General features: G+C 43.7%; 1 protein-coding gene and 1 long non-coding RNA gene across 2 annotated transcripts; both read left to right on the forward strand.

Annotated features, from left to right (window-relative positions):
- The first annotated feature begins 3,410 nt into the window (after positions 1-3,410).
- LOC138750346 (uncharacterized) lies at positions 3,411-220,922 on the forward strand. Its single transcript, XR_011349272.1, has 4 exons — positions 3,411-3,558; positions 4,941-5,026; positions 30,602-30,730; positions 218,737-220,922. It is a non-coding gene; the product is annotated as an uncharacterized lncRNA (long non-coding RNA).
- On the forward strand, positions 3,556-17,375 carry LOC138750345 (endophilin-B1-like). The gene is made up of 3 exons (XM_069912424.1): positions 3,556-3,620; positions 7,578-7,796; positions 16,568-17,375. Exons 2-3 carry the CDS (start codon positions 7,638-7,640, stop codon positions 16,751-16,753), a joined length of 345 nt encoding a protein of 114 aa, XP_069768525.1. The 5' UTR covers positions 3,556-3,620; positions 7,578-7,637; the 3' UTR covers positions 16,754-17,375.
- Positions 220,923-275,404: the final 54,482 nt, after the last annotated feature.

A 275,404-nucleotide genomic window follows, 5' to 3' on the forward strand; every position in this document is an offset into this window, starting at 1 on the left:
CCTCCTTGCAGAAGAAGCAAGGCCTCATTGCAGCCAGAACCTCCCTGTGGTTCCAGAGCCTCCATTTCAGGAAGTGCCTTCGATGCTCGCTGCTGGACAGACGTCTTGTCTCTTGATTCATTCTGTACCATTGTTATTAAATTTAAAAATGGGTTGGCTTTTTAAAGCTTGAACACAAAAGGCTGGTCCAGATAGACAACACACAAACAGGCCCTTCGGCCCCTCTCTCCTGCTGGCTAGGCTGTTGTAATCAGTCCATATTCCTCTCCCCTTTTTCATTCTTTGCTCCCATCCAGCTCATGTTGCCTTGTCAATCTCACGGCCTGTGAGAAGAAGCTATTTCCCTGCCTGGCTGCTCTGCTTTTATACCTCCACATCTCCTTCCTGATGGCAGGGTGACAAAGATGCTCTGTGCTGGATATCTATGAGTCTTTTCACAAATCCCATTCCTGCAAACAATCAGGGGACCCTTGTCTTGAGGTTCCACCCATGTTGCCTCTCCCTTAGCACCCTCTCGTCGGAATACAACTGCACCCTCCTTCCCCTCCTCCACCAGGTCTCAGTACCCCGCTGACAATTCCAGTCAGCTGCCATGTCTATACCCTTCCCCCCCTAAACCGATGGATCAACCAGCGCCTTCCCTCCTCAAGAGTCCGAGGAATCCACTCTCTCGCAATGTCCTGCTATCGAATGACCTGCATCCTCCTTCCCCCTTGGTTTCCTCCCGTTACCAGGCACCTGGATTGACCCCAACTTGTTGAAACTACCCGTGTTCGCTCTGATCTCTCTGTGCCTCTGCCCTCCATCCAGGGGTCTTGGTTGTCATGTGGGGCTGGTGGAGAAAAATACACCAACTCAAGGAGATGGTGAGCACTTTGGAGACCCCCAGCTCCAGGAGACCAGGAGCAGTACAGACACCCCCATATCCAGGAGACAGCGAGAACCACAGAGATGCCCAACTCTATCAATCGGCGAAAATCTGATAACCAGGTGCCAGGTGCAAGGTGCAAGGTGCAAGGAACTCTCGGTACTGCTGCACGTGGGGCAGGTGTGGCCCATCCCCACACCTTCACCCTGGCAATTCCCAAAACAGTCTTCCTCTTCATGTGGGGGTCCAAAATGGGTAGAGTCTGGAGAAGGACCATGTTCGTCATCAATCAATGGGGGCAAGAGTGTAACCGGCATGGCCATGATTGTGTGTGGCTGTGCGTGGAACCAAAGAGCAAGGGCACCAAAAGCTGCTATGTGCTGAGGTTCTACCTGGTTCAGGTGTTGCGAAAGATTTGTCTGGCCCTGGTACCACACAATGTCCCAGTCAGCAGGACTTTGCCACATCACCTTCCTGGGAATGGTTTCATTGACAAACAATTTTGACCAAAAGGGCATCAGGCAATGGTCAGCAGAGAATTGCTGACATAGAGAGTCTAGGATTCGATGGGATACATAGGGGTGGTTCCCTGAGCAGAGCATCCAGAGCTGCTGGAAGACCAGAAACTCGGTGAAAGATGCCCTTTGGTCTGCCTGAAATCCAGATGGGGGTAGCAAACATGATGAAATTTGCCCAAAGCAAAGGGAGGAAGGTTTAGGGTAGATATCAGGGGTATCTACCCAGAGTTGTGGGAGCCAGGAATGCCTTGCCAGGAGTGGTGATGAAGGCCAAACATTAGGTGCTTTTCAGGGGTTCTTAGTCACATTGAGGGACTGAGACCAAGGAGGATATTCTCCAACAGCAGAGGGTGGCAGTAACCACAAGGTGTCAAAGTGGTGGCAATGAAGCTAAACAGAGACCATCTAAGGTGACTGTGCGCCCGTCTGCAGGAATTTGGACTAACTATAAATCTTGCTTAGTGCCAGTTCAGGCTGGAAACTTTCAACTTCTTGGGGCGTCAAATCAATAGGCACATAACTAAACCCCTGCTTAAAAAGGTAGAGGCTGTTCTGTACTTCCACAAACCTCCCCCCACAGTGAAGGGGTTGCAGGAATTCACCGGTACGATTAATTTTTATCAACGATTCATATCGTTAGTGGCCCGCATCTTGTGGAGAAAGGTAAAGACATTACCTGGGACAATGAGGATTTGGAGGGGTTCCTGAAGGCCAAGGACGCACTGGCCAACACCACCCTTCTGGTACACACCAGGCTAGAAACACCCAAATTCTCACAGTAGATGCTTCCAGCACACCAGTACGAGGCACACTGGAGCAATTCATCGAAGGGCAATGGCAGCCCCTGGCCTTCTTTAGCAGACACCTCTGGCCACCTGAACTCAACTACAGCACCTTTGGTTGAGAGCAATTGGTGCTGTACCTGGCTGTCAGGCACTCAGGTATTTTTTGGACGGTAGACAATTCAGAGTCTTCATGGACCAGAAGCCGTTAACTTTTGCCTTCAATAAAGTGTTGGACCCGTGGTCGGCCAGGCAGCAGCGACTCCTCTCATATGAGTCTGAGTTCACGACAGACATTCAACACATCGTGGGTGACGCACTACCTCACCTCGCAATCAAGTCTGTCCAGGCCCTGTCCCAGGGAATAGACTATTTCGCCCTCGGCAGGTGATGGCAGGAAGACCCTGAGATCCTTGCATGCAGCACAGCAGTTTCAAGGCTCAGGCTGGAGGATGTTGCCATCGACCCTGATAAGTAGACATTCCTCTGCGACATTTCAATGGCAAACCCTGCCTCATCATGCCGGCAGCATGGAGATGACAGTTTTTGATGAGATGCACAACCTAACGCACCCAGCCATCAGTCCTGTCAAAATGGTGGTCAGTAGGTTTGTCTTGCAGAGACTCCGGAAACAGATTGTCACTGGGCCAAGACCTGCACACTCTGCCAGATGACCAAAATGCAGACATACGTGAAGGCATCACCCCCAGACATTCAAGTCAGCACCACATAGTTTCAGCCACGTCTACATTGACATTGTAGGGTCACTACCGGCCTCCCACGGGGCCTTCTCACCATGATTGCTTGCTCCATGAGGTTCCCCGAGGCGGTCCAGCTGGCTGACACAACACTTATGTCCTCTATTAAATTGGAAGCAGTAATAAAGATGAAGGAGTGATTGATAATAAATAGTCTCCCTTGTAGTTGGGGTACAATGTATTTCTTGAGATCAGAGGAATCCAGGAGCCAGCACAAAGTGATCCTGTGTTTCCCAATGATTTGATAGTTGGGGTAGTAGTAAGTGGAAGGGCCGAAGGGTCTCCTGCTCCTTCGACTGCCTCTCTTTTCTGTCTTGCGATGCTGATTGGGTGTGGCTGTGTTGTATCGCTCGCTGATTGGTTGCTTCAGTTGCACAAGCCAATGGGCTGATTCGGTGAGGCCGCTATTGAATTGGAAGCTGAAGTAGGGTTAGATTGATGGGCGTGTTCGCGTGCTGATTGGCTCTTGCTGTGAGGAGGCGGGAAGTTGGCGGTGGCGTCTTCTGCTCGGGGTCCGTCGCGTCACAGCGGGTCTAACGGGAAGAAGTTAGCGGCGGCGCCAGGACCTTCCTCAGCCGCGCGGTCCAGGGAAAGCGGGCGACCCACAGCCCGATGGGACCCACCCGTGAGAGGCTGGTACCGACAGGGTGTTTGGGTGGAGCTGAGGCGTCGGTGCGAGGCCGGAGGCCGCGGGGTAACTGGCAGCGGGAGGGGGCGGGAGAGGGGTAAGAAGGAGATTGGAACGTCTTTGGTTGGCGCATGCGCGATGGGTTCGCCACTTGGCGTTCGGTTTGCGCATGTGCGGCTGATACACATGTGCCAAATGACGGCCACAAAGCGAAAGCTTAGCGCAAGCGCGAACTGATGACTCGCGCATGCGCACAGAAATTAAGATGGCTGCCCCCAGCCGATGGACCCCGAGACACTGAGTTACAAACTCAATCCGCACATGTCTCTGTTCTCATTTGGAAAATCATTTGATGTTAAAAATAGGCTCTTAGACTTCAGGGCTCCTCACACGGGGGAAATCTCCGACTTGCGACCGTTTTGGAATCTGACTGATCATTCGGGCTCCATGACGGTCGCAAGTCGGGTCGCTTCGGAAGGGATGGAAAACCAATCCATTTTTCTTTGCTTCCCAATGCTCATAGAATGTGTCTGATTCCATCCGTTTTTCCTGATGTAGGATCACATTCTTCATCAAGATAGATGATATTTTTTAAAGTTGTGTCACTTGAACAATAATGTTCCTCCCCTTCTGATCCTGACTTACCGTGTGGGAAGCAGAAGTATCTTCACAGAATTTGCTCGAGACAAAATTGAGAACAAAGATCTTTATTATACTATTACAACAATGCAAAGTTGGGTGCTTCCCCTTACCCTGGGAATACACACAGATACTGAGGCAGACCCAACTTTTATACATTTCATTTCAGTACAGAGATACCTTCCCCCTAACATTCTTCTGCCTCCTGCATTGGTTTAGCATTAGGTAGTTCCACCCACGTGGATTCTAACTTCTTATCAGTTTATGTGCCTATCTGCAAACTTGTTAGCCAGGAAATATCATGAATTTGTTCTTTACTCATTAACCAATCCCCAAGACTTGCTAAAGCTATTTACTTGCTATCCTGTTTTGAAGATACTTATTTTATTATACTTTTATAACCCTTCCTAACCCTTCCTCCCATTCCAGCATCCCTTCACCCTGATTTAACCCATAAAACTTCATTTCTAATGAGCACTTGCTTGATTCCTCACATTCCAGTATCCCTTATCCTTAAGTTAACCCATTATACTTCATCCTTATTTAGCACTTGCTTGACTCCTCACATTCAAGTATCCCTTACACCATGTGTTTAAAATGTAATGTTTCTCAGTTACTTGTCCGAATGCCTTGAAAAATAGAGGGACTTTGGTGTTAACAATACAGCGTAAAGATTTCACCACCTTTTAAATTTATGATCTCTGAATTTCTGGTCATGTTTTCTATTTTGGTTGGTGTATCTTGCAGACCTATTTGGTTGCAGCAAGTAAGAAGTTATCACCATGTAGCATCCGCTGCGGCAGCGCTACCAAATAAAGAGACGTCCACACAAGGTAGTGTAAAACAAAGACTGGATTTACTGGTTTAAATTCCCCACATGTGCTTGCTGGCCTGGCCACTTCTGTTGACGTACCCTTTGACTTCCAGCAGACTTGCATCATTACGTCACTCTCCGGCCGGCTGGCCGCTACACGAAGTGAAGGACTCCTCAGCCCGCACATGGTGCTAGACGCGGGCTCCTTCTTGGCAATGAAGGGGTGTCTGTGCCATCTTGGACTGTCTGAGTGTTGCAGAGATTTGGCCTTTTTTGCTTGCCCCGTTGCTTGGCACTACAATGTCTGTGTTTATAAGGGGGAAATTATTTCAATGTTTTATTTACTTTTGTTACAGAATTCTTCCTAGATTATCTGTGTAACATTGAAGGTTTTGGGTTTTCATGAACAGCGATCATGATTCTACTCATAATTTGGTGACAAAATGGATGGGACACTTTTTACTAATGCCCCATGTGAATCAAAATTAAAATGAAGTGACAAAATTAGGAAGGTTTGTTTCCCCTTCTTTTTAAGCAGGATGTCAGGATGATTTTCATCTTGCTTGCTGAATTAAAATGTGATTTGTCTGTTCTTAATGGGAGCTGCCATATTGGCATTGCAAGGAGAGATGGGAAATGGGTCAGGTCCTTGGTGGTCCCAGTAATGCAATGCAGAAAGATGTCACGGGGCTGAATGTTGTTTAGGGAGGGAGAGGGTATTAATTTTTAGGAAACATGTGGCCAGCCACCTATCAATATTTTTTCTCAAATAGAAACTCCTGCTAGTAGAAGCCATTTCCTACTTTGAACAGGCCAAATTGTCATTATCTAAGAAGATATTGTTACAAGTCCAAAGGACCCCAAAACCCAGCAGCAATAGACATTCACCAGGACATGTGGTTTTTAAAACAGAAGTTCTTTTTAATCAACTTTAAACATGAAAATAGAATGAAACTTTTAACTTAACTAACCCAAATTAACCCCCTCCTAATTCTAAGCACACATGTTTGTAATGTGTTTAAATTTTATGAAAAGGTCTTTGTTTCACAGTTCAATCTCTCTTCTCCTACTTCCAAGTTCTCTGGATCCAGGCAATTCTTCTGCTGTGCACAGAATTGATCATGTATAAATTTCACCAGGTTTTGGTGCTCGAAAGGTAAATGTTTACCGCTCAGGTAAAGGTTCTTGTAGGGTTTGCAGAGAGTGATTTGTTGTTCCAGGATTTCCACAACTGAGGTACCACCATGAGTCACCTCAATGTCTCGCTGATCAAACTTGCCCCGTCAGGGTTTTCCAGATGGTAACTTCTTTCTTTAAGCTACCACAGAGTTCCATTCCTCTTATTCCAAACAACAGGAGTTCTTTCTTCTGCTCAAGCTGTTGTTAGATAAACAAAACCCAGGAGTGACTTTCCTGTAAGCACCCTGCAGAAAGGTACTTGCAGCCATCCTGGCTCCATTTCCAAACAATGGTCATTCATTTTATGACATCAGTTCGGTTAACACCTACTTGTGTATGTGCATAAATCTTCAATGTTTCAAATAAGATCTGTTTTAAAAGGTATGTATGTATGTATGTAACCTACACTAAATCTTACCAAAATCGCAAATATTACCAAATTCTCCAAATGTATTTATTCATTACAATATCACGTAAGGAGCATTTAAGAGACTCTTAGACAGGCATACATGGGTGAAAGAAAAACAGGTTGTAGAGGGCGCCACCGTCAGTTCACAGACTTACCTGACACATTGTGGGCTAACAGTGCTGGACGCCAAAGTACAGCCAGTGGATCAGATGAAGGCCCAGGGCTATAAAGCTGATAGCTTTAACGTGATGGTCCTATGGACCAGCAGTTGTTCGCCAATGAGCTCATTAACGTGCAGGGAATAAAAGATCTGTATGTCTGCAATAAACCAGTCTTGAGTTGACTACCTTTGTTTGTGTTTGCCCTTATTTAGTAGCCGCTACACATTGGTGATCCCAAAGTTAAGATTTAATGAATTTGAATCATTATGGAAAAGGAGGACATTTCAACAGCAGGAACAACTGCTGCCGCCATGACAGTTAATGCAGTTGGGCTTCATTTGCCTCCTTTCTGGACACATCAGCCACAAATTTGGTTTCTTCAAGCTGAAACCCAGTTTCATTTTTGGGGTATAATGGCAGAAGACACAAAATTTTGGCAAGTCGTGATTACATTGGGCGTGGCCACTGCATTGCCAGTAAGCAAGTTTTCTGCTCATCCTCCAGCAGAAGACCAGGGCACCAGGTTCCGGTAGTTTCTTCTTGACACATTGGAACTTACTTGATGAGCGTGGATTTGAACGTGGGAGGCCAAACTGACAAGAATCCATCATACCTGATGAATGAGATGCTGGCGTTGTCAGATGGTCCTTCCCATTGTCTGCTTTTTTAAACCTTATTTCTGTCAAAAATTCCCGCTCACGTGGCCATACACATTGGTAACATGGATTTTCACCATCTCCATGACGTGGCTCAAGAGGCTGACAGGCTCTATCGTACTCCGACACAAGAGTCTGCCCCAATACATCCTGTTTCTGTTGCAGAAGCATCTCCCGCATCCTACCAAACTCCAGTATCTGCAGTCCAAACCAAGAAAGAGGAACATGCTGATGTACATCGAGAGTGGTGATTTTACCATCGCCACTGGGGAAACTATGCCCATAAGTGCATCCAGCATGTACCTACTACAAAAAGAAGTCGGAAAACAAGAGCGCTGGAAGCTGGCATATATACAGGCCTATTGTATCTTCAGGACGATGCAGGTAAGCACAAATTTCTTGTAGACACAGGTGCTGAATTTAGTTTGCCGACCTATTTTGAAAGGACTCAAAAAACAGCACTTGACCCTGAGAGGGGCGAATGAAACTGCCATTCCAAGTTTTGGCACTAGATGAGTCGGAATAGGTGGAACCACGTTACATTGGAATTGTGTCCTCGCTTCTGTCGCTCAACCTATTTTGGCTGTGGATTTTTTATGTTCCCACAACTTATTGGTAGACATAAAGCAGAGTAAACTAGTTCACATCACCATCTTTCAGACATATCCACTGGCATGCATCAAGGGGAGAGTTTCACAGCTCGGAGTACATACGTTACACATGGATGCATATACTGGTCTACTCCCTGAATTTCCCCATATTCTCACCCTGAACTCCAATGCCTCAAGAATAGTCCATGGTGGGTCTCATTACATAGACACATCAGGCCCACTGGCCCATGTCAGGGCTCAGCGTCTGGTGCTTGATAAATTGTGGCAGAATTTAAAGCAATGGAAGAATTGGGTATCATCCGATGCTCAAAGAGCCCTTGGACCTCACCTTTGCATATGGTAGTCAAGGAGACAGGCAGATGGAGACACTGCGGCAACTACTGTAGGCTTCATGATGACACAACACCTGACAGATACCCAATTCCACACATACAGCATTTCGCCGCCCATCTACATCATTGCCGCATACTTTCAAAGATTGATTTGGTTAAGGGATATTATCTGATACCAATTCATGAGAATGATATGACCAAGACAGCAATTATTACGCCGTTTGGTCTTTATGAATTCCTCAGAATGCCATTTGGTATGAATGCCATGCAAACTTTTCAGTTGCTTATGGACGCTCTTGGCAGAGATTTAGACTTTGCGCTTATTTATTTGGACGACTTCCTTGTAGCAGTCAAAATGAGCAAGGTCACCGCCTCCATTTGTGCTGCCTTTTCCAATGGCTCCAAGACTTTGGACTGACAATTAATCTTGAGAAGTGTCAATTTGGCAAGTGAACCATAGAATTCTTAAGGCATAAAATTACAGCAGACGGCATATCTCCATTATCAGGCAAGGTAGACGACATCCATAAAATCTCCAGACCTGTCACTGTCAAACGGCTGGAAAAGGTTTTGGGAATGATAATTTTTTAATCACAGATTTATTCCTGGGATTGCTGACATCCTGCAACCCCTGTTTGACATCATCTCTGCTCCAAACAAAAACATTACTAGACCTCAGAGGCAGAGGTTGCATTTATGTCCGCCAAATAATTATTAGCCAAAGCAGCAATGCTTGCGCATCCAAATCCTGAAACTGCATTGATGCCTCAGGAACAGCTGTGAGTGCAGATCTGGAACATACGTCAATGGCCATTATCAGCCCCTTGCCTTCTTGAGTCGTCATCTAAGACCAGCAGAAATTAAATACAGCACCTTTGATTGAGAGCTATTAGCACTTTATCTGTCTATAAGGCACTTTCGTTATATCTTGTAAGGTCGACATTTCACCATATTCACAGACCATAAACTTCTAATTTTCACCTTGAGCAAATTCACAGATCTTTGGTTGGCAAGACAACAACTACATTTGTCCTACATTTCGGAGTTTACTACGGACATACGTCATATTTCAGGAAGGGACAATCTGGTCGCAGATGTGCTCTCTAGATCAAGTGTGTGCCATATTCAAGGTGGAGTCAACATTGCTGAACTGGCTGCGGCACAATCTGCGGATCCGGATATACAGGCACACAGTATAGCTATCACTGGACTCGACATTCAACAGGTGGCACCACAACATGACATTCACAATTTATCACACCCATCCATCTGGACTTCAGTCAAAGTAATGTCAAATAAGTACATGTGACATGGGCTGAAAAAAGACGTCACTCAATGGACCCGATCGTGTATATCCTGCCAATCTGAAAATTCCGCACCACACCAAGGCACCCCTGCAGTCTTTCCTGACAATACGCAGAAGATTAGAGCATGTGGATGTGGTTGGACCATTACCAGTATCACAGGACACGAGGGATATTCTCACGGTAGTTGACCACTTCACACGCTGGCCAGAGGCCATTCCATTACCAGTCAGTAACACTGAGGCATATGCTAAAACATTCATCTTAAATTGGATGTGCCGACACACATAACCGTGGACCACAGTTCACTTTGGCATTATGGGCTTCCTTGTCTCATTTTTTTGGTACACAGTTGCACCACACTACTGCGTACCATCTGCAGTCCAATGGCCTGGTGGAACGTTTCCATCATCAACTTAAATCTTCACTGAAGGCCCGACGCACTGGTCTCAACTGAGTCGATGAACTACATTAGGTTCTATTAGGAGTATTAACAAAAGAAAATCTGTCTGCATCATCTGGAGAATTGATGTTTCGTCCGGCCCTTATGGTTCCAGGAGATATTCACTTTAGAAGCAATTCAGACATGGACATCCTTTAACAACTCCGCAAGGGTATTGCTAACAGCAAACCATCCTCCACCAACTGGCATGGCAAACCTAGCCAACAAGTGCCCCAATCACTATTAAACACTGAATTCGTATTCATACGAAGACAGGTTCCACAGGCACCCTTATTAAAACCACATGAAGGACCATTTTGTTTCATTAAGAGATATGGAGTGGTATATACATTGGACATCGGGGGGCATCCACAGCTATTCAGCATGGACAGACTTAAACCCGCCATACGACCCTACTTCATCAGTTCAGTGCCATCAACCCAGGCGACATGGACGTCTGCCTAAATCAAGCGTATCTGGCATTTTAAGTTATAGTGACGATTTTGGGGGGTGTGATATAGCGAGTGCACAGCGCGGTATTGTGAACCGCCACCGTCAGTTCATAGACTTAATTGACAGATCGCGGGCTAACAGAGCTGGGTGCCAAAGTACAGCAAGTGGATCAGTTGAAGCCCCTGCCTAAAGGTGCGGGGCGCTAATGGCTCGTAGCTTTAACCTGTTGGTCCTGTGGACCAGAAGGTATTCACTAACGAGCTCATTAACAGGCAGAAAATAAAAGGTCTGTGTATGTCTGCAATAAACCAGTCTTGAGTTGACTACCATTGTGTGTGTTTGCCTTTATTTAGTAACATCTACCGCAGTAGCCGCTACAGGGCATTATTTTTTTTGTTAGAAATATCTAGATCAGCACAACATTTTGGGCCAAAGGGCTTGTACCGTCCTGTAATATTCTGTTATTTCGGTTATTGCTTGACTTTGAATATCTGCTGTAAGCAATGTGAGACTTCAATAATGTAGCAAATGTGCACAGCAACATTGGAGTCAGGAGTTTGTATCTCCTGGTTGACTTGAGCTTTGTGAAGGGTTGTATCTGGATTTGAGTCGTTTGACACCTTGTCCATGGAAATTGTGGCTCAAAAGCTACTGAAGTATTTGGAAACATCGTCATCGGTCCTCTTTCAAACTCGTCTGAATTTCTTGGATGAAGAAACATTGCTCTGAAACTTACTCTGTGAGAGTTTATTTTCCTCTCTTGCAGGAGGTTTCCGAATCTCTTCCACATGATGAATCTGTTCTCTTTTCAAAGAGAGAGTGGAGTGGCTATTTTCTTCCACAATGATTCCATAAACCCAGTCAAGGACTGAACTCAGTCACCATTTAAAAATGGTTATGTTGCAAATACAAGATCACTTTTACTTTATTCTTCAAAAGTGGCCATTTCCATGGACACAACGAGGCTGCCCTCTTGATCTCAAAGAGACAGAAGTGGTCTTTCTCCTTAAAATCCACTTGTTACTCCTGGTCAAAGGAGAAGACTATGTAACTGTACCATCTCTGATGACTGTATGTTCAATCCTCTCTTCCCTACAGGATGGACAACAACTTCTGCATCTCGTTTGTAATGTTTCTCCAAAATGTCTCATCACATGACATGTGCCACCATTTCTTCCTTTGAAGTCCACTATGTCTCTTCAAAAGGATGAATCATGAGCCAACGGACTCCAGCCTGTCTGCGCAGGAACTTGAATCAAGAACTTGCTTATTCAAACCGCTGCCATCTCTCAGCACTCTATTGACTTAGTTTCAATTTTAAAAAATACACCTAATCAACAGATGGTCTCTCCGTTTGACCAGCAGTCTTTCCTTCCTTCACAAATTCTTCAGGTTTTAATAAAGCAAACATTCCATTGTTCTTAGTATCTCAAGAACCATTAAAACTTGCATTTTAAGTATGAGCTGTTTTGTGAAGTGTTTGTGTTTGTGACCTACACAACTCCTACAATCCATCTCTTTCAAAAACATGTCAATATACAATTTTTAAATATATAATCTGTCACTGGTCAGATGGAGCATAGGAGTTGTGATAAAATCAATGGTGTCCTTGCAAAGGAAAAGGGGGATGAGATATAATCCAGGTAGCTCTGGCAAGTTGAGTTTGTAATAGTTTGAAACTTGAACCTCTCTCTCTATTTCAGGAGACAATTTACTGTCATGTAATTAAAAAGTGTCATATCACACAAAATTGCTTTTTTCCTGCTGTGAGGCAGACAGATTCGCCATTGGCAGAAATTGCCTGAAATGCCTTTTGCAGTCAGAGAAAGAAGCAAAAGAGAGTCGTGCTCTCCCCCTTCCCCTCTTCCACCCCCCCCCCCACCCTGATCCCTGGGCCAAGTCACTGAGGGCTTGTGGATTCTCTTTCAATGCTCATAGACTAATCCAAGTCATTGGCAATGCGTGCTCCTGTTTTGAACCTCTGACACGATTAGGAACCAATTCTTCTTTGGCTTGGCTTCGCGGACGAAGATTTATGGAGGGGGTAAATGCCCATGTCAGCTGCAGGCTTGTTTGTGGCTGACAAGTCCGATGCGGGACAGGCAGACATGGTCGCAGGGGAAAATTGGTTGGTTGGGGTTGGGTGTTGGGTTTTTCCTCCTTTGCCTTTTGTCAGTGAGGTGGGCTCTGCGGTCTTCTTCAAAGGAGTTTGATGCCCGCCGAACTGTGAGGCGCCAAGATGCATGGTTTGAGGCGATATCAGCCCACTGGCAGTGGTCAATGTGGCAGGCACCAAGAGATTTCTTTAGGCAGTCCTTGTACCTTTTCTTTGGTGCACCTCTGTCATGGTGGCCAGTGGAGAGCTCGCCATATAACACAATCTTGGGAAGGTGATGGTCCTCCATTCTGGAGGTGTGACCCACCCAGCGCAGCTGGATCTTCAGCAGTGTGGACTCGATGCTGTCGACCTCTGCCATCTCGAGTACTTCGACGTTAGGGATGAAAGCGCTCCAATGAATGTTGAGGATTAGCACCCACTCATATCACAAGTCTGATACCTGATACTCTTTTAGCCAGTTTCGAACCAGTCTCTAGCAATCCACGGCCTGGTGTGAGTTCCTTGACTGCTTTCTCCAGAAGCCCACAACCTGCTTGGGTTCCTCTCCTCTAATTTCCAATAGCCTATCACCTATGTGGGTCCTTCAGCAGCAGAACCCCTCATTGGTCTGGTTCCATGGTCACTGACCTGTGGATTGAATCCTCTGCTTCTCAGATGTTGATTGTGTGTGGTCTTCCTGTTTTCTGGTGCCCTGTGTTAGTTCTCCGCTTCCCCAGAGTTTGTGGTGGCGAGGAAATCCAACACATCTAAATAAACATTTTACAACTTAGAGGAGAATCTCGTATGTCTAGAAGGATGGAAAGGGCATTATTATAAATTGAAGTCTAATATTTGAATATTCAGGTGCCAAATTTGCAAAAACATAGAGTATATATTTCTCAAACTAATGTAATTTTTTCCAAAGACATAAAACTTTGAAATTTTGCATGTCATCTTGGCATCCCTAAAAATATATCTGATTTCCGAGAAAGTGAAATACATTTCCTCATCACCGCTAACATTAATTTAACAAATTTCAATTGATACTTTAATAGTTTAAATTTGATCCTTGTTCCTTCAATATTTCCTAATAAAGGTAAGGTTGGATTTTGAAGAAAAACAACTCCTATAACTTGTTCCAAAAAATTTGTAATTCTCCCCAAAAAGATCTTGCATAAGGACAAAGCTAGGTTGAATGCAAGGAAGTTGCTACATCTTCACCACCCCTAAAACATTGATCTGATAATTCTGATATTATTCTATTCAATTTCTCTGGTGTAAGAAGTAACTGTAGAAGAAAAAAACTAGTTGTGAATTCCTTCATCACTGCTGCAGTGTGGAACTCTGGTCAATAGATCCAAAATGCTGAGTTGAAGTGAATTAATACAACTCCCTTGGATCACGTGATCTCTGTGGCCAAATTATCTTCCTATAGAGCTTTTCATATCCAACTGCCTGAGTCACCTTACTCCAAGAGCAGCTTCAGATAAAATCCTTGGTGACATCTGCTACATTACTGATGTAAAAAGAATTAAACTGAACTAATTTATGTCTTACATGGAGATCCTTACATGGATATGCCCATATTTGCCAATCAATTACAATATTCAGATCCATTTCCCACCTTTGTCTCGACTTAAGAACTCCTCATTTAAAAGTTCGTACTTGTAATGAAGAGGCCATTATCGAAGTAAATTTTTTAACAATTCCTCTAGGAAGAATTTCTATTTCAGTATAACATGGTTGGTCCGAACTTATCCTTCAAATATGCTCGTAGTTGGAAATAGCAAAAAAGATTGCTATGAGTTATATGATAATAATTTATCAGTTGCTCTGATGACATTAGTTGACCCCTTTTCATAACAATCTTCCAAATTTATAATCCCCTTACGAAACAAAACCAGCTATCCAGAAATTTATGATCCTTTGAAAAAGATACGACGATTTTGAATCAAAGCCATTCTGGGTGATGTACATTCACTTAGACCAATTTCATCATTTATTTTATTCCATATATTAAACAAATGTTTCAAAATGGTGTATCTTTATCACCAACCATTAATATCAAATCCCACTTGTAGATAAATTCTTCTGCTTTTCTCTCTCCTATTTTATTTGATGTCAATGTTTCTCTTTCAAAAAAGGAAGCAAGAAATCTCATTTGAGCTGCTCGATAACTATTTTTAAAATCAGGAAGCTGTAGTCCTGTCAATGCAGAATTTGCATTGGGTCACTTGTAACATGGCATTCAATCGGAAATGGGTTCACATGACATAAAACCACCATGTAGACTGTTTTCTATGAATGGAATACAAGAGGAGGGTTGTCTAGGTCTTCCACAGGATTTAGATCACAAGGTCTAGGAGCAGAAGTAGGCCCATCGAGTCTGTTCCACCATTCTGCCACTCAGCCCCACTGCCCAACTTTCTACCCATAACCCTTGATTCCTTGATTAATCAAATACCTGTCAATCTCTGCCTTAAATATACCCAATGATCTCAGTTCACAGATTCACAACCCATTGACAAAATCAATTTTTCCACATCTGTTTTATCACCCTTTTATCCTGTAATTATGCTCTCTTGTCGTAGAGTCACCTACCATGGGAAGCATCTTTGCCATATCTTCCAGCATTTGAAATGCCTCTGAGGTCCCCCTTATCCTTCTGTACTCCAACTAGTACAGTCGAAGAGTCAACAATTGTTCCTAATAAACTAACCCTATCATTCCTGATATTCAAGTAAATCATCTTTGAACCTCCTCCAACACCAGCACATCTTTTCTCAAATACGGCATCCAAAACTCTAATTCTGATTGAATGGAAAGACAATTCTCCAACAACACATACACAACGGTTAAATGATATTATGTCTTGTCGATATTAAAAAAAAATTGGAGTAAAATAATAACTTTCAAAAGATTCAAGGGTCCATTAATGGACTATTATCATAACTTTAAGAATTAAGGTTGTTCAGAAGCTTGGTGCTGTGTTACGAGACCAGAGGATCTCAAAACCCAGCAGAAATAGATATTCACCTGAAAAATGGTTACTTAAACAAAAGTTGATTTTAATTATTTTTAAACATGAAAATGGAATTACACTTTAACTTATCACTATTTTACTACTTCAACTTACTTTATCTAACTTAACCCCCTTCTAATTCTAAGTGCACATGTGTGTAATGTGTGTGTAAGTTCAGAAAAGTTCTTTAGTTCACAGTCTCATTCCTCCAAGTTCACTGGTTGCAGGCCATTCTGATACTGTGCACAGAATTTAAGTTCACCAGATTTTGGTGCTCTAAATATCAATGATTACAGTTCAGGAAGGTTCTTGATGGTTTTCAGAGAGAGGTGTGTTTTTCAGGGAAGTATTAGGGTGTTTTTGACTCAACGTACCAGCATCTGAAGTCAGTTACCTCTTCAGTAAAGCTCTGATAGCTTTAGCATGGAGCAGAGCTGAGCCAGGACTTTGCAGGTATTTAAGGGAGTGTGTGGGCAGAGTTTGTTCTGGACCAACAATCTCACCAAATGACTCTGCTTGAAATCAAGATCAAACCATTTTGAGGAATACAACAGGAATTGTTCAACAAGAGCCTGGTGTTCCCTGATGAGTTTTCTTTCAATAGTGGAAATTATTTTTTTTAAAGCCCGTTAATCTTCCTGATACAGATCTTTGTATTGAACTGACGGGTTGCAACCTGTTGTTAACTTGGAGGCCTTTAATGGGGTGACTGGGAGGTATCTTTGCTTTAACCAACCAGTTCTATTGCAATTTTCCAGCTGTAGGATGAGGTGCAGTTGCTTGCAAGTTTAGCAAGTGGGATTAAGATGTGAAACTACAGGTCACAGCGCCATTTTTGTTTTTGAAAATGCAAATATGAAAATTTTAACTTTGGTCTCCTTGGTTTGCTTAAGTTTACAGAGGAGATGTTGGGTCAAGCTGAGAAGACAGAGTTGGATGCCTATTTGGTGAATCTGCTGGGCAAAGCAGAAAGCACAAAACGAGGGTCTAAAAAAATAATGAAGCAGACTGAAGTGCCATTGAACCAAACCCAAGTAACGAATTTAATTTTGTGCAGAATACTTAAGAGACCTATTTAAATGAACAAAATCTGATTAGAAAAGAAGTTTATGGAATGTTTGGAAGTTAACATAACATAACAATTACAGCACGGAAACAGGCCATTAGGCCCTTCTAGTCCACACCGAACCAAACACCCCTCTCTAGTCCCACCTCCCTGCACAATGCCCATAACCCTCCACACCTATTCTGTCCATATATCTTGCCAACATTTCCTTGAATATTACCATCGATCTCACTTCTTCCCCTTATACTTTTGAATACCTCTATCAAATCAGATGTTCTCAATTCTCAATATTTGCCATGTTAACATAACATATAACATAACATAACAATTACAGCACGGAAACAGGCCATTAGGCCCTTCTAGTCCGCACCGAACCAAACACCCCTTTCTAATCCCACCTCCCTGCACAATGCCCATAACCCTCCATCTTCTTCTCATCCATATACCTGTCCAACCTTTTCTTAAATAATACAATTGACTCCGCCGCCACTATTTCTCCCGGAAGATCATTCCACACGGCTACCACTCTCTGAGTAAAGAATTTCCCCCTCATGTTACCTCTAAACCTCTGCCCCTTAATTCTTAACTCATGTCCTCTTGTTTTAAACTTTCCTCCTCTTAACGGAAATAGTCTATCCACATCCATTCTGTCTATCCCTTTCATAATCTTAAATACTTCTATCAAATCCCCTCTCAACCTTCTACGCTCCAAAGAATAAAGACCCAATCTGTCCAATCTCTCCCCATACTCCAGATGCTTAAACCCAGGCAACATTCTGGTAAACCTTCTCTGCACTCTCTCCACTCTGTTTATATCCTTCCTATAATTAGGCGACCAGAACTGCACACAGAACTCCAAATTAGGCCGCACCAACGTCTTATACAATCTCAACATCACCTCCCAACTCCTATATTCCATGCAATGATTGATAAAGGCCAGCATACTAAAAGCCTTCTTCACCACCCTATTCACGTGAGTTTCTACCTTCAGGGAACAATGTACCGTTACTCCTAAATCTTTCTGCTCTTCTGTATTCATCAATGCTCTCCCATTTACCACATGCGTCCTGTTCTGATTCTTCTTAGCAAAATGAAGCACCTCACACTTATCAGCATTAAATTCCATCTGCCATTTTTCAGCCCACTTTTCTAAGCAGCCCAAATCCCTCTGCAATCCTTGAAAACCTTCTTCATTATCCACTATTCCACCTATCTTAGTATCGTCTGCATATTTACTAATCCAATTCACCACCCCATCATCAAGTTGCCACAAAAAAATCTAGCATATAAATTAGATGTAAATAAGGGAAATGAACAACACAATGAGCCTGGTGTCAGAGTATCTGCCTCACTCTAACGTACATCACCGTTAAACCTTCTCCCCAATATGAGCCTGATGTCAAAGTATCTGTCTCAGTCTACCGTACATCACCATTAAAAAATCTACCCACTGTCAGAGTATCTGCCTACGTCTATCATATCCCACCATTAGACATTTTCTTAACAGTGAAACCAGTGTCACTTTGTCTGTCATAGTTTACTGTACAGCACTGTTAAACATTCTCCCCACTGTCAACCCAGTGTCACACTATCTGCGTCAGTTTCCCTGACACCACCAGTAAACCTTCTCCCCACTGTGAACCTGGTGTCATTGTTTCTGCCTCAGTCTACTGTACTTCATTGTAAAACATTCTCCCAACTGTGAAACTGGTGTCAATGTATCTTCCACAGTTTATAGTACATCACTGTTAAAGCTTTCCACTACTGTGAACTTGGTGTCACAGTATCTGCCAAAGTCTACCTTACATCACCAGTAAACCTTCTACCCACTGTGAGCCTGGTGTTACAGCATCTGCCACAGTTTGTTGTACACCCATTAAACATTCTCCCCACTATGAACATGGTGTCACAGTATCTGCCTCAGTCTACCGTACATCACAGTTAAACCTCATCCCCACTGTGGGCCTGGTGTCATGGTATTTATCTCAAATGACCATACATTGCCATTAAACCTTCTCCCCACTGTGAACCTGGTGTCACAGTATCTGACACAGTTTATCGTACATTACTGTTAAACCTTTTCATCCTGTGAACCTTGTATCACAGTATCAGACTCAGTCTACCATTCATCATCGTTTAAGCTTCTCCCCCTGTGAATCTGGTTTCACAGTATCTGCCTCAGTCAACCGTACATCACTGTTAAACTTGCTCCCCACTTTGAAGCTGGTGTCTGAGTATCTGCATACGTCTAATATACATCACCATCAAACATTCTTCCAACTGTGAAACCAGTGTCACTTTGTCTGCCCCAGTTTTTTGTACACCACTGTTATACATTCACCCCATTGTGAACCCGGTGTTACAGAATCTGCCTCAGTTTCCCTTACATCACCAGTAAACCTTCTTCCCACTGTAAGGCCAGTGTTATTGTATCTGCCAACATCTACTGTACATAACCGTTAAACCTTCTCCCCACTGTCAACCTGGTGTCACAGTACTGCCCTAGTCTAGCGTACATCACCGTTAAAATACCTTTTCACTACTGTGACCTCAGTGTCACAATATCTGCCAAAGTCTACCGTACAGCACATTAAACATTCTCCCCAATGTGAACCTGCTGTCACAGTATCTGACATAGGTTATAGTACATTATTGTTAAACCTTTTTCCTACTGTGAACCCCCATTGTCTTAGTATCTATCTCAGTCTATCGTACATCACCATTGAACAATCTCCCCGCTGTGAAGCTGGTGTCAGCGTATCTGCCTCTGTCTATTGTATCCCAACATTAAACATTCTCCCAACAGTGAAACCAGTGTCACTTTATGTGCCACAGTTTTCTGTACATCATTGTTTATCCTCCACCCCCTGTATACCTAGTGTCACAGAATCTGCCTCAGTCTACCATACACCATAGTTAAACCTTCTCCCAACTGTGACCCTGGGGTCACAGTATCTTACACACTTTATTGTACATCACAGAAAAGCGTTCTCCTCATTGTCAATTTGGTGTCACAGTATCTGCCTCTGTCTTCCGTCATCACCATTAAACCACTCACCACTGTGAACCTGGTGTCAGTTTATCTGCCACAGCTTATTTTTCATCACCCTATAAACTTTTTCCCATTGTGAACCCGGTGTCACGGTATCTGTCTCAGACTCCCGTAAATCACCGTTGAACCTTCTACCCACTGTGTACCCGGAGTCACAGTATATGCCTCAGTCTACCGAACATCACCATTAAAATGTCTCCCCACTGTTAACTCTGTGTCACTGTATCTGCAACAATGTATCGCGTTTCACGTTTAAACCTCGTCCACACTGTGAACCTGGTGTCACAGTACCTACCACAGTTCGTTGAACCTCAATGTTAAACCATCTCACTAATGTGAACCCAGTTTCACAGTATCCGTTTCAGTCTACCGTACATCACTGTTAAACCTTCTACCCACTGTGAACCCGGTATAAAAGTACATGCCAGAGTTTATTTTGTATCACTGATAAACCTTCTCCCCACTGTGAACCAGGTTTTCACAGTATCTGACACAGTTTATCGTACATTACCTTTCTCAATGTTGTGAACCCGGTGTCACAGTAATCGGTCTCAGTCTACATTAAATCAATGTTAAACCTAATCCCCACTGTGCACCTGGTGTCACAGAACCTGCTACAGTTTATCGTATGTCACAATTAAACCTTCTCACTACTGTAAAACCGGTATCACTGTATCTGCAACAGTGTATCGTATAAAACCGTTAAACCTCCTTCCCACTGTGAACCTGGTGTCACAGTATCTGACAGTTTATCATGTGTCACTGATGAACCTCCCCACTATGAATCCGGTGTAACAGTATCTACCTCAGACTCCTGTAAAACACCGTGAAATCCTCTCCCCACTGTGTACCCGGTGTCACAGTATAAGCCTCAGTCTACCAAATATCAGCATTAAACCTTCTTCCCGCTATGAAAATGGTGTCACATTATCTACCTCAGTCAAACATACATCACTGTTAAACCTTCTTCATACTGTGAACCTGGTGAAATAATATTTCCCTCAGTCTCCAGAAAATCACCATGAGAATTTCTCCCCACTGTTAACTCTGTGTCACTGTATCTGCAACAATATATCTCGTGTCACGTTTAAACCTCATCCACACTGTGAAACTGGTGTCACAGTACCTGTCACAGTTCATTGAACCTCAACGTTAAACCATCTCACTAATGTGAACCCAGTTTCACAGTATCCGTCTCAGTCTACCATACATCACCAATAAACCTCCTCCCCACTGTGAACCTGGTTTTCAAAGTATCTGACACAGTTTATCCTTCATCACTGATAAACCTTCTCATTGATCTGAATTCGGTGTCACAGTTTCTGTCTCAGTGCGCCATACATCATCGTTAAAGCTGTCTCCCACGGTTCCCCACTGTTTCCCATCAGTTTCCCATTGTTCCTCAGCTATTTCCCACCAGTTCCCCACTTTTCCCCATGGTTCCCCACTGTTCCACTAATTTCCCAATATTTTCCCTACTGTTCCCCCATTCTCCACAGTTCGCTATCTGTTCCCCACTGCTCCCCACTATTCACCCCATTTCTCCACTGTTCCTCAGTGATCCTCACTTTACCCCATCTCTTCCATCCATTTATCAATTTTTCCCACTGTTGCCCTCAATACACCATTGTTCCCCAACTGTTCCCCACCTATCACACACTTTTGAACAATGTTGCACACTTTCTCCAATGTTCGCCTTTTGTTCCCCATTGCTCTCCCCGTTACCCTGTGTTCCCCTCCGTTCCCCACAGTTCTTCACTGTTCCCCACTTTTCTCCAGCTGTTCCCGAACTGTTCCCCACTGTTACCCTCTGTTCCCTACTGTTCTCCATTTCTCCCACTTTTCCCTTCTGTTCCACATCTCTTCCCCACTGTTCCCCACAGATCCCAACTGTTACCAACAATACCCCATGGTTCCCCATTGTTGCCCATCAGATGCTCTTCTTTCCAATCTATGCCCCATTTTTCCACACTGTTTCGCACAGTTCTCCAGTGTTCACCATCTGTTCCCAACTGCTCCCAGGAATTACCCACTGTTCCCCATGGGTTCACTCTGTTCCCCATCTGTCCCCACAGTTCTACAGCTGTCCCCCCTGTTCCACACTGTTCCCTACTTTCCCCCACTGTTCTGCATCTGTTCTGCCAAGTGCAAGTGAGGACAAAAATGGAAGGTTAAGCCAAATGAATGTGTGGCTGAGGGGCTGGTGTAAAAGATAGGGTTTTGGCTTCTTGGACCATTGGGGTCTCTTTTGGGGAAGGCATGACCTTTACAAAAAGGATGGGTTACACCTAAACCCAAAAGGGGTCAATATATTGGCAGTTAGGTTTGGTGCAGCCGTCGGATGCGGTTTAAACTACTTTGGCACTGGGATGGGAACCTGTATGATAAGCAAAGGACAGGAAAGATAAAATAGGAAAAGTTGGGTTAGGCAGTGTAAGGAAAAATCAGAAAGAGCAAGGAGGGTGAAAAAAGCAAATCTGAAGGCTTTATATCTTAATGCAAGAAGCATTCGGAACAAGGTAGATGAATTGGGTGTGGAAATTGAGACAAACAAATACGATTTGATTGGGATTACAAAACATGGCTGCAAGGTGGGCAAGACTGGGAGCTTAACATCCCGGGGTATACAATATTTTGGAGGGGTAGACAAGAAAGAAAAGGGGGTGGGGTAGCTTTGATGGTGAGAGAAGGAACCGACACAATTGACAGGAAGGATATTAACTCGGAAGATACGGAATTTATATGAGTAGAACTGAGGAATAGCAAGGGGTGGAAAATGTTAGTGGGGGTGGTATATCGGCCTCCAAATAGTAATGTAGAGGTGATAATAAGGGAAATTAGAGAAACATGCAATAAGGGAACAGCTGTCATTATGGGAGACTTTAATTTACATATCGATTGGACTAGTCAAATTAGTAAAAATACTGAGGAGGAGGAATTCCTTGAATGTTTACGGGACGGTTATCTAGACCAATATGTCGAGGAACCAACTCGGGAGCAGGCCATTTTAGACTGGGTATTATGCAATGAAAATGGCCTAATCAGCAATCTTGTTGTACGCGGCCCTTTGGGTAGGAGCGATCACACCATGATCGAATTCTCACTCGACATGGAGAGTGAAGAAATTATCACCGAGACTAAAGTCCTGAATTTCAATAAAGTGAATTATGATGGTATGAGACGGGAGTTGAGTAAGATTGATTGGGTGGTTTATGGTGGGTGGGGGGGGGGGGGGTGACGGTGGATAGACAATGGAAAGCATTCAAAGATCTAATGGAAGAATTGCAGAAATCATTTATACCGATTTGACATAAAAGTAAACCAAGAAAGGTGACTCAACCGTTGATAACAAAGGAAATTAGAGACAGCATTGGGTCCAAAGGGAGAACATATCAATTGGCCAAAAAAAGTACCAAATCCGAAGACTGGGAACAGTTCAAGATGCAGCAAAGGAGGAGAAAGGGATTAATCAAGAGGGCAAAAATAAATTATGAAAGTAAGCTTGCGGCAAACATAAAAACCAACTGCAAAAGCTTTTATAGATATGTCAAGAGGAAAAGATTGGTGAAATCCAGAGTAGGTCCCTTGCAGGCAGAATCAGGGGAATATATAATGGGGAATAAGGAAATGGCAGACCAATTAAATTCTTACTTTAGATCTGTTTTAACAAGAGAGGATACAATAACCTCGCAAGGATGTTGGGAAACATAGACACTAATGCAAGGGAGGAACTGAAAGAAATCAGTATCTCTAAGGACATGGTCTTGGGAAAATTGAAGGGATTGAAGGCCGATAAATCCCAAGGGCCTGATAATCTACATCCTAGGGTACTTAAAGAAGTGGACATTCAGATGCTTTAAAAATAATTTTCCAGAACTCGATAGACTCAGGATCAGTTCCCATGGATTGGAGGGTAGCTAATGTTACGCTACTATTTAAAAAGGCGGGTAGAGAAAAAGTGGGGAATTATAGGCTGGTGAGCCTTACATCAGTAGTGGGCAGAATGATGGAATCCATTATTAAGGATGTAATAGCGGAGCATATGACTAGCAGAGAAGGGATCGGACGGAGTCAACATGGATTTACAAAAGGTAAATCGTGCTTGACAAATCTATTGGAATTCTTTGAGATGGTGACAGGTAAAATAGATGGGGGAGAGCCAGTGGATGTGGTGTACCTGGATTTCCAAAAGGCCTTGATAAGGTTCCACATAAATGACTGGCATGCAAAATCAAGGCTCATGGGATTGGGGGCAAGGTATTGATGTGGATTGAGAACTGGCTGGCAGATAGAAGACAGAGAGTTGGGATAAACAGCTCATTTTCTGAGTGGCAGGCGGTGACCAGTGGGGTGCCACAGGGATCTGTACTGGGACCCCAGCTGTTCACAATTTACATTAATGATTTAGATGAGGGGATTGGATGTAATTTCTCCAAATTTGCAGACGACACTAAGCTAGGAGGGGTTGTGTGCACTGAAGAGGGGGTCAGGAAGCTCTAGTGTGATTTGGATAAATTGGGGGACTGGGTAGATACATGACAAATGCACTACAATGTGGATAAATGTGAGCTTATCCACTTTGGTAATACAAACCGGAGGGCAGATTACTATTTGAATGGCAATAGATTGGGAGATGGGGAAGTGCAGAGAGATATAGGGGTTCTTGTGCACCAGTCACTGAAGGCGAGCATGCAGGTACAGCAGGCGGTTAAAAAAGAAAATGGTATGTTGGCCTTCATATCAAGAGGATTTGAGTATAGGAATAAGGATACCTTACTGCAGTTGTACAGAGCCCTGGTGAGAGCACACCTGGAGTATTGTGTGCAGGTTTGGTCGCCTTATCTGAAGAAGGATGTTCTTGCAATGGAGGGAGTGCAAAGGCGATTCACCAGGCTGATACCTGGAATGACAGGAATAACTTCTGAGGAAAGATTGCACAATTTGGGATTGTACTCGCTAGAGTTTAGAAGATTGAGAGGGGATCTCATAGAGACATATAAAATTCTGGCAGGACTGGACAGAATGGATGCGGAAGGGATGTTTCCAATGGTGGGGGTGTCCAGAACCCGGGACCATGGTTCGAGGATAATAAGCAAACCATTTAGAACCGAGATGAGGAGGAATTTCTTTACCCAGAGCGTGGTGAATCTGTGGAATTCATTGCCACACAGAGCAGTAGAGGCAGGTTCATTGAATATATTTAAGAGGGAATTAGATATATTTCTTCAGTATAAGGGAATTAGGGGTTACGAGAGAAGGCGGGGACGGGGTACTGAACTTTAAGATCAGCCATGATCTCATTGAATGGTGGAGAAGGCTCGAAGGGCCGAATGACCTACTCTTGCTCCTATCTTCTATGTTTCTATGTTTCTGCCCTGTTGCCCATTTTCCCCAATCTTCCCCCCTGTTCTACACTGCTCCCCACTGTGCCACTCTGTTCCTCATTCTTCCCCTTAGTTCTTCACTGTTCCCCACTGTTCCATAGTGTTCTCCATTTGAACCCCCTGCTCCACACTGTTCACTATTTTTCCCCAATATTCTGCATCTGTTCCACCCTGTTCCCCTCTATTCTCCAGCTGTCCCCATTCCACATTTATCCCACTGTTCCCCACTGTTCCACCACTATTCCCCACTGTTCCCGACTTTTTCCCTCTGTTCCCAGCTGTTCCCCATCTGTTACCAACATTTGTCCACTGTTACTCGCTTGTTTTCCACTGTTCGTCACCTGTTATCCACTGTGCCTCTCTGTTCCCCACTGCTCCTCATTCTTCCGCCAGATGGGGAACAGCTGGTGAACAGAGGGGCACAGTGGAGAACAGAGGGGAAAAGTGGGGAACTGTGGGGAATAGTCAGGAACAGGTGTGAACCACTGGGGAACAGAGGTATATATGGGGAACAGTGGAGAACATTGGGAAAAATGGGCAACAGTGTGGAACAGTTGATGGGGAACAGTGGGTTAAATGGGGAACAGAGGGCAAAAGTGGGGAACAGTGGGAATAATGCATAACAGTGGGGAAAATTTGGGAACCGTGGGGAACAGTATGGAACCGGGGGGACAGCTAGAGAACAGTGTGGAACCGTGGGGAACACTAGAACAATTGGGATCAGAGGGGAATAATGGGGAGCAGGGGGTATAATGTGGAAAGGAGAACTGTGGGGAACAATGTTCTGCACTGTTCCCCAACGTACCCCATGGTTCCCCATTGTTGACCATCAGAAGCTCATCTGTTTTCCAACTGTTCCCCACTTTTCCACACTGTTTCCCACACTACTCCACTGTTCACCATCCATTCCCCACCGTGAAATATAAAGTGTTCACAATCCTTTCTCTGGAGACAAAGTTTTGAAGAACAGGTTCATCTTTATTTCGAGTCTGCAGAGTCGGGTGTTCCTGGTCTGGAGACATACCGGAAGTTCAGAATCATCACTCTTTTCTACAGTCCCGCGTTCAACATCACCTCACCTTCATTTACCTTTTTCCATTCAGAATACCAATATATTACAACATTCTCCTTCTCCCTTCCATCAATCCATACATTGCCTGTTCATGTCCCTATTAGGCAATCGCAGTACGAGCTATAGACTATCTTAGGTCACTGTACCAACCTGAACCAGTTCCTTGCATCCTTGGGGCTTGAGATAAGAAGGGGCCCACTGGCTAGTACTGTCTACTCTCAAGCTCTTATCTACATACTTTGCATTCCATCATTTTTCACAGAATGGTGCGAGTTTAATCATATTCAACTGTTTTTCACAATTCCTCCTTTTTTCTCGTTATCATGTATTTCTGATTAAACTGCATTATTGTTCACCTTTTGTTTCCTCAAATTGTAACATGAGTTGAATTTGTCGTTGTTCATCTGCCATGGGATTTTTTAATACCACCTGCTTCGCTCCAGTAGCTGAGCAAATGGATCTTGTGATAAAACATCGTAGGATGGCTGATCCAATCAATAAGCCCACTAGAATCATTCAGCCAGATATAGCAGAGTGCATTAACCATGGCACCCAACCTCCGAAATTCCAATCTCCCCATGTCCAATCACCTCCTTTTTTATATTTATCTCTAGTCTCCTGGATCTTCTCTCTACACTTTTTAATATGGACCACCAAATCCGAGATATTAGCTGATTCATCCAGGATGTATGTGTAACATTCAGAACCAATTAAAGCCCTTTCTCTGTCAAAATAAAATCAAGGGCCATGCATTTTTGGAGGACTGTAAGTTGCATGGTGGCCATTTCTGTATTTATTGCCCAGACTTGGGATTGGACTTCCCCAAGCACCAGGTTCGTATCATTTACTAGTTCATCTAGGGTGGCTGCTCATTCTTGAATTTCAACCGCCCTTCATGCGGCTCCAAATGTTGGGAAAAACATCCACATGAGACGATCGCCTTCAGTCACCCTTTTGTTTTTTCCCATGGGATGAGCCTAATACAGATAGCTGGTTAAGATCAGGGACATGGGGAATTAAGTAGGCCAGGTAGGCATCCACTCCAACCTTTAAGTGTATGGGTCAATTTAAATCCTTTTGTCTGATTCCAACATTCCTTTTCCCCAGGTAACTATGAATAAATTTAACATACACACACCCAATATGTGCCATTTACAGGGTGCGGGATTCGCAGTCGTGTGACGGTCCAATTCTGCATGCAATTGGAAACTCCTAGTTGGTTCCTCAAAAGGAAGCAACACTCCAGACTGAGTAGTTGGTGACTTTGTTGGTTTTGGTCGTATCGACCACCCTTTTTATTTATCTTCAGTGGTTGGATCACTGTTGCTGGACAAGGTATATATATCAAATAATACATGTAGGGAGAGAGGGACTGCTACTAAGGGGACTCCTGACTTGCCATGGTGTGGCATTTTCACACATACCCAACAATCTGTTTGATTTTGGTTCTTAGCATAATTAGTACATAGAGAGATAAAAGAATTTTAAGGTTCAACACACAAAGTTATATGTATGTCGAATTGAAATAGTAAACGTAAAAGTTTCATTATTGTAGTTTTCTTTTCTGTTCCTTTTTACTCCTCTTTCCTTACTTCTTTGGCTGGTGGTGGATCCAATGGTCCCTTTATTCTTTTTTTTAAAGTTTTTATTTTTCACACTATGATCCATATTGACCAAAATACACACAAACATTTTCCTCTTGAATATATACAGTGTCATTTTTCCCCTTTTCCCCCCTCCCTTCCCTCCCTCCTTCCCACCCCCTCCCCACCCACTAAACATTCAACATATACAATACAATAAACCCATTAAAAAATGTCATCACACAATGAAATAAGCAAGAAAATTGTGTCATCTACTTTTACAGACTGGGTCAGTTTATTTCATCTTCTTCTCATTCTGTCATTTTAGGGGGTAGAGGTCCGCGGTAGGACCTCTCTGTTGTGTTCCATGTACGGTTCCCAAATTTGTTCAAAAACTGATGATATTTATTAAATTATATGTTATTTTTCCAATGGAATACATTTATTCATTTCCATGTCTTCTTTGGCTTGGCTTCGCGGACGAAGATTTATGGAGGGGGTAAAAAGTCCACGTCAGCTGCAGGCTCGTTTGTGGCTGACAAGTCCGATGCGGGACAGGCAGACACGATTGCAGCGGTTGCAAGGGAAAATTGGTTGGTTGGGGTTGGGTGTTGGGTTTTTCCTCCTTTGCCTTTTGTCAGTGAGGTGGGCTCTGCGGTCTTCTTCAAAGGAGGTTGCTGCCCGCCAAACTGTGAGGCGCCAAGATGCACGGTTTGAGGCGTTATCAGCCCACTGGCGGTGGTCAATGTGGCAGGCACCAAGAGATTTCTTTAGGCAGTCCTTGTACCTTTTCTTTGGTGCACCTCTGTCACGGTGGCCAATGGAGAGCTCGCCATATAACACGATCTTGGGAAGGCGATGGTCCTCCATTCTGGAGACATGACCCATCCAGCGCAGCTGGATCTTCAGCAGCGTCGACTCGATGCTGTCGACCTCTGCCATCTCGAGTACTTCGACGTTAGGGGTGTAAGCGCTCCAATGGATGTTGAGGATGGAGCGGAGACAACGCTGGTGGAAGCGTTCTAGGAGCCGTAGGTGGTGCCGGTAGAGGACCCATGATTCAGAGCCGAACAGGAGTGTGGGTATGACAACGGCTCTGTATACGCTTATCTTTGTGAGGTTTTTCAGTTGGTTGTTTTTCCAGACTCTTTTGTGTAGTCTTCCAAAGGCGCTATTTGCCTTGGCGAGTCTGTTGTCTATCTCATTGTCGATCCTTGCATCTGATGAAATGGTGCAGCCGAGATAGGTAAACTGGTTGACCGTTTTGAGTTTTGTGTGCCCAATGGAGATGTGGGGGGGCTGGTAGTCATGGTGGGGAGCTGGCTGATGGAGGACCTCAGTTTTCTTCAGGCTGACTTCCAGGCCAAACATTTTGGCAGTTTCCGCAAAGCAGGACGTCAAGCGCTGAAGAGCTGGCTCTGAATGGGCAATGTACCATTGCTGTATTCTTAGGCGATCTTCTGATTTCCAGGTTGACATTGTACATTTTTTTGCTTCAGCTAAGACTATCATAATAAATCTTTTTTGCACTTCATCCAAATTGAGGCCACATTCTTTACTTCTTATATTACTTAGAAGTAAGATCTCTGGATTTTTTGCTATGTTATTTTTTGTGATTTTATTTAATACCTGATTTAGATCTTCCCAAAACTTTTCCACTTTCTCACATGCCCAAATTGAAATGTACTGTTGTTCCCATTTCCTTCTGACAGTGAAAACATCTATCTGATACTGTTGGGTCCCATTTATTTAACTTTTAGCATGTGTCCATCACTTTTCCATTGTTTAGTCTGCTTTTTCTGTGGTCAATAGTACTAGATATAGTCCATTCCACTGGGGCTGAAGCTTTTCTTCTTTCCACGAATTGATCAGGACCCAGTCACCAGCATTCACAGAGTGGATAGGGAAATCTAGAGGAGGGCTCTGCACCAGCAGACCCTTAGCTTTATAATCTACAAGAGAATGAGAGACTAGCAGTAAATAGTTCCTTAAAAACACATCATTATTTTTGACTGTAGGTATTCCTTCTATCCCCCCCAAATATGGGAGTCCAAATAACATCTCGTAAGGGGATATTTAATGTTTTGTCATGGGGCTGGCTGAATTCTGAAAAGAGCTATTGTTAAGCACTTGGTCCAAGGTAATTTAGTCTATTCTTTTAGTTTTGTAATTTGCATTTTTAAAGTGGCATTCATTTGTTCCACTCTGGATGCCTTGGTGTATGCAGCTTCCATTTTATACCTAAGGTTTCACAGACCAGGCTGTGAATTTTAGAAGCGAAGTGCTTTCCGCGATCTGAATTGATGGATTCGGCTGTTCCATTTCGGAGTTCAATTTGTTCCAGAATTATATGCTTGTGCAGTGGCATTGACGGTGGGGAACGCTTCCACCCATCACGTGAAGTGGTCCACTACTACTAGTAGCAATTTCCATCGCTGGACCTTAGGGAGTTCGGTGAAATCCACGTATCCGCTGAAATGGCCAGATTGGTAAAGGTTGTCCTCCTCCAGGCATAGCTTTCATAACTTTCTTATTAACCTTTAAACAGAACACACAGCGGTTCACTGTCTGTCTTGCAAGGATATAGACTCCTCTGCAGGCATAAGTTCGTAAGAATGCATCACACAGTGCTTGCGCTCCCCAGTGGGAGCGTGAGTGCAGTTCCCCTAGTATCTGCGGGGTGATTTCTTTATTTAACAGTTGTCTTCCATCGGGGAGCCAGCATTTTCCGTCTTTTTTGCTCCCATCTTTTCCATTTGTTCTTCTTCAGGGAGGGAAAAGATAGGACCTTCTTCAGCCCTTCTCTGAGAGGTATCAGAGCCATCATGTGAATGCACTGTTCCTGATCGTGCTGCTTGTCGGGCCAGTTCATCAGCCATCCGATTTCCTCGTGCTTCTGGTGAGTTTCCCTTCTGATGTCCTGGTACATGTACTGTGGCAATTCTTTCTAGTTTGATTAATGCTTCCAAAGTATTTTCAATTAGTTGCTCATGAGTCAGTTCTTTTCCTCTTGCTGTTGTCATCCTTCATTCTTTCCAAATTTTCCCAAATGTGTGTACCACTCCAAATCTGTATATATGGTACCTTCCTGCCCTTCCAACAGTTCCCCACAAGTCCGCAGAGTTCCCCATCAGTTCCCTATCTGTTCTAAACTGTTTCCCACTGTTCCTCACCTATTCCACACCTATTCCCCACTGTTCAACCTGCTGTTTCCCTCTAGTTCCCCACTTTTCACCACTGTTCACCATGGTTCCCCACTGTTCCCCTCATTTCCCAATCTGTTCCCCACTTTTCTCCACTGTTCTCCCATTCTCCACAGTTTGCTATCTGTTCCCCACTATTCCCCTCTGTTGCTCACTGTTCCACAGAGATCTCCATTGTTCACCATCCCTTCCTTCCATTCCTCAATTTTCCCCACTGTTGCCCTCCATAGAGTACAGTTCCCCAACTTTTGTCCGTGTTCCCCACTGTTCCCCACCTGTCACACACTTTTTACCACTGTTCCCCACATTCTCCAATATTCGCCAAATGTTCCCCACTGCTCTCCCCTGTTACCCTCTGTTCCCCACTGACTCATTCTTCCCCTCTGTTCCCCACTGTTCCCCCACAGTTCTTCACTGTTCCCCACTGTACTCCAGCTGTACCCCATCTGTTCCCCACAGTTACCCATTTTTTCACTCTTCCCTACTGTTCCACATCTGGTCCCACAGTTTTTCACTGTTCCCCACTGTTCTCCCGCTGTTTCCAAACTGTCCCCCACTGTTGCCCATTTTTCCCAATTTTCCTCACTGTACCCCATTTTCCCACTGTACTCAACTGTTCCACATCTGTTCCCCACAGCTTTTCACTGTTCCCCACTGTTCCTCACCTGTTCCCCAATGTTTCCACCAATCCCAACTGCTTCCCAGCAGTTTCCCACCTCTTCCCCACGTTTCCCCACTGTTCCCCATCAGTGTCCCACTGTTCTCCAGCTATTCCCCACTGTTCCCCATTTTTCCTACTAATCCCCACTGTTCCACATCTGTTCCCCACAGTTCACCACTGTTCCCCACTGTTCTTCACCTGTTCCCTGACTTTTCCCCACTGTTCCTCACCAATCTCAAGTGTTTCCCAGCAGTTTCCCACCTGTTGCCCATGGATGTCCACTGTTCCCCATCAGTTCCACCGCTCCCTTTTGTTCCCCTCTGTTCAGCAATATTCCCCCCTGCTCCCCAATATTAACATCCATTCCCCATTGTCCTGTTGTGCTGCCCACGGTTCCACACTTTTCCCCATCTGTTCCGCTCTGTTGCCCATTTTTCCCACTATTCTCCACTGTTTCCCACTGTTCACGACTGTTCCTCATTCTTCCCCTATATTCCGCATCAGTCCCCCATCTGTTCCCCACTGTTCCCCATATTTCCCAATGTTCTGCACTGTTCCCCAATGTACCCTATCAGTTCCACACAGTTTTTCCCTGTTCCCACTGATCTCCAGCTCTTCCACATCTGTTCCCCACAGTTCTTCACTGTACCACACTGTTCTTCATCTGTTCACCAACTTTTCCCCACTGTTCCCCACCAATCCCAACAGTTTTCTAGCAGTTTCCCACCAGTTTTCCATGGTTCCACACTGTTCCCCATCTGTTCCACAACTGTTTTAAACCTGTTACTCACTTTTCCTATCTTTGCCATTGTTCCACATCTGTTCGACAATGTTCCCAACTGTTCCCCAATGTTTGCCTATATTCGACATCTGTCCCCCATCTGTTCCCAATTGTTCCCCATTTTCCCCAATGTTCTGCACCGTTTCCCAATATTCCCCATATTCCCCAATGTTCCACACTGTTCCCCAACAGTCCCCCCACTGTTACCCTCTGTACCCCATTGTTCCCCATTGTTGCCCATCTGATGCTCATCTGTTTCCCATCTGTTCCCCACAGTTCTTCACTGTTCCCCAATGGTTCTCCACTGTTACCCACCAATCCCTACTGTTTCTCAGCTGTTTCCCACCTGTTCCTCATGGGTCCTCACTCTTCTCCATCTCTTTTCCATCTGTACCCCACTGTTCCCCCCATTCTCCACTGTTCACCATCTGTTTCACACTGTTCCCCTGCTTCCCACTGTTCCCCTCAGTTTTCCAGCTGTTCCCGAACTGTTCAGCACTGCTCCCCTTTGTTCCCCACTGTTCCCCATTTTTCCCACTGTACCCTACTGTTCCACATCCATTCCCCACAGTTCTTCACTGTACCCCACTCTTATTCACCTGTTCTCCAACTGTGCGCACTATTCCCCACCAATCCCAACTGTTTCCCAGGTTTCCCACCTGTTCCCCATGGTTCCTCACTGTTCTCCAGCTGTTCCCCATTGCTCCTCACTGTTCCCACATTTGTCCTCAGTTACCCACTGTTTGCCCCCACCGCTCTCCACTGTTCGCCTTCTGTTCCACACTGCTCACCACTGTTCTCTAGCTGTTCCCCCCTTTTCCACATTGTATCCCACTGTTCTTCACCTGTTCCCCACCAATCCCAAATGTTCCCCAGCAGTTTCCCAACTGTTCCCCACGGTTTCCCACTGTTCCCCTTCAGTCCCCATCTGACCCCACTGTTTCCCATCAGTTGCACCATTCCCTTTTGTTACCCTCTACCCTCTATTCTCATTGATTCTGCAGTGTTCCCCATCTGTTCCCCTTTCCTCATTGTTCTCCCCTGCTCCCCAATATTCCCCTCCATTTCCTATTGTCCTGCAATGTTCCCCACTCTTCCCTATATGTTCCCCACGGTTCCCTACTGTTTCCCATCGGTTCCGCACTGTTTCCCATTTTTCCCACTGTTCCCCATTATTTCCACTGTTCTCCACTGTTTCACACCTGTTCCCTACTGTTCCCACTTTTCCCCACTGTATCCCATTTCTCCCATTTTGTTCCACATCTGTTCACCAAGGTTTCCAACTGTTCTCCAGTGTTCCCCTATGTTCCACGTCAGTGCCCCATCTGTTCCCCACATTCCCCAATGTTCCCCATCAGTTCTAAACTGTTTCCCACTGTTCTCCAGCTGTCCCCCCTGTTCCACACGGTTCCCCACTGTTCTCAACTGTCCACAGTTCCTCACTGTTCCCCACTGTTCCCCACTGTACCACACTGTTCCCCATTTCCCCTACTGTTCTGCATTCTTCCACACTGTTGCCCTTCAGTTCTTCACCTGTTCCCCAACTTTTCCCCACCGTTCCCCAGTAATTCCCACTGTTTCCCACAATTCCTCATTTTCACAACTGTTCCTCACTGTTCCACACTGTTACTTACTGTTCCACACTGTTACTTACTGTTTGACGTATGTTCGCCACAGTTTTTCACTGTTCTCCAGCTGTCGCCGAACTGTTCCCCACTGATTCCCATTGTTCCCCATTTTTCCCAGTGTTCCCCATCTGTTCCCCACAATTCTTCACTGTACCTCACTTTTCTTCACCTGTTCCCTAACTGTTCTGCACTGTTCCCCACCGATCCCAACTGTTTTCAAGCAGTTTCCCACCTGCTCCCTTTTGTTCCCCTCTGTTGTCATCTGTTTTGCAGTGTTCCCCACTTTCCCCATCTGTTACTATTTCCTCATTGTTCCCCCTGCTCCCCAATATTGTCTTCTGTTCCCAATTGTTCTGCAATGTTCCCAATGGTTCCACACTTTTCCCCAACTATTCCTCACTTTTGCCCTTTTTTTCCCAATTTTCCCCAGTTCTCCATTTTTACCTCACTGTTTCCCATTTTTCCCACTGTTCCACATCTGTTCACCACCATTCCTGACTGTTCCCCAATGTTATCCTATATTCCACATCAGTCCCCCATCTGTTTCCCACTGTTCCCCATATTCCCCAATGTTTCACACTGTTCCCCACCCTTTTCTAGATGTTCCCCATTGTTCCTCTCTTATCCACATCAGTCCTCCATCTTTTCCACACTCTTCCATGTATTTCCCAATGTTCAGCACTGTCACATTTGTGGCCCGAAATGTGTAGTTAATAAAACATCAAACACAAGTTTTATCAGGTAAACTTCTCCGAGTCTTTATTCTCCAGTTTCCTTTGTTCTCCTGCTTGTGCTCTTATCTCTCTCTCATACCACGTGACTTCCGGTACATCTCATACATATTCATTATCATGACATCCCTCCTTTAATCAGAAATAAACTTTACCTTCACTTACCAATATCCCTCGGAAACATACAAACATCGTAACTAATGGTAATACTATAACTCAACTACATAAAATTTACTTCCTACAGCACTCATACATGCACTTTATGATATAAGATTAAAATACTGTCCCAAAGTTCTTATTAAAACTATGGCACAAAGTCTTCGTATGGTTTGGGCACTTTCCAGTTTCGTTTCGGCCTGCTTGTGATATTGTCGTCGCTTCTCGGTTGTTCACTCTCACCGTCGAAAATACTGCTCGCCACGGCTTCGGGTGTTTCTGGCGCTCTAGTCACTTCATCAGGAGTGCTGGTAACTGCCTCTGGAACATCATCAGGTCTCTCAGTTTCAGCATCTCGTATTGGCCTTTCAATCTCTTCGCTCGATGTATCTCTGGACTGGTACCTTTTTACACCTGATACATTTCTCTTATACAGGACTCCAGTTGGAGACTTGACTGTCACCATACTGCCACTTCTGGATACGACAGTATAGGGTTGATGGTAATAAGGTGTGTCTAGCTTACCACCAGTTTCATGCCCCACTAGAACATTATCTCCTGGCATGATGTCTGAGTACCTAGCTCCACGTTTCGAATCTGTGTACAGCTTTGCTGCACCGTTCTTTTCAGCATCGTGGTCCCTCATCTCCTGGTTGTCTCGATTTCCTTTATTTCTGGCATTTTTGTGTGGATTTTTCTCCCAAAAAATGCTTCTGCAGGACTTTTTCCAGTGGTTGCATGAGGCGTTGCTCGATAGACAGCCACATAAGATAGCAATGCTTCTCGCCAATTTTGTCCTTCTGCGTGTGCAATCCTCAATCGTTTTTCAATGGACTGATTTTGTCTCTCTACTTCCCCGTTGGCTTGCGGCCATTTCGGAGTTACTTTATGATGGTGGATACCTGTGGTCCTCATGTATTCCGCAAATGTCTCTGAAATGAATTGTGGACCGTTGTCAGAGTATAATGTAACAGGTAATCCATATCTTGCGAATATCTCCGCTAACGCTTGTATTGTTTTTTCAGTGGTTGTGGACTTCAACACCACGTACTCATAGTATCTGCTGTAGTAATCTATCATTACCATAATTGATTCACCCGTCGGAAAAGGTCCAAGAAAATCAACAGCTACGTCGATCCATGGTCCTGTCGGGAGTTGCGTACTCCAGATCGGTTCTGGCGGATTACTCCTGCTTATGATTTGACATCCGTGAAAAGTTTTAACAAATTTCTCTGCGTCCTTATCACAACCTGGCCACCATACCTTGGTCCTGAGGTTTTGCTTGGTACCAACAATACCTAGGTGTCCTTCATGCGCTAAGGATACGATCTTCGGTCTCAATCTTTGCAGTATCACCAATCTGCAACCTCTTAATACACACTGTCCGATGCAACAAAGTTCGTCTCTAATGGGAATGTAAGCCTTGTGAGTACACTTGTCCCATTGTCCACTCTGTATGCATTCTCTTACTTCCATGAGTTCTGGATCACGTTCGGATTCTCTCGACTTCCTTCGTAGTCACAGCTTTCGGTGTCGACTGAATAGCTACGAAGCGTACAAAGCTCTCTGTTTCTGTTCCCAATTCTGACTTGGATTGTGGACCACCATCTTTCACCAATCTGGACAGCGGATCTGCAATGTTTGTTTTCCCTGCAATGTGGATCACTTTATATTTGTAGGGTTGTAGTCTGAGTACCCATCTCTCTATTCTGGCACATGGTTTGGATCTAGGTGCATAGATCACCTCTAATGGCTTATGATCTGTGATGAGTTCAAATTCAATGCCGTATAAATATGCATGGAACCTCTCACAGGCCCATACAAGTCTGAGTGCTTCTTTCTCTGTCTGAGAGTATCTTCCTTCCACATCTGATAACGATTTGCTGGCATAGGCAATGATTCTTGGTCCTCCATCATGCATAAACCAACACGGCTCCTAAACCAACTGGGCTGGCATCCGCTATGACTTTGGTTGATGCCGCCGGATCGTAATATCCAAGAGTTTTTGCATCTGTCAGGCTTTGCTTCAGCACTGTGAATGCTTTCTTCTGCTCAGATCCAAAATGAAATGGTACACCTTTCCTGGTTAGTTTCCTTAGTGGTTCTGCCACTGTAGCGAAATTAGGAATGAAGTTTGCAAAAAAATTGACCAATCCCAAGAAACTCCTCACCTCTGTTGCGTTCTGAGGTGCACGTGCCTCTACAATAGCTTTCACCTTGGCCTCTGCAGGGTTTAGTCCTTCCCGTGTAAGTTTGTGTCCCATGAAGTCCATCTCTGACACACCGAACTGCACTTGTTTCCATTCACGGTAAAGCCTGCCTCCTGTAGTCTAGATAGTACATGCCTCAACCGTTTGTCATGCTCTTCCATCGTTGGTGCATGGACTATGATGTCGTCAGAAATGTTGGCAACTCCAGGAATGCCTTGAATCACTCGATGGATTTCATACTGGTAGATCTCCGAAGCTGCATTAATTCCAAATGATAGCCTCTTGTAACGATACAATCCACAGAGTGGTAGACATGTGGAATGAGCTTCCGGGAGAAATAGTGGCGGCGGAGTCAATTGTATTATTTAAGAAAAGGTTGGACAGGTATATGGATGAGAAGATGATGGAGGGTTATGGGCATTGTGCAGGGAGGTGGGACTAGAGTGGGGTGTTTGGTTCGGTGCGGACTAGTAGGGCCTAATGGCCTGTTTCCGTGCTGTAAATTGTTATGTTATGTTACAGTGAGTCACAAATGTTGTTACATCTCGGGAACCTGGATCCAGCTCTAATTGATGATAGCCCCATTTCAGATCAATTTTTGAGAATACCTTGCTGGTAGTTAGTTCTTGAAGTATTTCCTCCACTGTTGGTATAGGGTGTCGTTCTCTAATTATATCTTCATTGGCCATTCTCATGTCAACACATAGTCTTATGTCACCCTTTGGTTTGGGCACAATCACTACTGGGCTGACCCATTGTGTCGAATGTTCCACCGGTTCTATAATGTCTTGTTCGATCAATTCTTTAATTTTGGCTTCGACTTTCCCACAAAGTCCAAACGGAGTTCGGTGCATTGGTTGTGCCTTGGTTTTGACCGTTTCATCTACCGCTAGCTTCAATTGTCGACCTTTCAGCTTTCCTACTCCTTGGAAGACTGCGGGGAATTCTTGCTTCATATCCTCGTATGACTGAATTGAATTGACACAAGCTCCAATATGAAGTATTGCCAGGTCTTGCGTTGTGCTTCTACTCAGCAATGGTTCTCCCCTCTCTTCTATGACCATAAACTCTGCTTCGGTATACTTATCTCCAGCTTCAACAGTTGCAGTAAAACATCCAATGGTCTGCAATGGCTTGGTTGTTGTGTATGGATACAGTTTCTTGGAACACTTCTTTGAGGTACAGATGATCTTTTTCCTTTTCAACTTCTCCCATAAATGTCGATCAATCACATTACTGTCACTGCCTGAATCTACAATGACCTGCACTGTCACTCCATCAATGATCACTGGGACCTTCTCATGATGTACTTCATTCAACGTAAATTGGTAACAACTCTGTTCCTCATGGGTATCATCATCGTCACCGTCTATCTGGCGAATGGTATCTTTCTTTCCAGGATACTTTCCTTTCCCCCAGGCTTTGCCTTTGGAAGTTGTACTCTTCCTCTTCTGGTCTGCATTGGACTTGCTTTTGCACTTGTTTGCAAAGTGGTCTTTACCTCCACACTTTCTGCAAACTTTGCCTTTGGCCGGGCAATATGGGTCTTTTCCAAAGTGACCTCGGTTTCCACATCTATAACACTCTACGTCCTGTGTCGACGTATATCTTGGCTGGTTATGGCTATGTGAGAGCCTCTTAACTTGCTGGCTTGAGTTGTCTTTCAGGGTCATGGTATGAAATTGCCCTTCAACAGCCTCTAATGCAGCAGCAATGGTTAAAGCATCGGTGAGTTCCAACTCACTCCCCCTTTCCAGTAGACGTCTTCTGAGTTTATCTGATCTGCAGTGCTGTACGACTTGATCCAATAATTGGTTGTCCAAATCAGCTGGCTTGTAATTGCATCCAACAGCTAGCTGGCATAGTCTCGTCACGTACTGAGCAATTGTCTGGCCATCTTCTTGTATCGTTCTTCGAAACAAATGGCGTTGAAATGTAGCATTCGGTGTTACTACATAGTGTGCATTTAATGCATCTACCGCTTTCCGGTATTCATCCTTTCTTCCAGTATTCAAAAGTGTCTTAAATGTTTCCCGAACTGCGGGTCCTGCAGTGAAAAGAAGTAACGCCCTTCTCTGCGCTTTTTGTTCAACTGTACCAGTATCTAGAAATAGGCCACGACTCTCAGCGTAGGATTCAAATTCTTCCAGCCATGCCTTCCACTTCACACTTACAGTGCTTGCATCACCCGTTGGGTCAAAATGAGCAATTCCACTATGTGTTAGAAAGTCACCGTCTGCTCCAGCCATGAGGAAATATTCCAGCCCCAAAAGTACTGAGTTAAAGAGAAAATACTTATCACCTTGAAGTTGTCTGTAATCCTCTGTAATCTTCTTTAGTCTTTAATTTTCTTCAAGCTTCTTTCATCCTTGTCGCCAATGTCACATTTGTGGCCCGAAATGTGAAGTTAATAAAACATCAAGCACAAGTTTTATCAGGTAAACTTCTCCGAGTCTTTATTCTCCAGTTTCCTTTGTTCTCCTGCTTGTGCTCTTATCTCTCTCTCATACCACGTGACTTCCGGTACATCTCATACATATTCATTATCATGACAAGCACTGTTCCCCATCAGATCCCCCTGGTCCCTTTTGTTCCCCTCTGTTCTCATCTGTTCTGCAGTGTTCCCCACTGCTCCCCATCTGTGCCCCTTTCCTCATTGTTCCCCCTGCTCCCCAATATTCCCCTCTGTTCCCCATTCTTCTGTTGTGTTCCCTACGGTTCTACACTGTTCTCCATCTGTTCCCCACTGTTCCCCATTTTTCCCACTTTCTCCATTTATTCACACCTGTTCCTCACTGTCCCCAACTGTTCCCACTTTTCCCCACTGTTTCCAATTTTTCACACTGTTCCACATCTGTTCACCACCGTACCCGACTGTTCCCCAATGTCCCCCTATATTCCTCATCAGTCCCCCATCTGTTCCCCACTGTTTCCATTTCCCCAGTATTCTGCAATGTTTCCCAATGTCCCCCATATTCCCTAATGTTCTGCTCTGTTCCCCACAGTTCTCTAGCTGTTCCCCACTGACCCCACCTGTTCCCCACTGCTCCCCACTATTCCCCTCTGTTGCCCACTGTTCTCCACTTCTGCAGACATCTCCACTGTTCCCCATCAGTTCATTCCATTCTTCAATTTTCCCTGCTGTTGCCCTCTATGCACCACTGTTCCCTAACTTTTTCCAAAGTGTTCCCCACTGTTCCCTTTAGTTCCCCACTTTTCCCCACTGTTTCCCATTTTTGTCACTGTTCCACATCTGTTCACCACCATTGCTGACTGTTCTCCACTATTCCCCTATATTCCACATCAGTTCCCCACTGTTCCCCCTATTCCCCAATGTTCTGCACTTTTCCCCTCATTACCCATCAGTTACCCACTTTTTTCCACTGTTCTCCATGTAGCCCCACTGTTCCCCTCATATCCCAATCTGTTCCCCACTGTTCCCTCATTCTCCACAGTTCCCTATCTGCTCCCCACTATTCCCCGCTGTTGCCCACTTTTCTCCACTGTTGCGCAGGGACCTGCACTGTTCCCCATCCCTTCCTTCCATTTCTCAATTTTCCCCACCGTTGCCCTCTCTGTTCCCCAACTTTTCCCAAGTGTTCCCCACTGTTCCCCACCTGTCACACACTTTTTACCACTGTTCCCCATGTTCTCCAATGTTTGCCATATGTTCCCCACTGCTCTCCCCTGTTACCCTCTCTTCCCCACTGTTACTCATTCTTCCCCTCTCTTCCCCACCATTCTTCACTGTTCCACACTGTTCCCAAGCTGTACACAAACTGTTCCCCTCTGTTCCCCACTCTTCCCCATTTTCCTCAATGTTCTGCACTGTTTCCCAATCTTTTCTAACTGTTCCCCGCCTGTTCCCCACTTTTGTCCACAGTTACCCAATGTTGCCCCATTCCCCACCGTTCCCAATCTGCTTGCCACTGTTCTCCACAGTTCGACACTGATGCACACTGTTCCCAAGCTGTACCTGAACTATGCCCCTCTGTTCCCCACTGTTCCCCATTTTTTCCACTGTTCGCCATCTGATTACCGCTGTTCCCAACTATTCCCCACTGTTCTGCTCTGTTGCCTATTGTTCCCCATTGTTCTTCATTATTCTCCAGCTTTTCATGGACTGCTCCCCATCTGTTTCCCCACTGTTCCCCTTTGTTGCCCATTTTCCCTACTGTTCCACATCTGTTCCCCACAATTCTTCACTGTACCACACTGTCCTTCACCTGTTCCCGAATTGTTTTCTACTGTTCGCCACTACTCTCCACTGTTCCCCTCTCTTCTCCTCTGTTCCCAATGTTCTCCACAGTTCTGCAGTGTTCCCCACTGTACTCCATCTGTTCACCTTGTTCCTCAACTGTTCCCCACTGCTCCTCACTGTTCCCACCTGTCACCCACATTTGTCCTCTGTTACCCACTGTTCCCCCACTCTCCACTGTTCGCCATCTGTTCCACATTGCTCCCCAGTGTTCCCCATTGTTCCTCTCAGTCCACACTGTCCCCCAACTGTTCCCCACTGCTCATTACTGTTCCCACCTGTTACCCACATTTGTCCTCTGTTGCCCACTGTTCCTCCTGCTCTCCACTGTTTGCTATCTGTTCCACAGGGCTCGCCACTGTTACCCATTGTTCCTCTCAGTTCCATACTGTCCCCCACTGTTCCCAACTGTTCCCCACTTTTTTCCAACTTTCCCATTTTTGCCACTGTTCCACATATTCCCCTATATTCCACATCAGTCCCCCATTTGTTCCGCACTCTTCCCTATATTCCCCAATGTTCTCCACTGTTCCCCTCATTACCCAACAGTTACCCACTTTTCTCCACTCTTCCCCCATTCTCCACAGTTCACTATCTGTTCCTCACTGCTCCCCTCTATTCCCCTCTGTTCCCCTTTGTTTCCTACTTTTCCCACTGTTCCCTACTGTTCCACATCTGTTCCCCACAATTCTTCACTGTACCACACTTTTCCTCACCTCTTCCCCACTGTTCCCCACCAATCCTAACTGTTTCCCACCAGGTCCCCACTTTTCACCACTGTTCCTCATGGGTCCACACTGTTCCCCATCAGTACCCCATCTGCTTCCCTCTGTTCCCCACAGTTCTTCACTGTTCTCAACTATCCCATGATCTCCACATTTCCGCTGTGATCCCCATTATTTCCCCCTGTTCCTCATTGTTCCCGACAGTTCCCCACTTTTCCCCACTGTTTCCCATTTTTCCCACCTTTCCACATCTATTCACCACCGTTCCCGACTGTCCCCCAATGTTCCCCTATATTCTGCATCAGTCCTCCATCTGTTCCCCACTCTTCTCCATTTTACCCAATGTACTGCACTGTTTCCAAATGTTTTTCATATTCCCCAATGTTCCCCACTGTTCCCCAATAGTTCCCCACTGTTCCCCAGCTGTTCCCGAACTGTTCCCCATCTGTTCCCCACTGTTCCCCTTTGTTCCCTACTGTTCCACATCTGATCCCCATTGTTCCCCACAATTCTTCACTGTTCCCCACTGTGCTCCACTCTTCCCCAGTGTTCAGCATTGTTCCCCACTGTTCCCCATGGGACCACACTATTCACCCTCAGTTTCCCATCAGTTCCCAATCTGCTTCCCACAGTTCTTCACTGTTCTCCAGCTGCTCCCCTCCTGTTCCACACTGTTCACCGCTGTTCTCAACTGTCCCCAGTCTTCTCCACTTCTCTTGCACAGTTCCTCACTGTTCCCCACTGTTCCTCACTGTTCCCCATCTGTTCTCCACAGTTCTTCAGTGTTCCCCACTGTTCTCCAGCTGCCCCCCTATTCCATGCTGTTCCCCACTGTTCTCAACTTTCCCCAGTGTTCTCCACTTCTCCTGCACAGTTCCTCATTGTTCTCCTCTATTCCTCACTGTTCCCCACTGTCCCCCATTTGTTCCCCACGGATGTTCACTGTACCCAACTCTTCTCCATCTGTTCACCAACTGTTCCCCACCAATCCCAACTGTTTCCCACCAGTTCACCACTTTTCACCACTGTTCCCCATCAGTTCCCAATCTGTTGCCCACAGTTCCCCATCTGTTCCCCATGGTTCTTGACTGTACCCTAATGTTCTCAACCGTCTACAGTGTTCTCCACTGTTTCACAATGTTCCCCACTGTTCCCTTGTTCCTCTGTTCCTCACTGTTCCTGACTGTTCCCCACTGTTTCCCATTTTTCCCATTGTTCCCTAATGTTCCACATCTGTTCACCACCTTACCCGACTGTTCCCGAATGATACCCCTATATTCCACATCAGTCCATCTGTTCCCCACTGATTCCCAGCTGTTCCCAAACTGTTCCCCAACAGTTCCTCACCTGATCCCCAACTGTTACCCACATTTGTCCACTGTTACCTACTGTTCACTCCTGTTCTCCTCTATTCACCATCTGTTCTACTCTGCTCTCCACTGTTCCTCATTATACCCCTCTGTTCCCCATTGTTCCTCACTGCTCCCCTCATGTTCCCTACAGTTTTTCACTGTTCCCCACTGTGCTCCACTCTTCCCCAGTGTTCAGCATTGTTCCTCACTATTCCCCATGGGACCACACTGTTCGCCATCAGTTCCAATCTGTTTCCCACTGTTCCCCACAGTTCTTCTGTGTTCCCCACTATTCTCCAATGGTTCCCCCTGTTCCATACTGTTCCCCACTGTTCTCAACTTTCCCCAGTTTTCTCCACTTCTCCTGCACAGTTGCTCACAGTTCCCCACTACTCCCCACTGTTCCCCAGTCATCCCCATTGTTCCCCACAGTTCCTCATTCTAACAACCGTTCCCCACTGTTCCCCACAATTTTCCCCATGGATCCCCACTGTTACCCTTCAGTTCTTCATCAATTCACCAGTGCTCCCCACTGTTCCCCAGTGATCCCCACTTTTCTCACAGTTCCCCAATGTTACCCAATGTTTGCCACTGTTCATCACTGATCCTTACACTGGTCTCCACTGTTCTGCACTGTTACAAACTGTTCTCAACTGTCCCCCAGTATTTTCCACTTTTATCCACAGTTCCTCACTGTTCCCCAGTGTTCCTCACTGTTTCCCACTGTTCCGCATCTGTTCCCCATTTTGCCCATTGTTCTGCATTCTTCCCCATGGTTCCCCACTGTTGCCCTTCAGTTCCCTATCTATTCGCCTCTGTTCCCCAGTGTTCCGCACTTTTTCCAACCTATTCCCCAACTGCTCCCCACTGTTCCACACTGTTCTGCAGCAGTTCCACACCATTTCCGCACTGTTCACTACTATATTCCACTGTTCCCCAACTGTTTCCCACTATTTGCCATCTGTTACCCTCACTTGCCTACTTCTGCCCACTTTTCCACACTGTTTGCCACTGTTGTCCACAATTCTTCACTGTTCCCCACTATTCTCCACAATCTTCACTGTTCCCCACTGTTTGCCACTGTTCCCCAAATGTTCCCCACCTGTTAACACCTGCTCCCTACAGATCCCCACTATTGCAATGGTTCCACAGTATTTTCCCAACTTTAGCCCACTGTTCTCAATAATACACTGTTCCCCACTTTTCCCAATGGCTCCCACCATTCCATATCAGTTCCCTAACTGTTCCCCATCTAGTCCCAACTCTTCCCCATCTATTCCCAACACTTCCACATTCTTTCCACTGTTCCGCACAGTTCCTCACTGTTCCCCACAGTTCCTCACTTTTACCCACTGTTCCCCACTGTTCACCCCATTTTCCACTGTTCCCCATCTGCTCCCCACTGCTCCCCACTATTTTGCTCTTTTCCCCATTGCTCTGCAGAGTTCTCCACGGTTCCCCAGTGTTCCTCATCTGTTCCTCATCTGTTTGACACATGTTCCTCACAAGACCTCACTGTTCCCCAACAGTTCCCCACCATTTCTCACCTGTTCCCCACTTGTTCCTCACCTGTTCCCCACCGTTTCCCCATCTGTTCCCCACAGTTCATCAGTGTTCCCTACTGTTCTCCAGCTGCCCCCTATTACACACTGTTCCCGTGTTATTCACTGATCCCCACTGTTCCTCACTGTTTCCCACTGATCCTCACTATTCACCACCAGTACCCCACTGTTCCACACCTGTTCTACACTGTTCCCGATTTTTTCCCTTTGTTCCCCAACTGTTCCCAATTGTTCTTCACTGTTTCCCACCTGTTCCCCACATTTACCTACTGTTACACCCCTGTTCTCCACTATTCACCACCTGTTCTACACTGCTGCCCAATGTGCCCTTCTATTCCCCACTGTTCCTCATTCTTCCCCAGAGTTCTTCACTGTGCCCCACTGTTCCATACTGTTCAGCATTGTTCTCCACTGTTCCCCATGGGTCCACTTTGTTCCCCATCAGTTCCCAATCTGCTTCCCACTGTTGCCCATCAGTTCCCCATTTATTCCCCCTGCTCCCTACTGTTCCCCATTGTTCTGCAGTGTTCCCCACTGTTCCTCTTTCCTTGTTGTTCCCCCCTGTTCCCCAATATTCCCATCCATTCCCCATTGTTCTGCAGTGTTCCCCACATTTGCACACTGTTCCGCATTTTCCCACTGTTCCCCACTTTTCCCTAATGCTTCACATTTTTCCCACTGGTCCCCACTCTTCCACAACTGCTCACCATCATTCCTGACTGTTCCCCAATGTTTTTCCATATTCCGCATCAGTCACTCATTTTTCCCCCGTTCCCCATTACCCCCAATGTTTTGCAGTGTTTACCATTGTTCCCCATATTTCCCAATGTTCCCCACTCTTCCCCATTTTACCCACTGTTCATCTTTTCTCACTGTTTCCCCCTGCTCCCCACTGTTCAGCAGTGGTCTCCACTGTTCCCCATCTGTTCCTCACTGTTCCCCACCTGTTTGACACATGTTCCCCAGCAATTCCAAACCATTTTTCCACTGTTCCCCACAGATCACCACAGTTCCACATCAGTTCCCTATTTGTTCTAAACTGTTTCCCACTGTCCCTCACCTTTTCCCCATATGTTCCCGCATGTTCCACACCTGTTCTCCAGCTGTTTCCCACCAGTTCCCCACTGTTCACCTCATTTCCCAATCTGTTCCCCACTTTTCACCACTGTTCCCCAATTCTCCACTGATCATCATTTGTCCCCACTGATCCCCAGAATTATCCACTGCTCCCCACTGTCCTCAACTGTTCCACATTGTTCACCACTGTTCTGATTTTTACCATCTGTTCCCCACTGTTCCCCACAGTGGTCCCCTGGTCCCCACTATTTCTCTCTTTTCCCCACTGTTCTGCAGTTCTCCACAGTTCCCCATCTGTTCCCCACTGTTCGCCCCTGCTCCCCACTATTCCCCTCTGTTCTCCACTGCTCTGCAGTGTTCTTCACGGTTCCCCAGTGTTCCCCATCTGTTCCTCACTGTTCCCCATCCATTTGTCACATGTTACCCACAAGTCCGCACTGTTCCCTAGCAGTTTCCCACCTGTTCCTCCAATTTTCCCCACTGTTCCCCACCTGTTACACACCTGCTCACTACAGTTCCCGACTATTGCACGTGGTTCCACAGTATTACCTCATCTTTACCCCAATGTTCTCAACAATGCACTCTTCCCACTTTTCCCAATGTTTCCCACCAGTTCCCGAACTGTTCCCCATTGTTCCCAACTCTTCCCCATTCTTTCCACTGTTACCCACATTTCCTCACTTTTCCCCACTGTTCCACTATTCTCCACTGTTCCCAAACTCTTCCCCAGTGTTTCCCCCTGATCCCCATTATTCTCTGTTCACTACGATTCTGCAGTGTTCTCCACTGTTCCCCTCTGCTCCCGTTTCCTCATTGTTTGCCCCTGCTCCCAACTGATCTCCTCTGTTCCCCACTCATCTGCAGTGTTCTCCACGGTTCCCCAGTTTTCCCCATCTGTTCCTCACTGTTCCCCACCTGTTCGACACGTGTTCCACACGTCCCCACTGTTCCCCAGCAGCCCCCCACCATTTCTCCACTTTTCCTACTGTTCCCCATCAGTTTACCATCTCTTTCTCACCTGTTTCCCATCTGTTACCCACTTGTTCCACACCTGATCCTCACTATTCACAAGCAGTTTCCCCCGTGTTCCCCTCAGTTCCCAATCGGTTCCCAACTTATCCCCATTCTCCACTGTTCCCCATCTGTTCCTGACTGGTCCCCACCTGTTCGACACATGTTCCCCAGCAGTCCCCACCAATTCTCCACTGTTTCCTACTGTTCCCCATCAGTTCACCATCTATTCCTCACCTGTACCCCACTTGTTCCATACCTGATCCTCACTATTCACCTGCAGTTTCCCTCCAGTTCCCCAGAGTTCACCCCAGTTCCCAAACTGTTCCCCGTTCTCCACTGTTTGCTATCTGTTCCCCACTGTTATCCACTGCTCCCCAATAATTCCACTCATTTCTCCACTGTTCCACAGTTCCCCATTATTCCCCATCGTTTCCCCAATTTTGTCCACTGTTTCCCAATGTTCCACCCATTCTCCACTGTTTGCCATCTGTTCCCCTCAGTTCTTCACTGATCCACACTGTTTCTAAGCTGTTTCCGAACTGTTCCCCTCTGTACCCCACTCTTCCCCATTTTCCCTACTGTTCATCATCTGATCACCACTGTTCCCGACTATACCCCAAAGTTCTCCACTGTTCTCCAGCTGTTTCTGAACTGTTTGCTGCTACTCTCCACTGTTCAACTCTGTTTCCCACTGTTCCCCATCTGTTCCACACTGTTGCCCATTTTTCCTAATGTTCACCACGGGTCCCCATCTGTTCCGCACTGTTGTCCATTTTTCCTAATGATCACCACTGGTCCCCATCTGTTCTGCACTGTTGCCCAATTTTCACAATGTTCCAAAATATTTCCTATCAGTTCCCCACTCTTCCCCACTTTTCTAACTGTTCCCCATTGTTCCACAATCTTCCCCATTTTACCCACTATTCCCCTCTGTTCTCCATTTTTCCGCAGTGTTCACCATCTGTTCACCTTTCCTCATTGTTCCCCCTGCTCCACACTATTCCCCTCTGTTCCCCACTGTTCAGCAGTGGTCCCCATGAATCCCCACTGTTCCCCATCTTTTCATCATTGTTCCCCACCAGTTTGACACTTGTTTCCCAGCAGTTCTCCACTTTTTCTCCACTGTTCCTCACTGATCCCCACATATCCACATCCATATAACTGTTTCCCATCTATTCCACACCTGTTCCCCACTGTTCCCCAGCTGTTTCCAACCAGATCCCCACTTGTCACCACTGTTCCCTATGGTTTCCCACTGATCACCTCATTTTCCATTCTGTTCCCCATTTTACTCCACTGTTTATCCATTCTCCACTGTTCACCATCTGTTCCCCACTGTTCCCCCTGCTCCCCACTGTTCCCAAACTGTTCAACACAGTTTCCCTTTGTTCCCCACAGTTCTCCTTTGTTCCCCTCTGTTCCCCATTTATCCCACTGTTCCCCATCTGTTCGCCACTTTCACACTTGTTCTCCATTGTTCACCATCTGTTTCACACTCTTCCCCCTGCTCCCCGCTGTTCCCCTCTGTTTTCTTGCAGTTCCCCTTTTTTCCCTCAGTACCCTACTCTTCCAGATCTGTTCCCCACAGTTCATCACTGTACCCCACTGTTCTTCACCTCTTCCCCAACTGTTCCCCACTCTTCCCCACCAATCCCAACTTATTGCCATCAGTTCCTCACCTGTTTCCCATGATTCCCCACTGTTCCTCATTCTTCCCCACTGTTCCTCACTGTTCCCCACTGTGCCCCACTGTTCCACAGTGTTCAGTGTGGTTCCCCACTGTTCCCCATGGGTCCACACTGTTCCTCATCAGTTCCAATTTCCTAATTGTTCTTCAATGACAATCAGTGTTCATCACTGTTCCCCTCTGTGATTCTATGTTCCCCACTGTTTCCCACTGGTCTCCACTGTTCCCCAACAGTTCTCTACTGTCCCCCACTCATCCCTACTGTTTCTAATCTGTTCCCAATGGCTCGTCAATGTTCCCCATCACTTCCCCATCTATTTCCCATCTGTATCCACTTTTCTCCCCATTCTCCAGTGTTCAACATCTGTTCCACACTGTTCCCCACAGTTCTTAACTGTTCACCATCTGTTTCACATTGATTCCCCTTCTCCACACTATTACCCTCTGTTTTCCAGCTGTTCCCGAAATGTTCAGCACTTTTCCCCTTTATTCCCCACTGATCCCCATTTTTCCAACTATACCCTACTGTTTCACATATGTTCCCCATAGGTCTTCACTCTACCCCACTGTTCTTTACCTGTTCTCCTAATGTTCCCCACCAATCCCAACTGTTTCCCAGGAGTACCCCACCTGTTCCCCACAGTTTCCCACTGTTCCCGATCAGTTCCCCTTTATTCCCCACTGATCCCATTTATCTAACTCTTACCCACTGTTCCACACCTGTTGTACAATGTTACCGACTTTTTCCCTCTGTTCCCCGCTGTTCCTCAATTGTTCCCAATTGTTCCTCACTGTTCCCCACCTGTTCCCCACATTTACCCACTGTTACTTGCTCTGTTCTCCACCTGTTCTACACTGCTCCCCACTGTGCCCCCTATTCCCCACTGTTCCCCATTGTTCCCCACAGTTCTTCACTGTTCCCTATGGTGTCCCACTGTTCAACAGTGTTCAGCATTGTTCTCCACTGTTCCCCATGGGTCCACCCTATTGCCAATCTGTTTCCCACTGTTCCTCACCTGTTCCCCCTGCTCCCAACTGTTCCCCTCTATTCTGATCTGTTCTGCACTGTTCCCAACCTGTTTGACGCAAGTTCCCCACCAGTTCTCCACCATTTTCCCACTGTTCCCCACTGATCCACACAGTTCCACATCAATTCTCCATCTGTTCTAAACTGTTTCCCACTGTTCCCCAGCTGTTTCCCACCAGTTCCCTGCTTTTCACCACTGTTCCCCATGGTTCCCCTCTGTACACCTCAATTCCCAACCTGTTTCCCACTTTTCCAAACTGTTCCCCCATTTTCCACTGTTCACCATCTGTTTCACAGTGATCTCCCTGATTCCCACGGTTCCTCTCTGTTTTCCAGCTGTTCCCCATTTTACCACTGTACTGTACTCTTCCCCACCAATTCTAACTGTTTTCCATCAGTTTCCCACCTGTTCCCTATGGTTCTCCACTGTTCACCATCAGTATCCCATCTGTCCCTCTCTGTTCTCCGGCTGTTCCCAAACTGTTCTCCAGCTGTTTCCGAACTGTTCCCCATTTTACCTACTGTTCCCCATCTCTTCCCCACAGTTCTTCACTGTAGCCCACTGTTCTTCACCTGTTCCCTAACTTTTCCACACTGTTCCACACCAGTCCCAAATGTTTCCCAGCAGTTTCCTGCTTTTTCACTGTTTCTCATGGTTCCCCACTGTTCACCTCATTTCCCAATCTGTTCCCCACTGTTGCCCCTGCTTCCCACTCTTCCCCTCTGATTTCCAGCTGTTCCCCATGTTCTCTCCTGTACCACATCTGTTCCCAACATTTCGTCATTGTTCCCCACTGTTTTTCACCTGTTCCCCAACTTTTAGACACTGTTCCACAACTGTTTCACACCAGTTACCCCCATGTTATCTAGAGTTCCCCACTGTTTCCCAACAATTCTCCATCTGTTACCACTGCTTCCTTTTGTTCACCTCTGTTCTGCAGTGTCCACCACTGTTCCCCATCTCTTATCAATGTTCTCCAGCTGTTCCTGAACTGTTCCCCACTGTTCTCCAGCTGTTCCCCACTGTTTCACACCTGTTCTCCAATGTTCCATAACTGTTCCCCACTTACTTTACCGCACTGTTCCCCATCTGTTTTCACTGTTTCCCAACTGTTCCCCAGCAGTTCTCCACCATTTCTCCACTGTTACCCACTGTTCCAGATCAGTTTAACATTACTCATTGTTTCCCCCTGATCCCCAATATTCCCCTCCATTCCCCATTATTCTGCAGTGTTCCCCATGGTTCCATATTGTTCCCTACTTTCCTCAGTGTTCCCCACTGTTCTGCATCTGTCCTCTCTGTTGCCCATTTTCCCCATTTATCCCACTGTTCCCCACCTGTTCTCCACTGTTCTTTAACTGTTCCCTACTGTTCCTTCCTTTTCCTCACTGTTCTCCATCTGTTCCACACTGTTGCCCAATTTTCCTAATGTTCACCACTGTTCTGCATCTGTTCTGCACTCTTGCCCAATTTTCGCAATGTTCCCCACTCTTCCCTATATGTTCCCCACGGTTCCCTACTGTTCCCCATTTGTTCCTCACTGTTCGCCAACTGTTCTACACGTTCCTTAGCAGTTCCCCACCATTTCTCCACTGTTCCCACTGATCCCCACAGTTCCACATCAGTTCCCCATCTGTTCTAAACTGTACCCCACTGTCCCTCACCTTTTTCCCACTGTTCCCCACCTTTCACCATCTGTTCCCCACTGTTCCCCAGATGCTTCCCACCAGTTCCCCACTTTTCACCACTGTTACCCCATTCCCCACTGTTCCCCAGATGCTTCCAACCAGTTCCCTATCTCGTTCCCTAACAGGAGATCCAGTATTACACCATCCCGAGTTGGTTCCTCTACATATTGATTAATAAAACTATCTTGCACACATTTGAAAATCTCTAGCCCATCCAGCCCTCTTACTGCATGGGTATCCCAATCAATGTGAGGGAGGTTAAAATCTCCCATGATCACTACCTTATGTTTATTACACATATATGCTATCTCCTTACAAATTTGTTCTTCCAATTTTCTTGGCCCATTTGGTGGTCTATAATACACTCCTATTAGTACCCTCATGCCTCCTCCTCCCCTCAATTCCTCCCAAACAGCTTCACTGGATGATCCCACCAAACCATCCTGCCACCTCATGGCAGTAATGTCCTCCTTAACAAGCAGAGCAACTCCTCCCCCTTTTTTACCCCCTGTTCTATCACATCTAAAACATTTATATTCTGGAATATTTAGTTGCCAGTCCTGACCTTCCTGTAACCAGGTCTCACTAATTGCCACAACATCATGATTCCAAGTGCCAATCCATGCTCTAACCTCATCTACCTTGTTCACTATGTAAACGCATTTCAGAGAATGACCCTCAGATATATTCCCTATTCTACCTTATACCTTAACCTCCATCCTTCCTTTGTTATCTTAATCCCGAATGTTTTCCTACTGTTCACCACTACTCTCCACTGTTCCCCTCTGTTTGCCACTGTTCTCCAATGTTCCGCAGTGTTTCCCACCTGTTTCCCCGTTCCAAATTGTTCCCTTCTGTTCCCCACTGTTCCCCAATGCTCCTCACTTTTCCCGAACTGTTACCCAAATTTCTTGTCTGTTACCCACTGTTCCCCGTTATCCACTGTTCACAATCTGTCTGCACTGTTGCCCATTTTTAGCAATGTTCCCCATTCTTCCCTATCAGTTTCTCATGGTTCCCCACATTTCCACATCTGTTCCCCATCTGATTTTCACCATTCCCCACCTGTTCGACACATGTTCCCCAGCAGTTCTCCACTGTTCCCCACTGATCCCCACTGATCCCCACAGTTTCACATCAGTTCCCCATCTGTTCTAAACTGTTTCCCACTGTCCTCACCTTTTCCTCACTGTACTCCACCTGTTCCCCACTGTTCCCCAGCTGCTTCTGACCAGTTCCCCACTTTTCACCACTGTTCCCCCATTCTCCACTGCTCACCATCTGTTCCACGCTGTTCCCCTGCTCGCCACTGTTCCCCTGTTTTCCAACTGTTCCTGAACTGTTCCGCAGTGTTCCCGTTTGCTCCTTAATGTTCCCCTTTTTTCCCCACTCTACCCCATTTTCCCCACTGTTTGCTACTGTTCTAATCTGTTCCCCACAGTTCACCATCTGTTCCCCACTGTTCCTGAACTGTTCCCCACTGTTCACAAGGTGTTCCCGAACTTTTCACTATTATTCTCCACTTTTGCACTTTGCTCCCCATCTGTTCACCATTTATGCCACTGTTCCCTACTGTTTCACACCTGTTCTCCACTGTTCCACAACTGTTCCCAATTACTTTTCCCCACTGTTCCCCATCTGCTCCGCACTGTTGCCAATTTTTCCTATGTTCATCACTGTTCCCCATCTGTTCTGCACTGTTGCCCAATTTTCACAATGTTCCCGATTCTTCCCTAGAAGTTCCCCAAAATTCTACACTGTTGCCCATCAGTTCCCCATCAATTTAACATTCCTCATTGTTTCCCCCTTGTTCCCGAATATTCCATTTACCATTATTCTACAGTGTTCCCCATGGTTCCACACTGTTCACAACTTTTCCCCACTGATCCTCAGTGTTCCTCACTGTTCCGCCCTATTGATTCTTTTCCCCAATGTTCCCCGTTGTTCCCCATCTGTTCTCCACTGTTCCACAACTGTTCCCCACTGTTCCTTACTTATTCCCACTGTTCACAATCTGTTCCACACTGTTGCCCATTTTGCCTAATGTTCACAACTGTTGCCCATCTGTTCTGCACTGTTGCCCAATTGTTGCAATATTCACCACAATTCCCTATCAGTTTCCTACCTGTTCCGCATTAATTACCCACTGTTCCCCATCTGTTCCGCACTGTTCCCCATCTGCTCCCCACTGTTACCCAGTTTTCTTAATTTTTACCACTGTTCCCCATCTGATTGGCACTGTTACCTATTTTTTTGGAATTCACCGCACTATTCCCTATCAGTTCCTCATGGTTCTCCACTGTTCTCCACCTGTTCGACACATGTTCCTCAGCAGTTATCGACCATTTCTCCACCAACTCCACCTGTTCCCCACTTTTCCCCAGCTGCTTCCCAGTAGTTACCCACATTTCACCTCTGTTACCCCATTCTCCACTGTTCACCATCTCCACTGTTCACCACACTCTTCCCCCTATTCCTCAATGTTCGCCTATTTTTCCCACTGTACCCTAATATCCCAATCTGTTCCTTACAGTTTATCACATAGAAACATAGAAGATAGGAGCAGGAGTAGGTCATTCGACCCTTCGAGCCTGCTCCGCCATTCAACGAGTTCATGGCTGATCTTAAAGTTCAGTACCCTGTCCACGCCTTCTCTCCTTAACCTTTAATACCCTTATACTGAAGAAATATATCTAATTCCCTCTTAAATATATTTAATGAACCTGCCTCCACTGCCCTCTGTGGCAATGAATTCCACAGTTTCACCATCCTCTGGGTAAAGAAATTCCTCCTCATCACGGTCCTAAATGGTTTGCCTATTATCCTCAAACCATGGCCCCGGGTTCTGGACTCCCCCACCATTGGAAACATCCCATCTGCATCCATTCTGTCCAGTCCTGCCAGAATTTTATATGTCTCTATGAGATCCCCTCTCAATCTTCTAAACTCCAGCGAGTAAATCCCAATTTGCGCAATATTTCCTCATAAGTCATTCCTGCCATTCCAGGTATCAGCCTGGTGAATCGCCTTTGCACTCCCTCCACTGCAAGAACATCCTTCCTTAGATAAGGTGACCAAAACTGCACACAATACTCCAGGTGGGGTCTCACCAAGGCCCTGTACAGCTGCAGTAAGGTATCCTTGTTCCTATACTCAAACCCTCTTGATATGAAGGCCAACATACCATTTGCCTTTTTAACCGCCTGCTGTACCTGCATGTTCGCCTTCAGAGACTGATGTACAAGTACCCCTAGGTCTCTCTGCACTTCCCCATCTCTTAATCTATTGCCATTCAAATAGTAATCTGCCCTCCGGTTTGTATTACCCAAGTGGATAACCTCACATTTATCCACGTTGCAGTGCATTTGCCATGTATCTGCCCAGTCCCTCAATTTATCCAAATCACACTGGAGCTTCCTGATGCCCTCTTCCGTGCACGCAACCCCTCCTAGCTTAGTGTCATCTGCAAATTTGGAGATATTACATCCAATCCCCTCATCCAGATCATTAATGTAAATTGTGAACAGCTGGGGTCCCAGTACAGATCCCTGTGGCACCCCACTGGTCACCGCCTGCCACTCAGAAAATGAGCCATTTATCCCAACTCTCTGTCTTCTACTTGCCAGCCAGTTCTCAATCCACATCAATACTTTGCCACCAATCCCATGAGCCTTGATTTTGGAAGCCAGTCGTTTATGCGGGACCTTATCGAAGGCCTTTTGGAAGTCCAGGTACACCACATCCACTGGCTCTCCCCATCTATTTTACCTGTCACCATCTCAAAGAATTCCATTAGATTTGTCAAGCACGATTTACCTTTTGTAAATCCATGTTGACTCTGTCCGATCCCTTCTCTGCTAGTCATATGCTCCGCTATTACATCCTTAATAATGGATTCCATCATTTTGCCCACTACTGATGTAAGGCTCACCGGCCGATAATTCCCCGCTTTTTCTCTACCCCCCCTTTTTAAATAGTGGGGTAACATTAGCTACTCTCCAATCCATGGGTACTGATCCTGAGTCTATCGAGCTCTGGAAAATAATTCTTAAAGCATCTGCTATCTGAATGGCCACTTCCTTGAGTACCCTAGGATGTAGATTATCAGGCCCTTGGGATTTATCTGCCTTCAATCCCTTCAATTTCCCCAAGACCATGTCCTTAGAGATACTGATTTATTTCAGTTCCTCCCTTGCATTAGTTTCTATGTTTCCCAACATCCTTGGGAGGTTATTGTATCCTCTCTTGTAAAAACGGATCTAAAGTAAGAATTTAATTGGTCTGCCATTTCCTTATTCCCCATTATATATTCCCCTGATTCTGACTGCAAGGGACCTACTCTGGATTTCACCAATCTTTTCCTCTTGACATATCTATAAAAGCTTTTGCAGTTGGTTTTTATGTTTGCCGCAAGCTTACTTTCGTCATTTATTTTTGCCCTCTTGATTAATCCCTTTGTCCTCCTTTGCTGCATCTTGAACTGTTCCCAGTCTTCGGTTGCGGTACTTTTTTTGGCCAATTGATATGCTCTCTCTTTGGACCCAATGCTGTCTCTAATTTCCTTTGTTATCCACGGTTGAGTTACCTTTCTTGGTTTATTTTTATGCCAAACCGGTATAAACGATTTTTGCAATTTCTCCATTAGATCTGTGAATGCTTTCCATTGTCTATCCACAGTCAACTCCCCCATAAACACCACCCAATCAATCTTACTCAACTTCCATCTCATACCATCATAATTCCCTTTATTTAAATTCAGGACCTTAGTCTCGGTTTTAATTTCATCACTCTCCATGTCGAGTGAGAATTCGATCATATTATGATCACTCCTACCCAAAGGGCCTCGCACAACAAGATTGCTGATTAGCCCCTTATTATTGCTTAATATCCAATCTAAAATGGTCTGCTCCCGAGTTGGTTCCTCGACATATTGGTCTAGATAACTGTCCCGTTATGGAGAACAGTAGATAACCTCCTCTGTATTTTTACCAATTTGACTAGTACAATCTATATGCAAATTAAAGTCTCCCATGATGACAGCTGTTCCCTTATTGCACGCTTTTCTAATTTCTCTTTCAATGCCTTCCCTCACCTCTACACTACTATTCTTCATTTGTTCTCCAACTGTTTACCACTCCTCCCCACCAATCCCAAATGTTTCCCAGCAGTTTTCAACCAGTTTCCCACAGTTCCACATCAGTTCCCCATCTGTTCTAAACAATTTCCCACTGTCCCTCACCTTTTTCCCACTGTTCCAACTGTATTCCACCTGTTTCCCACTGTTCCCCAGCTGCTTCCCACCAGTTCCCCACTTTTCACCACTGTTTCCCCATTTCTCCACTGTTCACCCTGTTCCACATTGTTCCCCCTGCTCCCCACTGTTCCACTGTTTTCCAACTGTTCCCATACTGTTCCGAACTGCTCCCCTTTTTTTCCCTACTGTTCCCCACTCTTCCCTCAGTTCCCCACTCTTCCCTATCAGTTCTCCACTCTTCCCTATCAGTTCCCCACTCTTCCCTATCAGTTCCCCACTATTCCCTCAGTTCCCCACTCTTCCCTATCAGTTCTCCACTCTTCCCTATCAGTTCCCCACTCTACCCTATCAGTTCCCCACTCTTCCCTATCAGTTCCCCACTCTTCCCTATCAGTTCCCCACTCTTCCCTATCAGTTCCCCACTCTTCCCTATCAGTTCCCCACTCTTCCCTATCAGTTCCCCACTCTTCCCCATTTTCCCTCTGTACCCAACTGTTCTTCACCTGTTCTCCACTCTTCCAAATCAATCCCAACCGTTTCCCATCACTTTCCCACCTGTTCCTCACTGTTCCCCATCTGCTCCCCACTGTTCTCCAGCTGTTCCTGAACTGTTCCCCACTGTTCTCCAGCTGTTCCCAAACTGTTCCCCACTGTTCTCCAGCTGTTCCCAAACTGTTCCCCACTGTTCTCCAGCTGATCCCAAACTGTTCCCCACTGTTCTCCAGCTGTTCCCAAACTGTTCCCCACTGTTCTCCAGCTGTTCCCAAACTGTTCCCCACTGTTCTCCAGCTGTTCCCAAACTGTTCCCCACTGTTCTCCAGCTGTTCCCAAACTGTTCCCCACTGTTCTCCAGCTGTTCCCAAACTGTTCCCCACTGTTCTCCAGCTGTTCCCAAACTGTTCCCCACTGTTCTCCAGCTGATCCCAAACTGTTCCCCACTGTTCTCCAGCTGTTCCCAAACTGTTCCCCACTTCTCCAGCTGTTCCCAAACTGTACCGCATTTATTCCACTGCTCCCGATGTTTCACACCTGTTCTCCACTGTTCCACAACTGTTCCCCACTGTTCCCTACATTTCCCCACTGTTGAGCTAATACCAACTGTTTCCCAGCAGTTTTCCACCTGTTACCCACGGTTCCCCACTGTTCCCCATCTGTACCTCACTGTTCACGACCTGTTTGATATATGTCTCCAGCAGTTTCCCACCATTTCCCCACTGATTCCCACAGTTCCACCACAGTTCCCCATCTGTTCTAAACAGTTTCCTACTGTCCCTCACATTTTCTCCACTGTTATCCAGCTGTTTCCCACCAGTTCCCTACTTTTCACCACTGTTCCCCATGGTTCCCAACTATTCACCTAATTTCCCAATCTGTTTCCCACTTTTCCCCACTGTACCTCCATTCTCCACTGCTCACCATCTGTTCCACACTGTTCTCCCTGTTCCCCACTGTTCCACTATGTTTTTCAGCTGTTCCCCATTTTTCCCACTGTACCCTACTGTCCCAGATCTGGTCTCTACAGTTCATCACTGTACCCCACTGTTCTTCACCTGTTTCCTACCCTTCCCCACCAATCCCAACTCTTTCCCAGCCATTTCCAACCTGTTCCCCATGGTTCCACACTGTTCCCCATCTGTTCTCCAGCTTTTCCCAAAATGTTCCCCCCAGTTGTTTCCGAACTGTTCTCCACTGTTCCCCATTTTTCTTACTGTTCACTGCTGTACCCCATTCTTCTTCATCTGTTCCCAAGTCTTCGCCACCAATCCCAATTGTTTCCCAGCTGATTCCCACCAGTTCCCTACTTTTCACCACTGTTCCCCATGGTTCCCAACTATTCACCTAATTTCCCAATCTGTTTCCCACTTTTCCCCACTGTACCTCCATTCTCCACTGCTCACCATCTGTTCCACACTGTTCTCCCTGTTCCCCACTGTTCCACTATGTTTTTCAGCTGTTCCCCATTTTTCCCACTGTACCCTACTGTCCCAGATCTGGTCCCTACAGTTCATCACTGTACCCCACTGTTCTTCACCTGTTTCCTACCCTTCCCCACCAATCCCAACTCTTTCCCAGCCATTTCCAACCTGTTCCCCATGGTTCCACACTGTTCCCCATCTGTTCTCCAGCTTTTCCCGAACTGTTCCCCCAAGTTGTTTCCGAACTGTTCTCCACTCTTCCCCATTTTTCTTACTGTTCCCTGCTGTTCCACATCTGTTCACCATTTTTCTTACTGTTCCCTGCTGTTCCACATCTGTTCACCATTTTTCTTACTGTTCCCTGCTGTACCCCACTCTTCTTCATCTGTTCCTAAGTCTTCCCCACCAATCCCAATTGTTTCCCAGCAGTTTCCCACCTGTAACCCATGGTTCCCCACTGTTTTCCATGAGTTCTCCATCAGTTCCCCCACTCCCTTTTGTTCCCCTCCATTCTGCAGTGTTCCCCACTCTTTCCCATCTGTTCCCCTTTCCTCATTGTTCCACCCGGCTCCCCAATATTCCCCTGTTCCCCATTTCTCTGTAGCGTTCCCAAGGTTCCACACTCTTCCCTACTTTTCCGCACTCTTGATCACTGTTCCCCAGTGTTACGCATTTGTTCTGCCCTGTTGCCCATTTTCCCCAATGTTCCCCACTGTTCCCCATCTGTTCCCCACTTTTCCTTACTTTTCACCACTGTTCCCATCTGCTCCGCAATGTTGCCCAATTTTCACAATGTCCCCCACTCTTCCTTATCAGTTCCCCATCTGTCCCCACTATCCCCAGCTGTTCGACACATGTTCCTCAGCAGTTTTCCACCATTTCCCCACTGTTCCCTACTGATCCCCACTGTCCCTCACCTTTTCCCCACTGTACTTCACCTTGTCCCTAGAGTTCCCCAGCTGCTTCCCACCAGTTCCTCACTGTTCTCCAGGTGTTCCTCAACTGTTCCCCATTTTTCCTACTGTTCCCTACTGTTCCACATCAGTTCCCTGCTTACTTTTCCCTACTGTTCCCCATCTGTTCTGCACTGTTGCCAATGTTAGCAATTTTCTTCCCTATCAGTTCCCCACTGTTTCACTAATGTTCCCCACAGTTCCCCACTTTTCTCCTCTGTTCCCTGATGTTCTGCATCTGTTCCACCCTGTTGCCCATTTTCCCCACTGTTTCCCACTGTTGCACATCTGTTCCTCACTGTTCCCAACCTGTTCGACATATATTCCCCAGTGTTTCCCACCATTTGTCCACTGTTCCCCACTGATCCCCACAGTTCCACATCAGTTCCCCATTTGTTCTAAACTGTTTCCCACTGTCCCTCACTTATTCCCCATCTGTTCCCCAGTTCCCCACCTGTTCCTCACTGTTCCCGACCTGTTCGACACATATTCCCCAGTGTTTCCCACCATTTGTCCACTGTTTCCCACTGATCCCCATCAGTTCCCCATTTGTTCTAAACTGTATCCTACTGTCCCTCACCTATTCCCCATCTGTTCCCCACAGTTCCCCACCTGTTCCTCACTGTTCCCCACGTGTTCGACACATGTTCCCCAGCAGTTGTCTACCATTTCTCCACTGTTCCCCACCGATCCCCACAGTTCCACATCAGTTCCCCATCTGTTCTAAACTGTTTCCCACTGCCCCTCACCTATTCCCCACTGTTCCCCACCAGTTCCACACCTGTTTCCCAGCTATTCCCCAGCTACTTAACACCACTTTTCACCACTGTTACCCCATTCTCTACTCTTCACCATCTGTTCCACAGTGTTCCCCCTGCTCCCCACTGTTCCTGTCCGTTTGGCAGCTGTTCCTGAAGTGTACCGCATGGTTCCCCTTTGTTCCCCTCTGTTCCCCATTTTTCCCACTGTAACCTACTGTTCCACAACTGTTCCCCACAGTTCATCACTGTTCCCCACAGTTCTTCACCTGTTCCCCACTCTTCCCCACAAATCCCAATGTTTCCCAGCAGTTTCCCACCTGTTCCCCATTTTTCACCACTATTCCCCATTATCCACTATTCACCATCTGTTCCACACTATTCCCCCTGCTCCCCACTGTTCCCGTCTGTTTTGTAGCTGTTCCCGAAATGTTCTGCACTGTTTCCCTTTGATACCCACTGTTCCCCATGGTTCCCCAATGCTACCCAATTTTCCAACTCTTCCACATCTGTTCCCCACAGTTATTCACTGTACCCTACTGTTCTTCACCTGTTCCCCAACTTTTCCGCACTGTTCCCCAACTTTCTCCCAGCAGTTTCCCACCTGTTACCCACAGTCCCCACTGCTTCCCATCAGTTCCCCATCGGTTACCCCTGCTCTCTTTTGTTCCCCTCTGTTTTGCACTGTTCACCACTCTTTCCCATGTGTTCCCCTTTCCTCATTGTTCCACCCTGCTCCCCAATATTCGCTTGTTCCTCATGTTTCTGCAGTGTTCCCCACGGTTCCCTACTTTTCCCCACTGTTCCGCATCTGTTCCACCCTGTTGCCCATTTTCCCCAATATTCCCCACTGTTCACCATAATCCCACTGTTCCCCCATTTCACACCTTTTCAACACTGTTCCACTACTGTTCTCCACTATTCTTTACTTTTTCCCACTTCTTTCCATCTGTTCCCCTTTCCTCAGTGTTCCACCCCGCTCCCCAATATTCCCCTGTTCCGCATTTTTCTGCAGTGTTCCCAAGGTTCCACACAGTTCCCTTCTTTTCCCCACTCTTGATCACTGTTCCCCACTGTTTTGCATGTGTTCTGCCCTGTTGCCCATTTTACCCAATATTCCCCACTGTTCCCCATCTGTTCCCCACCGTTCCATACTTTTCACCACTGTTCCCCATCTTATCCGCACTGTTGCCCTATTTTTGAAATGTTCTCCACTCTTCCCTGTCAGTTCCCCACAGTTCCCCACCTGTTCGACACATGTTCCTCAGAAGTTCTCCAATATTTCTCCACTGTTCCCCACCTGCTTCCCACCATTTCCCCATTTTTCACCACTGTTCACCTGTTTTCCAGCTGTTCCCCATTTTCCCACTGTACCCTACTGTTCCAATCTGTTCCCCACAGTTCATCACTCTACCCCACTGTTATTCACCTGTTCCCCAACTGTTCCCCACTCTTCCCAATCAATCCCAACTGTTTCCCACCTGCTGCCCACTGTTCCCCATCTGTTCCCCACTGTTCTTCAGCTGTTCCCGAACTGTTCCCCAATGTTCTCTAGCTGTTCCCGAACTGTTCCCCACTGTTCTCCAGCTGTTCCTGAACTGTTCCCCAATGTTCTCCAACTGTTCCCAAACTGTTCCTCACGATTCTCTAGCTGTTCCCGAACTGTTCCCCACTGTTCTCCAACTGTTCCTGAACTGTTCCCCACTGTTCTCCAACTGTTGCGGTACTGTTCCCCACTGTTCTCTAGCTGTTCCCGAACTGTTCCCCATTGTTCTTCAGCTGTTCCTGAACTGTTCCCCACTGTTCTCTAGCGGTTCCTGAACTGTTCCCCACTGTTCTCCAGCTGTTCCAGAACTGTTCCCCACTGTTCTCCAACTGTTCCCGAACTGTTCCTCATTAATTCCACTGTTTCACGCCTGTTTTCCACTGTTCCACAACTGTTCTCCACTTACTTTTCCACACTGTTCCGCATCTGTTCCGCACTGTTGCCCATTTTTCCTAATGTTCACCACTGTTCCCCATCTGTTCTGTACTGTCCCCAAATTTTTACAATGTTGCCCACTCTTCTCTATCAATTCTCCGCAGTTCCACAACTGTTCCCCACTGTTCCATAAAGTACCCTACTTTTCTCCTCTGTTTCCCAATGTTCCCCATTTTACTGACTGTTAACCTCTGTTTTCCACTTCTGTTTAACATTCCTCATTTTTTCCTCCCTGCTCTCCAATATTCCATCCATTCCCCATTATTCTGCAGTGTTCCCCACTGTTCCATATGTTCCCTACTTTTCCCCACTGTTCTGCATCTGTTCTTCCCTGTTGCCCATTTTCCCCAATGTCCCCATCTGTTCCCCATTTATCACAATGTTCCCCACTGTTTCACACCTGTTCTCCACTGTTCCTTACTTTTCCCCACTGTTCCCCACCTGTTTGACACATGTTCCCCAGCAGTTTCCCACCATTTCTCCACTGTTCCCCACTGATCCCCACAGTTCAACATGTTCCCCATCTGTTCGAAACTGTTTTCCATTGTCCCTCACCTTTTCCCCACTGTTCCCCAACTGTTCCACACCTGTTTCCCACCAGTTCCCCACTTTTCACCACTGTTCCACCATTTCTCCACTGTTCACCATCTGTTCCTCATTGTTCCCCCTGCTCCCCACTGTTCCCATTTTCCAGCAGTTCCCAAACTGTTCTGCACTGTTTGCCTTTTTTCCCTACAGTTCCCCACTCTTCCCTATCAGTTCCCCATTATTCCCCATTTTCCCTCTGTACCCCACTATTCTTCACCTGTTACCCAACTGTTCCCTACTCTTCCCCACCAATCCCAACTATTTCCCAGCTGTATCCCACATGTTCCCTACAGTTACCCAGCTGTTCCCCACGTTCTCCAGCTGTTCCCGAACACTTCCCAACTGTTTACCATCTGTTCCTAACAGTTCCACTTTGTTCCTGACTGTTCCCCATTTTTCCAACTGTTCCTCTTCTGTTCCCCACTGTTCCACAGAGTTTTTCACTGTACTTCACTGTTATTCACCTGTTCCCAAACTTTTCCCCACTTCCCCAGCAATCCCAACTGTTTCCCATCAGATCCCCATATGTTCCACCACTCCCTTTTGTTCCTCTCTGTTCTGCAGTGTTTCCCACTCTTTCCCATCTGTTCCCATTTCCTCATTGTTCCACCTGCTTCCCAATATTCCCGTTTCCCATTTTTCTGCAGTGTTCCCATGGTTCAACACTGTTCCCTACTTTTCCCAATCTTGACCACTGTTCCCCATCTATTCTGCCCTGTTGCCCATTTCCCCCAATGTTCCCCACTGTTCCCCATCTGTTCCCCGGTGTTCCTTACTTTTCCCCACTGTTCCCATCTGCTCTGCATTGTTGCCCAATTTTCATAATGTTACCCTCTCTTCCCTATCAGTTCCCCACCATTCCCCACTGTCCCTCACGTTTTCCCCACCGTTCCTCCTGCTCTGCACGGTTCATCTGTTTTCCAGCTGTTCCCAAATTGTTCCGCACTGTTCCCCTCGATTCCCTACTGTTCCTCTTTGTTCCCCACTGTTTCCCATCTGTTCCCCAGTGTTCCTTACTTTTCCCCACTGTTCCCATCTGCTCTGCATTGTTGCCCAATTTTCATAATGTTACCCTTTCTTCCCTATCAGTTCCCCACCATTCCCCACTGTCCCTCACGTTTTCCCCACCGTTCCCCCTGCTCTGCACTGTTCGTCTGTTTTCCAGCTGTTCCCAAATTGTTCCGCACTGTTCCCCTCGATTCCCTACTGTTCCCCTTTGTTCCCCACTGTTTCCCATTTTTCCCACTGTACCCTACTGTTCCAATCTGTTGCCCAAAGTTCATCACTGTACCCCACTGTTCTTCACCAGTTACCCAACTATTCTGCACTCTTCCCAACCAATCCCAGCTGTTTCCCAGCCGTTTCCCAACTGTTCCCCTTCTGTTCCCGAACTGTTCCCCATTTATTCCACTGTTCCCCACTGTTTAACACCTGTTTCCACAACTGTTCCACACTTACTTATCCCCACTGTTCGCACTGTTGCCCAATTTTCGCAATGCTCCCCAATCTTCCCCATCGGTTCCCCATCTATTCCCCCTGCTATCTACTGTTCCCCTCTGTTCTCATCAATTCTGCAGTGTTCCCCATCTGTTCCCCTTTCCTCATTGTTCCCCTGCTGTTCCCCAATATTCCCCTTGTATCCCATTGTTCTGCAGTGTTCCCCAGTGTTCAGCACTGTTCCCCACTTGTTACCCACTGTTACCTGCCTGTTCTCCACTGTATGCCACTGTTCCCCACTGCTCCCCACTGTGCCCCTCTGTTCCCCACTGTTCCTGATTCTTCATCCAATTGGGGAACAGCTGGGGAACTGGGGAACAGAGGGGCACAGTGCAAAACAGAAGAGGAAAAATGGGGAACTGTGGGGAACATTGAGAAAAATGGGCAACAGTGCGGAACAGAGGGATAAATGGGGAACAGTGGGGAATATTGGGAAAAATGGGCAACAGTGCGGAACAGATAGGGAACAGTGGGTAAAATGTGGAACAGTGGGGAACGGAGGGAAAAAGTGGGGAACAGTGGGAATAATGCAGAACAGTGGGGAAAATAGGGAAAAGTGGGGAACAGTATGGAACAGTGGGGACAGATGGAGAACAGTGGGAAAAAGTGAAGAACTGTGGGGAACAGATGGGGAACAGTGGGGAATATGGGAAAAATGGGAAGAAGAACAGAACAGTGTGGATCCGTGGCGAACACTGCAGAACAATGGGGATTGGAGGGGAATAGTGGGGAACAGGTGGGAACAATGAGGAAAGGAGCACTGATGGGGAACTGTGGGGGACAATGTTCCGCAGTGTTCCCCAAATGTCCCCCTCAATGTACCCGATGTTCCCCATTGTTGTCCATCAGAAGCTCATCTGTTTCCCAACTATGCCCCACTTTTCCGTTCTTTCCCACAGTTCTCCAGTTTTCACCATCTATTTCCCACTGCTCCGCAGAATTATCCACTGCTCCCCAATCGCCTTAACTGTTACCCAGTGTTCACCACTGTTCCCCACATTTCATCACTGTTCCCCACTTTGACTCTATGTTCCACACTGTTCCCACTATTACCCACTTTTCCACGTTTCCCACTGTTCTTCACCTGTTCCCCAATGGTTCCCCACTGTTGACCACCAATCTCCATTGTTTCCCAACAATTTCCCACCTGGTCCCACAGATCCTCACTATTCCCCATCACTCCCCTATCTCTTTTCCATCTGTTCCCCACTGTTCCCCCATTCTCCACAGCTCCCCATTTGTTCCCCACTGTTCACCCTGCTCCCCACTTTTCTCCACATTTCGACAGTGTTCCTCACTGTTCTCCATCTTTTCCCCTTTCCACATTGTACCACCTGTTCCCCACTATTCCCCTCTGTTCCCCACTGCTCTGCAGTGTTACCGGCTGTTACCCAGCATTTCTTCACTGTTCCCCAGTGTTCCTCATCATTTCCCCATCTGTTCTAAACTGTTCCTCACCTGTTTCCCACTGTTCCTTCCATTCCTCAAATCTGTTTCACAACTGTTACCCACTGTTCCCCACTTTTCACCACTGTTTCCCACTGTTCTCCATCTCTTCACCACCGTTCCTGACTGTTCCCCAATGTTCCTCTATATTCTACATCAGTCCCCCATCTGTTCCCCACCGTTCCCCATATTCCCCAATATTCTGCACTGTCCTCAACAGTTCCCCAGTGTTCCCCACTGTTCCCCACTGTGACTCTATGTTCCCCACTGTTTCGACTATTCCCCACAGTTCCCCACTGTTCTCCACAGTTCATCACTGTTCCCCAACGGTTCTCCACTGTTCCCCTCCAATTCCCACTGTTTCCCAGCCATTTCCCACCTGGTCCCCACAGGTCCTCACTGTTCCCCATCACTTCCGAATCTGTACTACACTGTTCCCCCATACTCACCATCTGTTCAACACAGCTCCCCCTGCTCCCCACTGTTCCCCTCAGTTTTCCAGCTGTTCCCAAACTGTTCAGCAGTTTTCCCCTTTGTTCCCCACTGTTCCCCATTTTTCCCACTGTACCCTACTATTACACATCTGTTCCCCACAGTTCTTCACTGTACCCCACTGTTCTTCACCTGTTCCCCAACAGTTCCCCACTCTACAATCCCAACTGTTTCCCATCAGTTCCCCACAGTTCCCCATCTATTCCCCACTGTTCTCCAGATGTTCCCGAACTGTTCACTACTGTTCCACTCTATTCCCCTTTGTTCCCCATTTTTCATACTGTTCCCTACTGTTCCACATCTGTTCCCCACAGTTCACTGTACTGCACTGTTCTTCACTTGTTCCCCAAATTTTCCCCACTGTTCCCCACCAATCCCGTGTTTCCCAGCAGTTTCCCACCTGTTCCTAACAGTTCCCCACCTGTTACCCATATATACCCACTGTTACCTTTTTGTTCTCCACAGTTTGCCACCTGTTCTACACTGCTCCCCAATGTGCCCCTCTGTTCCCCACTGTTCCTCATTCTTCCCCCAGTTGGGGAACAGCTGGGGAACATTGGATAACAGAGGGGGAAAAGAGGGGAACTGTGGGGAAAAGTCAGGAACAGATGTCAAATAGTGGGGACCATAGGGATAAATGGGGAACATTTGGGAACAGATGGGGAACAGTGAGTAAAATGGGGAACAGAGGGGAAAAGTGGTGAACGGTGGGGAACAGAGGAGGACAGGTGGAGAACAGTGGGAAACAATGAAGAACTTTGGGGAATAGTGGGAAACATTGGGAAAAATGGGAAAAAGTGCGGAACAGCGTGGATCCGTGGGGAACACTGCAGAACAATGGGGATCGGAGGGGAAGAGTGGGGAGCAGGGGGATCAATGAGGAAAAAAGAACAGATGGGGAACAGTTGGGAACAATGTTCTGCACTGTTCACCAACTGTTCCCCCACTGTTCCCCAATGTACCACAAGGTTCCCCATTGTTGACCATCAGAAGCTCATCTGTTTCCCAACTGTGCCCCACTTTTCCACACTGTTTCCCACAGTTCTCCACTGTTCACCATCCATTCCCCACTGCTCCCCAGAATTACCCACTGCTCCCCAATTGCCTCAACTGTTAACCAGTGTTCACCACTGTTCCCTACAGTTCCTTACTGTTCCCCACTTTGACTCTATGTTCTACACTATTCCCCACTTTTCCACATGTTTCCTACTGTTCCCCACAGTTCCCCACTGTTCTTCACCTGTTCCTTAATGTTTCTCCACTGTTCTTCACCTGTTCCTTAATGTTTCCCCACTGTTTCCCAGCAATTTCCCACCTGGTCCCCATGGTTCCTCACTGTTTCCCATCATACCCCCATCTCTTTTCCATCTGTTCCCCCATTCTCCACTGCTTCCCATTTTTCCCCACTGTTCCCCCTACACCCCACTGTTCTCCACTTTTCGACAGTGTCCCCCACTGTTTTTCATCTGTTCCCCTTTCCACATTGTACCCCCTGCTCCCCACTATTCCCCTCTGTTCCCCACTGCTCTGCAGTCTTCCCCTCTGTTTCCCATAGTTCAGCAGTGTTCCCACAGTTCCCGAACAGTTCCCCACCATTCTCCACTCTTCCCAACTGTTCCTCATCAGTTCTAAACTGTTTCCCATTGTTCCTCACCTGTTCCACTCCTGTTCCCCACTGTTCTGCCTGCTGTTTCCCACCAGTTCCAAACTTTTCACCACAGTTCAACATGGTTCCCAACTGTTCCCCATCCCTTCCTTTTATTCCTCAAATTTTTCCCGCTGTTGCCCTCAATACACCACTGTTCCGCAACTTCTTCCCGTGTTCCCCACTAATCCTCACTGTTCCCCACACATTTTACCACTGCTCCCAACGTTCTCCAATGTTCACCATATGTTCCCCACTACTCTCCCCTTTTACCCTCTATTCCCCACTGTTACTCATTCTTCCCCTCTGTTCCCCACTGTTCCTCCACATTTCTTCACTGTTCCCCACTGTTCTGCATTTGTTCCAACCTGTTGCCCTTCTTTCCCAATGTTCCCCACTGTTCCACATTTATCCCACTTTTCCCCACTGTTTCACATCTGTTTTCCACTTTTCCACAACTGTTCCCCACAGTTCCTGAATTTATCTCACTGTTCATCACTGTTCCCCATCTATTACCCACTGTTACACCCCTGTTCTCCACTGTTCCCCACTGTTCCACACTGTGCTCCCGGTTCCCCACTGTTCCTCATTTCCCCCAATTTTTTTTATTGTTCCCCACAGTTCTTCACTGATCCCCACTGTGCCCCAGTGTTCCACAGTGTTCAGCATTGTTCCCCACTGTTCCCCAAGGCTCCACACAGTTCCTCATCATTTCCCATTCTGCTTTCCCCTGCTCCCTACTGTTCCCATCTGTTCTGCAGTGTTCCGCTCTGTTTCCCATTGTTCTGCAGTGTTCTCCAGTGTTCACCACTGTGACTCTATGTTCCCCACAGTTCCCCACTATTCTTCACAGTTCTCCACAGTTCTTCACTCTTCCCCAATGGTTCTCCACTGTTCCTCATCGTTTCCCAGCAGTTTTCCACATGTTCCCCACAGGTCCTCACTGTTCCCCACTTTTCTCCAGCTGTTTCTGAAATGTTCCCCACAGTTCCTCATTTTTCCCACTGTACCCCACTGTTCTTAACCTGTTTCCCACTGTTCCCCTCATTTCCCAATATGTTCCACATCGTTCCCCTGTTCTCTACAGTCCGCTATCTGGTCCCCACTGCTCCCCACTATTTGACTCTGTTTCCCACTGTTCTCCACTGTTCCTCTGTGATCCCCACAGTTCCCCATCTCTTCCTTCCATTCCTCAATTTTCCCTCTGTTGCCTACAATACACCACTGTTCCCCAAGTGTTTCCACTGTTCTTCACTGTTCCCCACCTGTCACACATTTTTGACTTCTATACCCCCTGTTCTCAACTGTTCTCCACCTGCTCTCCTCTGTTACCCTCTGTTACCCACCCACTGTTACTCATTCTTCCCCTCTGTTTCCCACTGTCCCCCACAGTTCTTCACTGTTCCCCACTTTTCTCCAGCTGTTCCCGAACTGTTCACCTCTGTTCCCCACTGTTCCCTTCTGTTCCCCACTTGCCCCACGGTTCCCGACTCTTCCCCATAGATCCCAACTGTTATCCATTGTACCCCATTTCCCATTGTTCCTCATCAGATGCTCCTGTTTTCCATCTGTGCCCCACTTTTCCACACTGTTTCCCACAGTTCTCCACTGTTCACCATCTGTACCCCATTTCTCCCAAGAATTACCCAATGCTCCCCACTGTCCTCAACTGTTCCCCAGTATTCATCACTGTTCCCCACAATTTCTCACTGTGACATTATGTTCCCCACTGTCCCCCGCAGTTCTTCACTTTACCCCATTGTTCTTATGTGGTTCCCAACTGTTCCCCACCAATCCCTACAGTTCCTTATCATTTCCCATTCAGCTTTCCCCTGCTCCCTACTGTTCCCATCTGTTCTACGGTGTTCCGCTCTGTTCCCCATTGTTCTGCAGTGTTCACCACTGTGACTCTGATGTTCCTCACAGTTCCCCACTATTCTTCACAGTTTTCCAGTTCTCCACAGTTCTTCACTCTTCCCCAAAAGTTCTCCTCTGTTCCCCACCATTTCCCAGCACTTTCACACCTGTAATCCACAGTTCTCTACTGTTCCCCATCTGTTCCCCGTGCTCCATTCTGTTCCCTTATTTTCTCCACGGTTCTGCAGTGTTCCCCATCTGTTCTCCTTTCCTCATTGTTCCCCCCTGCTCCCTAATATTCCCCTCCATTCCCTATTTTTCTTCATTGTTCCCCATCTGTTCTGCATTACCAATTTTTCTCAGTGTTCCCCACTGTTCGCCATTTATCCCTCTATTTCACACCTATTCCTGACTGTTCCCCATAGTTCACCAATGTTCCCTAGCTGTTCCCCACATTTATCCAGTTACCTACTGTTCACCCCTGTTCTCCACTGTTCGCCATCTGTTCCACACTGCTCCACACGGTTCCCCTCTGTTCCTCATTATTCCCCTCTGTTTCCCATTGTCCCCCACTGTTCTTCACTGTTCCTCACTGTGCTCCACACTTCCCCAGTATACAGCATTATTCCCCACTGTTCTGAACTGTTCCTCACTGTGCTCCACACTTCCCCAGTCTACAGCATTATTCCCCACTGTTCTGAACTGTCCCCAGTGTTCTCCTCTTTTTTGCCCACAGTTCCTCACTGTTCCCCACTGTCCCAATTTCACTCACTGTTCCTCATTCTTCCCCACTGCTCCCCACTGTTCCCCAGTGATCCCCACTGTTTCCCACAGTTCTTCATTTTCACCACCATTCCTGACTGTTCCTCATTGTTCCCCATGGTTCCCTACTGTTTCCCACTGATCCCCACTGCTCGCCTCCATTCCCCACTTTTCTCCAGTTTTCACCACTGTTTCTCACAGTTACTCACTGTTACCCAATTTTTGCCACTCTTCCCCACTAATCCTCACACAGTTCCCTACTGTTATGAACTGTTCTCAACTATCCTCCAGTGTTCTACACTTTTCCACACAGTTCCTCATTGTTGCCCATACTTTCCCACTACTCCTCACTGTTCCCCAATGTTCCCCATCTCCCCCATTGTTCTTCATCCTTCCCCATGATTCAGTTCCCCATCTATTCGCGACTGCACCCCACTGTTCACCTCAGTTCCCAATCTGTTCCCCACTTTTCTGCATTCTCCTCTGTTCGCTATCTGTTCCCCACAGTTATCCACTGCTCCCCAATAATTCCCCTCAGTTCTCCACTGTTCCACAGTTTTCCCACTGTACCCCCTCTTCCTCATTGTTTCCCTGTTCCCCAAAGTTCCCCATGTGTTCCCCAACTGTTGCCCACATTTGTCCACTCTTACCCAATGTTCCACCCTTTCTCCACTCTTCATCATCTGTTCCCCACAGTTCTTCACTGTTCCACACTGTTACCAAGCTGTTCCTGAACTGTTCCCCTCTGTTCCCCATTTTTCCCACTGTTCGCCATCTGATCACCACTGTTCCCGACTATTCCCCACAGTTCTCCACTTTTCCGCTCTGTTGCCTACTGTTCCCCACAGTTCTTCACTGTTCTCCACTTCTCCACTGTTCTCCAGCTCTTCCCAAACTGTTTCCTACTGTTTGCCACTGTTCCCCACTGTGCCCCTCTCTTCCCCAATGTTCTCCACTGTTCCACAGTTCCCCAATATTCCTTACTTTTCGCTACTGTTTCCCATCTGCTTCGCACTGTTGCCCATTTTTCCTAATGTTCACCACTGTTCCCCATCTGTTCTGCACTGTTCCCCACTTTTCCCCATTGTTCCACTACTGTTCCAGACTGTTCCCCAAATTTTCCCACTTTTCTGTTTCCCATTTTACCCACTGTTCCCCTCTGTTTTCCACTGTACTGCAGTGTTCCCAATCTGTTCACCTTTCCTCATTGTTCCCCCTGCTCTCCACTATTCCCCTCTGTTCACCTCTGCTCACCAGTGGTCCACATGGATCCCCACTGTTCCCCACCGGTTACCCACTGTTCCCCAGTTGTTTTCTACCAGTTCCCCACTTTTCACCACAGTTCCCCAATTTACCCCACTGTTTCCCCATTCCCCACTGTTCACCATCTGTTCCACACTGTTCCACACTGTTCCCCCTGCTCCTCTCTGTTTTCCAGCTGTTCCCAAACTGTTCTGCACAGTTCCCCTTTGTTCCCCACTGTTCCCCTTTTTCCCCACTGGTCCCCAATTTTCACACTGTACCCTACTGTTATTTACCTGTTCCCCAACTGTTCCCCATCAATCCCCACTGTTCACCATCTTTTCTGCACTGTTCCCCAATGATCCTCACTGCTTGCCTCCATTCCCCACTTTTCCCCAGTGTTCCCCACTGATTTTCACAGTTCCTCACTGTTACCCAATTTTGCCACTGTTCCCCACTGATCCTCAACGGTTCTCCACTGTTCTGCATTGTTACCCACTGTTCACAACTGTCCCCCAGTGTTCTACCATTTTCCACATAGTTCCTCACTGTTGCCCATCACTTCCCTCTGCTCCTCACTGTTCCCCACTTTTCCACACTGTTCTCCACTCTTTCCCATTTCCCCAATTGTTCTGCATTCTTCCCCATGTTTCCCCACTGTTGCTCATCAGTTCCCCATCTATTCGCCACCCCTCCCCACTGTTCCCTACAGCTCATAATTTTCACCACCGTTCCTCACTGTTCCGCACTGTTCAACATTTTCCCCTCTGTTCTGCACTGTTATCCACTGTTATCCATATTTTCCTCACTGTTCCCCACTGATCTTCACTGTTCCCCACTGTTCTGAATCTGTTCCAAAGTGTTCACCATTTCCCCCATTGTTCTGCATTCTTCCCCATGTTTCCGCGCTGTGGCCCTTCAGTTCCCCATCTATTCGCCACCTCTCCCAACTGTTCCCCATTGATCCCTAGTTTCTCACATTCACCACCATTCCCCACTTTTTCCCAGTGTTCTTCACTGTACTCTAACAGTTCCCCAACTGTTCCACACTGTTACTAAGCAGTTCACCACCATTTCCTCTCTGTTCCCCAACTGTTTCCCACTATTCCCCATGTTATCTTCACTTGACTACTTCTGCCCACTGTTCCACACTGTTTCCCACTGTTCTCCACAGTTCTTCACTGTTCCCCACTGTCCCTCATCTGTTCCCCACCTGTTCGACACATGTTCCCCACAAGTCCCCACTGTTCTCTAGCAGTTCTCCACCATTCTCCATTGTTCCCTACTGTTCCCCATCAGCTCCCCATCTATTCCTCACCTGTTCCCCAATGTTCCCCGTGTTCCCTACTTGTTCCACACCTGATCCTCACTACTCACCAGCAGCTTCCCACCAGTTCCCGCAGTGTTCACCACTGTTCACCTCACTTCCCAATCTGTTCCCCTTTTCCCATTCTCCACTGTTTGCTATCTGTTTCCCCAGTTATCCATTGCTCCCCAATAATTCCCCTCTGTTCTCCACTGTTCCCCACCTGTTCCGCCTGTTCCTCATCTATTTGTCACTGCTCCCCACTGTTCCAAAGTGTTCCCCACTGTTTCCCATAGTTTCTCATTTTCACCAGCGTTCCTCACTTTTCCCCATTGTTCTGCATTGTTCCCCATGGTTCTGCACTGTTGCCCTTCAGTTCCCCATCTATTCGCCACTGCTCCCCACTGTTCCTCATTTTCACCACTGTTCCTTACTGTTCCTCACTCTTCCGCACTGTTCCCAATGTTTCCCCACTGTTTTTCACTGTTACTGACTGTTCCCCACTATTCACCATTTTCCTCTCTGTTCTGCAATGTTCCCCACGGTTCCACACTGTTATCCACTGTTCCCATCTTTTCCTCACTTTTACCCACTGATCCTCACACTGTTCTCCACTGTTCTGCATGGTTGCCTACTCTTCCCCACTCTCATCTGGCCCCCAGTGTTCTACCGTTTTCCACACAGTTCATCACAGTTGCCCATCTTTTCCCACTGCTCCTCACTGTTCCAAACTGTTACCCACTGTTCCTCACTGTTTCCTACTGTTCCCCATTTCCCCCATTGTTCTGCATTATTCGCCACTGCTTCCCACTATTTCCCAGTGATCCCCACAGTTCCTCACTTTCTCCACCATTCCCCACTGTTCCTCACCGTTTTCCAGAGTTCTGCGCTGTTCCCTAACACTTCCCCAACTGTTCCCCACTCTTTCTCAGCAATTCCTTACCATTGCTGCACTGTTCCCCACTATACTCCACTATTCCCCACCTGTTTACCCTCACTTGCCTACTTCTGCCCACTTTTTCCCACTGTTCTCCACAATTCTTCACTGTTCCCCACTGTTTGCCACTGTCCCTAACTTGTTTCACAAATGTTCCCCCCTGTTCCCCCAATGTTCCCCACAGTTGCACATGATTCCACAGTATTTTCCCACCTTTACCCCACTGTCTCCACAACACACTGTTCCCTACTTTTCCCAATGGTTCCAAAGTTCCCCATCAATTCCATAACCATTCCCCATCTGTTCCCCCATTATCCACAGTTTCCCATCTGTTCTCAACTGTTTTCCAGCTGTTCCCAAATTGTTCCCCACTGTTCTCCAGCTGTTCCCCACTGTTACTCATCTGGTTCCCATTTTCCGTACTGTTCCCTACTGTTCAACAAATGGTCCCCACTGTTCCGTACCAATCCCAATTGTTTCCCAGCAGTTTCCCACCTGTTACCCACAGTTCCCAACTGTTACCCACCAATCCCAACTTTCTCCCAGCTGTTTCCCACCTGTTACCCATGGTTCCCCACTGTTTCCCATCTGTTCCCCTGCTTCCCTTTGTTCCCTTTTGTTCCCCTCTGTTCTTCAGTGTTCCCCACTGTTCCCCTAATTGTTCTACCCTGCTCCCCAATATTCCCCTTCATTCCTCATTATGCCGCAGTGTTCCCCACAGTTCCTCAGTCTTCCCTACTTTTCCCCACTGTTCCTCACTGTTCCTCACAGTTCTTCACATCTTGTGCCCTGTTGCCCATTTCCCCAATGTTCCCCACTAATCCCAATTTATCCCACTGTTTCCCACTGTTCCACACCTGTTCCTGATTTTTTTCCACCTGTTCCCCACATTTACCCACTGTTAACCCCCCTGTTCTCCACTGTTCCCCACCTGTTCCCCACATTTACCCACTGTTAACCCCCCTGTTCTCCACTGTTCCCCACATTTACCCACTGTTAACCCCCCTGTTCTCCACTGTTCGCCACCTGGTCTCCACTCCTCCTCATTGTGCCCATCTGTTCTCCAGAGTTTTCACTGTACCCCACTGTTCCACAGGGTTCAGCATTGTCCTCCACTGTTCCCCATGGGTCCACTCTCTTCCCCAACTCTTCCCAATCAGCTTCCCATGGTTCCCCATCAGTTCCCCCTGCTCCCTACTGTTCCCTCTCTCATCTCTTCGGCAGGGTTCTGCATCTGTTCCACTTCTGTTCTGACCTGTTGCCCATTTCCCTCAATATTCCCCTCTATTCCCCATCTGTTCCCCATATATCCTACTGTTCTCCACTGTTCCACATCTGTTCTCCACTGTTCCACAACTGTTCCCGATTTTTCCCTATGTTCCCCACTGCTCCCCAACTATTCCCCACATTTACTCAATGTCAATCCCCCCTGTTCTCCAATGTTCACCACCTGTTCTACACTGCTCCCCACTATGCCCCCTGTTCCCCGTCAGTTCCCCATCTGTATCCCCTGCTCCCTACTGTTCCCCTGTTCTTATCTGTTCTGCAATGTTCTCCATTGTTCCCTTTCCTCATTGTTCCCCCTGCTCCCCAATATTCCCCTCCGTTCCCCATTATTATGCCATTTCCCCACAGTTCCACGCTGTTCCCTACTTTTCCCCACTGTTCTGCATCTGTTCCAAACTGTTGCCCATTTTCCCCAATGTTTCCCACTGTTCCCCATCAGTTCCCCACTTTTCCCAATTTATTCCACTGATCCCCACTGTTCTTCACTGTACCCCTCGGTGCCCACCTCTTCCACCGCGTTCAGCATGGTTCCCAACTGTTCCCCATGGGTCCACACTATTCCCCATCAGTTCCCAATCTGCCTCATACTGTTCCCCATCTGTTCGCCCTGCTCCCAACTGTTCCCCTCTGTTCTCCACTGTTCTGCAGTGTTCCTCACTGATACCCAGCTGTTCCCCACATTTGTCCTGTTGCCTACTGTTCACCCCTGTTCTCCATCTGTTCCACACTGCTCCCCACTGTTCCCCATCAGTTCCCAAACTGTTCCCCATATTTCTCCTCTGTTACCCACTGTTCCCCCGTTTTCCACTGTTCCCCATCTGTTCCACACTGTTGCCCATTTTTAGCAATGTTCCCCACTCTTCCCTATCAGTTCCCCACGGTTCCCCACATTTCCACATCTGTTCCCCATCTGATCTTCACTGTTCCCCACCCAATCGACACATGTTCCCCAGCAGTTCTCCACCATTTCTCCACTGTTCCCCACTGATCCCCACAGTTCCACATCAGTTCCCAATCTGTTATAAACTGTTTCACACTTGTTTTCCACTGTTCCCCACTCTTCCTTACTATTCCCCACTGTTCCCCATCTGTTCCACACTGTTGGCCATTTTTAGCAATGTTCCCCACTCTTCCCTATCAGTCGCCACGGTTCCCCACTTTTCCACATATTCCCCATCTGACCTTCACTGTTCCCCACCCATTCGACACATGTTCCCCAGCAGTTCTCCACTATTTCTCCACTGATCCCCACAGTTCCACATCAGTTCCCCATCTCTTCTAAACTGTTTCCCACTGTCCCTCACCTTTTCCCCACTGTACTCCACCTGCTCTTCACTGTTCTTTACTTTTCCCCACTGTTCCTCATCTGTTCCGCATTGTTCCAATCTGCTCCGCACTCTTACCCATTTTTCCTAATGTTCACCACTGTTCCCCATCTGTTCTGCACTGTTGCCCAATTTTTGGATAGCTCCCCCTGTTCCCCATCTATTCCCCACCTTCGTCAGCAGTTATTGAACATTTCTCCACTATACTTCACCTGTTCCCCACTGTTTCCAGCTGTTTCCCAACAGTTACCCACTTTTCACCACTGTTCTCCATCTGTTCTCCACTGTTGCCCAAATTTTGGATTTCACCCTATCTTCCCTATCTGTTGCCCATGGTTCCCCAGCTGCTTCCCATCAGTTACCACTTTTCACCACTGTTCCCCCATTCTCCACTGTTCACCATCTTTTTCACACTCTCCCCCCTGTTCCACAAAAAAATTGTTCCCCATTTTCCCCACTGTTCCCTACTGTTCCAAACTGTTCCCCAGAGTTCATCACTGTACCCAATGTTCTTCACCTGTTCCCCACTCTTCCCAACCAATCCCAACTGTTTTCCAGCAGTTTCTCACCTGTTCCCCACTGTTCTCCAGCTTTTCCCGAACTGTTCATCACTGTTCTCCAGCTGTTCCCTAACTGTACTGCATTTATTACACAGTTCCCCATGTTTCACATTTGTTCTCCACTGTTCCACAACTGTTCCCCACTGTTCCCTACATTTCCCCACTGTTCCCCACTAATACCAATTGCTTCCGAGCAGTTTCCCACCTGTTACCACGGTTCCCCACTGTTCCCCATCTGTTCCTCACTGTTCCCAACCTGTTTGACTCATGTTCCCCAGCAGTTTCCCACCATTTCTGCACTGTTCCCCACTGTTCCCCAGCTGTTTCCCACCAGTTCCAAACTTTTCACCACTGTTCCCCATGGTTCCCCACTGTTCACCTCATTTCCCAATCTGTTCCCCACTTTTCCCCACTGCTTCCCATTCTCCACTGTTCATAATCTGTTCCCCACAGTTCTCTGTTTCCCACTGTTCCACTGTTTTCCAGCTGTTCCCCATTTTTCCCATTGTTCCCTACTGTCCCAGATCTGTTCCCCACAGTTCATCACTGTACCCCACTGTTCTTCACCTGTTCCCCAACAGTTTCCTACTCCTCTTCACCAATCCCAACTGTTTCCCAGCAGTTTCTCACCTGTTCCCCATGGTTCCACAATGTTCCTCATCTGTTCTTTAGCTGTTCTCAAACTGCTCCCCACTGTTCTCTAGTTGTTCCTGAATTGTTCTCCACTGTTCTCCACTGCTTCCCAATTGCCTCAACTGTTACCCAGTGTTCACCTCTGTTCCCCACATTTCATCACTGTTCCCCACTTTGACTTTATGTTCCACACTGTTCCCACTATTCCCCATTTTTCCACATGTTCCCCACTGTTCCCCACACTTTGACACTGTTCTTCACCTGTTCCCCACTGTTGCCCACCAAACCCCACTGCTTCCCAGCAATTTCCCACCTGGTCCCCATGGTTCCTCATTGTTCCCCATCACTCCTCCATCTCTTTCCCATCTGTTCCCCCATTCTCCACTGCTCCCCATTTGTTCCCCACTATTCCCCCTACACCCCACTTTTCTCCACTTGTTGACAGTGTTCCTCATTGTTCTCCATCTTTTCCCCTTTCCACATTTTACTGCCTGTTTCTCACTATTCCCCTCTGTTCCTGTCTGTTCCCCAGCATTTTTCCACTGTTCCCCACTGTTCCTCATCAGTTCCCCATCTGTTCTAAACTGTTTCTCACAGTTCCTCACCTGTTCCTCACTGTTCCTTCCATTCCTCAAATCTATTTTACAACTGTTACCCACTGGTCCCGAGTGTCCCCCACTTTTCACCACTTTCCCACTGTCCCTTACCTTTTCCCCACTGTTCCCGATGGTTCCCCACCTGTTCCACACCTGTTTCCCACTGTTCCCCAGCTGTTTCCCACTGTTCCCCAGCTGTTTCCCACTGTTCCCCAGCTGTTTCCACCAGCTTAGTGTCATCTGCAAATTTGGAGTTATTACATCTAATCCCCTCATCCAGATCATTAATGTAAATTGTGAACAGCTGGGGTCCCAGTACAGATCCCTGTGGCACCCCACTGGTCACCGCATGCCACTCAGAAAATGAGCCATTTATCCCAACTCTCTGTCTTCTAACTGCCAGCCAGTTCTCAATCCACATCAATACTTTGCCCCCAATCCCATGAGCTTTGATTTTGTAAGCCAGTTGTTTATGCAGGACCTTATCGAAGGCCTTTTGGAAGTCCAGTTACACCACATCCACTGGCTCTCCCCCATTTATTTTACCTGTCACCATCTCAAAGAATTCCAATAGATTTGTCAAGCATGATTTACCTTTTGTAAATCCATGTTGACTCCGTCTGATCACTTCTCTGCTAGTCATATGCTCCGCTATTACATCCTTAATTATGGATTCCATCATTTTGCCAACTACTGATGTAAGGCTCACCGGCCTATAATTCCCCGCTTTTTCTCTACCCCCCTTTATAAATAGTGGGGTAACATTAGCTACCCTCAAATCCATGGGTCCTGATGATGAGTCTATCGAGTTCTGGAAAATAATTCTTAAATTCTTAATTCCCCAACTGTCCCCCACTCTTCCCCACCAATCCCAACTGTTTTCCAGCAGATTACCACCTGTTCCCCATCTATTACCCACTGTTCCCCACTATTCTCCTGCTATTCCTGAACTGTTCCATACCATTCTCCAGCTCTTCCCAAACTGTTCCCCATTTATCCCATTGTTCCCCACTTGTTCTGCTATGTTGCCCATTTTCCTAATGGTCACCACTGTTCCCCGCTGTTGCACAATTTTAGCAATTTTCTGATTCTTCCCTATCAGTTCCCCACTGTTCCACAAATGTTCCCCACAGTTTCCCACTTTTCCCCTCTGTTTCCCACTGTTCCGCATCTGTTTCCCACTGCTGCACACCTGTTCTCCACTGTTCCACAACAGTTCCCCATGGTTTCTTACTGTTCCACACTGATCCCCAACAATCCCAACTGTTTCCCAGCAGTTTCCCAACTGTTACCCATGGTTGCATAACCGTTCCCCATCTGTTGCTCACTGTTCGACACATGTTCCCCAGAAGTTTCCCACCATTTCTGCACTGTTCCCCTCTGATCCCCACAGTTCCACATCTGTTCTAAACTGTTTCACACTGTTCCTCACCTTTTCCCCATCTGTTCCCCACTGTTCCCCATCTGTTTGTCACTGTTCCCGACCTGTTCGACTCATGTTTCCCAGCAGTTGTCCACCATTTCCCCAAAGTTCCCCACTGATCCCCAGAGTTCCACATCAGTTCTGCACCTGTTCTAAACTGTTTCCCACTATCCCTCACCTTTACCCCACTGTTCCCCACCTGTTCACCACTGTTCCCCAGCAGTTTCCTACCATCTCCCCACTTTTCCCCAACGTACCCCCATTCTCCATTGTTCACCATCTGTTCCATTCTGTTCTCCCTGCTCCCCATAGTTCCCCACTTTTCCTGCAGTTCACCTTTTTTCCCACTGTACTGTATTGTTTTCCAACTGTTCCCCAACTGTATCCTACTCTTCCCCACCAATCCCAACTGTTTCCCAGCATTTTCCTACCTGTTCCACATGTTTCCCCATCAGCTCCCCATCTGTTTCCCTCTGTTCTCCAGCTGTTCCCAAACTGTTCCACAGTGTTCTCCAGCTGTTCCAGAACTGTTTCCCATCTGTTCGCCGCTCTTCCCCATTTTTCCTACTGTTCCCTTCTCTGCCACATCTGTTCCCCACTGTTTCCCCACAGTCCTTCACTGTACCCCACTGTTATTCACCTGTTCCCCAACTTTTCCCCACTGTTCCCCATGAATCCTAACTTTCTCCCAGCGGATTCCCACCTGTTACACATGATTCCCCACTGTTTCCTATCAGTACCCCCTGCTCCCTTTTGTTCCACTTTGTTCTGAAGTATTCCCCACTCTTTCCCATCTCTTCCCCTTCCACCTTTGGTCCACCCTGCTCCCCAATATTCCCCTCTTCCCCATTTTCCTGGAGTGTTTCCCACGGTTCCACACTGTTCCCTACTTTTCTCCACTCTTGATCACTGTTCCACACTGTTTCTCATTGTTTCACACCTTTTCTCCACTGTTCCACATCTGTTCTGCACTTATATTTCCCCACATTTCCACTCTGTTCCCCACTGTCCCCCATTTAACCCACTGTTCCCCTCTGTTCTCTACTGTTCTCCACTGTTACCCACTGTAACACATCTGTTTAACTTTCCTCATTATTTCCAACCTGCTCCCCAATATTCGCCTCCATTCCCCATTTTCCTGCACTATTCCCCATGGTCCACACTGATCTGCATCTGCTCCGCCCTGTTGCCTATTTTCCCCAATGTTACCCACTATTCCCCAGCTGTTCTCCAATGTTCCCCATTTATTCCACTGTTCCCCACTGTTTTGCACCTGTTCTCCACTGTTCCACAACTGTTCCCCACTGTTCCCCATTTTTTCCACACTGTTGCCCATTTTTTCCTAATGTTCACCAATGTTCCTGCACTGTTGCACAATTTTCACAATATTCCCCACTATCCTCTATCAGTTCCCACGGTTCCACAACAGTTCCTCACTGTTCCATACAGTTCCTCACTTTTCCCCTCTGTTCCCCACTGATCCCCATTTAACCCACTGTTCCCCTCTGTTCTCCACTGTTCTTCAGTTTTCCCCATTGTTCCCCATCTGTTGAACATTCCTCATTGTTTCCCTCTCTTTCCCAATGTTCCCCAGGTGTTCCCCAACTGTTCCCCACTGTTACCCTTTGTTCCCCACTGTTCCCCATTTTTCCTACTGTTCCCTACTCTTTCACATGTGTTCCCCACTGTTACCCACAGTTCTTCACTGAACCCCACTGTTCTTCACCTCTTCCCCAACTTTTCCCCACTGTTCTTCACCTGTTCCCAAACTTTTCCCCACTGTTCCCCACCAATCTCAACTTTCTCACAGCAGTTTCCCACCTGTTACCCATGGTTCCCCACTTTTCCCCTCTGTTCTGCAGTGTTCCCCACTCTTTCCCATCTTGTCCAGCTTTCCTCATTGATCCACCCTGTCCCCCAATATTCCCCTGTTCCCAATTTTTCTGCAGTGTTCCCCACTGTTCACTACTTTTCCCCATGTTTGATTGCTGTTCCCCACTGTTCCCCATCTGTTCTGCACACTTGCCCAATTTTTCCCATGTTCCCCAATCTTCCCTAATCAGTTGCACACTGTTCCACAACAGTTCCTCACTGTTCCATACAGTTCCCCACTTTTCCCCTCTGTTCCCCACTGATCCCCACTTTTACCCACTGTTCCCCACTGTTCTCCTCTGCTCTGCAGTGTTCCCCATTGTTCCCCATCTGTTTAACATTCCTCATTGTTTCCCTCCTGCTTCCCATTATTCCCTCCATTCCCAATTATTCTGCAGTGTTCCCCACAGTTCCCCAATTTTCCCCTGTGTTCCACCCTGTTCCCCATTTATCCCACAGTTTCTCATTGTTTCACACCTGTTCTCCACTGCTCCACACCTGTTACCCACTGTTTCTTACTTATCCCCACTGTTCCCCATCTGTTCTTTACTTTTCCCCACTTTTCCCCATTTGGTCCGCACTGTTGCCAATTTTTGCAATGTTCCCCACTCTTCCCTATAAGTTCCCGACAGTTCCTCACTGTTCCCCATCTGTTCCCCACTATTCCCCATATATTCTTACTGTTTCCCACCTGTTCAACACATGTCCCCAGCAGTTCTCCACCATTTCTCCACTGTGACCCACTGTTCCCCATCAGCTTAACATTCCTCAGTGTTTTCCCCTTCCTCTCCAATTCCCCTCCATTCCCCATTATTCTGCAGTTTTCCCCACGGTTCCACACTGTTCCCTACTTTTCCCCACTGATCCTCATCTGTTCTGCCCTGTTGCCCAATGTTCCCCACAGTTCCCTATTTATACCACAGTTTCCCACTGTTTCACACCTGTTCTTATCTGTTCCCCAATGTTCCTTACTTATCCCCACTATTCCCCATCTGTTCCACACTTTTACCCATTTTTCCTAAAGTTCTCCAGTTCCACATCTCTTCTGCATTGTTGCCCAATTTTAGCAATTTTCCCATTCTTCTCTATCAGTTCCCCACTGTTCCGCAACTGTTCTCCACAGTTCCCCACTTTCCGCCCTTTTGCCCATTTTCCCCAATGTTTATCACTGTTCCCCATCTGTTCCCCTCTGTTCCCCATTTATCTCACTGTTCCCCACTGTTTCACACCTGTTCTCCATTGTTCCGCAACTGTTCCCCACTGTTCCTGACATTTCTCCACTGTTGCCCACCAATCCCAACTGAGTCCCAGCAGTTTCCCAACTGTTCCCCATGGTTCCCCACTGTTCCCCATCAGTTCCCCATCTGTTACCCCCTGTTCTCCAGCTCTTCCCAAACTGTTTCAAACTGTTTTCCAGCTGTTCCCCATCAATTCGCCACTGTTCCCCTTTGTTCTCCACTGATGCCCACTGTTCTTCACCTGTTCCCCAACTTTTCCCCACTGTTCCCCACCAATCACAACTTTCTCTCAGCAGTTTCCCACCTGTCTCCCGAGGTTCCCCACTGTTTCCCCTCAGTTTGCCAACTGTTGCCCCTGCTCCCTTTTGTTCCCCTCTGTTCTGAGTATTCCCCACTCTTTTCCATCTGTTCCCCTTTCCCCATAGATCCACCCTGCTCCCCAATATTCCCCTGTTCCCCATGTTTCTGTAGTGTTCCCCATGGTTCCACACTGTTCCCTACTTTTCCCCACTCTTGATCACTGTTCCACACTGTTCCCCACTGTTCCACATCTGTTCCCCATTTTACCCACTGTTCCCCTCTGTTCTCCACTGTTCAGCAGTGGTCCCCACGGATCCCCACTGTTCCCCATCTGTTCCTTACTGTTCTCCACCTGTTCGACACATGTTCCCAGCAATTCCCCACCATTTCTCCACTGTTCCTCACTGATCCCCACAGATTCACATCAGTTTCCCTTCTGCTCTAAACTGTTTCCCACTGTGCCTCACCTTTTCCCCACTGTTCCCCACCTTTTCCACGCCAGTTTCCCTGTTGTAAACACTGTTCCCTATAGTTCCCCACTGTTCACCTCATTGCCCATACTGTTCCCCACGTTTCACCACTGTTCCCCCATTCTCCACTCTTCACCATCTGTTCCACACTGTTCCCCCTGCTCCCCACTGTTCCCAAACTGTTCCACACAGATTCCCTTTGTTCCCCACAGTTCTCCTTTGTTCCCCACTGGTCCCCATTTTCCCCACTGTATCCCACTGTTCTTCACCTCTTCCCCAACAGTTCCCCACTCTTCCCCACCAATTCCAACTTTCCCAGCAGTTTCCCACTGTGCCCCACAGTTCTTCACTGTTCTTCACTTTTCTCCAGCGGATCCCCAACGATTCCACTGTTGACCACCGTTCTCCTCTGTTCCCCAGTATTTCCCTCTGTTCCCCAATGTCCCCAATTTCTCCCACTTTTTCCTACTGTTGCACATTGATTCCCCAATGTTCCTGACTGTTCCCCACAGATCCCAACTGTTAACCATTGTACCCCAGTTTCCCATTGTTGCCCATCAGATGCTCCTCTGATCCCCATCTGTTACCAACTGATCCCAGAATTACCCACTGCTCGCCACTGTCCTCAACTGTTCCCCAGTATTCTCCACTGTTCCTCACTGTTCCCCACTGCTCCCCACTATTCACCTCTGTTCCCCACAGATTTGCAGTGATTTCCATGGTTCCCATTATTCCCTATCTGTTCTTCACTGTTCTCCATCTGTTTGACACATGTTCCCCACAAGTCCCCACTGTTCCCCACCATTTCTCCACTGTTCCCTACTTTTTTTCCCATGTTCCCCCTCTATTCCTCACCTGTTTCCTAGATTTTCCACACTTGTTCCTCACTAGACAACAGCAGTTCCCCACTGTTCACCTCAGTTCCCAATCTGTTCCCCACATTTCCCCATTCTCCACTGTTTGCTATCTGTTCCCCAGTTATCCTCTGATCCCCAATAATTCCCCTCTTTTCTCCACTGTTCTGCAGTGTTCCTCAATGTTCCCTATCATTTCCCCACTTTTGTCCACTGTTACCCAATGTTCCACCTGTTCTCCACTGTTCCCCATCTGATCCCCTTTCCTCATTGTTTGCCCCTGCTCCCCACTATTCCCCTCTGTTCCCAATTGATCTGCAGTGTTTTCCACGGTTCCCCAGTGTTCCCCATCTGTTCTGTACTGTTCCCCATCTGTTTGACACATGTTCCCCACAAGTCCCCACTGTTCTCCAGCAGTTTCCCACATGTTCCCCACTTTTCCCCCATCTGTTATACACCTGCTCCCCACAGTTCCCCACTATTACACATGGTTCCACAGTATTTTCTCACCTTTACCCCACTGTTCTCCATAACACACTCTTCCCCACTTTTCTCTGATTCCCACCTTTCCCCATCTGTTCCCTAACTGTTCCCCTCTGTTCCCCAATGTTCCCCATTTCTTCTACTTTTCCCTCCTGTTCCACATCTGTTCCCCACAGATCCCCACTGTTACCCACTGTACCCCATGTTTCCATTATTGACCATCTGTGCTCCAATTTTCACACTGATCTGCATCTGTTCCGCCCTGTGCTCCAATTTTCCACACTGTTTCCTACACTTCTCCACTGATCACCATCTGTCCCCTACTGATCTCCAGAATTACCCACTGGTCTTCACTGTCCTCAACTCTTTGCCAGTGTTCCTCACTGTTCCCCATCTGTTTCCACCTGCTCCCCACTATTTCTCTCTGTTCCCCACAGTTCTGCAGTGTTCTCCACTGTTCCCCATCTGTTCCTGCTTCCTCATTGTTTGCCCCTGCTCCCCACTATTCCCCTCTGTTTGTCTCTGCTCTGCAGTGTTCTCCATGGTTCCCCAATTTTCACCATCTGTTCCTCACTCTTCCCCACCTGTTGGACACATGTTCCCCACAAGTCCCCACTGTTCACCTCAGTTCTCAATTTGTTCCACACTTTTCCCCAAGCTCCACTGTTCACTATCTGTTCCCAACAATTTTCCACTGTTCCCAATATTCCCCTCTGTTCTCCACTGTTCTGCAGTGTTCCCCACTGTTCCCCATCAGTTCTCCCCTTTCCTCATTGTTCCCTAATGTTCCCCAGGTGTTTCTTAACTGTTCCCCACTTTTGTCCACTCTTACCCAATGCTCTCCACTTTCTCCACTGTTCGCCATCTGTTCCACACTGCTTCCCACAGTTCTTCACTGTTCCCCACTGTGCACCACTGTTCCAGTGTTCATCATTGTTGCCCACAGTTCCCCATTGGTCCACACTGTTCACCTCATTTCCTAATCTGTTCCCCACTTTCCCCCATTCTCCACTGTTCACCATCTGTTCCCCCCTGGTCCCCACTATTCCCCTCTGTTCCCCACTCCTCTGCAGTGTTCATCACCATTCCTCAGTGTTCCCCATATGTTCCTCACTGTTCCCCATCTGTTTGTCACATGTTACCCACAAGTCCCCACTGTTGCCGAGCAGCATCCCACCCATTCCCCCAGTTTTCCCCAAATTTCCTCACTGTTCCTCACCTGTTACACACCTGCTTCCTAGAGTTCCCCACTATTGCACATGGTTCCACAGTATTACCTCATCTTTACCCCACTGTTCTCCACAATGCACTGTTCCCACTTTTCCCAATGTTTTCCACCATTCCCCATCAGTTTCCTAACTGTTCCCCATTGTTCCCACTCTTCCCCACATTTCCTCACTTTTCCCCACTGTTCCGCTATTCTCCACTATTCCCAATCTCTTCCCCACTGTTGCCCCCTGCTCCCCACTATTCCTCTCTGTTCGCCATGGTTCTGCAGTGTTCTCCACTGTTCCCCATCTGATCCCCTTTGCTCATTGTTTGCCCCTGCTCCCCACTAATCCCCTCTGTTCCCCACTGCTCTGCAGTGTTCTCCACAGTTCCCCAGTTTTCCCCATCTGTTCCTCGCTGTTCCCCACCTGTTTGACCCATGTTCCACACGTCCACACTGTTCCGCAGCAGTCCCCCACCATTTCTCCACTGTTCCCTACTGTTCCCCATCAGTCACCATCAATTCCTTACCTATTTCCCATCTGTTCCCCACTTGTTCCACACCTGATCCTCACTATTCACTAGTTGTTTCCCACCAGTTCCCCACTGTTCACCTCAGTTCCCCCGTGTTCCCCACTTTTCCCCATTCTCCACTGTTCACTATTTGTTCCTGACTGGTCCCCATCTGTTCAAAACATGTTCCCCAGCAGTCCCCACCATTTCTCTACTGTTTCCTATTGTTCCCTATCAGTTCACCATCTATTCCTCACCTGTACCTCACTTGTTCCATACCTGATCCTCACTATTCACCTGCAGTTTCCCTGCAGTTCCCCAGAGTTCACCTCAGTTCCCAAACTGTTCCCCATTCTCCACTGTTTGCCATCTGTTCCCCACAGTTCTTCACTGTTCCACACTGTTTCTAAGCTGTTCCCGAACTGTTCCCCTCTGTACCCCACTCTTCCCCATTTTCCCTACTGTTCATCATCTGATCACCACTGTTACAGACTATTCCCCAAAGTTCTCCATTGTTCTGCTCTGTTGCCTACGGTTCTTCACTGTTCTCCACTGTCCTCCAGCTGCTTCTGAACTGTTTGCCGCTACTCTCCACTGTTCAACTCTGTTTCCCACTGTTCCCCATCTGTTCCACACTGTTGCCCATTTTTCCTAATGTTCACCACTGGTCCCCATCTGTTCTGCACTGTTTCCCAATTTTCACAATGTTCCAAAATATTCCCTATCAGTTCCCTACTCTTCCCCACTTTTCTAACTGTTCCCCACTGTTCCACAATCTACCCCATTTTACCCACTGTTCCCCTGTGTTGTCCATTTTTTGCAGTGTTCCCCATCTGTTCACCTTTCCTCATTGTTCCCCCCGCTCCACACTATTCCCCTCTGTTCCTTACTGTTCAGCAGTGGTCCCCATGAATCCCCATTGTTCCCCATCTGTTCCTCACTGTTCCCCACATATCCACATCAGTTCCCCATCTGCTCTAAACTGTTTCCCAGGGTGCCTCACGTTTTCCTCACTGTTTCCCATATATTCCACACCTGTTCCCCACTGTTCCCCAGCTATTTCCAACCAGTTCCCCACTTGTCACCACTGTTCCCTATGGTTTCCCACTGATCACCTCATTTCCCATTCTGTTCCCCATTTTTCTCCGTTTACCCATTCTCCACTGTTCACCATCTGTTCCACACTGTTCCCCCTGCTCCCCACTGTTCCCCTGTTTTCCAGCTGTTCCCAAACTGTTCAACATAGTTTTGCTTTGTTCCCCACAGTTCCCCTTTGTTCCCCTCTGTTCCCCATTTATCCCACTGTTCCCCATCTGTTCGCCACTGTTTCACACTTGTCCTCCACTGTTCACCATCTGTTTCACACTCTTCCCCTGCTCCCCGCTGTTCCCCTCTGTTTTCCTTCAGTTCCCCTTTTTTTCCTCAGAACCCTACTCTTCCAGATCTGTTCCCCACAGTTCATCACTGTACCCCACTGTTCTTCACCTCTTCCCCAACTGTTCCCCACTCTTCCCCACCAATCCCAACTTATTGCCATCAGTTTCCCACCTGTTCCCCATGATTTCCCATTCTTCCCCACTGTTCTCCACAGTTCTTCACTGTGCCCCACTGTTCCACAGTGTTCAGCGTGGTTCCCCATGCGTCCACACTGTTCCTCATCAGTTCCAATTTCCTCATTGATCTTCCATGTTAACCAGTGTTCACCACTGTTCTCCTCTGTTCCCCACTGTTCCGACTGTTCCCCACTGTTCTCCACTGTTCCCTAACAGTTCTCTACTGTTCCCCACTCATCCCCACTTTTTCCCAGCAGTTTCCCATCTGCTCCCCAAGGCTCGTCAATGTTCCCCATCACTTCCCCATCTATTTTCCATCTGTACTTCACTTTTCTCCCCATTCTTCAGTGTTCAACATCTGTTCCACTCTGTTCCCCACATTTTGTAACTCTTCACCATCTGTTTCACATTGATTCCCCTTCTCCCCACTATTCCCCTCTGTTTTCAAGCTGTTCCTGAACTGTTCAGCACTTTTCCCCTTTATTCCCCACTGATCCCCATTTTTCCCACTATACACTACTGTTCCACATATGTTCCCCATAGGTCTTCACTGTACCCCACATTTATTTACCTGTTCTCCAAATGTTCCCTAATGTTCCCCACCAATCCCAACTGTTTCCCAGGAATGTCTCACCTGTTCCCCACAGTTTCCCACTGTTCCCCACTGATCCCATTTATCCAACTCTTACCCACTGTTCCACACCTGTTGTACAATGTTACCGACTTTTTTCCTCTGTTCCCCCCTGTTCCCCAACTGTTCCCAATTGTTCATCACTGTTCCCCGCATTTACCCACTGTTACCTGCTCTGTTCTCCACTGTTCGCCACCTGTTCTACACTGCTCCCCACTGTGCCCCCTGTTCCCCACTGTTCCCTATTGTTCCCCACAGTTCTTCACTGTCCTCTATGGTGTCCCACTGTTCGACAGTGTTCAGCATTGTTCTCCACTGTTCCCCATGGGTCCACCCTATTCCCAATCTGTTTCCCACTGTTCCTCATCTGTTCCCCCTGCTCCCAACTGTTCCCCTCTATTATGATCTGTTCTGCACTGTTCCCCACCAGTTCTTCACCATTTTCCCACTGTTCCCCACTGATCCCCACAGTTCCACATCTATTCTAAACTGTTTCCCACTGTTCCCCACCTATTTACCACCAGTTCCCTGCTTTTTACCACTGTTCCCCATGCTTCCCCTCTGTACACCTCAATTCCCAACCTGTTTCCCACTTTTCCAAACTGTTCCCCCATTTTCCACTGTTCACCATCTGTTCCACACTGTTCCCCCTGATTCCCACGATTCATCTCTGTTTTCCAGCTGTTCCCCATTTTACCACTGTACTGTACTCTTCCCCACCAATTCCAACTGTTTCCCACCTGTTCCCTATGGTTCTCCACTGTTCACCATCAGTACCCCATCTGTCCCTCTCTGTTCCAAAACTGTTCTCCAGCTGTTCCCAAACTGTTCCCCATTTTTCCTACTGTTCCCTACTGTTCCACATCTCTTCCCCACAGTTCTTCACTGTAGCCCACTGTTCTTCACCTGTCCCCTAACTTTTCCACACTGTTCCACACCAAAATGTTTCCCAACAGTTTCCCACATTACCCACAGTTCCCCAGGTGTTTCCCACCTGTTCCCTGCTTTTCACCACTGTTTCCCATGGTTCCCCACTGTTCACCTCATTTCCCAATCTGTTCCCCCCTGCTCCCCTCTGTTCCCCTCTGATTTCCAGCTGTTCCCCATGTTCTCTACTGTACCACATCTGTTCCCCACATTTCGTCATTGTTCCCCACTGTTCTTCACCTGTTCCCCAACATTTACACACTGTTCCACACCAATCCCAACTGTTTCACACCAGTTACCCCCATGTTACCCACAGTTCCCCACTGTTTCCCAGCAATTCTCCATCTGTTACTACTGCTCCCTTTTGTTCACCTCTGTTCTGCAGTGTCCCCCACTGTTCCCCATCTCTTTCCAATGTTCTCCAGCTGTTCCTGAACTGTTCCCCACTGTTCTCCAGCTGCTCCCCACTGTTTCACACCTGTTCTCCAATGTTCCACAACTGTTCCCCACTTACTTTACCGCACTGTTCCGCATCTGTTTTCACTGTTTCCCAACTGTTCGATACATATTCCCCAGCAGTTCTCCTCCATTTCTCCACTGTTACCCACTGTTCCAGATTAGTTTAACATTACTCATTGTTTTCCCCTTATCTCCAATATTCCCCTCCATTCCATATTATTCTGCAGTGTTCCCCACGGTTCCACATTGTTCCCTACTTTCCCCACTGTTCCACAGTGTTCCCCACTGTTCTGCATCTGTCCGCTCTGTTGCCCATTTTCCCCATTTATCCCACTGTTCCCCACTGTTTCACACCTGTTCTCCACTGTTCTTTAACTATTCCCTACTGTTCCATACTGTTCTCCCTGCTCTCCACAGTTCCCCTCTGTTTTCCAGAAGGTCCTCTTTTCGCACTATACCCTTCTGTTCCAGATCTGTTCCAACAGTTCATCACTGTACCCCACTGTTTTTCACTTGTTCCCCAACTGTTTCCTACTATTCCCTACCAATCCCAACTGTTTTCCAGCAGTTCCCACCTATTCCCCATGGTTCCCCTCTGTTCTCCAGCTGTTCCCATACTCTTTCACACTGTTCTCCAGCTGTTCCCGAACTCTTCCCCATCTGTTCGCCACTGTTCCCCTTTGTTCCCCATTTTTCCTACTGTTCCCTACTCTTCCACATCTGTTCCCCACTGTTCCAAACAGTTCTTCACTGTACCCCACTGTTCTTCACCTGTTCCCCACTGTTCTCCACCAATCCCAAGTGTTTCCCAGCTGTTTCCCAACTGTTCCCCATGGTTCCCCACTGTTCCCCATCTGTTTGCCACTGTTCCGCTTTGTTCCCCATTTTCGTACTGTTCTATAATATTCCACGTCTGTTCCCCACTGTTCCCCTCAGTTCTTCACTGTACCCCACTGTTTTCACCTGTTCTCCAACTGTTCCCCACTGTTCCCCACCAATCCTGACTTTCTCCCAGCCGTTTCCCACCTGTTACCTACGGTTCTCCACTGTTTCACATCAGTTCCCTATCTGATCCCCCTGCTCCCTTTTGTTCCCCTCTGTTCTAAAGTGTTCCCCACTCTTTCCCATCTGTTCCCCTTTCCTCATTGTTCCAGCTGCTCCCCATTATTCCCCTGTTCTCCAATTGTCTGCTGTGTTCTCCACTGTTCCACAACTGTTCCCCACTTACTTTTCCTCTCTGTTCTGCACTGTTGCCCAATTTTCCCAATGTTGCCTAATCAGTTCCCCACTGTTCCCCACCATTTCCTAGCAGTTTCGCACCTGGTCCACATGGGTCTTTACTGTTCCCCATAACTACACCATCTCTTTTCCATCTGTTCCACACCGTTCCCCCTGTTCCCCACTGTTCCCCTCTGTTTTCCAGCTGTCCCCGAACTGTTCCCCACTGTTCCCCTTTGTTCCCCAATTTTCCCCATTGTACCCTACTGTTCCACATCTGTTCCCCACAGTTCTTCACCTGTTCTCCAACTGTTTCCCACTGTTCCCCACCAATCCCAACTGCTTCCTAGCAGTTTCCGACCTTTTCCCCACGGTTCCCCACTGTTCCCCATCAGTTCCCCATTGTTCCCCCTGCTCCCTTTAGTTCCCCTCTGTTCTCATCTCTCCTTCAGTGTTCCCCACTGTTCCCCTTTCCTCATTGTCCCCCCTGCTCCCCAATATTCCCCTCCGTTGCCCATTGTTCTGCAGTATACCCCACTGTTCCATACTCTTCCCCATCTGTTCCGCACTGTTTCCCATTTTTCCCACTGTTCTCTACTGTTTCACACCTGTTACCCTCAATTCCAGACAGTTCCCCACAGTTCCTCTTTTTCCTCACTTTTTCCCATTTTCCCACTATTCCCTACTGTTCAACATCTGTTCAACAATGTTCCCGACTGTTCCCCTATATTCCACATCAGTCACCATCTGTTCCCCAATGTTCCCCATATTCCCCAACAATCCCCCCACCGTAACCCACTGTACCACATTGTTGCCCACGAAATGCTCAACTCTTTCCCATCTGTGCCCCACTTTTCCACACTGTTTTCCACAGTTCTCCACTGTTCACCATTTGTTCCCCACTGCCCCCCCAGAATTACCCACAGCTCCCACTGTTTTCAACATTTTCCCAGTGTTCCCCACTCTTCTCCAATGTGACTCTATGTTCCCCACTGTTCTAACTGTTCCCCACTTTTCCCCCCCTGTTCTCCACAGTTCCCCACAGTTCTTCATTGTTCCCAAATGGTTCTCCACTGTTGCCCACTGTTTCCCAGCATTTACCCACCTGGTCCCCATGGGTCCTCACTTTTCCCCATCACTTCCCCTTCTCTTTTCCATCTGTTCCACACTATTACCCCTGCTCCCCACTGTTCCTCTCTATTTTTCAGCTGTTCCTGAACTGTTCCGCACTGTACCCCTTTGTTCCCCACTTTTCCCACTGTACCCTACTGTTCCACATCTGGTCCCCACAGTTCTTCACCTGTACCCCACCAATCACATCTGTTTCCCAGCATTTTTGTACCTGTTCCACATGGTTCCCCACTATTCACCGTCACTTCCCCATATGTTCCCCACTATTCTCAAGCTGTTTCCGAACTGTTCCCCAATGTTACCCATCTGTTCCCCTTTTTTCCCCTCTGTTCTGCAGTGTTCCCCACTATTCCCCATCTGTTCCCCTTTCCTCATTGTTCCCCCCACTCCCCAATAATCCCTCCATTCCTCATTTTTCTGCAGTGTACCCCAGGGTTCCACACTGTACCCTACTTTCCTCCACTCTTATCCACTGTTCTGCATCTGTTCCAACCTGTTGCCCATTTCCCCCAATATTCCCCACTGTTCCCCATCTGTTCCCCACTGTTCCCCATTTATCCCACTGTTCCCCATCTGTTCCCCATGTATCCCTCTGTTTGCCACTGTTTCGCACTTGTTCTCCACTGTTCTTCACCTGTTCCCCAACTTTTCCCCACTGTTCCCCACAAATCACAACTGTTTCCCAGCTGTTTTCCACTGTTTCCCATCAGTTCCCCATCAGTTCCCCCTGCTCCCTTTTGTTCCCCTCAGTTCTGTAATGTTCCCCATCTTTTCCCCTTTCCTCATTGTTCCCCCACTCCCCAGTAATTCCTCTGTTCCCAATTATTCTGCAGTGTACCCTGGGTTTCTACATTGTTCCCTACTTTTCTCCACTGTTCTACATCTGTTCCAACCTGTTCCCCATTTTTCCCAATGCTCCGTACTGTTCCCCATTTATCCCACTGTTTCCCACTTGATCTCCACTGTTCCACAACTGTTCCCCTCTGTTCCCGACTTTTTTCCTCTGTTCCCCACTGATCCCCAACAGTTCCCCATTGTTCCTCACTGTTCCCCAATTATTACCCACATTATCCACTGTTACCCCCCCTGTTCTCCACTGTTCCACAACTGTTCCCCACTGTTCCTTACATTTTCCCACTGTTCCCCAATAATCTCAAATGTTAGCCACTATTGCCCAAGGTTCCCCATCAGTTCTTCACTGTTCACGACCTGTTCGACACATGTTCCTCAGCAGTTTCCCACCATTTCTCCACTATTCCTCACTGATCCCGACAGTCCCACATCAGTTCCCCATCTGTTCTAAACTGTTTCCCACTGTCCCAACTTTTTCCCACTGTTCCCCAGCTGTTTCCCACCAGTTCCGCTCTTTTCACCACTGTTCCCCATGGTTCCCCACTGTTCACCTCTTTCCCAATCTATTGCACACTTTTCCCCACTGTTCCCCCATTCTCCACTGTTCACCATCTGTTCCACACTGTTCTCCCTGTTCCCCACAGTTCCCCTCTGTTTTCCAGCAGTTCCCCTTTTGTCCCACTGTACGCTACTGTTCCAGATCTGTTCCCCACAGTTCATCACTGTACCCCACTCTTTTCCACCTGTTCCCCAACTGCTTCCTCTCTTCCTCACCAATCCCAACTCTTTCCAAGCAGTATCCCACCTGTTCCCCATGGTTCCCCATCTGTTCCCCATGTATCCCTCTGTTTGCCACTGTTTCGCACTTGTTCTCCACTGTTCTTCACCTGTTCCCCAACTTTTCCCCACTGTTCCCCACAAATCACAACTGTTTCCCAGCTGTTTTCCACTGTTTCCCATCAGTTCCCCATCAGTTCCCCCTGCTCCCTTTTGTTCCCCTCAGTTCTGTAATGTTCCCCATCTTTTCCCCTTTCCTCATTGTTCCCCCACTCCCCAGTAATTCCTCTGTTCCCAATTATTCTGCAGTGTACCCTGGGTTTCTACATTGTTCCCTACTTTTCTCCACTGTTCTACATCTGTTCCAACCTGTTCCCCATTTTTCCCAATGCTCCGTACTGTTCCCCATTTATCCCACTGTTTCCCACTTGATCTCCACTGTTCCACAACTGTTCCCCTCTGTTCCCGACTTTTTTCCTCTGTTCCCCACTGATCCCCAACAGTTCCCCATTGTTCCTCACTGTTCCCCAATTATTACCCACATTATCCACTGTTACCCCCCCTGTTCTCCACTGTTCCACAACTGTTCCCCACTGTTCCTTACATTTTCCCACTGTTCCCCAATAATCTCAAATGTTAGCCACTATTGCCCAAGGTTCCCCATCAGTTCTTCACTGTTCACGACCTGTTCGACACATGTTCCTCAGCAGTTTCCCACCATTTCTCCACTATTCCTCACTGATCCCGACAGTCCCACATCAGTTCCCCATCTGTTCTAAACTGTTTCCCACTGTCCCAACTTTTTCCCACTGTTCCCCAGCTGTTTCCCACCAGTTCCGCTCTTTTCACCACTGTTCCCCATGGTTCCCCACTGTTCACCTCTTTCCCAATCTATTGCACACTTTTCCCCACTGTTCCCCCATTCTCCACTGTTCACCATCTGTTCCACACTGTTCTCCCTGTTCCCCACAGTTCCCCTCTGTTTTCCAGCAGTTCCCCTTTTGTCCCACTGTACGCTACTGTTCCAGATCTGTTCCCCACAGTTCATCACTGTACCCCACTCTTTTCCACCTGTTCCCCAACTGCTTCCTCTCTTCCTCACCAATCCCAACTCTTTCCAAGCAGTTTCCCACCTGTTCCCCATGGTTCCCCATCAGTTCCCCTTCTGTTCCCCTCTGTTCTCCAGCTGTTCCCAAACTGCTCCACACTGTTCTCCAGGTGTTCCCAAAGTTCCACACCTGTTCGCCACTGTTCCCCTTAGTTACCCACTGTTCCCTACTATTCCACCTTTGAACCCCACAGTTCTTCACTGTTTACCTCTGTTCTCAATATGTTCCCGAACTGTTCCCCACTTTTCCCCATCTGTCCACCACTGTTCCCCTTTGTCCCCCACTGTTCCACTGTTCCAAATCTGTTCCCCATAGTTCTTCACTGTACTCCTCTGTTCTTCATGTGTTCCACATCTTTTCCCCACTGTTCGCCACCAATCCCAACTTTCTCCCACCAGTTTCGCACCTGTTTCCCATGGTTCCCCATCAGTTCCCCTTCTGTTCCCCTCTGTTCTCCAGCTGTTCCCAAACTGCTCCACACTGTTCTCCAGGTGTTCCCAAAGTTCCACACCTGTTCGCCACTGTTCCCCTTAGTTACCCACTGTTCCCTACTATTCCACCTTTGAACCCCACAGTTCTTCACTGTTTACCTCTGTTCTCAATATGTTCCCGAACTGTTCCCCACTTTTCCCCATCTGTCCACCACTGTTCCCCTTTGTCCATATCTGTTCAACTGTTCCAAATCTGTTCCCCATGGTTCTTCACTGTACTCCTCTGTTCTTCATGTGTTCCACATCTTTTCCCCACTGTTCGCCACCAATCCCAACTTTCTCCCACCAGTTTCGCACCTGTTTCCCATGGTTCCCCATCAGTTCCCCTTCTGTTCCCCTCTGTTCTCCAGCTGTTCCCAAACTGCTCCACACTGTTCTCCAGGTGTTCCCAAAGTTCCACACCTGTTCGCCACTGTTCCCCTTAGTTACCCACTGTTCCCTACTATTCCACCTTTGAACCCCACAGTTCTTCACTGTTTACCTCTGTTCTCAATATGTTCCCGAACTGTTCCCCACTTTTCCCCATCTGTCCACCACTGTTCCCCTTTGTCCATATCTGTTCAACTGTTCCAAATCTGTTCCCCATAGTTCTTCACTGTACTCCTCTGTTCTTCATGTGTTTCACATCTTTTCCCCACCAATCCCAACTTTCTCCCAGCAGTTTCCCACCTGTTACACATGGTTCCCCATTGTTTCCCATCAGTTTCCTCTCCTCCCTTTTGTCCCCATCTGTTCTGCAGTGTTCCCCACTCTTTCCCAACTGTTCCCCTTTCCTCATTGTTCCACCCTGCTCTCCAATATTTCCCTTTTCCCCATTTTTATGCAGTGTTCCCCACTGTTCCACACTTACTTTTCCCCACTGTTCGCCATCTGTTCCGCACTGTTGCCCATTTTTCATAATGTTAACCACTGTTCCCCAACTGTTCTGTACTGTTGGCCAATTTTCACAATGTTCCCTAATCTTCCCTAATCAGTTCCAAACTGTTCCCCACTGTTCCACACAGTTCCCAACTTTCCCCTCTGTCCCCATTTATCCCACTGTTCCCCACTGTTTCACACCTGTTCTCCACTGTTCCACAACTGTCCCCCACTGTTCCTTACTTTTCCCCACTGTTCCCCATCTGTTCTGCACTGTTGCCCAATTTTCACAATATTCTCAACACTTCCCTATCAGTTCCCCATGGTTCCCCACTGTTCCCCATTGTTCCCCTGCTTCCTTCTGTTTCCCTCTGTTCTCATCTGTTCTGCAGTGTTCCCCAGTGTTTCCCTTTCCTCATTGTTCCCCCCACTCCCCAATATTCCCCTCTTCCGCATTGTTCTGCTGTGTTCCCCACAGTTTCCCATTTTCCCCACTGTTCCTCACTGTTCCCTCCATTTCCCACTGTTTCCCAACTGTTCCCCACTGTTTCCCCCTGCTCCCCTCTATTCCTCGCTGTTCCCCACGCTTCTGAACTGTTTTCCACTGTTCCCCATTTGTTCCCCTTTCCTCATTGTTTGCCTCTGCTCCCCACTAATCCCCTCCATTCCCCACTGCTCTGCAGTGTTCTCCACGGTTCCCCAGTTTCCCCATCTGTTCCTCACTCTTCCCAACCTGTTTGACACAAGTACCCCACAAGTCCCCACTGTTTCCCAGCAGTCCCCCACCATTTCTGCAGTGCTCCCTACTGTTCCCCATCAGTTCACTATCCATTCCTCACCTGTTCCCCACCTGTTCTACACCTCACTAGTTTTCCACCAGTTCCCCACACTTCAATTTAGTTCCCAATCTGTTTCCCACTTTTCCCCATTCTCCACTGTTTGCTCTCTGTTACCCACAGTTATCCACTGATCCCCAATAATTCCCCACTGTTCCGCAGTGTTCCCCACTGTTCCCTATCATTTCCCCCACTTTTGTCCACTGTTAACCAATGTTCCACCTGTTTTTCACTGTTCACCATCTGTTCCTCACTGTTCCCCACAGTTCTTCACTGTTCTACAATATTTCAAAGCTATTCCCAAACTGTTCCCCATTTTTACCACTGTCCGTCATCTGATCACCACTGTTACCGTCTATTCCCCACAGTTCTCCACTGTTCTGCTCTGTTGCCTACGGTTCCCCACAGTTCTTTACTGTTCTCCAGCTGTACCCAAACTGTTTGCCACTACTATCCACTATTCCCCTCTGTTCCCCAATATTCTCCACTGTTCTCCATCAGTTCTCCATATGTTCCCCCTGCTCCCCACTGTTCCCCTCTGTTTTCCACCTATTCCTGAACTGTTCTACATAGTTTCCCTTTGTTCCCCACAGTTCCCCTTTCTTCCACACTGGCCCAACTTTTCCCCACTGTTCTTCACCTCTTCCCCAACTGTTCCCCACTCTTCCCCACCAATCCCAACTGTTTCCTAGCAGTTTCCCACCTGTTCCCCACGGTTCTCCACTGTTACCCTCTGTTCTTCATTCTTCCCCTCTGTTACCCACTGTCTCCCACAGGTCTTTACTGTTCCCCACTTTTCTCCAGCTGTTCCCGAACTGTTCCCCACATTTCCCCACCTTTCTCCCCACAGTTCCTCACTATTGCACATGGTTCCACAGTATTTTCCCACCTTTACCCCACTGCTCTCCACAACACAATGTTCCCCATTTTTCCCAATGTTTCCCACCTTTCCACACCTATTCCCTAACTGTTCCCCATCTGTTCCCAACACCCCCATCAGTTTCCCATCTTTTCCTCACCTGTTCCCAATCTGTTCCTCACTATTCACCAGCAGATTCCCACCAGTTCCCCACTGTTCACCTCAGTTTCCCACAAGTCACCACTGTTCCCCAGCAGTTCCCCACCATTTCTCCACTGTTCCTTACTGTTCCCTATCAATTCCCCATCTATTTCTCACCTGGTACCCACCTGTTCCCCACTTGTTCCACATCTGATCCACACTATTTACCAGCAGTTTCCCCCCAGTTCCCTACTATTCCCCACTGTTCACCTCAGTTCCCAATCTTTTCCCCATTCTCCACTGTTCACTATCTGTTCCCCACAGTTATCCACTGTTCCCAATATTCCCCTCTGTTCTCCACTGTTCTGCAGTGTTCCCCACTGTTCCCCATTAGTTCCCCTTCTTCCTCATTGTTCCCCTCTGTTCCCCAACTGTTCCCTTATGTTCCCAACTTTTTCCCTCTCTTCACCAACTGTTCCCCATTGTTCCTCACTTTTCCCCATGTTACCCTCCTGTTCTCCACTGCTCGCCAGCTGTCCTACACTGCTCCTCAGTGAGTCCCCTTTTTCATCATTCTTCCCCACTGTTGCCCATTGTTTCCCATCTATTCCCCCTGCTCCCCAATGTTCCCCTCTGTTTTCTAGGTGTTCCCGAACTGTTCCACACAGATTCCCTTTGTTCCCCACAATTCCCCTTTGTTCCCCACTGGTCCCCATTTTCCCCTCTGTATCCCACTGTTCTTCATCTATTCCCCAACTGTTCTCTACTCTTCCCCACCAATCCCAACTGATTCCCTGCAGTTTCCAACCTGTTCCCCACGGTTCCCCATTGTCACCACTGTTACTCATTCTTCCCCTCTGTTCCCCACTGTCCTCCACAGTTCTTCACTGTTCCCCACTTTTCTCCAGCTGTTCCCGAACTGTTCACCACTGTTCCCCAATGTTCCCTATTTCTCCCACTTTTCCCTACTGTTCCATAACAGTTCCCCACTGTTCACGACTGTTCCCCACAGATCCCAATTGTTACCCACTGTACCCCATGTTTCCCATTGTTGCCCATCAGATACTCCTCTGTTTTCCATCTGTGGCCCACTTTTCCACACACTTTCCCACAGTTCTCCACTGATCAGCATCTCTTCCCCACTGATATCCAGACTTACCCACTGTTCCCCACTGTCCTCAACTGTTCCCCAGTGTTCACCACTGTTCCCCACTGTTTTACACTTTATCCCATCTCTTCCCCACAGTTTCCCCTTCTCCCCACTATTCCTCTCTGTTCCCCACTGATCTGCAGTGTTTTCCATGGTTCCCCAGTGTTCCTCATTGTTCCCCATCTGTTTGACACATGTTCCCCACAAGTCCCCAATGTTCCCCATCTGTTACACACCTGCTCCCCACAGTTCCCCACTATTGCACATGCTTCCACAGTATTTCCCCACCTTTGCCCCACTGTTCTCCACAATTCACTGTTCCCACTTTTCCAAATGGTTCCCACCATTCCCCATCAGTTCCCTAAATGTTCCACATATGTTCCCAACTCTTCCCCATTCTTCCCACTATTCCTCAGTTTCACACTTTTCCCCACTGTTCCCCCATTCACCACTGATACCCACAGTTCCCCCCTGCTCCCCTCTATTCTTCGTTGTTCCCCACGCTTCTGCAGTGTTCTCCAGTTTCCCATCTGTTCCCGTTTACTCATTGTTCTCCCCTGCTTCCCACTAATTCCCTCTGTTCCCCACTGCTCTGCAGTGTTCTCCATGGTTCCCCAGTTTTCCCCATGTGTTCCTCACTGTTCCCCACCTGTTTGACACATGTACCCCACAAGTCCCCACAGTTCCCCAGCAGTCCCCAACCATTTCTCCACTTTTCCCCATCTTTTCCCCATCTATTCCCCACCTGTTCCCCACTTGTTCCACACCTGATCCTCTCTATTCACCAGCAGTTTCCCACCAGTTCCCCACTGTTCACCTCAGTTCCCAATCTGTTCCCCACTTTTCCCCATTCTCCACTGATCACTATCTGTTCCCCACAGTTATCCACTGCTCCCCAATAATTCTCCTCTTTTCCCCACTGTTCTGCAGTGTTCCCCACTGTTCCCCATCATTTCCCCACTTTTGTCCACTGTTACTCAATGTTCTACCCATTCTCTACTGTTCACCATCTGTTCCCCACTGTTCCCCAAAGGTCTTCACTGTTCCACACTGTTTCCAAGCTGTACACAAACTGTTCCGCAATGTTGCCCATTTTTCACACTGTTCGTTATCTGATCACCACTATTCCCGACTATTCCCCACAGTTCTCCACTGTTCCACTCTGTGGCCTATGGTTCCCCACAATTCTTCACTGTTCTCTAGCAGTTCCTGAACTGTTTGCCACTACTCATCACTGTTCCCCTATGTTTGCCACTTTTCCCCACTGTTCCCCAATGTTCTCCCCTATTCCACAGTGTTCCCCACTGTTCCTTACGTTTCCCCACTGTTCCCCATCTGTTCCGTACTGTTGCCCAATTTTGCTAATATTCACCACTGTCCCCCATCTGTTCCGCACTGTTGCCCAATTTTCCCACTGTTCCCCATTCTTCCCTATCAGTTCCCCACATTTCCCACTGTTCCCCACTGTTCTCCACTCTTCTGCAGTGTTCCCCATCTGTTCACCTTTACTCATTTTCCCCTCTGCTCCCCACTATTCCTCTCTGTTCCCTACTGTACAGCAGTGGTTCCCAAGGATCCCCACTGTTCCCCATCTGTTCCTCACTGTTCCCTACCTTTTTACACATGTTCCTTAGCAGTCCCCCATTTCTCCACTGTTCCCCATCAGTTCACCATCTATTCCTCACCTGTTCCCCACCAGTTCTACACCTGATCCTCACTCTTCACCAGCAGTTTCCCATCAGTTCCCCACTGATCACCTCAGTTCTGTTAGGTCTGCTTTGTTCATGAATGAGTGAGACAAACACCAGACTGAGTCGAAATCAGGGTTCTTTGTTCTTTATTACCGGATTGTAACACTTGCAACTAACCATGTTAGTCGGAGAATGCATTCTGCCGTTATCAGCAAAATGGTGATTTTTTATACCCTTGGATACGTGCTTAGAACATCATCATATCATTACTTGTCCAATGACTAAAACTGTTGCTATCCTTTCCCTGCTAGCTTCCTGCCTCTCAATCCATCAATGTCTCTCTTATCTTGTAAGTACAAGGATGCATTCACATCTTGTTACAGCCCTGTACAGGGTAACTCCTTACACATTCCCATCTCATGATGTTTTACCTTACAGTTCCCAACCTGTTCCCCACTTTTTCCCATTCTCCACTGTTCGCTATCTGTTCCCCACAGTTATTCAATGCTCACAATAATTCCCCTTTTTTCTCCACTGTTCTGCAGTGTTCCCCACTGTTCCCCATCGTTTCCCCACTTTTGTCCACTGTTACCCAATGTTCCACCCATTCTCCACTGTTCCCCATCTGTTCTTCACTGTTCCCCTCTGTTTCCCACTGTTCTCCATTTTTCTCACTGTTCATCATCTGATCACCACTGTTCCCGATTACTCCCCACAGGTCTCTACTGTTCCACTCTGTTGCCTACGGTTCCCAACAGTTTTTCAATGTTCTCCAGCTGTTCCCGAACTGTTTGCCACTACTCTCCACTGTTCCCCTCTGTTTCCACTGTTCCTCAATGTTCTCCACTGTTCCCCACTGTTCCCCACTGTTCCCCACTGTTCCCCACTGTTCCGCATTGTTGCCCATTTTTCCTAATGTTCACCACTGGTCCCCAAATGTTCCGCACTGTTGCCCAATTTTCTCATTTTTCCCCACTATCCCCTATCAGATACCCACTTGTTCCACTGTTCCCCACTGTCCCACAACTGTTCCCCATTTTTCCCACTGTTCCCCTCTGTCCTCCAGTGTTCTGCAGTGTTCCCCATCTGTTCACCTTTCCTCATTGTTCCCCCCTTCTCCCCACTATTCCCCTCTGTTCTCACTGTTCCTCACTTCCCCACCTGTTTGACACATTTACCAGCAGTTCCCCACCATTTCTCCACTCTTCCTCACTGATCCCCACAGATCCACATCAGTTCCCCATCTGCTCTAAACTGTTTCCCACTGTCCCTCACCTTTTCCCCACTGTTCCACACCTGTTCCCCAGCTGTTTCCCACCAGTTCCCCACTTGTCACCCCTGTTCCCTATGGTTCCCCACTGTTCACCTCATTTCCCATTCTGTTCCCCACTTTTCCCCACTGTTCCCCCATTCTCCACTGTTCCCAAACTGTTCCCCACAGTTCCCCTTTGTTCCCCACTGTTCCCCATTTTTCTCTCTGTACCCCACTGTTCTTCACCACTTCTCCAACTGTTCCCCATTCTTCCCCACCAATCCCAACTGTTTCCCAGCAGTTCCCCACTATCTGCATTCTTCCATCTGTTCCCTAATTTTCCACATCTGTTCTGCAGTTTTCCCCGCTGTTTCCCATCAGTTCCCCTTTACTCATTGTTCCCCCTGCTCCTCAATTCCCCATTATTTTGCAGTCTTCCCCACAGTTCCACACCGTTCCCTACTTTTCCCCACCATTCCTCACAGTTCCCCACTGTTCCGCCCTGTTGCCCATTTTCCTCCACGTTACTCACTGTTCCCCATCTTTTCCCCACTGATACCCATTTATCCCACTGCTCCCCAATGTGCCCCTCGGTACTCCACGGTTCCTCATCCTTCCCCAGAGTTCTTCACTGTTCTCCACTGTTCCACAGTGTTCATCATTATTCTCCACTGATCCCCATGGGTCCACTAATTTCCCCATCAGTTCCCAATCTGCTTCCCACTGTCCCCTACTGTTCTCCATCAGTTCCCCCTGCTCCCTAATGTGTCCCTCTGTTCTCCTCTGTTCTGCAGTGTTCCCCACCATTCCTCTTTCCTCATTGTTCCCCCTTTCCCCAATATTCCCATCCATTCCCCATTGTTCTGTAGTGTTCCCCACGTTTCCACACTGTTCTCCATCTTTTCCGCACTGCTGCCCATTTTTTACAAATCTCCACTACTATTCTCCATCTGTTCCCCTTTTTTCACACTGTTCTCCACTGTTTCACACCTGTTCCCCACTATTGCACATGGTTCCACAGTATTTTCCCACCTTTACCCTAGAGTTCTCCACAACCCACTCTCCCCACTTTTCCAAATGTTTTCCACCATTCCTCATTTGTTCCACAAATATTCCCCCATGCTCCCCACTATTCCTCTCTGTTGCCCACTGTTCTGCAGTGTTCTCCACTGTTAACCATCTGTTCCCCTATGTTCACCACAGCCCTACAATGTTCCCCACTGTTCCCCAGTGATCCCCACTGTTTTCAACAGTTCCTAATTTTCACCACAATTCCTCACTGTTTCCCACTGTTCTCCACAATTCTTCACTGTTCCCCATTGTTTTCCACTGTCCCTCACATGTACCCCCAATGTTCCCCACTGCTCCCCACCTGTTACACACCTGCTCCCCACAGTTCCCCACTATTGCACATGGTTCCACAGTATTATCCCACCTTTACCCCACTCCACACCCACTTTCCCCACTTTTCCCAATGGTTTCCACCATTCCCCATTTGTTCCCCAACTGTTCCTCATCTGTTCCCAATTCTTCCCCATTCTTCACACTCTTCCCCTTCTGTTCCCCACTGTTCCCCCCTGCTCCCCACTATTCTTCTCTGTTCCTCACTGTTCTGCAGTGTTCTCCACTGTTCCCCATCTGTTCCCCTTTCCTCATTGTTTACCCCTGTTCCACACTATACCCCTATGTTCACCACTGCTCTGCAATGTTCCCCACGGTTCCCTAATGTTCCCCAGCTGTTCCCCACTGTTCCCGACTTCTGTCCACTGTTACCCAATGTTCCCCCGTTCTCCACTGTTCGCCATCTGTTCCCGCTGCTCACACTCTTCCCAACTGTTCTTCACTATTCCACACTGTTCCCAAGCTGTTCCCCTCTTCCCCACTGTTGCCCATTTTCCCTACTATTTGTCATCTGATCACCACTGTTCCCTACTATTCCCCACAGTTCTCCACAGTTCTGCTCTGTTGCCTACTGTTCCCCACTGTTCTCCACCTCTCCACTGTCTCCAGCGGTTCCCATATACCATATAACCATATACAGCACAGAACGGGCCAGTTTGGCCCTACCAGTCCATGCCGGAACAAATCCCCACCCTCCTAGTCCTATAGACCCGCACCTTGTCCATACCCCTCCAATCCTCTCCCCTCCAGGTAATTAACCAATCTTTTCTTAAATGTAAATGTTCCTTGCCTCAACCACCTCTGCCGGAAGCTTATTCCACATCACAACCACTCTTTGCGTGAAGAAATTTCCCCTCATGTTTCCCTTATTATGTACCCACTGCAATCTCAAACCATGGCCGCTGCTTTGAATATCCCCCACTGTTAATTGAAAAAGCCTATCCACATTGACTCTCTCTGTCCCTTTTAAAATCTTGAACACCTCCATCAAATCCCCACTCAATCTTCTATGGTCCAGAGATAAAAGCCCCAGGCTGCTCAACCTTTCTCTGTAACTCAAACCCTGACATCTTGTCAACATTCTCGTGAACCTTCTCTGCACTCTCTCAATTTTGTTTATATCCTTCCTATAATTTGGTGACCAAAACTGCACACATTATTCCAAACTTGGCCTCACCAATGCTTTGTACAATTTCATCGTAACACCCCAACTCTTGAATTCAATAATCTTCCTCACTGTCCACAATACCACCAATCTTTGTATCATCTGCAAACTTATTTATCCAATTTACCACCCCTTCTTCCAGATCATTAATATATATAACAAACAAGAGTAGACCCAGGACTGATCCCTGAGGAACTCCACTAGTCAACGGCCTCCAATTTGACAAACAATTTTCTACCAGTACTCTCTGACACCTGCCATCCAACCATTGCTGAATCCATTTCACTAACTCCTTATTTATACTTAATGCCTCCACCTTTTTTCCTAACCTCCTGTGGGGAACTTTGTCAAAAGCTTTACTAAAGTCCCTTCATCAATCTTTTTTGTAACCCCCTCGAAAAACTCTTTAAGGGTTGTTAAGCATGATCTACCCTTGACAAAACCAAATATTTGTAAATGCCATCCCTCAGAACACTTTCCATCAACTTACCCACCACAGACGTCAGACTCACAGGTCTATAATTATAAATCTATAATTTCAAGGCTTACATTTTTCTTTACTTCAACTGGTACAATATGTTTTCCCTAGTGAATACCGAGGAAAAGAAATCATTTCAAATTTCTCCCATCTCCTCTGATCTTTCACATAGCCTACCCTCCCTATCTACAAGGGGTCCAATTCTATCCCTCACTAAACTTTTACTTTTAATGTACCTATAGAAATCATTTGGATTTATTTTTACTCTGTCTGCCAAAGCCTTTTCATGCCTATTTTTGGCCTTTCTAATTTCTTTCTACACTCCTTGTAGTCCTCTTTCAATTTCTCATCACCCTGCTATTTAATCCTCTTATACACCTCCCTCTTTCTCCTAACCAAATTTCTAATATTCCTCGAAAACCAAAGCTCCCTATGACTTCCAGCCTTTCCTTTGATCCTCACTGAGACATATCTACTCTATACTCTCAAAATATCTTCTTTAAATATTCTCCATTTTTCATTTACATCCTTTCCTGAAAAAAATCATGTCCCACTCAATACTCCCCAAAGCTATTCTCATTCCTTCGAAATTTGCCTTTCTCCAATCCAGAACCTCAACTTTAGGCCCTTATTTGCTCTTCCCTAAAACTAATAGAGTTGTGATCACGAGACCCAATTTGTTCTCCAACATTAACGTCAGACACCGGACCTATCTCGTTCCCTAACAGGAGATCCAGTATTACACCATCCCGAGTCGGTTCCTCTACATATTGATTAATAAAACTATCTTGCACACATTTGAAAATCTCTAGCCCATCCATCTCTCTTACTGTATGGGTATCCCAATTAATATGAGGGAAGTTAAAATCTCCCATGATCACTACCTTATGTTTATTACACATATATGCTATCTCCTTACAAATTTGTTCTTCCAATTTTCTTGGCCCATTTGGTGGTCTATAATATACTCCTATTAGTACCCTCATGCCTCCTCCTCCCCTCAATTCCACCCAAACAGCCTCACTGGATGATCCCTCCAAACCATCCTGCCATCTCATGGCAGTAATGTCCTCCTTAACAAGCAGAGCAACTCCTCCCCCTTTTTTATCCCCTGTTCTCACATCTAAAACATTTATATTCTGGAATATTTAGTTGCCAGTCCTGACCCTCCTGTAACCAGGTCTCTAATTGCCACAACATCATGATTCCAAGTGCCAATCCATGCTCTAACCTCATCTACCTTGTTCACTATGTAAATGCATTTCAGAGAATGACCCTCACATATATTCCCTATTCTACCTTATACCTTAACCTCCATCCTTCCTTTGTTATCTTAATCCCGAATGTTTTCCTACTGTTCACCACTACTCTCCACTGTTCCCCTCTGTTTGCCACTGTTCCCCAATGTTCCGCAGTGTTTTCCATCTCTTTCCCCGTTCCGAATTGTTCCCTTCTGTTCCCCACTGTTCCCCAATGCTCCTCACTTTTCCCGAACTGTTACCCAAATTTCTTGTCTGTTACCCACTGTTCGCCGTTATCCACCGTTCACAATCTGTCTGCACTGTTGCCCATTTTTAGCAATGTTCCCCATTCTTCCCTATCAGTTTCTCACGGTTCCCCACATTTCCACATCTGTTCCCCATCAGATCTTCACTGTTCCCCACCCGTTCGACACATGTTCCCCAACAGTTCTCCACCATTTCTCCACTGTTCCCCACTGATCCCCACAGTTTCACATCAGTTCCCCATCTGTTCTAAACTGTTTCCCACCGTCCCTCACCTTTCCCTCACTGTACTCCACCTGTTCCCCACTGTTCCCCAGCTGCTTCTGACCAGTTCCCCACTTTTTACCGCTGTTCCCCCATTCTCCACTGCTCACCATCTGTTCCACGCTGTTCCCCTGCTCGCCACTGTTCCCCTGTTTTCCAACCGTTCCTGAACTGTTCCGCAGTGTTCCCGTTTGCTCCTTAATGTTCCCCTTTCTTCCCCACTCTTCTCCATTTTCCCACTGTATCCTACTCTTCTAATCTGTTCCCCACAGTTCCCCATCTGTTCCCCACTGTTCCTGAACTGTTCCCCTCTATTCACCAGCTCTTCCTGAACTGTTCACTACTGTTCTCCACTTTTCCACTTTGTTCCCCATCTGTTCACCATTTATGCCACTGTTCCCTATTGTTTCACACCTGTTCTCCACTGTTCCACAACTGTTCCCCAATTACTTTTCCCCACTGTTCCCCATCTGCTCCACACTGTTGCCCATTTTTCCTATGTTCACCACTGTTCCCCATCTGTTCTGCACTGTTGCCCAATTTTTGCATTGTTCCTTGACTCTTCCCTAGAAGTTCCCCAAAGTTCCTCACTGTTGCCCATCTGTTCCCCATCAATTTAACATTCCTCATTGTTTCCCCCTTGTTCCCGAATATTCCCTTCCATTTACCATTATTCTAGTGTTCTGCACGGTTCCACACTGTTCACAACTTTTCCCCACTGATCAGTGTTCTCCACTGTTCTGCCCTATTGATCCTTTTCCCCAATGTTCCCCGTTGTTCTCCATCTGTTCTCCACTGTTCCACAACTGTCCCCCACTGTTCCTTACTTATCCCCACTATTCCCAATCTGTTCACCACTGTTGCCCATCTGTTCTGCACTGTTGCCCAATTGTCGCAGTATTCCCCACACTTCCCTATAAGTTTCCTTCCTATTCCACATCTGTTATCCACTGTTCTCCAGCTGTTCCCAAACTGTTCCCCACTGTTCTCCAGCTCTTCCCAAACTGTTCCCCATTTATCCCATTGTTCCTTTCTGTTTCACACCCATTCTCCACTGTTCCACATCTGTTCCCCGCTTCCATTTCTGCACTTTTCCCCATCTGTTCTGCAATTTTGTCCATTTGTCCTGATGTTCACCACTGTTCCCCATCTGTTCTGTGCTATTGGCCAATTTTAGCAATTTTCCCACTCTTCCCTATCAGTTCCCCACTGTTCCACAACTGTTCCCCACCATTGTCCACTGTTCTGCATTTGTTCCAATCTGTTGCCCATTTTACCTAATATTTCCCACTGTTCCCCATCTTTTCCCCTCTTATCCCACTGTTCCCCACTGTTCACACCTGTTCTCCACTGTTCCACAACTGTTCCCCACTGTTCCTTACATTTCCACACTGTTCCCTACCAATCCCAACTGTTTCCCAGCAGTTTCCCAACTGTTACCCACGGTTGCCCACTGTTCCCCACTTATTCCACTGTTCCCCACTTTCATACCTGTTCTCCACTGTTCCTCACAGTTCCCCACTGTTCCGTATCTGTTCTGCCCTTTTGCCCATTTTCCCCAATGTTCCCCACTGATCACTACAGTTCCACATCAGTTCCCCATCTGTTCTAAATTGTTTCCCACTGTCCATCACCTTTTTCTCACTGTTTTCAACTGTATTCCACATGTTCCCCACTGTTCCCCAGCTGCTTCCCAACAGTTCCCCAATTTTCACCACTATTCCCCCATTCTCCACTTTTCCTCCTGCTCCCCACAGTTCACCTGTTTTCCAGGTGTTCCCGAACTGTTCTGCACTGTTCCCCGTTATTCCCCACAGTTTCTCTTTGTCCCCCACTGTTCCCCATTTTTCCCACTGTACTCTACTGTCCAAATCTGTTCCCCACAGTTCATCACTTTACTCCTCTGTTCTTCACTTGTTCTCCAACTGTTTACCATTCCTCCCCACCAATCCCAAATGTTTCCCAGCAGTTTCCAACCTGTTTCCCAATTCCATTGGGATTGGTGGGGAAGACTTGTTCCATCTGTTCTAAACTGTTTCCCACTGTTCCTCACCTTTTTCCCACTGTTCCAACTGTATTCCACATGTTCCCCACTGTTCCCCAGCTGCTTCCCACCAGTTCCCCACTTTTCACCACTGTTTCCCCATTTCTCCACTGTTCACCCTGTTCCACATTGTTGCCCCTGCTCCCCACTGTTCCACTGTTTTCCAACTGTTCCCATACTGTTCCAAACTGCTCCCCTTTTTTCCCTACTGTTCCCCACTCTTCCCTATCAGTTCCCCACTATTCCCCATTTTCCCTCTGTACCCCACTGTTCTTTACCTGTTCTCCACTCTTCCAAATCAATCCCAACCATTTCCCATCACTTTCCCACCTGTTCCTCACTGTTCCCTATCTGCTCCCCACTGTTCTCCAGCTGTTCCCAAACTGTTCCCCACTGTTCTCCAGCTGTTCCCAAACTGTTCACCACTGTTCTCCAGGTGTTCCCGAATTGTTCCCCACTGTTCTCCAGCTGTTCCCAAACTGTTCCCCACTATTCTCCAGCTGTTTCCAAACTGTTCACCACTGTTCTCCAGGTGTTCCCGAATTGTTCGCCACTGTTCTCCAGCTGTTCCCAAACTGTTCACCACTGTTCTACAGCTGTTCCTAAACGGTACCGCATTTATTCCACTGTTCCCCATGTTTCACACCTGTTCTCCACTGTTCCACAACTGTTCTCTACATTTCCCCACTGTTTGAGCTAATACCAACTGTTTCCCAGCAGTTTCCCACCTGTTACCTACGGTTCCCCACTGTTTCCCATCTGTTCCTCACTGTTCCCGACCTGTTTGACATATGTCTCCAGCAGTTTCCCACCATTTCCCCACTGATTCCCACAGTTCCACCACAGTTCCCCATCTGTTCTAAACAGTTTCCTACTGTCCCTTACATTTTCTCCACTGTTACCCAGCTGTTTCCCACCAGTTCCATACTTTTCACCACTGTTCCCCATGGTTCCCAACTATTCACCTAATTTCCCTATCTGTTTCCCACTTTTCCCCACTGTACCTCCATTCTCCACTGCTCACCATCTGTTCCACACTGTTCCCCATCTGTTCTCCAGCTTTTCCCAAAATGTTCCCTGCAGTTGTTTCCGAACTGTTCTCCACTGTTCCCCATTTTTCTTACTGTTCCCTGCTGTTCCACATCTGTTCACCATTCTTCTTACTGTTCACTGCTGTACCCCACTCTTCTTCATCTGTTCCCAAGTCTTCCCCACCAATCCCAATTGTTTCCCAGCAGTTTCCCACCTGTTACCCATGGTTCCCCACTGTTTCCCATGAGTTCCCCATCAGTTCCCACACTCCCTTTTGTTCCCCTCCATTCTGCAGTGTTCCCCACTCTTTCCCATCTGTTCCCCTTTCCTCATTGTTCCACCCGGCTCCCCAATATTCCCCTGTTCCCCATTTTTCTGCAGTGTTCCCAAGGTTCCACACTGTTCCCTACTTTTCCGCACTCTTGATCACTGTTCCCCACTGTTCCGCATTTGTTCTGCCCTGTTGCCCATTTTCCCATATGTTCCCCACTGTTCCCCATCTGTTCCCCACTTTTCCTTACTTTTCACCACTGTTGCCATCTGCTCCTCAATGTTGCCCAATTTTCGCAATGACCCCCACTCTTCCCTATCAGTTCCCCATCTGTTTCCACTATCCCCAGCTGTTCGACACATGTTCCTCAGCAGTTCTCCACCATTTCCCCACTGTTCCCCACTGTCCCTTACCTTTTCCCGACTGTACATCACCTTGTCCCTAGAGTTCCCCAGCTGCTTCCCACCAGTTCCTCACTGTTCCCCATCTGTACCCCACTGTTCTCCAGCTGTTCCCAAACTGTTCCCTATTATTCATACGGTTCTCCACTGTTACACATCTGTTCCCCGCTTACTTTTCCCCACTGTTCCTCATCTGTTCTGCACTGTCGCCAATGTTAGCAATTTTCTTCCCTATCAGTTCCCCACTGTTTCACTAATGTTCACCACAGTTCCCCACTTTTCTCCTCTGTTCCCTAATGTTCTACATCTGTTCCGCCCTGTTGCCCATTTTCCCCACTGTTTCCCCATTCTCCACTGTTCACCATCTGTTCCACGGTGTTCTCCCTGCTCCTCACAGTTCCCCTTTGTTTTCTTGCTGTTCCAGATCTGTTCCCCACAGTTCATCACTGAACTCCACTGTTTTTCACCTGTTCCCCAACTGTATCCTACTCTTCCCCTCCAATCCCATCTGTTTCCCAGCAGTTTCCCACCTGTTCCCCATGTTCTCACTGTTCCCCATCAGTTCCTTATCTGTTCTCCTCTGTTCTCCAGCTTTTCCCAAACTTCCACACTGTTCTCCAGCTGTTCCAGAACTGTTCGCCACTGTTTTCCAGCTGTTCCCTAACTGTACCCCATTTATTCCATTGTTCCCCATGTTTCACACCTGTTCTCCACTGTTCCCCACTGTTCCCTACATTTCCCCACTGTTACCATTTGTTCCCCACTGTTCCCCATTTTTCTACTGTTCCCTACTCTTTCACATGTGTTCCCCACTGTTAACCACAGTTCTTCACTGTACCCCACTGTTCTTCACCTGGTCCCCAACTGTTCCCCACCAATCCCAACTTTCTCACAGCAGTTTCCCAGCTGTTACCCATGGTTCCCCACTGTTTCCCATCAGTTCCACAACTGCACCCCCCTGCTCCCTTTTGTTCCCCTCTGTTCTGCAGTGTTCCCCACTCTTTCCCATCTTGTCCACCTTTCTTCATTTATCCACCCAGCCCCCCAATATTCCCCTGTTCCCAATTTTTCTGCAGTGTTCCCCACTGCTCACTACTTTTCCCCATGCTTGATCACTGCTCCCCACTGTTCCCCATCTGTTCTGCACAGCTGCACAATTTTTGCCATGTTCCCCAATCTTCCCTAATCAGTTGCACACTGTTCCACAGGTTCCTCACTGTTCCACACAGTTCCCCATTTTTTCCCTCTGTTACCCACCGTTACCCATTAATACCACTGTTTCCCACTGTTTTCCACTGCTCTGCAGTGTTCCCCACTGTTCCCCATCTGTTTAACATTCCTCATTGTTTCCCTCCTGCTTCCCATTATTCCCTTCCATTCCCCATTATTCTGCAGTGTTCACCACGGTTCCCCAATTTTCCCCACTGTTCCACTCTTTTCCCCATTTATCTCACTGTTTCACACCTGTTTCACAACTGTTCCCCACTGTTCCTTACTTTTCCCCACTTTTCCCCATTTGTTCCGCACTGTTGCCCAATTTTCTCAATATTCCCCACTCTTCCCTATAAATTCCCCACAGTTCCTCACTGTTCCCCATCTGTTCCCCATCTATTCTCACTGTTCCCTACCTGTGCAACCTATCCCCAGCAGCTCTCCACTATTTCTACACTTTTCCCCACTGTTCCCCATCACTTTAACATTCCTCAGTGTTTTCCCCCTGCTCTCCAACATTCCCCTCCATTCCCCACTATTCTGTAGTGTTCCCCATGGTTCCACACTGTTCCCTACTTTTCCCCACTGATCCACATCTGTTCCCCCTGTCCCCATTTTCCCCAATGTTCCCCACTGTCCACAATTTATACCACTGTTCCCCACAGTTTCAAACCTGTTCTCCAATGTTCCATGAATGTTACCTAATGTTCCTTACTTATCCCCTGTACCCCATCTGTCCCACACTTTTACCCATTTTTCCTAATGTTCACCACTGTTCCCCATCTGTTCTGCACAGTTGCCCAATATTAGCAATTTCCCCATTGTACTCTATCAGTTCCCCACTGTTCCACAACTGTTCCCCAGAGTAACCCACTTTTCCCTTCTGTTCCCCACTGTCTGCCCTATTGCCCATTTACCCAAATGTTCCCCACTGTTCCCCATTTATCCCACTGTTGCCCTCTGTTTCACACCTGTTCTCCACTGTTCTACAACTGTTCCCCACTGTTCCTTACATTTCCCCACTGTTCCCGACCAATCCCAACTGTTTCGCAGCAGTTTTCCAACTGTTACCCACGCTGCCCACTATTCCCCATCTGTTCCTCTCTGTTCACAACCTGTTCAACCCATGTTCCCCAGCAGTTTCCCACCATTTCTCCACTGTTCCCCACTGATCCCCCCGTTCCACATCAGTTCCCCATCTGTTCTGAACTGTTTCCCACTGTCCCTCACCTTTTCCCCATCTGTTCCCCACTATTCCCCTCTGATCCCCACTGTTCCCCATTTTTCGTACTGTTCCATATCTGTTTCCCACTGTCCTACACCTGTTCCCCATCTATTTCCCACTGTTCCCACCACTCCCAACTTTCTCCCAGCAGTTTTCCACCTGTTACCCACTGTTTCATAACAGTTCCCCTGCTCCCTTTTGTTCCCCTCTGTTCTGAGTATTTCCCACTCTTTTCCATCTGTTCCCCTTTCCTCATTGTTCCACCCTGCCCCGCAATATTCCCCTGTACCCCATTTTCCCCACTAGGTTCCCTACTTTTTCCCACGCTTGATCAGTGTCCCCCACTGTTTCACACCTGTTCTCCACTGTTCCTTACTTTTCCCCACTTTTCCCCATCTGTTCTGCACTGTTGCCCAATTTTCGCAATGTTCCCCACTCTTCCCTATAAGTTCTCCACAGTTCCCCACTGTTCCCCATCTCTTCCCCACTGTTCCCCATCAATTTTCACTCCATTGTTCCCCACCTGTTTGACATTCCTCAGTGTTTCCTCCCTGCTCTCCAATATTCCCCTCCATTCCCCATTATTCTGCAGTGTTCCCCACGGTTCCACACTGTTCCCTATTTTTTCCCACTGATCCCCATCTGTATCGCCCTGTTGTCCATTTTCACCAATGTCCCCAATGTTCCATTTATCCCAATGTTCCCCACTGTTTCACACCTCTTCTCCACTGTTCCATAACTGTTCCCCACTGTTCCTTACTTTTCCCCACTTGTTCTGCACTGTTACCCATTTTCCTAATGTTCTCCACTGTTCCCCATCTGTTCTGCACTGTTGCCCAATTTTAGCAATTTTCCCATTCTTCTCTATCAGTTCCCCACTGTTCCAGAACTGTTTCACATAGTTCCCCACTTTTGCCTTCTGTTCCCCACTGTTCTGCCCTGTTGCCCATATTCCCCAATGATTTCCACTGTTAGCCATCTGTTCCCCATCAATTTTCACTGTTCCCCACCTGTTCGACACATGTCCCCTGCAGTTCTCCACCAATTGTCCACTTTTTCCCACTGTTCCCCATCAGTTTAACATTCCTCAATGTTTCTGCCCTTCTCTCCAATATTCCCCTCCATTCCCCATTATTCTCCAGTGTTCCCCATGTTTCCTACTTTTCCCCACTGATCTGCATCTGTTCCACCCTGTTGTCCATTTTCACCAATGTCCCCGATGTTCCCCATTTATACCACTGTTCCCCACTGTTTCACACCTGTTCTCCACTGTTCCACAACTGTTCCGCAATGTTCCTTACCTATCCCGACTGTTCCCCATCTGTTCCACACCTTTACCCATTTTCCTACTTTCACCTCTGTTCCCCATCTGTTCTGCACCGTTGCCCAATTTTAGCAACTGTTCCACACAGTTCCCCATTTTTTCCTTCTGTTCCCCACTGTTCTGCCCTTTTGCACATTTTCCCCAATGTTTCCCAAATTTCCCACCTGTTCCCACTGTTCCCCATTTATCCCACTGTTCCCCACTGTTTCACACGTGTTCCCCACTGTTCCTGTCATTTCCCCACTGTTGCCCACCAATCCCAACTGTGTCCCAGCAGTTTCCCACCTGTTCCCCATGGTTCCCCACTGTTCCCCATCAGTTCCCCATCTGTTCCCCTCTGTTTTCCAGCTCTTCCCAAACTGTTCCAATCTGTATTCCAGCTGTTACCCATCTATTCCCCACTGTTCCCCTTTCTTCCCCACTGTTCCCTACTCTTCCACATCTGTTCCCCACAGTTCTTCACTGTACCCCACTGTTCTTCACCTGTTCCCCAACTTTTCACCACTGTTCCCCACCAATCCCAACTTTCTCCCAGCAGTTTCCCACCTATTACCCATGGTTCCCCATCTGTTCCCCCTGCTCCCTTTTGTTCCCCTGTTTTCTGCAGTGTTCCCCACTCTTTCCCATCTCTTCTCCTTTCCACATTGTTCCATCCTGCTCCCCAATATTCCCCTGTACCCCATTTTTCTGCAGGGTTCCCCAAGGTTCCACATTGTTCCCACTGTACTTTTCCCCACTCTTGATCACCTGTTCCACACTGTTGCCCATCTGTTCCACACTGTTGCCCATTTTTCCTAATGTACACCACTGTTCCCCAACTGTTCTGCAGTGTTGCCCAATTTTTGCAATATTCATGAATCTTCCCTATCAGATTCCCACTGTTCCACACACTTCCCTACTTTTCTATTTTGTTCCCAATTTATACCACCATTCTCCACTATTCCACATCTGTTCTTCAGTGTTCCCCATCTGTCCAACACGTTTCCCAGCAGTTCTCCACCATTTCTCCACTTTTCCCTACTGATCCTCACAGTTCCACATCAGTTCCCCATCTATTCTAAACTGTTTCCCACTGTCCTAAACCTTTTCACCATTTTTACCACCCGTTCCACACGTGTTTCCCAACTGTTCCCCAGCTGCTTAACATCAGTTCCCCACTCTTCATCACTGTTCCCCCATTCTCCACTCTTCACCAACTGTTCCACACTATTACCCCTGCTCCCCACTGTTCCTGTCTGTTTGGCACCAGTTCCCAAACTGTTCCGCACTGTCCCCCTTTGTTTCCTACTGTTCCCTTTTGTTCCCCAATGTTCCCCATTTTCCCACTGCATCCTACTCTTCAACATCTGTTCCCCACATTGCATCACTCTACCCCACTGCTCTTCACCTGTTTCCCAACTGTTCCCGACTCTTCCACACCAAACACAACTGTTTCCCAGCAGATTATCACTTGTTCCCCACTGTTCTCCAGCTCTTCCCAAACTGTTCCCCATTTATCCCATTGTTCCCTTCTGTTTCACACCCATTCTCCACTGTTCCACATCTGTTCCCTGCTTACTTTTCCGCATTTGTTCCGCAATGTTGCCCATTTTTCCTAATTATTCACAATGTTCACCATCTGTTCTGCACTGTTGCCGAATTTTAGCAATTTTCCCACTCTTCCCTACCTGTTCCCAACTGTTCCACATCTGTTCTGCCCTGTTGCCCATTTTCCACAATATTCCCCACAGTTCCTCTCACACCTGTTCTCCACTCTTCCACAACTGTTCCCCACTGTTCCTTACATTTTCCCCCTGTTCTCCACCAATCCCAACTGTTTCCTAGCAGTTTCCCAACTGTTACCCATGGTTACCCACTATTCCCCATCTGTTACACACTGTTCCCGACCTATTCGACACATGCTCCCCAGCAGTTTCCCACCATTTCTCCACTGTTCCCCAGTGAACTCCACAGTTCTCATCAGTTCCCCATCTGTTCTAACCTGTTTCCCACTGTCCCTCACCTTTTCCCACTGTTATCCACCTGTTCCACCCATGTTACCCAGTTGTTTTCCACACTTTCCACCACTGTTCCCCACTGTTCCCCCATTCTCCACTGTTCACAATCTGTTCCACACTTTTCTCCCTCCTTCCCATAGTTCCCGTTTGTTTTCCAGCAGTTCCTCTTTTCCCCATGGTACTTTAATGTTCCAGATCTGTTCCCCACAGTTCATCACTGTACTCCACTGTTCTTCACCTGTTCCCCAACTGTTTCCTGCTCTTCCCCACCAATCCCAACTGTTTCCAAGCAGTTTCCCACCTGTTCTCCATGGTTCCCCATCTGTTCCCCTCTGTTCTCCAGCTGTTCCCAAACTGTTCCCCACTGTTTTCCCTTTTTCCTACTGTTACACAACTGTTCCAAAATGTTCCACACAGTTCCCCACTTTTACCCTCTGTTCCCCACAGATCCCCATCTGTTTAACATTCATCAATATTTCCCCCCACTTCCCAATATTCCCCTCCATTCCCCATTATTCTGCAGTGTTCCCCACGGTTCTCCACTGTTCCACCCTTTCCCCCATTTATCCCAATGTTCCCCACTGTTTCACACCTGTTCTCCACCATTCCACAACTGTTCCCCACTGTTCCTTACTTTTCACCACAGTTCCCCATCTGTTCTGCACAGTTGCCCAATTTTCGCAATGTTCCCCACTCTTCCATAGAAGTTCACCACAGTTCCTCACTGATCCCCTTCAGTTTAACATTCCTCATTGTTTCCCCCTGGCTCCCGAATATTTCCTTCCATTTACCATTATTCTACAGTGTTCCCCACAGTTCCCTAGTTTTCTCCATTGATCCTCAGTGTTCCCCTCTGTTCTGCCCTATTGGCCATTTTCCCCAATGTTTCCCCCTGTTCCCCATCTGTTCTCCACTGTTCCACAACTGTTTCCCAATGTTCCTTACTTATCCCCACTGTTCCCCATCTGTTCCACACTGTTGCCCATTTTTCCTAATGTTCACCACTGTTCCCCATCTGTCCTGCACTGTTGCCCAATTTTGCAATATTCCCCACACTTCCCTATCAGTTTCCCACCTGTTCCCCACTGTTCCACATCTGTTACTCACTGTTCTCCAGCTTTTCCCGAACTGTTCCCCACTGTTCTCCAGTTCTTCCCGAACTGTTCCCCATTTATCCCATTGTTCCCTTTTGTTTCACACCTGTTCTCCCCTATTCCACATCTCTTCCCCTCAGTTTCCCATCCGTTCTAAACTGTTTCCCACCATCTTTCACCTGTCCCCACTGTTCCCCATTTTTTTCTCACTGTTCCTGACTTGTTTGACACGTTCCCCAGCAATTTCCCACCATTTCTCCACTGTTCCCCACTGATCTCCACAGTTCCACATCAGTTCCCCATCTGTTCTAAACTGTTTCCCACTGTCCCTCAACTTTTCCCCACTGTTCCCCAGCTGTTTCCCACCAGTTCCGCACTTTTCACCACTGTTCCCCATAGTTCCCCACTGTTCATCTCATTCCCAATCTGTTCCCCACTTTTCACCACTCTTCCCCCATTCTCCACTGTTCACCATCTGTTCTACACTGTTCTCACTGCTCCCCAATAGTTTGGCAGCTGTTTTCCAGCAGTTCTCCTTTTTCCCACTGTACCCTTTTGTTCCAGATCTGTTTCCCACAGTTCACCACTGTACCCCACTGTTTTCCACCTGTTCCCTAACTGTTTCCTGCTCTTCCCCATCAATTCCAACTGTTTCCCAGCAGCTTCCCTCCTGTTACCCACGGGTCCCCACTGTTTCTCATCATTTCCCCATCTGTTCCCCCTGCACCCGTTTGTTACCCTCTGTTCTGAAGTGTTCCCCACTCTTTTCCAGCTGTTGCCCTTTCCTCATTGTTGCACCCCGCTCCCCAATATTCCCCTGTTCCCAATTTTTCTGTATCATTCCCCACGGTTCCACCCTGTTCTCTATTTCTCCCCACACTTGATCAACATTGTTTCAAACCTGTTCTCCACTGTTTCACAACTGTTCCCCACTGACTTTTACCCTCTGTTTTGCACTGTTTCCCATTTTTCCTAATATTCACCACTGTTCCCCAACTGTTCTGCACTGTTGCGCAATTTTTGCAATGTTCCCCAATCTTTCCTAATCAGTTACCCACTGTTCCCCAGTGTTTCACACCTGTTCGACACATGTTGCCCAGCAGTCTCCCATAATTTTTCCACTGTTCCCCACTGATCCCCACAGTTCCACATCAGTTCCCCATCTGTTCTGAACTGTTTCCCACTGTCCCTCACCTTTTCCCCACTGTTCCCCACCAGTTCCACACCTGTTTTCCAGCTGTTCCCCAGCTACTTAACACCAGTTCCCCACTTTTCACCACTGTTACCCCATTCTCCACTCTTCATCATCTGTTCCACAGTGTTCCCCCTGCTCCCCACTGTTCCTGTCTGTTTGACAGCTGTTCCCGAAGTGTTCCGTACGTTTCCCCTTTGTTCCCCTCTGTTCCCCATTTTTCCCACTGTAACTTACTGTTCCACAAGTGTTCCCCATCTGTTACCCACTGTTACCGAACTGTTCCGCACTGTTCTCCAGCTCTTCCCAAACTGTTCCCCACCGTTCTCCAGCTCTTCCCGAACTGTTCCCCATTTATCCCATTGTTCCTCACTGTTCTACACCTGTTCTTCACTGTTCCACATCTGTTCCCCACTTACTGTTTCACACTCTTCCCCATCTCTTCCGCAATGTTGCCCATTTTTCCTAATGTTCCCCACAGTTCCCCATCTGCATTGCACTGTTGCCCAATTTTAGCATATTTCCCACTCTTCCCTCTCAGTTCCTCACTGTTCGACAACTGTTCCCCACAGTTCCCCACTGTTCCACATCTGTTCCACCCTGTTGCCCATTTTCCCCAATGTATCCCACTGTTCCCCATTGTTCCCCATTTATCCCACTGTTCCCCACGGTTTCACACATGTTCTCCACTCTTCCACAACTGTTCCCCACTGTTCCTTACATTTACCCCCTGTTCTCCACCAATCCCAACTGTTTCCTAGCAGTTTCCCAACTGTTACCCATGGTTGCCCACTGTTCCCCATCTGTTACACACTGTTCCTGACCTGTTCAGCACATGTTCCCGAGCAATTTCCCAACATTTCTCCACTGTTCCCCTCTGATCCCCACAGTTCCCCCTCAGTCCCCCATCTGTTCTAAACTGTTTAACGCTCTCCCTAACCTTTCCCCCACCTGTTTCCCACTATTCCCAACCTGTTCGACACATGTTCCCCAGCAGTTTCCCACCATTTCTCCACTGTTCCCCACTGAACCCCACAGTTCTCATTAGTTCCCCATATGTTCTAAACTGTTTCCCACTGTCCCTCACCTTTTCCCACTGTTTTCAACCTATTCCACACGTTACCCAGCTGTTTCCCACACTTTCCTCCACTGTTCCCCCATTCTCCACTGTTCACCATCTGTTCCACTCTGTTCTCCCTCCTCCCCATAGTTCCCGTTTGTTTTCCAGCAGTTCCCCTTTTCCCCACTCTTCCCTACTGTTCCAGATCTGTTCCCCACAGTTCATCACTGTACTCCACTGTTCTTCACCTGTTCCCCAACTGTTTCCTGCTCTTCCCCACCAATCCCAACTGTTTCCAAGCAGTTTCCCACCTGCTCCCCATGGTTCCCCATCTGTTCCCCTCTGTTCTCCAGCTGTTCCTAAACTGTTCCACACTGTTCTCTAGCTGTTCCCGAACTGTTCCCCATTTTTCCTACTGTTCCCTACTGCTCCACATCTGTTCCTCATGTTCCCCACAGTTCTTCACTGTACCCCACTGTTTTAGAGAAGTTCCCCATTTTTCCCACAGAACACTGTTTCACATTTGTTCCCCACAGTTCTTCACTGAACCCCATTGTTCTTCACCTTTTCCCCAACATTTCCCCACTGTTCCCCACCAATCCCAATGTTCTATCAGCAGTTTCCCATCTGTTACCCACGGTTCCCCACTGTTTCAAATCAGTTCCACTGTTCCCCCTGCTCCCCACTATTCTTCTCTGTTCCCCACTGCCCTGCAGTGTTCTCCATGGTTCCTCACTGTTCCCCACCTGTTCGATACTTTCCCAGGATGTCCCCACTTTTCCCCATCAGTTCCCCATCTATTCCGCACCTGTTCCCCACTGTTCCCTACCTGTTCCACACCTGATCCTGACTATTCCGGTCAGGAAAAAGGGCAGCAAGAGAGGGAAAAATCAACCGTGGTTAACAAAGGAAATAAAGGAGAGTATAAAATTGAAGGCGCAGATGTACAAAGCTGCAAAGAGCAGTGGGAAACTGGAAGATTGGGAAAACTTTAAGAGACAACAAGGGGTTACAAAGTGGGTAATAAGAAATGGGAAAAAAGGTTATGAAAGTAAATTGGCACAAAATATAAAAACAGAAAGCAAAAAATTTTATAAATATATAAAATGGAAGAGGGTGGCCAGAGTTAACATAGGACCCTTGAAGGATGTGAAAGGAAAACTGGTAGCAAAAAATGAGGAAATGGCCGAGGCATTAAACAAATATTTTGTTTCAGTCTTCACGGTGGAAGACACGTCCAGCATGCCCAAGTGCGGAGTTAAGGATGCGAATGTTGGGGAGGGCCCTGATAAAATAGTTGTTACAAAGGAAGTAGTGATGGAGAAACTAATGGGACTAAAGCCAGACAAATCACTTGGTCCAAGGGTTCTGAAGGAAATGGCAGAAGTTATAGTTGATGCATTGGTGGGCATATACCAAAATTCCTTGGATTCTGGGCAGGTCCCGGCAGACTGGAAGACAGCAAATGTCACGCCAATTTTTAAGAAGGGATGTTGGCAGAAGACTGGAAATTATCGGCCAATTAGCTTGACATCTGTAATTGGAAAAATGCTTGAAGCCGTCATTAAAATTAAATAGTGAAACTTTTGGAACGTAAGGGTTCAATTAGGCAGACGCAGCATGGTTTTAGAAAGGGAATATCTTGTTTGACAAACTTGTTAGGATTCTTTGAGGATATAATGGTTGCGGTGGATAGAGGGGAACAGGTTGATGTTGTATATTTGGATTTCCAGAAAGCGTTTGATAAGGTGCCGCACAAGAGACTTATCAGTAAGTTACAGGAAAGTAGAGTCCGGGGAAGTATATTGGCCTGGATTGAAAATTGGTTGTCTGACAGAAGGCAGAGAGTCGGGACAAATGGGAGTTTTTCAGGTTGGCAGAGAGTGGTAAGTGGGGTGCCGCAGGGGTCGGTGTTAGGCCCATAACTGTTCATCATTTACATTGATGACTTGGAGGAGGGGACAAAATGTGGTGTAGCCAAGTTTGCGGATGACACCAAATTGAGTGGAAGAGCAAATTGTAATGAGGATGTGGAGAGTCTGCAGAGGGATATAGTTAAGCTGGATGAGTGGGCAAAGGTCTGACAGATGGAGTACAATGTTAGTAAGTGTGAGGTTATCCACTTTGGCAAGAAAAATAAAAGAGCTGAATATTATTTAAAGGGTGAAAAACTACAGCATGCTGTTGTGCAGAGGGACTTGGGAGTGCTTGTGCATGAATCGCAAAAAGTTAGGTTGCAGGTGCAGCAGGTTATTAAGAAGACAAATGGAATGTTGGCCTTCATCGCGAGAGGAATTGAATTCAGGAGTAGGGAGGTAATGTTGCAACTGTATAAGGTACTGGTGAGACCACACCTAGAGTACTGTGTCCAGTTCTGGTCTTCATATTTGAGGAAGGAGAAACTGGCTTTGGAGACGGTCCAGAGGAGGTTTACTAGATTGATCCCTGGGATGAAGGGGTTGACTTATCTTTCTTTGGCTTGGCTTCGCGGACGAAGATTTATGGAGTGGGTAAAAAATTCCACGTCAGCTGCAGGCTCGTTTGTGGCTGACAAGTCCGATGCGGGACAGGCAGACACGGTTGCAGCGGTTGCAGGGGAAAATTGGTTGGTTGGGATTGGGTGTTGGCTTTTTCCTCCTTTGCCTTTTGTCAGTGAGGTGGGCTCTGCGGTCTTCTTCAAAGGAGGTTGCCGCCCGCCAAACTGTGAGGCGCCAAGATGCACGGTTTGAGGCGTTATCAGCCCACTGGCGGTGGTCAATGTGGCAGGCACCAAGAGATTTCTTTAGGCAGTCCTTGTACCTTTTCTTTGGTGCACCTCTGTCACGGTAGCCAGTGGAGAGCTCGCCATATAACACGATCTTGGGAAGGCGATGGTCCTCCATTCTGGAGACGTGACCCATCCAGCGTAGCTGGATCTTCAGCAGCGTGGACTCGATGCTGTCGACCTCTGCCATCTCGAGTACTTCGATGTTAGGGATGAAAGCGCTCCAATGGATGTTGAGGATGGAGCGGAGACAACGCTGGTGGAAGCGTTCTAGGAGCCGTAGGTGGTTCCGGTAGAGGACCCATGATTCGGAGCCGAACAGGAGTGTAGGTATGACAACGGCTCTGTATACGCTTATCTTTATGAGGTTTTTCAGTTGGTTGTTTTTCAAGACTCTTTTGTGTAGTCTTCCAAAGGCGCTATTTGCCTTGGCGAGTCTGTTGTCTATCTCATTGTCGATCCTTGCATCTGATGAAATGGTGCAGCCGAGATAGGTAAACTGGTTGACCGTTTTGAGTTTTGTGTGCCCGATGGAGATGTGGGGGGGCTGGTAGTCATGGTGGGGAGCTGGCTGATGGAGGACCTCAGTTTTCTTCAGGCTGCCTTCCAGGCCAAACATTTTGGCAGTTTCCGCAAAGCAGGACGTCAAGCGCTGAAGAGCTGGCTCTGAATGGGCAACTAAAGCGGCATCGTCTGCAAAGAGTAGTTATAATGAAAGAGTAAATCATCTAGGGTTGTATTCGCTCAAGTTCAGAAGAATGAGAGGAGATCTTATAGAAACATAGGATTATGAAGGTATGTATAGGATAGATGTTGGAAGGTTTTTTGAGATGGCCAGGGAAACTAAAACCAGAGGACACAGTCTCAAGATTCGGGGGAGTAGATTTAGGACAGAGATGAGGAAAATTAGATTTTCCAAATAGTAGTGACTGTTTGGAATTCTCTAACCAGGGAAGTAGTTGAGGCTGCCTCATTAAACATATTTAAATATACATTTTGACATGATAGAGGAATTAGAGGATATGGGGAGAAGGCAGGTAGGTGGAGTTAGGTCATATATTAGATCAGCAATGATCGTATTGAATGGCGGAGCAGGCTCGATGGACCATTTTGGGCCAATACCTGTTCCTACTTCCTATGTTCCTATGTTCACTCACACAATAAGGTCACACGGTGTAAATTACTCACATAACAAGTTTACACTGTGGAACTCACTCACCTAAAAAAGTTGCCCTGAACAACTCACTAACAGAACATTTTCAATATCGAATTTAGCAAAATTACAAGGTTACACTGTGAAACTATGACATATAACAAGTTTACATGGTGGGAATCGCTCACAAAACAAGGTCACACTGCGTAAATTACTCACACAACAAGTTTACACTGTGGGACACACTAACATGAAGTTTACAATGTGGGATTCACTAAGTGAACAAAATTATACTGTGCAAATCTCTCACATGACAATGTTACACTGTGCAACTCACTCACATAACACAGTTACACTGAGGAACTCCCTAACATCACATTTTCAATCTCGAATTTAGAAAAAGTATAAGGTTGCACTGTGAATCTCATGCATATAACAAATTTTCACGATGGGGATCTCACACATAAGAATGTCACACTGTCGAACACACTCCATACCAATGATACACCCTGAGGCTCACTAACTAGACAGGTTGTCACTGTGGAATTCACTTCCATAACAATGTCAAACTTTCAAACTCACTCACACAAAAAGTTTACACTATGGGAATCTCTCACATAATACGGTCAATTTGTGGGACTCACATAATAAGGTCACACTGTGTAAATTAATCACATAACAAATTTACACTGTGGGACTCACTAACATAAAGTTTACAATATGGGATTCCTTAAGTACCCAAAATTATACTGTGCAACTCTCTCACATGACAAGTTTATACTGTGCAACTCTCTCACATGACATAGTTACACTGTGGAACTCACTCACATAACAAGGTTGCACTGAGGAACGCACTAACATAACATTTTCAATATCAAATTTAGCAAAATTACAAGGTTACACTGTGAAACTCAGACACATAACAAGTTTACATGGTGGGAATCACTCACAAAACAAGGTCACACTGTGTAAATTACTCACTCAACAAGTTTACGCTGTGGGACACACTAACATATAGTTTAGAATATGGGTTTCACTAAGGAAACAAGGTCAAATTTTGAGATTCACATAATAAGGTCACACTGTGTAAATGACGCACAAATCAAGTTTACACTGTGGAACTCACTCACCTAAAAAAGTTGCACTGAGGGACTCATTAATATAACATTTTCAATATCGAATTTAGCAAAATTACAAGGTTACACTGTGAAACTCAGACACATGAAAAGTTTACATGGTGGGAATCTCACACATAACAATGTCACACTGTCGAACACACTCCATACCAATGTTACACCCTGATACTCACTAAGTAGAAAGGTTGACACAGTGGAATTTACTTCCATAACAATGTCACACTTTCAAACTCCCTCACAAAACAAATTTAAACTGTGGGACTCACTAACATAAAGTTTACAATATGGGATTCCCTAAGTACCCAAAATTAAACTGTGCAAATCTCTCACATGACGTTTACACTGTGGAACTCACTCACCGAAAAAGGTTACACTGAGGAACTGACTAACATAACATTTTCAATATCGAATTTAGAAAAATTACAAGGTTACACTGTTAAACTCAGACACATAACAAGTTTACACTGTGGGAATCTCTCACACAACAGGCTCAAATTTTGGTACTCACATAATAAGGTCACACTGTGGGACTCACTCACCTAAAAAGATTACACTGAGGAACATCACATTTTCAATATCGAATTTAGCAAAATTAAAAGGTAACACTGTGAAACTCACTTACTACAGAACACGTTTACACGGTGGGAATCTCACACATTACAATGTCACACAGTCAAACTCACTCTATACCAATGTTACATTCTGAGGCTCACTAACTAGACAGGCTGACACTGTGGAATTCAGTTCCATAACATCGTCACACTTTGAAACTCTCTCATATTACAAGGTCAAATGGTGAGACATATACACACTGTGGAACACACTCACCTAAAAAAATTTGCACTGAGGAACACACTAACATAACTATTATAATATCGAATTTAGCAAAATTATAAGGTTACACTGTGAAACTCAGACACATAACAAGTTTACATGGTGGGAATCACTCTCAAAACAAGGTCACACCGTGTAAATTACTCACACAACAACTTTACTCTGTGGGACACACTCACATATAGTTTAGAATATGTGTTTAACTAAGGAAGCAAGGTTAAATTTTGGGACTCACATAATAAGGTCACACTGTGTAAATGACGCACAAATCAAGTTTACACTGTGGAACTCACTCACCTAAAAAAGTTGCACTGAGGGACTCATTAATATAACATTTTCAATATCGAATTTAGCAAAATTACAAGGTTACACTGTGAAACTCAGACACATGAAAAGTTTACATGGTGGGAATCTCACACATAACAATGTCACACTGTCGAACACACTCCATACCAATGTTACACCCTGATACTCACTAAGTAGAAAGGTTGACACAGTGGAATTTACTTCCATAACAATGTCACACTTTCAAACTCCCTCACAAAACAAATTTAAACTGTGGGACTCACTAACATAAAGTTTACAATATGGGATTCCCTAAGTACCCAAAATTATACTGTGCAAATCTCTCACATGACGTTTACACTGTGGAACTCACTCACCGAAAAAGGTTACACTGAGGAACTGACTAACATAACATTTTCAATATCGAATTTAGAAAAATTACAAGGTTACACTGTTAAACTCAGACACATAACAAGTTTACACGGTGGGAATCTCTCACACAACAGGCTCAAATTTTGGTACTCACATAATAAGGTCACACTGTGGGACTCACTCACCTAAAAAGATTACACTGAGGAACATCACATTTTCAATATCGAATTTAGCGAAATTAAAAGGTAACACTGTGAAACTCACTTACTACAGAACACGTTTACACGGTGGGAATCTCACACATTACAATGTCACACAGTCAAACTCACTCTATACCAATGTTACATTCTGAGGCTCACTAACTAGACAGGCTGACACTGTGGAATTCAGTTCCATAACATCGTCACACTTTGAAACTCTCTCATATTACTAGGTCAAATGGTGAGACATATACACACTGTGGAACACACTCACCTAAAAAATTTGCACTGAGGAACACACTAACATAACTTTTATAATATCGAATTTAGCAAAATTATAAGGTTACACTGTGAAACTCAGACACATAACAAGTTTACATGGTGGGAATCACTCTCAAAACAAGGTCACACTGTGTAAATTACTCACACAACAACTTTACTCTGTGGGACACACTCACATATAGTTTAGAATATGTGTTTAACTAAGGAAGCAAGGTTAAATTTTGGGACTCACATAATAAGGTCACACTGTGTAAATGACGCACAAATCAAGTTTACACTGTGGAACTCACTCACCTAAAAAAGTTGCACTGAGGGACTCATTAATATAACATTTTCAATATCGAATTTAGCAAAATTACAAGATTACACTGTAAAACTCAGACACATGACAAGTTTACATGGTGGAAATCACTCACATGACAAGGTTACACTGTGTAAATTACTCACACTACAAGCTTACACTGTGGGACACACTAACATATTCTTTAGAATATGGGTTTCACTAAGTAAACAAAATTAAACTGTGCAACTCTCTCCATTGACAAGTTTACACTGTGGAACTGACTCACATAACACGTTTGCACTGTGGAATTCACTCACATAACAAGGTTATACTGTGGAACTCACTCACCGAAAAAGGTTACACTGAGGAACTGACTAACATAACATTTTCAATATCGAATTTAGAAAAATTACAAGGTTACACTGTTAAACTCAGACACATAACAAGTTTACACGGTGGGAATCTCTCACACAACAAGGTTACACTGAGGAACTCACTAACATCACATTTTCAATATCGAATTTAGCGAAATTAAAAGGTAACACTGTGAAACTCACTTACTAAAGAAAAAGTTTACACGGTGGGAATCTCACACATAACAATGTCACACAGTCAAACTCACTCTATACCAATGTTACACTCTGAGGCTCACTAACTAGACAGGTTGACACTGTGGAATTCACTTCCATAACAACGTCTCACTTTAAAACTCTCTCATATTACAAGGTCAAATGGTGGGACTCACTCTCACTGTGGAACACACTCACCTAAAAATGTTGCACTGAGGAACTCACTTGCATAACTTTTTCAATATCGAATTTAGCAAAATTTCAAGTTTACACTGTGAAATTCAGACACATAACAAGTTTACATGGTGGGAATCACTCACAAACCAAGGTCACACTGTGTAAATTACTCACACAACAAGTTTACACTGTGGGACACACTAACATGAAGTTTACAATGTGGGATTCACTAAGTGAACAAAATTATACTGTGCAACTCTCTCACATGACAATGTTACAGTGTGGAACTGATTCACATAACACAGTTACACTGTGGAGCTGACTGACATAACAAGTATACACTGTGGGACTCACTCACCTAAAAAGTGTACATTGAGGAACTCTCTAACATCACGTTTTAAATATCGAATTTAGGGAAATTAAAAGGTAACACTGTGAAACTCACATAACAAATTTACACGGTGGGAATCTCACACATAACAATGTCACACGGTCAAACTCACTCTATACCAATGTTACACTCTGAGTCTCACTAACTAGACAGGCTGACACTGTGGAATTCACTTCCATAACATCGTCACACTTTGAAACTCTCTCATATTACAAGGTCAAATGGTGGGACACACTCACATTGTGGAACTCACTCACCTAAAAAATTTGCACTGAGGAACTCACTAACATAACTTTTATAATATCGAATTTAGCAAAATTACAAGGTTACACTGTGAAACACAGTTTACATGGTGGGAATCACTCACAAACCAAGGTCACACTGTGTAAATTACTCACACAACAAGTTTACACTGTGGGACACACTCACATATAGTTTAGAATATGTGTTTAACTAAGGAAGCAAGATTAAATTTTGGGACTCACATAATAAGGTCACACTGTGTAAATGACGCACAAATCAAGTTTACACTGTGGAACTCACACACCTAAAAAAGTTGCACTGAGGAACTCACTAACATAACTTTTATAATATCGAATTTATCAAAATTACAAGGTTACACTGTGAAACTCAGACACATAAGAAGTTTACATGGTGGGAATCACTCACAAAACAAGGTCAGACTGTGTAAATTACTCACACAACAAGTTTACACTGTGGGACACACTAACATATAGTTTAGAATATGGATTCCACTAAGTAAGCAAGGTCAAATTTTGAGACTCACATAATAAGGTGACACTGTGTAAATGACACACTGAACAAGTTTACACTGTGGGACTCACTAACATGAAGTTTACAATATGGGATTAACTAAGTGAACAAAATTATACTGTGCAAATCTCTCACATGACAAGTTTACACTGTGGAACAGACTCACATAACAAGTTTACACTGTGGAATTCACTCATCTAAAAAAGTTGCACTGAGGAACTCACTAACATAACTTTTTCAATATCGAATTTAGGAAAATTACAAGGTTACACTGTGAAACTCACTTACTACAGAACAAGTTTATACGGTGGGAAACACACACATTACAATGTCACACAGTCAAACTCACTCTATACCAATGTTACACTCTGAGGCTCACTAACTAGACAGGTTGACACTGTGGAAGTGACTTCCATAACAACGTCACACTTTAAAACTCTCTCATATTACAAGGTCAAATGGTGGGACTCACTCTCACTGTGGAACACACCCACCTAAAAATGTTGCACTGAGGAACTCACTTCCATAACTTTTTCAATATCGAATTTAGCAAAATTACAAGGTTACACTGTGAAATTCAGACACATAACAAGTTTACATGGTGGGAATCACTCACAAAACAAGGTCACACTGTGTAAATTACTCACACAACAAGTTTACACTGTGGGACACACTAACATGAAGTTTACAATATGGGATTCACTAAGTGAACAAACTTATACTGTGCAACTCTCTCACATGACAATGTTACAGTGTGGAACTGACTCACATAACACAGTTACACTGTGGAGCTGACTGACATAACAAGTATACACTGTGGAACTCACTCACCTAAAAAGGGTACACTGAGGAACTCTCTAACATCACATTTTCAATATCGAATTTAGCGAAATTAAAATATAACACTGTGAAATTCACTTACTACAGAACAAGGTGAAACGATGGGAAACACACACATTACAATGTCACACAGTCAAACTCACTCTATACCAATGTTACACTCGTAGGCTCACTAACTAGACAGGTTGACACTGTGGAATTCACTTCCATTACAACGTCACACTTTAAAACTCTCTCATATTACAAAGTCAAATGGTGGGACTCACTCTCACTGTGGAACACACCCACCTAAAAATGTTGCACTAAGGAATTCACTTACATCACTTTTTCAATATCAAATTTAGCAAAATTACAAGGTGAAACTGTGAAATTCAGGCACATAACAAGTTTACATGGTGGGAATCACTCTCAAAACAAGGTCACACTGTGTAATTTACTCACACAACAAGTTTACACTGTGGGACACACTAACATATAGTTTAGAATATGAGTTTCACTAAGTAAGCAAGTTCAAATTTTGAGACTCACATAATAAGGTGACACTGTGTGAATGACACACAGAACAAGTTTACACTGTGGGACTCACTAACATGAAGTTTACAATATGGGATTCACTAAGTGAACAAACTTATACTGTGCAACTCTCTCACATGACAATGTTACAGTGTGGAACTGACTCACATAACACAGTTACACTGTGGAGCTGACTGACATAACAAGTTTACACTGTGGAACTCACTCACCTAAAAAGGTTGCCCTGAGAAACTCACATAACTTTTTCAACATCGAATGAACCAAAATTACAAGGTTACACTGTGAAACTCAGACACATAACAAGTTTACATTGTGGGAATCACTCTCAAAACAAGGTCACACTGTGTAAATTACTCACACAAGTTTACACTGTGGGACACACTCACATATAGTTTAGAATATGTGTTTAACTAAGGCAATAAGGTTAAATTTTGGGACTCACATAATAAGATCACACTGCGTAAATGACGCACAAATCAAGTTTACACTGTGGAACTCACTCACCTAAAAAAGTTGCACTGAGGGACTCATTAATATAACATTTTCAATATCGAATTTAGCAAAATTACAAGGTTACACTGTGAAACTCAGACAAATAACAAGTATACATGGTGGGAATCTCTCACACAACAAGGTTAAATTTTGGGACTCACATAATAAGGTCACACTGTGGAACTCACTCACCTAAAAAGGTTACACTGAGGAACTCACTAACATCACATTTTCAATATCAAATTTAGCGAAATTAAAAGGTTACACTGTGAAACTCACTGACTACAGAACAAGTTTACATGGTGGGAATCACTCACAAAACAAGGTCACACTGTGTAAATTACTCACACAACAAGTTTACACTGTGGGACACACTAACATGAAGTTTACAATGTGGGATTCACTAAGTGAACAAAATTATACTGTGCAACTCTCTCACATGACAATGTTACAGTGTGGAACTGATTCACATAACACAGTTACACTGTGGAGCTGACTGACATAACAAGTATACACTGTGGGACTCACTCACCTAAAAAGGGTACACTGAGGAACTCTCTAACATCACATTTTCAATATCGAATTTAGCGAAATTAAAAGGTAACACTGTGAAACTCAGACACATAACAAATTTACACGGTGGGAATCTCACACATAACAATGTCACACTGTTAAACTCACTCTATACCAATGTTACACTCTGAGGCTCAGTAACTAGACAGGCTGACACTGTGGAATTCACTTCCATAACAGCGTCACACTTTGAAACTCTCTCATATTACAAGGTCAAATGGTGGGACACACTCACACTGTGGAACACACTCACCTAAATAATTTGCACTGAGGAACTCAGTAACATAACTTTTATAATATCGAATTTAGCAAAATTACAAGGTTACACTGTGAAACTCAGACACATAACAGGTTTACATGGTGGGAATCACTTACAAGACAAGGTCACACTGTGTAAATTACTCACACAACAAGTTTACACTGTGGGACACACTAACATGAAGTTTACAATATGGGATTCTCTAAGTGAACAAACTTATACTGTGCAACTCTCTCACATGACAATGTTACAGTGTGGAACTGACTCACATAACACAGTTACACTGTGGAGCTGACTCACCTAAAAATGTTCCACTGAGGAACTCACATAACTTTTTCAACATCGAATGGAGCAAAATTACAAAGTTACACTGTGAAACTCAGACACATAACAAGTTTACATGGTGGGAATCACTCTCAAAACAAGGTCTCACTGTGTAAATTACTCAGACAACTAGTTTATACTGTGGAACACACTCACATATAGTTTAGAACATGTGTTTAACTAAGAAAACAAGGTTAAATTTTGCGACTCACATAATAAGGTCACACTGCGTCAATGACGCACAAATCAAGTTTACACTGTGGAACTCACTCACCTAAAAAAGTTGCAATGATGGACTCATTAATATAACATTTTCAATATCGAATTTAGCAAAATTACAAGGTTACACTGTGAAACTCAGACAAATAACAAATTTACACGGTGGGAATCTCACACATAACAATGTCACACTGTCAAATTCACTCTACACCAATGTTACACTCTGAGGCTCACTAACTAGACAGGCTGACACTGTGGAATTCACTTCCATAATATCATCACACTTTGAAACCCTCTCATATTACAAGGTCAAATGGAGGGACACACTCACACTGTGGAACACACTCACCTAAAAAATTTGCACTGAGGAACTCACTAACATAACTTTTATAATATCAAATTTAGCAAAATTACAAGGTAACACTGTGAAACTCAGACACATAACAAGTTTACATGGTGGGAATCACTCTGAAAACAAGCTCTCACTGTGTAAATTACTCAGACAACAAGTTTACACTGTGGAACACACTCACATATAGTTTAGAATATGTGTTTAACTAAGAAAACAAGGTTAAATTTTGGGACTCACATAATAAGATCACACTGCGTAAATGACGCACAAATCAAGTTTACACTGTGGAACTCACTCACCTAAAAAATTTGCACTGATGGACTCATTAATATAACATTTTCAATATCGAATTTAGCAAAATTACTATATTACGCTGTGAAACTCAGACAAATAACAAATTTACACGGTGGGAATCTCACAGATAACAATGTCACACTGTCAAACTCACTCTATACCAATGTTACACTCTAAGGCTCACTAACTAGACAGGCTGACACTGTGGAATTAACTTCCATAACATCGTCACACTTTGAAACTCTCTCATATTACAAGGTCAAATGGAGGGACACACTCACACTGTGGAACGCACTCACCTAAAAATTTGCACTGAGGAACTCACTAACATAACTTTTTCAATATCGAATTTAGCAAAATTACAAGGTTACACTGTGAAACTCAGACACATAACAAGTTTACATGGTGGGAATCACTCTCAAAACAAGGTCACACTGTGTAAATTGCTCACACAACAAGTTTACACTGTGGGACACACTCACATATAGTTTAGAATATGTGTTTAACTAAGGAAGCTAGATTAAATTTTGGGACTCACATAATAAGGTCACACTGTGGAAATGACGCGCAAATCAAGTTTACACTGTGGAACTCACTCACCTAAAAAAGTTGCACTGAGGGACTCATTAATATAACATTTTCAATGTCGAATTTAGCAAAATTACAAGGTTACACTGTTAAACTCAGACACATAACAAGTTTACACCGTGGGAATCTCTCACACAACAAGGTTAAATATTGGGACAAACATAATAAGGTCACACTGTGGAACTCACTCACCTAAAAAGGTTACACTGAGGAACTCACTAACATCACATTTTCAATATCAAATTTAGCGAAATTAAAAGGTTACACTGTGAAACTCACTTACTACTGAACAAGTTTACACGGTGGGAATCACTCACAAAACAAGGTCACACTGTGTAAATTACTCACACAACAAGCTTACACAGTGGGACACACTAACATGAAGTTTACAATGTGGGATTCACTAAGTGAACAAAATTATACTGTGCAACTCTCTCACATGACAATGTTACAGTGTGGAACTGATTCACATAACACAGTTACAATGTGGAGCTGACTGACATAACAAGTATACACTGTGGGAAACACTCACCTAAAAAGGGTACACTGAGGAACTCCCTAACATCACATTTTCAATATCGAATTTAGGGAAATTAAAAGGTAACACTGTGAAACTCAGACACATAACAAATTTACACGGTGGGAATCTTACACATAATGTCACACTGTCAAACTCACTCTATACCAATGTTACACTCTGAGGCTCACTAACTAGACAGGTTGTCACTGTGGAATTCACTTCCATAACAATGTCAAACTTTCAAACTCACTCACACAAAAAGTTTACACTGTGGGAATCTCTCACATAATAAGGTCAATTTGTGGGACTCACATGATAAGGTCAATTTGTGGGACTCACATAATAAGGTCACACTGTGTAAATTAATCACATAACAAATTTACACTGTGGGACTCACTAACATAAAGTTTACAATATGGGATTCCTTAAGTACCCAAAATTATACTGTGGAACTCTCCAAAATAACACGGTTACACTGTGGAACACACTCACCTAAACATGTTTCATTGAGGAACTCACTAACATAACATATTCAATATCAAATTTAGCAAAATTACAAGGTTACACTGTGAAACTCTGACACATAACAACTTTTCATGGAGGAAATCACTCACATAACAAGGTCACACTGTGTAAATTACTCACTCAACAAGTTTACGCTGTGGGACACACTAACATATAGTTTAGAATATGGGTTTCACTAAAGAAACAGGGTCAAATTTTGAGAATCACATAATAAGGTCACACTGTGTAAATGACGCACAAATCAAGTTTATACTGTGGAACTCGCTCACCTAAAAAAGTTGCACTGAGGAACTCACTAACATAACTCTTTCAATATCGAATTTAGCAAAATTACAAGGTAACACTGTGAAACTCACCCACATAACAAGTTTACACGGTGGGAATCTCACACATAACAATGTCACAATGTCGAACACACTCCATACCAATGTTACACCCTGATACTCACTAAGTAGAAATGTTGACACGATGGAAATCACTTCGATAACAATGTCACACTTTCAAACTCACTAACAAAACAAGTTTACACTGTGGGAATCTCTCACATAATAAGGTGAATTTGTGGGACGCACATAATAAGGTCAGTCTGTGTAAATTACTCGCATAACAAATTTCCACTGTGGGATTCACTAACATAAAGTTTACAATATGGGATTCCCTAAGTACCCAAAATTATACTGTGCAACTCTCTCACTTGACAAGTTTACACTGTCGAACTGACTCACATAACAAGGTTATACTGTGGAACTCACTCACCGAAAAAGGTTACACTGAGGAACTGACTAACATAACATTTTCAATATCGAATTTAGAAAAATTACAAGGTTACACTGTTAAACTCAGACACATAACAAGTTTACACGGTGGGAATCTCTCACACAACAGGGTCAAATTTTGGTACTCACATAATAAGGTCACACTGTGGGACTCACTCACCTAAAAAGATTACACGGAGGAACATCACATTTTCAATATCGAATTTAGCGAAATTAAAAGGTAACAGTGTGAAACTCACTTACTACAGAACACGTTTACACGGTGGGAATCTCACACATTACAATGTCACACAGTCAAACTCACTCTAGACCAATGTTACACTCTGAGGCTCACTCACTAGACAGGCTGACACTGTGGAATTCACTTCCATAACATCATCACACTTTGAAACTCTCTCATATTACAAGGTCAAATGGTGGGACATACTCACACTGTGGAACACACTCACCTAAAAAATTTGCACTGAGGAACACACTAACATAACTTTTATAATATCGAATTTAGCAAAATTATAAGGTTACACTGTGAAGCTCAGACACATAACAAGTTTACATGGTGGGAATCACTTACAAAACAAGGTCACACTGCGTAAATTACTCACACAACAAGTTTACTCTGTGGGACACACTCACATATAGTTTAGAATATGTGTTTAACTAAGGAAGCATGGTTAAATTTTGGGACTCACATAATAAGGTCACACTGTGTAAATGACGCACAAATCAAGCTTACAGTGTGGAACTCACTCACCTAAAAAAGTTGCACTGAGGGACTCATTAATATAACATTTTCAATATCGAATTTAGCAAAATTACAAGGTTATACTGTGAAACTCAGACACATAACAGGTTTACATGGTGGGTATCACTCACAAAACAAGGTCACACTGTGTAATTTACTCACACAAGTTTACACTGTGGGACACACTAACATATAGTTTAGAATATGGGTTTCACTAAGTAAGCAAGGTCAAATTTTGAGACTCACATAATAAGGTGACACTGTGTAAATGACACGCAGAACAAGTTTACACTGTGCGACTCACTAACATGAAGTTTACAATATGGGATTCATAAGTGAACAAAATTATTATGTGCAACTCTCTCACATGACGTTTACACTGTGGAATTCACTCACCTAAAAAGGTTGCACTGAGGAACTCACTAACATAACTTTTTCAATATCGAATTTAGCAAAATTACAAGGTTACACTGTGAAATTCAGACACATAACAAGTTTACATGGTGGGAATCACTCACAAAACAAGGTCACACTGTGTAAATTACTCACACAACAAGTTTACACTGTGGGACACACTAACATGAAGTTTACAATATGGGATTCACTAAGTGAACAAACTTATACTGTGCAACTCTCTCACATGACAATGTTACAGTGTGGAACTGACTCACATAACACAGTTACACTGTGGAGCTGACTGACATAACAAGTATACACTGTGGAACTCACTCACCTAAAAAGGGTACACTGAGGAACTCTCTAACATCACATTTTCAATATCGAATTTAGCGAAATTAAAATATAACACTGTGAAATTCACTTACTACAGAACAAGGTGAAACGATGGGAAACACACACATTACAATGTCACACAGTCAAACTCACTCTATACCAATGTTACACTCGTAGGCTCACTAACTAGACAGGTTGACACTGTGGAATTCACTTCCATTACAACGTCACACTTTAAAACTCTCTCATATTACAAAGTCAAATGGTGGGACTCACTCTCACTGTGGAACACACCCACCTAAAAATGTTGCACTAAGGAATTCACTTACATCACTTTTTCAATATCAAATTTAGCAAAATTACAAGGTGAAACTGTGAAATTCAGGCACATAACAAGTTTACATGGTGGGAATCACTCTCAAAACAAGGTCACACTGTGTAATTTACTCACACAACAAGTTTACACTGTGGGACACACTAACATATAGTTTAGAATATGAGTTTCACTAAGTAAGCAAGTTCAAATTTTGAGACTCACATAATAAGGTGACACTGTGTGAATGACACACAGAACAAGTTTACACTGTGGGACTCACTAACATGAAGTTTACAATATGGGATTCACTAAGTGAACAAACTTATACTGTGCAACTCTCTCACATGACAATGTTACAGTGTGGAACTGACTCACATAACACAGTTACACTGTGGAGCTGACTGACATAACAAGTTTACACTGTGGAACTCACTCACCTAAAAAGGTTGCCCTGAGAAACTCACATAACTTTTTCAACATCGAATGAACCAAAATTACAAGGTTACACTGTGAAACTCAGACACATAACAAGTTTACATTGTGGGAATCACTCTCAAAACAAGGTCACACTGTGTAAATTACTCACACAAGTTTACACTGTGGGACACACTCACATATAGTTTAGAATATGTGTTTAACTAAGGCAATAAGGTTAAATTTTGGGACTCACATAATAAGATCACACTGCGTAAATGACGCACAAATCAAGTTTACACTGTGGAACTCACTCACCTAAAAAAGTTGCACTGAGGGACTCATTAATATAACATTTTCAATGTCGAATTTAGCAAAATTACAAGGTTACACTGTGAAACTCAGACAAATAACAAGTATACATGGTGGGAATCTCTCACACAACAAGGTTAAATTTTGGGACTCACATAATAAGGTCACACTGTGGAACTCACTCACCTAAAAAGGTTACACTGAGGAACTCACTAACATCACATTTTCAATATCAAATTTAGCGAAATTAAAAGGTTACACTGTGAAACTCACTTACTACAGAACAAGTTTACACGGTGGGAATCACTCACAAAACAAGGTCACACTGTGTAAATTACTCACACAACAAGTTTACACTGTGGGACACACTAACATGAAGTTTACAATGTGGGATTCACTAAGTGAACAAAATTATACTGTGCAACTCTCTCACATGACAATGTTACAGTGTGGAACTGATTCACATAACACAGTTACACTGTGGAGCTGACTGACATAACAAGTATACACTGTGGGACTCACTCACCTAAAAAGGGTACACTGAGGAACTCTCTAACATCACATTTTCAATATCGAATTTAGCGAAATTAAAAGGTAACACTGTGAAACTCAGACACATAACAAATTTACACGGTGGGAATCTCACACATAACAATGTCACACTGTTAAACTCACTCTATACCAATGTTACACTCTGAGGCTCAGTAACTAGACAGGCTGACACTGTGGAATTCACTTCCATAACAGCGTCACACTTTGAAACTCTCTCATATTACAAGGTCAAATGGTGGGACACACTCACACTGTGGAACACACTCACCTAAATAATTTGCACTGAGGAACTCAGTAACATAACTTTTATAATATCGAATTTAGCAAAATTACAAGGTTACACTGTGAAACTCAGACACATAACAGGTTTACATGGTGGGAATCACTTACAAGACAAGGTCACACTGTGTAAATTACTCACACAACAAGTTTACACTGTGGGACACACTAACATGAAGTTTACAATATGGGATTCTCTAAGTGAACAAACTTATACTGTGCAACTCTCTCACATGACAATGTTACAGTGTGGAACTGACTCACATAACACAGTTACACTGTGGAGCTGACTCACCTAAAAATGTTCCACTGAGGAACTCACATAACTTTTTCAACATCGAATGGAGCAAAATTACAAAGTTACACTGTGAAACTCAGACACATAACAAGTTTACATGGTGGGAATCACTCTCAAAACAAGGTCTCACTGTAAATTACTCAGACAACTAGTTTATACTGTGGAACACACTCACATATAGTTTAGAACATGTGTTTAACTAAGAAAACAAGGTTAAATTTTGCGACTCACATAATAAGGTCACACTGCGTCAATGACGCACAAATCAAGTTTACACTGTGGAACTCACTCACCTAAAAAAGTTGCAATGATGGACTCATTAATATAACATTTTCAATATCGAATTTAGCAAAATTACAAGGTTACACTGTGAAACTCAGACAAATAACAAATTTACACGGTGGGAATCTCACACATAACAATGTCACACTGTCAAATTCACTCTACACCAATGTTACACTCTGAGGCTCACTAACTAGACAGGCTGACACTGTGGAATTCACTTCCATAATATCATCACACTTTGAAACCCTCTCATATTACAAGGTCAAATGGAGGGACACAATCACACTGTGGAACACACTCACCTAAAAAATTTGCACTGAGGAACTCACTAACATAACTTTTATAATATCAAATTTAGCAAAATTACAAGGTAACACTGTGAAACTCAGACACATAACAAGTTTACATGGTGGGAATCACTCTGAAAACAAGCTCTCACTGTGTAAATTACTCAGACAACAAGTTTACACTGTGGAACACACTCACATATAGTTTAGAATATGTGTTTAACTAAGAAAACAAGGTTAAATTTTGGGACTCACATAATAAGATCACACTGCGTAAATGACGCACAAATCAAGTTTACACTGTGGAACTCACTCACCTAAAAAATTTGCACTGATGGACTCATTAATATAACATTTTCAATATCGAATTTAGCAAAATTACTATATTACGCTGTGAAACTCAGACAAATAACAAATTTACACGGTGGGAATCTCACAGATAACAATGTCACACTGTCAAACTCACTCTATACCAATGTTACACTCTAAGGCTCACTAACTAGACAGGCTGACACTGTGGAATTAACTTCCATAACATCGTCACACTTTGAAACTCTCTCATATTACAAGGTCAAATGGAGGGACACACTCACACTGTGGAACGCACTCACCTAAAAATTTGCACTGAGGAACTCACTAACATAACTTTTTCAATATCGAATTTAGCAAAATTACAAGGTTACACTGTGAAACTCAGACACATAACAAGTTTACATGGTGGGAATCACTCTCAAAACAAGGTCACACTGTGTAAATTGCTCACACAACAAGTTTACACTGTGGGACACACTCACATATAGTTTAGAATATGTGTTTAACTAAGGAAGCTAGATTAAATTTTGGGACTCACATAATAAGGTCACACTGTGGAAATGACGCGCAAATCAAGTTTACACTGTGGAACTCACTCACCTAAAAAAGTTGCACTGAGGGACTCATTAATATAACATTTTCAATGTCGAATTTAGCAAAATTACAAGGTTACACTGTTAAACTCAGACACATAACAAGTTTACACCGTGGGAATCTCTCACACAACAAGGTTAAATATTGGGACAAACATAATAAGGTCACACTGTGGAACTCACTCACCTAAAAAGGTTACACTGAGGAACTCACTAACATCACATTTTCAATATCAAATTTAGCGAAATTAAAAGGTTACACTGTGAAACTCACTTACTACTGAACAAGTTTACACGGTGGGAATCACTCACAAAACAAGGTCACACTGTGTAAATTACTCACACAACAAGCTTACACAGTGGGACACACTAACATGAAGTTTACAATGTGGGATTCACTAAGTGAACAAAATTATACTGTGCAACTCTCTCACATGACAATGTTACAGTGTGGAACTGATTCACATAACACAGTTACAATGTGGAGCTGACTGACATAACAAGTATACACTGTGGGAAACACTCACCTAAAAAGGGTACACTGAGGAACTCCCTAACATCACATTTTCAATATCGAATTTAGGGAAATTAAAAGGTAACACTGTGAAACTCAGACACATAACAAATTTACACGGTGGGAATCTTACACATAATGTCACACTGTCAAACTCACTCTATACCAATGTTACACTCTGAGGCTCACTAACTAGACAGGTTGTCACTGTGGAATTCACTTCCATAACAATGTCAAACTTTCAAACTCACTCACACAAAAAGTTTACACTGTGGGAATCTCTCACATAATAAGGTCAATTTGTGGGACTCACATGATAAGGTCAATTTGTGGGACTCACATAATAAGGTCACACTGTGTAAATTAATCACATAACAAATTTACACTGTGGGACTCACTAACATAAAGTTTACAATATGGGATTCCTTAAGTACCCAAAATTATACTGTGGAACTCTCCAAAATAACACGGTTACACTGTGGAACACACTCACCTAAACATGTTTCATTGAGGAACTCACTAACATAACATATTCAATATCAAATTTAGCAAAATTACAAGGTTACACTGTGAAACTCTGACACATAACAACTTTTCATGGAGGAAATCACTCACATAACAAGGTCACACTGTGTAAATTACTCACTCAACAAGTTTACGCTGTGGGACACACTAACATATAGTTTAGAATATGGGTTTCACTAAAGAAACAGGGTCAAATTTTGAGAATCACATAATAAGGTCACACTGTGTAAATGACGCACAAATCAAGTTTATACTGTGGAACTCGCTCACCTAAAAAAGTTGCACTGAGGAACTCACTAACATAACTCTTTCAATATCGAATTTAGCAAAATTACAAGGTAACACTGTGAAACTCACCCACATAACAAGTTTACACGGTGGGAATCTCACACATAACAATGTCACAATGTCGAACACACTCCATACCAATGTTACACCCTGATACTCACTAAGTAGAAATGTTGACACGATGGAAATCACTTCGATAACAATGTCACACTTTCAAACTCACTAACAAAACAAGTTTACACTGTGGGAATCTCTCACATAATAAGGTGAATTTGTGGGACGCACATAATAAGGTCAGTCTGTGTAAATTACTCGCATAACAAATTTCCACTGTGGGATTCACTAACATAAAGTTTACAATATGGGATTCCCTAAGTACCCAAAATTATACTGTGCAACTCTCTCACTTGACAAGTTTACACTGTCGAACTGACTCACATAACAAGGTTATACTGTGGAACTCACTCACCGAAAAAGGTTACACTGAGGAACTGACTAACATAACATTTTCAATATCGAATTTAGAAAAATTACAAGGTTACACTGTTAAACTCAGACACATAACAAGTTTACACGGTGGGAATCTCTCACACAACAGGGTCAAATTTTGGTACTCACATAATAAGGTCACACTGTGGGACTCACTCACCTAAAAAGATTACACGGAGGAACATCACATTTTCAATATCGAATTTAGCGAAATTAAAAGGTAACAGTGTGAAACTCACTTACTACAGAACACGTTTACACGGTGGGAATCTCACACATTACAATGTCACACAGTCAAACTCACTCTAGACCAATGTTACACTCTGAGGCTCACTCACTAGACAGGCTGACACTGTGGAATTCACTTCCATAACATCATCACACTTTGAAACTCTCTCATATTACAAGGTCAAATGGTGGGACATACTCACACTGTGGAACACACTCACCTAAAAAATTTGCACTGAGGAACACACTAACATAACTTTTATAATATCGAATTTAGCAAAATTATAAGGTTACACTGTGAAGCTCAGACACATAACAAGTTTACATGGTGGGAATCACTTACAAAACAAGGTCACACTGCGTAAATTACTCACACAACAAGTTTACTCTGTGGGACACACTCACATATAGTTTAGAATATGTGTTTAACTAAGGAAGCATGGTTAAATTTTGGGACTCACATAATAAGGTCACACTGTGTAAATGACGCACAAATCAAGCTTACAGTGTGGAACTCACTCACCTAAAAAAGTTGCACTGAGGGACTCATTAATATAACATTTTCAATATCGAATTTAGCAAAATTACAAGGTTATACTGTGAAACTCAGACACATAACAGGTTTACATGGTGGGTATCACTCACAAAACAAGGTCACACTGTGTAATTTACTCACACAAGTTTACACTGTGGGACACACTAACATATAGTTTAGAATATGGGTTTCACTAAGTAAGCAAGGTCAAATTTTGAGACTCACATAATAAGGTGACACTGTGTAAATGACACGCAGAACAAGTTTACACTGTGCGACTCACTAACATGAAGTTTACAATATGGGATTAATAAGTGAACAAAATTATTATGTGCAACTCTCTCACATGACGTTTACACTGTGGAATTCACTCACCTAAAAAGGTTGCACTGAGGAACTCACTAACATAACTTTTTCAATATCGAATTTAGCAAAATTACAAGGTTACACTGTGAAATTCAGACACATAACAAGTTTACATGGTGGGAATCACTCACAAAACAAGGTCACACTGTGTAAATTACTCACACAACAAGTTTACACTGTGGGACACACTAACATGAAGTTTACAATATGGGATTCACTAAGTGAACAAACTTATACTGTGCAACTCTCTCACATGACAATGTTACAGTGTGGAACTGACTCACATAACACAGTTACACTGTGGAGCTGACTGACATAACAAGTATACACTGTGGAACTCACTCACCTAAAAAGGGTACACTGAGGAACTCTCTAACATCACATTTTCAATATCGAATTTAGCGAAATTAAAATATAACACTGTGAAATTCACTTACTACAGAACAAGGTGAAACGATGGGAAACACACACATTACAATGTCACACAGTCAAACTCACTCTATACCAATGTTACACTCGTAGGCTCACTAACTAGACAGGTTGACACTGTGGAATTCACTTCCATTACAACGTCACACTTTAAAACTCTCTCATATTACAAAGTCAAATGGTGGGACTCACTCTCACTGTGGAACACACCCACCTAAAAATGTTGCACTAAGGAATTCACTTACATCACTTTTTCAATATCAAATTTAGCAAAATTACAAGGTGAAACTGTGAAATTCAGGCACATAACAAGTTTACATGGTGGGAATCACTCTCAAAACAAGGTCACACTGTGTAATTTACTCACACAACAAGTTTACACTGTGGGACACACTAACATATAGTTTAGAATATGAGTTTCACTAAGTAAGCAAGTTCAAATTTTGAGACTCACATAATAAGGTGACACTGTGTGAATGACACACAGAACAAGTTTACACTGTGGGACTCACTAACATGAAGTTTACAATATGGGATTCACTAAGTGAACAAACTTATACTGTGCAACTCTCTCACATGACAATGTTACAGTGTGGAACTGACTCACATAACACAGTTACACTGTGGAGCTGACTGACATAACAAGTTTACACTGTGGAACTCACTCACCTAAAAAGGTTGCCCTGAGAAACTCACATAACTTTTTCAACATCGAATGAACCAAAATTACAAGGTTACACTGTGAAACTCAGACACATAACAAGTTTACATTGTGGGAATCACTCTCAAAACAAGGTCACACTGTGTAAATTACTCACACAAGTTTACACTGTGGGACACACTCACATATAGTTTAGAATATGTGTTTAACTAAGGCAATAAGGTTAAATTTTGGGACTCACATAATAAGATCACACTGCGTAAATGACGCACAAATCAAGTTTACACTGTGGAACTCACTCACCTAAAAAAGTTGCACTGAGGGACTCATTAATATAACATTTTCAATGTCGAATTTAGCAAAATTACAAGGTTACACTGTGAAACTCAGACAAATAACAAGTATACATGGTGGGAATCTCTCACACAACAAGGTTAAATTTTGGGACTCACATAATAAGGTCACACTGTGGAACTCACTCACCTAAAAAGGTTACACTGAGGAACTCACTAACATCACATTTTCAATATCAAATTTAGCGAAATTAAAAGGTTACACTGTGAAACTCACTTACTACAGAACAAGTTTACACGGTGGGAATCACTCACAAAACAAGGTCACACTGTGTAAATTACTCACACAACAAGTTTACACTGTGGGACACACTAACATGAAGTTTACAATGTGGGATTCACTAAGTGAACAAAATTATACTGTGCAACTCTCTCACATGACAATGTTACAGTGTGGAACTGATTCACATAACACAGTTACACTGTGGAGCTGACTGACATAACAAGTATACACTGTGGGACTCACTCACCTAAAAAGGGTACACTGAGGAACTCTCTAACATCACATTTTCAATATCGAATTTAGCGAAATTAAAAGGTAACACTGTGAAACTCAGACACATAACAAATTTACACGGTGGGAATCTCACACATAACAATGTCACACTGTTAAACTCACTCTATACCAATGTTACACTCTGAGGCTCAGTAACTAGACAGGCTGACACTGTGGAATTCACTTCCATAACAGCGTCACACTTTGAAACTCTCTCATATTACAAGGTCAAATGGTGGGACACACTCACACTGTGGAACACACTCACCTAAATAATTTGCACTGAGGAACTCAGTAACATAACTTTTATAATATCGAATTTAGCAAAATTACAAGGTTACACTGTGAAACTCAGACACATAACAGGTTTACATGGTGGGAATCACTTACAAGACAAGGTCACACTGTGTAAATTACTCACACAACAAGTTTACACTGTGGGACACACTAACATGAAGTTTACAATATGGGATTCTCTAAGTGAACAAACTTATACTGTGCAACTCTCTCACATGACAATGTTACAGTGTGGAACTGACTCACATAACACAGTTACACTGTGGAGCTGACTCACCTAAAAATGTTCCACTGAGGAACTCACATAACTTTTTCAACATCGAATGGAGCAAAATTACAAAGTTACACTGTGAAACTCAGACACATAACAAGTTTACATGGTGGGAATCACTCTCAAAACAAGGTCTCACTGTAAATTACTCAGACAACTAGTTTATACTGTGGAACACACTCACATATAGTTTAGAACATGTGTTTAACTAAGAAAACAAGGTTAAATTTTGCGACTCACATAATAAGGTCACACTGCGTCAATGACGCACAAATCAAGTTTACACTGTGGAACTCACTCACCTAAAAAAGTTGCAATGATGGACTCATTAATATAACATTTTCAATATCGAATTTAGCAAAATTACAAGGTTACACTGTGAAACTCAGACAAATAACAAATTTACACGGTGGGAATCTCACACATAACAATGTCACACTGTCAAATTCACTCTACACCAATGTTACACTCTGAGGCTCACTAACTAGACAGGCTGACACTGTGGAATTCACTTCCATAATATCATCACACTTTGAAACCCTCTCATATTACAAGGTCAAATGGAGGGACACACTCACACTGTGGAACACACTCACCTAAAAAATTTGCACTGAGGAACTCACTAACATAACTTTTATAATATCAAATTTAGCAAAATTACAAGGTAACACTGTGAAACTCAGACACATAACAAGTTTACATGGTGGGAATCACTCTGAAAACAAGCTCTCACTGTGTAAATTACTCAGACAACAAGTTTACACTGTGGAACACACTCACATATAGTTTAGAATATGTGTTTAACTAAGAAAACAAGGTTAAATTTTGGGACTCACATAATAAGATCACACTGCGTAAATGACGCACAAATCAAGTTTACACTGTGGAACTCACTCACCTAAAAAATTTGCACTGATGGACTCATTAATATAACATTTTCAATATCGAATTTAGCAAAATTACTATATTACGCTGTGAAACTCAGACAAATAACAAATTTACACGGTGGGAATCTCACAGATAACAATGTCACACTGTCAAACTCACTCTATACCAATGTTACACTCTAAGGCTCACTAACTAGACAGGCTGACACTGTGGAATTAACTTCCATAACATCGTCACACTTTGAAACTCTCTCATATTACAAGGTCAAATGGAGGGACACACTCACACTGTGGAACGCACTCACCTAAAAATTTGCACTGAGGAACTCACTAACATAACTTTTTCAATATCGAATTTAGCAAAATTACAAGGTAACACTGTGAAACTCAGACACATAACAAGTTTACATGGTGGGAATCACTCTGAAAACAAGCTCTCACTGTGTAAATTACTCAGACAACAAGTTTACACTGTGGAACACACTCACATATAGTTTAGAATATGTGTTTAACTAAGAAAACAAGGTTAAATTTTGGGACTCACATAATAAGATCACACTGCGTAAATGACGCACAAATCAAGTTTACACTGTGGAACTCACTCACCTAAAAAATTTGCACTGATGGACTCATTAATATAACATTTTCAATATCGAATTTAGCAAAATTACTATATTACGCTGTGAAACTCAGACAAATAACAAATTTACACGGTGGGAATCTCACAGATAACAATGTCACACTGTCAAACTCACTCTATACCAATGTTACACTCTAAGGCTCACTAACTAGACAGGCTGACACTGTGGAATTAACTTCCATAACATCGTCACACTTTGAAACTCTCTCATATTACAAGGTCAAATGGAGGGACACACTCACACTGTGGAACGCACTCACCTAAAAATTTGCACTGAGGAACTCACTAACATAACTTTTTCAATATCGAATTTAGCAAAATTACAAGGTTACACTGTGAAACTCAGACACATAACAAGTTTACATGGTGGGAATCACTCTCAAAACAAGGTCACACTGTGTAAATTGCTCACACAACAAGTTTACACTGTGGGACACACTCACATATAGTTTAGAATATGTGTTTAACTAAGGAAGCTAGATTAAATTTTGGGACTCACATAATAAGGTCACACTGTGGAAATGACGCGCAAATCAAGTTTACACTGTGGAACTCACTCACCTAAAAAAGTTGCACTGAGGGACTCATTAATATAACATTTTCAATGTCGAATTTAGCAAAATTACAAGGTTACACTGTTAAACTCAGACACATAACAAGTTTACACCGTGGGAATCTCTCACACAACAAGGTTAAATATTGGGACAAACATAATAAGGTCACACTGTGGAACTCACTCACCTAAAAAGGTTACACTGAGGAACTCACTAACATCACATTTTCAATATCAAATTTAGCGAAATTAAAAGGTTACACTGTGAAACTCACTTACTACTGAACAAGTTTACACGGTGGGAATCACTCACAAAACAAGGTCACACTGTGTAAATTACTCACACAACAAGCTTACACAGTGGGACACACTAACATGAAGTTTACAATGTGGGATTCACTAAGTGAACAAAATTATACTGTGCAACTCTCTCACATGACAATGTTACAGTGTGGAACTGATTCACATAACACAGTTACAATGTGGAGCTGACTGACATAACAAGTATACACTGTGGGAAACACTCACCTAAAAAGGGTACACTGAGGAACTCCCTAACATCACATTTTCAATATCGAATTTAGGGAAATTAAAAGGTAACACTGTGAAACTCAGACACATAACAAATTTACACGGTGGGAATCTTACACATAATGTCACACTGTCAAACTCACTCTATACCAATGTTACACTCTGAGGCTCACTAACTAGACAGGTTGTCACTGTGGAATTCACTTCCATAACAATGTCAAACTTTCAAACTCACTCACACAAAAAGTTTACACTGTGGGAATCTCTCACATAATAAGGTCAATTTGTGGGACTCACATGATAAGGTCAATTTGTGGGACTCACATAATAAGGTCACACTGTGTAAATTAATCACATAACAAATTTACACTGTGGGACTCACTAACATAAAGTTTACAATATGGGATTCCTTAAGTACCCAAAATTATACTGTGGAACTCTCCAAAATAACACGGTTACACTGTGGAACACACTCACCTAAACATGTTTCATTGAGGAACTCACTAACATAACATATTCAATATCAAATTTAGCAAAATTACAAGGTTACACTGTGAAACTCTGACACATAACAACTTTTCATGGAGGAAATCACTCACATAACAAGGTCACACTGTGTAAATTACTCACTCAACAAGTTTACGCTGTGGGACACACTAACATATAGTTTAGAATATGGGTTTCACTAAAGAAACAGGGTCAAATTTTGAGAATCACATAATAAGGTCACACTGTGTAAATGACGCACAAATCAAGTTTATACTGTGGAACTCGCTCACCTAAAAAAGTTGCACTGAGGAACTCACTAACATAACTCTTTCAATATCGAATTTAGCAAAATTACAAGGTAACACTGTGAAACTCACCCACATAACAAGTTTACACGGTGGGAATCTCACACATAACAATGTCACAATGTCGAACACACTCCATACCAATGTTACACCCTGATACTCACTAAGTAGAAATGTTGACACGATGGAAATCACTTCGATAACAATGTCACACTTTCAAACTCACTAACAAAACAAGTTTACACTGTGGGAATCTCTCACATAATAAGGTGAATTTGTGGGACGCACATAATAAGGTCAGTCTGTGTAAATTACTCGCATAACAAATTTCCACTGTGGGATTCACTAACATAAAGTTTACAATATGGGATTCCCTAAGTACCCAAAATTATACTGTGCAACTCTCTCACTTGACAAGTTTACACTGTCGAACTGACTCACATAACAAGGTTATACTGTGGAACTCACTCACCGAAAAAGGTTACACTGAGGAACTGACTAACATAACATTTTCAATATCGAATTTAGAAAAATTACAAGGTTACACTGTTAAACTCAGACACATAACAAGTTTACACGGTGGGAATCTCTCACACAACAGGGTCAAATTTTGGTACTCACATAATAAGGTCACACTGTGGGACTCACTCACCTAAAAAGATTACACGGAGGAACATCACATTTTCAATATCGAATTTAGCGAAATTAAAAGGTAACAGTGTGAAACTCACTTACTACAGAACACGTTTACACGGTGGGAATCTCACACATTACAATGTCACACAGTCAAACTCACTCTAGACCAATGTTACACTCTGAGGCTCACTCACTAGACAGGCTGACACTGTGGAATTCACTTCCATAACATCATCACACTTTGAAACTCTCTCATATTACAAGGTCAAATGGTGGGACATACTCACACTGTGGAACACACTCACCTAAAAAATTTGCACTGAGGAACACACTAACATAACTTTTATAATATCGAATTTAGCAAAATTATAAGGTTACACTGTGAAGCTCAGACACATAACAAGTTTACATGGTGGGAATCACTTACAAAACAAGGTCACACTGCGTAAATTACTCACACAACAAGTTTACTCTGTGGGACACACTCACATATAGTTTAGAATATGTGTTTAACTAAGGAAGCATGGTTAAATTTTGGGACTCACATAATAAGGTCACACTGTGTAAATGACGCACAAATCAAGCTTACAGTGTGGAACTCACTCACCTAAAAAAGTTGCACTGAGGGACTCATTAATATAACATTTTCAATATCGAATTTAGCAAAATTACAAGGTTATACTGTGAAACTCAGACACATAACAGGTTTACATGGTGGGTATCACTCACAAAACAAGGTCACACTGTGTAATTTACTCACACAAGTTTACACTGTGGGACACACTAACATATAGTTTAGAATATGGGTTTCACTAAGTAAGCAAGGTCAAATTTTGAGACTCACATAATAAGGTGACACTGTGTAAATGACACGCAGAACAAGTTTACACTGTGCGACTCACTAACATGAAGTTTACAATATGGGATTCATAAGTGAACAAAATTATTATGTGCAACTCTCTCACATGACGTTTACACTGTGGAATTCACTCACCTAAAAAGGTTGCACTGAGGAACTCACTAACATAACTTTTTCAATATCGAATTTAGCAAAATTACAAGGTTACACTGTGAAATTCAGACACATAACAAGTTTACATGGTGGGAATCACTCACAAAACAAGGTCACACTGTGTAAATTACTCACACAACAAGTTTACACTGTGGGACACACTAACATGAAGTTTACAATATGGGATTCACTAAGTGAACAAACTTATACTGTGCAACTCTCTCACATGACAATGTTACAGTGTGGAACTGACTCACATAACACAGTTACACTGTGGAGCTGACTGACATAACAAGTATACACTGTGGAACTCACTCACCTAAAAAGGGTACACTGAGGAACTCTCTAACATCACATTTTCAATATCGAATTTAGCGAAATTAAAATATAACACTGTGAAATTCACTTACTACAGAACAAGGTGAAACGATGGGAAACACACACATTACAATGTCACACAGTCAAACTCACTCTATACCAATGTTACACTCGTAGGCTCACTAACTAGACAGGTTGACACTGTGGAATTCACTTCCATTACAACGTCACACTTTAAAACTCTCTCATATTACAAAGTCAAATGGTGGGACTCACTCTCACTGTGGAACACACCCACCTAAAAATGTTGCACTAAGGAATTCACTTACATCACTTTTTCAATATCAAATTTAGCAAAATTACAAGGTGAAACTGTGAAATTCAGGCACATAACAAGTTTACATGGTGGGAATCACTCTCAAAACAAGGTCACACTGTGTAATTTACTCACACAACAAGTTTACACTGTGGGACACACTAACATATAGTTTAGAATATGAGTTTCACTAAGTAAGCAAGTTCAAATTTTGAGACTCACATAATAAGGTGACACTGTGTGAATGACACACAGAACAAGTTTACACTGTGGGACTCACTAACATGAAGTTTACAATATGGGATTCACTAAGTGAACAAACTTATACTGTGCAACTCTCTCACATGACAATGTTACAGTGTGGAACTGACTCACATAACACAGTTACACTGTGGAGCTGACTGACATAACAAGTTTACACTGTGGAACTCACTCACCTAAAAAGGTTGCCCTGAGAAACTCACATAACTTTTTCAACATCGAATGAACCAAAATTACAAGGTTACACTGTGAAACTCAGACACATAACAAGTTTACATTGTGGGAATCACTCTCAAAACAAGGTCACACTGTGTAAATTACTCACACAAGTTTACACTGTGGGACACACTCACATATAGTTTAGAATATGTGTTTAACTAAGGCAATAAGGTTAAATTTTGGGACTCACATAATAAGATCACACTGCGTAAATGACGCACAAATCAAGTTTACACTGTGGAACTCACTCACCTAAAAAAGTTGCACTGAGGGACTCATTAATATAACATTTTCAATGTCGAATTTAGCAAAATTACAAGGTTACACTGTGAAACTCAGACAAATAACAAGTATACATGGTGGGAATCTCTCACACAACAAGGTTAAATTTTGGGACTCACATAATAAGGTCACACTGTGGAACTCACTCACCTAAAAAGGTTACACTGAGGAACTCACTAACATCACATTTTCAATATCAAATTTAGCGAAATTAAAAGGTTACACTGTGAAACTCACTTACTACAGAACAAGTTTACACGGTGGGAATCACTCACAAAACAAGGTCACACTGTGTAAATTACTCACACAACAAGTTTACACTGTGGGACACACTAACATGAAGTTTACAATGTGGGATTCACTAAGTGAACAAAATTATACTGTGCAACTCTCTCACATGACAATGTTACAGTGTGGAACTGATTCACATAACACAGTTACACTGTGGAGCTGACTGACATAACAAGTATACACTGTGGGACTCACTCACCTAAAAAGGGTACACTGAGGAACTCTCTAACATCACATTTTCAATATCGAATTTAGCGAAATTAAAAGGTAACACTGTGAAACTCAGACACATAACAAATTTACACGGTGGGAATCTCACACATAACAATGTCACACTGTTAAACTCACTCTATACCAATGTTACACTCTGAGGCTCAGTAACTAGACAGGCTGACACTGTGGAATTCACTTCCATAATAGCGTCACACTTTGAAACTCTCTCATATTACAAGGTCAAATGGTGGGACACACTCACACTGTGGAACACACTCACCTAAATAATTTGCACTGAGGAACTCAGTAACATAACTTTTATAATATCGAATTTAGCAAAATTACAAGGTTACACTGTGAAACTCAGACACATAACAGGTTTACATGGTGGGAATCACTTACAAGACAAGGTCACACTGTGTAAATTACTCACACAACAAGTTTACACTGTGGGACACACTAACATGAAGTTTACAATATGGGATTCTCTAAGTGAACAAACTTATACTGTGCAACTCTCTCACATGACAATGTTACAGTGTGGAACTGACTCACATAACACAGTTACACTGTGGAGCTGACTCACCTAAAAATGTTCCACTGAGGAACTCACATAACTTTTTCAACATCGAATGGAGCAAAATTACAAAGTTACACTGTGAAACTCAGACACATAACAAGTTTACATGGTGGGAATCACTCTCAAAACAAGGTCTCACTGTAAATTACTCAGACAACTAGTTTATACTGTGGAACACACTCACATATAGTTTAGAACATGTGTTTAACTAAGAAAACAAGGTTAAATTTTGCGACTCACATAATAAGGTCACACTGCGTCAATGACGCACAAATCAAGTTTACACTGTGGAACTCACTCACCTAAAAAAGTTGCAATGATGGACTCATTAATATAACATTTTCAATATCGAATTTAGCAAAATTACAAGGTTACACTGTGAAACTCAGACAAATAACAAATTTACACGGTGGGAATCTCACACATAACAATGTCACACTGTCAAATTCACTCTACACCAATGTTACACTCTGAGGCTCACTAACTAGACAGGCTGACACTGTGGAATTCACTTCCATAATATCATCACACTTTGAAACCCTCTCATATTACAAGGTCAAATGGAGGGACACACTCACACTGTGGAACACACTCACCTAAAAAATTTGCACTGAGGAACTCACTAACATAACTTTTATAATATCAAATTTAGCAAAATTACAAGGTAACACTGTGAAACTCAGACACATAACAAGTTTACATGGTGGGAATCACTCTGAAAACAAGCTCTCACTGTGTAAATTACTCAGACAACAAGTTTACACTGTGGAACACACTCACATATAGTTTAGAATATGTGTTTAACTAAGAAAACAAGGTTAAATTTTGGGACTCACATAATAAGATCACACTGCGTAAATGACGCACAAATCAAGTTTACACTGTGGAACTCACTCACCTAAAAAATTTGCACTGATGGACTCATTAATATAACATTTTCAATATCGAATTTAGCAAAATTACTATATTACGCTGTGAAACTCAGACAAATAACAAATTTACACGGTGGGAATCTCACAGATAACAATGTCACACTGTCAAACTCACTCTATACCAATGTTACACTCTAAGGCTCACTAACTAGACAGGCTGACACTGTGGAATTAACTTCCATAACATCGTCACACTTTGAAACTCTCTCATATTACAAGGTCAAATGGAGGGACACACTCACACTGTGGAACGCACTCACCTAAAAATTTGCACTGAGGAACTCACTAACATAACTTTTTCAATATCGAATTTAGCAAAATTACAAGGTTACACTGTGAAACTCAGACACATAACAAGTTTACATGGTGGGAATCACTCTCAAAACAAGGTCACACTGTGTAAATTGCTCACACAACAAGTTTACACTGTGGGACACACTCACATGAAGTTTACAATATGGGATTCACTAAGTGAACAAACTTATACTGTGCAACTCTCTCACATGACAATGTTACAGTGTGGAACTGACTCACATAACACAGTTACACTGTGGAGCTGACTGACATAACAAGTATACACTGTGGAACTCACTCACCTAAAAAGGGTACACTGAGGAACTCTCTAACATCACATTTTCAATATCGAATTTAGCGAAATTAAAATATAACACTGTGAAATTCACTTACTACAGAACAAGGTGAAACGATGGGAAACACACACATTACAATGTCACACAGTCAAACTCACTCTATACCAATGTTACACTCGTAGGCTCACTAACTAGACAGGTTGACACTGTGGAATTCACTTCCATTACAACGTCACACTTTAAAACTCTCTCATATTACAAAGTCAAATGGTGGGACTCACTCTCACTGTGGAACACACCCACCTAAAAATGTTGCACTAAGGAATTCACTTACATCACTTTTTCAATATCAAATTTAGCAAAATTACAAGGTGAAACTGTGAAATTCAGGCACATAACAAGTTTACATGGTGGGAATCACTCTCAAAACAAGGTCACACTGTGTAATTTACTCACACAACAAGTTTACACTGTGGGACACACTAACATATAGTTTAGAATATGAGTTTCACTAAGTAAGCAAGTTCAAATTTTGAGACTCACATAATAAGGTGACACTGTGTGAATGACACAGAACAAGTTTACACTGTGGGACTCACTAACATGAAGTTTACAATATGGGATTCACTAAGTGAACAAACTTATACTGTGCAACTCTCTCACATGACAATGTTACAGTGTGGAACTGACTCACATAACACAGTTACACTGTGGAGCTGACTGACATAACAAGTTTACACTGTGGAACTCACTCACCTAAAAAGGTTGCCCTGAGAAACTCACATAACATTTTCAACATCGAATGAACCAAAATTACAAGGTTACACTGTGAAACTCAGACACATAACAAGTTTACATTGTGGGAATCACTCTCAAAACAAGGTCACACTGTGTAAATTACTCACACAAGTTTACACTGTGGGACACACTCACATATAGTTTAGAATATGTGTTTAACTAAGGCAATAAGGTTAAATTTTGGGACTCACATAATAAGATCACACTGCGTAAATGACGCACAAATCAAGTTTACACTGTGGAACTCACTCACCTAAAAAAGTTGCACTGAGGGACTCATTAATATAACATTTTCAATGTCGAATTTAGCAAAATTACAAGGTTACACTGTGAAACTCAGACAAATAACAAGTATACATGGTGGGAATCTCTCACACAACAAGGTTAAATTTTGGGACTCACATAATAAGGTCACACTGTGGAACTCACTCACCTAAAAAGGTTACACTGAGGAACTCACTAACATCACATTTTCAATATCAAATTTAGCGAAATTAAAAGGTTACACTGTGAAACTCACTTACTACAGAACAAGTTTACACGGTGGGAATCACTCACAAAACAAGGTCACACTGTGTAAATTACTCACACAACAAGTTTACACTGTGGGACACACTAACATGAAGTTTACAATGTGGGATTCACTAAGTGAACAAAATTATACTGTGCAACTCTCTCACATGACAATGTTACAGTGTGGAACTGATTCACATAACACAGTTACACTGTGGAGCTGACTGACATAACAAGTATACACTGTGGGACTCACTCACCTAAAAAGGGTACACTGAGGAACTCTCTAACATCACATTTTCAATATCGAATTTAGCGAAATTAAAAGGTAACACTGTGAAACTCAGACACATAACAAATTTACACGGTGGGAATCTCACACATAACAATGTCACACTGTTAAACTCACTCTATACCAATGTTACACTCTGAGGCTCAGTAACTAGACAGGCTGACACTGTGGAATTCACTTCCATAACAGCGTCACACTTTGAAACTCTCTCATATTACAAGGTCAAATGGTGGGACACACTCACACTGTGGAACACACTCACCTAAATAATTTGCACTGAGGAACTCAGTAACATAACTTTTATAATATCGAATTTAGCAAAATTACAAGGTTACACTGTGAAACTCAGACACATAACAGGTTTACATGGTGGGAATCACTTACAAGACAAGGTCACACTGTGTAAATTACTCACACAACAAGTTTACACTGTGGGACACACTAACATGAAGTTTACAATATGGGATTCTCTAAGTGAACAAACTTATACTGTGCAACTCTCTCACATGACAATGTTACAGTGTGGAACTGACTCACATAACACAGTTACACTGTGGAGCTGACTCACCTAAAAATGTTCCACTGAGGAACTCACATAACTTTTTCAACATCGAATGGAGCAAAATTACAAAGTTACACTGTGAAACTCAGACACATAACAAGTTTACATGGTGGGAATCACTCTCAAAACAAGGTGTCACTGTAAATTACTCAGACAACTAGTTTATACTGTGGAACACACTCACATATAGTTTAGAACATGTGTTTAACTAAGAAAACAAGGTTAAATTTTGCGACTCACATAATAGGGTCACACTGCGTCAATGACGCACAAATCAAGTTTACACTGTGGAACTCACTCACCTAAAAAAGTTGCAATGATGGACTCATTAATATAACATTTTCAATATCGAATTTAGCAAAATTACAAGGTTACACTGTGAAACTCAGACAAATAACAAATTTACACGGTGGGAATCTCACACATAACAATGTCACACTGTCAAATTCACTCTACACCAATGTTACACTCTGAGGCTCACTAACTAGACAGGCTGACACTGTGGAATTCACTTCCATAATATCATCACACTTTGAAACCCTCTCATATTACAAGGTCAAATGGAGGGACACACTCACACTGTGGAACACACTCACCTAAAAAATTTGCACTGAGGAACTCACTAACATAACTTTTATAATATCAAATTTAGCAAAATTACAAGGTAACACTGTGAAACTCAGACACATAACAAGTTTACATGGTGGGAATCACTCTGAAAACAAGTTCTCACTGTGTAAATTACTCAGACAACAAGTTTACACTGTGGAACACACTCACATATAGTTTAGAATATGTGTTTAACTAAGAAAACAAGGTTAAATTTTGGGACTCACATAATAAGATCACACTGCGTAAATGACGCACAAATCAAGTTTACACTGTGGAACTCACTCACCTAAAAAATTTGCACTGATGGACTCATTAATATAACATTTTCAATATCGAATTTAGCAAAATTTCTATATTACGCTGTGAAACTCAGACAAATAACAAATTTACACGGTGGGAATCTCACAGATAACAATGTCACACTGTCAAACTCACTCTATACCAATGTTACACTCTAAGGCTCACTAACTAGACAGGCTGACACTGTGGAATTAACTTCCATAACATCGTCACACTTTGAAACTCTCTCATATTACAAGGTCAAATGGAGGGACACACTCACACTGTGGAACGCACTCACCTAAAAATTTGCACTGAGGAACTCACTCACATAACTTTTTCAATATCGAATTTAGCAAAATTACAAGGTTACACTGTGAAACTCAGACACATAACAAGTTTACATGGTGGGAATCACTCTCAAAACAAGGTCACACTGTGTAAATTGCTCACACAACAAGTTTACACTGTGGGACACACTCACATATAGTTTAGAATATGTGTTTAACTAAGGAAGCTAGATTAAATTTTGGGACTCACATAATAAGGTCACACTGTGGAAATGACGCGCAAATCAAGTTTACACTGTGGAACTCACTCACCTAAAAAAGTTGCACTGAGGGACTCATTAATATAACATTTTCAATGTCGAATTTAGCAAAATTACAAGGTTACACTGTTAAACTCAGACACATAACAAGTTTACACCGTGGGAATCTCTCACACAACAAGGTTAAATATTGGGACAAACATAATAAGGTCACACTGTGGAACTCACTCACCTAAAAAGGTTACACTGAGGAACTCACTAACATCACATTTTCAATATCAAATTTAGCGAAATTAAAAGGTTACACTGTGAAACTCACTTACTACTGAACAAGTTTACACGGTGGGAATCACTCACAAAACAAGGTCACACTGTGTAAATTACTCACACAACAAGCTTACACAGTGGGACACACTAACATGAAGTTTACAATGTGGGATTCACTAAGTGAACAAAATTATACTGTGCAACTCTCTCACATGACAATGTTACAGTGTGGAACTGATTCACATAACACAGTTACAATGTGGAGCTGACTGACATAACAAGTATACACTGTGGGAAACACTCACCTAAAAAGGGTACACTGAGGAACTCCCTAACATCACATTTTCAATATCGAATTTAGGGAAATTAAAAGGTAACACTGTGAAACTCAGACACATAACAAATTTACACGGTGGGAATCTTACACATAATGTCACACTGTCAAACTCACTCTATACCAATGTTACACTCTGAGGCTCACTAACTAGACAGGTTGTCACTGTGGAATTCACTTCCATAACAATGTCAAACTTTCAAACTCACTCACACAAAAAGTTTACACTGTGGGAATCTCTCACATAATAAGGTCAATTTGTGGGACTCACATGATAAGGTCAATTTGTGGGACTCACATAATAAGGTCACACTGTGTAAATTAATCACATAACAAATTTACACTGTGGGACTCACTAACATAAAGTTTACAATATGGGATTCCTTAAGTACCCAAAATTATACTGTGGAACTCTCCAAAATAACACGGTTACACTGTGGAACACACTCACCTAAACATGTTTCATTGAGGAACTCACTAACATAACATATTCAATATCAAATTTAGCAAAATTACAAGGTTACACTGTGAAACTCTGACACATAACAACTTTTCATGGAGGAAATCACTCACATAACAAGGTCACACTGTGTAAATTACTCACTCAACAAGTTTACGCTGTGGGACACACTAACATATAGTTTAGAATATGGGTTTCACTAAAGAAACAGGGTCAAATTTTGAGAATCACATAATAAGGTCACACTGTGTAAATGACGCACAAATCAAGTTTATACTGTGGAACTCGCTCACCTAAAAAAGTTGCACTGAGGAACTCACTAACATAACTCTTTCAATATCGAATTTAGCAAAATTACAAGGTAACACTGTGAAACTCACCCACATAACAAGTTTACACGGTGGGAATCTCACACATAACAATGTCACAATGTCGAACACACTCCATACCAATGTTACACCCTGATACTCACTAAGTAGAAATGTTGACACGATGGAAATCACTTCGATAACAATGTCACACTTTCAAACTCACTAACAAAACAAGTTTACACTGTGGGAATCTCTCACATAATAAGGTGAATTTGTGGGACGCACATAATAAGGTCAGTCTGTGTAAATTACTCGCATAACAAATTTCCACTGTGGGATTCACTAACATAAAGTTTACAATATGGGATTCCCTAAGTACCCAAAATTATACTGTGCAACTCTCTCACTTGACAAGTTTACACTGTCGAACTGACTCACATAACAAGGTTATACTGTGGAACTCACTCACCGAAAAAGGTTACACTGAGGAACTGACTAACATAACATTTTCAATATCGAATTTAGAAAAATTACAAGGTTACACTGTTAAACTCAGACACATAACAAGTTTACACGGTGGGAATCTCTCACACAACAGGGTCAAATTTTGGTACTCACATAATAAGGTCACACTGTGGGACTCACTCACCTAAAAAGATAACACGGAGGAACATCACATTTTCAATATCGAATTTAGCGAAATTAAAAGGTAACAGTGTGAAACTCACTTACTACAGAACACGTTTACATGGTGGGAATCTCACACATTACAATGTCACACAGTCAAACTCACTCTAGACCAATGTTACACTCTGAGGCTCACTCACTAGACAGGCTGACACTGTGGAATTCACTTCCATAACATCATCACACTTTGAAACTCTCTCATATTACAAGGTCAAATGGTGGGACATACTCACACTGTGGAACACACTCACCTAAAAAATTTGCACTGAGGAACACACTAACATAACTTTTATAATATCGAATTTAGCAAAATTATAAGGTTACACTGTGAAGCTCAGACACATAACAAGTTTACATGGTGGGAATCACTTACAAAACAAGGTCACACTGCGTAAATTACTCACACAACAAGTTTACTCTGTGGGACACACTCACATATAGTTTAGAATATGTGTTTAACTAAGGAAGCATGGTTAAATTTTGGGACTCACATAATAAGGTCACACTGTGTAAATGACGCACAAATCAAGCTTACAGTGTGGAACTCACTCACCTAAAAAGTTGCACTGAGGGACTCATTAATATAACATTTTCAATATCGAATTTAGCAAAATTACAAGGTTATACTGTGAAACTCAGACACATAACAGGTTTACATGGTGGGTATCACTCACAAAACAAGGTCACACTGTGTAATTTACTCACACAAGTTTACACTGTGGGACACACTAACATATAGTTTAGAATATGGGTTTCACTAAGTAAGCAAGGTCAAATTTTGAGACTCACATAATAAGGTGACACTGTGTAAATGACACGCAGAACAAGTTTACACTGTGCGACTCACTAACATGAAGTTTACAATATGGGATTCATAAGTGAACAAAATTATTATGTGCAACTCTCTCACATGACGTTTACACTGTGGAATTCACTCACCTAAAAAGGTTGCACTGAGGAACTCACTAACATAACTTTTTCAATATCGAATTTAGCAAAATTATAAGGTTACACTGTGAAACTCACTTACTACAGAACAAGTTTACATGGTGGGAATCACTCTTAAAACAAGGTCACACTGTGTAAATTACTCACACAACAAGTTTACACTGTGGGACACACTAACTTGAAGTTTACAATGTGGGATTCACTAAGTGAACAAAATTATACTGTGCAACTCTCTCACATGACAATGTTACAGTGTGGAACTGATTCACATAACACAGTTACACTGTGGAGCTGACTGACATAACAAGTATACACTGTGGGACTCACTCACCTAAAAAGGGTACACTGAGGAACTCTCTAACATCACATTTTCAATATCGAATTTAGGGTAATTAAAAGGTAACACTGTGAAACTCAGACACATAACAAATTTACACGGTGGGAATCTTACACATAACAATGTCACACTGTCAAACTCACTCTATACCAATGTTACACTCTGAGGCTCACTAACTAGACAGGCTGACACTGTGGAATTCACTTCCATAACATCGTCACACTTTGAAACTCTCTCATATTACAAGGTCAAATGGTGGGACACACTCACACTGTGGAACACACTCACCTAAAAAATTTGCACTGAGGAACTCACTAACATAACTTTTATAATATCGAATTTAGCAAAATTACAAGGTTACACTGTGAAACTCAGACACATAATAGGTTTACATGGTGGGAATCACTCACAAAACAAGGTCACACTGTGTAATTTACTCACACAAAAAGTTTACACTGTGGGACACACTAACATATAGTTTAGAATATGGGTTTAACTACGTAAGCAAGGTCAAGTTTTGAGACTCACATAATAAGGTGACACTGTAAATGACACACTGAACAAGTTTACACTGTGGGACTCACTAACATGAAGTTTACAATGTGGGATTCACTAAGTGAACAAAATTATACTGTGCAAATCTCTCACATGACAATGTTACAATGTGGAACTCACTCACATAACACAGTTACACTGAGGAACTCCCTAACATCACATTTTCAATCTCGAATTTAGAAAAAGTATAAGGTTGCGCTGTGAATCTCATGCATGTAACAAATTTTCACGATGGGGATCTCACACATAAGAATGTCACACTGTCGAACACACTCCATACCAATGATACACCCTGAGGCTCACTAACTAGACAGGTTGTCACTGTGGAATTCACTTCCATAACAATGTCAAACTTTCAAACTCACTCACACAAAAAGTTTACACTGTGGGAATCTCTCACATAATAAGGTCAATTTGTGGGACTCACATAATAAGGTCACACTGTGTAAATTAATCACATAACAAATTTACACTGTGGGACTCACTAACATAAAGTTTACAATATGGGATTCCTTAAGTACCCAAAATTATACTGTGGAACTCTCCAAAATAACACGGTTACACTGTGGAACACACTCACCTAAACATGTTTCATTGAGGAACTCACTAACATAACATATTCAATATCGAATTTAGCAAAATTACAAGGTTACACTGTGAAACTCTGACACATAACAACTCTACATGGAGGAAATCACTCACATAACAAGGTAACACTGTGTAAATTACTCACTCAACAAGTTTATGCTGTGGGACACACTAACATATAGTTTAGAATATGGGTTTCACTAAGGAAACAAGGTCAAATTTTGGGACTCACGTAATAAGGTCACACTGTGTAAATGACGCACAAATCAAGTTTACACTGTGGAACTCACTCACTTAAAAAAGTTGTAATGAGGAACTCACATAACTTTTTCAACATCGAATTTAGGAAAATTACAAGGTTACACTGTGAAACTCAGACACATAACAAGTTTACACGGTGGGAATCTCTCACACAACAAGGTCACACTGTGTAAATTACTCGCATAACAAATTTCCACTGTGGGACTCACTAACATAAACTTTACAATATGGGATTCCCTAAGTACCCAAAATTATACTGTGCAACTCTCTCACTTGACAAGTTTACACTGTGGAACTGACTCACATAATAAGGTCACACTGTGGGACTCACTCACCTAAAAAGATTACACTGAGGAACATCACATTTTCAATATCGAATTTAGCGAAATTAAAAGGTAACACTGTGAAACTCACTTACTACAGAACAAGTTTACACGGTGGGAATCTCACACATTACAATGTCACACAGTCAAACTCACTCTATTCCAATGTTACACTCTGAGGCTCAGTAACTAGATAGGCTGACACTGTGGAATTCACTTCCATAACATCATCACAATTTGAAACTCTCTCATATTACAAGGTCAAATCGTGGGACATACTCACACTGTGGAACACACTCACCTAAAATATTTGCACTGAGGAACACACTAACATAACTTTTATAATATCGAATTTAGCAAAATTATAAGGTTACACTGTGAAACTCAGACACATAACAAGTTTACATGGTGGGAATCACTCTCAAAACAAGGTCACACTGTGTAAATTACTCACACAACAAGTTTACTCTGTGGGACACACACACATATAGTTTAGAATATGTGTTTAACTAAGGAAGCAAGGTTAAATTTTGGGACTCACATAATAAGGTCACACTGTGTAAATGACGCACAAATCAAGTTTACACTGTGGAACTCACTCACCTAAAAAAGTTGCACTGAGGGACTCATTAATATAACATTTTCAATATCGAATTTAGCAAAATTACAAGGTTACACTGTAAAACTCAGACACATGACAAGTTTAAATGGTGGAAATCACTCACATAACAAGGTTACACTGTGTAAATTACTCACACTACAAGTTTACACTGTGGGACACACTAACATGTACTTTAGAATTTGGGTTTCACAAAGTAAACAAAATTATACTATGCAACTCTCTAACAAGACGTTTACACTATGGAACTCACTCACCTAAAAAGGTTACACTGAGGAACTCACTAACATGACATTTTCAACATCGAATATAGCAAAATTACAAGGTTACACTGTGAAACTCAGACACATAACAAATTTACATGGTGGGAATCACTCACAAAACAAGGTCACACTGTGGGACTCACTAACATGAAGTTTACAATATGGGATTCACTAAGTGAACAAAATTATACTGTGCATCTCTCTTACATGACAAGTTTACACTGTGGAATTCACTCACCTAAAAAAGTTGCACTGAAGAACTCACTAACATAACATTTTCAATATCGAATTTAGCGAAATTAAAAGGTAACACTCTGAAACTCACTTACTACATAACAAGTTGACACAGTGGGAATCTCACACATAACAATGTCACCCTGTCAAACTCACTCTATACCATTGTTACACCCTGAAGCTCACTAACTAGACGGGTTGACACTGTGAAATTCACTTACATAACAACGTCACACTTTCAAATTCTCTCATATAACAAGGTCAAATGGTGGGACTCACTCACACTGTGGATCACTCTCACCTAAAAAAGTTTCACTGAGGAACTCACTGACATAACATTTTCAATATCGAATTTAGCAAGATTACAAGGTTACACAGTGAAACTCAGACACATAACAAGTTCATATGGTGGGAATCACTGACATAACAAGGTCACACTGTGTAAATTACTCACCTAAAAAGGTTACACTTAGGAACTCACTAACATAATATTTTCAATATTGAATTTAGCGAAAATACAAGGTTACACTGTGAAACTCACCCACATAACAAGTTTACACTGTGGGAATCTCACACATAACAATGTCACACTGTCGAACACACTCCATACCAATGTTACACCCTGATACTATCTAAGTAGAAAGGTTGACACTATGGAAATCACTTCGATAACAATGTCACACTTTCAAACTCACTCACATAACAAGTTTACACGGTGGAACTCACTCACCTAAAAAAGTTCCACTGTGGAAATCACGAACAAACATTTTCAATATCGAATTTAGCAAAATTACAAGATTACACTGTGAAACTCAGACACATAACAAGTTTACATGGCGGGAACACTCACAAAACAAGGTCACACTGTGTAAATTACATAACAAGTTTACACTGTGGGACACACTAACATATAGTTTAGAATATGGGTTTCACAAAGTAAACAAATTTATACTGTGCATCTCTCTCACATGACGGTTACACTGTGGAACTCACTCACCTAAAAAATTTGCACTGAGGTACTCACGAACAAACAATATCGAATTTTGCAAAATTTCAAGGTTACACAGTGAAACTCAGACACATTACAAGTTTACATGGTGGGAATCACTCACATAATAAGGTCACACTGTCTAAATTGCTCACACAACAAGTTTACACTGTGGGACACACTAACATATAGTTTAGAATATGGGTTTCACAAAGTAAACAAAATTATACTGTGCATTTCTCTTACATGACGTTTACACTGTGGAAATGACTCACATAACACGGTTACAAAGTGGAACTCACTCACCTAAAAAGGTTACACTGAGGAACTGACTAACATAACATTTTCAATATCGAATTAAGCAAAATTACAAGGTTACACCTTTAAACTCAGACACATAACAAGTTTACATGGTGGGAATCACTCACACAACAAGGTTACACTGAGGAACTCACTAACATCACATTTTCAATATCGAATTTAGCGAAATTAAAAGGTAACACTGTGAAACTCACTTACTAAAGAAAAAGTTTACACGGTGGGAATCTCACACGTTACAATGTCACACAGTCAAACTCACTCTATACCAATGTTACACTCTGAGGCTCACTAACTAGACAGGTTGACACTGTGGAATTCACTTCCATAACAACGTCTCACTTTAAAACTCTCTCATATTACAAGGTCAAATGGTGGGACTCACACTCACTGTGGAACACACTCACCTAAAAAGGGTACACTGAGGAACTCACATAACTTTTTCAACATCGAATGGAGCAAAATTACAAGGGTACACTGTGAAACTCAGACACATAACAAGTTTACATGGTGGGAATCACTCTCAAAACAAGATCACTCTGTGTAAATTACTCACACAACAAGTTTACACTGTGGGACACACTCACATATAGTTTAGAATATGTGTTTAACTAAGGAACCAAGGTTAAATTTTGGGACTCACATAATAAGGTCACACTGCGTAAATGACGCACAAATCAAGTTTACACTGTGGAACTCACTCACCTAAAAAAGTTGCACTGATGGACTCATTAATATAACATTTTCAATATCGAATTTAGCAAAATTACAAGGTTACACTGTGAAACTCAGACAAATAACAAATTTACACGGTGGGAATCTCACACATAACAATGTCACACTGTCAAACTCACTCTATACCAATGTTACACTCTGAGGCTCACTAACTAGACAGGCTGACACTGTGGAATTCACTTCCATAACATCGTCACACTTTGAAACTCTCTCATATTACAAGGTCAAATGGAGGGACACACTCACACTGTGGAACACACTCACCTAAAAAATTTGCACTGAGGAACTCACTAACATAACTTTTATAATATCGAATTTCGCAAAATTACAAGGTTACACTGTGAAACTCAGACAAATAACAAATTTACACGGTGGGAATCTCACACATAACAATGTCACACTGTCAAATTCACTCTACACCAATGTTACACTCTGAGGCTCACTAACTAGACAGGCTGACACTGTGGAATTCACTTCCATAATATCATCACACTTTGAAACCCTCTCATATTACAAGGTCAAATGGAGGGACACACTCACACTGTGGAACACACTCACCTAAAAAATTTGCACTGAGGAACTCACTAACATAACTTTTATAATATGAAATTTAGCAAAATTACAAGGTAACACTGTGAAACTCAGACACATAACAAGTTTACATGGTGGGAATCACTCTGAAAACAAGCTCTCACTGTGTAAATTACTCAGACAACAAGTTTACACTGTGGAACACACTCACATATAGTTTAGAATATGTGTTTAACTAAGAAAACAAGGTTAAATTTTGGGACTCACATAATAAGATCACACTGCGTAAATGACGCACAAATCAAGTTTACACTGTGGAACTCACTCACCTAAAAAATTTGCACTGATGGACTCATTAATATAACATTTTCAATATCGAATTTAGCAAAATTACTATATTACGCTGTGAAACTCAGACAAATAACAAATTTACACGGTGGGAATCTCACAGATAACAATGTCACACTGTCAAACTCACTCTATACCAATGTTACACTCTAAGGCTCACTAACTAGACAGGCTGACACTGTGGAATTAACTTCCATAACATCGTCACACTTTGAAACTCTCTCATATTACAAGGTCAAATGGAGGGACACACTCACACTGTGGAACGCACTCACCTAAAAATTTGCACTGAGGAACTCACTAACATAACTTTTTCAATATCGAATTTAGCAAAATTACAAGGTTACACTGTGAAACTCAGACACATAACAAGTTTACATGGTGGGAATCACTCTCAAAACAAGGTCACACTGTGTAAATTGCTCACACAACAAGTTTACACTGTGGGACACACTCACATATAGTTTAGAATATGTGTTTAACTAAGGAAGCTAGATTAAATTTTGGGACTCACATAATAAGGTCACACTGTGGAAATGACGCGCAAATCAAGTTTACACTGTGGAACTCACTCACCTAAAAAAGTTGCACTGAGGGACTCATTAATATAACATTTTCAATGTCGAATTTAGCAAAATTACAAGGTTACACTGTTAAACTCAGACACATAACAAGTTTACACCGTGGGAATCTCTCACACAACAAGGTTAAATATTGGGACAAACATAATAAGGTCACACTGTGGAACTCACTCACCTAAAAAGGTTACACTGAGGAACTCACTAACATCACATTTTCAATATCAAATTTAGCGAAATTAAAAGGTTACACTGTGAAACTCACTTACTACTGAACAAGTTTACACGGTGGGAATCACTCACAAAACAAGGTCACACTGTGTAAATTACTCACACAACAAGCTTACACAGTGGGACACACTAACATGAAGTTTACAATGTGGGATTCACTAAGTGAACAAAATTATACTGTGCAACTCTCTCACATGACAATGTTACAGTGTGGAACTGATTCACATAACACAGTTACAATGTGGAGCTGACTGACATAACAAGTATACACTGTGGGAAACACTCACCTAAAAAGGGTACACTGAGGAACTCCCTAACATCACATTTTCAATATCGAATTTAGGGAAATTAAAAGGTAACACTGTGAAACTCAGACACATAACAACTTTACACGGTGGGAATCTTACACATAATGTCACACTGTCAAACTCACTCTATACCAATGTTACACTCTGAGGCTCACTAACTAGACAGGTTGTCACTGTGGAATTCACTTCCATAACAATGTCAAACTTTCAAACTCACTCACACAAAAAGTTTACACTGTGGGAATCTCTCACATAATAAGGTCAATTTGTGGGACTCACATGATAAGGTCAATTTGTGGGACTCACATAATAAGGTCACACTGTGTAAATTAATCACATAACAAATTTACACTGTGGGACTCACTAACATAAAGTTTACAATATGGGATTCCTTAAGTACCCAAAATTATACTGTGGAACTCTCCAAAATAACACGGTTACACTGTGGAACACACTCACCTAAACATGTTTCATTGAGGAACTCACTAACATAACATATTCAATATCGAATTTAGCAAAATTACAAGGTTACACTGTGAAACTCTGACACATAACAACTCTACATGGAGGAAATCACTCACATAACAAGGTCACACTGTGTAAATTACTCACTCAACAAGTTTATGCTGTGGGACACACTAACATATAGTTTAGAATATGGGTTTCACTAAGGAAACAAGGTCAAATTTTGGGACTCACGTAATAAGGTCACACTGTGTAAATGACGCACAAATCAAGTTTACACTGTGGAACTCACTCACTTAAAAAAGTTGTAATGAGGAACTCACATAACTTTTTCAACATCGAATTTAGGAAAATTACAAGGTTACACTGTGAAACTCAGACACATAACAAGTTTACACGGTGGGAATCTCTCACACAACAAGGTCACACTGTGTAAATTACTCGCATAACAAATTTCCACTGTGGGACTCACTAACATAAACTTTACAATATGGGATTCCCTAAGTACCCAAAATTATACTGTGCAACTCTCTCACTTGACAAGTTTACACTGTGGAACTGACTCACATAATAAGGTCACACTGTGGGACTCACTCACCTAAAAAGATTACACTGAGGAACATCACATTTTCAATATCGAATTTAGCGAAATTAAAAGGTAACACTGTGAAACTCACTTACTACAGAACAAGTTTACACGGTGGGAATCTCACACATTACAATGTCACACAGTCAAACTCACTCTATTCCAATGTTACACTCTGAGGCTCAGTAACTAGATAGGCTGACACTGTGGAATTCACTTCCATAACATCATCACAATTTGAAACTCTCTCATATTACAAGGTCAAATCGTGGGACATACTCACACTGTGGAACACACTCACCTAAAATATTTGCACTGAGGAACACACTAACATAACTTTTATAATATCGAATTTAGCAAAATTATAAGGTTACACTGTGAAACTCAGACACATAACAAGTTTACATGGTGGGAATCACTCTCAAAACAAGGTCACACTGTGTAAATTACTCACACAACAAGTTTACTCTGTGGGACACACACACATATAGTTTAGAATATGTGTTTAACTAAGGAAGCAAGGTTAAATTTTGGGACTCACATAATAAGGTCACACTGTGTAAATGACGCACAAATCAAGTTTACACTGTGGAACTCACTCACCTAAAAAAGTTGCACTGAGGGACTCATTAATATAACATTTTCAATATCGAATTTAGCAAAATTACAAGGTTACACTGTAAAACTCAGACACATGACAAGTTTAAATGGTGGAAATCACTCACATAACAAGGTTACACTGTGTAAATTACTCACACTACAAGTTTACACTGTGGGACACACTAACATGTACTTTAGAATTTGGGTTTCACAAAGTAAACAAAATTATACTATGCAACTCTCTAACAAGACGTTTACACTATGGAACTCACTCACCTAAAAAGGTTACACTGAGGAACTCACTAACATGACATTTTCAACATCGAATATAGCAAAATTACAAGGTTACACTGTGAAACTCAGACACATAACAAATTTACATGGTGGGAATCACTCACAAAACAAGGTCACACTGTGGGACTCACTAACATGAAGTTTACAATATGGGATTCACTAAGTGAACAAAATTATACTGTGCATCTCTCTTACATGACAAGTTTACACTGTGGAATTCACTCACCTAAAAAAGTTGCACTGAAGAACTCACTAACATAACATTTTCAATATCGAATTTAGCGAAATTAAAAGGTAACACTCTGAAACTCACTTACTACATAACAAGTTGACACAGTGGGAATCTCACACATAACAATGTCACCCTGTCAAACTCACTCTATACCATTGTTACACCCTGAGGCTCACTAACTAGACGGGTTGACACTGTGAAATTCACTTACATAACAACGTCACACTTTCAAATTCTCTCATATAACAAGGTCAAATGGTGGGACTCACTCACACTGTGGATCACTCTCACCTAAAAAAGTTTCACTGAGGAACTCACTGACATAACATTTTCAATATCGAATTTAGCAAAATTACAAGGTTACACAGTGAAACTCAGACACATAACAAGTTCATATGGTGGGAATCACTGACATAACAAGGTCACACTGTGTAAATTACTCACCTAAAAAGGTTACACTTAGGAACTCACTAACATAATATTTTCAATATTGAATTTAGCGAAAATACAAGGTTACACTGTGAAACTCACCCACATAACAAGTTTACACTGTGGGAATCTCACACATAACAATGTCACACTGTCGAACACACTCCATACCAATGTTACACCCTGATACTATCTAAGTAGAAAGGTTGACACTATGGAAATCACTTCGATAACAATGTCACACTTTCAAACTCACTCACATAACAAGTTTACACGGTGGAACTCACTCACCTAAAAAAGTTCCACTGTGGAAATCACGAACAAACATTTTCAACATCGAATTTAGCAAAATTACAAGATTACACTGTGAAACTCAGACACATAACAAGTTTACATGGCGGGAACACTCACAAAACAAGGTCACACTGTGTAAATTACATAACAAGTTTACACTGTGGGACACACTAACATATAGTTTAGAATATGGGTTTCACAAAGTAAACAAATTTATACTGTGCATCTCTCTCACATGACGGTTACACTGTGGAACTCACTCACCTAAAAAATTTGCACTGAGGTACTCACGAACAAACAATATCGAATTTTGCAAAATTTCAAGGTTACACAGTGAAACTCAGACACATTACAAGTTTACATGGTGGGAATCACTCACATAATAAGGTCACACTGTCTAAATTGCTCACACAACAAGTTTACACTGTGGGACACACTAACATATAGTTTAGAATATGGGTTTCACAAAGTAAACAAAATTATACTGTGCATTTCTCTTACATGACGTTTACACTGTGGAAATGACTCACATAACACGGTTACAAAGTGGAACTCACTCACCTAAAAAGGTTACACTGAGGAACTGACTAACATAACATTTTCAATATCGAATTAAGCAAAATTACAAGGTTACACCTTTAAACTCAGACACATAACAAGTTTACATGGTGGGAATCACTCACACAACAAGGTTACACTGAGGAACTCACTAACATCACATTTTCAATATCGAATTTAGCGAAATTAAAAGGTAACACTGTGAAACTCACTTACTAAAGAAAAAGTTTACACGGTGGGAATCTCACACGTTACAATGTCACACAGTCAAACTCACTCTATACCAATGTTACACTCTGAGGCTCACTAACTAGACAGGTTGACACTGTGGAATTCACTTCCATAACAACGTCTCACTTTAAAACTCTCTCATATTACAAGGTCAAATGGTGGGACTCACACTCACTGTGGAACACACTCACCTAAAAAGGGTACACTGAGGAACTCACATAACTTTTTCAACATCGAATGGAGCAAAATTACAAGGGTACACTGTGAAACTCAGACACATAACAAGTTTACATGGTGGGAATCACTCTCAAAACAAGATCACTCTGTGTAAATTACTCACACAACAAGTTTACACTGTGGGACACACTCACATATAGTTTAGAATATGTGTTTAACTAAGGAACCAAGGTTAAATTTTGGGACTCACATAATAAGGTCACACTGCGTAAATGACGCACAAATCAAGTTTACACTGTGGAACTCACTCACCTAAAAAAGTTGCACTGATGGACTCATTAATATAACATTTTCAATATCGAATTTAGCAAAATTACAAGGTTACACTGTGAAACTCAGACAAATAACAAATTTACACGGTGGGAATCTCACACATAACAATGTCACACTGTCAAACTCACTCTATACCAATGTTACACTCTGAGGCTCACTAACTAGACAGGCTGACACTGTGGAATTCACTTCCATAACATCGTCACACTTTGAAACTCTCTCATATTACAAGGTCAAATGGAGGGACACACTCACACTGTGGAACACACTCACCTAAAAAATTTGCACTGAGGAACTCACTAACATAACTTTTATAATATCGAATTTCGCAAAATTACAAGGTTACACTGTGAAACTCAGACAAATAACAAATTTACACGGTGGGAATCTCACACATAACAATGTCACACTGTCAAATTCACTCTACACCAATGTTACACTCTGAGGCTCACTAACTAGACAGGCTGACACTGTGGAATTCACTTCCATAATATCATCACACTTTGAAACCCTCTCATATTACAAGGTCAAATGGAGGGACACACTCACACTGTGGAACACACTCACCTAAAAAATTTGCACTGAGGAACTCACTAACATAACTTTTATAATATGAAATTTAGCAAAATTACAAGGTAACACTGTGAAACTCAGACACATAACAAGTTTACATGGTGGGAATCACTCTGAAAACAAGCTCTCACTGTGTAAATTACTCAGACAACAAGTTTACACTGTGGAACACACTCACATATAGTTTAGAATATGTGTTTAACTAAGAAAACAAGGTTAAATTTTGGGACTCACATAATAAGATCACACTGCGTAAATGACGCACAAATCAAGTTTACACTGTGGAACTCACTCACCTAAAAAATTTGCACTGATGGACTCATTAATATAACATTTTCAATATCGAATTTAGCAAAATTACTATATTACGCTGTGAAACTCAGACAAATAACAAATTTACACGGTGGGAATCTCACAGATAACAATGTCACACTGTCAAACTCACTCTATACCAATGTTACACTCTAAGGCTCACTAACTAGACAGGCTGACACTGTGGAATTAACTTCCATAACATCGTCACACTTTGAAACTCTCTCATATTACAAGGTCAAATGGAGGGACACACTCACACTGTGGAACGCACTCACCTAAAAATTTGCACTGAGGAACTCACTAACATAACTTTTTCAATATCGAATTTAGCAAAATTACAAGGTTACACTGTGAAACTCAGACACATAACAAGTTTACATGGTGGGAATCACTCTCAAAACAAGGTCACTCTGTGTAAATTGCTCACACAACAAGTTTACACTGTGGGACACACTCACATATAGTTTAGAATATGTGTTTAACTAAGGAAGCTAGATTAAATTTTGGGACTCACATAATAAGGTCACACTGTGGAAATGACGCGCAAATCAAGTTTACACTGTGGAACTCACTCACCTAAAAAAGTTGCACTGAGGGACTCATTAATATAACATTTTCAATGTCGAATTTAGCAAAATTACAAGGTTACACTGTTAAACTCAGACACATAACAAGTTTACACCGTGGGAATCTCTCACACAACAAGGTTAAATATTGGGACAAACATAATAAGGTCACACTGTGGAACTCACTCACCTAAAAAGGTTACACTGAGGAACTCACTAACATCACATTTTCAATATCAAATTTAGCGAAATTAAAAGGTTACACTGTGAAACTCACTTACTACTGAACAAGTTTACACGGTGGGAATCACTCACAAAACAAGGTCACACTGTGTAAATTACTCACACAACAAGCTTACACAGTGGGACACACTAACATGAAGTTTACAATGTGGGATTCACTAAGTGAACAAAATTATACTGTGCAACTCTCTCACATGACAATGTTACAGTGTGGAACTGATTCACATAACACAGTTACAATGTGGAGCTGACTGACATAACAAGTATACACTGTGGGAAACACTCACCTAAAAAGGGTACACTGAGGAACTCCCTAACATCACATTTTCAATATCGAATTTAGGGAAATTAAAAGGTAACACTGTGAAACTCAGACACATAACAAATTTACACGGTGGGAATCTTACACATAATGTCACACTGTCAAACTCACTCTATACCAATGTTACACTCTGAGGCTCACTAACTAGACAGGTTGTCACTGTGGAATTCACTTCCATAACAATGTCAAACTTTCAAACTCACTCACACAAAAAGTTTACACTGTGGGAATCTCTCACATAATAAGGTCAATTTGTGGGACTCACATGATAAGGTCAATTTGTGGGACTCACATAATAAGGTCACACTGTGTAAATTAATCACATAACAAATTTACACTGTGGGACTCACTAACATAAAGTTTACAATATGGGATTCCTTAAGTACCCAAAATTATACTGTGGAACTCTCCAAAATAACACGGTTACACTGTGGAACACACTCACCTAAACATGTTTCATTGAGGAACTCACTAACATAACATATTCAATATCGAATTTAGCAAAATTACAAGGTTACACTGTGAAACTCTGACACATAACAACTCTACATGGAGGAAATCACTCACATAACAAGGTCACACTGTGTAAATTACTCACTCAACAAGTTTATGCTGTGGGACACACTAACATATAGTTTAGAATATGGGTTTCACTAAGGAAACAAGGTCAAATTTTGGGACTCACGTAATAAGGTCACACTGTGTAAATGACGCACAAATCAAGTTTACACTGTGGAACTCACTCACTTAAAAAAGTTGTAATGAGGAACTCACATAACTTTTTCAACATCGAATTTAGGAAAATTACAAGGTTACACTGTGAAACTCAGACACATAACAAGTTTACACGGTGGGAATCTCTCACACAACAAGGTCACACTGTGTAAATTACTCGCATAACAAATTTCCACTGTGGGACTCACTAACATAAACTTTACAATATGGGATTCCCTAAGTACCCAAAATTATACTGTGCAACTCTCTCACTTGACAAGTTTACACTGTGGAACTGACTCACATAATAAGGTCACACTGTGGGACTCACTCACCTAAAAAGATTACACTGAGGAACATCACATTTTCAATATCGAATTTAACGAAATTAAAAGGTAACACTGTGAAACTCACTTACTACAGAACAAGTTTACACGGTGGGAATCTCACACATTACAAAGTCACACAGTCAAACTCACTCTATTCCAATGTTACACTCTGAGGCTCAGTAACTAGATAGGCTGACACTGTGGAATTCACTTCCATAACATCATCACAATTTGAAACTCTCTCATATTACAAGGTCAAATCGTGGGACATACTCACACTGTGGAACACACTCACCTAAAATATTTGCACTGAGGAACACACTAACATAACTTTTATAATATCGAATTTAGCAAAATTATAAGGTTACACTGTGAAACTCAGACACATAACAAGTTTACATGGTGGGAATCACTCTCAAAACAAGGTCACACTGTGTAAATTACTCACACAACAAGTTTACTCTGTGGGACACACACACATATAGTTTAGAATATGTGTTTAACTAAGGAAGCAAGGTTAAATTTTGGGACTCACATAATAAGGTCACACTGTGTAAATGACGCACAAATCAAGTTTACACTGTGGAACTCACTCACCTAAAAAAGTTGCACTGAGGGACTCATTAATATAACATTTTCAATATCGAATTTAGCAAAATTACAAGGTTACACTGTAAAACTCAGACACATGACAAGTTTAAATGGTGGAAATCACTCACATAACAAGGTTACACTGTGTAAATTACTCACACTACAAGTTTACACTGTGGGACACACTAACATGTACTTTAGAATTTGGGTTTCACAAAGTAAACAAAATTATACTATGCAACTCTCTAACAAGACGTTTACACTATGGAACTCACTCACCTAAAAAGGTTACACTGAGGAACTCACTAACATGACATTTTCAACATCGAATATAGCAAAATTACAAGGTTACACTGTGAAACTCAGACACATAACAAATTTACATGGTGGGAATCACTCACAAAACAAGGTCACACTGTGGGACTCACTAACATGAAGTTTACAATATGGGATTCACTAAGTGAACAAAATTATACTGTGCATCTCTCTTACATGACAAGTTTACACTGTGGAATTCACTCACCTAAAAAAGTTGCACTGAAGAACTCACTAACATAACATTTTCAATATCGAATTTAGCGAAATTAAAAGGTAACACTCTGAAACTCACTTACTACATAACAAGTTGACACAGTGGGAATCTCACACATAACAATGTCACCCTGTCAAACTCACTCTATACCATTGTTACACCCTGAGGCTCACTAACTAGACGGGTTGACACTGTGAAATTCACTTACATAACAACGTCACACTTTCAAATTCTCTCATATAACAAGGTCAAATGGTGGGACTCACTCACACTGTGGATCACTCTCACCTAAAAAAGTTTCACTGAGGAACTCACTGACATAACATTTTCAATATCGAATTTAGCAAAATTACAAGGTTACACAGTGAAACTCAGACACATAACAAGTTCATATGGTGGGAATCACTGACATAACAAGGTCACACTGTGTAAATTACTCACCTAAAAAGGTTACACTTAGGAACTCACTAACATAATATTTTCAATATTGAATTTAGCGAAAATACAAGGTTACACTGTGAAACTCACCCACATAACAAGTTTACACTGTGGGAATCTCACACATAACAATGTCACACTGTCGAACACACTCCATACCAATGTTACACCCTGATACTATCTAAGTAGAAAGGTTGACACTATGGAAATCACTTCGATAACAATGTCACACTTTCAAACTCACTCACATAACAAGTTTACACGGTGGAACTCACTCACCTAAAAAAGTTCCACTGTGGAAATCACGAACAAACATTTTCAATATCGAATTTAGCAAAATTACAAGATTACACTGTGAAACTCAGACACATAACAAGTTTACATGGCGGGAACACTCACAAAACAAGGTCACACTGTGTAAATTACATAACAAGTTTACACTGTGGGACACACTAACATATAGTTTAGAATATGGGTTTCACAAAGTAAACAAATTTATACTGTGCATCTCTCTCACATGACGGTTACACTGTGGAACTCACTCACCTAAAAAATTTGCACTGAGGTACTCACGAACAAACAATATCGAATTTTGCAAAATTTCAAGGTTACACAGTGAAACTCAGACACATTACAAGTTTACATGGTGGGAATCACTCACATAATAAGGTCACACTGTCTAAATTGCTCACACAACAAGTTTACACTGTGGGACACACTAACATATAGTTTAGAATATGGGTTTCACAAAGTAAACAAAATTATACTGTGCATTTCTCTTACATGACGTTTACACTGTGGAAATGACTCACATAACACGGTTACAAAGTGGAACTCACTCACCTAAAAAGGTTACACTGAGGAACTGACTAACATAACATTTTCAATATCGAATTAAGCAAAATTACAAGGTTACACCTTTAAACTCAGACACATAACAAGTTTACATGGTGGGAATCACTCACACAACAAGGTTACACTGAGGAACTCACTAACATCACATTTTCAATATCGAATTTAGCGAAATTAAAAGGTAACACTGTGAAACTCACTTACTAAAGAAAAAGTTTACACGGTGGGAATCTCACACGTTACAATGTCACACAGTCAAACTCACTCTATACCAATGTTACACTCTGAGGCTCACTAACTAGACAGGTTGACACTGTGGAATTCACTTCCATAACAACGTCTCACTTTAAAACTCTCTCATATTACAAGGTCAAATGGTGGGACTCACACTCACTGTGGAACACACTCACCTAAAAAGGGTACACTGAGGAACTCACATAACTTTTTCAACATCGAATGGAGCAAAATTACAAGGGTACACTGTGAAACTCAGACACATAACAAGTTTACATGGTGGGAATCACTCTCAAAACAAGATCACTCTGTGTAAATTACTCACACAACAAGTTTACACTGTGGGACACACTCACATATAGTTTAGAATATGTGTTTAACTAAGGAACCAAGGTTAAATTTTGGGACTCACATAATAAGGTCACACTGCGTAAATGACGCACAAATCAAGTTTACACTGTGGAACTCACTCACCTAAAAAAGTTGCACTGATGGACTCATTAATATAACATTTTCAATATCGAATTTAGCAAAATTACAAGGTTACACTGTGAAACTCAGACAAATAACAAATTTACACGGTGGGAATCTCACACATAACAATGTCACACTGTCAAACTCACTCTATACCAATGTTACACTCTGAGGCTCACTAACTAGACAGGCTGACACTGTGGAATTCACTTCCATAACATCGTCACACTTTGAAACTCTCTCATATTACAAGGTCAAATGGAGGGACACACTCACACTGTGGAACACACTCACCTAAAAAATTTGCACTGAGGAACTCACTAACATAACTTTTATAATATCGAATTTCGCAAAATTACAAGGTTACACTGTGAAACTCAGACACATAATAGGTTTACATGGTGGGAATCACTCACAAAACAAGGTCACACTGTGTAATTTACTCACACAAAAAGTTTACACTGTGGGACACACTAACATATAGTTTAGAATATGGGTTTAACTACGTAAGCAAGGTCAAGTTTTGAGACTCACATAATAAGGTGACACTGTAAATGACACACTGAACAAGTTTACACTGTGGGACTCACTAACATGAAGTTTACAATGTGGGATTCACTAAGTGAACAAAATTATACTGTGCAAATCTCTCACATGACAATGTTACAATGTGGAACTCACTCACATAACACAGTTACACTGAGGAACTCCCTAACATCACATTTTCAATCTCGAATTTAGAAAAAGTATAAGGTTGCACTGTGAATCTCATGCATGTAACAAATTTTCACGATGGGGATCTCACACATAAGAATGTCACACTGTCGAACACACTCCATACCAATGATACACCCTGAGGCTCACTAACTAGACAGGTTGTCACTGTGGAATTCACTTCCATAACAATGTCAAACTTTCAAACTCACTCACACAAAAAGTTTACACTGTGGGAATCTCTCACATAATAAGGTCAATTTGTGGGACTCACATAATAAGGTCACACTGTGTAAATTAATCACATAACAAATTTACACTGTGGGACTCACTAACATAAAGTTTACAATATGGGATTCCTTAAGTACCCAAAATTATACTGTGGAACTCTCCAAAATAACACGGTTACACTGTGGAACACACTCACCTAAACATGTTTCATTGAGGAACTCACTAACATAACATATTCAATATCGAATTTAGCAAAATTACAAGGTTACACTGTGAAACTCTGACACATAACAACTCTACATGGAGGAAATCACTCACATAACAAGGTAACACTGTGTAAATTACTCACTCAACAAGTTTATGCTGTGGGACACACTAACATATAGTTTAGAATATGGGTTTCACTAAGGAAACAAGGTCAAATTTTGGGACTCACGTAATAAGGTCACACTGTGTAAATGACGCACAAATCAAGTTTACACTGTGGAACTCACTCACTTAAAAAAGTTGTAATGAGGAACTCACATAACTTTTTCAACATCGAATTTAGGAAAATTACAAGGTTACACTGTGAAACTCAGACACATAACAAGTTTACACGGTGGGAATCTCTCACACAACAAGGTCACACTGTGTAAATTACTCGCATAACAAATTTCCACTGTGGGACTCACTAACATAAAGTTTACAATATGGGATTCCTTAAGTACCCAAAATTATACTGTGGAACTCTCCAAAATAACACGGTTACACTGTGGAACACACTCACCTAAACATGTTTCATTGAGGAACTCACTAACATAACATATTCAATATCGAATTTAGCAAAATTACAAGGTTACACTGTGAAACTCTGACACATAACAACTCTACATGGAGGAAATCACTCACATAACAAGGTAACACTGTGTAAATTACTCACTCAACAAGTTTATGCTGTGGGACACACTAACATATAGTTTAGAATATGGGTTTCACTAAGGAAACAAGGTCAAATTTTGGGACTCACGTAATAAGGTCACACTGTGTAAATGACGCACAAATCAAGTTTACACTGTGGAACTCACTCACTTAAAAAAGTTGTAATGAGGAACTCACATAACTTTTTCAACATCGAATTTAGGAAAATTACAAGGTTACACTGTGAAACTCAGACACATAACAAGTTTACACGGTGGGAATCTCTCACACAACAAGGTCACACTGTGTAAATTACTCGCATAACAAATTTCCACTGTGGGACTCACTAACATAAACTTTACAATATGGGATTCCCTAAGTACCCAAAATTATACTGTGCAACTCTCTCACTTGACAAGTTTACACTGTGGAACTGACTCACATAATAAGGTCACACTGTGGGACTCACTCACCTAAAAAGATTACACTGAGGAACATCACATTTTCAATATCGAATTTAGCGAAATTAAAAGGTAACACTGTGAAACTCACTTACTACAGAACAAGTTTACACGGTGGGAATCTCACACATTACAATGTCACACAGTCAAACTCACTCTATTCCAATGTTACACTCTGAGGCTCAGTAACTAGATAGGCTGACACTGTGGAATTCACTTCCATAACATCATCACAATTTGAAACTCTCTCATATTACAAGGTCAAATCGTGGGACATACTCACACTGTGGAACACACTCACCTAAAATATTTGCACTGAGGAACACACTAACATAACTTTTATAATATCGAATTTAGCAAAATTATAAGGTTACACTGTGAAACTCAGACACATAACAAGTTTACATGGTGGGAATCACTCTCAAAACAAGGTCACACTGTGTAAATTACTCACACAACAAGTTTACTCTGTGGGACACACACACATATAGTTTAGAATATGTGTTTAACTAAGGAAGCAAGGTTAAATTTTGGGACTCACATAATAAGGTCACACTGTGTAAATGACGCACAAATCAAGTTTACACTGTGGAACTCACTCACCTAAAAAAGTTGCACTGAGGGACTCATTAATATAACATTTTCAATATCGAATTTAGCAAAATTACAAGGTTACACTGTAAAACTCAGACACATGACAAGTTTAAATGGTGGAAATCACTCACATAACAAGGTTACACTGTGTAAATTACTCACACTACAAGTTTACACTGTGGGACACACTAACATGTACTTTAGAATTTGGGTTTCACAAAGTAAACAAATTTATACTATGCAACTCTCTAACAAGACGTTTACACTATGGAACTCACTCACCTAAAAAGGTTACACTGAGGAACTCACTAACATGACATTTTCAACATCGAATATAGCAAAATTACAAGGTTACACTGTGAAACTCAGACACATAACAAATTTACATGGTGGGAATCACTCACAAAACAAGGTCACACTGTGGGACTCACTAACATGAAGTTTACAATATGGGATTCACTAAGTGAACAAAATTATACTGTGCATCTCTCTTACATGACAAGTTTACACTGTGGAATTCACTCACCTAAAAAAGTTGCACTGAAGAACTCACTAACATAACATTTTCAATATCGAATTTAGCGAAATTAAAAGGTAACACTCTGAAACTCACTTACTACATAACAAGTTGACACAGTGGGAATCTCACACATAACAATGTCACCCTGTCAAACTCACTCTATACCATTGTTACACCCTGAGGCTCACTAACTAGACGGGTTGACACTGTGAAATTCACTTACATAACAACGTCACACTTTCAAATTCTCTCATATAACAAGGTCAAATGGTGGGACTCACTCACACTGTGGATCACTCTCACCTAAAAAAGTTTCACTGAGGAACTCACTGACATAACATTTTCAATATCGAATTTAGCAAAATTACAAGGTTACACAGTGAAACTCAGACACATAACAAGTTCATATGGTGGGAATCACTGACATAACAAGGTCACACTGTGTAAATTACTCACCTAAAAAGGTTACACTTAGGAACTCACTAACATAATATTTTCAATATTGAATTTAGCGAAAATACAAGGTTACACTGTGAAACTCACCCACATAACAAGTTTACACTGTGGGAATCTCACACATAACAATGTCACACTGTCGAACACACTCCATACCAATGTTACACCCTGATACTATCTAAGTAGAAAGGTTGACACTATGGAAATCACTTCGATAACAATGTCACACTTTCAAACTCACTCACATAACAAGTTTACACGGTGGAACTCACTCACCTAAAAAAGTTCCACTGTGGAAATCACGAACAAACATTTTCAATATCGAATTTAGCAAAATTACAAGATTACACTGTGAAACTCAGACACATAACAAGTTTACATGGCGGGAACACTCACAAAACAAGGTCACACTGTGTAAATTACATAACAAGTTTACACTGTGGGACACACTAACATATAGTTTAGAATATGGGTTTCACAAAGTAAACAAATTTATACTGTGCATCTCTCTCACATGACGGTTACACTGTGGAACTCACTCACCTAAAAAATTTGCACTGAGGTACTCACGAACAAACAATATCGAATTTTGCAAAATTTCAAGGTTACACAGTGAAACTCAGACACATTACAAGTTTACATGGTGGGAATCACTCACATAATAAGGTCACACTGTCTAAATTGCTCACACAACAAGTTTACACTGTGGGACACACTAACATATAGTTTAGAATATGGGTTTCACAAAGTAAACAAAATTATACTGTGCATTTCTCTTACATGACGTTTACACTGTGGAAATGACTCACATAACACGGTTACAAAGTGGAACTCACTCACCTAAAAAGGTTACACTGAGGAACTGACTAACATAACATTTTCAATATCGAATTAAGCAAAATTACAAGGTTACACCTTTAAACTCAGACACATAACAAGTTTACATGGTGGGAATCACTCACACAACAAGGTTACACTGAGGAACTCACTAACATCACATTTTCAATATCGAATTTAGCGAAATTAAAAGGTAACACTGTGAAACTCACTTACTAAAGAAAAAGTTTACACGGTGGGAATCTCACACGTTACAATGTCACACAGTCAAACTCACTCTATACCAATGTTACACTCTGAGGCTCACTAACTAGACAGGTTGACACTGTGGAATTCACTTCCATAACAACGTCTCACTTTAAAACTCTCTCATATTACAAGGTCAAATGGTGGGACTCACACTCACTGTGGAACACACTCACCTAAAAAGGGTACACTGAGGAACTCACATAACTTTTTCAACATCGAATGGAGCAAAATTACAAGGGTACACTGTGAAACTCAGACACATAACAAGTTTACATGGTGGGAATCACTCTCAAAACAAGATCACTCTGTGTAAATTACTCACACAACAAGTTTACACTGTGGGACACACTCACATATAGTTTAGAATATGTGTTTAACTAAGGAACCAAGGTTAAATTTTGGGACTCACATAATAAGGTCACACTGCGTAAATGACGCACAAATCAAGTTTACACTGTGGAACTCACTCACCTAAAAAAGTTGCACTGATGGACTCATTAATATAACATTTTCAATATCGAATTTAGCAAAATTACAAGGTTACACTGTGAAACTCAGACAAATAACAAATTTACACGGTGGGAATCTCACACATAACAATGTCACACTGTCAAACTCACTCTATACCAATGTTACACTCTGAGGCTCACTAACTAGACAGGCTGACACTGTGGAATTCACTTCCATAACATCGTCACACTTTGAAACTCTCTCATATTACAAGGTCAAATGGAGGGACACACTCACACTGTGGAACACACTCACCTAAAAAATTTGCACTGAGGAACTCACTAACATAACTTTTATAATATCGAATTTCGCAAAATTACAAGGTTACACTGTGAAACTCAGACAAATAACAAATTTACACGGTGGGAATCTCACACATAACAATGTCACACTGTCAAACTCACTCTATACCAATGTTACACTCTGAGGCTCACTAACTAGACAGGCTGACACTGTGGAATTCACTTCCATAACATCGTCACACTTTGAAACTCTCTCATATTACAAGGTCAAATGGAGGGACACACTCACACTGTGGAACACACTCACCTAAAAAATTTGCACTGAGGAACTCACTAACATAACTTTTATAATATCGAATTTCGCAAAATTACAAGGTTACACTGTGAAACTCAGACACATAACAAGTTTACATGGTGGGAATCACTCTCAAAACAAGATCACACTGTGTAAATTAATCACACAACAAGTTTACACTGTGGGACACACTCACATATAGTTTAGAATATGTGTTTAACTAAGGAAATAAGGTTAAATTTTGGGACTCACATAATAAGGTCACACTGTGCAAATGACGCACAAATCAAGTTTACACTGTGGAACTCACTCACCTAAAAAAGTTGCACTGAGTGACTCATTAATATAACATTTTCAATGTCGAATTTAGCAAAATTACAAGGTTACACTGTGAAACTCAGAAACATAACAAGTATACATGGTGGAAATCACTCACATAACAAGGACACATTATGTTAATTACTCGCACAAGAAGTTTACACTTTGGGACACACTAACATATAGTTTAGAATAAGGGTTTCACTAAGTAAACAGAAGTATACTGTGCAACTCTCTCACGAGAGTTTACACTGTGGAACTGACTCACATAACATGGTTAAACTGTGGAACTCAATCACATAACAAGGTTATACTGTGTAACACACTCACCTAAAAAGGTTACACTGAGGAACTCACTGACATAAGATTTACAATATCAAATTTAGCAAAATTACAAGGTTACACTGTGAAACTGAGACACATAACAAGTTTACATGGTGGGAATCACTGACATAACAAGGTTACACTGTGTAAATTACTCACACAACAAGTTTACACTGTGGGACACACTAACATATAATTTAGAATATGGATTTCACTAAGTTAACAAAATTATACTGTGCAACTCTCTCACATGACATAGTTACACTGTGGAACTCACTCACATAACAAGGTTGCACTGAGGAACGCACTAACATAACTTTTTCAATATCAAATTTAGCAAAATTACAAGGTTACACTATGAAACTCAGACACATAACAAGTTTACACGGTGGGACTCTCACACATAACAATGTCACACAGTCAAACTCACACCACATCTATGTTACACTCTGAGGCTCACTAACTAGACAGGTTGACACAGTGGAATTTACTTCCATAACAATGTCACACTTTCAAACTCTCTCATATAACAAGGTCAAATGGTGGGACTCACTCACAATGTGGGACTCACTCACCTAAAAAAGTTGCACTGAGGAATTCACTAACATAACATTTTCAATATCGAATTTAGCAAAATTACAAGGTTACACTGTGAAACTCAGACACATAACAAGTTTACATGGTGGGAATCACTTACAAGACAAGGTCACACTGTGTAAATTACTCACACAACAAGTTTACACTGTGGGACACACTAACATGAAGTTTACAATATGGGATTCTTTAAGTGAACAAACTTATACTGTGCAACTCTCTCACATGACAATGTTACAGTGTGGAACTGACTCACATAACACAGTTACACTGTGGAGCTGACTCACCTAAAAATGTTCCACTGAGGAACTCACATAACTTTTTCAACATCGAATGGAGCAAAATTACAAAGTTACACTGTGAAACTCAGACACATAACAAGTTTACATGGTGGGAATCACTCTCAAAACAAGGTCTCACTGTGTAAATTACTCAGACAACTAGTTTATACTGTGGAACACACTCACATATAGTTTAGAATATGTGTTTAACTAAGAAAACAAGGTTAAATTTTGCGACTCACATAATAAGGTCACACTGCGTAAATGACGCACAAATCAAGTTTACACTGTGGAACTCACTCACCTAAAAAAGTTGCAATGATGGACTCATTAATATAACATTTTCAATATCGAATTTAGCAAAATTACAAGGTTGCACTGTGAAACTCAGACAAATAACAAATTTACACGGTGGGAATCTCACACATAACAATGTCACACTGTCAAATTCACTCTATACCAATGTTACACTCTGAGGCTCACTAACTAGACAGGCTGACACTGTGGAATTCACTTCCATAATATCATCACACTTTGAAACTCTCTCATATTACAAGGTCAAATGGAGGGACACACTCACACTGTGGAACACACTCACCTAAAAAATTTGCACTGAGGAACTCACTAACATAACTTTTATAATATCAAATTTAGCAAAATTACAAGGTAACACTGTGAAACTCAGACACATAACAAGTTTACATGGTGGGAATCACTCTGAAAACAAGCTCTCACTGTGTAAATTACTCAGACAACAAGTTTACACTGTGGAACACACTCACATATAGTTTAGAATATGTGTTTAACTAAGAAAACAAGGTTAAATTTTGGGACTCACATAATAAGATCACACTGCGTAAATGACGCACAAATCAAGTTTACACTGTGGAACTCACTCACCTAAAAAATTTGCACTGATGGACTCATTAATATAACATTTTCAATATCGAATTTAGCAAAATTACCATATTACGCTGTGAAACTCAGACAAATAACAAATTTACACGGTGGGAATCTCACAGATAACAATGTCACACTGTCAAACTCACTCTATACCAATGTTACACTCTAAGGCTCACTAACTAGACAGGCTGACACTGTGGAATTAACTTCCATAACATCGTCACACTTTGAAACTCTCTCATATTACAAGGTCAAATGGAGGGACACACTCACACTGTGGAACACACTCACCTAAAAATTTGCACTGAGGAATTCACTAACATAACTTTTTCAATATCGAATTTAGCAAAATTACAAGGTTACACTGTGAAACTCAGACACATAACAAGTTTACATGGTGGGAATCACTCTCAAAACAAGGTCACACTGTGTAAATTGCTCACACAACAAGTTTACACTGTGGGACACACTCACATATAGTTTAGAATATGTGTTTAACTAAGGAAGCTAGATTAAATTTTGGGACTCACATAATAAGGTCACACTGTGGAAATGACGCGCAAATCAAGTTTACACTGTGGAACTCACTCACCTAACAAAGTTGCACTGAGGGACTCATTAATATAACATTTTCAATGTCGAATTTAGCAAAATTACAAGGTTACACTGTTAAACTCAGACACATAACAAGTTTACACCGTGGGAATCTCTCACACAACAAGGTTAAATATTGGGACAAACATAATAAGGTCACACTGTGGAACTCACTCACCTAAAAAGGTTACACTGAGGAACTCACTAACATCACATTTTCAATATCAAATTTAGCGAAATTAAAAGGTTACACTGTGAAACTCACTTACTACTGAACAAGTTTACACGGTGGGAATCACTCACAAAACAAGGTCACACTGTGTAAATTACTCACACAACAAGCTTACACAGTGGGACACACTAACATGAAGTTTACAATGTGGGATTCACAAAGTGAACAAAATTATACTGTGCAACTCTCTCACATGACAATGTTACAGTGTGGAACTGATTCACATAACACAGTTACAATGTGGAGCTGACTGACATAACAAGTATACACTGTGGGAAACACTCACCTAAAAAGGGTACACTGAGGAACTCCCTAACATCACATTTTCAATATCGAATTTAGGGAAATTAAAAGGTAACACTGTGAAACTCAGACACATAACAAATTTACACGGTGGGAATCTTACACATAATGTCACACTGTCAAACTCACTCTATACCAATGTTACACTCTGAGGCTCACTAACTAGACAGGTTGTCACTGTGGAATTTACTTCCATAACAATGTCAAACTTTCAAACTCACTCACACAAAAAGTTTACACTGTGGGAATCTCTCACATAATAAGGTCAATTTGTGGGACTCACATGATAAGGTCAATTTGTGGGACTCACATAATAAGGTCACACTGTGTAAATTAATCACATAACAAATTTACACTGTGGGACTCACTAACATAAAGTTTACAATATGGGATTCCTTAAGTACCCAAAATTATACTGTGGAACTCTCCAAAATAACACGGTTACAATGTGGAAAACACTCACCTAAACATGTTTCATTGAGGAACTCACTAACATAACATATTCAATATCAAATTTAGCAAAATTACAAGGTTACACTGTGAAACTCTGACACATAACAACTTTTCATGGAGGAAATCACTCACATAACAAGGTCACACTGTGTAAATTACTCACTCAACAAGTTTATGCTGTGGGACACACTAACATATAGTTTAGAATATGGGTTTCACTAAAGAAACAGGGTCAAATTTTGAGAATCACATAATAAGGTCACACTGTGTAAATGACGCACAAATCAAGTTTATACTGTGGAACTCGCTCACCTAAAAAAGTTGCACTGAGGAACTCACTAACATAACTCTTTCAATATCGAATTTAGCAAAATTACAAGGTAACACTGTGAAACTCACCCACATAACAAGTTTACACGGTGGGAATCTCACACATAACAATGTCACAATGTCGAACACACTCCATACCAATGTTACACCCTGATACTCACTAAGTAGAAATGTTGACACGATGGAAATCACTTCGATAACAATGTCACACTTTCAAACTCACTAACAAAACAAGTTTACACTGTGGGAATCTCTCACATAATAAGGTGAATTTGTGGGACGCACATAATAAGGTCAGTCTGTGTAAATTACTCGCATAACAAATTTCCACTGTGGGATTCACTAACATAAAGTTTACAATATGGGATTCCCTAAGTACCCAAAATTATACTGTGCAACTCTCTCACTTGACAAGTTTACACTGTCGAACTGACTCACATAACAAGGTTATACTGTGGAACTCACTCACCGAAAAAGGTTACACTGAGGAACTGACTAACATAACATTTTCAATATCGAATTTAGAAAAATTACAAGGTTACACTGTTAAACTCAGACACATAACAAGTTTACACGGTGGGAATCTCTCACACAACAGGGTCAAATTTTGATACTCACATAATAAGGTCACACTGTGGGACTCACTCACCTAAAAAGATTACACGGAGGAACATCACATTTTCGATATCGAATTTAGCGAAATTAAAAGGTAACAGTGTGAAACTCACTTACTACAGAACACGTTTACACGGTGGGAATCTCACACATTACAATGTCACACAGTCAAACTCACTCTAGACCAATGTTACACTCTGAGGCTCACTCACTAGACAGGCTGACACTGTGGAATTCACTTCCATAACATCATCACACTTTGAAACTCTCTCATATTACAAGGTCAAATGGTGGGACATACTCACACTGTGGAACACACTCACCTAAAAAATTTGCACTGAGGAACACACTAACATAACTTTTATAATATCGAATTTAGCAAAATTATAAGGTTACACTGTGAAGCTCAGACACATAACAAGTTTACATGGTGGGAATCACTTACAAAACAAGGTCACACTGTGTAAATTACTCACACAACAAGTTTACTCTGTGGGACACACTAACTTGAAGTTTACAATGTGGGATTCACTAAGTGAACAAAATTATACTGTGCAACTCTCTCACATGACAATGTTACAGTGTGGAACTGATTCACATAACACAGTTACACTGTGGAGCTGACTGACATAACAAGTATACACTGTGGGACTCACTCACCTAAAAAGGGTACACTGAGGAACTCTCTAACATCACATTTTCAATATCGAATTTAGGGTAATTAAAAGGTAACACTGTGAAACTCAGACACATAACAAATTTACACGGTGGGAATCTTACACATAACAATGTCACACTGTCAAACTCACTCTATACCAATGTTACACTCTGAGGCTCACTAACTAGACAGGCTGACACTGTGGAATTCACTTCCATAACATCGTCACACTTTGAAACTCTCTCATATTACAAGGTCAAATGGTGGGACACACTCACACTGTGGAACACACTCACCTAAAAAATCTGCACTGAGGAACTCACTAACATAACTTTTATAATATCGAATTTAGCAAAATTACAAGGTTACACTGTGAAACTCAGACACATAATAGGTTTACATGGTGGGAATCACTCACAAAACAAGGTCACACTGTGTAATTTACTCACACAAAAAGTTTACACTGTGGGACACACTAACATATAGTTTAGAATATGGGTTTAACTACGTAAGCAAGGTCAAGTTTTGAGACTCACATAATAAGGTGACACTGTAAATGACACACTGAACAAGTTTACACTGTGGGACTCACTAACATGAAGTTTACAATGTGGGATTCACTAAGTGAACAAAATTATACTGTGCAAATCTCTCACATGACAATGTTACAATGTGGAACTCACTCACATAACACAGTTACACTGAGGAACTCCCTAACATCACATTTTCAATCTCGAATTTAGAAAAAGTATAAGGTTGCACTGTGAATCTCATGCATATAACAAATTTTCACGATGGGGATCTCACACATAAGAATGTCACACTGTCGAACACACTCCATACCAATGATACACCCTGAGGCTCACTAACTAGACAGGTTGTCACTGTGGAATTCACTTCCATAACAATGTCAAACTTTCAAACTCACTCACACAAAAAGTTTACACTGTGGGAATCTCTCACATAATAAGGTCAATTTGTGGGACTCACATAATAAGGTCACACTGTGTAAATTAATCACATAACAAATTTACACTGTGGGACTCACTAACATAAAGTTTACAATATGGGATTCCTTAAGTACCCAAAATTATACTGTGGAACTCTCCAAAATAACACGGTTACACTGTGGAACACACTCACCTAAACATGTTTCATTGAGGAACTCACTAACATAACATATTCAATATCGAATTTAGCAAAATTACAAGGTTACACTGTGAAACTCTGACACATAACAACTCTACATGGAGGAAATCACTCACATAACAAGGTAACACTGTGTAAATTACTCACTCAACAAGTTTATGCTGTGGGACACACTAACATATAGTTTAGAATATGGGTTTCACTAAGGAAACAAGGTCAAATTTTGGGACTCACGTAATAAGGTCACACTGTGTAAATGACGCACAAATCAAGTTTACACTGTGGAACTCACTCACTTAAAAAAGTTGTAATGAGGAACTCACATAACTTTTTCAACATTGAATTTAGGAAAATTACAAGGTTACACTGTGAAACTCAGACACATAACAAGTTTACACGGTGGGAATCTCTCACACAACAAGGTCACACTGTGTAAATTACTCGCATAACAAATTTCCACTGTGGGACTCACTAACATAAACTTTACAATATGGGATTCCCTAAGTACCCAAAATTATACTGTGCAACTCTCTCACTTGACAAGTTTACACTGTGGAACTGACTCACATAATAAGGTCACACTGTGGGACTCACTCACCTAAAAAGATTACACTGAGGAACATCACATTTTCAATATCGAATTTAGCGAAATTAAAAGGTAACACTGTGAAACTCACTTACTACAGAACAAGTTTACACGGTGGGAATCTCACACATTACAATGTCACACAGTCAAACTCACTCTATTCCAATGTTACACTCTGAGGCTCAGTAACTAGATAGGCTGACACTGTGGAATTCACTTCCATAACATCATCACAATTTGAAACTCTCATATTACAAGGTGAAATGGTGGGACATACTCACACTGTGGAACACACTCACCTAAAATATTTGCACTGAGGAACACACTAACATAACTTTTATAATATCGAATTTAGCAAAATTATAAGGTTACACTGTGAAACTCAGACACATAACAAGTTTACATGGTGGGAATCACTCTCAAAACAAGGTCACACTGTGTAAATTACTCACACAACAAGTTTACTCTGTGGGACACACACACATATAGTTTAGAATATGTGTTTAACTAAGGAAGCAAGGTTAAATTTTGGGACTCACATAATAAGGTCACACTGTGTAAATGACGCACAAATCAAGTTTACACTGTGGAACTCACTCACCTAAAAAAGTTGCACTGAGGGACTCATTAATATAACATTTTCAATATCGAATTTAGCAAAATTACAAGGTTACACTGTAAAACTCAGACACATGACAAGTTTAAATGGTGGAAATCACTCACATAACAAGGTTACACTGTGTAAATTACTCACACTACAAGTTTACACTGTGGGACACACTAACATGTACTTTAGAATTTGGGTTTCACAAAGTAAACAAAATTATACTATGCAACTCTCTAACAAGACGTTTACACTATGGAACTCACTCACCTAAAAAGGTTACACTGAGGAACTCACTAACATGACATTTTCAACATCGAATATAGCAAAATTACAAGGTTACACTGTGAAACTCAGACACATAACAAATTTACATGGTGGGAATCACTCACAAAACAAGGTCACACTGTGGGACTCACTAACATGAAGTTTACAATATGGGATTCACTAAGTGAACAAAATTATACTGTGCATCTCTCTTACATGACAAGTTTACACTGTGGAATTCACTCACCTAAAAAAGTTGCACTGAAGAACTCACTAACTTAACATTTTCAATATCGAATTTAGCGAAATTAAAAGGTAACACTCTGAAACTCACTTACTACATAACAAGTTGACACAGTGGGAATCTCACACATAACAATGTCACCCTGTCAAACTCACTCTATACCATTGTTACACCCTGAGGCTCACTAACTAGACGGGTTGACACTGTGAAATTCACTTACATAACAACGTCACACTTTCAAATTCTCTCATATAACAAGGTCAAATGGTGGGACTCACTCACACTGTGGATCACTCTCACCTAAAAAAGTTTCACTGAGGAACTCACTGACATAACATTTTCAATATCGAATTTAGCAAAATTACAAGGTTACACAGTGAAACTCAGACACATAACAAGTTCATATGGTGGGAATCACTGACATAACAAGGTCACACTGTGTAAATTACTCACAGAAGTTTAAACTGTGGGACACACTCACATATAGTTTAGAATATGTGTTTAACTAAGAAAACAAGGTTAATTTTTGGGAATCACATAATAAGGTCACACTGCGTAAATGACGCACAAATCAAGTTTACACTGTGGAACTCACTCACCTAAAAAAGTTGCACTGATGGACTCATTAATATAACATTTTCAATATCGAATTTAGCAAAATTACAAGGTTACACTATGAAACTCAGACACATAACAAGTTTACACGGTGGGACTCTCACACATAACAATGTCACACAGTCAAACTCACACCACATCTATGTTACACTCTGAGGCTCACTAACTAGACAGGTTGACACAGTGGAATTTACTTCCATAACAATGTCACACTTTCAAACTCTCTCATATAACAAGGTCAAATGGTGGGACTCACTCACACTGTGGGACTCACTCACCTAAAAAAGTTGCACTGAGGAACTCACTAACATAACTTTTTCAATATCGAATTTAGCAAAATTACAAGGTTACACTGTGAAACTCAGACACATAACAAGTTTACATGGTGGGAATCACTGACATAACAAGGTCACACTGTTTAAATTACACACACAACAAGTTTACACTGTGGGACACACTAACATATAGTTTAGAATAAGGGTTTCACTAAGTAAACAGAAGTATACTGCGCAACTCTCTCGCATGAGAGTTTACACTGTGGAACTGACTCACATAACATGGTTAAACTGTGGAACTCAATCACATAACAGGGTTATACTGTGTAACACACTCACCTAAAAAGGTTACACTGAGGAACTCACTGACATACATTTTCAATATCGAATTTAGCAAAATTACCAGGTTACCCTGTGATACTCAGACACATAACAATTTTATACGGTGGGAATCTCTTGCATGACAAGGACAAATTTTGGGACTCACATAATAAGGTTACACTGTATAAATGACTCAGATAACAAGTTTACACTGTGGGACTCACTCACCTAAAAAAGTTGCACTGAGGAACTCACTAACATAACATTTTCAATATCAAATTTAGCAAAATTACAAGGTTACACTGTGAAACTCAGACACATAACAAGTTTACACGGTGGGAATCTCACACATAACAATGTCACACAGTCAAACTCACTCCATATCTATTTTACACTCTGAGGCTCACTAACTAGACAGGTTGACTCAGTGGAATTTACTTCCATAACAATGTCACACTTTCAAACACTCTCATATAACAAGTTCAGATTGTGGTACTCACTCACACTGTGGAACACACTCACCTAAAAAAGTTGCACTGAGGAACTCACTAACATAAGATTTACAATATCGAATTTAGCAAAATTACAACGTTACACTGTGAAACTCAGACACATAAACAGTTTACATGGTGGGAATCACTCACATAACAAGGTCACACAGTATAAATTACTCACTAAGTTTACACTGTGGGATACACTAACATATAGTTTAGAATATGGGATTCCCTAAGTGAACAAAATTGTACTGTGGAACTCACTCACATAAGAAGTTTGTTCTTAGGAAACGCACTAACATAACATTTTCAAGATCTAATTTAGCAGAATTACAAGGTTACACTGTGAAACTCAGACACATAACAAGTTTAGACGGTGGGAATCTCACACATAACAATGTCACACAGTCAAACTCACTCCATATCGATGTTACACTCTGAGCCTCACTAACTAGACAGGTTGACACAGTGGAATTTACTTCAATAACAATGTCACACTTTCAAACTCTCTCATATAACAAGTTCAAATGGTGGGACTCACTCACACTGTGGAACACACTAACCTAAAAAAGTTGGACTGAGGAACTCACTAACATAAGATTTACAATATCGAATTTAGCAAAATTACAAGGTTACACTGTGAAACTCAGACACAAGTTTACATGGTGCGAATCACTCACATAACAAGGTCAAACTGTTTAAATTACTCACACATCAAGTTTACGCTGTGGGACACACTAACATATAATTTAGAAAATGGATTTCACTAAGTTAACAAAATTATTCTGTGCAACTCTCTCACATGACATAGTTACACTGTGGAACTCACTCACATAACAAGGTTGCACTGAGGAATGCACTAACATAACATTTACAATATCAAACTTAGCAAAATTACAAGGTTACACTATGAAACTCAGACACATAACAAGTTTACACGGTGGGAATCTCACACATAACAATGTCACACAGTCAAACTCACTCCATATCTATTTTACACTCTGAGGCTCACTAACTAGACAGGTTGACACAGTGGAATTTACTTCCATAACAATGTCACACTTTCAAACTCTCTCATATAACAAGTTCAAATGGTGGGACTCACTCACACTGTGGAACACACTCACATAAAAAAGTAGCACTGAGGAACTCACTAACATAAGATTTACAATATCGAATTTAGCAAAATTACAAGGTTACACTGTGAAACTCAGACATATAAACAGTTTACATGGTGGGAATCACTCACATAACAAGGTCACACAGTATAAATTACTCACACAAGTTTACACTGTGGGATACACTAACATATAGTTTAGAATATGGGATTCCCTAAGTGAACAAAATTGTACTGTGCAACTCTCTCACATGACATAGTTACACTGTGGAACTCACTCACATAACAAGGTTGCACTGAGTAACGCACTAACATAAAATTTTCAAGATCAAATTTAGCAAAATTACAAGGTTACACTGTAAAACTCAGACACATAACAAGTTTACATGGTGGGAATCTCACACATAACAATGTCACACAGTCAAACTCACTCCATATCGATGTTACACTCTGAGCCTCACTAACTAGACAGGATGACACAGTGGAATTTACTTCCATAACAATGTCACACTTTCAAACTCTCTCATATAACAAGTTCAAATGGTGGGACTCACTCACACTGTGGAACACACTCACCTAAAAAAGTTGCACTGAGGAACTCACTCACATAACTTTTTCAATATCGAATTTAGCAAAATTACAAGGTTACACTGTGAAACTCAGAAACATAACAAATTTACATGGTGAGAATCACTGACATAACAAGGTCACACTGTGTAAATTACTCACACAACAAGTTAACACTGTGGGATTCACTTACATGAAATTTACAATATGGGATTCCCTAAGTGAACAAAATTGTACTGTGAAACTCTCTCACATGACAAGTTTACAGTGTGGAACTCATTCACCTAAAAAGGTTACACTGAGGAACTCATTAACATCACATTTTCAATATCGAATTTAGCGAAATTAAAAGGTAACACTGTGAAACTCAGACACATAACAAGTTTACACGGTGGGAATCTCACACATAACAATGTCAAACAGTCAAACTCACTCCATACCTATGTTACACTCTGAGGCTCACTAACTAGACAGGTTGACACAGTGGAATTTACTTCCATAACAATGTCACACTTTCAAACTCTCTCATATAACAAGTTCAAATGGTGGGACTCATTCACACTGTGGAACACACTCACCTAAAAAAGTTGCACTGAGGAACTCACTAACATAAGATTTACAATATCGAATTTAGCAAAATTACAAGGTTACACTGTGAAACTCAGACACATAGCAAGTTTACATGGTGAGAATCACTGACATAACAAGGTCACACTGTGTAAATTACTCACACAACAAGTTTACACTGTGGGACACACTAACATATAATTTAGAATATGGATTTCACTAAGTTAACAAAATTATACTGTGCAACTCTCTCACATGACATTGTTACACTGTGGAACTCACTCACATAACAAGGTTGCACTGAGGAACGCACTAACATAACATTTTCAAGATCCAATTTAGCAAAATTACAAGGTTACACTATGAAACTCAGACACATAACAAGTTTACACGGTGGGACTCTCACACATAACAATGTCACACAGTCAAACTCACACCACATCTATGTTACACTCTGAGGCTCACTAACTAGACAGGTTGACACAGTGGAATTTACTTCCATAACAATGTCACACTTTCAAACTCACTCACATAACACATTTACACTGTGGGACTCACTAACATAAAGTTTACAATATGGGATTCACTAAGTACCCAAAATTATACTGTGCAACTCTCTCACTTGACAAGTTTACACGGTGGAACTCACTCACCCAAAAAAGTTGCACTGAGGAACTTACTAACATCACATTTTCAATATACAATTTAGCGAAATTAAAAGGTAACACTGTGAAACTCACTTACATAACAAGTTTACACGGTGGGAATCTCACACATAACAATGTCACACTGTCATACTCACTCTGTACCAATGTTACACTCTGAGGCTCACTAACTAGACAGGTTGACACTGTGGAATTCACTTCCATAACAACGTCACAGTTTCAAACTCTCTCATATAACTAGGTCAAACGGTGGTCTCACTCACATAACAAGGTCACACTTTGTAAATTACATAACAAGTTTACACTGTGGGACATATAGTTTAGAATATGGGTTTCACAAAGTAAACAAAATTATACTGTGCAAATCTCTCACATGACGTTTACACTCTGGAAATGACTCACCTAAAAACGTTGCACTGAGGAACTCACTAACATAACTTTTTCAATATCGAATTTAGCAAAATTACAAGGTTACACTGTGAAACTCAGAAACATAACCTGTTTACATGGTGGGAATCACTTACAATAAGGTCACACTGTGTAAATGATTCACAAATCAAGTTAACACTGTGGGATTCACTTACATGAAATTTACAATATGGGATTCCCTAAGTGAACAAAATTGTACTGTGAAACTCTCTCACATGACAAGTTTACAGTGTGGAACTCATTCACCTAAAAAGGTTACACTGAGGAACTCATTAACATCACATTTTCAATATCGATTTTAGCGAAATTAAAAGGTAACACTGTGAAACTCAGACAAATAACAAGTTTACACGGTGGGACTCTCACACATAACAATGTCACACTGTCAAACTCACTCTATTCCAATGTTACACTCTGAGGCACACTAACTAGACAGGCTGACACTGTGGAATTCACTTCCATAACATCGTCACACTTTGAAACTCTCTCATATAACAAGGTCAAATGGTGGGACACACTCACACTGTAGAACTCACTCACCTAAAAAGGTTACACTGAGGAACTCATTAACATCACATTTTCAATATCGAATTTAGCAAAATTACAAGGTTAGACTGTGAAACTCAGACACATAACAAGTTTACATGGTGGGAATCACTCACATAATAAGGTCACACTGTCTAAATTACTCACACAACAAGTTTACACTGTGGGACACACTAACATATATTTTGGAATATAGGTTGCACTAAGTAAACAAAATTGTACTGTGAAACTCTCTCACATGACTTTTACACTGTGGAACTGACTCACATAACACGGTTACTGTGGAACTCACTCACATAACAAATTTATACTGTCAATCGCCGCATGTGGATTTGTTTGCTGCCAAATGCCAGATGTGGAATGGTACTCCTGCCAGATACTGAATGTGGAGTGGTTGGCTTGCCAGATGCCAGATATGGACTGGTCTGCCAGTGAGATGCCGGATTTAGAATAGACTACCTGTCAGATGCTAGATGTGGAATGGTCTGCCTGTAAGATGCTGAATCTGGTATCATCTTCCTGCCATTTGCTGGACATGGACTGCTCTGCCTAACAGATGCCGGAGGTGGAATTGTCCATCTGGAAGATGCTGGATGTGGAATGTTCCTCTGACACATTCCGGATTTGGAATGCTACATCTGCCAGATGGTCCTCCTGTGAGAATGTGGATGTACAATATAATTCGTGCCAGATGCTAGATGTGGAATTGTCCACCTGCAAGATGTCGGAGGTATAATTGTCCACCTGCGAGATGCCTGATGTGGAATGGTCCAAATGCTAGATGCCGGAGGTGGAATGTTCCTTCTGTGAGAATCTGGATGTGGAATGGTCTTTGTACCAGATGCCGGACGTGTAATGGTACAGCGGCGAGATGCCGGATGTAGAATGATCTTCTGGACTGATGCTGCATGTGGAATGAAATTCGTGGCAGACGCCAGATGTGAAATGGTATGCTTGTCAGTTGCAGGATGTGGAATGGTCCTCTGCCAGATTCTGGATATGGAATGGTCTGCCTGGCTGATGCTGGAGTGGAATAGACCACCTGCCAGTTGCAGGATGGGGAATGGTTTGCTGCCAGATGCCAGATGTAGAATGGTTTTTTTTTCCAGATGCAGGATGTGGAGTGGTCGGCCTGCCAGATGCCAGATGTGGCATTGTCCACCCACTTGATACCAGATATTGACTAGTCTGCCTGAGGGATGCCAGATGTGGACTGGTCTGCCAGCGAGATGCCGCATTTAGAATTGACTACCTGCCAAATGCTGGATGTGGAATGGTCTGCCTGTAAGATGCTGAATCTGGTATCATCTTATTGCCATTTGCTGGAATTGGACTGCTCTGCCTAACAGATGATGGATGTGGAATTGTCCACCTGGAAGATGCTGGATGTGGAATGTTCCTCTGACACATTCCGGATGTGGAATGGTACATCTGCCAGAAGCCGGAGGTGGAATGTTCCTCATGTGAGACTCTGGATGTACAATATAATTCGTGCCAGATGCCAGATGTGGAATTGTATGCTTGCCAGATCCCTGAGGTGGAATTGTCCACCTGCAAAAGCCCAAATGTGGAATGGTCTGCCTGCCAGATGCCAGATGTGGAATGGTCCACCTGCCAGATGCCAGATGTGGAATGGTGCACCTGCCAGATGCCAGAGGTAGAATAGTCCTTCTGTGAGAATCCAGATGTGGAATGGACTTCATGACAGATGCTGGATGTGTAATGGTACAGCGGCGAGATGCCAGAGTAGAATGATCTTCTGGACTGATGCCGCATGTGGAATGAAATTCGTGGCAGACGCCAGATGTGAAATGGTATGCTTGTCAGTTGCAGGATGTGGAATGGTCCTCTGCCAGATTCTGGATATGGAATGGTCTGCCTGGCTGATGCTGGAGTGGAATAGACCACCTGCCAGTTGCAGGATGGGGAATGGTTTGCTGCCAGATGCCAGATGTAGAATGGTTTTTTTTTCCAGATGCAGGATGTGGAGTGGTCGGCCTGCCAGATGCCAGATGTGGCATTGTCCACCCACTTGATACCAGATATTGACTAGTCTGCCTGAGGGATGCCAGATGTGGACTGGTCTGCCAGCGAGATGCCGCATTTAGAATTGACTACCTGCCAAATGCTGGATGTGGAATGGTTAGCCTGTAAGATGCTGAATCTGGTATCATCTTATTGCCATTTGCTGGAATTGGACTGCTCTGCCTAACAGATGATGGATGTGGAATTGTCCACCTGGAAGATGCTGGATGTGGAATGTTCCTCTGACACATTCCGGATGTGGAATGGTACATCTGCCAGAAGCCGGAGGTGGAATGTTCCTCATGTGAGACTCTGGATGTACAATATAATTCGTGCCAGATGCCAGATGTGGAATTGTATGCTTGCCAGATCCCTGAGGTGGAATTGTCCACCTGCAAAAGCCCAAATGTGGAATGGTCTGCCTGCCAGATGCCAGATGTGGAATGGTCCACCTGCCAGATGCCAGATGTGGAATGGTGCACCTGCCAGATGCCAGAGGTAGAATAGTCCTTCTGTGAGAATCCAGATGTGGAATGGACTTCATGACAGATGCTGGATGTGTAATGGTACAGCGGCGAGATGCCAGAGTAGAATGATCTTCTGGACTGATGCCGCATGTGGAATGAAATTCGTGGCAGACGCCAGATGTGAAATGGTATGCTTGTCAGTTGCAGGATGTGGAATGGTCCTCTGCCAGATTCTGGATATGGAATGGTCTGCCTGGCTGATGCTGGAGTGGAATAGACCACCTGCCAGTTGCAGGATGGGGAATGGTTTGCTGCCAGATGCCAGATGTAGAATGTTTTTTTTTTCCAGATGCAGGATGTGGAGTGGTCGGCCTGCCAGATGCCAGATGTGGCATTGTCCACCCACTTGATACCAGATATTGACTAGTCTGCCTGAGGGATGCCAGATGTGGACTGGTCTGCCAGCGAGATGCCGCATTTAGAATTGACTACCTGCCAAATGCTGGATGTGGAATGGTCTGCCTGTAAGATGCTGAATCTGGTATCATCTTATTGCCATTTGCTGGAATTGGACTGCTCTGCCTAACAGATGATGGATGTGGAATTGTCCACCTGGAAGATGCTGGATGTGGAATGTTCCTCTGACACATTCCGGATGTGGAATGGTACATCTGCCAGAAGCCGGAGGTGGAATGTTCGTCATGTGAGACTCTGGATGTACAATATAATTCGTGCCAGATGCCAGATGTGGAATTGTATGCTTGCCAGATCCCTGAGGTGGAATTGTCCACCTGCAAAAGCCCAAATGTGGAATGGTCTGCCTGCCAGATGCCAGATGTGGAATGGTCCACCTGCCAGATGCCAGATGTGGAATGGTGCACCTGCCAGATGCCAGAGGTAGAATAGTCCTTCTGTGAGAATCCGGATGTGGAATGGACTTCATGACAGATGCTGGATGTGTAATGGTACAGCGGCGAGATGCCAGAGTAGAATGATCTTCTGGACAGATACCGGATGTGGAATGGAATTCGTGCCAGATGCCAGATGTGAAATTGTACAGCGCCGAGTTTACATTGTGGGATTCACTCACCTAAAAAGGTTACACTGAGGAATTCACTAACATAACATTTTCAATATCGATTTTAGCAAAATTACAAGGTTACACTGTGAAACTCAGACAAATAACAAGTTTACATGGTGGGAATCTCTCACACAACAAGGTCAAACTTTGGGACTCACATAATAAGGTCACACTGTGTAAGTGACTCCCATAACAAGTTTATTCCGTGGGACTCACTCACCTAAAAAGGTTACACTGAGGTACTCATTAACATCACATTTTCAATATCGAATTTAGCAAAATTAAAAGGTAACACTGTGAAACTCAGACACATAACAAGTTTACATGGTGGGACTATCACACATAACAATGTCACACTGTCAAACTCACTCTATACCAATGTTACACTCTGAGGCCCACTAACTAGACAGGCTGACACTGTGGAATTCACTTCCATAACATCGTCACACTTTGAAACTCTCTCATATTACAAGGTCAAATGGTGAGACTCACTCACACTGTGGAACACACTCACCTAAAAAAGTTGCACTGAGGAACTCACTAACATAACATTTTCAATACTGAATTTAGCAAAATTACAAGGTTACACTGTGAAATTCACCCACATAACAAATTTACACCTTGGGAATCTCACACATAAAATGTCACACTGTCGAACGCACTCCATACCAATGTTACACCCTGAGACTCACTAAGTAGAAAGGTTGACACTGTGGAAATTACTTCCATAACAATGTCACACTTTCAAACTCACTGACATTACAAGTTTACTCTGTGGGAATTTCTCACATAATAAGGTCAATTTGTGGGACTCACATAATAAGGTCACACTGTGAAAATTACTCACATAACAAATTTACACTGTGGAACTCTCCAAAATAACACGGTTACACTGTGGAACACACTCACCTAAACATGTTTCATTGAGGAACTCACTAACATAACATGTTCAATATCGAATTTAGCAAAATTACAAGGTAACACTGTGAAACTCACCCACATAACAAGTTTACACTGTGGGAATCTCACACATAACAATGTCACACAGTTATACTCACTCTATACCAATGTTACACTCTGAGGCTCACTAACTAGACAGGTTGACACTGTGGAACTCACTCACATAACAAATTTATACTGTCAATCGCCGGATGTGGATTTGTTTGCAGCCAAATGCCAGATGTGGAATGTTCTGCCTGTAAGATGCTGAATCTGGTATCATCTTCCTGCCATTTGCTGGACATGGACTGCTCAGCCTAACAGATGCCAGATGTGGAATTGTCCATCTGGTAGATGCTGGATGTGGAATGTTCCTCTGACACATTCCGGATGTGTAATGGTTAATCTGACAGATGGTCCTCATGTGAGAATGTGGTAGTACAATATAATTCATGCTAGTTGCTAGATGTGGAATTGTGCACCTGCAAGATGTCGGAGGTATAATTGTCCACCTGCGAGAAGCCAGATGTTGAATTGTACACCTGCCAGATGCCGGAGGTGGAATGGCCCTTCTGTGAGAATCCGGATGTGGAATGGACTTTGTACCAGATGCCGGACGTGTAATGGTACAGCGGCGAGATGCCGGATGTAGAATGATCTTCTGGACAGATGCCGGATGTGGAATGAAATTCGTGCCAGATGCCAGATGTGAAATGGTATGCTTGTCAGTTGCAGGATGTGGAATGGTCCTCTGCCAGATGCTGGATATGGAATGGTCTGCCTGGCTGATGCTGGAGTGGAATAGACCACCTGCCAGTTGCACGATGCGGAATGGTTTGCTGCCAGATGCCAGATGTGGTATGGTTTTTTTTTCCCAGATGCAGGATGTGGAGTGGTCGGCCTGCCAGATGCCAGATCTAGCATTGTCCACACACTTGATGCCAGTTATTGACTAGTCTGCCTGATAGATGCCAGATGTGGATGGTCTGCCAGCCAGATGCCTCATTTAGATTTGACTACCTGCCAGATGCTGGATTTGGAATGGTCTGCCTGTAAGATGCTGAATCTGGTATCATCTTCCTGCCATTTGCTGGAATTGGACTGCTCAGCCTAATAGATGATGGATGTGGAATTGTCTACCTGGAAGATGCTGGATGTGGAATGTTCCTCTGACACATTCCGGATGTGGAATGGTACATCTGCCAGATGACGGAGGTGGAATGTTCCACACGTGAGACTCTGGATGTACAATATAATTCGTGCCAGATGCCAGATGTGGAATTGTATGCTTGCCGGATCCCGGAGGTGGAATTGTCCACCTGCAAAAGCCCAAATCTGGAATGGTCTGCCTGCCAGCTGCCAGATGTGGAATGGTCCACCTGCCAGATGCCAGATGTGGAATGGTCCACCTGCCAGATGCCGGAGGTGGAATGGTCCTTCTGTGAGAATCCGGATGTGAAATGGACTTCATGACAGATGCTGGATGTGTAAAGGTACAGCGGCGAGATGCCAGAGTAGAATGATCTTCTGGACAGATACCGGATGTGGAATGGAATTCGTGCCAGATGCCAGATGTGAAATGCTACAGTGGCGAGTTTACAGTGTGCGACTCACTCACCTAAAAAGGTTACACTGAGGAATTCGCTAACATTACATTTTCAATGTCGAATTTAGCGAAATACAAGGAAACACTGTGAAACTCACACACATAACAAGTTTACACGGTGGGCATTGCACATATAACAATGTCACACTGTCGAACACACTCTATACCAATGTTAGACCCTGAGACTCACAAAGTAGAAAGGTTGACACTATGGAAATCACTTCGATAACAATGTCACACTTTCAAACTCACTCACATAACAAGTTTACACTCTGGGAATCTCTCACATAATAAGGTCAATTTGTGGGACTCACATAATAAGGTCACACTGTGTAAATTACTCACACAACAAATTTACACTGTGGGACTCACTAACATAACTTTTTCAATATCGAATTTAGCAAAATTACAAGGTTACACTGTGAAACTCAGACACATAACAAGTTTGCATGGTGGGAATCACTCACAATAAGGTCACACTGTGTAAATGATTCACAAATCAAGTTAACACTGTGGGACTCACTTACATGAAGTTTACAATATGGGATTCCCTAAGTGAACAAAATTGGACTGTGAAACTCTCTCACATGACAAATTTACAGTGTGGAACTGAATCACATAACACGGTTACACTGTGGAACTCACTCACATAACAAGGTTATACTGTGGAACTCACTCACCTAAAAAGGTTACACTGAAGAACTCACTAACATCACATTTTCAATGTCGAATTTTGCGAAATTACAAGGTTACACTGTGAAAATCAGACACATAACAAGTTTACATGGTGGGAATCACTCACATAACAAGCTCACACTATGTAAATTACTCACAGAATTTTACACTGTGGGACACACTAACATATAGTTTGGAAAAATGGTTACACTAAGTAAACAAAATTATACTGTGCAACTCTCTCATATGACAAGTTTACACTGTGGAACTCACTCACATAACAAATTTATACTGTCAATCGCCGGATGTGGATTTGTTTGCTGCCAAATGCCAGATGTGGAATGGTACTCCTGCCAGATACTGAATGTGGAGTGGTTGGCCTGCCAGATGCCAGATTTGGACTGGTCTGCCAGTGAGATGCCGGATTTAGAATTGACTACCTGCCAGATGCTAGATGTGGAATGGTCTGCCAGTAAGATGCTGAATCTGGTATCATCTTCCTGCCATTTACTGGACATGGACTGCTCAGCCTAACAGATGATGGATGTGGAATTGTCCATCTGGAAGATGCTGGATGTGGAATGTTCCTCTGACATATTCCGGATGTGGAATGGTACATCTGCCAGATGGTCCTCATGTGAGAATGTGGATGTACAATATAATTCGTGCCAGATGCTAGATGTGGAATTGTCCACCTGCAAGATGTCGGAGGTATAATTGTCCACCTGCGAGACGCCAGATGTGGAATGTTCCACCTGCGAGATGCCGAAGGTGGAATGGTCCTTCTGTGAGAATCCGGATGTGGAATGGACTTTGTACCAGATGCCGGACGTGTAAAGGTACAGCGGCGAGATGCCGGATGTAGAATGATCTTTTGGACGGATGCCGGATATGGAATGAAATTCGTGCCAGATGCCGGATGTGAAATGGTATGCTTGTCAGTTGCAGGATGTGGAATGGTCCTCTGCCAGATGCTGGATATGGAATGGTCTGCCTGGCTGATGCTGGAGTGTGATAGACCACCTGCCAGTTGCAGGATGGGGAATGGTTTGCTGCCAGATGCCAGATGTAGAATGGTTTTCTTTTTTTTGCCAGATGCACGATGTGGAGTGGTCAGCCTGCCAGATGCCAGATGTGGCATTGCCCACCCACTTGATACCAGATATTGACTAGTCTGCCTGATAGATGCCAGATGTGGACTGGGCTGCCAGCGAGATGTCGCATTTAGAATTGACTACCTGCCAGATGCTGGATGTGGAATGGTCTGCCTGTAAGATGCTGAATCTGGTATCATCTACCTGCCATTTGCTTGAATTGGACTGCTCAGCCTAACAGATGATGGATGTGGAATTGTCCACCTGGAAGATGCTGGATGTGGAATGTTCCTCTGACACATTCCGGATGTGGAATGGTACATATGCCAGATGCCGGAGGTGGAATGTTCCTCATGTGAGACTCTGGATGTACAATATAATTCGTGCCAGATGACAAATGTGGAATTGTATGCTTGCCAGATCCCGGAGGTGGAATTGTCCACCTGCAAAAGCCCAAATGTGGCATGGTCTGCCTGCCAGATGCCATATGTGGAATGGTCCACCTGCCAGATGCCAGATGTGGAATGGTCCACCTGCCAGATGCCGGAGGTAGAATGGTCCTTCTGTGAGAATCCGGATGTGGAATGGACTTCATGATAGATGCTGGATGTGTAATGGTACAGCGGCGAGATGCCAGAGTAGAATGATCTTCTGGACAGATACCAGATGTGGAATGGAATTCGTGCCAGATGCCAGATGTGAAATGCTACAGCGGAGAGTTTACAGTGTGGGACTCACTCACCTAAAAAGGTTACACTGAGGAATTCACTAACATATCATTTTCAATGTCGAATTTAGCGAAATACAAGGTAACACTGTGAAACTCACACACATAACAAGTTTACACGGTGGGAATCTCACATATAACAATGTCACACTGTCGAACACACTCCATACCAATGTTACACCCTGATACTCACTAAGTAGAAAGGTTGACACTATGGAAATCACTTCGATAACAATGTTACACTTTCAAACTCACTCACATAACAAGTTTGCACTATGGGAATCTCTCACATAATAAGGTGAATTTGTGGGACGCACATAATAAGGTCACACTGTGTAAGTGACTCCCATAACAAGTTTATACCGTGGGACTCACTCACCTAAAAAGGTTACACTGAGGAACTCATTAACATCACATTTTCAAAATCGAATTTAGCGAAATTAAAAGGTAACACTCTGAAACTCAGATACATAACAAGTTTACATGGTGGGACTCTCACACATAACAATGTCACACTGTCAAACTCACTCTATACCAATGTTACACTCTGAGGCCCACTAACTAGACAGGTTGACACTGTGGAATTCACTTCCATAACAATGTCACACTTTCAAACTCACTGACACTACAAGGTCAAATGGTGAGTCTCACTCACACTGTTGAACACACTCACCTAAAAAAGTTGCACTGAGGAACTCACTAACATAACATTTTCAATACTGAATTTAGCAAAATTACAAGGTTACACCGTGAAACTCACCCACATAATAAATTTACACCTTGGGAATCTCACACATAAAATGTCACACTGTCGAACACACTCCATACCAATGTTACACCCTGAGACTCACTAAGGTTACACTGTGGAAATCTCTTCCATAACAATGTCACACTTTCAAACTCACTGACATTACAAGTTTACTCTGTGGGAATTTCTCACATAATAAGGTCAATTTGTGGGACGCACATAATAAGGTCACACTGTGAAAATTACTCACATAACAAATTTACACTGTGGGACTCACTAACATAAAGTTTACAATATGGGATGCCCTAAGTACCCAAAATTATACTGTGGAACTCTCCAAAATAACACGGTTACACTGTGGAACACACTCACCTAAACATGTTTCATTGAGGAACTCACTAACATAACATGTTCAATATCGAATTTAGCAAAATTACAAGGTTACACTGTGAAACTCAGACAAATAACAAGTTTACATGGTGGGAATCGCTCACAAAACAAGGTCACACTGTGTAAATTACTCACACAACATGTTTACACTGTGGGACACACTAACATATAGTTTAGAATATGGGTTTCACTAACTAAACAAGATTATACTGTGGAACTCACTCACATGACGTTTACACTGTGGAACTCACTCACATAACACGGTTATACTGTGGAACTCACTCACCTAAATAGGTTACACTGAAGATCTCACTAACATAACATTTTCAGTATCGAATTTAGCGAAGTTAAAAGGTAACACTGTGAAACTCACTTACTACATAACAAGTTTACATGGTGGGAATCTAACACATAACAATGTCACACTGTCAAACTCACTCTATGCCATTGTTACACTCTGAGGCTCAGTAACTAGACGGGTTGACACAGTGGAATTCACTTCCATTACAACATCACACTTTGAAACTCATATATTACAAGCTCAAATGGTGGGACTCACTCACACTGTGGAACACACTCACCTAAAAAATTTGCACTGAGGAACTCACTAATATAACTTTTATAATATCGAATTTAGCAAAATTACAAGGTTACACTGTGAAACTCAGACACATAACAAGTTTACATGGTGGGAATCACTCACAAAACAAGGTCACACTGTATAATTTACTCACACAACAAGTTTACACTGTGGGACGTACTAACATAAAACATAACAACTACAGCACGGAAACAGGCCATTAGGCCCTTCTAGTCCGCACCGAACCAAACACCCCTTTCTAGTCCCACCTCCCTGCACAATGCCCATAACCCTCCATCTTCTTCTCATCCATATACCTGTCCAACCTTTTCTTAAATAATACAATTGACTCCTCCGCCACTATTTCTCCCGGAAGATCATTCCACACAGCTACCACTCTCTGAGTAAAGAAGTTCCCCCTCATGTTACCTCTAAACCTCTGCCCCTTAATTCTTAACTCATGTCCTCTTGTTTTAATCTTTCCTCCTCTTAACGGATATAGTCTATCCACATCCACTCTGTCTATCCCTTTCATAATCTTAAATACTTCTATCAAATCCCCTCTCAACCTTCTACACTCCAAAAAATAAAGACCTAAATAGTCCAATCTCTCCCTATACTCTAGATGCTTAAACCCAGGTAACATTCTGGTAAACCTTCTCTGCACTCTCTCCACTCTGTTTATATCCTTCCTATAATTAGGCGACCAGAACTGCACACAGAACTCCAAATTAGGCCGCACCAACGTCTTATACAATCTCAACATCACCTCCCAACTCCTATATTCCATGCAATGATTGATAAATACCAGCATACTAAAAGCCTTCTTCACCACCCTATTCACGTGAGTTTCTACCTTCAGGGAACGATGTACCGTTACTCCTAAATCTTTCTGCTCTTCTGTATTCCTCAATGTTCTCCCATTTACCACGTATGTCCTATTCTGATTCTTCTTACCAAAATGAAGCACCTCACACTTATCAGCATTAAATTCCATCTGCCATTTTTCAGCCCACTTTTCTAAGCAGCCCAAATCCCTCTGCAATCCTTGAAAACCTTCTTCATTATCCACTATTCCACCTATCTTAGTATCGTCTGCATATTTACTAATCCAATTTACCACCCCATCATCTAGATCATTATTGTATATAACGAACAACAATGGGCCCAATACAGATCCTTGAGGCACACCACTGGTCACCGGCCTCCAACCTGACAGACAATTATCCACTACCACTCTCTGGCCTCTCCCTTTCAGCCAATGTTCAATCCATTTGACTATCTTAAAATTTATACCTAAAGACTGCACCTTCCTAACTAACCTTCCATGTGGTACCTTATCGAAGGCCTTACTGAAGTCCATATAGACAACATCCACTGCGCTACCCTCATCCACATTCCTAGTCACCTCTTCAAAAAATTCAATCAGATTGGTCAAACATGACCTTCCTCCCACAAATCCATGTTGAGTGCTCCTGATCAGACCCTATCTATCCAGATGTTTATAAGTACTATCTCTAAGAATTTTCTCCATTAATTTCCAATTGAATCCCATGTTATGTGACCCAGTGAAAATTCTGCCTTGAAAGGACCACAGCTTCCTAATTTTAAAAAAATTGTTATCGAGCAGCTCAAATGAGATATCTTGCTTCTTACTTTGAAAGGGAAAAATTACCATAAAATAAGAGAGAGAAAAGTAGAAGAATTTATATACAAGTGGGAATTGAAATTAATGGTTGGTGGTAGAGATACACCATTTTTGAAACATATATGGAATAAAATAAATGATGAATTTGGTGTAAGTGGATGTACATCACCCAGAATAACTTTGATTTAAAATCCTCGGATCATTTTCAAAGGAGCATCAATTTCTGGATATCTAGTTTTGTAAGGGGATTATGAATGTTGAAGATTGTTATGAAAGGGGCCAATTAATGTCCTTTGAGCAACTGAGAAATAAATATCATATAACTCATAGCAATCTTTTTTGGTATTTCCAATGAAGAGCATATTTGAAGGATAAGTTAGGAACAACCATGTTGTACTGAAATAGAGATTCCTTACAAAGAGGAATTGTTAAAAAATTTACTTCCATGATGTCCTCTTTATTACAAGTAGGAACTTTTAAATGAGGAATTCTTAAGTCGAGACAAAGGTGGGAAATGGATCTGAACATTGTAATCGATTGGCAAATATGGGTAGATCCATATAAGGATCTCAATGTAAGATATAAATTAGTTCAGTATAATTATTTTTACATCAGTCATGTAGCAGATGTCAGCAAGGATTTTATCTGAAAGCTGCACCTGGAGTCAGGTGACTCAAGCAGTTGGATTTGAAAAGCTCTACAAGAAGCTGATTTGGCAAGAGATCACATGATATTGGGGAGTTGTATTAATTTTCTTCAACTCAGCATTTTGGATCCATTGACCAGAGTTCCACACTGCAGCAGTGAGGAAGGAATTCACAACTGGTTTTTCTTCTACAGTTACTTCTTACACTAGAGAAATTGAATAGAATAAAATCAGAATTATCAAATCAATGTTTTTCTTGCATTCAATTTAGCTTTGTCCTAATGCAAGATCTTTTTGGGGAGAATTACAAATTTTTTGGAACAAGTTACAGGAGTTATTTTTTCGCAAAATTCAACCTTAATTTTATTGGGAAATATTGAAGGAACAAGGCCCAAATTAAAACTATTAATATATCAATTGAAATTTGTTAAATAAGTGTTAGCGGAGATGAGGAAATATATTGCACTTATTTGGAAATCAGATATATTTTTTGGGATGCCAAGATGACATGCAAAAATTTAAAGTTATATTCCTTTTGAAAAAAATTACATATAGCTTGAGAAATATATACTCTATGCTTTTGCAAATTTGACACCTGAATATTCAAATATTAGGCTTCAATTTGTAATAATGCTCTTTCCGTCCTTCTACACATGCGAGATTCTCCTCTAAGTTGTAACATTTTTATTTAGATGTGTTAGATTTCCTCACCACCACGATCTCTGGGGAAGCGGAGGTCTAACACAGGGCATCAGAAAACAGGAAGACCACACACCATCAACAACTGAGAAGCAGAGGATTCAATCCAATGGTCAAGGTCCATGGAAGCAGACCATTGAGGGTTTCTGCAGCTGAAGGTCCCACATAGGTGACAGGCTGTTGGTAATTTGAGGAGAGGAACCCACGCAGGCTTTGAGCTTCTGGAGAAAGCAGTCATGGGACTCACATTAGGTCATGGATTGCTAGAGGCTGGTTCCAAACTGGCTAAAAGGGTATCAGGTATCAGACGGGATACTATTGGATGTTAAATGGTTCCTAATCATGTCAGAGGTTAAAAACAGGAGCTCACATTGCCAATGACTTGGATTGGTCTGTGAGCATTGAAAGAGAATCCACAAACCCTCAGTGTCTTGGCCCAGGGTTCAGGGTGGAGGTTGAGGGGAGAAGACGACTCTTGCTTCTTTCTCTGAGTGCAAGAGGCATTTCAGGCAATTTCTGCCAATGGCGAATCTGTCTGCCTCTCAGCAGGAAAAAAGCAATTTTGTGTGATATGACACCTTTTAATTACATGACAGTAAATTGTCTTCTGAAATAGAGAGGTTCAAGTTTCAAACTATTACACACTCCGCTCACCAGAGTGTGAGAGATGGGAAAATTGATCTAAAATTATGAACATGGAAGAAACTAAAGTTCATCAGTAAATGGCTGTAACCAGTTCAAACAGGATAAGCTTGGGGCTTAGGATGCAGGAAAGCAGAGTCAGCACGATTAACATAAGAATCTTCTAGTCTTTGTGACAAGACCATAAGGCTAAGATAAGGAATGGTAAGGTACAATAGAATGTAGGAAGTTGAGGTAGTCTGGATCAGATAAGGGTCTCCTAGCCCTGGACAGAAGTACCAAGTCATACATTTCTAATTAGCTAACCATACACAGATTTATACATATGAAATTAGCCAACCCTAGATAGAATGAGTCAACTCTGCATATCAAGAGACTGTAGCCCAGAGAATCAGGAAGGTGTGAATAAGGACAATGACATGATGGGGCACCCACAGGATACCCCCTGGTCCTCCAAGTGTACTGAAACTGCACGTAGGCAGGAAGGATTGCCTATGCCAAACCCATCCAGGGGGCAGAAGAATGTAAGGGGGAGGGCATTCTGATACTGAAATTGACTGTATAAAAGTTGGGTGAGCCCCAGTGTATGTGTGTATTCCCAGGGTAAGGGGAAGCACCCAACTTTGCATTGTTGTAGTAATAAATGTTCTTTGTTCTCAATTTTTGTCTCGAGCAATTTCTTTAAAGGTACTTTAATTTCTAACAAATGGGGGCTCGTCCGGGATCACACTCCCTCCACTGACAGAGTGCCCCGACGACGAGAGTAGGTGCACCCCGGCTGATTCAGCTGGACTCACGGGCGACGGGTGGCTGGTCAGTGGAAGAAGCGAGTGATATCCGAGAAGAGGCATTGAGAACAAACGATGGAAGGAAGCGCACTAGAGCAGTACTACTAGAACTCGGTAAGAGTATTTTACTTGTTTATAAGCATGGGAATAATGGGTAGCAAAGAGGAGAGTCCTGGTACAGGATGTGAACACCAGATAGCTACGTACAGCCCGCTTGGGTTGATGTTATCTGAGTGGGGCACAGGAAAGACCCGTGGTAAAGAGAAACTGACGATGGTCAGGTATTGTTGTATTGAATGGGTTAAATACCTGGTTAAAGGGAGCTCCGTGTACTGGCCAAAATTCGGATCCGAGGATGAATGGATGTGTAAAGCTTTGAACCTATGGCTCTATCAAAACCAGAAAGACAATGTTGAGAGCAGGGAATATGCAGCCTGCTGGCTCAAGGGATCCATTGAACAGCTGGTTTTGAATGAGAAAGAATTCAGGGATAAGAGAGAGGAGGAACCTCTTGTCCCTGAATCACAGGGTTGGGATGTGTTACATTCCCTCCCTCCACCCTATGTTCCTCCTATGCCGGCTCCTATCTTTCCTTCCCCTCCTATGACCTACCCTTCTGCACCTTCCCCACCTCCCCCACCACTAGAGAAGAGAGAAGAGAGCAGGAGTGGTATGATAACTTGCTCACAAAGCACTCGATTACCACCTCTGTTGGCAGGAGAGAGAGGTAACTTTAATTCAGAACAGCGTGAGACTCTTCAGGAAGAAAGGGCAGAACCCTTTGATTCATTTCCCAGGGAGCAGGAACCCAGACCTAATAAGCCAGAAACCAATTGGATGAGACCACGGCGGGAAGTTCCCATGGGAGAGGGTCTCGGTTTCGTAAATGTGCCCCTGACCAGTACTGAAGTGCGTAACTTTAAGAAAGAACTGACCTCCCTGATAGAAGATCCCCAGGGATGTGCCGAACAGTTAGACCAATTTTTGGGACCAAATATATATACAATATGGGGGTCTCGACATAGAATCCCCAGCAGGGGAACAATTGGTACTAACAGGTTTTGTTACCAACTCAGCCCCAGACATTAGGAGAAAATTACAAAAGACAGAAAATTGGCATGAGCAGGGAATAACCCTGCATTTGTCCAGACATCTGAGGAGTGAAATTAATGCCTCGGCACAATTTCTCTGTATTGCCGCTGTTATTTAATTCATGATCACACAAAAAGCATTTGTCCAGACATCTGAGGATAAGCAGAAAGCTAACATTTTGATGCAAGCAGTTAAAGGAATAGTAGATGAGTAACATGGAAAAGGCAGGGACTGTGTGCCAGCTCCTGAATGTTGGGAGAAGCGTCGGGAGTGGGAGAGAAGAGACCAGAGATAATTTCATAAATCACGACTTCCCACTTCAGTCACTGACCAATATTGATTAAAATTCATGCTAAAAATTAAATGTCATAAATGATCGTTTTTCAATACTGTAGAATTAGCGAATTTAACTACCAGTTAATTCCAATTTATGAAATAAATTGTATTCAAATGTGATTTTGCACAGGGAGTACCTGAGAGTTGAGTGATGTTATAACATTTGCAGGGAGAAATGTTTGCGCAAATAGGGTGAGTTCTATACATCTTAACTTTAAGTGTATGTGAGATAAAGAAAGGATCTGATGTGTAAAGTGGCTGGATCAGCCAGTTGAAGGGGGAGTGTGCATGTCCCTTTAAGTGCACTGTGGCACTTGAAATTGAGGCTTCAGGCTCTTGTCTTGCAGGTAGAGGTATTTCTTCTACACATTCAGCAGTCAAGGTCCGTGATTTGAAAGATCACCCACCTCTGGAGAATAAAGATACCTCTGGGGATTCCTATGGGGATTCCTATAAGTTTAATCATTCATTTCTCTGGTGCATTTTCCTCCGGAGTGAAATTAATGCCTCGGCACAATTTCTCTGTATTGCCGCTGTTATTTAATTCATGATAACTTTCCCCCATTCATCAGGTTTATATTTAAATCCGGTAGTGCGGAAGTTACATTGTAAATAATCACGGAGGTAAACCCTGCGCAACTGGATTCAGCTTTTTTTTTCTTTGGCTTGGCTTCGCGGACGAAGATTTATGGAGGGGGTAAAAAGTCCACGTCAGCTGCAGGCTCGTTTGTGGCTGACAAGTCCGATGCGGGACAGGCAGACACGATTGCAGCGGTTGCAAGGGAAAATTGGTTGGTTGGGGTTGGGTGTTGGGTTTTTCCTCCTTTGCCTTTTGTCAGTGAGGTGGGCTCTGCGGTCTTCTTCAAAGGAGGTTGCTGCCCGCCAAACTGTGAGGCGCCAAGATGCACGGTTTGAGGCATTATTAGCCCACTGGCGGTGGTCAATGTGGCAGGCACCAAGAGATTTCTTTAGGCAGTCCTTGTACCTTTTCTTTGGTGCACCTCTGTCACGGTGGCCAGTGGAGAGCTCGCCATATAACACGATCTTGGGAAGGCGATGGTCCTCCATTCTGGAGACGTGACCCATCCAGCGCAGCTGGATCTTCAGCAGTGTGGACTCGATGCTGTCGACCTCTGCCATCTCGAGTACTTCAACGTTAGGGGTGTAAGCGCTCCAATGGATGTTGAGGATGGAGCGGAGACAACGCTGGTGGAAGCGTTCTAGGAGCCGTAGGTGGTGCCGGTAGAGGACCCATGATTCGGAGCCGAACAGGAGTGTAGGTATGACAACGGCTCTGTATACGCTTATCTTTATGAGGTTTTTCAGTTGGTTGTTTTTCAAGACTCTTTTGTGTAGTCTTCCAAAGGCGCTATTTGCCTTGGCGAGTCTGTTGTCTATCTCATTGTCGATCCTTGCATCTGATGAAATGGTGCAGCCGAGATAGGTAAACTGGTTGACCGTTTTGAGTTTTGTGTGCCCGATGGAGATGTGGGGGGGCTGGTAGTCATGGTGGGGAGCTGGCTGATGGAGGACCTCAGTTTTCTTCAGGCTGACTTCCAGGCCAAACATTTTGGCAGTTTCCGCAAAGCAGGACGTCAAGCGCTGAAGAGCTGGCTCTGAATGGGCAACTAAAGCGGCATCATCTGCAAAGAGTAGTTCACGGACAAGTTTCTCTTGTGTCTTGGTGTGAGCTTGCAGGCGCCTCAGATTGAAGAGACTGCCATCCGTGCGGTACCGGATGTAAACAGCGTCTTCATTGTTGGGGTCTTTCGTGGCTTGGTTCAGCATCATGCTTAATGGAGAAATAAACCTGCGAACTGGTCTATGGTGCTGTGTGAGTACTGCAATAGGTGGAATATGATTTAAATTGGTGGCATCGTTCAGAACAATTGGGTGCATAAGAATAATAATATCATTAAGAACTCACAGATCTTGTACCAGATGCTATTCAGTACATCTTGACTTAAGGACTGGAGAAATTGGCATGTTAGAATGAGATTGGCATGGCACCAATATTTCTTGATTCAATAATGACTCCACAAGCTCCAGGATTCATGCAGCAGAACTTTTAAGTGGAATATAATAGAAACTAGCCTGTACTTAAATGATTGTGTGTGCAATCTTCATAAGAACATCTTTTAACTTTTTTTGGTGCCTGTTTTACAGACTGTTTTAAATAAGGCCAGCTCCTGTGAGCTGTGGCACAAGGCATTTTACTTAAGGCAGAACTAAAGGTTGAATATGTTTCAAGTTCTCTTGCAGGGGCTCTTGTGCTGCAATGTCTGTTATGTACTCACTCTAACAAATTGGAGGGTTGTGCCCCATACAGACAAGCAGCTCCAACTGCATTTTAATAAGGTCTAACATATTCAAAACCCATGCAAATATGGTTTGTGTTTCATTTTACAATTTTTACACTAACACAAAGGAAAGTCAGATTGTTATTCATTTTATTAAAATCTAGTGATTGGTTATATGTAAAAGCATGGCAAGAGGATCAACTAAAACCTGCCTGGGATGGTCCCTTCTGTGTACTTTTAATTACAGACACCGCAGTAAGAACAAGAGAGAAAGGCTGGACCCACATTCAAAGAATTAAACCAGCTTCTGAACCACAACATCACGACACACAGATTCAACCCTCAACCTGGCGTGCAGTTCCTCATCCTTCAGACCTGAAACTTACACTGCGCCGTGACAAAGTGCCGTAATGTTACATTTATTGTTGTATTTTTTTAACTGTTTATACATTTATTGTTGTATTTTTAACTGTTTATTTTTTTTAACTGTTTATTCATTTATTGGGGTATTGTTTGTTAACTGTTTATGTCACTTCATTACTCGCTATGTTTTAAGTCCCCCTGGAATAGGGGCAGCAGAGGTTACAATTGTGCTCCTTTAGAATGTAGACAGGGCATGGATTTAATGTATAGTCATAGTGGGATATGGGTTAACAAGGGATTCCAATACAGACCAGGGGAACTGAACAGCTTTAGTGGAGTACATCTAATTTGTATCTTAGCCTACACAGGTATTAAAGACAGGAGTTTTGAGGCGATAGCACAAAGGACATGGTGGGACAAAGACAGACAGAATGGTAGTCAGGATTGTACATGTAGCAGAGAGAGAGAGTTAATACATATGCTAATGTACACAGACAGGCTGCAACTCACAAGTTCAATGATACATCTGCTAATGTTAGCAGACAAGCTGCAACACACAGTTAAATCACAAGAAACAATCCCCCCCAGCTTGGTCTCTTTTCATCACCCCGTGAAGGGGAGCACCAGTTTCCAACAACGTGAGCTGCTTGACACTTTAATATCAGGCTCCAAACAGCCTTCGGAGATCGGTGGCCCTAGGGTTCGGGGCTGAAGAGGACATCAGATACGAGCCACAATCAAACGGAACCGCCTGACTACTGCTACTCGTTCGCTGCTGAAGGCAGCGCTTCTCATAGACTGCGACTCGTTCGCTGCTGAAGGCAGCGCTTCTCATAGACTGCGACTCGTTCGCTGCTGAAGGCAGCGCTTCTCATAGACTGCGACTCGTTCGCTGCTGAAGGCAGCGTTTCTCACAGACTTCGTCAGGACAATGCTTACAAAAGTCGGGTGGTTAAAAGACACTGCTTCAATGTTTCAACGTGAATCTGCCCATGCCCATGTTCAGACGTGGCAACTTCGGACTGATGTGGGATGGCTAGACTCTTTACTGAGAACTGGAGCCTGATACTCGCAACCCTAATAAGCAGCTGGACTCGCTACTCTGACCTTCATGGTGCTCCCCTACCTAAAGACTTTACACAGGTGTTACATTTCGGTTATTGACCAGCTGGGTAAAACAACACCTTATTAGTATTACTGATCTAAAAGAAAAGTGAGGATTGTGAGAGATGGGAAAATTGATCTAAAATTATGAACATGGAAGAAACTAAAGTCCATCAGTAAATGGCTGTAACCAGTACAAACAGGATAAGCTTGGGGCTTAGGATGCAGGAAAGCAGAGTCAGCACGATTAACATAAGAATCTTCTAGTCTTTGTGACAAGACCATAAGACTAAGATAAGGAATGGTAAGGTACAATAGAATGTAGGAAGTTGAGGTAGTCTGGATCAGATAAGGGTCTCCTAGCCCTGGACAGAAGTACCAAGTCCTACATATCTAATTAGCTAACCTTACACAGATTTATACATGTTAAATTAGCCAACCCTAGACAGGATGAGTCAACTCTGCATATCAAGAGACTGTAGCCCCGAGAATCAGGAAGGTGTGAATAAGGACAATAACATGAAGGGGCACCGACAGGATACCCCCCCTGGTTCTCCAAGTATACTGAAATTGCACGTAGGCAGGCAGGATTGCCTAATGCCAAACCTCTCCAGCAGGAGGCAGAAGAATGTAAGGGGGAGGGTATTCCTATACTGAAATCAACTGTATAAAAGTTGGGTGAGCCCCAGTGTATGTGTGTATTCCCAGGGTAAGGGGAAGCACCCAACTTTGCATTGTTGTAAAATAAATGTTCTTTGTTCTCAATTTTTGTCTCGAGCAATTTCTTTAAAGGTACTTTAATTTCTAACACCCTGGTCCTCCAAGTATACTGAAACTGCACGTAGGCAGGAAGGATTGCCTAATGCCAAACCTCTCCAGCAGGAGGCAGAAGAATGTAAGGGAGAGGGTATTCCTATACTGAAATAAACTGTATAAAAGTTGGGTGAGCCCCAGTGTATGTGTGTATTCCCAGGGTAAGGGGAAGCACCCAACTTTGCATTGTTGTAAAATAAATGTTCTTTGTTCTCAATTTTTGTCTCGAGCAATTTTTTTAAAGGTACTTCTATTTCTAACACTCAGAACACTTTCCATCAACTTGCCCACCACAGACGTCAGACTCACGGGCCTATAATTCCCAGGATTACATTTGGACCCTTTCTTAAACAGCGGAACCACACATGGAGTAATTCATGTTCTGTTCTGGGATTTTAAATAAATATTAAGAAAGAGAGAAAGTGTTCAGCCTGGACTAGAAGGGCCAGGCTGCCTGCTTCAGTGTGTCATTGTGAGATGGTTCTAGGAATGGTGCATCTTTGAATATCTGTACCATGTCTAAAGTCTAGTAACTTGTCGTGTAGAACTGTAAGGTCAGGCAGCTTTTACACCTTAAAAGGAGATTTTCTTTGGGGGTTTCCTCAACTTATAATCATATAATTAATAATAGATCAACATCAGGCAGCTTTTACACCTTAAAAGGAGATTTTCTTTGGGGGTTTCCTCAACTTCTAATCATGTAACTGATAATAGATCAACATCAGGCAGCTTTTACAACTTAAAAGGAGATTTTCTTTGGGTTTTCATTGGTTGGTTTGAGTGACATCACAATCCCCATTCACTATATAAACATCATGCAGTGGGCAAGTGATCGGATTATCTGATTGATTTTCAGCTATATTCAACGACTCTCGCATCTAATTATGCTTCAAAAAAATAAAATTACCCCAATATATTTCCCATCTCACCACCCCACTAGAAAAATGGATACGATAATAGAAGAAGACGACGAAGATTTCACAATCGTCCTGAAAGACTCAGGGAGTTCAGGTCACTGTCACCCCAGAGAACATCCAGTTCGCATTGCATGGGAGGAGGATACACCGATAAGACCATGGCGGATCCTCCTTAGAAACATCTTGAACCGGGTGGCAGTGACCTGGAGAATGTGCTGCTGTCTTCAATGAAGAACCATCCTTGGGCATCTCCAATGCCCCATCCTTGGGCATCTCCATCGCCTGCCCGAGAACATCAACATTATGGTGCCCATCATCTCTGCATAGAAAGTGTATAATTGTCTAAAATGCCTATTTTTAATAAAATATGGAATGTTAACTTTATAAAACCGAGTGCAGGTGTCATATCTGCTTTTACCTCTATGTCTGGCAGTTCATGCTCTGCGCAAAATCAAAACTCTGCCTGCACATCTCCTTTAAACTTTCCATCCTCTCCCCCTCTCTCATCTTCATGCTGTGCCCTCTAGAATGGAACCTCATTATTGTGAGGACAAAGGTTCTGACTGTCCACCCGATCTGTGGTATTGGTTGACAATGTAATGAAGTGAATGTGCTGGGTAGAAGAGTTAAGATGTTATGATAACCCTATTCTGAAAGATAGAGCAGACTTTTAAATGATTATCACCTCTTCCATAAATAAAGCCAGCCCCTGGTCTTCTGCACAAATAACACTATTCCCTGCTGTTACACATAACCAGCTGTCAGACGCAGCCCATTCATAAACGGGTTCCTACCCAAAAACAACTGATGGCACAACAAGCTTGTCAAAGAGAATGTGGAAACATCAAAAGCCTGCAGAGGGAGCAGAGCAAAGGCCCTAATGACTTTGCTCCAGTGTCTTTAATTTAACTAACCCTGTTCAAAATCATGATCACTGGGGAAGCAACATTGACATGTGCCAAGTGCTAGGCTCACACTGTCTTAAAGGCCCCTTTTGATCATATCTGCCACAAATCCATATCTTTTCATTCTAGAAAGCCAATTCTATGATAACCATTTTCCTGTCTTTAGAAATAAGAAAACACTGTAACACCTCAGCTTGAAACAATCCCCTCGAAGAAATGGTCACTTAATCAAATGCACCAAAATGTCTTCAATATTGTATTCAGTAACCTTGTACTTTGAATGAGGTTCAACAGTACTGGGGAGGTGACCTTGTCGACCCAACCCTAATTACTGCTCATTCCCACTAGTAGGACTCGAATCAATTCTCTGTGTGTTGGACTTTGTGGTTTGGTTGGACTTCTTGTACCTTGACAGGACTAAAGTGTAACATTGGCGGAGTCGGTAATCTCTCACTGGGAAGATCACTATGTATGGTGTAAGTGGCCACAAGGTCACTGGGACATCGGACGGAGCACCAGTGCACCTTGGGACCCTTGAGCCCGAACTCTTTCCCATTGTGGTCCCTCATACGAGGATGATCTGGGTCCCTGCCGAGAGAAAAAGAACCAGGCAAAGAATCCAAGACAGCGCATATGGTGCCAAGGGCTTATGCTGAGATTACCTACAGTGTTTCCATTGGAAGGAGATTATCTGACTCTTGGGTATCGTTTTAGGGCAGCTGGTTGCGTTTCAACCAAGTCAATTTTAAACTATTTGAACATATGGTGCCTTTCGGGCACTAAAAACATCCCCAACCTCTGCCCCGGCTGTGGGATGCCCACGATTTGACCGTCCATTTCAACTGTTTGTCACCTTAAAAGAGGAAAGTGTGACAGCGGTTCGGACACAGTATCGTGGGAAGGAACGGAGACTGGTGGCATATTTTTCTTTTCAAATAGACCCCGTAGCCCAGGGGCTCCCTCCGTCACCCAGATCCTACCTGCCTTACCTGCCATGATTACGGTTGCCCAAACACCACGTTCTATCAGCAAGTTAAAGTTTATACACGGCACTGGGTGGCTTCATTGCTGACATCGACATAATCACGGCACCTGGGCTCAGTCGAGCTCTTTGGGAGATGAAATGGCCGGGTGCCATGGCGTATAGGTGGTGGGGGAGCTAGGAAGGCCAGTTGCCTGCGTAGGTTTGCCAGCAGGTTTTTGTCGGTGGCTGTGATGTCAGGGTCTGGGCTGAAAAACTCACCCTGCAGGGAAAGCAGTGCGCCATAAATCATCTCCGCTGTTGAAGCCTGCAGGTCCTCCTTGAGGGCCGTCCTAATCCCGAGGATGACCCTGGGTAGTTCGTCCGCCCAGTTTGATCCAGAGACCTTGGCCATATGCGATGCCTTCAGGTACCTGTGGAACCTATCTACCAACCCTTTGGACTGCGGATTGTATGCTGTGGTGTGGTAGAGCTTGACCGCCAGGAGCTTCGCCATCTGAGTCCACAGGGCAGACCTGAACTGCCTCTCTGTCGCTAGTGACATGCGCTGGAACTCTGAAATGGGTGATCTATTGGCTGACCAGATTCCTGGCGCATGTTTCCGCGAGGCCTTCTTAATCGGGAAGGCCTCCGGCCACCTTGTGGCCTGATCCACCACCCTGAGGAGGTAACGAGCCTCCTTGGACACTGACAGGGGCCCAACGACATCAATGTGGATGTGCTGGAATCTGCTAACTGCCGGGTCGAAGTTCTGGATGGGGGCTCGTGTGTGTCACTGGACCTTGGATATCTGGCACCTGGTACAGTTCCTGGCCAGTTCTGCCACCTCCTTCTCTAGCCCGTGCCACACAAACCACTCTGTGACCAACCGCACGGTTGTCTTTACTGCTGGGGGAGCGAGGTCATGGATCAGACTGAAGACCTACACCCTCCACTGCGGCGGGACCACTGTTGAGATGTCGCAGAGCAATGTATCCGGGCTGCTGGACACCTGGATATCCTTGAGTTTGAGGCCCTACATGGTGGTCCACAAGGCCTGTGACTCTCCATCATTCCTCTGTGCCTGAGCGAGTTGCTCGTAATCCAGGCCAGGCACGACAGTGTTGATGGCTGGACGGGAGAGCACATTTGCCACTACATTGTCCTTGCCAGCCCTGTGTCGGATGTCGGTCATGAACTCAGACACGTACGAGAGGTGGCACTGCTGTCTGGTGGACCACGGATACTTTGGCATCGCCAGAGCTTTGTATGGCCCCTCGTACGGTCATCAGTGAGGGGCTTGTGATCTGTGAAGGCTGTGAACAGACTACCCTCGAGGAAGTAGTGGAAATGCCAAATGGCCAAATACAGCACCACGAGCTCTGGGTTAAAGTCACTGTATTTGAGCTCTGGTGGGCATAGCTGCTTGCTGAAAAAGGCCAGTAGGCACCATTGTCCATTGAGCCACTGTTCCAGAACCCACCACTGCCATAGCTGATGCATCCACGGAGAGCACCGTGTGTGCTTCCAGCCATGGGTGGACCAGCGCTGGCTAGAGCTTCCTTTGTCATGATGAAAGCCCTGTCCGCCTCCTCTGACCACAATAAAGTCTTTTCTTTTGTGGCCATGAGTGCGAACAATGGGCTCATAGTGCGCGCAACTCCAGAGATGAAACGATTGTAAAGGTTCACCATCCCCGTGAACTTCCTTCAATCTGCTGCTCCAGAACTCCACCAATCACTGTTCCTGAGGTATCAACTGTGAGGGCTGTGGGTGCATTTGGCCTGGGTGGACTGGAGCGCAGCTTCCACGAATACTCGTGCAGAGTCGTCCCAGGTCAAGTCTTTCGCCTTGCCAGTCATCAGGGTGAAAAGTGGGCGTATCACTCGAACAGCTGCAGGGATGAACCTCTGAGAAAAGTTCACCATCCCCATGAACTCCTGCAGTCCTCTGGTCATACTGAGCCTCGGGGATTTGCGGATGGCCTCCACCTTGCTGAATAGTGTTGTGGCCCCGTCTTTGGTAATCCTGTGACCCAGGAAGTCAATCGTGCTCAGTCCAAACTACCATTTGGCCAGGTTGATTGTAAGGCCCAACTCACATAGGTGATTGTAGAGTCTCCTCTGCCTTTATTGAGGCTGGAAAGGCTACTTTTATACAGTTGGAGTTCCCGCATAATAACTTAAACGGGATTCCCGCCCGCGGGAACATTCTTGCATATGACTCCCCTTCTTCCCCAGCCTGGTGTTGCTTTGTTAGCTGGGCAGCCTGGCCAGCCCCATTTTAGGGCTGCCGGTCTTGCACTGCCCCAGCTTCCAACCGCGCTGGTTCCCAATGCTGGGGATCACGTTAGTGAGTTATGCCGCTGTTTATTACTGCGTGTTGTGCTGGCCTGATCTCCGCACTTGTGGGCTACCATTATCTTTATATAATATTTTCCAATCATTTTGATCTATTTTTCTGCCCAAAACATTTTCCCACTTTCATCTTGGTTTTGCAATTGTGTGTGAGAGTCTGTGAATGCATTAGTGAGTACATGTGCATGCAAACATGTGTTTGTGCACGAGTTCATGAGGATGCAGGCGTACGTTCATGTGTGTGTGTCTGTGTGTGTGTGTGTGTGTGTGTGTGTGTGTGTGTGTGTGTGTGTGTGTGTGTGTATGTTCATTTGTGTGTGCACATGAACGTGCGTGTGCATGTGTGCATGTGGGTGCATGTGTGCAATAAGCCGGCATGCCTGTGTGCGAGTGTGTGCACGAGTGGGTGAGTGTGTGCATGTATGCATGTTTACATCTGTGTGATTGTATGTGTGTGCACTTTTGTGTATTCACATGTGTGTGTTTGTAATGGAGAGGGGTTCATGAGGGGTCTCATTGGTAGCCGTACACAGCATCGACCGAATTATGTGGGGCATCTCAGTCTGGGCATCCTGACAGTACTCAATGGCCCACCCTTTCGACGAGAGCCAGGAGGATTTCCTTCCAGAGCATCCCATTTTTGTGTTCAACTTGCCCATTACCTCTTAGGTTATAACTTGTCATGCGTCTGGTCGCGATACCCTTCGCTGTCAGGTACTTTCGCAGCTCGTCACTCATGAAACTAGACCCCCAGTCACTGTGGATGAAAGCGGTGTAGCCAAACATGGTGAAGATCTGCCCCAGGGCCCTGCTGATGGTGGCCGTAGAGGTGTCTGTTCAAGGGATAGCGAAAGTGAAGCCTGAGTACTCGTTCACTACCGTGAGGAAGTAGACGTTTCGGTTCCTGGAAGGCAGGGGCCTTTTGAAGTCCATGCCAAGATGCTCAAAGGGCCGAGTGCCCTATACAACATGGGCCTGTGGCATACAGAAGAAATGGGTTTGATACTCCATGCAGACCCAGCACGACTCAGTCATGTCCCTGACGTCCCTGATGGTATATGGCAGGTTCTGGGACTTAATGACGTAGTACAACCTGGTGACACCCGAATGGCAGAGGGACTCATGCAATGTCTGCAGCCTGTCATTGTGCAGACAAGGCCTGTGTCCCTCGGCAAGGGCGACCATTTGGCTCAGGAGGGTGGATGGAACTCTGTCCGTGGGAACCCAAAGATGGGGGTTAATCACTCCTTGAGTGTATCGTATTTGCCTTCTTTGGTTCACAGTTCAATCTCACTTCTCCTTCTTCCAAGTTCTCTGGATGCACGCAATTCTTATGTTGTATATAAATTTCACCAGGCTTTGGTGCTTGAAAGGTAAATGTTTACCACTCAGGACGGTTCTTGTAGGGATTTTAGAGAGAGATTTGTTGTTCCAGGATCTCCACAACTGAGGTACCACCATTAGTCACCTCAATATCTCACTGATGAAACTTGCCCCGTCAGGGTTTTCCAGATGGTAACTTCTTTCTTCAAGCTACCACAGAGTCCCATTCCTCTTACTCCAAACAACAGGAGTTCTTTCTTCTGCTCAAGCTGTTAGATAAACAGAACCGGGGTGTGACTTTCCTGTAAGCACCCTGCAGAAAGGTACTTGTAGTCATCCTGGCTCCATTTCCAAACAATGGTCATTCATTTTATGACATCAGTTCGATTAACACCTACTTGTGAATGTGCATAATATTCTCCAGAGAGCTTCAATCTTTCTTCAGTCTTTCAAATAAGATCTGTTTTAAAATGTGTGTGTATGTATGTAACCTACACTAAATTTCAAATCTTACCAAATTCTCCAAATATATTTATCTATTACAATATCACGTAAGGAGCATTTAAGAGACTCCTAGACAGGCATACATGGGTGAAAGAAAAACAAGGTTGTAGCAGGCGCACAGTGCGGTATTATAAACCGCGTCCGTCAGTTCACAGACTTACATGACACATCGCGGGCTAACAGTGCTGGGCACCAAAGTACAGCGAGTGGATCAGATGAAGCACCTGCCTAAAGGCTCAGGGCGCTAATGGCTCGTAGCTTTAACCTGGTGGTTCTGTGGACCGGAAGGTGTTCACTAATGAGCTCATTAACAGGCAGGGTATAAAAGGTCTGTGCATGTCTGCAATAAAGTACTATTGAGTTGACTACTTTTGTGTGTGTTTGCCTTTATTTAGTAGCATCTACAGCAGTAGCTGCTACACGGTATTATTTTTTTGTCAGAAATATCTAGATCAACATAACATCGTGGGCCAAAGGGCTTGTACCGTGCTGTAATATTCTGTCATTTCTTGACTTTGAATATCTGTAGTAGGCGGTGTGAGACTTCAATAATGAGCACAGCAACATTGCAGTCAGGAGTTTGTATCTCCTGGTTGACTTGAGCTTTTCTCTTTTGTACACAATGCTTTATTGTTCTGGTCAGTAAGAAAAGAAGTATCGTGCATGTTAAATATGTCATTATGTCTGCAAGTAACATTGGAAAGAGTCAGTAACACCAAGGTAAATAGCACCCTGTAGTGGCTGGTGCAGTTTCCTGATGGGAAGAAGTTATCCCTCAGTGGCTACAGTGATGTGAAAATGTGGGTAAATTATTTTGTATATGATTTATACATGGACAAATTAGCTGTTGTTTGTTCCAATTTCAGGTAGGTGTGGTTGCAAAGTGGGTAAGGATAGAAAATAGTTGGGGATCAACAACTGGGGCTTGCGATTGATGGTGTGAAAGTTGATATGGATACTCAGAATAAGGCTAATCTGATTAGGTAAGCCACTGGCTCTTATACTTCCACCAGACGTGAATCTAGAATTGAATTTTGTGTCATTTATGGTGGGTAACTTCAGTCTATTGATTGTAAAACTAAATTAAGAGCCCTTTTGCCCCTGGCTGTGCTAAAAGATTGTTTTGTTTATTAACTAAATTTTTCTGAGAGGGAGAATAGACTGAAGCTGCTTTCCAACTCGTTGGTGATGAATTTTGCAGTAAGATCTTTCAACTAATGACAGACTCCTAATTACCACATGCAATCCCCAGTAACTTTATCATTTCTCCCACCTTCGACATGATGGAGTCCCACCTTCCCCTCCCCATTTTCTACTTTTGCCAGGAACTGCTTTCATCCTGACGTTCTAGTTCACTCATCTCTCCCCACACATTCCTCCCTGTCCTCGCGGATTTTCTCCTGCAATTTGCATCAGTCACCTCCATCCAGGGACCTAAACAGCCATTTTCATGCAGGGTAAAGTTTCACATGCCCCTCCTCCAACCATGTCCGTACCCTCTATGGCAGGAAACCCAATGCAGAGTAAATGACAGATTGGCTGAGCACCTGGAAGTTAATCACAATGGCCATCTTGGCTCATGGTCACAAGCCGTTTTAAGTTCCATTCCATTCCTACACTGACCCTTGTCTTCTGCCTCCTCCATTGTCAGGGTGAGGTCAAATCCAGAGGAACCATCTCTTATTGCATTTCTGTAGTTTAATACTTGATGGTATGAATATGGAATTTTCCAAGTTCTTGTAACCTGACCATCACCCCCCACCCCCCCAACCAGGTTTCACTCTCTCTCCTGCTGATTCACCCAGTTCCCCTCGTATTCTCCCTTCCAAACCAGATGACTTATAAATGTGGGCAGAGAAATGGCAGATGGCGTTTAATCTGGACAAGTGTCTTGCACTTTGAGAGGACTTGTAGTCGTGTTGCAAAGAGGGATCTTGGGGTGCAAGCGCTAGCTCCTTGAAAGTGGCAACACAAGTGTAGGGTGTTAAAGAAAGTATTCTTCATTGAGCAGGGCATGAAGTATAAATGTAGTTAGGCCACATTTCAAGTGTTTTCTGCAATTCTAGTTGCTGTATGCCAAAAGGAGTTTATCAGGAGGTTGCTTGGGTTAGAGCATTGGCTCTGAGGAGAGGTTGGACAAATTTGGATAGTTTTCTCTGGAGGATTGGAGGCTGAGAGATGACTTGGTTGAAATTTATACAATTATTGTAGTCCTGGAGATGGTCGATGTCTTCTTCCCCTGCCCCCATGGGAAATGTAAAAATACTACGATGCCTATATTGAACATGAGAGGGGTAAAGGAGAGAAGTGAGGCAGGTTTTTGTACAGTGCGGTTGGGGTCTGGCCCAAGCTGCCAGGATAATGGTGAAATCGCCACGATTTAAGAGGCATTTGGTTGGGCACATGAACAAGAGGGAATGGGTAATGTTTATGGACCATGTGCTGACAGATGGGATTAATTTAAATGCGCTTCTTGTTCACCACAGACAATGTTTGCCAAATGGCCTATTCCTGAGCTCCACTGTTGTGGGATGATTCACCTGTTTTCAAGGATTGTTGCCGATGGGCAGTAAACTTTTCACAGAGATCTATCTCCAATGAATGTATTTAGAACATTTCCATTAGTTAATTCCCTGTAGAAACAGCAATTTATAATTCAAGCTGTGTAGCCACAACAATAATGCAAAATTTGAAGACCATCATTACTGAATCCATTTTAATCAGCCTTCACCTTGGACAATGTTCAATTGAGACCAGAAAAACAAAATGCAGCTTTTAACCTCTAGGAAAGATTAGTAATCCTCTGTACCACAGAATTATTTCTGAAAAAATATTTGGAACATTTTGTGAATTCAACTTGCAAAGAGGTGATGAAAAGGAACGACAACAAGATTTTTAAAAATTAAACCCAGAACATTTATTAGAAGACGTTCATCACAATAAACATGTTTAGGTTCAGAAATGATCGATTCTGGAATGTCATGTGGCAGGAATAAAAGGAATGAAGGATAGATATATTCCAAGGAAAAAGAAATGAATGATTTGGATTGTGGTTTAAATGTTTTTGTGGCCAAATTTTCAAAGGTCACCAAGATAGATGACAGAGTAGGAAATGTAGAAACCGTAAAGTTGCAGAAGGATACAGACAGATTAGGAAACTGGGCAAAATTATGGCAGATGAGATTGAACACCTTTGGCAGTGGAAATAAACAGGAAGCATACTATTTGGATGGGATGAAAATTCAGACCTTGGATGTGCAAAGGGACCTGGGTGTCCTTGTGCAAGGAAACCTAAAAGTGAATGACCAGGTGATATTGGTAATGAAGAAAGCGAATGCTATGTTGGCATTCATTTCAAGAGGAGTAGTGTACAAGAGTAAAGAGGTGTTGATGAGGGCTCTATGGGGCATGGATGTCTCCCTTGGTGGGTAAATCGAGGACAAGAGAATTAGAGGTTAATCATATGAAACAGAGATTAGGAAGAACTTCTTTAGCCAGAGGGTCATGGACCTGTGGAACTCGCTGCCACATACAGCAGTGGATGCCAGATCATTGGGAGTATTTAAACAAGAAATAGACAAGTTTGTCGTTAGTGAGGGCATGAAGGGATATGGGGAAAAGGCTGGAAATTGGAAGGAGTGTAGAGTAGCTTAGTGTCAGTTTATGGAGCAGACTCGATGGGCCTAGTGGCCTGGTTCTGTCCTTTGTCTGTGATCTTGTTTTCATTTGAGAGACATTATTGAAGGCAACTGAGAAAAATGTAAAAATTCTAGGCGGTTGTTAGAGTAGGTTATTAGTTTGGCATGTCTATTGTAAGGTAAAACATCATGAGATGGGAATGTGTAGGGAGTTACCCTGTACAAGGCTGTAACAAGAAGGGGAGGTGTCCTTGTACTCCTGTTAGGTAAAACATCATGAGATGGGAATGTACGGGGCAGTAACAAGATGTGAATGCATCCTTGTACTTACAAGATAAGAGAAACATTGATGGATTGAGAGGCAGGAAGCTAGCAGGGAAAGGATAGCAACAGTTTTAGTCATTGGACAAGTAATTATATGATGATGTTCTAAGCACATATCCAAGGGTATAAAAAATCACCATTTTGCTGATAACGGCAGAATGCATTCTCCGACTAACCTGGTTGGTCGCAAGTGTTACAATCCGGTAATAAAGAACAAAGAACCCTGATTTCGACTCAGCCTGGTGTTTGTCTCACTCATTCATGAACAAAGCAGACCTAACACTATGTAAAACTCCAAAACTATCTGTCACTTTGGAGCGGTGCTGGTCCCTCTAATGCCTGAGGAGCATAGACTTTCTAATATGTCATGTGTTCTTTCAGCTACAAATGATTCTCTTATTCAAACATGGCCAGAGGTCACTCGTATTTCATTTCAGTCTCACAATCATTTTTAGTGGTTTTTCAGTTGTAAATGTGGCAAATTCTATTTTGGGAGTGGTTTCTTGTCACATTTTGCAGTGATGTATTTGGAAAAAAATGATGTTGTGTGGACTGCAGCTCTTGAATGTAAGTGAACTTCATTTGTTGTCCTTCCAATGCCATCTGCTGCCTGACGAGCCTTCAAGCTGGGTCCTGCCCTTTCCAAGCCTTGCTCAAGTGTTCCCTCACCTCGTGACCACATCATAACGGTGACAATAAGCCACCATTTAAAGACAGTGTCTATGAGACGCAGGCTCGTAATACACCTGGATTATCTTAAAATCGCAAAATTGGAATGGCCAGAGTTGTGCGTAGTCCATAGATCTGACAGCTGCTCGGCTTCACGGTTATATATGGTTCTGAAAAAAACTAGGGATTGGCGGCGTTGCAGAGATGATCGTGCCCTGAACAATTCCACCATGCCTTACTGATACAATATTCCAAATTTACAAGACTTCTCAGCAAACCTCCACGGCCAATATGCATTTTCCAAAATAGATCTAGTACGTGCTCACTATTAGATTCCATTTGAGTCTCCAGACTCACCGGAGATGCTCCCGTTCAGCATGTGTGAGTTTCTGAGAATACCATTCGGTCTATGGAATGCAGCTCAGACATTCCAGTGGTTCATGGACCACGAACTCACTGGCCTTGGGTTTTTTTGGTGCTTGTGTTGATCGAGGAGATTCTGGTTGTAAGTGTGGTTGAAGAGGAGCACAAGAGCCACCTTATCTCATTGTTTCCGAGGCTTGAGGAATGTGGCATCGTGATCAATCCCAGGAAAGTGTTTCTGGTGCTACTGATCTTGTAGTTTTGGGACTGAGATTTATGCAACATGGTATTTTGCCTGATGAATGTAAAGTGTGTGGAATTTGAGAATTTCCTCCCCCCATTATGTTTGGCCAGTTGTGATGGTTTTTAGGCATGAGGAATTTTTATTGCTGTTTCCTGGTGAATGCCGCAGCATCTCTATTACCTCTTGCTGAACGACTCAAAGGATCTGATGTCTTTTTCCAATAAGACCTTAACTTTGGGAGACGATGCTGTGTATGCTTTCCATGATGTGAACACTGTTCTTCCAAATGCCACTAAGCTTGTACATCAAATGCCCAAGGCCTTGCTCTCTTACCACAGATGCATCTGTCAGTGCTGTTGGAGCAGTGTTAAAACAACTAGTCTGTGGGCAAATGGAAACTGGTAAAGTATAGAATATTTGGGCAAGAACTCTTAGCTATCTATCTCGCAGTGAAACATTTCAGTTTAAAAAAATATTTATAGTTTTGTATATGGTACAATATAATAATATAATTGTATCCAAATGATACTTACATTGATCAAAAAATAAATATTGTACTGTACATAAAAGTGAGAAGAGTAAAAAGTTAAAAAAAAATACACATCTAGGTGCAAAGCTACTGTGATAACTATTCCCTCCCAAAACGAAAGGCAGGATATTAATAAAATAGTAGAATTAAACCAACATGATAAGGTTCAACCATTAAGATTAATGAAAAGTGGTGGTGGGGTGGAGAAGTGAAAACATTAGATATCCAAACCCATATCTAAATATGGTTTCCATAGTTTGAAGTATGTATCGTACCCAGTTCTAATATTATAAGTCACCTTTGCTAAGGAAATACAAGTTTGCATTTCCCCACAATCAATTTTAAGATGGGATTCAGATTTCCATGGAATTGCTTTTTATCTCCTGGCCCTGCCAATGCGATTTATTAAAATAATTAATTGGTTTTTTGAGAACTTGAATTAGGCTTCCAAATCATATACATTTCCCAAAAGTAAAAGCTCGGGTGTTAATGGTAAACAGTTTTATAATTTGTTCCAAAAAATTGCCCACATCTTTCCAAAATGATGTCACCTTGAGACATGATCACAGAGAATCTATAAACGTACCAATGTCTGTGCCACATTTAAAACATAAATGAGAAATATTTGGAATAAATTAATTGATGTGGCATTAAATATTATTGATGAAGAAATTTATCATTAACTAATCTATCGAAAACATTAACATTTGTCCCAACAAATGTCAGACCAGCAAAATGGGTCAATTTCAGTTCCCAAATCTAATTCCCATCTTTCTTTTGATTTATTCAAGTCTGGGTTTGGAGTTTCCTCTTGATGTCGAAGATACAATTTGGAAATAAGTTTCATTGTAATTCCCTCATGAATCCCAATCTCCATCCAAAATTTTAGCTTTTTATTGGAAGGTCATCCTTTGACCATTTGTACAGAGCACCATCCTCTTCTGCATACTGCAAGTGCAAGCACACATCTCGACTTGCCCAGAGAGATTCAGCACTTGGACTTCATCCTACAATTTTCATTGGACACACACACACATCTGAGGAAAGGCAAATGCTGTCGCTGGTGCCCTATCCAGTTGTGACATTACATGCAACTCCTGCCATCGATTTCACTGCCATGGCTCATGCACGACACACTGATCCTGATTTCATCTGGTGTAACCAGATCAACTCTGGTCTCCATCTTCAAGATGGGACCCTGGATGAACTGGGTGAAAAGTTGGTCTGTGATTTTTTTTCCCCCAACAGGAAGGACTAGGCCGTTTGTGTGGGTGGCTGTGAGGTAGGAAATTTTCTCTTCACAATCTATCTCTTTCTTGAAAAGAGCATCAATCAAACTGGTTAAGGAACATTTTAGCTGGCTTCGTGTTAAACAGAATGTTGGATTATGGGCAAAGACTCGCTTGCTGGGTCAAAGCCTTAAAGTCTCCAGGCACATGAAATTCAATCTGGGGGATTTTGTTGTTTTGGATTCCCATTTCCAGCACGTGCACCTTGTGGCTTGGAAGGTCCACTTCCGCCATCTTGACAATGTACTTATCTGCTCACGTGTGAGGACTGAACTACCAGGTGACAGGATGAAATTTCTATCATTGGTATCTCTGCAGTGACAATTCCTTGGGCTTTTGTGGATCATTGGATTCCATCTTTTGGTGTCCAGGCACTATTACAATAGCTCGAGGGTCTCAGTTCGAGTCAGCATTGGTCTGAGCTCTCACTGATCCTCTGGGCACGACCTGAATTACAGCTAAGCGTTTCAGGCCAACAGCTTCTTTGAGCATTTCCAACATTGGTTGCTTCAATAACATCCCATTAAATGTTCACCGATAAGGGGTCTCTACATTATGCAAACCAGAAGATATGCAGGTATACAATCCTTTATCCAGAACCCTTGTGGGGAGTGGGGGGGGGGGGTTTCACTGTGTTTCGAATTTCAGATTTTTCTGGATTTCAGAAAGCCAGATTTATGCCCACCCAAATTGTGCTGCTGTATCCACCCCCACTCCCTTCCAGTCACGCTGCCATTTTCCCCCCATCCCTTGCCCGTCTGACTCGTGCTTCCATCTCACTCCCCACTTGCTGGTGTTTGGAGCTTTCCGGATTTTAGATGTCGATATAAAGGATTGTGTAGTTCTACTTAACAATGAGGAATGATCAGACAAAATCCTACTCTTGTACTCTGCATGTATAAATCTACCCTGTAATTGGGCTGACGTTAAGCAAAAGTCGATTCTAGAAAAAGGATCATGTCTGGGTGAAAAAAAAAGTCTTTTTCTGTCAGATTTAATGTCCTCCAGATTTCCATAAAATTCAAATCTTTCATGGAGTCTAACCTCCATTTAGCCATTTTGGTTCTTTGTACAGTTTTTGGAGATTTATCCTTTCTTCTTTTCTTTGGCTTGGCTTCGCGGACGAAGATTTATGGAGGGGGTAAAAAGTCCACGTCAGCTGCAGACTCGTTTGTGGCTGACAAGTCCGATGTGGGACAGGCAGACACGATTGCAGCGGTTGCAGGGGAAAATTGGTTGGTTGGGGATGGGTGTTGGGTTTTTCCTCCTTTGCCTTTTGTCAGTGAGGTAGGCTCTGCGGTCTTCTTCAAAGGAGGTTGCTGCCCGCCAAACTGTGAGGCGCCAAGATGCACGGTTTGAGGCGATATCAGCCCACTGGCGGTGGTCAATGTGGCAGGCACCAAGAGATTTCTTTAGGCAGTCCTTGTACCTTTTCTTTGGTGCACCTCTGTCACGGTGGCCAGTGGAGAGCTCGCCATATAACACGATCTTGGGAAGGCGATGGTCCTCCATTCTGGAGACGTGACCCATCCAGCGCAGCTGGATCTTCAGCAGCGTGGACTCGATGCTGTCGACCTCTGCCATCTCGAGTACTTCGACGTTAGGGATGTAAGCGCTCCAATGGATGTTGAGGATGGAGCGGAGACAACGCTGGTGGAAGCGTTCTAGGAGCCGTAGGTGGTGCCGGTAGAGGACCCATGATTCGGAGCCGAACAGGAGTGTGGGTATGACAACGGCTCTGTATACGCTTATCTTTGTGAGGTTTTTCAGTTGGTTGTTTTTCCAGACTCTTTTGTGTAGTCTTCCAAAGGCGCTATTTGCCTTGGCGAGTCTGTTGTCTATCTCATTGTCGATCCTTGCATCTGATGAAATGGTGCAGCCGAGATAGGTAAACTGGTTGACCGTTTTGAGTTTTGTGTGCCCGATGGAGATGTGGGGGGGCTGGTGATCATGGTGGGGAGCTGGCTGATGGAGGACCTCAGTTTTCTTCAGGCTGACTTCCAGGCCAAACATTTTGGCAGTTTCCGCAAAGCAGGACGTCAAGCGCTGAAGAGCTGGCTCTGAATGGGCAACTAAAGCGGCATCGTCTGCAAAGAGTAGTTCACGGACAAGTTTCTCTTGTGTCTTGGTGTGAGCTTCCAGGCGCCTCAGATTGAAGAGACTGCCATCCGTGCGGTACCGGATGTAAACAGCGTCTTCATTGTTGGGGTCTTTCATGGCTTGGTTCAGCATCATGCTGAAGAAGATTGAAAAGAGGGTTGGTGCCAGAACACAGCCTTGCTTCACGCCATTGTTAATGGAGAAGGGTTCAGAGAGCTCATTGCTGTATCTGACCCGACCTTGTTGGTTTTCGTGCAGTTGGATAATCATGTTGAGGAACTTTGGGGGACATCCGATGCGCTCTAGTATTTGCCAAAGCCCTTTCCTGCTCACGGTGTCGAAGGCTTTGGTGAGGTCAACAAAGGTGATGTAGAGTCCTTTGTTTTGTTCTCTGCATTTTTCTTGGAGCTGTCTGAGGGCAAAGACCATGTCAGCAGTTCCTCTGTTTGCGCGAAAGCCGCACTGTGATTCTGGGAGAATATTCTCGGCGACACTAGGTATTATTCTATTTAGTAGAATCCTAGCGAAGATTTTGCCTGCAATGGAGAGCAACGTGATTCCCCTGTAGTTTGAGCAGTCTGATTTCTCGCCTTTGTTTTTGTACAGGGTGATGATGGTGGCATCACGAAGATCCTGAGGCAGTTTACCTTGGTCCCAACAAAGCTTGAAAAACTCATGCAGTTTGGCATGCAGAGTTTTGCCGCCAGCCTTCCAGACTTCTGGGGGGATTCCATCCATACCTGCTGCTTTGCCACTTTTCAGTTGTTCGATTGCCTTATATGTCTCATCCAGGGTGGGAACCTCATCCAGCTCTAGCCTTAGGGGCTGTTGAGGGAGCTGGAGCAGGGCAGAATCTTGGACTGAGCGGTTGGCACTGAAAAGAGATTGGAAGTGTTCTGACCATCGGTTGAGTATGGAGATCTTGTCGCTGAGGAGGACTTTGCCGTCTGAGCTGCGCAGCGGGCTTTGGACTTGGGGTGAGGGGCCGTACACAGCCTTTAGAGCCTCGTAGAAACCCCTGAAGTCGCCAATGTCCGCGCTGAGCTGGGTTCGTTTGGCGAGGCTAGTCCACCACTCATTTTGGATCTCCCGGAGTTTGCGCTGAAGATGGCTGCATGCGCGACGGAAGGCTTGTTTCTTCTCTGGACAGGACGGCTTTGTAAGGTGAGCCTGGTGGGCAGCTCGCTTCTTTGCCAGCAGCTCCTGGATTTCCTGGCTGTTTTCGTCAAACCAGTCCTTGTTTTTCCTGGAGGAGAAGCCCAATACCTCTTCAGTGGATTGCAGTATGGTAGTCTTCAACTGCTCCCAGAGGGTTTCAGGGGACGGGTCCGTGAGGCGGGTTGCATCGTCGAGCTTTGCTTTGAGGTTTGCCTGGAAGTTTCCTCTCGCTTCGTCTGACTGCAGGTTTCCAACATTGAACCTCTTTCTGGGGGCTTTATTGTTCCTGGGCTTTGGTTTGAAGTGAAGGTTGAGCTTGCAACGAACCAGCCGGTGGTCAGTGTGGCATTCCGCGCTAGGCATGACCCTGGTGTGGAGCACATCTCGTTTGTCACTTTCTCGCACCAGGATGTAGTCCAGGAGGTGCCAGTGTTTGGATCGGGGATGCATCCAGGTGGTCTTAAGGCTGTCCCTCTGCTGAAAAAGGGTGTTTGTAATGACAAGCCGCTGTTCTGCGCAGAGCTCCAACAGGAGGCGCCCATTGTCGTTGCACTTGCCGACGCCATGCTTGCCCAGGATTCCTGGCCAGGTTTCTGAGTCTTTGCCGACACGAGCGTTGAAGTCGCCCAGGATGACAACCTTGTCGGCTGTAGGGGTGCGTTGGATGAGGTTGCGCAGGTCGGTGTAGAACTTGTCCTTTTCTGCTGGTTCCGCCTGGAGGGTTGGAGCATAGACACTGATGAGGGTGATGTGACGCTTGTTCTGAAGGGGGAGTCGCATGGACATGATTCGGTCCGAGAGGCCTGTCGGAAGGTTTTCGAGTTTGGAGGCAATGAAGCTCTTGACCATGAAACCTACACCAGATAGGCGTCGTTCATCCGAAGGCTTGCCAGACCAGTAGAGTGTGTAGCCCGCGCCGCGTTCTTGGAGGCTGCCTACATCTGCCAGGCGGACTTCACTGAGAGCGGCTATGTCGATGTCAAGTCTGAGGAGTTCATGTGCAATGAGGGCAGACCGACGTTCAGGTCGGTGGCTGTCAGCCTTGTCTAGCATGGTTCTGATGTTCCAGCATGCTAGCTTGAGTTTGTGAGCATCTTTTGAGGGGGAAGGCGTGGAGGGAGAGGACGTGGAGGGGGAGGACGTGGAGGGGGAGGACGTGGAGGGGGAGGACGTGGAGGGGGAGGACGTGGAGGGGGAGGACGTGGACCTGTCCTCGGGCCTACGCAAAGGAGCTTTTAGGTGGAGTGCAGTGCGCGCAGTACTGGCCCCACCCTTTACACCCATGGTTCGTGTGCCGTGGCCAAGCAAGCTGGGACGTGGCAGCGAGGTCCTTGGGTCGTAGGTTTTATATCGGAGTGGCCTTCTCCTTTATCCAACGCACAATTAAAATCCCCACCAACCAAAATATTTTCATTAGCTTGACCCAGATTCAAAAAAAAGTTTCAGAAATAACTTCTTCGTCATCTTCATTGGGTGGATAAACATTCATCAAAATCCATGCTTCAGCAAAGATTTTACAATTCACCAACAGCTCTCTACCCGATGTGGCAGAGAATGATCCCAACTGAAACAGTATCTCCTTATGAGCCGAAGTAACAACACCTCTAGCATTCAAATTAAATGAAGATGCCAAAACATGTCCGACCCAATCTCTTTTTAATTTCAGATGTTCTTTCTCAGACAAATGAGTTTCTTGCTATAAAGCAAGATCAACCTTCATTTTCTTTATATATGCCAATATTCCCTTCCTTTTAATCAGATTATTAAGTCCTTAAACATTAAAGATCACAAAATTTAAATGAGGCATCACTTAATTTCCTCCTGAGATTGACACTTCACACAGCAATTACAATTATATATATAAAAAATACTCAACCCCCCCCCCTTCAAACAATAATAAACCCTGTAAAAAACCTATAAGTACCAGAGTCGGACCCACCCCCACTGTGGACCAGGTGCAGTCAATACCACAAGTGGCAGATGACTTTAGAAGTAGCAGAGTTAACCACCACCCCCCAACCGAACATTAAACCCATCAGTCATCCCAGTGATAACACCCACATTGAGCTTGAGCTTCATCTTCAACATCACTCACCGATTCTGATTCCAACTTCTTTTTCCCGTTCCCTTCCCAATCTTAACTTTGGCTATTTTCCCCATCGGTTCCTTCAAATCTGAGAAGGAATTCGCAAAAGTTAATGCACCATAAGGACTCTCAAAACATTGAGACTGATCTGACCCATAAATCACCTTAAATATCGTCAGATATCGAAAAGTAAACTTATGCCCTTTCTTCCACAGCACTGCTTTGACCAGATTAAACTCTTTCCATCACTTAATAGTCTGACTTAAATCAGCATAAAATAAAACCCAATTCCCTTGAACCATCGTAGGACTTTGATCAAGGCGACTTTCTGAACCGAAAGCCGCAAAATCATTTCTCTGTCCTGATATCGCAAACATCTTAAAAGAACCGCTCTTGGCATTTGACCCAGGAAAGGTTTTCTCCTCAATGTCCTATGAACCCGATCAAAAAACTTGACTCCCAACATCTCTGGAATCCATTTCCAAAAATAATTTTACAGGATCTGAACCTTCAATATCTTCTGGCAGACCAACTATCTTATTATTACGACAACTTCGATTTTCCAATGAATCAATGTTTTGTAACAAATCTCTCTACTGGACATCAAAGCCTGTAAACAAATCCTCAATATGATCCATTCTCTCTGCATAATCGTCCACACAGTCCTTACAGTCAATCAAACTTCTTGTATCTTCTTAAATTGATCTTGTCCAGTGTCCACTGCTGTTAAACACTTATTAATATCAACTTGAATAGATGTAATTTCTACACACATACCAGCCATTTTTTCCTTCATAACCAGCAAATTGATCATTTTAAGTTTCAAAACCTTAGGCCATAGAATACATCATCTTTTCATATCGTTGGATAAGTTCTATAGACATGAGGTTGACTTCCATCCCTGTTATAGGGGCCTTGAAGACTGGGGAATGTGTCTTTGGTGAAATAACAGCTTTCATTGGAGAAGGAGATTTTCTAAAAGCCTTAGGCCTCCCTTCAATGAGTCCAGCTGCACTAATTCTTGCTCTTCTTCTAGAACTTCTGAGTTGTCCTCCTCCACCTCTTCTCTTCCACCACATACCTGGCAGCCCTATGTTAGGTAAAAACATCATGAGCTGGGAATGTAGAAGGAGTCACCCATTGCTGGGCCGTAACAAGATGCAGTTGTGACCTTGTACTCTCAAGATAAGAGTGGGGATGACAAATTGATATGCAGGAGGCTAGCAGAGAGGGACAGCAACAGTTTATTCATTGGACAATGTCATGGTAATTTACTAAGTACGTATCCTAAGGTATATAAAGAACACAACTTGCTGATAACGGCAGAATGCGCCTTCTCCAACTAACACTGTTAGTTGCAAGTGTTACAATCCGGTAATAAAGAACAAAGATCCTTGATTTCGACTCAGTCTGTTGTCTGACTCACTCATTCATGAACAAAGCAGACCTAACACCTACTGTGGATGGGATCCAGAATTTTGTTCATGCGAGAACTTCCACGCATGCTGAGAAGCTCAGTAGCCTGCAGGTGAGCATCTCCAGATGCACCACTGCATACAGGCAGCCCCCCTCCCTGCTAAATCGCGCTCGCATTCAGGCACCCAACCCCCACTCTCCTTAGTCAAGCCCGGCTCATGTCGGATTCCACGCTCGTGTTCCATCTGGCCCGACGCCAGGCTAAAGATCTCGGCACCATCTTGCATCTTCAGATGCGCTGAGGATGCGGACGTTTTCTCCAGCTGCTCCCGACTTCCATGCTGAGGCTTCGGATCCATCTCTAACTGCTCCCGAGTTTCCTTCTGGAAGGTCGGCCTTGCTTCTGTACTTTTCTGTACTTTTCATGCCTGTACTGACCAGTACAGGCATGGGCTGGCCTACCCTCCTGATGAAATCCTCTCCTAGACTCCTCCCTGGACTCCTCCCCTGTGACCTAGGCCATAAAGGTCGAGCCACCTCTTCCTTCCCTTCACTTCCCTCACTTGGACCCGGGCCTGCAGTCTTGTGTGTAATAAAGCCTATCATTCCCCTCAGTCTTTGTCTCTGTGATGTACTGCCCAACACAGCTTTTTTCCTTCCTTCATTTCCAGAATCCTACAGTCGTAAATTACTGTTCAAAACATTGATAAAGTCAAAAAAAGTCACTACAGTTCGAGTATTGATTAGTTCAATCAGGGAGAGGTGTCTCCTCACGTCTTTTTCCTACGCCAACTTTCCACGACACCCCCTTCAGCTGACTCTTTGAACACCATCCAATCCACGGATGAGAGGAATAATGTTTTGAGGAGCACTTGATGGCTCTGGGCCTGTACTTGCCCGAGTTTAGAAGGATGAGGCAGGACTAATGAAATCTGATGAATAGTCAAAGGGCTGGATAGAGAGGACTTTGGCAGTAGTGGGAGAGTTTAGGACCAGTGGGCACAACCTCAGAATAAAAGGATGTCTGCTTAAAACGGAGATGGAGAAAACCTTTAATCTTGAGCAGTAATTTTCAAACTTCTCCTCTTACCCCCCCCCCCCCCCCCCCCAACCAACCCCTCGGCTCATATTCCATTTAATCCCTGTGCCGGAAGTGTTCTGTTAGTAAAGGACCACTTAAGGTGGTATGTGATTGGGAAAAAAAGGTTTGAAAACCACTGTTTTAATCGTACCTCATTGACTTGTTCTGTGCGTGGTTTCATAACTCCAGAGGAAATGGGCCAATGACAATTTTTCTCAAGCAAAATTTTTCCTTCAGTATTGGGTCTTCAGCAGTCTTTCTCAGCCTTTTTTCTCATTCATATGTCACTTTAAGCCACCTCTTACTCATTTTTCGACACTCCAAAGAATTAAGTCCCATCCTGGTCAACCTTTCCCTGTAGCTCAACTCCTGAAGACCTGGCAGCGTCTTAGTAAATCTTCTCTGCCCTCTTTCAATCTTACTAATACCCTTCCTGTCACTAGGCAATCAGAACGAGGCACAAAATTCTCCAAATTTGGCCTGACCCACATCCTATATAACCTCACCATAACTTCCCAACTCCTATTTTCAATATGTTAATTAATGAAGGCCAAGATGACAAAAGCTGTCTTTTGAACCCTGTCTTCCTATGACACCACTTTCATGGAATTATGTAACTGTGTTTTATCTCTTATTGTTGATTTCTACAACTTGGCTGTTCAATTTTATAACGTTGGCTTCTGGACTATTTTATTGTGCCCCTTGATCTGGAGAGTTCTGGCAGAGCAAAGCAATTTTGTTTTCTTTTGTCAGGTCAAATTTTGTCACATTGATCCAAAAACAAGTATTTTCAGCATTTCTTCATTTCAGATTCTCTGCAGCTGTCTGTCGTATTGTACCTCACAGTGACGGCATCATGTTTGTCTTGTTTATCCTCTACCCCTCCATCCAGATAGATGTGCTGATCAATGAGTCGACTCCACTCATCCAGAACCACTGCCATTTCTGGTGCTCGGGCTTTTCATCCCACGTATTCATTTTGTTATTTCTCCTCTTCTTTTTCTCAGGTTTGTTTGAACATCTTTCTGAATCCCAGTAAAAGGTTATCGACCTGAAGGTTTTAACTCCGATTATTTTTCCAGTAGATGACCTGCTAAGTATTTCTAGCATTGAATTTTTATTTTACTGCCTTGGTATATTACTGAGTGCTTTGAATGGGAGAAGAAACGTGGGTTGCGTTAAGTAGAGATGTCTAGATTATGGAGTGGATTTAGAAAAATAGACGTAAAAGGGGAGGGTGCATGGCAATAGTTAATTCATCTTTTCAAATTGTTTTTTGAGCTATGATTATTTTCTGATGTACACACAGTTTTCAGAATTAAAAATTTATTGTGATGAACATATCACCAAATTTGTCATTTTTGTGGCAACAGTACAGGTACAAATATTCTAAATTACATTTTAAAAGAAAGAAATCCTTTGTGCAAAATGAAGAGTAAGTGATGGAGAGACTGTTGTTCCTTGTCCATTCAGAAATCTGATGGCAGAGGGGGAGAAGCTGTGTTTGTACCATTGGATACTTGTCTTCAGGCTCCTGGAGCTGTTTCCCTGATGATTGCAGGGTGAATAACGCCCGGCCTGGGTGGTGAGGGTCCTTGAGGATAGAGGTTGTTTTTTTGAGACTCCGCCTCTTGGAGAAGTCCTTAATACATGGGCTAAGGATGAAAGGGGAAAAGTTTAGTGGAAACATTAGGGGAAACTTCTCCACACAAGGTGGTGGGAGAGTGGAACAAACTGCCAGCTGCATGAGGAAATATGAGCTCAATGTTAGCATTGAAGAATTTGGACAAGTTCAGGGATACGAGAGGGATGGAGGGCTATGGAATGGATGCTGGTCAGTGAGATGAAGCAGAATAAGAGTTCTTCAGTGGGAGTGCAAAACCATAAGCTAGACAGCTGGGTACTCACCCACGTAATGGACCGCACATGGTGCAGCATGCCGAGGAATGGCACGTTGATCTGTGGAGTCTCCTGCCAGAAAGCGCAGGATACTCACGGGGCTTAATTTAAATCTGCTGGCAGCAAACTCTTAATGATGTCCCACCTTGTCACATGGAGCCCGGCACATATAACCAAATGACAGTTTACAGCATGGAAACAGGCCATATCGGCACTTCGAGTCCATGCTGGTCACATGAACCACTCCACTAGTTTCCCCCTCCCACACTCTGCCCATATCCCTCAACCCCCTCATATTCATGTACACATCCAACCTTCTTTTAAATGACAGATAGGACCCTGCCGCAACTATCTCTTCTGGAAGATCATTCCATTCTGCCACCATTCTCTGAGTGAAGAAGCATCTTCTAACATTTCTCCTGAAGTTTTTCCCCCTTACCCTTAACTTATGCCCTCTTGTTCCAACCTCCCCTACCCTCAGTGGAAAGAGACAGCTCACGACTAGTCTATCTATTCCCTTCATAATTTTAAATACCTCTATCATAACCCCCTTCAACCATCTACATTCCAATGAATAAAAGTCGCAGTCTCCTTAATCTATAATAGTAACCACACCCTTCTTATTTTTTAGTTTTACCCATACTGCCTCCCTCGATGAGCCCTCTAGTTTCTCTTGCCTCCGCTCCGCTGTAATATCTTCCCTGACAAGTAATGTGGTATATAAAAGAGGCCTGTAAAGTCTGAATAAAGCAGTCTAGTGTTGACTAACTGTGTGTGTGTGTGTGTGTGTATTATTTTCGTAGCTCCACCGAAGTCACCGCTACAATTGGTGACCCAATAAAACCAGGTTCCGCCTATTTCTCCTGGACACGCTGGAATTGACTAGACATGAGCTTTTAAATATGGAGGGCCTGGGTGACAGAGATCCATCTGATCTAATGAATGAGATGCTCGCATTAGCAGATGGACATTCTCATTGTTTCCTTTTTGAGACTCTATTCCTGTCTAAACTCCCAGGTCATGTCGCAATACCAATCATTAACATGGATTTCCGCCATCCCCATGACATAGCACGGGAGGCTGACAGGCTCGATCATACTTCAACGTGAGTCTGCTCACGTACAGTCTGTTTTCACACTCCTATATCTGCAGTTCAGTCAAAGAAGGATGAACGCTGCTAATAGGCGGCGAGAATGGTGTTTTTACCATTGCGGAAAAAATGCCCATAAATGTGTCCCTCTATTAGAGAAAAAAGGCAGGAAACGAAAAAGCCGGCTACCATTAATGGCCTCGGCAACTGGCACAAGTATGGGTCTATTGTATCTTCAAGACGATTCTGGTAAGCACATTTCTTTTAGACACGAGTGCTGTGGTCCATTTGCTCCCGCCAACCTATTTTGAAAATAACACATAAATAACAACACCTGGCTCTTCAAACAGCAAATGGGAGGATAATTCCCTGCTTTGGCACAGGAAGGGTCATGATTGGGATAGGAGGTGCGACATTCCATTGGAATTGCCTGTTGGCTTCCTTTGCAGATCTGGGTGCAGATTTTTTAAGGTCCCATGACTTGCCAGAAGATGTGAAGTGGAGGAAATTGGTTCATGCAACCACTTTTCAAACATACCCACTGGTATGCAGCAAAGGGAGAGTTTCCCATCTCAGGGTGCATACCCTGCACAAAGATGCATATGCTGCCCTGATCAATGAATTTCCCAGTATTATCTCTCCTAATTTCAATACCTCCAAAACAGTATGTCGATGGCCATTGCCAACTCCTCACATTCTTTAGGCAACATCTAGGGCCATCGGAGATGAAATATAATGTATCGAGCCACACAGCACTTCTGATTTGTTTTGGAGGGTCGGCATTTCACTGTGTTCACAGAGCACAAGCCACTCGTGTTTTCCTTCAGCAAAATAATGGATCCATGGTCGGCAAGACAGCAGCGTCATTAACATACATTTCAGAATTTACCACGGACGTGCGCTATATTTCTGGTAAAAACAATCTCATCACGAATATGCTGTCCAGACCGACTGTATATCATATTCAGGGTTAGATTGATATTCCTGAATTAGCCAGTGTCCAGGCAATGGACCCCGATGTTCAGGCATACAGTATGGCCATGACTAACCTGGACATACAGCAGGTGGCACCACAACTAGGCGGCCAACCTTACTTTGTGACGTCTTTGGGCTCCAATAGACCAGTGATTCCGCCATCTCGCAGGCAATGCTTTATTGACCAGATAATCAGCTTGTCTCATCCGTCCTTCAGAACATCTGTCAAGCTCATGTCAAATAAATATGTATGGCATAGACTGAGAAAATGCATCATGCAATAGGTCTGCACATGTACCTCCTGCCAGACTTCCAAAATTCAGCGCCACACTAAGGCATCTCTTCAACATTCCTGGCTGTACACAGGTTGATGGAACACATCCATGTGGACCGGCTCACACCATTGCCAGTATCTCAAAACATGAGATACATTCTAACAGTCATAGAATGTTTGATGCGCTGGCCAGAGGCTGTCCCGTTGCCATCCAGTGACACAGACAAGGGCCAGAGCATTCATCATCAATTGGATGGCTAGATTTGGTTTCCCGACCCACATTACTTCAGACCGCGGAACACAATTCATCCACAGTCCAACGGCCTTGTTGAATGTTTCCACTGGCAACTGAAGACCCGACTCACCGGTCCCAATTAGGTCGATGAACTGCCATGGGTTCGATTGGGAGTGCGCACGGCTCCAAATAAAGAGATGTCTGCATTGTCCGAAGGGATGGTTTATGGTACGGTCCTTACAGTTTCATGGGACATTCATTTCACAACCAACTCTGATCTGAACGTCCTTCAGAAGCTTCGACGTGGTGTCCCGATCAGCAAACATTTTCCTACCCACTGGCATGGATCCCCTAAACAGAATGTCCCCCCACCACTCCTGTACGCTGATTTTGTTTTTATGCGCGCACACAGGTCCCAGGAGTGTCATTACAATGACCGTATGAGGGCCATTTCCGCGTGGTGAAGAAGGATGGGGTTGTGTATACTTTGGACATTGGGGACATTCACAGCTGTTTAGTGTGGACAGACTCAAGCCTGCCAATGTGGATCCCACTTCACCTATTCAGTGTCCCCAGCCCAGATGGCGAGGGCATCCACCTAAGGTGCATATAGCTGGTGCTTTAGTTTCTGGTGACAGTTCTGGGAGGGGGGGTGTAGCAGCTGCGCAGTGGGGTGAGCGGGCACAGTTCTTTGGCGGGCGCGTGAATTCATAAGACAGACAGCTGGGTACTCATCCATTCAATTGACCACACATACATGTGCTGCATGCCGAGGAACGGCACATTAATCTGTGAATTCTCCTGCCGGAAGGTACGGGACACTCACAGGGCATAATTTAAACCTATGGTCCTGTGGATCAGTAGCAAACTCATAATGATGTCCCATGGAGCATGGGACACGCAGTAAATAAAAGAACCTTGTAAAGTCTGAATAAAGCAGTCTTCTGTTGACTAACCTGGTGTGTGTGTGTGTGTGTGTGTGTGTGTGTGTGTGTGTGTGTGTGTGTGTGTGTGTGTGTGTGTGTGTGTGTGTGTGTGTGTGTGTGAGTGTGTGTGTGTGTGTGTGTGTGTGAGTGTGTGTGTGTGTGTGTGTGAGTGTGTGTGAGTGTGTGTGTGTGTGTGTGTGTTGCTTTGGTAACTCTATTGAAGTAGCTATTACACATATAAATATTTGGGATGATTATTGCACATAAAGGATACTTTTCTTCCATCTCACAGACTGTGGGAAGAAGCTATTCCCCAGCCTGGCAGTCATGATTTTGATGATGGACTTGGTTAAAGATGCTGTGCACTGGATGGAAATGGTCTTTTTACAATTCCTTGAGCCCTATTTGAACAAAACTCCTAGTAAATGTCATCTACAGAAGAAAGGGAGACCCCAGTGATCCTCACAACTCTGTGCATCATTCCTGTCTGATGCTTTACAGCTACTAGACCATCCAATGATGCAGCCAGACAGGAGACTCAACTGAGCTCCTGTAAAATCTCAGGATGAGAGCCATTGGCCTTGACCTCCTCAATCTCCTTGGGAAGTGTAGGTGCTTCCTGACCAATAAGGACGTGCCCCTGTGAAAAGAGGATATGAGTGGAGAGGGTTAGGTGTAGCAGGTTAGAGGATGGTGCTGAAGTTGGAAATGCCCAAGGAAATCATGTCAGATGTGGCAGCTGTTGGGTGATAAGTGAGAAACCTGAGGGATTCTGTCCTTGTTCTGCCGGAGAGGAGATGGGGTAAGGGCAGAAATAGAATTAGAGATATGGGTGCAGACTTTATCAAAGTCAGTATGGGAGAATCTGCATTTATTGAAATAAGACATTTTGGATATCCTGGAGTAGAAGACCTCATCTTGGGACTGTTACAGGCCCAGAGGACCCCAAAACATAGCAGCAATAGAAAATCACCAAGACAAAGGATACTTAAACAAATGTCATTTTTAATTTTCTTTAAACTGAAAAACAGGATCAAATTTTAACTTATCACTATTAATTTAACAGCCTTACATTGCCCCATTCTAATTCTCAGTGCAGGTGTATTTAATGTGTATAAAGTTCTTTGACACAACTCCAAGTTCATCGGTGTCTATCAATTCTTATACTGTGCACTGAATTCAACATTTATGAATTCTCACCAAGCTCTGGTGCTTAAAGGTAAATGGTTACCCTCCAGGAAGGCTCTTGTCGGTTTCAGAGAGGGATTTCTTGCTCATTGGACATACAAAAACTGATTCCCTCTGATCAGCCACTTTGGTATCTTGCCAAAGTAACTTTCCCCATCAGGGTTTTCCAAATGATCACCTCTTCTGCAGGTCACCATTGAGTTCCTTTTGTTTCCCTTATTTCAGGTGAAACAGCATTTCTAGCCAGCCATTTTCTCTTGTATGGACAACAAGATTTTTCAACTGGCTGAACTGAACTCACAACCCGTTTTAAAAATGGGGTTTCAACAAGATGCCAGCTTGCCATCTCTCTCTCTCTCTCTTTCTCTCTCTCTCTCTCTCTCTCTCTCTCACTCTTTTAGAAAAAAACCTATTTGGTCTCTCCTCTCTGCTTGCAAAACCACATGACCTTCTTAGAACAGCAAACTGCAACCAGCCAGATTACTGCACTGGACTCAAACTTCTGAGTCCATTCATCTGTTGCTTTAAAAACAATATTCCATTTACACCTGCTTTTGAAATTCTTTAGCAAAGCAGTCTCTTTGTTTTGTCTTTGCAAAGGTTCTCGGCATCTGCATGACTCACTCTCATCAAGGCACTTGCATTTTAAGTAAGAGCTGTTTTGTGAAGTGTTTGTGTTTGTTTGTGACGTACACGACTCCTACAATCTATCCTTCAAAAACATATCTATAAACAATGTAAAATATATAATCTGTCACAGGACAGATGCAGCAGAGGAGTTGTGATAAAATCAATGGTGTCCTTGCAAAAATAAAAAGTGGGAAGAGATAATATCCAGGTGTCTCTGGTGAGTGGAGTTTGTAATAGTTTGAAACTTGAACCTCTCTCTCTATTTCAGGAGACAATTTACTGTCAGGTAATTTAAAAATGTCAAATCACACAAAATTGCTTTTTTCCTGCTGTGAGGCAGACAGATTCGCCATTGGCAGAAATTGCCTGAAATGCCTCTTGCACTCAGAGAAAGAGCAAAAGAGAGTTGTGCTCTCCCCCCACCCACCCCCACCACCCTGAACCCTGGGCCAAGTCACTGAGGGTTTGTGGATTCTCTTTCAATTCTCACAGACCAATCCAAGCCATTGGCAATGCAAGCTCCTGTTTTTAACCTCTGACACGATTAGGAACCACTTAACATCCACTCATATCTCAAGTCTAATATCTGATACCCTTTTAGCCAGTTTCAAACCAGCCTCTAGCAATCCACGGCCTAATGTGAGTTCCTTGACTATTTTCTCCAGAAGCTCACAGCCTACATGATTTCCTCTCCTCAAATTACCAACAGCCTGTCACCTATGTGGGTCCTTCAGCTGCGGAACCCCTCACTGGTCTGCCTCCATGGTCATTGACCCATGGATTGAATCCTCTTCTTCTCAGATGCTGAGGGTGTGTGGTCTTCCTGTTTTCTGGTGCCCTGTGTTAGTCCTCCATTTCCCCAGAGTTCAAGGTGGTGAGGAAATCTAATAAACCTGAATAAAAATGTTACAACTTAGAGTAGAATATTCGCATGTCTAGAGGGACAGAAAGAGCATTATTACAAATTGAAGCTTCATATTTGAATATTCAGGTGTCAAATTTACAAAAGCATAGAGTATATATTTCTCAAGCTATAGGTAATTTTTTTCTAAAGGAATACAACTTTGAAATTTTTGCATGTCATCTTGGCATCCCTAAAAAATATATCTGATTTCCGAGTAAGTGCAATACATTTTCTCATCTCCACTATCATTAATTTAACACATTTCAATTGATACATTAAGAGATTTCATTTGGGTCTTGTTCCTTCAATATTTCCTAATAAAGTAAGGTTGGATTTTGCGGAAAAAACAACTCCTGTAACTTGTTCCAAAAAATTTGTAATTCTCCCCAAAAAGATCTTGCATTAGGACAAATCTAAGTAAAATGCAAGAAAGTTGCTACATCTTCACCACACCTAAAATATTGATCTGATTATTCTGATTTTATTCTATTCAATTTCTCTGGTGGAAGAAGTAACTGTAGAAAAAAAAATTAGTTGTGAATTCCTTCCTCACTTCTGCAGTGTGGAACTCTGGTCAATAGATCCAAAATGCTGAGTTGAAGTGAATTAATACAACTCCCCTGGATCATGTGATCTCTGTTGCCAAATCAGCTTCTTGTAGAGCTTTTCAAATCCAACTGTTTGAGCCACCTGACTCCAGGTGCAGCTTTCATGTAAAATCCTTGCTGACATGTGCTCCATGACTGATGTAAAAATAATTATACTGAACTAATTTATATCTTACATTGAGATCCTTATATTAATCTGCCCATATTTGCCAATCGATTACAATGTTCAGATCCATTTCCTACCTTTGTCTCAACTTATGAACTCCTCATTTAAAAGTTCCTACTTCTAATAAAGAGGACATCATCGAAGTAAATTTTTAAACAATTCCTCGAGAAGGAATTTCTATTTCAGTACAACATGGTTGGTCCTAACTTATCCTTCAAATATGCTCTTATTTGGAAATAGCACAAAAGAATGCTATGTTTTATGTTATTTATTTCTCAGTTGCTCAAATGACATTAATTTACGCATTTCATAACAATCATCCACATTTATAATCCCCTTACGAAACCAGCTATCCAGAATGGATGATCCTTTGAAAAAGATACGAGGATTTTGAAAAAAAGACGTTGTTCCCTGCATTCTCCACTGTTCAACATCTTTTCCCCACTGTTTCACTCTGTTCCCCACTTCTCCCCATTATTCCCATTCCCCACTGTTCTCCACTTTTCTGCAGTTTTCCATACTGTTCCCCATCTTTTCCCTCTGTTCCTCAAGGCTTCCCTGTTGCCCCTTATTCCCCAGCTGTTCTTGAAATGTTTCCCACTGTTCCTCACTGTTCCCCACCTGCCACTCTTTGACCACTCTTCCCCACTGTTCTTCACCTGTTCCGCAACTGTTCCCCACTGATCCCTACCAATCCCTACTGTTTACCAGCAGTTTACCACCTGTTCCCACAGATTCCCTTTGCTTCCCATCAGTTCCTCATCTTTCCCCCTGCTCCCTACTGTTTTCCTCTTTCCTCCACCATTCTGCAGTGTTCCCCACTGTTCCCCTTTCCTCATTGTTCCCCACTATTCTCCTCCATTCCCCATTGTTCTTCAGTGTTCCTCACGGTTCCAAACTGTTCCCCATTTTTTCCTCACAGTTCCCCACCTGGTCAAAACAGGTTCATCAGAAGTTCCCACTGTTCCCCAGCAGTTCCCCACCATTTCACCACTGTTCCCCACAGTTCTCCACTGTTCACCATCAGTTCCCCATCTGTTCTCCACTGTTCACCATCAGTTCCCTATCTGTTCTCCACTGTTCCACACTGTTCCCCACTGTACCCCAGGAGATTTCCACAAGTTTGCTAGTGTTCACCTCAGTTCCCTCATTTCACAATCTGTTCCCCACTTTACCCACTGTTACCCACATTTCCCTAGGTACTCCACTGTTCGCCATCTGTCCACACTATTCCCCATCAGCTCCCAGTCTCTTCTTCACTGTTTCCCATTGCTCCTCACCTGTTCCCCATCTGTTCCTTACTGTTCTGCAGCTGTTTCTCACCATTTCCATACTTTTCTCCACTTAGACCCTATGTTCCCCAATGTTCCCCATGGATCCCCACTGTTCCCCAGATGTTTCCCACCAGTTCCCCATTTTTCACCACTGTTTCCCATGCTTCCCCACTGTTCCCCTCATTTTCCAACTTGTTCCCCACTGTTCCCCCATTCTCCACAGTTCGCTCTCTGTTCTCCACCACTCCCCACTATTCCCATCTGTTGCCCACAGTTCTTCACTGTTCTGCAGTTTTCCCCACCGTTCCCCATATGTTCCCTCAGTTCCTCATTGTCCTCCACTACTCCCCACTATTTCGCTCCGTCCCCCATTATTATGCAGTGTTCACCACAGTTCCACACTGTTCCCCATTTATTCTTCACTGTTACCCTCATGTTCGACACATGTTCCCCACAAATCCCCACTGTTCCCCAGCAGTTCTACACCACGTCTCCACTATTCCCTACTATTCCACAGTTTTCTCTACTGTTCCCCTCTGTTCCTCAATATCCCCCTCTATTTCCCACTTTTTCCCACAGTTTCTAACTGTTCCCCAGTTGTTCTCCATCTCTTTTCCATGTTACCCACTGTAATCCCCCATTCTCCACCGTTCTTCATTTGTTCCCCTTTCCTCATTGTTCACCTCTGCTCCCCACTCTCACCCTCTGTTCTGCACTGTTCTGCACTATTCAGAACTGTTCTCTACTGTTCCTCATCTGTTCCACAGTGTTACTAACTGTTCCCCAGCTGTTCTCCATCTCTTTTCCATCTGTTCCCCACTGTCCCCCCATTCACACTCTTCCCCACTATTCCCCTTTGTTCACCACTGCTCTGCAGTGTTCCCCACTTTTCTCCATCTATTCCCCACAATTCCCCAGTTTTCCCCAGCAGTTCCCCACTATTTCTTCACTCTTCCCCAGTCCCCATCTGCTCCACACCTGTACAACATCTGTTCCCCACCAATCCCAAGTCTTTCCCAGCAATTTCCCACATGGTCCCCATGGTTCCTCACTCTTCCCCATCCGTTCCCCATCTCTTTTCCATCTGTTCCCCCTGTTACCCTCTTTTCTCCAAATGATCTGCTATGTTCCCCACTGTTTCCCACCTGGTCCCTTTTCCTCATTGATCCCCCAAGTTTCCCACCATTCCCCTCTGTTCCCCACTGTTCAGCAGTGGTGCCTACGGTTTCCCACTGTTCCCCAAATGTTTCTCACTGTTCCCCACCTGTCACACAGTTTTGACCACTGTTCCCCACATTCTCCATGGTTCACCATCTGTTCCCCACAGCTCTCCCCTGTTACCCTCTGTTGCCCACTGTTCTTCATTATTCCTTTCTGTTCCCCACAGTTCTTCAATGTTCCCCAGTGTTCAACATTGTTTCCCACTGTTCTCCATGGTTCCACACTGTCCCCATCAGTTCCCAATCTGTTTTCCCACTGTTTCCCACATTTCTTCACTGCTCCCCACTGTTCTCCAGCTGTTCCTGAACTGTTTCTCACTGTTCGCCATCTGTTTCCCACTGTTCCCCAGTTCTTTACTGTTCCCAACTTTTCTCTACTGTTGCGCAGTTTTCCCCAACTGTTCCTCACTGTTCCCTACCTGTTACATAATTTTGACAACTGTTACCCAATGTTCCCCCCATTCTCCACAGTTCGCCATCTATCCCTACTGCTGCTAATGTTCCACTCTGTTCTCCACAGTTCTCCACTTTTCTGCAGTTTTCACTACTGTTCCCCATCTTTTCCCTCCATTCCTCAATATTCCCCTCTGTTTACCCATTATGAACCACTGTTCCCCAGTTGTTCCCCAAGTGTTCCCCACTCTTCCCTATCTGTGATACACTTTAGACCACAGTTCTCCACGGTTCACCATCTGTTCCCCACTGCTACCCACCGTTCCTCATTATTCCCCTCTGTTATCCACTGTTCCCCACAGTTCTTCACTGTTCCCCACTATTCTCCAGTGTTCATCATTGTTACCCACTGTTCCCCATTGGTCCACACTGTTCCCCATCAGTTCCAAATCTGTTTCCCACTGTTCCCCACAATTCCTCTTAGTTGCCTACTGTTCCCCACAGTTCCTCCCTGTTCCCCACTGTTCTCCAGCTGTTCCCAAACTGTTTCCCACTGTTCCACTCTGTTGCCCACCTGTTACACTCTTTTCACCACTGTTACCCACTATTAGCCCCATTCTCAACTGTTGCCCACATATCCCCACAGTTTCCCTCTGATTTCCATAGTTCCCCACTGTTCTCCAGCTGTTCCCAAAAGGTTCACCATTATTCCCTACATTTCCCCACTCTTCCCCACTGTTTCACACCAATCATTACTGTTTCCCAGCAGTTTCCCAGCTGCTCCCTCATGTTACTCTCTGTTCTCCAGTGTTCTGCAGTGTTCCCCACTGTTCCCCTTTCCTCATAGTGCCCCCCTGCTCCCCACTATTCCCCTCTGTTCCCCACTGCTCCAGTGTTCCCCACAGTTCCCCATCTGTTCTCTCTGTTCCTTAATGTTCCCCTCTGTTCTCCAGTATTCTTCAGTGTTCCCCACTGTTCCCCTTTCCTCATAGTTCCCCCCAGCTCCCCACTATTCCCCTCTGTTCCCCACTGCTCCAGTTTTCCCCACAGTTCCCCATCTGTTCCCTCTGTACCTTAATGTTCCCCTCTGTTCTCCAGTATTCTGCAGTGTTCCCCACTGTTCCCCTTTCCTCATAGTGCCCCCCTGCTCCCCACTATTCCCCTCTGTTCCCCACGGCTCCAGTTTTCCCCACAGTTGCCCATCTGTTCCCTCTGTTCCTTAATGTTCCCTTCTGTTCTCCAGTATTCTGCAGTGTTCCCACTGTTACCCTTTCCTCATAGTTCCCCCCTGCTCCCCACTATACCCTTCCATTCCCCATTATAATGCAGTGTTCCCCATGGTTCCACACTGTTCACCATTTGTTCCTCACTGCTCCCAACAGGTTCGACCAGGTTCCCCAGAAGTCATCAATGTTCCCCAGCAGTTCCACATTATTTTCCCACTGTTACCCACTATTCCCCACAGTTACCCACTATTCTCCACTATTCCCCACTGTTCCTCACTGTTCCCCTCCTCTTACCCACATTTGTCCACAGTTCACCCCATTCACCATCTGTTGCACACTGCTCCCCACTTTTCCTCAATGTTCCCTTCTGTTCCCCAAAGTTCCTAACTGTTCCCCAGTTGTTCTCCATCACTTTTCCATCGGTTGCCCACTGTACCCCAATTCTCCACTGTTCTCCATTGTTCCCCATGCTTCCCTCTGTTCCCCACTGTTCTGCAGTGTTCTCTACATTTCCCCATCTGTTCCCCTTTCCTCATTGTTTGCCCCTGCTCCCACTATTCCCGTCTGTTCCCCACCACTCTGCAGTGTTTCCCATGCTCCCTGCTGTTCACCATCTGTTCCTCACTGTTCCCCACCTGTTCAATACATTCCCCGCCATTTCTCCACTCTTTCCCACAGTTCCTCATCTGTTCTCCTCTGTTTTGCACTGTTCCTCACCTATTCCCCACTGTTTCCCAGCAATTTCCGACCTGGTCCCCACGGTTCCTCCATCTTTTCCATCTGTTCCCCCATTCCCCACTATTCCCCATCTATTCTCCACTGTTTTCCCCTGCTCCCCACTGTTCAGCAATGGTACCCACAGTTCTCCACTGTTCCCCATCTGTTCCTCACTGTTCCCCACCTGTTCAACACATGTTCCCCACAAGTCTACACTGTTCCACAGCAGTTCCCCACTTTCACCACTATTCCCCACTGTTCCGCATGGTTCACCTATGTTCCCCATGATTTTCAAATCTGTTCCCCACTACTCCCCACTGTTCCCGTTTCCCACTGTTCTCCACTGTTCTGCAGTTTTCCCCACAGTTCCCCATTTGTTCCCTCCATTTTCATTGTTCCCCTCTATTGTCCACTATTCCCCAATGTTCCCCAGCTGTTCTCCAAGAGTTTCCCACTGTTCTTCACTGTTCACCACTTGTCACACACTTTTGCCCACTGTTCCCCAAGGTTCACCATTTGTTTCCATCTGCTCTCCTCTGATACCCTCTGTTCCCCACTGTTCCTCATTATTCCACTCTGTTCCCCACTGTGCCCTACTTTTCACCATTGTTCCCCGCTGTTCCCCATGGGTCCACACTGTTCCCCATCAATTCCCAATCTGTTTCCCACTGTTCCTCTCAATTCCCCACTGATCCCCACATTACTTCACTGTTCCCTGCTGTTCTCCAGCAGGTCCCAAACTGTTTCCCTCTGATCCCCCATTCACCACTGTTCGCCATCTTTTTACCACTGTTCCTCTCTGTTCTCCACTATTGTGCAGGGGTTCCCCTCTCTTCCCCATTTTACCACTCTGTTCTCCATGGTTCCACACTGTTCCCCAGCTGTTCCCCATTGTACCTCTCTGTTCCCCACCTGTTACACACTTTTGACCACTGTTACCCACTGTCCCCGCATTCTCCACTGTTGGACATCTGCTCCCCACTGTTCAACTCTGTTCCCCACTGCTCCCCACTATTCCCCTCTGTTCATCACTGTTCCAGTTTTGTTCCCCATCTTTTTCCTCCATTCCTCAATGTTCCCCTCTGTTTCCCCCTATTCCACAGCTGTTCCCCAAGTGTTTCCAACTGTTCCCCATTTGTCACACACTTTTGACCACTACGTTCTCCACGGTTTTCCATCTGCTTCACAATATTCCTCTTTTTTCCCCACTGTTCCCATCAGTTCCTCATCTGTTCCCCTCTGTTCTCATCTGTTCAGCAGTGTTCCCCACTGTTCCCCTTTCCTAATTGTTCCCACCAGCTCCCCACTATTCCCCTCTGTTCCCCATTGTTCTGCAGTGTTCCTCATGGTTCCACACTGTACCCCATTTGTTCCTCACTGTTTCCCACCTGTTCAAAACAGGTTCACCAGAAGTCCCCACTGTTCCGCTGCAGTTCCCCACCATTTTTCAACTGTTCCCCAATTGTTCTCCACTGTTTCCCACTGCTCCTCACCTGTTCCCCAACTGTTCCCCACCTGTTCTGTAGCTGTTTACCACCGGTTCCCCACTATTCACCACGGAGACTCTATGTTCCCCATTGTTCCCCTCATTTCCCAATCTGTTTCCAATTTTTCCCAACTGTTCCCCCATTTTCCACAGTTCGCTATCTGTTCTCCACCGCTCCCCACTATTCCCCACTGTTCCACAGTTTTCCAAACTGTTCCCCATATGTTCCCTCAGTTCCGCACTGTTCTCCGCTACTCCCCACTATTCCCCTTCATTCCCCATTATTATGCAGTGTTCACCACAGTTCCACACTGTTCCCCCTTTGTTCCTCACTATTACTTACATGTTCGACATATGTTACCCACATGTTTGACACATGTTCCCCACAAGTCCCAACTGTAACCCAGCAGTTCCACACCATGTTTTCAATGTTCCCCACTATTCTGCAGTTTTCCCGACAGTTCCCCACTGTTCCTCATTCCCCTCTGTTCCTAACTGTTCCCCATTTCTTCTCCATCTGTTACCCACTGTTCCCCCCATTCTCCACTGTTCCCCATCTGTTCCCCTTTCCTCATTGTTCACCCCTGCTCCCCACTATTCCCCTCTGTTACCCACTGCTTGGCAGTGTTCCCCAAGGTTCCCCACTCCTCCCATCTTTTCCTCACTTTTTCCCACCTGTTAGATACATGTTCCCCACAAGTCCCCATTTTTCACCTGCAGTTCCCCACAATCTCTCCACTGTTCCCCATCAGTTTCCCATCTAATACCCACTGTTCTCCAGCTGATCCCGCAATGTTCCCCTCCTGTTCGACACATGTCCCCAGCAGTTCTCCACCATCTCTCCACTTTTCCCTACGGTTCCCCATCAGTTTAACATTCCTCAGTGTTTCCCCCCTGCTCTCCAATAATCCCCCCCATTCCCCATTATTCTGCAGTGTTCTCTACGGTGAGCAAGAGATGGGGAACAGTGGGGATCACTGAAGAACAGTGGAGAACAGTGGAACAGAGATGAATAGGGGGGGCAGTGGGGAACAGATATTGAACTGCGGAGAATGTGGGAACAGTGGGGAACAGATTGGGGTAATGTGGGGAACCATGTGGAACAGTGGTCAAAAGTGGGGAACTGGTGGAAAACAACTGGGGAACAGTGGGGAGCAGGTGGGGAACAGTGGGAAAAAGTTTAGAACAGCCGGTGAACATGTGTCAAACAGTGGGAACAGTTCTGGAACAGCTGGAGAACAGTGAGGGACAATTCGGGAACAGCTGGATAATAGTGGTGAACAGATGGGGAACAGCTGGAGAACAGTGCGGAACAGGTGTACCACATCTGTTCCACCCTGTTGCCCATTTTTCACAATGTTCCCCACTTTGCCCCATCTGTTCCCCCACTGTTCCCCATTTATCCCAGCCCATAAGTACGACCATGACTAACTTGGACATACAGCAGGTGGCACCACAACTGGGCGGCCAACCTTACTTTGTGACATGTCTTTGGGCTACATTAGACCAGTGATTCCGGCATCTTGGAGGCAACACCTTTTTGACCAGATACACACCTTGTCTCATCCATCCATCAGAACATCTGTCAAGCACATGTCAAATAAATAAGTATAGCATGGACTAAAAAAAGCTGTCGCATAATGGGTCTGCACAGGTACCTCCTGCCAGACTGCCAAAATTCAGTGGCACACTAAGGCACCTCTTCAACCTTTCCCGGTGGTACACAGGCGGTTGGAACACGTGCATGTGGACCTGCTTGGATCATTGCCATTATCTCAAATTTTGAGATACATTCTAACAGTCAAAGAACGTTTCACACGCTGGTCAGAGGCTGTCCCGTTGCCATCCAGTGACACTGAGACAAGGGCAAGAGCATTCATTGTCGATTGGATGGCTAGATTTGGTTTTCCGACACACATTACTTCAGACCGTGGAGCACAATTCATCCACAGTCCAACGGACTTGTGGAATGTTTCTACTAGCAACTGAAGTCCGCACTTAAGGCCTGACTCACCGGTCTCAATTAGGTTGATGAGTTGCCATGGATTCTATTGGGAGTGCACATCTCTTCAAAGGAAGATATGCCTGCATTGTCCACAGAGATGGTTGATGGTACGGTCCTTACAGTTTCATGGCACATTCATTTCACAACCAATTTTGACCTGAATTTTCTTCATAGCTTTGACATGGAGTCACGATTAGCAAACCTTTTCCTACCCACTGGCATGGATCACCTAAACAGAATGTGCCCCACCATTCCTGGACGCTGATTTTGTTTTTGTGCACAGATAGGTCCCAGGAGCGCTGTTAGAATTACCATATGAGGGCCCTTTCCATGTGGCGAAGAAGGATGGACTTGTGTATACTTTGGACATTAGGGGACATTCACAGCTCTTTCGTGTGGACTCAAGCCTGCCCATGAGAATTCCGCTTCACCTATTTCAGTGCCCCCAGCCCAGACGGTGAGTGGGTCCACCTCAGGTGCATGTAGCTGATGTTTTAGTTTCTGCAAAGGTTCTGGGGAGGGAACTGGGTGGTGTAGCAGCTGAGTAGTAGGCCGAGGGGGCAAGGTACTTTGGCGGGCATGTGAAATCGTAAGATAGACAGCGGGGAACTCACCCATTTAATTGACTCTCCACGTGTGGTGCTGCATGGCGAGGAACGGCACGTTGATGTGTGGATTCTACTGCCGGATGGCACTGGACACTCACAGGGCTTAATTTAAATCTGCGATCCCATGGTTCAGAAGCAAACTCATAATGATGTCCCATGGAGCCTGGGACACACTAAATAAAAGAAGCCTGTAAAGTCTGAATAAAGCAGTCTGTGTTGACTAACCGTGTGTGTGTGTGTGTGTGTGTGTGTGTGTGTGTGTGTGTGTGTGTGTGTGTGTGTGTGTGTGTGTGTGTGTGTGTGTGTGTGTGTGTGTGTGTGTGTGTGTGTGTGTGTGTTGCTTTAGTAGCTCTATCGAAGTAGCCGCTACATATATAAATTTTTGGGATGATTATCCCACTTACTGGATACTTTTCTTCCATCTCACAGCCTGTGGGAAGAAGCTATTCCCCAGCCTGGCAGTCCTGATTTTGATGATAGACGTGGTTAAAGATGCTGTGCACTGGATGGAAATGGTCTTTTTACAATTCCTTGAGCCCTGTTTAAACAACACTCCCAGTAAATGTCATCTACAGAAGAAAGGGAGACCCCAGTGATCCTCACAACTCTTTGCATCATTCCTGTCTGATGCTCTACAGCTACTAGACCATCCAATGATGCATCCAGACAGGAGACTCAACTGCGCTCCTGTAAAATCTCATGATGAGAGCCGTTGGCCTTGACCTTCTCAGTCTCCTTGGGAAGTTTAGGCGCTTTCTGACCAATAAAGATGTGTGTTTGTTTTGTGTATTAATACATGTGCTGTATGAATGTGAATTTTATGTGATTGCATTGTCTATCCTTGCTCTTTAACACTCTTTAGTGGATAGAAGTAGTTATTGTACTTCAGGATGTACAACCATGTACAGATTCTCCTTAAATAGCCATTTGGCCCAGATGTCTATTCAGTACAAGAATACTTTCAATCTCAGGCAGATTTTGAACAATAACACCATTCATTTTGCAACAACCGCAACTTAATTTTGCCAGTTGTTCAATGGCAAGCGACATGGGGAAAACACCACTGTCAACTCTTCTACCTTAAAGGAGTAATTTTATTCAAATGGGCAGTAGATCAAGAGCTGGAAACAGTGAAATCAGACAGAGGTGAGTGACTGCTTAAAATTAGAAACATTTGTGTTCATGCTATAGAGTTTAAGGCTGCCCAGGAGGAATATAATATATTTTCTTTAAGTTTGAGTGCCCTCACTCTGGAGATGGATGATGCCAGCAGACATGTTGCTGGAAGGGTGAGAGAATTGATATGGTAGCCCACAGGAAGCTCAAGTTTAGATCCACAGAGCACAGATGTTTAGCACAATGGCCACCCAGTCTGTATTTGGTCTTGCTGATATCGACGTCAACTGAGTCGACCAAATGTAATAGATTAGGTTGGATGGGGTGCATGTGAAACACTGCCTCACCTGGAAGGTCTGATTGTGGTCTTTGATGGAGGTGGCAAGAAATGGAGGGACAATTTTGGCAATTTCTGCAGTTCCAATGGGGAGTGCTTCGGGTGGTGGTGGGTGGAGAGGGAAGTGCCGTCGAGGGAGTCACAGAAAGACGTGCCCCTGTGAAAAGAGGATCTGAGTGGAGTGGGTTAGATGTAGCAGGTTAGAGGATGGTGCTGAAGTTGGAAGTGTTCAAGGATAATGTGTCAGATGTGGCAGCTGATGGGTGGTAAGTGAGAAATTTGAGGGATTCTGTCCTTGTTCTGCCGGAGAGGAGGTGGGGTAAGGGCAGAAAGGGAATTGGAGATATGGGTGCAGGATTTTTCAATGACAGTGTGGGAAAATCTGCATTTATTGAAGAAATAAGATATTCTGGGTGTTCTGGAGTAGACGATCTCATCTTGGGACTGTTACAGGCCCAGACGACCACAAAACCTAGCAGCAATAGAAAATCACCAAGACAAAGGATACTTAAACAAAGGTCATTTTAAATTTTCTTTAAACAAAAAAAGGTTCAAATTTTAACTTATCACTATTAACTTAACAGTCTTACATTACCCCTTTCTCATTCTAAGTGCAGGTGTATTTAATGTGCATAAAGTTCTTTGACGCAACTCCAAGTTCATCAGTGTCTATCAATTCTTATACTGTGCACAGAATTCAACATTAATGAATTTGCACCAAGCTTTGGTACTTAAAGGTAAATGGTTACCCCTCCAGGAAGGCTCTTGTTGGTTTCAGAGAGGGATTTCTTGCTCATTGGACACACAAAAACTGATTCCCTCTGATCAACCACTTTGGGGTCTTGTCAATGAAGCCCATCAGGGTTTTCCAAATGATCACCTCTTCTGCAGGTCACCATAGAGTTCCTTTTATTTCCCTTATTTGAGGTGAAACACTCTTGCCAGCCATTTCCTCTTGTTTGGACAACAAAGTTTTTCAACAGGCTGAACTGAGAACTCACAAACCATCTTCAAAATGGGGTTTCAACAAGATGCCAGCTTGCCATCTCTCTCTCTTAGAAAAAGCCAATTTGGTCTCTCCTCTCTGCTTGCAAAAGCACATGACCTTCTTAGAACAGCAAACTGCAACCAGCCAGATTACTGCACCGGACCCAAACTTCTGAGTCCTTTCATCAGTTGCTTTAAAATCAATAATCCATTTACCCCTGCTTTTGAAATTCTTTAGCAAAGCAGTCTCCTTGTTTTGTCTTTGCAAAAGCTCTTGGCATCTGAATGACTCTCTATCAGCAAAGCTCTTGCATTTTAAATAAGAGCTGTTTTGTGAAGTGTTTGTGTTTGTTTGTGACCTACACGACTCCTACAATCCATCTCTTTCAAAAACATATCAATATGCAATGTGGTGTCCTTGCAAAAAAATTAAGTGGGAAGAGGTATAATCCAGGTGTCTCTGGTGAGTGGAGTGTGTAATAGTTTGAAACTTGAACCTCTCTCTATTTCAGGAGACAATTTGCTGTCATGTAATTAAAAAGTGTCATATCACACAAAATTGCTTTTTTCCTGCTGTGAGGCAGACAGATTCGCCATTGGCAGAAATTGCCTGAAATGCCTCTTGCACTCAGAGAAAGAAGCAAAAGAGAGTCGTGCTCTCCCCCCACTCACCCCCACCACCCTGAACCCTGGGCCAAGTCATTGAGGGTTTGTGGATTCTCTTTCAATGCTCACAGACCAATCCAAGCCATTGGCAATGTGAGCTCCTGTTTTTAACCTCTGACATGATTAGGAACCATTTAACATCCAATCGTATCCCAAGTCTGATACCTGATATCCTTTTAGCCAGTTTCGAACCAGCCTCCAGCAATCCACAACCTAATGTGAGTCCCTTGACTGCTTTCTCCAGAAGCTCACAGCCTGGGTTCCTCTCCTCAAATTACCAACAGCCTGTCACCTATGTGGGTCGTTCAGTTGCAGAACCCCTCACTGGTCTGCTTCCATGGTCACTCACCCATGGATTGAATCCTCTGCTACTCAGATGTTGATGGTGTGTGGTCTTCCTGTTTTCTGATGCCCTTTGTTAGTCCTCCGCTTACCCAGAGATCATGGTGGTGAGGAAATCTAACACATCTAAATAAAAATGTTACAACTTAGAGGATAATCTCGCATGTCTAGAGGGATGAAAAGAGCATTATTACAAATTGAAGCCTAATATTTGAATATTCAGGTGTCAAATTTGCAAAAGCATAGAGTATATATTTCTCAAGCTATATGCAATTTTTTCTAAAGGAATACAACTTCGAAATTTTTGCATGTCATCTTGGTAACCCTAAAAGTATATCTGATTTCCAAGTAAGTGCAATATATTTCCTCATCTCCGCTAATACTTATTTAACAAATTTCAATTGATATATTAATAGTTTTAATTTGGGCCTTGTTCCTTCAGTATTTCCCAATAAAAGTAAGGTTGGATTTTGCAGAAAACAACTCCTGTAACTTGTTCCAAAAAATTTGTAATTCTCCCCAAAAAGATCTTGCATTAGGACAAAGCTAAGTTGAATGCAAGAAAATTGCTACATCTTCACCACACCTAAAACATTCATCTGATCAGTCTGATTTTATTCTATACAATTTCTCTACTGTAAGAAGTAACTGTAGAAGAAAAACTAGTTGTGAATTCCTTCATCACTGCTGCGGTGTGGAACTCTGGTCAATAGATCCAAAATGCTGAGTTGAAGTGAATTAATACAACTCCCCTGGATCACGTGATCTCTATTGCCAAATCAGCTTCTTGTAGAGCTTTTCAAATCCAATTGCTTGAGTCACCTGACTCCCGGTGCAGCTTTCAATAAAATCCTTACTGACATCTGCTTCATGACTGATGTAAAAATAATTATACTGAACTAATTTATATCTTACCTTGAGATCCTTATATGGATCTTCCCATATTTGCCAATCGATTACAATATTCAGAACCATTTCCCACCTTTGTCTCATCTTAAGAACTCCTCATTTAAAAGTTCCTCCTTGTAATAAAGAGGACATCATAGAAGTAAATTTTTTAACAATTCCTCTTTATAAGGAATTTCTATTTCAGTACAACATGGTTGGCCCTAACTTATCCTTCAAATATGCTCTTATTTGGAAATAGCAAAAAAGAATGCTATGAGTTATATATTTATTTCTCAGTTGCTCAAATTACATTAATTGATCCCTTTCATTACTATCTTCAACATTCATAATCCCCTTACAAACCATCTATCCAAAAATTGATGATCCTTTGAAAAAGATATGAGGATTTTGAATCAAAGCTATTCTGGGTGCTGTACATCCACTTACACCAATTTCATCATTTATTTTATTCCATATATGTATCAAAAATGGTGTATCTCTATCACCAACCATTAATTTCGATTCCCACTTGTATATAAATTCTTCTGCTTTTCTCTATCTTATTTTATTTGATGGTAATTTTTCCCTTTCAAAAAAAGAAGCAAAATATCTAATTTGAGCTGCTCAATGACAATTTTTTTAAAATTAGGAAGCTGTGGTCCTCTCAATGCAGAATTTGCATTGGTTCAATAACATGGGATTCAATTAGAAATGGGTTAATGTAACATAAAACCACTATGCAGACTGTTTTCTAAGAATAGAATACCAGAGGAGGGTTGTCTAGGTCTTCCGCAAGATAAAGATCACAAGATGTAGGCCCATTGAGTGTGTTCCACCATTTTTCCACAGCCCCACTGCCCAGCTTTCTCTCCATAACCCTTGATTCCTTGACTAATCAAATACCTCTCAATCTCTGCCTGAAATACACCCAATGACCTCAGTTCCACGATTCACGACCCGCTGACAAAATAAATTTTTCCACATCTGTTTTATATTGACACCCATTTATGCTGAAATTATGCTCTCTTGTCCTTAAATCTCCTACCATGGGAAACTTTGCCATATGTACTCTGTCCAGGCCTTCCAGCATTTCAAATGCCTCTGAGGTCCCCCTTAGATTAATTTAATTTTGTGAGGCGTACTTTAGAGACCAAATATTTGGGATTTTAATGGTGACCTATTTAAATGAACAAAATCTGATTAGAATTCGTTTATGGAAAGTTTGGAAGTTGCCACAAAAAAAACGGAGCATATAAATTAGATGTTGTAATGAAGAGAAATGAACAATACAATGAGCCTTGTGTCATAGTATCTGACTCAGTCTACCGTACATCACCGTTAAACCTTCTCCTCACTGTGAACCTGGTGCCACGGTATCTCCCTTAATCTACCATCCATCCCCATTAACCTTCTCCCCACTGTGAACGCGGTATCTCCCGCTGATAATTGTACATCACTGTTATATCTACTCCATACACTGAAATCTGTGTCACAGTATCGGCCTCCATCTACCGTACATTCCCATTAACATTCTCCCTATTGTGAACTTGGTGTCACAGTATCAAACACAGTTTATCGTACATTACTGTTCAACTGTATGACGGATGTGAACCCAGTGTCACAATATTTGACACAGTTTATCGTTCATCACTGTTAAAACTTATTCCCTCTGTTCACCTGGTGTCACAGTATCCATCTCAATTTACCATACATCACCGTTCATCCTTCTCCCCACTGTGAACCTGGGGTCACAGTATTTGACACAGTTTATCGTTCATTACTGTGACAGCTTCTCGCACTGTGAACCTAGGGTCAAAGTATCTTGCACAGTTTATGGTCCAGCAGTGATTGACCTTCTCCCCATTGTGAATCCGGTTTCACAGTATCTGCCTCTGTCTTCCGTTCATCACCATTAAACCACTCCCCACACTGAATCCGGTGTCACAGTATCTCATGGAGTTTATAGTATCTGTCTCAATCTGCCATACATCATCATTAAACCATCTCCACACAGTGAACCCGGTGTCATAATATCTGGAACTGTTTATCGTGTATCACTGTTAAACATTCTCATTACTGTGAACCCGGTGTCACAGTATCTGACATAGTTTATTGTACATCAATGTTGAACCTTCTCCCCACTGTGAACCTGGTGTCATAGTATATGCCAGAGTTGATTATATATCACCATTAAAACTTCATAATATTGTGAACATCGTGTCACAGTATTGCCACAGTTTATCATACATCACTGTTCATCCTTCTCCCCACTGTAAACCCATTGTCTCTCTATCTGCCACAGATTATCGTACATCGCCATTAAACCTCTTTCCCCTTTGAACCTTCTGTCAAAATATCTGCTACACATAATCCTACACTCTTAAATCCATAACAAATGGATATCAGGTGTCACAGTACCTGGGACTGTTTATCGTACTGTTAAATCTTCCACCACTGTGAACTCAATGTCACAGTATCTGTCTCACTCTAACGAACATCGTAAAACCTTCTCCCCACTGTGAACCTGGTGTCTCTGCATCTGCCATAATGTATCATATATCACTGTTAAACCTACTCACTACTGTGTACCTGGTGTGAAAAGTATCTGTCAAAGTGTACCATACATCCTCATTAAACATTCTCCCCACTGTGTAACTGGTGTCACAGTATCTGCCTCAGTCTGCCATACATCACCATTAAACCTTCTCCTTACTGTGAACCTGGTTTTACAGTACCTGACACAGTTTATCATACAGCACTTTTAAACTTTCTCCCCTCCTTGTACCTGATGTTACAGTATCTGACACAGTTTATTGTACATCACTTTTTAACCATTTCGCTACTGTGAACCCAGTGTCACAAAATATGCCTGAGTCTACCGTCTATCACCATTAAACCATTTCTCCACTTTAAACTCGAAGTCACCGTATCCACCAAAGTTTATCGCACATCACCATTAAAACTTCTCACCACTGTGAAACCTTTGTCACAGGATCTGTCTAACTCTACTGAACATCACCGTTAATCCTTCTCCCCACTATGAGACCCTTGTTACTGTATTTGGCACAGTTATTGTACATCACTTAAACCCTCTCAACACTGTGTACCTGGTATCATAATATCTGCTTCACTCTACAGTACATCACTGTTAAACCAACTGTCAAATTGGAGTCACTGTATCTGGCAGGAAGACCATTCCACTTCTGGCTTTTAACAGGAAGGCCATTCCACATCATGAATCTGACAGGCAGAACATTCCACATCTGGCTTCTGGCAGGGTGACCATTTGACATCCGGAATCTGGCAGGTGGACAATATCACATCTGCCAAATGTCATGAAGCTAATTCCACATGCGGCATCTTGCAGACGGAACATTTTACATCTGCCATCAGGCAGGCAGCCCATTCCACAAATGGCATATTCCTGGTGGAGCTTTCAAAATCTGGCATCTAGCAGGTAGACCATTCCACATATGGCATTTGCCAGAAAGACCATTCCACATCTGACAGGGGGAACATTCCACATCTGGCAACTGCCTGAAGACCACTACACAGCTGGCATCTGGCATGAGGACCATTCCACATCCAGCATATAGTTCGCATACCATTCCACATGCTGTATCTTGCAGCTGGACCATTCCACATCCAGCCTCTAGCAAGTTTACCATACCCCATCTGGCACCTGTCAGGTGGACCAGTTCAAATCTGGCATCAGGCAGGTTGACTACTCCACATCCAGCATCTGACAGGACTACTATTCCACATCTGGCAGAAAACCATTCCACATCTGGCAACTGGCAGGTGGACCATTCCATATCCAGCATCTGACACGAAGTCCATTCAACTTCCAGCATCTGGCACGAATTCCATTCCACATCTGGCATCTGTCCAGAAGTTCATTCTACATCCGGCATCTGGCCGGTGAACCATTACACATCCAGCAGCTGGCAGATGGACCATTCCATGTCTGGCATTTTACAGGGGGACCATTGCATATCTGGCATCTGTTAGGTGGACGTTTCCATATCCAGCAAATGGCAGGAAGCTGATACGACATTTGACATCTGACAGGCAGACCATTCCACATCCGGCATCTGGCAAGTGGTCCATTCCAAATCCGGCATCTCGCAGGTAGACAATTCCACATCTGGCATCTGTCAGGCAGACTAGTCAATATCTGGCATCAAGTGGGTGGATATTACCACATCTGGCAGGCCGACACTCCACATCCTGCATCTGGGGAAAAAGAAACATTCCACATCTGGCATCTGGCAGGTGGTCTATTCCACTCCAGCATCAGCCAGGTAAACCATTCCATATCCATCATCTGGCAGAGGATCATTCCACATCCTGCAACTGACAAACATACCATTTCACATCTGGCATCTGGCACGAATTCCATTCCACATTCGGCATCTGTCCAGAAGATCATTCTACATCCTGCATCTCATCGGTGTACCATTACACATCTGGCACGAAGTCCATTCCACATCCGGATTCTCACAGAAGGACCATTCCACCTCCGGCATCTGGCAGGTGGACCATTCCACGTCTGGCATCTCGCAGGGGGACGATTCCACATCCAGCATTTTGCAGGTGGACAATTACACCTCCGCAATTCCGCGCCACATTGGCCCTTCCCCTATATGGTTACATGCCCTGGTGGCTGCCACTGACGAGTGTATCCTATGTTGGCCGGTACAGCCCTTAATATTAGCCAATGGGTATTTGCATTTGGAATTCGGACTATTACTTAAAGACTAGTGGTGGGTCGGGCTAAGTGGGATCCTGTGATGGTGCCTCCCCCCCCCCCTAAAACCAGTATGCATTCCACAATATCGTATCGCTGGAGGGCAGGAAGAGATTACTGCCACCATCAATGCTTTACAAGAAGAAGGAGTAGTGAGGCCCTCAACATTGCCCTTTAATAGCCCTGTTTGGCCAGTGCAGAAGTCAGATGGCTCCTGGAGGATGACAGTTGATTATTGTTTCTTGAACAAACATGCCCCACCACTTGCTTCGGCAGTTCCGGACATTGTCACCCTTATTGAAAACATTGCTACTAGGAACTCAGGAATATGTTATGCTGTCATTGATCTCGCTAACGTCTTCTTCAGTATTCTTATAGACGAGGTCTCACAGGATCAGTTCACCTTTACCTGGAGAGGACGTCAGTATACCTTCACCCACCTCCCTCAGGGCTATGTACACTCTCCCACTACTTGCCACAGCCTAATTGTCCGTGATTTGGAGACGGTGCCAGTATCGCCTTCCCTCTCAATTCACCATTATATTAATGATGTGATGATCCAAGGGGCCACGGAAGAAATGGTACAGAAAGCATTAAAAGAGGACGCCTGGTTTACTGATGGTAGCAGCCGCTGGGTGAAAGGAAAGCAGAAGTGGAAGGCGGTGGCTTACCATCCCTGGTCAGGAACTCACTTATTGGAGGAGGGGGATGGTGGCTCCAGTCAATATGCTGAGTTGAAGGCGGTCACTTTACCACTAGACCCCCATGATCACCCTCTTCACTTGTTCACTGATTCCTGGGCTATGGCTAATGGACTAGTGGTATGGATGTCTGATTGGCAAAAGAATGACTGGCTGGTACATGACCGCTCAGTATGGGGAAAACAGTTGTGGCAGCTGTTGTGGGACGCTTCCCATCATCGTGAGATAACCGTATATCACGTTGACGCCCATACCAATGCGACGACGAACATGGCACAACATAATGCAGTATCAGATCAGCTTGCCACTATCAGCCACGCCGATACCGTCCCCCTGGCTCGATGGGCACATGAACAGAGTAGCTATTTGGGGGAGAAGGGATCAGCTATGTGGCCTGTACACATGCCTTACCCATCCATCAGAACAATGTCCGCATGGTCGAGCGGACATGCCCAGCCTGCCAGCTTTTGAAGTCCCGCACTGTTCCTCCTCGTCTGCATGGTCGAATAAGACAGGGAGCTCACTCACCTGCAGTCTGGCAAATTGATTACATAGGCCCAATGCCAGATTGTATGGGTAAACGTTACGTCCTAGTAATGATTGACACCTTTTTGCTTTTCCCACCAAGACGGCTGACCAAGCTAGCACTATCCAAGGACTAAACCATTAAATTTCTTGTTATGATGTACCAGAAGTAATTCAGTCTGATAATGGCTCGCACTTCTCCGGGAAGGCAATCTGTGATTGGGCAGCTGACAACAGTATCTTATGGGTCCTTCTTTCTTTGGCTTGGCTTCGCGGATGAAGATTTATGGAGGGGTAGTGTCCACGTCAGCTGCAGGCTCATTTGTGGCTGACAAGTCTGATGCGGGACAGGCAGACACGGTTGCAGCGGTTGCAAGGGAAAATTGGTTGGTTGGGGTTGGGTGTTGGGTTTTTCCTCCTTTGTCTTTTGTCAGTGAGGTGGACTCTGCGGTCTTCTTCAAAGGAGGTTGCTGTCCGCCGAACTGTGAGGCGCCAAGATGCAGGGTTTGAGGCAATATTATCCCACTGGTGGTGGTCATGTGGCAGGCACTAAGAGATTTCTTTAGGCAGTCCTTGTACCTCTTCTTTGCTGCACCTCTGTCTCAGTGGCCAGTGGAGAGATTGCCATATAACACGATCTTGGGAAGGCGATGGTCCTCCATTCTGGAGACGTGACCTACCCAGTGCAGTTGGATCTTCAGCAGCGTGGATTTGATGCTGTTGGCCTCTGCCATCTCGAGTACTTTGATGTTGGAGATGAAGTCGCTCCAATGAATGTTGAGGATGGAGCGGAGACAACGCTGGTGGAAGCATTCTAGGAGCCGTAGGTTATGCCGGTAGAGGACCCATTATTAGGAGCCGAACAGGAGTGTGGGTATGACAACGGCTCTGTATACACTAATCTTTGTGAGGTTTTTCAGTTGGTTGTTTTTCCAGACTCTTTTGTGTAGTCTTCCAAAGGCGCTATTTGCCTTGGCGAGTCTGTTGTCTATCTCGTTGTCGATCCTTGCATCCGATGAAATGGTGCAGCTGAGATAGGTAAACTGGTTGACCGTTTTGAGTTTTGTGTGCCCGATGGAGATATGGGGGGGCTGGTAGTCATGGTGGGGAGCTGGCTGATGGAGGACCTCAGTTTTCTTCAGGCTGACTTCCAGGCCAAACATTTTGGCAGTTTCCGCAAAACAGGACATCAAGCGCTGAAGAGCTGGCTCTGAATGGGCAACTAAATTGGCATCGTCTGCGAAGAGTAGTTCACGGACAAGTTGCTCTTGTGTCTTGGTGTGAGCTTGCAGGCGCCTCAGATTGAAGAGACTGCTATCCGTGCGGTACCAGATGTAAACAGCGTCTTCATTGTTGAGGTCTTTCATGGCTTGTTTCAGCATCATGCTGAAGAAGATTGAAAAGAGGGTTGGTGCCAGAACGCAGCCTTGTTAATGGAGAAGGGTTCAGAGAGCTCTTTGCTGTATCTGACCCGACCTTGTTGGTTTTCGTGCAGTTGGATAACTTATGGGTCCACCATATTCCTTATTACTCACAGGATGCCGGGTTAGTTGAATGAATGCATGGTTTACTGAAGGAACAAATTCGTTTGTTAACACCACTGGGGACCCTGAAGGGGTGGTGCCATGTGCTGCAGCAGGCCGTCCATAATTTGAATCATCGCCTTTCCACCGACTTCTTCACGCTTCTGAACTACAGCCTATTCCAGAGGAAAAACAGTCATTGCCCCCCATTCCCGAGCTAGAGAATGTCGGACAAAAGGTATGGGTGACACCATCAGGTAGTGTCCCTCCTGTAAAAGGAGAAATAGTGACACCTGCCCAGGGTAACACTCAGTGGATAGCTATTGAGGGACAGGATGGTTTAGTTTGTTTAAATATCGAAAGCTTATGGCACTGTGAGTGACATATGTCAGGCTTCTTTGTTCCAGGTCCTCCATCTTGTGCTCCTGCTGATCTGGCTTAACCGGTGCTTTGATGCCAGCAATTGGATTTGTAATGTCGAGGACGTTCCGAGGGAGTTGCCTGTGGGGGACACGGCCCGATGTATCCACTAATATATCGGATATTGTTAAGCATGTTTCAAAATCTGTTGGTGAGCTTCAGCGTCTGGGTCTTGTGGCCCACAAGGATAGTTTGAGCTTGATTGGAACCCTTTTTCATGGTGAGCTGGTCCATTTGGTGGATTGGGCCACATTATTCTCTGTTGGTTGTCGCATTTTTGCTTGTTTTTGTGATTATCATAGTTTTAGTTTCTCTTTTTCACTCCTTCTGTACTCAAATGCTTGTAAGGTCTCATAAGTGACAGGCTGCGACCAAGGGGTGGAATGTAATGGAAGATTTAAACCATGTTTTTTATTTTTGCAGCCTTTGCTCCTGCAAGGCAGAGAACCAGCTTGTTGCATATGAATCAGTAGACATTATCCAACTTCCACCATGAGGCCCAGAGATGCAGTTGTCTTTTGTTGGTCGCAGACTGTCAGGAGACCTTGAAGATAATTAAATCATTTGTTCGAAGAGATAAGATCTGAAGTAAACAACTTTTGGGTAATATAAGCCATGGTCCCACTGCTTAAAGAGTCCCTCTTTGAGACTCTCCAAGAGGTGGCAACATCTCTCAGCAAGAAGAAGAACTTCAAGATTCCAACCAACGTCCCGGTCCGGGGAGGTGGAGAAGCTGCTACCGGCGCCCAGACAACCTACTACAAGTGTGCAGTCGTCGCCTCGCTTTGGCAGTTGGGACCAGTCCAGGCATTGATAAGTATAATTGGGAAGGGCTTGCATTTTGTAGTGTGAATTCAGCTAGCTATTTAATAATAAAGACTTGTATAAACTGAACTGCTCTCGGTGTGTATGTGTGTATGTGTGTGTATGTGTCTATTTTCTTTCGGTAGCTCAAACACTGTGACCAATCTAAAAAGAACAAAATGAGAGGAATAAGTTTACCCAAGACAACGGGCATGTGGATGTAAGAGAACAGAAGGCAAGGGGTGTGGTACAGGTAAGGGTTAGTTTGTTGTGGAGAACATTTACAAAGGTCAGTACAGCCTTTATGGGATAAAGGGCCTGTACTGGGCAACAATGGTTGATGTTATAATGGATGCGGAAGCTCTGGGAAGGGGTAAGGGAGGGACTGGCCAGGAAGTCTGCAGATTCTGGGGCTGAGGGCAATGCACAAACATGCTGTGGAAACTCATGGATAGTTTTGTGAGGAGCAGGTCTTGCTTCATGAGTCAAATTGAGTTTTTCAAGGAGGTGTCAAAGGAAATAGATGAAGGTAAAGGTGTATATGGGCTGCACATGGATTTTAGTAAGGTGCTTGACAAGGTCCCCACGGTGGCCTCATTCAGAATGTCGGGAGGCATGGGATGCATGGAGCCTTGGCTGTGTGGATTCAGAATTGGCTTGTCTGCAGAAAACAGAGGGTAGTAGTAGATGGAACAATGACTAGCGGCGCTCCAAGGTGATCTACTCTGGGACCCCAGCTCTTTGTGATTTTTATGAATGATGATGAGTGGAAGGGTGGGTACGTCAGCAGATGACACAGACCTGCACACTGCCAGATGACCAAAATGCAGACATGCGTGAAGACATTACCTTGGACAATGAGGATTTGGAGGTGTTCCAGAAGGCCAAGAACGCACTGGCCAACATCACTCTTCCATTAGACGCCAGGCCAAAGACACCCACCACTCTCACAGTAGACTCTTCCAGCACAGCAGTAGGGGGTGCACTGGAGCAATTCATCGAAGGGCAATGGCAGCCCCCTTTCCTTCTTTAGCAGACACCTCTGGCCACCCGAACTCAACTACAGCGTCTTTGACTGAGAGCAATTGGTACTGTACCTGGCAGTCAGGCACTTCAGGTATTTTTGGAAGGTAGACAATTCAGGATGTTCATGGACCAGAAGTCATTAACTTTTGCCTTCCATAAGGTGTTGGACCCGTGATCGGCCAGGCAGCAGCAGCTCCTCTCATGAATCTGAGTTCACTACAGACATTCAACACATTTTGTGTGATGCACTGCCCCACCCCACAACCAAGTCTGTCCAGGCCCTGTCCCAGGGAATCGACTATTTAGCGCAAGGCAGGGGACAGCAGGAAGACCCTGAGATACTTGCATTCAGGACAGCAGTTTCCAGGCTCAGGCTGGAGGATGTTGACCTCGACCCTGGTAAGTAGATGCTCCTCTGTGACATTCCAATGGAAACCCCGCCTCATCGTGCTGACCACATGGAGATGGCAGGTTTTCGAAGAGTTGCACAACCTGACGCACCCAGCCATCAGAACTTTCAAAATGGTAGTCAGTAGGATTGTCTTGCTGAGCCTCCGGAAACAGGTTGTCACGGGGCCAAGATCTGCACACTCTGCCAGATGACCAAAATGCAGAATACGTGAAGGCACCATCCCCAGACATTCAAGTCAGCACCACGTAGGTTCAGCCATGTCTACATTAACATTGTAGGGTCACTACTAGCCTCCCGCGGGGCAAGTTATCTTCTCACCATGATTGCCTGCTCCATGAGGTTCACCGAGGAGGTCCAGCTGTCTGACACAACCACTTGTGTCCTCCATTAAATTGGAAGCAGTAATAAATATGAAGGAGTGATTGATAATATATAGTCTCCCTTGTAGTT

The sequence above is a fragment of the Narcine bancroftii genome, unplaced genomic scaffold (genome assembly GCF_036971445.1).
Source record: "Narcine bancroftii isolate sNarBan1 unplaced genomic scaffold, sNarBan1.hap1 Scaffold_120, whole genome shotgun sequence".
NCBI classification, from domain to species: Eukaryota; Metazoa; Chordata; class Chondrichthyes; order Torpediniformes; family Narcinidae; genus Narcine; species Narcine bancroftii.

Excerpts from the sequence above, each read along its gene's own strand:
- LOC138750345 (XM_069912424.1), top strand. The coding sequence starts at position 7,638 with ATGCTGATGTACATCGAGAGTGGTGATTTTACCATCGCCACTGGGGAA. Across the intron at positions 7,797-16,567 it reads GTATCTTCAGGACGATGCAG|TTTACAGAGGAGATGTTGGG; the intron begins GTAAGCACAAAT and ends GGTTTGCTTAAG.